The sequence below is a fragment of the Puntigrus tetrazona genome, chromosome 12 (assembly GCF_018831695.1).
Source record: "Puntigrus tetrazona isolate hp1 chromosome 12, ASM1883169v1, whole genome shotgun sequence".
Lineage (NCBI taxonomy): Eukaryota > Metazoa > Chordata > Actinopteri > Cypriniformes > Cyprinidae > Puntigrus > Puntigrus tetrazona.
In genome coordinates, this window is record NC_056710.1 from 3,680,180 (window position 1) to 3,915,735 (window position 235,556).

A 235,556-nucleotide genomic window follows, 5' to 3' on the forward strand; every position below is an offset into this window, starting at 1 on the left:
CAAATTCAACTAATTGCATTTGAAATAAATAAGTCAATGCATAATATTGATTTTATTAAAAATAGCATGTCCTTGAAATCATTTTTAACGCTGCAAAGCATCTTGTTTTGAAGCGTAATTTTCCATAATTACCCTTTTTAAAAGAATTCTGAAGTTCGGCTTCTTTTCCTGAGGGTTTTCATTCATTTAAGGCCTGTTCACAACAAATACAAGTTAGTTTTTCCCAATTTTGATATAATGTTTTTTGCATTTCTTTTCAGACCAATGCAAAAGAAAAAAAAAAGGAAATTAAAACCATTAGTTTGAGAATGTAAAAATATTCTCCTTTATGCTTTTATATAACCCCTCCTTTCTATGCAGAATCCTTTTTCCGTCTGAGCCTTCCTCGAATGCTGATTCGCACCTCTCGCTTTTTCCTTTCAGAGATTAAAACATGACACTGAGACACTAACAACCCAAACACAAAGCCCTTCTTCTGCGCTTTAGCAACTATCCTGTCTCTGCTGTAGCTTTGACTGCCACCGCTCGCTGACGCTGACTGCCGCCCGCGGTGCTAAACTTCCTGCTGTTCCTCCTGCTTCACCTCAGTTTCCTCGTTCTTGAGCTTTCTCTCCACCTTCCCTTTCTCCAGCCGCTTTCCTGACGCTGCGATCTGTAACCGTTCCTCAATCTTCCACAGGAGCAAGCTGAACCCATCTCCCTCTTCTACTCTCAGCGAACAGGGTCTCGCAACTCCTGGCTCACCCCTCTCCCGCCTGAACTCCATCACCCAGAATGCCGTTCCTCCTCGAGCTCCTCAGTATAGCGTGGGAGGGCGGACCTGAACAGCCTGCGCCGAAAGGTTACGGGCGGCGCCTGTCGCTACAGGAGTAGCCCCAAATCTTCTTCAAGTAAACACTGACCATTCGTCACCATGGCGTGAATGAAGCGGCGTAACAAAGAAGCCTCCGGATATCCACAAAGAAGAAGACCTGCATAACTCAGGTTTAACAGTGTATTAGTATATAACACACACGCATTAACGTTAAAACAAACTGTTTAATGCTAAAAGCAGGACAGGGACTCATGAATGTGAATCGAGCCCAGTGCACCATGGGATATGGAGGTTTTCCCCCAACCAAAGCTCTTAAAAATAAAAAAACTATGAAAAATCCCAAAAGTTCAAACCAGAAAATGCTTGGAGACTTAAAAAATGGGCCAATGGGCATTTATTTTGCTGTTACAACCAAAAGCGATATTATAGTTATTGTTATAAATGTATATTTTTTTTTAATCCCCTAAATATCATGCACATAAGGAAAGTGAATTTGATTGGAATCCAGGAATCATTTATTTAACGATCCAAAACTGGAAATAATATTGTTAAAAAAAGAAAGTATTTTGTTTTATTTAAAAACACAGATAAAAAATGTAAAGAACTTAATATTGAAAACATTTGTAGTTTTGAAGTATTGACCTAATCAAACTGATACTGATAAGCCCAGAAATCATATCTTTATATATTGCTGATATTACCAATAAAGCCACTGGAATCTTGAATCCATAAATTCGGTTTGTTTCATTTAAATTAATCTGGTGTCTTTACATCATTTTTTGGGGGTCCTGCAGTGCTGTGGTGTATTCCTTCTTGTCTTCCTTGGTTGGCTGTTCAATTTTTTTGTTGCTGAAATGATTTACGTATAAAATTGAATTGGACTTTGTGTTTGGCCACCAACAAGCTGCGTGTTTTGTGTTATTATATTTCATTCACCATAGAGGCAGCTCTCTTTGGGAGCGAGACTCTGCACCAGTAGCTCTCCTGTTTGCCAGATGCATAATCAACGTAGGACTCTGTATTTCCTAAAAAACACTTTAAGTTAGACTTTACAAAAGGTTCAGTTTGTTAACATTAATGAATTCATTATGTCGGCTGCCAGCAGTGCTTTAAGATGATGTAGTGATGTTCCCACAATGAAATATTTTTATTAATCTTGCAAACGCTGTGGTTTTTTAATAATGTTAATTCTAATGAATGTTTGTACTTGAAATGTTTTTTGAGTTTTTCAGCAAATAACAAATATATTAGTATATGTAGAACATTAACACTATTATTTTATTGTTAGTTAATGATACCTAATGCATTCACGTAATGTTAATTAATTGAACCTTAAGTGTTACCAACGAAAGCACAGGCATCCCCACTGAACACTGTTGAATGGACCCTTTTCACAGACTCTTATTTATAAACGTTACGCAATTTTTATTATTATTATTAAATCTCTCTTTCTAAGTTTTATTGGCTCTCTATTCTCTTTGAATCTCTCTCTCTCTCTCTTTCTGCTCTCTGTCTCTCTCTCTCTCTCTCTCTCTCTCTATAGTCTCTCTCTCTCTCTATCTGTCTCTCTGTGTCTCTATCTTTGCCTCTCTCTCTCTCTCTCTCTCTCTCTCTCTTTCTCTCTCTCTCTCTCTCTCTCTCTCTCTCTCTTTCTCTCTCTCTCTCTCTGTCTCTCTCTCTCTCTTTCCTCTCTCTGTGTGTCTCTCTCTTTCCTCTCTCTCTCTCTCTCTCTCTCTCTCTCTCTTTCTCTCTCTCTCTCTCTCTCTCTCTCTTTCTCTCTCTCTCTGTGTCTCTCTCTCTCTCTCTCTCTCTCTCTCTGTGTGTCTCTCTCTGTCTCTCTGGGCTGTGTCTCTCGCTCTCTCTCTGTGTGTCTGCATCTCTCGCTCTAATCTCTATCTCTTGTGTATATATAAACTAATATCTACTCGCTCTCTCTCTCTCTCTCATATCTCTCTATCTCTCTCTCTATATCTCTCTCGCTCTCTCTACTTCTCTCTGTCTCTTTAAATTACAATGTGCTTTTGTACAAACTGTACCTAACACTGGCTTTGTTCTGTATCGCCTTATGATTACAATGTGGTTGCACATGAGGAAGAGATGGCAAATTACGACATACAGTTATTTCTGCAAGTCTGACTCGTGTATCCTCTCTATATTTTTATTCTTGTTTTGTAAAGTAAAAAATGCTACTCAAGCAAATGGTAACATAGACATGTGAAAAGGTCCATGTGTGTTAGTATTGGGTGTGAATGCAAGCAGAGTCAGCGATTTTGATGATAAATACTTGTATGTTGTTTAACTGTAAGATTCAGACACTTCAACATGTTTTTCATGAACTATGTAATGTATGTAGTTGTCTTGGCTGGAAAAAAATACATTTTTGAAATGAATCAAAATAATTGTTTTGCTTTTATTTTAGGGTCATGGATTTGAGTCAGGAATTAGTGTTGCATATGCAGTAGAAGTATCACAGTTACTGAGTAAAGTGTGTGTGTGTGCTGGTTTTTGTGGTTTATGGGGACACAAATGTGTTTAATAACATGGATGTGAGAGAGGTATTAAATTTTGAAGGTGGTTTATGAGGGCGCTGACAATCTCTCCATAATTCAAAAAGGCTCAAAACGTACTAAATGAGTGTTGGGTTTTTAAAATCTGAAGAAGTGCATAAAGTTTCCTGTAAGGGGTAGGTTTAGGTGTAGAGCAATACTTTTATACAGGTTGTACAATATAAAAACCCATGCGCCCAAGGAGAGTCCTCATAAACCACCGATACCAATGTGTGTGTGTGTGTGTGTGTGTTTACTTCTACTTAACCATTATACACCAGTAACAAATTTGTAACCAGAAGTGAGCAAATCTGACAAAACCACATTTTGTGGATGTCTTCATTTATTATGATGTTTTCTGACTCTTTATTGCCATACACATGAGAAGCCCGATATTTGGCATTTATATGATTGTGATAATTTCATTGAAAAAACAAAACAAAACATGATAATCATCGAAAAGCTACTAGTTGTTACTAAATTGCCAAACCAGTGTTTGCCAAATTGCCAAAACCCACTCGTTCAAATCAGCCAATGTAAAGAACTACAAAACCATTATAAAAAGAAAATCGCCCTTGGTCTGAGACTCAAATATACCAATGCATATACAAATACAAATTCAATTCATTTCTATGGAAATTCATGTGTTTTTGTGAAAAATTGAGCTGCACACCATATTGCTTAAGCTCAGCAAAGGTGGATTTGGGGTGCTGACTCATCAGAAAGCTGTTTGGTTTGAAAGTGGCTCCTGTGCGAGATGGCCTTCATGCAGATTTTGCCTTGAGTGCATTACTACAGACTTCAGCTTCAGTGAAAGGCATTATCTACGAATGGGAAAAAACTCAGGACGTAGTAACAAGCCTTCCCAGATCGACCCGCCTTCTCTAGGGAAGTCACAAAAAGACCCAAATACAACATCGCAGGAACTGCGCTTCTCTTGCATCAATAAAGGTCGCTGTTCATACATCCCCAATCCAATCCTGACCAAAAATGACATCCATGTAAGAGCGGTGAGGAAGAAAACATCGCTTTCCCAGAAGAACGCTTTCGAGCTCGTCTGAATTTATACCTTGATCATCCTCAAACCTTTCGAGAGGAAATCAGCGTAGAGGTATTTAAACCAACCTTCATCAACTCCCCACTTAATTTAACATTTTAAATATCCAAATAGCATATTAATAATTGGCAAAATTGCTATTTTGTTGCTAAAACTAATGGAAATGTGCTCTTATCGGTTTTGTGAACGAGTTTTAAGCAAAACTCTAGCTAGGAACTCTTTTGAGAGTTAATAGTGAATAAAAAAATTCATCTTTGTGTAAACGGCCCCTGGTCTTCAGGGCTGTGCAGCCTTTTTATGATGCTCATGTAGTGCCCTCTGCTGGATTTCTTTTTATAGTTTCTAGTTTACTGCAGAAATGTCTTGCATGTCGCATAGAAATAGGAAAACTGCATTAGGCAAGGCAAGGCAAAGCATTAGAAATTTATCACAGCTAATGCGTTATATATGATTTGTTTTGTTCATCTTCAAGCGAGTTTTGCCCAAGGTGAGTCCGTTATGAAAGTAAAAGAGTGGGTTTGACTATGTAACTGATGAATGGTGGAGGTTTATTAGATTCATGCTATTATATAAATGCTGGCAAAAGTGCCTGTATTCTAATAAATCCCCTCATAATAACCATGAATATTAGTCATACGAAGGCTTTGGCTATTGCATTTTTGGGTTGCTGTCCAGCCCTAACCCTGTGAAATACGCCAAAGCTTTATGTCCTGTGGATGGTGCTATTCTTTCCATTGTCAAATGAAGCATTCAGTGTTTGACAGTCACAATTTCATCCAAAATCTTAAATTGTGTCTCCCAAAGAACACATTTTGAGATGGAGTAAGCCTAAGAATGAACTGCGTGTTATTTGCGCTTATGAGAGTTAAGCATAGTATTTAATAATTAAATGTATAATTAAATCGGGTCTGCTTTGGGACTTTTCATTTCAATATTATTTTCAAGTGCATTTATTATTATTATTATTATTTTAACATATATGCTTACAGGACTTGACCATCACATATCTATTTAATACAATCAAGTGCACTTCTTTTTCACAGAGGTTATATTATTTTGTTCTAACCATGTCATTATTTACTCATCCTCGCCTCTTGTCTCAAAAAATGCATTTGCCGTTGAATGTCTATTGCTCAAGCCAAGCCAGGTTTTAATACATAAGAACAGATGCCTCTACAGTTTTGAAATTTGCCATTCACAGGAAAAGCTAATATTGTTTATCTCCTTCATGATGAATTGCTTGTGTTTTTCCTCATTTGTATTGTAAGCACGCCTGGGATGAAGGCGTCTGCTTAGTCAGTACTTCTAAGGTCTTGGTTTTGGAATCCAGCACTGCACATTTTGGATGTTTCTTTATTAACGCACCCGATTTATATAATCATATCCTCCTAGACCACTGCTTAAAATGATCAAATGCACAATATTTCAGAAAGGGAGATTTGGATTGAACAATTTCTTTAATATCTTTTACATGCATTTATAAAGCATATCATTTCACGGTGCATTTTGTCTTTATGACTGAAAAGAGGTAAGAGAAGCGATCATTTGCTTAACACTCCAGCAGTGCCAACGCTTGACAAAAGAGTGATAGTCATCTTAAGACAACTGCAACTGAGGGAGTTGCTACAGTTCAGTTCAGAAAGGATAAATGATGCATCAGGATCTCGCTGAACCTTGACTTCATCACTAATTCTCACAGCTCATTCAAAGGTCTGCACAGCTGGTTATGGATAATCAGGACCACCAGTGCATTGTGGTAGAAAGTGGACAGGCGATTCACGTATTGAATATAAAGAAGTCACAGAAGATTTGACTCACAATTGGTTTACTTCACTTTCAGCAGAAATAAGCATTAGCATGTCGCTAAGCTAATGACACCACCACAGACAGTTTTAAACAGTACATTAGAAATATTCTGTATCACTCTCTTTGTTACTCCGTTTGCCATCTTGGATGATTTTTGAGCTTGAGCTTTTTTTGGAAAATGTAAAATAACTGTAAAAAACTGCATATGTTTTAAAACTGGGAGGCTGTTTTGAGCTGTTCCTTAGCAGTCAAACCAGATTAAAACCCAGCAAAGGACCATCTTAAACCGGCATCCCAGCTTCAAACATCCCTAACCAGCATGTGCTGTTTTTAACCAGGGAGGGCTCTATCGGACATAGGCCTATAGGAAATAACGGTTTACATTTGATTGTCAGATTCAACAGGTGAACTTTTCATTGCCAGTAACCCAGAGAGTCGAATGAATGAATGGATGTATATATATATATATATATATATATATATATATATATATATATATATATATATATATATATTCATATTACCATGGTGGAAAGGCAGTAAAAATGTTTTTAGAGTATTGATTACCGTTTGCAAAACCACAGCTACAATTATCATGGTTAAAATATGGTTGGTGTAGTAAAACCTTACATGGTTAATTTGTGGTTATGGTTTAACTGGTTTTGTTGTTGTTGTTGTTGTTGTTGTTTTTTTACGGTAAAATCATGTTGGGGTTTTGGTTTGGGTATTTCCAGTTCCAGGATTGGTTTATTCAATTATTTGTTCTAAACAGTTTCACACGGTCCACACTAACACACGCTAATTTTTACTAGCATGTTTATTTAAGCAAGCTACCTTGTTTTAATGTGTTGCTATGTTTCTTCTATTTATTCCACAATGAATGTTTTAGCATGTTTAGCATTGCTACCACCTTTTTTAGTACATGACTAGAATGTTTTAGCATAGAAACTAGGCTAGCTACCGATAAACAGTTAAAATACATTGTTGTTATTAAGTATAATAGTTATTAAGCCCGATTACAATTTATATAGAGAGGAGAGGTATTAATATGGCATTATACAGTGTCTTAAAGGTGCTAAATGTAGAATTGGCACCGAGTGGTCGAACTAGTTATTGCAGTCGAAATTCAAAATACCGGAGACGTTTTTTTTTTTCACTCGCCGCCCTACTCAGACTTGACGCACACGCAGGTTGCCAGATTCCCGCCACATCCCTTTTATTTTCCAGCTTCTACGATTGAAATAAATACGCTGTGGTTTCTGCAAACTGGCAACCCGGGTTCAAACACGATTGGGTAAACGGACAGTGGGCGGGTTTCACAAACCAAAACAGCGGCAGACATTCCGGCCGGAAGTCACATTTCAAAGGAGAATAATTGACTGTTGCATTGTTTTTCACATAAGCATGTTAACTTAACATGTTTCTTAAGTATCTGCAAACGTTATAGTATTTTTATGCTTTAGTGGAAATCCTACATAAAGCACCTTTAAAGACATGATTCATTATTGTACATTCAAAATGTAAAGCTATACTCAATTGCCAATTTAGGTCAAGGTAGATCGAGGCGTGATGTATGAGTCTACTAATGGTCTTTACAGAGAGTTAAACAAATTTGAACTTTGGACTTTGAAATTAATTGCATTACTTGTTTCTCATATTTGTGCAGTTAGGCTTTGGTGGTCAGACCTTGAAAAGCTGTAGGCCACATTTGCAGTATTAAATTAATTCTTTAGTAAATGAGTATATACATTTTGTCAAGCCAACATAATTATGCAATTTTGGGATTTTTTTTTCTCCCCTTCTTCCTCTGTTTGACTTGAAATTGATTCATTGTAGTACCAAAACATAGCAAAAGCAAATGAAGTGCCATAATTAAAAGTTACTTGAGTGAAATATGCTCTCTGATGTGAAAGAGTGACTCATTTGTCCTGGGGATTGTTTCAGGAAATTCTGGGAGGAGGCAGGCTAGCTTTCCCGGAATGCTGCTGTCTATCTGACATGAGCCCAGCTTGATACTCTCACGTCATGAAGTGGGAAGGAATAGTGAACAGCCTGATGAACGGTTGCAGGGAATATGTGCTCAGTTACAGCGCTGAAACGCACCATGGCCACGCATAAAACAGCACGTCAAACAAATCTGGGTTAAGCTTATAGTTTTTGTGCACTGTATGATTCATGTTGCTGCTATTTTTATCTTCTGTGTGTTTGAGAGAGTCCACAGGTGTCCAGATGTTTGAGTCAGTGTGTTTATGTGTGTAACATTGCCAACTTTGTACTCTGCTCTTTATGATAAAAGTGTTGAAGAACTACCGCTCTGGGATGGATCAACACAATATGCAGCTGTGATACATCCTGGAGATTTAAAGGAAGTAGCGTGTAATTTATAAAACTGTCTTTTTATTTTTATATCTGTATCTGCATCTGTTTTTCTCTACATATTAACCTCAGACTTTTGTTTGTTTTGTGCTCATCTTGCAGGCTACAAATCAGTGTCTTTCAATGATGAAACAATATTACCTATATTTATAATACTTTTTAATAAAAAAAGAAATGACTTTTTATTCAAGGAGGATGCATTAAATTTACCAAAAGTGACAGTAAAAATATTTATAATGTTACAACCTTAATTTATTTCACCAAACAAATGCTGCTCTTTCAAACATTTTGTTCTTATTTATCAAATAATAATAAAAAAATAGTATTATGGTTTACACAAAACTGTGAAGCAATACAACCATGTTCATGATTATATATATATATATATATATATATATATATATATATATATATATATATATATTCCCAGTGCCTTGTAAAAGTATTGATACCTATTTAGTTTTGTTTTTTCATTTACGTTGCTGCATTATGTTTAACTTAATGTTAAATGTTAAAATACATATTTTTTACACCAATCTACACTCCATACACTACGGCAAATTTATTAAAAACAAAAAAATAAAATGATTCCAAAGCATAAGTATTCATATCCCTATCTGAAGGAGTTGGAAATATAGCTCAGGAGCATTCATACTGTTTGTAGATGTTACTACATTTAGGTCAAGTGAACCTGTGCAAATTCAATTGAATGGGTATGATTTGGAAAGGCACACATGACTTAATAAAACGTTTCTAACAGCTGATAATGCGTATCAGAGCAAAAACCATACATTGAGGTGAATAGAAACTGCCTAAAGAACTGAGAAACAGGTTTGCACCAAGCCATACATCTGTGAAAGAGTTTAAAAAAGTTGATGCTTCACTGAAGGGTCACAGAAGCATGTAGTCTTGTAAACCTTAATGGAAGAAGTTTGAAACAACCAGGACTCTTCCTTGATCTAGCCTCCTGTCCAAACTGAGCAATTGATGGAGAAAGGGTTTTGCTTAGAGGGGTGACCAAGAACTTGATGGTCACTCTAGTAAAGCTTCACGATCGTATGTGGAGATAGAAGAAATCTACAGAAAGACAAACATCACTTTGGGTTTTATGGCAGTGTGGTAAGACTTGATCCTCTCCTCAGTTAAGACACATGAAAACACATTTGGAATTTGCAAAAAAAAAAAAAAGTGCCCTCGGGTTCTGAGACACAAGATATTCTGTTGGATTAATCTCGATTCCAAGCATCATGTTTGATGAAACCAGCTTTTGCTCATGACCTGCAGAGTACCATCCCAAAAGTAAAGTGAGGCTGGTAGCAGACTCATGCTGTAGGGCTGTGTTTCAGCAGCAGGGAAATGAGGAGTCATCAGAGTAGAAGGAACGCTCTGTGCAGCAAAATATAGAGATGGCTTTAAATAAAACCCAGTCCAGAGCATTCAGAAACTCAGACTGGAGCAGAAGGTTCACCTTCCGACAGGACAACGACTCCCAAACACACAGCTTATAGACAACACTGTGAATGTCCCCAGGTAAAAGACAAGTATAATAATTAAAGTGCTCTATTTTTCGAGCGCAAATTTTGTACTTTAATATACTAAAAATGAGTTTTTTTTTTAGTACTTAAGATAAACTTAAGATCGTCAAAGTGTACTCAACTGTGTTATTTTAAGACAACATGAATATGAACTAAAATGTATTCATATCCATATCATATCCTCAACCATATCCAGTGTAGGATGGTGTTACACAGAGCACTGAAATGAGCTGATTTCATTACAATCCAAGTCAACGTTATCAAACAGGTCATACATCGCAAAATGGTCAACTAGTAAGCATATTTCATGCTGTTTTTAAATATTTTGTCACTCCCTGTCAAAGTATTATTGCTATTGAGATGTAATTAAATAGATGTAGCTATAATGTTTCGTGAAAAGCCTGTTTCTGGAATTGATGCAATCAGATGATGTCATCAAATCATTCCCATACACCCTTAGTGAGGTGATGCTGGTAACAGTAACTTCAACAAATACAGGCTTTCCGTAAGGTGGCACAATAAGAACGATGCACAAGAAATATGCTTAACGTAAAGAGCCAAGTATGCTTCGTGTGCACTTTCAAACCAAATTCTCCACCTTATTTTTTAGTGCGGAAGTAAGTTAGGCTATTTCCTGCGAATGCGTTCACATGAATGTTCTTCGAAATGCGTAGTTATACGATCAGAAAAAGGGACTTACCCAACATTACTAAACATTACTAAAATTGCGCAAATTAATGAGCATAGGTTCTAAAGAACAACCCTTTATAGATCCCAAGTAGCCACGCCCCTTTTAACCTTGTGCTGTTGTACTTCTTGTATTTCAACAGTGAAGGTCATACAAATTTATGAATGAACCGCTCGTTTAAAACCGTATTCAAATGCTCTAACAGCTGTGACCTTGCAGTAAATGCAAATTCAATTTCTTTTTATTTTAAAGACAGCTGCACATTTGTTTCTCTGACACGCAAACGCCTATACGTTTCTATTTATAGCCTATGATGGTGTTATTTCAAGCATTATCACATGAGCTGTTTTTCCCGAATGTCAGAACAATTCCAAACGTGACACTGATTTTGTTCAGCAGTTCAGGGATGTTCATTTTAAGTGACATTTTAGATGCATAACTGATAATATTTCACCAGCAAAAATAGCTAAATTGAAACCATTGAGTTCTCTCAGCAACACACTGTAGTGTTTTGTTAAATTAATGAATGAATGTTATATACATACTGCTTACTTTATATAAAGGGATTTTTATTTCCTGCTACAGAGATTTTAAAATCCTTTTTTAGAATTATAAATTAATTTATATATATATATATATATATATATATATATATATATATATATATATATATATATATATATATATATATATATATATATAAAGAGATAGCCAGAGACCTGAGCTTGATCGAGAGAGACATGTAATGCAAAAACGCTTAAACAAAACCAGATCATTAAGTCTTAGCGAATGTAATAGCCTTAGCAAATTCCTCTAATCAGTTGACTCTACCTCTTTGATTCATTTCACATTTTGGCCTTGTGAAAAGTCATGGCTTCAAATTCCAGAATATTGAGATATTTGTGAGGCACAAATATTGAGAAAATCAACACGTTGCCTAGGATCAGTGAGCATGAGGAGATCCACTCCCATAATGCTGGAGCGCCCCTTCAGAGAGCTGCATGGGAGGACAACTTGGACCCGCAACTCTGTGACTCAAGCACGTCTAAAAATTCTTCAAGTACTACATCTGACCACAGTGCTGAACTTAAGTTTATGAGCTTGGATCGAGCTCTGATATGCTTTTCAATGTATTTTTAGTAGGTCAATTATTAAGCTCTACAAAGTATAGGCTTGAATGTAACTCCAGTTATCTCCACAATGACTGGAGATGTATTAGTTAAGCAGACTGGTCATTTAAAAGCTTTATAATAGATGTCTTACATAACAAGTCAAATGTTCATGAATCCATTGATTTATACCGCCATGCTCAAGAGCATAAAAGAACACTGAAATGAACAAACTGTATAAATCACGTGGCAACTTTGCACCAATGAAGGTCATCGCTGATCGCTTGGAACCCAGAATTATGCTAATCGCTTTGCAGAACTAGATCATATTAAAAGTATGTTTGCAAATTAGTTATTATCAATAAATACTAAGATAGGCTATCATCTGACTTGAATATTAATAAGTATAATAATACAAATATACTGTAAAGCATATCCAAGAGATTAGTGCATTTAATTAAATTTAATATGGCAATAACCCAAATTAATATAAAAATAAGAAATTAGGCTGGCTTAATCCATAATTATTAGTTTTTTGATAGTATAAATTCATGTATTTAGATTGATTTAGATTTGGACTTTTAATAATAATAATTTTGAATTTAAAAGTTGTGATTGTCAGGATACAGTTTTACTTTTATTTATTTATTTACTTTTTTTCATTGCAGTCTAGTATGCTTTATAAAATCAATCTGAAATCGTTCTGTGACAGATCTCTTATTGTTTTTTGTTTGTTTTTTTCTGTTTTATGAATTGTACCTTAAAATATACTTGCAAATACAACTTATGCAGATGTTTTTGTTTATTTATTTATTATTTATGCATGACATTTTATGTATATATGGGATGTATGGGATTTGTTAGCACAATATTTAAACACATGCTTGAGGCGTGGCCTCAATGTTTACCCTTTCTCCCCGTCCCGCCCACATATTTGACGTCATTCCTATCCATCCAATCGGCGTTGCTGTTTATACTCCCTAAGCTTTATAAAGTCTGTCACAGAAACGCAAGGCAACGGGCATTTGACAGCACAACAAACTCTGTCAAGTTTACGTTCGTTATATTTTTATTTGTCCGGCGACGTATTCTTCAACTTAGTTACTTGAAGAGATTCTACTTGAAAAAGTTTATCACAGAACAATATTAAAATGCATCTGTGGGTTCTCTGCGCGTCTGTTATTCTGGTGCCTGTGCTGTGCGATGCGCGGATCTCTAAGCGTTATGTGATCGGATGTCCGGAGCGCTGCGATAAGAGTGTGTGTCCGCCCATACCGGCCGAGTGTCTGGCCGGAGACATCCTGGACCAGTGCGACTGCTGCCCGGTGTGCGCGGCCGGCGAGGATGAGCCCTGCGGCGGTACAGGGAAACTGGGAGACCCGGAGTGTGGAGAGGGTCTGGAGTGCGCCGTCTCTGAGGGGTCGGATCAACAACTACCGTGAGGAGGAGAGGAAAGACCGGCGTGTGCGTTTGTAAGATCCCCGAGCCCGTCTGCGGCAGTGATGGGGTGTCCTACAGGAACATCTGCGAGCTCAAGAGAGTCAGTAACCGGGCACAGAAACTCCAGCAGCCACCCATCATCTTCATCCAGAGAGGAGCCTGCGGGAAAGGTAAGACCTTGTGTGCTTGCATCCTACACTCTTAAATATCACAGTTTCTTCATTGGCACCTATGATTCCATGAAGAACTTTCACAGTGCAATTTTGTTTTATGTTCCTCAGACCTGAATGGTTCTTTGCGGAACCAAAAATCCCAAACCTAGTGAGCTGCCTATAACATCTTAGAGCACCGTGTCAAAACACAGTGAGCTTAAGACTCTAATTCGGACCCAAGCTTAATTCTGGGGTTTATTTATGGCTTTTAAAGAAAATTAAAAAAAGTTCTTCAGATCAGCATCCCAATATTTAGACAATTCTAAAAGACTAAGAGTTTTTCTTTTATAAAATCACCATGGGTTATATAGCGATAGTCTGCTGAAAAACTATAAAGTCAAAATGCCCAAGAGGGAATTCAGACAAAATATCAAATACACTCCAATAATACAGCAATGACTCACATATCCTGCTTCTTTTATCCAACTATACCCACTCTTATAATTCTTCAATATTTACCTTATCAGCTATCTGATCTCTTATAATTTAGATAACATTGATAGTTCAAGTCTCCTCTAATGGATGAGAAAAGATTGAATTTTATACTCCCCTAATCAAAAAATTCTAAGTTGGCAGAATGCTTAGCGTCTTGATATTGCGTGATTTAAACTGGCTCCTTTTCAAGACAGTAAACACAGAAGCTTATTAGATGTTGCCAGTTCGTCTGCAACCCCATTACCGGGATTTATGCTTGGCACTGGAAACAAACTGGAAAAAGGTGCAAAAACAAATCACAGCAGATAACCACATGCCTACACCCTTCCCTGCAAGAGGAGTCAGCTGTAGTTCATCCAGATTCTCTTGGAATTGCAACAGGAAATGTAGATTCCAAAAAAGTTTGAGTTTCAGAGAGAGACAGCGTGGTCTCCATAAATTTAGTGCATTAAAGGGTTTGGTCCCATCAGGAGGTATTCATTAAATGTTAGGTGTTTCAAAAAAGTCGTTCTCACCACCCATATTGTTTTCCACAAAGCAAAAATGCTACCAAACGTAATTAGATTTTAAAAATCCAAATGATAGCCAACAATGATTTAAACTAATTTTTTGTCAGTTTCGAAAATTATCTGATGCATAAAATCTATTATGAGCTTGTGAAATAAGACAGTCGGTTCGAAAACAGCGCAAAATGGAAAATAAGATCTCTGACTGCACAATTAGACCAGCCTCTCTGAAATTTTAATTTGTCAATTTTGTTTCAACAATATAGGTTTTGAAACAGATAGACTGAACACACTGAACAAACCTCATCTGATGTGATTAATTAGGTGCTACCAGGCCTTCATGTCATTGGACATGATTTCCAAATCAAGCCTGGCATTGTCTGCACAAATCCACGTAACCCGGCTTTCTGCGTATTCCCTTTGGCTCATTAAGCTATCACCTCACTTCTGTTCCGGTCAACGTTGGACTGGCCAAAAATAGCGCTTTACAGTGTTTGTGCACCCAAGTTGTGCTGAAAAGTTCGTCTTAGATCTACAGCCAAGGCTCTGTTTCTACTCAGTCAAAACTATTACAGCAAGACATCTCTAATCACATGATGTAATCTACATCTGGAGTTCTCGAGGCTGGACATTATCTAAGAAGCCTATTCTCTGAGGATCCAGATCTAGGTCAAATTTTACAGTCTTGGAGCCGTTTTTTTCCTTAACCACAAATTCAGGAGATCTTTAGGAGAAGCATTTGGCCTTGTGGACTTTTTTACACCGTCGATGTCCATTAATAATATCCAGCCATTTAGTTTCCAAACTTAAAATATATTTAGTATTAAAGCAAATGAGGATGACATAATAAAAAATAATTGTCTTTATATAACAAAAGAAAAATGTCCCAGAATTTATCGTTTTTTTAAGTGTTTAAGAAACACCCTTATATGTTGTCCACGCCCCTTTGATGAGAGGTCTAGGGGTCTTGCCCAAACACTTACATTCTTGTACGCCCAAACGATCCATGAAGGGCATATGTGTGATATCATGTTTTAAAATTCCCCAAACTGAGGGCATTTGGCTTTAATTGCTCACAGACGTCAGTTTATTGGTGATTTATTGGGCAAGAGAATCAGTGGTGTAGATTTTTAACGACTACAGATTTTACTGCATAAATGACAGTATAAAGAGCGTCTGTCTCAAACATAAGCTGAAGAAGCAAGGGTGTTACTGTACGCTGCAGTAAAGCCAACACACACACACTCTTTGGTTTGCCCCAAGTGCTGAGTTTGCATTAGAGGAGGAAATGCATACCGCAAGACAATCTCAGCCGGTGGCATGCAGAGTATAAGAACCGTAAGGGAAGTTTAAGAATCCTATGTCTACACACCGCAGTTCTGAGTTCAGGCAAAAATGTGGAAAAATCGTCAGGGAGGGCAGGTATGCTTCAGACTTGCGTTACCCCTTTGACTGGGACTACTGATCCAAGACTTCCGGTTGCCAGATATTGCATGACAAATGGATATAATTTGAATGTTTAAACTCTTAAGGATTTTTTTTTTTTGCCTTTTGTGCTAGGACAGTGTGAGAAGACAGGAAGGGATTGAGAAAGGTCCTTGAACTGGAATTCAGATTTGAGATGTGTAACATAAGCGTTAATGAGTAATTCATAAAATGAATAATTTCAAAGTGGTTATTTAGTACCATCCCGGTAGGCTCGTATTTGTAACATATAGGCTACACTTTCAATTACATTCGTTATATTTCACATAGTGCTCTTTAAAGATGATAAAAATCATGTGGCTACACCTAATGCTACTGTTGGTAAGAAATCGTCTCTGTGTTTAAGTCAATAGGATGTGACCCACTAATAGCACACAAACGACATTACATCACAACTGTCTCTAAGTCTATTTTGCAAGCCTTCCTACTATAGTTGGCAATGTACTATAGTTCACATGAGGCTAATGACGTCTGTTTGCATTACGACAGTTTTCCCATTCATAAAAAGAACTGGCCCAGATTTCACCTGGAATATCTGAATATCCACATGATTCATAACCTGTAATCCAAAACAATTTCAAACACACTTTTTAGTCTGGTGACCATAATACTAATCCTAATATGACAAACAATACATAGCAACATAACTGAATTTAACCAAAGAGCCGAATTTGAAATTTTGAATAAATATTTGTGACCAGATCGGTGTTCCACGACAAGACAACAAGACACATTTGCGAGGATAATGATGACATATCAGCCTCTTGTATAATTTACAAACATGTAAACTGCGCTTTGTACACCAACGCTATTATCTAACATTAGCAAAAAAATTATAACATGCGGGACACGTGACAAAGAAACATGTGATGCCTGACGAACAAACAAGGGGCAACTTTATTGCAGTGCTGTCTTTATAACACATTGCTTTTCATTAGCACTTACACACACTGAACCAGGTAAATTACCATAAAATGGCCAGACTTTTCTGGTAAATGTACCACATCTGTATCACATCAACGGCTTCCATCGTTTGACTGTTAAAATTCACATATTAGTATCAAAATGTCAAACTGTGAAACTATGATTATTAAAGAAGCAAGATGTATTTGTAGTATCCAAAGTAGTATCCAAAGATGTCCTCCTAATGTCGAAATGATGCACTATACAACTGAACCGTGTCGTGTATGCGGAGTGTCCAACATTCCACACTTTCTTTCTTTTTTTCTTTTTTTGTTATTTAAGCACATCATAAAGAGCACTTTTTCCTATTGGAATTTTCAGTATGAACACACTACTCTTACTATTTATACTATATATTACTACATACTATAGTACAATACTGCTATATACTATATTTCTACTGTCATAGAATAGTGCCTAAGTACACACTTTAATGAAAAATGAATGCAAGTTACAGTAAAATACCAACAAATATTATACATTTCAAAAACTGTTATTACAGGGTAGAATTAATTTTTCTTGGTTCCTTGCACAATACTATGTTATGACCACAAAACATATTTAACCTAGGTGCATTATTTGTAAACTAATAAGGTTTAAATTTGCATTACTGAAACCAGCAATTTTTTGACACAGTAAACTTGCTCAGTAGTGCACCTGGTACAGAGTTGAATTCACAATGCTGAGTGCTCAGGATTATGAGTTGTTGTAAAGAACTCAAAGAAATAGCTAAAATGGCTTAGCTGCATCAGCAAATGCGTTGTTGTCTCTGATTTACTTATCCCGCTGTCAGTTATGTTACTTTTGTAAGGGAGCATTAACGTTTTGGTGCCACTGCTGCAATATGTACAGCAACCGAGATTTATGTATCTGCTTCCGTAAACTGTAAAAATTTTTATCACCACAAACTGGACATTTTAAAGTGTCGCAAAACTTGTAAGATGCAATGTAATATCATTTTGGCATGTTTTACATTAAGAGTGGGCGTTTACTATTAAACAGCCATTTTAGAGTGAGCTGTATTTGGAGTTTACAATGAAATAAAATAAGCCATTAGTCAAGCTTTCAGGATTCAGCTTATGGCAGTACTCTTTTTATTGTCATGAAATTGGCAAACAATGGTTGACTGTCATAAAACTGATAATCTTGAAAGTAATTCAACGATGTAATTTAAGTTTTTCTCCCAATGGGTAACCAAGGAAAACATCACAGGAAATTTGAAAGATCAGGAGGTATTTATTTCTGATAGTTGGGGAGGTTTTAATGAATTTTTAAACCTGATTCAAATAAGACAGTATATTTTCACTGTAGACCAGAAGATGTTAATAATCTTTAAAAATGATTATTAGTCTTATATGCAATAATAATAAAGTTCCACTAAAACTGGAATCAGTAGAAAGAGTGATATTCATAGATAGTTAATATTAACACATAATGTACCTGGAACACTTGTATCTGAACAATAGCTTGAATGTTAGTTATTGCAGCTTCACTATCACTTATTTACCCTTGGTATCATATTTTCATTATATAAAGCAAGCTGTGAAAGTTGAGTGATTAATTGTGCATGATTCATACAGACCTGCTCATTAATTGGTCAAAGTAATATTTAAAACTTTTTAAATACGTTTTATACACTTACCAAAAATAATGTAATTTTCTATTTCTTATTGTAATGTAGTTGCTAAAGCTGTTTTATATATTACCAAAAGTATGATTTTGAAAAAATTGTCTGGAAGGGCACATAATGTATAAGACATCCTATAACTACATAAAATACAAAACATTGACACAGTCTAAGGCTATACGTCCATTTACCCAACTTGGGGCTCCCTTGCTTTTTGTTCTGAGGAAATCTGTCAAAAACACTGAAGTAAGTAAATGAAATGTTATGAAAGCAGTGCCATTTTCTTTTCAGTTTGTTAAAATTGCACTTGCATGAAGCAGATGTCCATGTGGCCATTTTCTGACCTTTTCACGCGTCCCTGGAGCCTATAGAATCATTATTTGTACTTTTCGCATAAAACATGACTCGTATGTGGGTTGCACAAATGTGTTAGATTTTGTGCCAGCTATGACATAACAAATGAAATGTTCTCTCGCTTTAAACGTGCTAAACCCTCTACAGATGTGCAGCCATATTATGAGGAGGAAAAACAATTCCATTATCAAGATTCCAGAGTCATGATGGGATATGCTAGAGGAATGGCAATCAGTTATATAAGCCTACAAATATGTTTTTACCAGCCTGTTTCTACAATAGTAAAATGTAATTCCTATTCACAACTAATTTTCAGCTTAGAAACTTTAGATTTTTTCCCCTCTGCCAGAGGTTGTCAAGAGGCATTTAAAAAAGACATTTCCCATGAATTTCGCATCTGATATTATTTATAGCAAAAAAACAGCGGGGTGTAGATGATTTGTTAGTTCCACGCTCATATTGTAGGTGGTATTTGGTTTGCCAATTGTGCAGTTATTCTTTACCCATCTGTGTTGTATTATGGTAATTGCTCTTTTTTACAACCCTAATAGATGAGCATTCACTATTGCAGCAAATTTCCCAGAAAAAAAAAAAAAACAAAAAAGTTTTAAAAGTTTTGGGTCAAGGTGCTGTTTATCACTGGGGATTTCAAACAGTGGATGCATAGAGCTGTACACAGACCCTTAGGGAAGAAACAACTAGCACGCTACCTAACATGGACAAGGGAGCAGTGCAGATGTGCTTGCATGCAGATGTTGTGAAACAAGGGTTATGCAAGGTAAAAAATGGTGTTACATGGACAAAGTTAATAATATGTTTTGACTCGTATCCAAGTTTTATAAGCACTTTCAGACTAAGGATGTATCGTTTTCTAGATAAGCTGACCCCTGTTTCTCAAAAACATTCGCCTCCTTCAGTTTGCTGTTTTATAAGCAAGATTATGTTGGCTGGTATGGAATAATTAGAACGAGAGACTTTCTCAAGAATAGATGCTTTGTTCTGTTTGAGCAATCATGGAATTCTGGGGTCGAATATTTTTGTAAAAAGACACTAAACACTTGTCTTGTCTCCTTGCAAGACATTCCTAGTTGTGCTGGTTTCATGTTTTCCATAGCACACTGATCTCTAATTTCGATTAAATAATAAAGTAATTTCTATTCAAATCAATACTTCATGTTTGTTTAAGCAAGTGCTCTAAAAATTGTACTGTCAAAAATAAATAAATAAATAATACACAGCTCTGGTTGCCAGAAAATCACAATAAAAAATACTTTTTTAATTTAATTAAATTTTAGGTAGCGTATCATGCTAGTTAATTTAATTATAAATAAATAAACTAAAGAAACTTGCTAACATTAGCACTAAGGACCCTGTTGCGCAACTTTACTGACAAATCTGTAATCCAGTTCTGGAATTAAATAGTGATATACAATTAGAATTATCTGCACTCTATATTTTGGTTTAATTTTATACTAATTTTATACTTTATAATTTACACAACATAATTTTACTCTTTGTTTGCCATATGTTCTCCAGGCCATGAGGATAATCCAGACAGCCTCCGGCACAGATATAACTTCATCGCTGATGTGGTGGAGAAGATTGCTCCAGCTGTGGTTCACATTGAGCTGTTCCGCAAGTATGTATCCTGAATCACACACTCCATTAATCAGCGATCTCATGTCTCAGAGAGCACGTCTTCATCAAGACTGTCTTTGACTATAGTTACATGAAAACCATTTAGCATCTGTGGAAGCTTCACATTACACAAAAAGTTCTTTTAAAAAGTATTTTCACAAAAATAAATTAAAGGTTTCTTTAGGAACGGGTTCTTTGATGAGCAGCAAATGGATCTTGATACCCTTTTGGAACATTTATTTTTAAAAGTGAACTGAATTTCAATTTTGTTCTCATGGTATTTCACTGCCGATTTTAAGAGTCACCACCGGGCAAAAACAGATATTCCCACTTGTTTGCTCTTTTATTAGTCGACTATCATCAATATGGGTGGAATTACTTCTTCCATGTATGCGACATTGCATCCATATTGGCCCTAAAACAACATTTTTATTAGCTAATAATTTCTTTCAGATTTTTGGAGAAGGTGATCTATGATTAATTGACAAGATTGTTCTTCCAGGACCATGGTCCTCTTGGATAAATCATGTTGCGTGCGTTTCATAAGTCATTTTTAAGGCATAATCCATTAAGCTTTATCTTCATTATAGAATAACATAAAGTATCTGACTTGAGTATGGATGGAATATCCCTCTTAAATAATAGCAATAATCGCAATATCATTATCACTGCATAAGACACAATTTGTGGAATGTAGAAAACAGCCAACCTCAATTTTAGCTTGTTGAAATTGAGCACTGTGGTAAAAAAAAAAAAAATATGGAGAATAACTGTCATGTTTTCCACAAATCACTTGTCAATGGAAGTTCCTCCTAGGTCTCAAATCCTGCAGGAAAATATGGTCAAATCAAGAATGTTGAGCAACCATCATTCTTTGCTGTTCCTCTGTGGAAAGTTGTTGAAAAGCTTCAAGAAATTCTTAATTTTTCCTTCTTAGAATGATGTTCACCAAGCGGGAAGTGGCCGTGGCCAGCGGCTCTGGTTTCGTGGTGTCTGAAGATGGCCTGATTGTAACCAATGCCCACGTGGTAGCCAACAAACACCGGGTGAAGGTGGAGCTGAAGACGGGCGCCACCTATGAAGCCAAAATCAAAGACGTAGATGAGAAAGCAGACATCGCTCTCATCAAGATAGATGCTCCGGTAAGTTCCTGTCCATACCTGTCCGTATAGTATTTCACACTCTGGTCTTTTGGATACCACATATAAATTAAGACTCAAGTTATTCCAAAATCAAGCGAGAAGCCTGCAGAAGTACGATTTTAGGGTATCGTACTGTATCTTTTTTTAAAATCCAAATTCTACACTGAAATTACCTACTGTGCATTTCGTGAGGAGACTAGTTCTAACAGAATTGTACAATACTATCACATTTTGTATGTGACTGAAGTAGTTGTGTTGCAAGTAAAAATAATAATAAATAATTCACAAATTTACAGATGCTGCATCTGTTGAGCCCGCCATATTTTCTCACCGAGATGCCCTCAACTCGGAAACTCTGGCCTCCGTGAGAGTTCAGAGTTTCCCATTTGCTAACATGATTTTGTGTTCCTGTTCATGTGCATTCAACTCATAAATATTTTTTTTTTTACATAGCTTGGATGCATCATAAAACATACTCAGAAGAGCATTCAAGATCAGTCACTTAGGAGATTTTCTTTTTCAAGAGATTGATAACAGGTCTAGTCTTGTTGAATTAGCATCTGAGTTTCCATGATGTCTTTAGCAATGAATTGCAAATACATTTTATGCCCGACCCCAAACGCTGCCCCATCATGAGTGTAATCTCATGCCATTTCCCTCAGAATAAGCATAGAAGCGGGCAGAAAAATGTTTTTCTTGGCTCTCCGGATAATGACCCTGGTTTAAAAGAAGGCACTTCTGTATCAGGAAGAAAGACAGATCCAGATAAGCCATGTTAAATTGCTCTCCTAAACAAGCCTGGCTCCACACCCATGCAAGACCGTTTTGACAGGGATTTGATTAGAGTTGCTCATATAACCTTAAATTACACTGACAGCACATTACACTCAGAGTGGAAAATGCAATTCTGAAGAAAAAAAGTATATAGCTTCAAAACAAGCCAAATGCTGTTAAAGCGTAGATGTTTCCAGTGCGTTTACAATTCATTTTAATTACACATATAATAAGTTACAACATTTATAGAGATAAACTAATGTATTGTAATGCTTATTTATTAAAAAAATAATGCATTACATATGAATAACACCAAATATTGTGTTGTGTATCATGTTATAATGCATTATAATGCAATATAATGATATAATGCTTTATATTGCTTTATAGGTTTAAACTCGCATAGGTAAGTATGATGTCCTGAACAGTATTTTTATAAAAAATGTATAAATAAGGTACAAAAAGTCTATATTCTGTACACCAGAGTGACTATATTTACATTATAGTCTCAAGTGTCTTTATGTTTTATAAAGTGGTTTCTACATAAAAAATATTACGCATGCAAATTTTCTTTGAACGTACAAAAAGTGTCATCCTTCCACTAGAGAATATAGAGTGCTGCATAGAGAGATACACAGTAGATGGTTTCATGTTGTACAGTAGGTGTATCTTGTATTTTAGTACAGCTGGATTGTTGTACTGACCAATCATTTACCAAACTTCTAATTTCATAATCTACTGTACATACATTACATTTAGTTATATAAATCCGATTTATTTACTTATTATATATAGGCAGCACTGACCCAGAAAGCGCAAATGTTGCTGGATTTAGTTGACAATATGGTTTGGTACTTTTGTCCTGGCAGACAGCAGTGCCACGTCTCTGTAATTCCTCTCTGGCTTCTCATGCATAACTCCCCCTTCCTCTCTGGCTCAGGTTCTGCTTAGTCACTGCCGTACTGTGAATAATTTATATTGGATAACTGTCTCATATTCGTTTCAGCTTGAGTTTCATGCCAGTCTTTGTTCGATTGGTTCGTGTCTCGGTCACCACTGAGAATTCCATGTCAGAACTCCTCTTCATGTTTAAAAGCATATGACAGAACAGACATGGGAAATGTTCTAGCTGTTTTTAAATATGCTGCAGGGTTGTTACAGCAACCCTCTTGTTTGTCTGGTTATTTTTGGACGGAAGTCATTTTCAAACCCATTAGGTATCATTTACAATGTCAAAAGGCTCTCAGTGTATCCCCTTTCTAGAAAACCAAAGGGGCTGGGTTCACCAGTGGTACTTACACAGAGATGTTCTTACTATTGGGAGATAAGAGGGTCTGTGACGGTTAACTTTGATCACATGAGACGCTTCAGCTAATCATGCAGTGTCCTCTGGTCCCCTTCCATTAGCAGCTTTAGTTTTAGCCATTTAGCTTTTTTGCTTAAAGGCTGCAGACTTGCCTTCCAATGGTTTTGGCTTACACCTGTTTATTCTCAGGGTCGCTTACTGTGCTTTTCGATCTAATCTCATTCTTGTTTTCTTATTCCCACTAAATTTGCCAATTCCTCAAACCAGAGAGAACATTGCAGCCTAAATCAACATCATTTCACATCCCAAAAACATCTCGAGGAACTTGTTGACCCTGTTTTAGACAGCTTGTTGGATGTAGTGCACCTATGTTCATTTCAGCTTCTCATTTATTATTTATTTGCTTTTAATGTTACAATATTCATTAAGTCTAGCAGTGACACATATGCACGTGTGGTTTATGTGCTCCTATTTTTGCTGTGCGTAACACATTGGATTCAGCAGAAAATGCACCATAGATGTAATTATGTACTCAGTCTTTGTTATATAGTCTGTTTTTATGAAGCCACATAAAAATGGAGGGAATTACTCAGTTTAAGTGCAGATTCCACATGCAGTGACTGGCACACAAGCACCTTCTATTTAGCAGATCTGAATGATCAGCTTGATTTTAGCAGTGCATAGCTTCGGTTTAAAGTTTGGGTTTAGTTGGACACTGCAAAAAATAAAAATATATAAATAAAAAATGCATTCACTTATAAATTAAAAGATTTAAGTTTAAGATTTTGCTTTTATAACTTATTTATTTTATCAGACTAGTAGACAGAAAACATGTTTATATCTTTTACACAGGTCATTCTATCAAAATCTGAGCTTTTCTAAGCTTGATTGTGTTTATGAGGTTTAGTCTAACATAAAAACGCATTATTTTTCATATAATGTAACTTTATAAAAAAAAAAAAAAATAGCATTTTTAATTTATGAAGGGATAAAAGATAAAAGGAACCTCTAAAATGTTGATAAATTGGAACACAAAAGAATTTCACATTTTTGCTCAGGAAATGTATGCTAATGAATGCATATTTAATTAGGTAATGCATATTTACCTCTGTTATATATTTAAATATATTATTATTATTATTAGTCAAACATTACAAAGCATTATACCAACCGTACGAGTGGTGTAAGACACTTTCATAGCTACACTTTAATTATCAGCCACAGCATGAAAGCAATTATCAGCATCAGCCACGCATATTTTATAATAACATTACAGTTATGTTATGACACAGGGCCGCACAATTGGTGGGACAACTGGACAAACAGCCTTTTTTTCAAAGGGAATGTGATGAAAGCTTTGCACCGGCTTTAGAATTGTAGCACTGCTGCTGCTGCTATAACTTGCAAATGCAGGATGTTTGAAACGGGCCTAACCTTTGGATGAGAAAAGCATACCCTGCAGAGATACAGAGGAAAACAGATGCCAGTAGAGCATGTTAGAGCATGTTACTCTTTGAGTTCCAGTTCGTATCACAGACGGGTCTCGACAGGCCACATCAGGGTGAGGGGAAATATCTGGTAAGGATGACTAATACAGAGTCATCTGCATTTAGATCTGGGTCATGATACTTATGAAAGATCAGTGTACATGTGTAAATGTTTAAAAACGTGTAGATCTGGGTCACAATGCAAGCTTTGGCAGGAGGACTTTGTGTCAGGATGTATTTCCACTCCAGGTCTGACTTTACACGGCTGCCTTTATTTAACAGCTGGTCTTTTTTTACTGCCAAACACGTTGCTCGTAGATGAAGCGGACAGATCTGTTAGATGGTTGTTAGTGAATTCGTGTACATTCAGGAAGTTCGGTTTACAGATTCTATAATATTAATGGCGCATGGTGGCACGAATGTGTGCAAAACATGCAGCGCTGTCATCGAACAGTTGATTGGACTTTTAAACAAAACGTTTGCACATGTGTTTTTGTTGAGTATCATATTCGATACATCCAGCTTTAATGGAGCGTAATGAGCTCATACTTGAGAAGGAAAAAAAAAACACTTTTAAGTTTTATTTACAGGCCCGAACGGAACGATACTGAGCATTATGGTGTGGTTGCTATGGTATGTTACAAAAACATTTAACTTCCATGTAAATCAATTGTGACAGACAACATGCATGTAAATATCTGTTGTCACTCTATATCTCCCAGACCCAGTCTCTCCTATTCTATATCTCTTGTCTTATTAAGATGATATTTAAATGATTAATATTATTATCAGATCTTTATTCATCCCTTGTGTTCAGCCTTTGCTTTATATTGCACATTGGCTGGACCAACCTGAAAATATACGTCATCTGGGGTTTACCATTTATATCAAATTTGGAAAATGATTTAGAGATATTTCCCTACTCAGTCAGAGGAGAGCTGAACTTGCATGAAAATAGCTTGAGTACATTCCCAAGATGAGTCAATCCAAAAATGGATTATGCATACCTCAAAATCTCAGACTGCCATGTAAAATGGTATAAGCAAATATAAAGTGCGGTTATATTATAAAATGCCTGAGTCACTAATTTTCTCTTTGTACTGTGTATGTACTTGGTATATCGGTGACCACAGAAGAAGGCTGAGGTTCAGTCTTGTCTCTTTTATCTGGGCCTTTGTTTATTCAGATTTTTCGGTTTGGGATATGCTCATTGATGTGGGTTATGTTCCTATTAGTAGCTTCATGTTATGAAGACTGGGCCTGACAATGCTTGCTTTTTAATTTACTAGTCTCAGAGAATTGTCATTAAAGGTCTTCCAGGGATATGCTCTGATTGATGTGGGTCTGAGCATGCAAATTTCTATTAGTAATTTTGACCAAGCATCTTTTTTTGTATGGTCAAACCTAGGTTTGGCTTTGCATGCCTTTTCATTAAAACTTTTGCAAACCATTGATTATGAGTCAGTCTTCGATGGCTATTGCTTAAAAGTGTTATTGGTCAAGCTAGGCTTAGCAAAATGACAAAAATGAGAGTATATCAATTAGAAAACACAAAAATAGGTTTGTAATGTGACGAAATAAAAAAGAAAGAATAAAATAACTTCATTGTCATTTTGAATTACACATAATAAAAAGCAGCAAAATTAAAAGCGTCGCATCTCTTTTATCCTAGGCTCTAAAAATATCTGTGTAACTCAGCATTACAAACCACGATGTAGTACCTGATGCAAAAAGGGAGTCAAGGTTCCAGTATCTAGTTTGCAGAGCGTCATTTGTCATACAAGGCAAAAGCGTAAATATACTTTTTATCCTCGTCTCTAAAAATATCTCTGTGTAACTGACGCAAAAAGCGAGTGTAAGTAGACATGCCAGACCATCATTGGGGCTATTCATGCTTTCATGTTACATGGCGTAGTGTTGTCTTGACGAGGGTGAGATGTGGGCTGATGGCGTCAAAGCTTCAGAAAATGTTCACAGAAACACGTATGCAGCGTTTTCTGATTTATCCACTCTGGGACCCGGTTTCAAAAAATATTGGTTTCACTCTCCCAAAACTCTCTGGATCCATCTGGAATGAAACACCTATACATAAAAAAATATATATGCATATACAGCTAAACGCGTCTTCTTGTGGATGGGGCCTTAGTTATCTGGATTCAACTTAATTTGGGACTGACTGTTTCTGTCTGAAATTCCCCCTTTAAAGTAATTTGGGGAAGCCCTGCTGTCAACATTCCTCTCCAAATAACAAGGAATTCATGTCAATGCGCTGAAAAGTTAATTTGAAGATGATCTTTGCTCATTTGCAACGCCAGCTTGCTACCCTGGTATTGTTGTAACTTGTCTCATGTTCTCTTAATAGTATCCATTAGTGCAAATTTGACTTTAAGGACACACATCCCTAAAATCTGGGTCAGTTTTTGAGTCTGGTATTAGTTAAGGCCCATGTAGAAGTCTTGCTCAGACTCATCTTCCTGACTCATTAGAGCAAAGAAAGAGCGGCCTTCAATGTTTACAGCTGTTGGCATTCAATTGCTTATACAAATGAGGGTAAACATTTCTTGGGTAAACAGCAGCTGGATTTGTCATTGAATTCTTTTTATGTGCGTACTTTTCAGTGGTTAACGCATACCACAAAGATAGTCTGCAAACATTCATGCTGGCAGTTTTGCATTCTAAGCTGATCGATGCCAGTTCAAAGACATACAAGGAGTCTTGGCATCCTTCGGGGTGTTTAGGAGACGGTGTCTGGCAGACATGTGGTCGTCATTCACCCTGAGTTGTTTCAGCACATATTTGAAAGGGTTTGGTCTTGTCTTCCAAGAAAGCAGCCTTACTTGAGTTTTTCCATGATGGGACAAGACACCAAAATTGGGTCAGACTCCTTATTGCAAAGTGTGTCATTCAAACATTGTGTGAAAAAAAGTGATAAATGGATGATTTAGAGTCATGTTTTTGAAATGTCACAATGAATTTATGAATATGTCGAGTAAATACATAGCAATATTTTATTTGGAATCTTCAAGGCACTATATTCTGGCTTTCACATCTACTGTATTAGAGTGATCCTGCCTTGCCATTTAAGTTGTGGAAGTGATGCTAAAAGCTCAGATCTGTCAATATACATGGAGCCCAAGTCAGAAGTTTCTAGACAGTGAGTTTGACCTGCTCCAGGAGACTGTGACTTTGGAACCGCAACCCAATGGGACCTGATTTACGGTTGCTGAGAAACAGGAAACTCTGTCAAAGATTTCTGCTCTTTCTGGCAGAACACAGAAGTTTAAAAGGGGTTCAGCTGGGATTGATTTTCTCAATATGGAAGTTTTGCTCACAATAAACATGCATCCATATCACGTGTCCTTTGAGTCAACAGCGTTTTCAAAACAACTGAATTCTTTACAGAAGAGTTGTCTCATCCAATATGTGTTTATGGATGTTGTTTGGATCAGGTTCGTTGCATAGTTGTTTTTCCTATTTTAACCAATTTATCCAATGAGGCTAAAATTATAATGAGATGGTCAGAGAATGCCATTAGTTATATGGATGGTTTTCCTGTCATCTTTATGGGTGTTCTGAGAGGACATCTTCAACACAACACAAAACAGTTACATCCTCAAGATGCCTTCAGACATCATACATTGAAGATTAAAAAAATAGTTTACCCAAACATGAGAATTGTGTCATTTTTACTCATTATACCAATGTGTCATTCCAAACCCTGTAAGACCTTTGTTTGGTAGACAAATTAAGATGTTTCTGAAGAAATTTAAGAACTTTTGAACCCTCTATACACAGCAGCGCAACTACTACATTTAGATTTGTTAGGACATCATTAAAATAGTCCATGTGACATTAGTGATTCGACCTTCATTTTAGTTAAATTGATAAAAATGAATTTGAATATTGCTAGTTTTTACCTGATTTTTAACACTTTATATTTTTGGTGAATTATATTAATTTCAATTAGGTTTGCCTAAAAGTGTTAAAAACATGAATTAAATAGCACAGCAATTCCCAATAACCTCTTTTTTTGATAAATGGGATGTCTTGAGGCTGTTGAACACACTGAGTCATGGGCTAAAGTTCCAGCAAGAGACAAACAGATAAAAAACATCAGTTCCAACTGGACCTACATCGAGACTGAGCTGTCTGAAATCAGTCCAGTCGTTTTGCCCTGTGGAAAACGGTCCTGTAAAATCTGACTCATCATTTGGGATAATTCATCTTTGTGAGTCTGGCATTGGTTGTTCGTTTTCTTTTCTCAGAGAGCTTTCTAAATTCACTTCAATGATCCACTTGTAAAGAGATTAGAGGATTTAATGAAATAATCGTCAAATCCGTTTCCACTCTCACAGACGACACACAAGCTGATTAATTCGCCCTGTAGGACGATCAATGAACATTATGTTTTGGTTAGCTCACTGATGGGCAATGAAGCTAAATGAAAATAGGAAACATCTAGAATGAGAGGGTATGAGAAATCAGTATTTGCTTGCCAAACACCTGAAATTGAATGTTTGTATTTCAAACAATATATTAGTGTCATCAATTAACAGTGGCAGGCCTATATATATATATAAAATAAATAAAATAAAATAAATACATGGTAAATAAATAAATAATAAAAAACTGGATGCCTCAAACAGAAGCTATTAGTATGGTGGTTAAAAAAAAATCACATTTTTCCCCCAAAATGCAATAAATCCATGACTTCTTTTAAATTTATTAAATCAATATAAAAGTTATTATTATTTTTTTTTTTGACATTCATCTGCCAATATGAACGTGATATTGCCTAGCATGTCAGTGATATTGAAATGGCGCTCCATCTGAAAGCACGCCAAGGATATTTATACTAATCATAAATCCGGCTATACTGACAAACCCTAATTATTTTTTTTGTTTGCAGATCACAAAGTACAAGTTATTTGAGAAAACTAGATGCCGGTATATTCAAAGCACCATCATAATCTGTTTACAATGCTGGGAGTGGTGTGCTGTGATTGGTTGAGCAGATATATGTCATTTGTCATACAAGGCAGAGAAGAGAGACTGGCGTTTGAAAAAAAAAAAAAAAAAAAAAAAAAAATTATCAGACACTATATTGATGCACTTGGCGGAAACTCTTCAAATACACTCTGTATACATAAATACACACAAAAATACAAAAATCATAAACAGCTTTTAGAATAGAACTTTGTTTATTCAAACAATGTGTTAGTGTTACAAAAACAAGAAAAGAAAAAAGCCACTTGACTTGACTTGAAAAAAAGGAATACAATAAATAAATAAAAATCATTAAATCATTAAAACAGATTTCCAATTTTACAAGGAGTCCTTGATCATTATTTGTTGTCCTCATCCCTGGTGTTTGTACTTGATCACCTGATCATCTTTCACCAGCTCAACCCTTCTGCTGGTACAATCAGAACAAAATGCCAATGTCCTGTACTTAACAAGCGACACTCAGCAAGTGGTAAAGTGTCAGATTTCAAGCTGATGCAGAAATTCAACATCTCTGCCTAGAGAGGTTTAAAACCAATGATCCTCATCATTAACACTACCAAGACCCCATCAAATGATTTTATGAATTTAGTTTTCTCTCCTCCTTCACTGACCTATTTCTCAAACAGGAAGTCAGAAGCATGGGCATCGTTACAAGACTATTTCCTGTCGGTGATAAGTGGCATTTAAAATTTAGGAGGAGAGCGCAATTTCACTGTTGTCTCTTTGTGTTTGGCGCAATAATAAGAGCAAAAGGATGACTCATGTCTTTCTAAGAACATTCGAACAGGTGCAGTTACAGAGAAGGGATGGTCGGTATATATAACATATATTGTTTTACACATAAAAGCACATATAATTTAAAGACTAATTTTAGCGAGACCAAATGTGGTGCGGGACGCAGCCTGCTGGCTTAAGCGCGTGATTGTAGGCTGTCAGATGCAGTCAGATGTTGTGGGGAGTGAGTAAAGGAGTAGAACAGTAGTGTGTTATCTTTAGCCAAGCATTGATTGTACATCTGCAAAATAAGACCGAATGGAATGCTCAGCAGGATTCTCCCATACTCCCTCCACTTGCTTTCAAAAATATGGTCTTGTTTTCTCATTTCTGTCCTCCTGTATCCTCTGGTAGGGTTTCAGTTAAACCTTAAGGTCTTCCTTTGTCTTGTGTATTTCATTGGGAACATTCAAATTTAATATTATGAGATGTCTTTTTTAAATGGATAGTTCCACATAAGAAACAAAGTAATATAATATAATATAATATAAAAATAGTTTTTTTAATTACTAAAATAATTTTTGAAATAAAGACATAATGGTGTTCCTTAAGCTATATTGAAATACAATTTCAGTTTTATTTTAAATAATTAAGCAACATCTTTATTAATATTCATTTATGTAGCACAATGCAGGATGAGTTGCATGAAAAAGGTTTAGCACTTTATCTTAGGTCTTTGTTTGAAGCACTAAGCCCAGGTATAAGCAATAGTAACAGTAATACTTGACTTAGCACACAGATTTGCCAGACGTCATTCCAGCTTTTCTGCAAAATCGTCTTTCCCTTAATAAGAATACCATCATTTCTATTCCAGCATCTGGAATTATCCTTAGGCTACGAGGTGACAGCTGTACATACCAGTGCGCACGCAGATAGATAACTGTATATGATGAGGCATTAGAAGGACACTAGTTTAACCACAATATTTATAATACACTAAATCATTTATTTTTACAAAAGGTTTTGGGAGTTTCAGCAGACTTGTTTTCCATCCAGGCCCAGCCTGATGATACGAGCAGCCCCTTCTGTTTCACCCCCCTCCCTTTCCTGTTGACAGAAGGGAATGCTGTTGAAATCTCACGACTGAAAAGGGAGGATCAAATCTGACTCAGAATGGTGTCAAGCACACAGCTGGGGCCACCACAGGCATTAATTGCCCTTATGCCCTTTTTTTTTCAAACAACAAAAAATTCACAGTCTGGTGCATATACCAGGATATACGGTTCCATGTGATTCCACACATAAAGTCAATGAGCTGTGGTTCACTTGCTTGGTCAGTTGCACTGATTTGCTTTGTCAAAAAGAACCTCATCTTGCACTGCTTTTGCAGAGAACCAGAAGGTCAGCGTATGCTGGTTTGTTTCAGAAGCGGTCACGTATTATAATATAACAGCTGATATAATATAACAACATAACCGCTGAATAAACAGAGCTATGAAAGTTTATCATGGCTGTATCCTAAATAAAGGTATGTGGAGGTAGAAAACCATCTGAAGTTTTTTGTTAGTTAGTTAGTTTATATAGTAAAGGCATGTTCACACTCTCCAGGTTTGGTCCAATTAAAACAATTCATTTGTTTGTGAAAAGAGGCAGTAAAAGGCAGCACATTTTATTCCTTTTCACGCAAATTCTGATTAAAGGGACAGATAGATTAATTAACAATCATTTTTCGCCTATTTGTTTTCAGATAAAACTCTAGCACTTTTAGGGCCAATCACTGGATGTTGAGTGTGTTGTGAAACATGCAAGAAGCGAAGTAATATTATACTGGCGCAACATATACTTTTCTAATGAGCCTGGGTTGGTAGAGAGGCTTCAAGGCACCTGTCTTTAGTCGAACCAGCCATAGGCACTATTTTAACAATCTACGTGCATGGTCTTAAGAGCATGGTGCAGGTGCATTTAGGACATCTATGTATTCAGTTTTGCTAGTTTAATGATGGGAAATGTGCACCAGGCACATTGTCCAAAAAGGTTTTGTACCTATTCTCTTAATGAGTCATAGGTGTGTTTTGGGCATAACATGCAATAAACCAATATGAGTCTCATTTCCCATTCCTTTTAAAAAGCTTGCATCATAGCATTTTTACTATGTATGTGGAGAAACCCTCAACCTGAGGAGACTATATGGTCAAAAAAGCAACATGCCAACAACACCCTTAAAAATAAAGGTGCCTTACGATGCCATGAAAGAACCTTTAACATCTGAAGAACATTCCGTTTCACAAAAGGTCCTTCAGATTATAAAAAGATAAGAAAGCCATGGTTCTTTAAAGAACTTTGACTGAATGGTTGGGGTCAAGTGAGTTTGCTATTTAAACAACGTGGTGCTGGATGTGAAAAAGATAACTGCGTTGGGCTGAAATGGGCAAAAAAAAACTTGAGCTGATCCTGGCGTCGCATTGCGCCGTGTGCATGATAGTGCCCAATGCTTTCAAAAAGCTAAAACTGGAATCAGGTGCATCAAAAGACATGTGAATGATTAGAGGATAATTAGGGAGTACCACAGAAAACATCAGAAAGCTGCGGTCTGCTTTAGTCTGAGCAGCTGAGGTGTGTGGCTTTCTCATGTGGTTCTTTGAGGCCTTTCATTATCTGCAAGATCATCTATAAATGTTGAGTATTTCAAACCACTATACAGGGCAAGACATCCCATCAAACTCAGCACATAGAGATAAGGGTAAAGCTGTTTAGCCACAATGTCGGACTTTGTGTTTGGAAAACCAACTACTCAGCAGACGAACCTCATACCACCTGAGTATAATGGTTCTGAAAGCTTTTTACGGGTGTGTTTTCTGTCTTATGAACAGTTCAGCTCGCCATGCCAGAGAACACTTGGAAGAAAACACTCTTAATACACTCTTAAGACATTACTCCTCTCAACCGAGAACATTCTTAACATTCTCAGCGGTGAGATTAACACAGCAATGAGATTAAATGGATATCACGTACTTTTGCACAGATCTAATGAATTCCGTATTTATTTATTTGTGTCAAAGTCTTACGCTTTATTGTATTTCATATTGCAGATGAAACTCCCAGTGTTGCTGTTGGGCCGGTCAGCTGACCTAAGACCGGGCGAGTTTGTGGTGGCTATCGGCAGCCCGTTCTCTCTTCAGAACACAGTGACCACAGGCATCGTCAGCACCACCCAGAGAGGGGGCAAAGAGCTGGGCCTGCGAAACTCTGACATGGACTACATCCAGACAGATGCCATCATCAATGTGAGTTAATCATACACTGCGTACCAGCAGTTTGTTGGCTAAATGGGTCACTACTGTGATGCTTAGTTTCGTCACTGTATTTTTAGTGTATAATTTGCAACTATTTAGAACACATATGTATTTTAGCAAGAATATATATTAAGAAGTGGATGATAGATCAGATGCAAAAGCCTTTAAGTGCTGTCTGAAATGTTCTTGAGCATTTTCTATGCTTGTGTTATATGTTTATGTTATATATATATATATATATATATATATATATATATATATATATATATATGTATATATGTATATATATATATATATATATATATATATATATATATATATATATATATATATATATATATATATATATATATATATATGTATATATATATATATATATATATATATATATATATATATATATATATATAAATATGCACATATAAATTTAATAAAATGGTAACCTATATCCAGTAAAATATAGGTAACCTATATCCAGTAAAAAGATTACACCATGATAGAAATAGCTCTTTTACGGTGAACAAATATAATTTGACAGTGATATTTAACATGTACATTTTACGATTGCAATCATTACGTTTTTTTAAGTACGGTCTTATGCTCACTATGGCTGCATTTATAAAAAAATCAAAAATACATACAGTAAAACCACTTAATAATGTAAAATCTTAATACTTGTAAAATACATGTTTTCTATTCTATTCTATATGAGAGCTTGGCTATTTTCATATACCCAAACTCTTTCTGTGTTTCAATACGGCAATTCAGGAGGGCCCTGGTGAACCTGGTAAGATTTTTGGCTTCTTGTTATTACGTCCTTTTGTTAATACTGTTTTAGTGAATTACCAGGAGTAACAGAATGCAGCCAGGGTTGAATGTTTATAGCATATTTTTAAGAGCCTAGGAACATACAGACGTGGACAAAATTGTTGGTACCCTTTGGTCAATGAAAAAGAAAAGTCACAATGGTCACAGAAATAACTATTATCTGACAAAAGTAATAATAAATAAAAATTCTATAAATGTTAACCAATGAAAGTCAGACATTGTTTTTCAACCATGCTTCAACAGAATTATTAAAAAAATAAACTCACTGAAACAGGCATGGACAAAAATGATGGTACCCCTAGAAAACACTGAAAATAATGTGACCAAAGGGACATGTTAATTCAAAGGTGTGTCCACTAATTAGCATCACAGGTGTCTACAACCTTGTAATCAGCCATTGGGCCTATATATATGGCTCCAGGTAATCACTGTGTTGTTTGGTGATATGGTGTGTACCACACTCGACATGGACCAGAGGAAGCAAAGGAAAGAGTTGTCTCAAGAGATCAGAAAGAAAATTATAGACAAGCATGTTAAAGGTAAAGGCTATAAGACCATCTCCAAGCAACTAGATGTTCCTGTGACTACAGTTGCACATATTATTCAGAAGTTTAAGATCCATGGACTGTAGCCAACCTCCTGGACGTGGGCGCAGGAGGAAAATTGATGACAAATCTAAGAGACGGATAATCCGAATGGTAACAAAAGAGCCTAGAAAGACTTCTAAAGAGATTCAAGGTGAACTTCATGCTCAAGGAACATCAGTGTCAGATCGCACCATCCGTCGTTGTTTGAGCCAAAGTGGACTACATGGGAGACGACCAAGGAGGACACCATTGTTGAAAACGAATCATAAAAAGCAAGACTGGAATATGCCAAACTACATGTTGACAAGCCACAAAGCTTCTGGGAGAATGTCCTGTGGACAGATGAGACAAAAATCAGAAGTTTTGCCAAGGCACATCAGCTGTATGTTCACAGACGAAAAAAATGAAGCATATCAAGAAAAGAACACTGTCCCTACTGTGAAACATGGAGGAGGCTCTGTTATGTTCTGGGGCTGCTTTTGCTGCGTCTGGCACAGGGTGTCTTGAATCTGTGCAGGGTACAATGAAATCTCAAGACTATCAAGGAATTCTAGAGAGAAATGTACTAGCCAGTGTCAGAAAGCAGGTCATGGGTCTTGCAACAGGACAATGACCCAAAACACACCGCTAAAAACACCCAAGAATGGCTAAGAGGAAAAAATTGGACTATTGTAAAGTGGCCTTCTATGAGCCCTGACCTCAATCCTATTGAGCATCTTTGGAAGGAGCTGAAACATGCAGTCTGGAAAAGGCACCCTTCAAACCGGACACAACTGGAGCAGTTTGCTCATGAGGAGTGGGCCAAAATACCTGCTGAGAGGTGCAGAAGTCTCATTGACAGTTACAGGAAGCGTTTGATTGCAGTGATTGCCTCAAAGGTTGCGCAACAAAATATTAAGTTAGGGGTACCATCATTTTTGTCAGGTCTGTTTCATGAGTTTATTTTTTTAATAATTTTGTTGAAGCATGGTTGAAAAACAATGTCTGACTTTCATTGGTTAACATTTATAGAATTTTATTTATTATTACTTTTGTCAGATTAAAGTTATTTCTGTGACCATTGTGAGTTTTCTTTCATTGACCAAAGGGTACCAACAATTTTGTCCACGTCTGTATGTTGGCAGAAGGGCTGTGTGTTGAGTCAGCCGTGAACATGTGTGCATGCGTTATGATCAACGGCGGAAAAATCCCATTGTGACAGGAAGACATCTGTGCATGCAGATGTGCGGCGTTCGCGTTTACATTTGCGTCTGTTGCTGTAGGATGGTGAAGTGATAGGAATCAACACGCTGAAGGTGGCGGCAGGAATATCTTCGCAATTCCATCCGACAAGATCCGACAGTTCCTGGCCGAGTCTCATGACAGGCAGGCTAAAGGTCAGGAGGAACAAATTATGGATTAAGTGGGCTAAATCTGAAACAATTATCCGCCGTGAGATAAGTTTTAATCAGTGATATCTCATATCTGTTTTCAGGAAAAACCGCCACAAAAAAGAAGTATATCGGTGTGAGAATGATGACATTGACCCCAATGTAAGTCACAAATGCAGTGCATTATACATGTACATAATAACAACTGGATAGCAGAAAACGTGATATTTATGTCTGTACTGTATCTGTTTCTCGCAGACTTGCTAAAGAGCTAAAGGAAAAACAGAGTGATTTCCCAGATGTCACCTCTGGAGCGTACGTCATTGAAGTTATCCCCAAAACACCAGCTGAAGTGTAAGTAGCCACTAGTTTTCCACAATACACCATGTATATTCAACAAGGAAAAGTGGAGTTACATGCAAGAATGAAGTCAAGTGGATTGATTTTTTTCTTTAATTTTGTGCACTCGTGCCAGATCACAAGAAGAAGTGCATTGCCATTTTTTTGCTGTCCAGCAGTTTCATATGCGATGCTGTATTTACCATAAAGATGCTCTATTTAAATCCATAATAGTTTAAATGAACAGCTTCCAAAATGGTCAGCTTCCTGCTGAGGCAACAGTGTTTTTTTCTTTAAGTTAAAAGGTTTTGTAACTAAAAGTAACTTTTGGGATTTCTTTGTGTGTGGGGTGAACTTTGAATCACAAGTAGTGAACACAATTTTAACTTATATGAGATGATGTGAACAGTACATGAGTGGCCACTTCCTGTCGTTGTGGGTAGCCAATTTAGTATACGAGTACAACACACAGGGACAGTTTGTGGCTAGAATCTACAGAAAATGACCATGAATTACAGAATAATCAGTTACATGTAACTATTTCAAATTTAACTAGAGCCGAATCTCATAGGACATGGTTCCTTAAATATATTAACATTTCTGAAACTATATATTTGGGCATTATCCATTCAGGGTTTCCAAAAAAAGAAAAAGAAAAGAAAAACTCTTATAAATAACAGTTCCAAAAGGGGAACTGATGTCAAAAATAGACATTTTTAGATTTAAAAAATGAAATTGCAGGCTTGAACAGAAATTAGAGGGGTTAAAAAAATCAGAATGCCAAAAAACATTTTTTTAGGGTTTAATGTTACATGAATGTAATTGCTTAAAAAAAGACTTAAACTTGTGTTTAAAATATTTATTTTATTGAGTATTATGTCCAAAAAAAAAAAAAACATTTTAAATTGGAAATGTGAAAATATAATAGAAACAGAACAGAAAGTGCAGTGATGATTAGAATGAATATTTACATAAAACCATTTTTTAAGCCTAAACACCTAAACACTTAATGAGAATGAGCCAAATATATTCTGAAACAGAGAAATTAGTTTCTCACTAAGCAATCCAGCTTAAAGCGGTTTGAACTGCCCGTGTTTTATTTTGTACTGTTGTCTGGGGTCCACTTATACTGTTATTAAGATTGGTACATTTATACATAATTTAGAAATAACCGTCTGTTTTCTGTCCTGTTATTGACCCCCTTCCTCTGAATGCTTAGTTTAAATAGCTTTGGTGAATTGTAGACTCAGAAGCAAACACTCACTGTTATCAGTAGATCAGAAGTAAGGCAATGCAAAGACTTGTTTTTCCACAACTTGGTCCTGCAAAGCATCTTGTCCCCATCTTTATCGATTGGTTTCTGCATGGACCCACGGGTTCACCTCTTTTCGTAAACACACGCATGAATCAGTGGGAGGGCTAGGCTTCTTCTGCAAAGGCTGTGTTTAGCCACGCTATTACATCATAGAGTTGTCCATTCCACAATCTGGCGCTTTGGCAGACTGGCTTCAATATAAGCTGCTTTTAGACTGTTTTTAGCTGTTCCTCAGTCCATGGCTCCTTTAAAAAAACGCATAAATACTCAGTACGTGTCAAACAATCTGTAATAACAGAGAAAACCATGGTGACCATGTAGTAAAAACAGTCACTTTCACTTGCGTGGTGCGACATCAGATCCAATATAGTTGGATTGTCTATTAGTTTCAATCTATTTGAAAAGTTTGCCTTATTTGTAACTAAATCCGCAGTGAAATGAAATGAACAAGTTCTTACAAATGCAACGTAGCTCATTTTAGACTAACAAGAGACTTACATGATGTTTTGTTAATAGTACAATGGCTTCCTACTTCAAAATCAAGACAATTTTGATTTCTCAGCTCACGATCTTTTTAAAGTTAGCTTAGACGTAATGACATCACCTCCTAATAAAACCCAATACTGTTTTGTAACGAGAATCCAATAACGTGAAGCACGGTTAAAACTATTAGGGCAGTTCTGACTTAAAATTAGGTAGGTTTTAACCGCTTCCTGTTTCGTTTGGCAGCGGCGGCCTGAAGGAGAGTGACGTCATAATCAGCATTAACGGTCAGAGGATCACGTCAGCCAGTGATGTCAGCACGGCCATCAAGAAAGACGACAGTCTGAGAACAGTGGTGCGTCGCGGCAATGAAGGCGTCATCCTCACAATCATTCCTGAGGAGATTGACCCTTGACCTCCCCAACGCTCACCCATGAGCTGGTTCTCAGACTTTTACCGAGTGTGTGTCCGGAGCCACACTCCTCCTAGAAACCATAGTGAACACTTTCCAGCCTGACCATCAACAACCTGAATATTGTTTTCATCTTAGAACAGGAAATGTCCTTTCTCACTTTGTTTCCCCCGTATCTTCCAACTCATTTTCTGTTTATTCATTAGTATACCATGTTAGAATGAGCCCTTTTGTAAATACGTATGAGAATTTAGTGCTGGCTAGTTCACTAACATGCCGAAATGTATATAATTACGCTGTTCCAAAACCTAGTACGCTGCCTAAGCTTGACTTCCATTCAAGATTCAATGAAGCAGGTAAATGTTGATTATAATCTTATATTTCATTACTGAAAAGTATCAACTAAAACAATTCAGTGTAATTAAAAATAATTGTTTTACCCAATTTTTATGCGTGCAATTTATTTTTATGCTTCCTTTCAAAAATTAACCACGGTTTAACTATCAAAAGTGTAGTAACCATGTTTTTAGCGAATGATTAGCATTTGCATAACCACAATGGTTAAATTATGGTTAGCTTAGCAAATTAGCTTAGCTTAGCAAATTGTCATTTGCAGTAAAACCATGGTTCATTTTCGTAAGCATTAATCTCATAGCACATTTATATTGTGCAAATGTCTTTTAGCGTGAACCTTTCACCTGATTTCATCTGCAATATGTGTCAAAAAATGTTAAAAATGACAGAAATGTTTTAAAGAGATGTTTATGGTTTAGAATGTATGAAAACAGGTGTGTGCTATCTGGGTAGAGTATTATGCTGTTAGATTAGCAAAATGCTAACGGCTAACTACACTGTTGTGAGTTCCTGTGAGGGAAACTGCATGCAGAGTTGCTGCCTATGTGTTTTCAAAATCGGTCGCTTATGGCGGGTAGTTCACTAGGTTTTGGAACAGACCTTATATTTCGTTCTTATGTACACATCATAACTCATCAGCAAAGCATCATGAGATTTTGTTGTCTGTATTCAGCTTTCTACGTAATTGTTTTTATACTTACACTCAGATCTCAAACTTGACATTATTTGAAACTCAATTGTGGGCCATTAGAATATGACTATTATCTTGGAATACGTTTTATTCCTTAAATGTGTGTCTGTGTTTCTCAGACGGCAATTTCCAAAACGAAATTAAAGAAGGTTAATGTTTTTAAACCGTTTCGGTGTCGTACTGTTTGACTTCACGATCGCCGAGAGCTAATGCATTTTTAAGGTCGATTAGATTGATTGAACAATCTAGCAGCGAATATTGAGGAAGTGAGTGGCCTGATAGTTATTAGAGGTTTTAATAGAGGTCCTGCTGTGTGGATCCGGTCCTTTGAGGTCCGATCCTTTCTTTGGCAATTTGTCAAGGCTGTACGATAATGAATTTCAATACTCTGCCTTGAATGGATGTCATGCTTGATTTCACATTATGATAGCTAACATCTTTTCCTCGTAGCGTTAATGATTCATAGTATTTCATCAGTTACGTATCAGATCCGTTCTTCTTCGACATCTGCTTCACCTCGCAAGCCTAAAACAGTTTGGACGGCGAGGGACGCATAAAACTCTGAATATTATTGCTCTCGTAGAGTTATTCTCCAAAATCCCGCCAAATTGCTGAGCTCACAGCTGCGGTTCTACTAGTAGACTAAATATTGGTCCCATCTGTCGCAAATGACTTCAGAACTCACTTAACATGGTTTTCACAGCAATACCTGTCCCAATCAACCAATCAACAAGCTGTCACTGGGGCGTTACCTACTAAAACGTACAATTTAGGTATCAATATGTACACTTTAGTTAAAAATATGGTAACATGTTAGAATAGGGAACGCTTATTGACTATTAACTACGACTTTTCCCTCAGTAAATTGAAGAATATGTGCTTAATTTTTCTAATAAATGGCTAATTTTCTCACAATAGGCATGCTAACTAGTAAAGAGAACTTAAAATACAGTGTTACCCATCACATTAGTAAAATGCATACTTTAGTGGTAAATAATTAGGTACAAAGATATGTTTTGAAAGGGTACCATGCCATTGACAGCTTTTGTACCTTTTCTTCTGAGAGTGTATAGGGGTAATACTAGAAACAGGTTGAATGATATACATTAATTTAAATGATTATTAGTGGGTTATGTTTATGGTAACCACGCTATGGCTCAAACACTAAATTATGATGTTACATTCTTTATCATATATCTGTGAAACACCAAGCCTGGAAAACGGTTCTTCCGTTATGCTATACAGAAAACTGGACAACTTTTTCAAGATCTGTTGTGATGTGCTGCCCTCATTTGTTGGTTTGTTGGAGGCACAATGCGATGTGTCTACGAGCAAGAACATTGTACACTCAAGGCATTATGTAAAAAAGTCTTACTCAATATGTCCATCAAACAAATTGTACTCAAAGTGTCTTTTGGCACACAACTTGCGCAAGCAGAGTCTAATCCACTGCATTGAGTTCATTAGGTAAATTAGGCAATGTTTTTCTTTTCCACTTTGCAAGATGACTTCAGATTCTGGACTTGAATAACAGGGCGGGTTTGCATTCATTTCCCCTTTAACATACTAGCTTCGGATGATCTTGGGCGCTGACTGAATCTTGGGTCGATCTCAGGTCAGGGATGAAATAAAACCTCAAATGTGAGACGGAGACTCTGTAAGTCACATTTCACTGGCACTCTGAAATTGAATTATTGCTAAGTACCTTCGTCTGTGGGGACTAATACTGTCAAAATGTGACTGTTAAATAATTCTCAGAATTATTACGTCAAATATCTTCAAAACTTCCATTTGAACATTGCAGCCTCTCTTTTAGAGAAATGATTTAATTTTTGTTTTGGGGGTAATTAATTTTGTCCTTTTTATCAGCTCAGCTCAAGGCCAATTCTGTAATGCAAAACAAATTAAGGAAGAAATAAAAACCCAATACACACTTGTACACACACACACACACACACACACACACACACACACACACAAAAGAATAATATATGTTATTTTTACCATTCGTATTCACATGTAACAAATTTTTTTCAAAATTCACTCCAAAGTGCCCAAGTCTGATACCCACTGCCCTAATGAATATAACAATCCCCAACAATATTTACAAAACCTGATCATATTTCATAAGTGCTTAAAAACTTCTTATCTCAATGAACCAGAGATTTGTTAATAAAATAAAAGCTAGAATAACAGAATAAAAGATAGATACTACACAAACAGTGCATGATTCCTCAGGTCATGAGAAGCTTCAGTTTAGATACTGAAGTATTTAAACACAGACAGGAACACAAACGAAAAACATGGTGAACTTTTTAGAGTCTTGTGGGTGCACTCAAACAAGGCATGTAATATTTTTGTAGACCACGACACGGAAATGAGCTAGGATTTTAGCACTTCTGGTTTCATCATTCTTTTCTGATTAAGTGATGTCTGTGGTAAACACAAACGCAAGATATTTTTGTTTTATTATACCACATAAAATGCATTAGTCATACCCACGGTTTTTCTTTTTTTTTAAGCTTTTGTCTTGAAAAAGGCAGTTAAATGGGACTAGAGGTTGTCAGGGATGATAAACTTCATCACACCACTATCATAGTCCGCTTTCACAGCCTCATCAAATAATCGTTTACGGTAAATTCTATAATGGGGTTAGAAAATGAATAGGGTCCAAGTTTTAAAGTTTTTTAAAGGCTCGATGTTTTAGGCTGACTTCAAGGCTGTTTACTCGTGGTCATTCCATGAGCGCTTGCATGAAGTGTGGCAGCAACACGACTTTGTTGATACAGTTGGTCCGGTTTGACACTGGTCCATGGGGATACTGGCGTGGGTGTCGGCACAAAAACAGCCGCTGTTCATCATCGGTACCACCTCCACTGCTGACCCACTTCTCTGTGGTCACAAAAACCCTTCTGAAGTGGACGTCTCTGCTGGTCATAAGACAACAACAGCTCACTGTTTGAACAAATCTGCTCATTGAACATCACCGTGGCGTAGACGGGAGACACCCATGTCAATCTGGGTTGGCTGAATCTCGCATGACAAGGCCAAGGTCAAAATGCCAACATGGTCACGGTGGAAAGTTACTCAAATGGGTCGAAACTGCTAGTTTGCAGTCCTTACGGTTCGTTTTTTCATCGATGCACACAGTTTCCTGTAATGCGGAGTTTGTTCATTCAGCTGTGTTTTCTTTGCTGTTTCTGAGTGGGGCAGCTCTTCTTTATGGGTGATGTACGACTGCCAAGAATAGCGTTCAAGTTCACGTTCATGGGATGCTTGAGAGGGTATCTTTTAGCAAACATCGATTGTGGTTTTCTGCAACGCAGGCTTTGAGACAACTAAAAGTTTATGAACTACTCAGAAAAGATGAGGTTAATGAGAGACGCCAGAAACACCAGCTTGGGGAAAGTAGAGGGTTTACAGACCCGTCGCTTTGGAGTTTTCTGGGGTTGTACGATTTTGCATTTAAGCTCAAAGGTTCATTTGCAAATGACCAAAAAACAAACGTTAGTCCCTCAATATGCAAATAAAATGTTTGAGGTAACAGGGTTTAGAAGCAAAAATATTAACCTCGTAGTTTTGTCAATGAACAAATTTTAATTATTAAAATCCCATATTTTATTGGCGGGAACTGCTCAAAATAAGGTCTATAGGCATGTACTCTTAAGGTAGATATGAGTCTCTAAGAGAAAAATAAGCACGTTTTTGGATGCTGTCACCATACCCCAGCCCTAAAATTTCATTACTTTAATGATTCTTCCTACTGTACTGGAGAGTAAACAAAAAGCACATTAATCTGCCATTTATGGGCCTTTTCATGCTAAAAACTCTTTATTACTCAAACTTTATTTTCTGCAATCTTTTTTTATCTTATATAATTTCAGCAATTTTCTAATCTTATATACTATTTACCATGGACGGTATGCACATTAGGACACGTATAATGATAAAAGGCAGTCTTTATATAAATGTTACATATATTACGCCCTTGTTTAAAATCTTGATTGAAAATAGTGATATTGCAAATTGATTGGATCCAACCGTTTTCCAGCATTATGACAGGGCACAGGGGATAACATCCTGAGTAAACTGTATCATCGCAAAGACAAAGATAGCGATTTTATAACAGTATCATAAAAGTATTCAAATAAATCACACAATGTGACGCAAGTCTTGATTCGGGGGAAAAAAACAGAATTGTCGCATGCATATCATTCTTTAGTATAAACATTTTTAATATCTTTTTTTTTTGTCCTTAGTTCTCCAGTATGAACAGTATAAACATATGAACATCATTTACACAAAGCGATTTACAGTGACAAATCAGCGCGACCTTTGCAGTATCTTTTAGATCGAATAATTTATTACATAGTTTCAACAGTGTTAAGTTCTTCAAGCAGCTGTGATTTCTGAAAATCACCCGATACCGTTTGTGGACTTGCATTAGGGAACAGACTTGTCAAGCTGTTAACCACATAAACCGAGTTGAGTGCAGTCTCTTTGGGACGGGAGCGTGATTGCTGTTAAACCGTAAGCCATTTCCACGCAAAGCAGTAGAGACTGCTAGCACAACAAAAATGTTACAATCGTTTTTTTATTATGAAGGGACAGCTGACGAGAATTAAATGTCCCTTCACATGATTATACAGTTGTCATTAAAGTAAAAGCTGAGGAGGGAGATCTTGCTTTAAGTGTTCAGGTTAGTGCTGTGTGTTGTTTACTGGTGTTGTTTATGAGAGAGTGCCTGTTGAAGCGTGATCTCCAGTCTCTGCTGTAGAGCATCCAGACGCAGGTCCAGATGTTCCTTTAATCTTCTCTCCATCTCATCCATTCGCTTCTCTACAACAGTCTCCAGAAATTTCTCGAACCCTCCGCAACATATATGACCCTCCCTATAATACAAAAATTAGTGAACACTATCAAGGGATATTTCACCCAAAAACGAAATTAATAATTCGTCCTCCTTTTGTTCCAGACCTGTAAGACTGTTTTTAAACTTCAGAACACAAAGATATTTTTCATGAAATCTGAGAGCTTTCTGACTCAAGGGAACTATGGAATTATATTTCTGTCCGTCTCGCAAAGAATAAAGTATTTTGAGCGCACGAAAGTCAATTTTGCATTTAAAATTAGTCTTTTGACGTGTGCAGACACTCTTTCATTCTTTGTTGCTACACAACAATTAACAAAAACATCCATCCTTGTTATTTAAAAGAATAATTACTGATATTTTTGAAAAACACATGAACTGGTATAGGTTGTGCAGTTTCAAAAAATGTCTGAAAGATTCCTTTGTGAATCAGACTGATCTGAGTGAAGCTGTTTTTGAGATCTCCAGATAAGAAATCATCGAATTCTTCCTGTCTTTATATCTGAACTATTCACTAATAAAGAAACTCACACGTTTGGTGTAGTTCCAAAACGTTATCACCTTCTCCCGTCATACAGTATTTTTTTTTTAAACAAAATCAAATCATTGTAGGACATGTTCACTGATCATTTTCTTGTAAACCAAAGCTCTCAAATCTCACTGGCCTGCGTATTCTATTGACATACATCAAAACATGATGGGCTATGTTTGTATACATCTCATCATACTACATTTGAACTGAATGAGACTGCAGAGCTTCATTGGGGTAAAACATTTTCAGTTAAAAAGAAACTGTTTGCTCTCCAAATCTTACAGCTTCATAAATTTGCGATATAGTGCGCAAGTCATGGATTTTCACTGTATACAACAGAGTATTCTGCATTCTTTATCTTCAGAAGCAAAAAACATGCGTTTATCAGTATTATTATTCATATTCATAGTATCTGTCATCATGATCAACCACCATGGTAAATGAAAAACTGTTTATTTAAAACCACACGTGACTCACACTTACCGTTCTCCATTCTTCTTCCTCTCTGGAGAAGTGGCTTCTTCCAGACGGAGCTGCGTGACCTGACCGCATACGGTCTGCAGCATTGGAAGCAGGTCTGGGTTGATCATGCCGGTTTCAGAGCTCAGCAGGGCAGACATTGCTCCGGGAGTCTGATTCTGGTTGCTGGTAGACAGAAGCTGCCCGAGGCCAGATGGTAGATTTGGGCCTGACTCTGCTCCTGCAGAACTAGAAGCTCCGCCTCCTCTAGACAGACAGCTCAAGGCTCCTCCTCCCATAAGCAGAGGAATGAATCCACTGAGCATGTCGGATTTATTCTGGACACAACACACACACAAAGAATGATTGTTCATTTGTAAGGAAGCATTGTTCTTTTCTTCCAAATAAATTACTGTCTAAAAAAAAAAAAAAAAGAGTGAAAATTTTATGTGAGGAAATATTTATCAAAATACCTTAAATTTGCATATTAAAATATTCCTTTAATATACAAAAATGTGAAATAAAAATATTTTTAATAGTAATAATAATACAGTAAAAAAATAAATATATATATATATATATATGCACAATTTGCAACAGTTTTAAAAAGTTTTTTTTTTTCCCTTTTACAAGAATTGTGTGGTTTTCCTTTTTCAAATGGTCTCTACAAAATAACAAAAAAATCTCTATGATTATCTGAATATATGATTTCTGAAATAAAAAAAAGTTATCAGCGTTTTCAACTACATTCTTATTTCTACAAATACATATATACACAAAATAAAAAAATAAAAACAGACATATGAGAACCGTCAGGTCCCTTTAGGCTATAACTATAGGAAAAACAATATTTACCATTCATTCTTTAATTCTTTAAAATGATAAACTTTAAAATATTATATTTAATAAAACATAATTTCTCATTTGATTTAATCAATCCATAATCTGACATTCATCTTTTAAATAAAATTTTAAAGACTTGGTGTGGCGGCCCTAGTATGTAATCGCCTTAATGCTCGATTAGGGGTTATCAAAGATGACTTTTAGAAGATGGCATCGTATGACTAAAAGCCAGGCTGGTAGTTTGCCTTTTCCCCTGAAAAAAAAAGAGAATGGGGAGGCAGCCTAGGTTCAAAAGTCACGGTTCGCTACTGCGAGACGCACAAGAAAGCCCTCAAACATCCCATAGTTAGAACTGTTCTAGAAGTAGACCTAGGCACAAATGTTTACAAAATTTTGTGAGACACTGACCACCTGTTACAAGAAATAATCGCTGCCAACGGGGCAAAATCTGCTGCTGAATCTACTAAATTTATACAAAAATGGGAGTGGGCTTGCAAAACTCACCACCACACTATTTAAGGTTCTCTGCTCAAATGTTGCAGTGAGGTTGCTACTGGCTGCTTACAGACACGAGAGATTCTACACTGGAAACTTTGTGCAGTGTATATAATACCACATCAAAAAAGCCCAAAGCAGTAACGACTCTGCTATAACAAGATGCCGGATCCAGACCTTTTGTTGGCACTGCACCAGTTCCATGAGGTTTTGCGCTCCTGGCGAAAGAGTGGTACCCATCTCCTCCATCATAGTCTGCACACGCTGAAGGTCGATGCCTGGGTCTATACTCGGCCCGGCTCGTCTGTCCTTGACAACCTCCAGTCCCACACCCACATGGGCGATAGCCACAGATGAGCGGCCACCGAGAGAGAGCAGCTGTATGAAAGCATCACACCGATCATCAGACAGAGATCAATTTGCCTGTTAAGAGATGACAGCCTGGATATTACCATCAGCTTTCCATACCTTCACCTCACAGGATGCAACAGGGTTTTCCAGCACCAGATGATTCCTGTAGAAATGCCTCTTTTCTTCACCACTGACCAAACACAAAAAGCAAAAATATATAATAAATAAATAAAAGAATCATCTTTTATAAATAGTTTATAATATTGTAAAATAATAAATATATTTAGCTAATTCAATATAATACTGAGTTGGATTTATAAACAGACCAACTTATTTATTAAAAAATATATTTGTATTTATTCAAAGATGTATTTGGTGTTTATTCAATAATAGTAATACATTTTTATTTTGCCTTTTCAAAGCTTCACATTAATATACATTATATCAAAAGTAATACAGACCTTAAAATGTTTTTCAAATTTTTATTTTATCAGCATAAACAATAATAAATAAAAATAAATAAACATCTATTTGTATTTAGTGTCATTTAAATTTTTGGTTTTAGAGATGATTTAATCATATAAATTTAAATTAACTGTTCATATAAATAACCAAAAATGACGAAAAAACAATGGGATTTTTTTGTTCAAAACCTATTGTTATACCTATAAATATTAGTAACAAAAAAAGTGAGAGAAAAAAAATCATGAAACCTTAGATATTTATTACTTTAAATAATTATATATTAACTATATTAACAAAAACCTTTGAATATCAGTATTTAAGAGATGCGCCAAAAATATTATTAATTTTATATTTATAAAATATGAAGCATTATATTGTTAAAACCTAAAATGGTTAATTATTCAATTTAAGTAGAAATAAATAGAAAATTTAAATAGAAAATTAAATCAAAAATACCCATCAGTTTGTGATCTGTGAACGTCCTCTCCACGGCAGGTGCCACAGTACTCTCCTGACAGCGAGTACACTTCAATAGTGCGGGCTTCGCTGATGACCTGAAGGCTGCTGATCACAGATGCAGAGTTAGGTGTGCACAAAAGTGTGACAACGCACGGCAAGCCCTCCTCAGCTCTATCCAGACACACAGGGTCGCATCTGTGGAAACAACGCATGGGCAAATATATGAATAACAAATCACTTCTGATTTTAAGATGGATTATTAAAATGACAAATTAAAACGTGTCTTAATTGAGAGATTACGTTCGATTATTTCATTGTAAAATAAAAAAAAAGTTTGATGAAAATGTACGTGTCATCAACGACATCCGTTTCTTTAGTATTTAATCACTTGCTCGCCAATGGATCATAAAGTTGCGTTGATTTTTGTGATATTTTATCAACTGTCTGAACTCTCATTCTGACGGCACCCATTCACTGCGAATACTTTATTGGTGAGCAAATGATGCAATGCTAAATTTCTCCAAATCCGTTCCGATAAAGTCATTGGATTGTGTGCTTTTCTAGCAGTTTTCGGGCGTTAGTTTTATTGTTATAAGCATCAATCAAAACGGACTCACCTGTCATGTTCAAACCTGTCATCGCTTGGACTGTTGTTTTGTGTTGTGGTGAGAACATCATACAGCTGTTTCTGTGAAGAGCACAGCCATGAGCTGCGTGCAGAGATCACAGCATCTTCACTCGAGGACATCCTGATAAATGATCTTTCACTTCCAGCCGAAAAAAAAAAAAAAACATTCACACGCCAGCCGCAATGTGCGCTGGGTTAAACCATTTGCTCTAACACAGTTAGGGTCAGTTACATTATATATATATATCGTACGTTAAAATCTAACCATTTCAGTTTTGTCGCTGCTTACATTTGCTGTGTGCGGAGTTAAAATACATATTAGCTGTAAAGTTCGAAACAAAAACACTTATTGAGTTGCCAGCACCCTTATTCGTTTAATAAAAGCAATACAGTCTTTATGTGAGCATAACTCAATATAACAGCCTCCATTCACAACAACGATATCTCATGCCGAATAAACAGCGACGGCAGTTGCTCCAGGACCCACAGAGACACCCTTGTATACGCCTGAGTAAAATACTACGAATAATACGTGATTCCGTCACTCATCTCAGTCACACTAATGAAAGCAAGATATTAAATAAATAAATATAGTATAGAATAAAACTGCAGTATAGTATAGTATAGTATAGTATAGTATAGTCCTCCAGTAGCTTTAGGCAATACTCTTTGCTTCAGGTAACATTCTACTTTGAGACAAGCATCAGTGCCTTAGCACTTATACAAACAGAATAAACATAACTAACGTTATGTTTATGACTCTGTTTTACCCAGTTCAGTAAAAATAAAAATAAAAAAGAGTAAATAAGCAAATAAGTAAATTACAGTTTACTTCCCCCCAATACATATATGTCATCAAGAAAATCAACATTAAAAAATAGGAAAAGAGGGGGTACAACAAACAAAAGAGATGCCGGGGGAGGAGAGTATAAAACTTCACAATTGTTTTAAGTTCTGGCAGCTTTCTTTCTAGTTTCTGATACTGTCATTATTTGAGCGCACCCTGGTGGAATAAACAGGATGTGTCATTGTTGTGTCAATAAATAGCCAATACTTATTTTTTTTTCCATTAAATAAGCACAAGAACACGTAGGCAAACACACACTAAGATAATTAAATTAATAAAAACATAAATATGTTTCCATCAGCCGTTTTAGAAAAATAAAATCTAAATAAAATAAATATAGAGGTGTCTTTTAAGAAATAAGAAAAGTATAGGTAAAGTAAAGTTAAGGGTATCCCCTTTAGTGCCTTATTAATTATTTAGCTTTGTGTATAAGGCCTATAACAGTTTTCACAGTTTGATTTGAACTTTTTGAGCAGTAGCTTAGCACTACCTAATTTTCATAGTAACGTAAAACGACGCATCATGTAGCTACTATTTATTTACTTACTTTTGCAAGCACATTTGCATAGTCTATTAATAAATCAGCCAATACGCTTATCTATACCCTCTCTTTATCTATAAATCTAAAATCTATAAATAGCTCAGAATAAAGAGTAGAAAGGCCAGAAAGAAAATAAGAGAATGTCGTTCCACCTGCTTGACTGCTCGTGCACGCCTTCGCTCGCGCTCACCTGAGATCCGGCGTCAGTCCTGAGAAACATCATGACGCGACACTTTTACTTCTTTATTCTCGTTATCACAAACTTCGCAGTTTCTTCAGGTAAGACAAATTCACCCATCTATGCTTGAAGCTTTCATACTCATGACTTTATTCATAAACAGCGGGGGAAGACGTACAAGAATCGTCGTTTCGCCGTCAACAAACTACACTGAACGTCTATTTCTGTTGTATCAGTCATACTGGGAAAATAACTTATTTCCAAATAGACAGCTTTAAACTTATTCTATTTAGGTTAAAGTAGATTAAAATGTAATTATCGCAGTGGTGTTACCAATATATAATAGCCCGATTGTAGTGTTACCAATATATATATCGTAGCCCAATAACTTCATGAAATCACAAGACTGTATAAACATAGATACAGCTAGATAAACGTAGATATCTATATACGTATCTGTTAATTTACATGTAGAAGATAAAATCAATATACATAATTTGAACAAAACTAGCTCCTGCAAATGATCAAACTCTTAGATAAGTCATTCAGAAATCTTTCAGTATTTATTTGCTGAAATAATTGTGGTATGTGCTTTCAGTCCAGAGCACAGACCAGGCTTCATATGCGAAGAAGTATGATGTGGTCAAACCTCAGCTTCTTCATGAGCGCTGGAAGAGGCACGCAGACCCTCCACACACACCTGCACAGGTATAAAGCACTATTAACAGTGTCTGGAAGTATGATAAAGATGGTGTTTTCCGCATGCTTGAAAATAATTTGTCTGATTTTTAGGATAGACACGCTGATAGCATTTCATACTCGGTCAGGATTGACGGTCGTGAACGTATACTGCGCCTGACAAAGAACACGTAAGAACTTCAGTCAAACTCTTTCTGTTCTTTGTTGTTTAAGGATTGAAAATTGTAATTTGATCTCTTCACCCAGGCGCTTTTTATCGAAAGACTTTGTGGTCTTGTCTCACGATGTACGGGAGGAAAAGAAAGTTTGTGCAGAAAAACTGGTGAGAATTGAGAATTTTTGTGTCAGAGCTTAGACGTTAAAAATACAATAGTCAGTGGACATCTAGCCTTGAGAGCAATTAGTCATGTGGAAAATCATTAAACAAAAGGTTAACCTTGACATAGTATTGGAAAACGAGCTGTACCCGTGCTGGTGTTTTTGTTCCAGGAACTATGTTATTATCAAGGACACGTGGAGGGTTATGAAGACTCCCTCGTAGCTCTTAGCACATGTGAAGGTCTCAGGTAAGCACTTACACTTTCACTGTCTAAAATGCAGGCTTACTTGTTATCTGGGTGCCATCATTTTGTTTTGAAACTATTTAAACTATTGAAAGTTATTGCTGTGCTAGCATGGCAGCTCTGTATCATAATTCACACACAATTTTTGCTTTTCTTCTCCACAGTATTTGCACGTATAACTCACAAAAAACACTCTCTTTGTCTGACAGCGGTCAGACTTTTTAATAGTTCAAGCTAAAAATTAACGCGACAGTCAAACAGACAAACATTATGAAACGCATATACCTGCATATTAAATATTTTTGCATACTGAAAGCAGGGGTCTTTTCAGTTCTTTTTTATAATGCATCTAACAATCTGTCTGCCTCTACAAAGAAGCAGATTTTGTGATGCTTTGTGTTGATTCTTGTGCATAACCTAAAATCTTTTCTAAAAGCTTTTCTCAAACATTAACACTAGACTATATTGCTATATTGCTTTATTTGTTTTGCGCTTCTAAGTTAAAAATGACCTCTATTAAATATTGATGCTTTTATTCTTATTAAATTATTTCAATTATTTTCCATTTCAATTATTTCAATACGATCATCTGACCTATTAAAACAAAGATGTTTTGTGTGTAGGTGGTTAATGAAATTAAAATGAATTGAATTTTAACAATCTAAACAAATAACAGAGTAAGCGTACTTCGACAGTGTGTAAACTAGTAAGAAAATTTTAGCTTGTGATCATTGCAATTTAAAAAAAATCATTGCAGTTTATTTAATCCTGCATAATTACTGTATGTGCTTATTATAATCCAGAGGAATTGTAAAGTATTAAATATAGACAGAAAGGCTGTTTTGTATAAATAAATAATGTGTAAAACAAAGTGTGAATAAAGATATTTACTGTTTAAAGTAAGTAAAAATAGAAGAAGGTTTTTTATTGACCGGTTTCTAAGTTTGTTTTGCTTAATAAGATAGTGATAGTGTAAACAGCCTTTGACAAAAATATTAAAATGATTTGCACTCGGTATAAATAATAGCACTTCATATAAGCAAGTAAAAGTACTATCAACCTGTTACAGTATTGTTAGTTTGTAATGTTTATTGAGGGCCTTTTGGTCAAATACAAGGTTTTAAACACTGTTAAATTTGTTTCAGGGGAATCATTTTTATTGGCAACGATAGCTATGGGCTGGAACCCATCATGCACTCCAAAGCCAACGAACACATCCTCTTCCTGTTGAAGGACAGTCAGTCAGAGCCATTTGTATGTGGACTGGCCAATGAAACGTCTTCCAGGGAGGACCACTCTCATTACGATGACATGTCCAAGTTTATACGGGTTGGGAAATATGTCTCGTTCTTATACGAATGCTTTTATGTTGCACGAAACAAATTTGACTTTTCATTTAATCTACTTAATCTGCAGAAAAAACGAAACTTGCCTCAGACCAAATATGTGGAGTTGGTGTTAGTAGTGGACAACCAAAGGGTGAGTTTTAGACAGAAGAAATGTAGTTTTTGGAATTCTCTGACCTGACAGATGTGTTTCTGTTTTCAGTTTGTCTTCAAGAACAGTAATAAAACTGCAGTGCTTAACGAGGTGGTCCAGTTGGCTAACTTGCTGGATACGGTAAGAATTGTTGCTACAGAAGCCCAACCCTAACCTCCGTTAACGTTTTAAGACCGTTGTAACGTATTCCAGAGCAGTTTTTAATCATGATTGAATTTATAGACTGATGTAATTAAATATTCATGGCAATTTTTGTGTTCACCTCAGTATTACAAACAGCTGAATATCCGGATAGCACTGATCGGACTGAGGATTTTTGAAAAGGAGAATCCCTTCAGTGTAGATGGCAATCCTGGGGATGTGTTGGGCAGGTTTGTGCAGTGGAGAAAGACAGATCTGCTACCTCAGCTTAGGCATGACGTGGGACAACTTATTGTGTAAGTACTTCACCATATCCTGTAGCTTTGGTCGTCCAAGAAATAGTTCACTAAAGTATTTTTTTTGCTCTTGAGCAATGACTGTTTCCTGTCAAATGAAAGGAAATCGCGCTCCAAAATCACACTGTTGGTCGGCCCAGGTCATGTCTGGCCAAGATGGCTCATCACACTATTGCTCCATCCGCCATCAGTGTTTCAACCGTAATGTGAAGCTACAAGAATACTTTTTGTACAGAAAGAAATCAAAAATAACAAATTTATTCAAAGATTCGTCACCATAGTGCCATCCAGTGTACGCACGTTACATACTCAGTTCTGTGTTAGACGCAATTGAAAAATAAGCTGTTTTTATAAATCAAAGAGTAAATGCATGTACAAGACTTTAAATAATAAAAAGAAGAAGTTTATCTGTAATGAATCAAAATTAAAAATAAAATAAATAAAAATCTAGAAAAGCTTTATTTGCAAATGTGCCCCATTGTGTAAGACAGACTTGCAGACAGTGCATCCACTAGGAACCAAATACAGGAAATACGTGCAAGTAGACAAGTGATCCGTGACAAAGGTTGCAAATGAACAGTAAATGAAAACGGCACTATGTCAGAATTCTTAGAATTCATGAAAGTAGGTGAAAAGTACCCACATGACTTATTGCTTACAGTGAGGTTCTGCATTGCTCATCCCAAGAATCTTACTCTCCAATGAAGCCACAGGAGAGGTTTTGGGAATGGCAGTGTAGCAACCCAGCTGATGCAGGTACATGCAGGTACATGACAGATCATGGCAACGTGACGCATGTTGAAAGTCTAGGTTACATCCATACTTTATTCAGACTATAATATACTTTGTAAGTTAAGTATATCAGTAATGCAAAAGATGCACTTATTCAGAGAGTATATGATTTTGAATGAAGCTAGGGTGAGAATGATTAGGAAAGAGGTAACAGAAAATAGACAACACTGGTGCCGTTCTTTTCAGACTAGAATTGTTTTATTTATTTTAAGATGGTTAGATCTCTATCCTCATACCCTATTTGCTTGATGTGACTGGCCTTTAGCAATTGGCCTTTCTGAATTCTCCAAATTGCGCATTGAATTTGTCTTGGTTCTCACAGATGATACCAGATGTCATTGATTTGGGACCTGTGTATATTGTAAGTAACGTGATCTGTGTTTTTGTTTCTTAAAGTGGCCGTTCAGGAGCGTACACCGGAGGTGTGCTCGGCATGGCCTTCGTAGGGACAGTGTGCTCTGCTAACAGCGGCGGAGGAATCAATGTGGTCAGAACATTTTTACTGTAATATTAATACAACTTGACCTATATTTGAACGCTCTTAAGTATTCTGAGGCCTTTAGGGCTGATAGTTTTCAGAAAGCAGTAATCTAAAACCTGCATGATTTATTGATGAAAAGGTGTGTTTGTGAACTGGTTGCCCGAAGGAAGACAAGCAACAGTTAATTGTTAAAATGTAACCAAATGAAGGCTGTATTTGTTTCTTTCTGTGCTGAGCTGCTGCATATCTTTTGCTAATACATTAAGATGCGTATAACAGATGCAAGAAATGAACTCTAATGTTATGCTCTTTTTTTAATTTTCTCTGTTATATTATCACAGTTTAGCAACAACAATCTGCAGGCGTTCTCTACGGTGATTGCCCACGAGCTGGGCCATAACCTGGGCATGAGTCATGACATCACTGGCTGTAACTGTGGGAACTGCATCATGGCACCCACTGCCGGGTTAGTGGCTGCTATTTAATAATTAATGCAACTACTGTAAACATTTAAAACATAATTCTGAAGTTCTGTCATTATTTGCCAAACCTCACGTTATCTTATGTTCGTATGTTTTTTTAAATATTTATTATTATTATTATTATTATTATTATTATTATGTGAAACACAAGTGTTTAGTGTTTAGTATTTTTTATAGTTTACAGTCACATGATGGCCTAAAGATTTTATTTTAATAGAATATCTAATTATATTGTTCATTTAACTTGTTAAACAGTAACAATTGTTAAAAGGTAAAATACTAATGACCATCCTTAATATGTGATTTGTGATATACATTTACTTTTAATTAATGTAATGTTGTTTTCCCAAATTATAATCAATAGTAGTGAAAAATAAAACCAAATAGCGCATATATATATATATATATATATATATATATATATATATATATATATATATATATATATATATACCTTTAATGTGAAAGTAGTAATTCAATTAATTAATTACAGTACTAATTACACATTTCTGCACAATGCATACACAATTTATCCAAGATATTGAAAATATTTTTACCTTCCTAATCTCTCATGAAAATTTGGTTACACATGTAGAGACCAATTCTCACTATTAGCTAGCTGCTGTGTTTTAGATCCCCTGTTCTAATCCCATGCCTAAACTTAACAACTACCTTGCTTTTAATAAGCAGCAAATTAGGAGTTTATCGATGCAAACGTCATAGTAATAGTAAGAATAGGTTACAAAACTGAAGTGTGACCAAAATGTGTTTTTCTACAACAATCCTTTCCAGCTAGCCTCTTGACTTTATTTTTTGCTTAAAAAAGAAAGACGTGTGATTGTGAAAGTAAAATGGGTGTAGAGCATTTAATTTTAACCTAAATTAGAGAAAACTTCTTGCTGTCCTTGATGTGCTGTGATGTTGTGTTTGGGTGTAAACACAGAGGGGCGACTACATTCAGTGACTGCAGTGAGAAAGACTTTGAGAGCTTGATTCAGAGAGGTGGAGGGGCATGTTTGAGGAACTCACCATCTCAAAACAACATCATCACGGTGCCCAGGTGTGGGAATGGCATTCTAGAGAATGGAGAGGAGTGTGACTGTGGCACACCACAGGTATCTTTCAAAATTCAAGAAATTTTAATTTCCTGTTTAACAGTACACAGTCAAAGCACAGAAGCATTCCAATTGTACAAACTTCAATTTAAATAGTTTACTTCCATAGAAATATTGTGAGTTGCAAGCAATTTTATTTCCAATTCTTTTCTTTTTTTTCTCCAGTATGAGTTTATGAAGTTGTAGCCACACAAGTCTTTTTATGTGTGTGTTTTAATGCTACAACTATTGCATGTTAAAGGCCCAGTCATCAACCGTAACCATAACCTTGCCTTGTTGCTGTTGTGCTGCAGGAGTGCAATAATAAGTGTTGTGATGCCGCTACATGCACCCTCACCAAAGGCTCGGCCTGTGCCACAGGAAGCTGCTGTGAAAACTGTCAGGTGAGCCTCCGTCACACACATTGATCTAGCTATTTAAAGGAGAATATACAAACTATTCTATTGTTTTATATGATGTTAAACACGTTTAACCGTTTTTGAATCCATTCAGCCGATCTCTGGGTCTGGCGGAGCACTTTTAGCTTATCGTAGATCACTGAATCGAAATAGACCAGTAGCATCAAGCTCACAAATTAAGAGTTAAGATATTTTTTTCTATTTAAAATATGACTCTACTATAGTAATATCATGTTCTAAGACCGATGGAAAACGAAAAGTTGTGATTTACTATGCTGCTATGGCTAGGAAGTATATTCTTTTTGGTCATTACATCAGTTACATTACATCACTTGCTCACCAGTGGAATGGAGTCATGTAGATTACTTGTTGATTATTGTGATGGTTTTTATCAGCTGTTTGGGCTCTCATTCTAAAGGCATCCATTCACTGCAGAGGACCATTTGTTGATCAAGATTTTTTAAGCTAATGAACAAAACTTTGAGATGTATTCTCTGTGAAAAAAATTAAACATCTGGTTTATCATGCAGATCAATGTGGCCGGCACACCCTGCAGACAGTCTGTTGACCAGTGTGATCTGCCGGAGTACTGCATTGGAACATCCCCATTCTGTCCGGCAGATTTCTACATGATGGACGGCCTCCCGTGCGCAAATAATGCAGCCTACTGCTTTGAGGGCCGTTGCCAGACGTTTGACTACCAGTGCAAACAGCTTTTTGGCTCAGGTACTTCTCATTGTTCAAATATTTTATCTCTTTATACTGGGTGATAATATCTCATACGTTTTCCTTCTGTTGGAAAGCGGTCAACCTTCAAATGACATGCTGTGGTTTCAAGTTTTGTATAAAGCTTGTTTTGTATGTTTGAATTCATGTGGCGATTTATTTCTTTTCTCTGTATCTCTGGCTGTTCAGAGGCGATGAAAGCAGACGATAAGTGCTTTAATTATGTTAATACTCTTGGCAATACGTTTGGGAACTGTGGATACTCTGGGTCTTTTCCGAAACCTTGTGAAGTACAGTGAGTACCTCGTTTCATTTTTTTATCTGTCAAAGCATGCATGTTTATTATTATTATTTAAATCTATCAGTTGGTGTAAGTGCAGATAGCCTCGTGGGCAGCAAGCCCGACATACAGCGCCTTTGAGCTACGGGCATCCTGTGTACAAATCCCGCCCCCCCCAATCTCTCCCGCTTTACTTCCTGTGAGAACTGATCTGTCCTATGCTAATAAAGCAATTAAAAAATACTGCCAGTTGGGTGGTTGATTCAATGATAACTATTACAATCCAACAATGCAAAAATACAGAAAAAAGGTTTTGAGATTTCAGTTAAATTAAACTACAACTATCTGCATTTTATCAGTATTGTACCATAAATATATATATATATATATATATATATATATGCATATAAGTTTTCAATTATTTTCCACCATATTTAAAATGTAAAAATTTACTTTAAATACATTACACACTGATTATCAACACTTTACATTTTAGCTACTGTGATGAAACAATATTTTACTATTATTTTTAATAAAAAACTATTATTATTATTATGTAGTGGCTATTTACACTGTGTAAGTATTAAAGTACACTAAGTGAATATACCAATTAGATGCTATTTACACTAACTGCAAATAGCAATGGATTTTTAATTTTGGGAACTGTGAGAACAGTTATAGTGAAAAGAACAGTACTAAGTGCATATATTTTCTGCTATTTATGCTTATTGCAAATAGTGGCAATTATCTGCACCTCAGGATTGTAATACATTATAAAACGGTATGCAATAATAAATAACTTTTTATTAAAATTATTAAATGGATGCCACCTCATTGAGACAGTAAAGCACTCCCTACACCTACCCTATCCCTACCTGATACTTTTTAAAAAATTTTTGTTTGCAAAAAAAACAGGTTTGAAGGTGGATTAGTCACATCAAAAAGAGTATAACACATACCATCTGCGCCACTGGACTGGATTGTCTTTTTTAATTTTGGCTAGCCCAATCCTGTGTTAATGGGTATAGATAGTGTAAATAGCCTCTGCCAAAAAGGTGGACTATTTACACTTGTGTAAATAGACACTGTGTTATGTATATTTTGACATATTATTGTATTCCAAATATGTATTATTTGCTTCAAATTGATTGTTTATTGTAAGAATAGGACAGTGTGTAGACAGGAAGTCAGGAAGTTTTTCTGTTTTTTACAGAAATGCTATGTGTGGAAAAGTCCAGTGTGTATTCAACAGCAACCGCCCACCGGCAGGAGCGACGGTGAGCGTAGTAAACATAGAGGGGAACACAATCACCTGCATGAACGCTGACTTCAGCATGGGCCCGGACGTGCCAGATCCAGCCTATGTCAAGACTGGCTCGGCATGCGCTCCTGGAAAGGTTAGAATCGACAAAACAAGACACCGGTGTCGATCAGTAATCGTGGTAGCCGCCTGGGCCTGTGTGATGTCACACCACCAAGAATCTGAGATAAACTCGATTTAAGAAAAAGTAATCATTTATCATAATAAAAAAATAGGATGGTTGTGCACACATACTGCCAACACGCATTTAAGTTCAATCAGTGACTTTTTTTTTTTTTTTTTTTTTGGACTCTTGAACCAACAATGATCATACCAGTTGGAGTTTTATCCTCTAATTTTTTTTTTTTTTTATAATTTATGACCTTTAAACAAACAGCTTAGTCCTGTATTTCTCTCTCAGGCGTGTTTGGACTTTACCTGTTTGAATTCATCGGTTCTGGATCAGAGTCAGAAATGTGACTCCCGGAGAAACTGCAGCAGTAATGGAGTAAGTTGTTACTAACTACTTTTAAATCCGTGTTTATATGTGAATAACCTGTACTGATGAATCAATCTTTCAATACTTTTTAGTCTTATTTACTTTTCACTAAATAACCAGTTCATCCGCCCTAAATGGTTTTCAATGGTGTGGTTTTTCTTATAGGTATGTAATGATCAGTTTCAGTGTCATTGTAATAATGGCTGGGCTCCACCTAACTGTGACAGAGCCGGCAGAGGAGGAAGTGTCAACAGCGGCCCTGCACAGATCGGTACAAGCACATATTTAGAGTCTCAGTCTCTAAATAAACAAAACGCACACCAACATGTTTTTATGGTTATATCATCCCTTTGAAACTGTTTTCTCATAGATTACTCCCTGAGAAATGGACTCTTGATCTTCTTTCTTCTGGTGGTGCCAGTTTTGGTGGTCTTAATAATCATTTTTCTCTACGTCTTCAAAAGAGACAGTCTCAGCCGTTGTAGAAAGAGCCGTCCTTCCAAAAGCCAAAGGTCAATCAGTTATGCTGTTTGTTTTCATGACATGGAACTTATGTGTTACTTTCAATCTTTGATGTTTTAATATCGCTTCTTTCATTAGTAAACAGTGACTGCTTTACATGCATATCAGTGTTTCGATATTAAGCAGAATATACCAGTACGTTCTGTGGACACTAATCATGACATGACATGCGTGTTTATGACAGCTGTCATTACGTGTCGTTCACTCAGTTACGTAATTTTTAATGCAAAGATGTTTTATTATTTGAGATGTCTTTTATTATGGGCTAGGGTAAGGGTAGGGTTATGTTAGGGTTAAGTCAAATGTCAGTCTTGTGCACACCCCTTCAAGTAAAGTGTTACCCAAAAATTATCGAAAACTGTTGCCAAATCTTCTGACATGAATCATATTTTGTTTAATATTTTACGACAGGTCAACTGCAACAAATGGTCCATCAAATGGTCCATCAACTGGGCAAACAAACAGCAATACAAGATCGTCCACCCCACAGTCAAGGACAGAGGTTCAAACCATTGCTATTTTACTCTCTTTGATATTCTATAGTATTTTTTGTTAATATTTTGAAATAGACGTTTTCATAATATCCTTTTTTTTGTCTATATAGCATTTATAATCGTTTTTATGTATTAGTCTTAGTTTGATATTTTAAGCGTTTCTATTCTTTGTGTGTGCAGATAATATAGACATGTACCAGAGACTATTGACAAATTCATAATATCTTGCTTTGACTTTCACGATTCTACTACTGTATGTCTTCTGCTGATCATCTTTATAGTAACTTTGATCATTTAATTTGTTTCTTACAGCCACCTAAACCAGCAAATATAGTGGATACCTCAGTAACACAACCAAGGTAATACCACTAAAAATATCAAACCAAGCATACGTTTTCTGTGCTTCCTATTGATATATTTATCATAACTCTGCTTCTCAATCTCACAGACAAGGGCCAGGAGTCCCCAGACCAATCCCACCAAGACAGACCCAAGTACCAGTATGAAGAAGGCTCGATGTTGCAGAGTTGTTGCTTTTTGTATTGTATTCTTACTTGACCCACTTTTCCAAAGAATTCTTCAGCAAACCTGCTCTGAATTGTCATCACCTTTTCTAGAATTTAAAACAAGATGAAGGACTTGTGCTGTTCTGAATTGGTCTGTAAAAAGTGTATGTTGATTATAATTATTTAAAACAATGTTTACGGAAATGTATCTCTGACAGTATGACCTCTGAAAACACATGATTGTTGTTCATATTTATTACCTTTTGGGGGAAGAATGTATTTACCTGGATTAAGATGCACTGTAATCCTGAGTTGAGTTCAGTGCTTCATCCAGTACAGCAAACTAGAAATTTGTTAAAGATTTTGCCTATTTGGTCATTTTCTGAATCCACGTTTACTGCCTTTTTTAAAAGAATGATGTTCTGTTAGTTAGCTCTTTTAATACAGTTGTAAAATTTGTAATTTTACCCACAAAATCTCTATTTTATATGCACCATGAATGTCAAAATGAAAATAATAAAGTATGTTCTATATTAAACTGTTAAACTATCGCGCTTGGTCTTGCTTACTTCAATACCTCAGGTATGAGAAATTTTCTGGATTCTTTGAAAGTTCATTTACCTATTTTTCTGATTATATTTCTGCTGCATTGTCTGCCTGGAGGTACTTGTTTATTTTTGAGTCTCTGATTTATTGATTGATTAACTGCCTCATAGATCACTAAAAATAATACTGTATGTCTCAGCCATAATTTACTTATAATTAAATTTTTATTTTTGTGTTTCTCTCCATCGTGTCAAAAGTTGTATTTTACATGTGTGTGATGATTAAAACGAAATAAATATATATATATATATATATATATATATATATAAATAGTATCTATTTGTCCGTCTGTGGATGGCATATAGGTCATTGTACGGCGAGCCTGAAGGCTCAGAAATCGCGTTTGGTTGGTCGGAGCAGTCATGTCGGAGCAGGAGTCTCTGAAGAGCTCCAGCGCGAGGAACCGCGGAGGAGTACAGCGAGTGGAGGGCAAACTGAGAGCCAGTGTGGAGAGAGGGGATTATTATGAGGCTCATCAGATGTACCGGACATTATTCTTCAGGTGAGCTTTAGCGTTTATTACAAGTGTAGTAATGACTGGCAGGGGCCCTGTCGCTTCCAGATCTTTCTTGTTGTCAACCGAGCACGTTCCTCGGGTGTGCTGATTGGCCAACCGCTCATTCTCACCCGCCCCTTGAGTCACATCTCATCTCTGATTGGCTAACCTCGACGTCGTTTATGTCATAATATCAGCGTGAGCTATGTAGCTACATGCTAATCTGAAGAACAAGGTTGATTATCTATTGGACCGGTTAATTAAACTGTCAATTGTGTTGTAATCTAATAATACTTTTCAAAAAAACAATGTTAAATAATACGACAATGAGATAAATCCGTCCATTTCTCAGAATGTAATCATTTTAAAAACAGTGTTTGTAAACCAACAGAATTGGGAAATTTTTTACCTTTTTAAGTTTAAAATATCTCTTAAATCTTCCGATGAATTCATACAAATGTATTTAAAGGCAAAACTAAAATTATTTCAGAAAACCACACCTGCCATTCATTCTTCCTTTGGTTGACCTGCTGTTTAGTGAGCAGCATTTTGAGCATCATAGGCTTTCTAGTGGGCCATCATGATTTCAACCTACAAAGGCAGCTTTTAAGATGGCATATACAGGCAGCATTAGTTTGTATTTGATGGCCAAACGTCTTTTACTTATTGTGCTGAGACGAGCAACATCACCAGTATCAGCTCAGATTGCAAGTTAATGTCAGAGTGATGCAACTGTACATGTACTAACATCATAATGAAAAAGACTCATTAAACGAAGAAAAAAATAGTATTGAGATATAATGTTTTATTGCCTTTTCAGTGGGTAAAAATAGGCTAACTGCTTATTAATATTTGATAAGTAATAAGGTGAGATCTACATGAAGGAACATGCAGAAAAAAGGAACCCTTATGAATGTCAAACTCAAGTCTGAATGTAGCCTTTAATGGCAAGGTTAGTTCAGGTTGTAAAATGTGTTAAAAATAAATGTTGTTATAAAAATGTTACTTTTTAATTTGAAAATCGAAATATTTTAAATACATGAAAAGTTACAATGTGCACAGTCACATGTTTTTCAAAGAAAATGTTTTTGGATTTTAACAGATCGTTCACAATATTTATAGGACAAATATAGAGCTTGATACATGGGTATTGAAATAATAATAAAAAAAAAAATGTGTATTTTTATTATATTTGTATGTTTTCATGGACACTTTTTTTTTGGCTTAGACCAACCCACGAGGATGGTTTAAGCTCTATCTCAGCCACAAATAACGCTGTGTTAACACCGTGTTGCTTTGGTTGCAGGTACATGTCACAAGCGAAGCATGCAGAGGCCAGAGAGTTGATGTACAACGGAGCGTTGCTTTTCTTTAGTTATAATCAGGTATGTGTCCCTCCTGTTAACAGTTTCAGGTGAGAGACTTTTTTACCATGTTGTGAAATCTCTCAAAAGGTCAGTTGTGAATGGTTAACAATTAGTCCACTTTTTTCACTCTGTATGATTTCTGTTTGTTTTCTAAACAGCAAAACAGTGCTGCGGATCTGTCCATGCTGGTACTAGAGTCCCTGGAGAAATCTGGGGCCAAAGTAGATGATGAGACACTAGGTGAGTTTATCGAACATTAAATTATTAAGGTTGTTGTGCTGGTGATTGGTATTCATTTTGCGAACAGCTAGAGGGATGATTATATTTAACGTCATCTGTAGTTAGAGCAAAATATTCAGAAGGTTTATTCATTTTTTAAAGCTAAAACAAGTGTGTAAATATTATTAGCCAATATGTATCGCATGTACTGTCGTCAAATGCATTAGCTTTGCAATATAACTAAGACTAATTAATATATATATATATATATATATATATATATATATATATATATATATATATATATATATATATATATATATATATAGTGTTTTAAAATAATCATATACTAAACAGAAACTTTGCTACTGACATTTAGTCCAGTCTTAATAGTCTTTTTAATACTCCTTTTAATATTACATGTTAATACTCATCAATTATTGAAAGTCAACTGGAAATTTTATTGGCGAAAATGTGACCCTGGACCACAAAACCAAGTCACTGGGGTATATTTATAGCAATAGACAAAAATGCGTTAATTATTAATTATAATACAAAATGATTGATTTTTCTTTTATTCCAAAAATCATTAGGACATTAAGTAAAGACCATGTTCCATGAAGCTATTTGTACATTTCCCACTGTAAATGTATACAAACTTAATTTTTGATTAGGAATATGCGTTGCTAAGAATTTTATTTGTATTTAGATTTGCACCCTCAAATTCCAGATATTCAATTTAGTCATCAAATATTGTCCAATTCTAACAAACAAAACATCAATAGAAAGCTGATTAATTCAATTTACGATTATGTAAGAATCTCAATTTTGAAAGATTGACCCTGATGTGGTTCAGGGTCACAAACGAGAAGAACATTTCATATTACATTGACAATATCGGTTAACTCCATAACACAATAAAGCGTATAACAAATATTCAACTTTGCACAACCCGACACAATCTACAAAACCTAGAGTCTACAGCAATTGCACGATCGCCTTTTAAGTTGTGTAATTAACATTCTTAATGTTCTTTCTAGAGCATTTGGCTAAACTCTTCAGCCTGATGGACCCAAATTCACCAGAGCGGGTGGCGTTCGTCTCCAGAGCGATTAAGTGGTCATCGGGAGGGTCGGGGAAGTTGGGCCACCCCAAACTACACCAGCTGCTGGCGCTCACATTGTGGAAAGGTACAACAGACATGACGATAATAATCATTCAAGGAAGAGTCGGCTATTTTGGGAATGATTAACCCACGCCATTTGTTTGCATTTTAGAGCAAAACTACAGTGAATCACGCTATCATTTCCTCCACTCATCTGATGGAGAGGGCTGTGCACAGATGTTGGTGGAGTATTCATCAGCGCGAGGATTTCACGGGGAAGTGGACATGTTTGTAGCGCAGGCTGTCTTACAGTGAGTTCGAAAATACCTTTAATATTTGTACACCACAAAGCAGTTTCAAACCGGTTTGACTGTTTCTGTTGCAAAATGCAAAGGCAGAAATGTAAGAAAAGAATGTATAGGCCAGTGTACAGAAGTGGATCGGGACTGGTGCCGTCTAGCTTCAAACTAGAAAAGAAAATGCACTTACGCGATATATTTTATGTCTTCCAAATCTAATTTGATTTGTACCTCGGTTTTGACATCACTGTTCGGTATGGTTTTGGAACAGCAGGGTGGAAAAACGAAGCATAAAATGAATTCTTTCTTCTTCTTTTTTTAATTAAACAGTGGTTTGAGCAAATGTCTTTCTTTAAATAAATTAAATTGAAATTAAAGTTTTAATTATAAAAACCTATGCTCTAAACTAGACCTAGATCACTAACAGGTGAAGTAAAATATGATTAGTATGTAGCCTCATATTTAGCAAAATGCTTTATCTAGACACCGATGACTTGCTAAGGTAAATGAAATATTGCGTGACGTTTTGTTTACAAGGTGTTGTTTATTGACGTCTTTCCGCAGCTGAAACGCCGATTGAGTGATTGCGTGGCATGAGACGTTCATTCATGTTTATTTCTCTCCTAAAGAGCCATTTGAACTAAGGCACGTATACGGAGATCCCTCCACAAACAGCGTTTATTAAAACCTTTTGCTACAGATATACATAGCGATAAACACCTACCAAGGTACTACGTCAAAACACCTTTCTCCAAAAATACCAAAGCCCTCTTAATTAACTTTGGTTAGAGCTGCACAATTAATCGAAATCAAAACGAAATCATGATTAAATTTGATTTAGGTGATTTTTTTTTTTAAATCACAATAGCGGTTATGTACATGTTTTCTGTTTCTGATCAGTAGTTAATGCTTTATTACTAAATGTAATAAACTCGCTACAAACATCTTTCCAAACATGAGAAGCGTCTTTGAACCTCTTGTCTAAAAGATAACGCTTAATAACTTGTTTTTACTCCAGACTCGCTTCATAACGTTCGTTGAGCGTTTGAAGTAAAATCCTTGTTTGTTTATTGGTTTGCTTGTTGAATGCCATGTGAGCTTCGATGGATTTTTTTCACGCACTGAATGAAGTTCAATCTTCTGTTTATTCAGCTACTGCTATATGGGATTTCCCGGATCTATGCGCATTGCTTTTCTTCTGCGGGGCATGTTTGGAGTTTCAGGCCTTCTGACATATAGATGGTGATTTTACTACTGATAGCAGAACCGTGTTTTACTGACAAGCTGCACACAAAATGTAGCTTTTTCCCCAATCACAATTAAATAATCATGCATCTCTAACTTCAGAGTAAAACACTGGCCAGTGGAGTTAAAGTACACATAATTGATGGCGGGCTTTCTGCATATATAAAGCGGTGATGTTCACCAGTTTCTCTGAATCTTTTTTTACTGAAGGCAAGTAAATCTTAGAAGTTTGTACGCAATGTCTCATTCCCTTTCAATCACTTAAAACTGCACCAATAACTGACTCTCTGGGGAAAAGTGTATAATCATACCACCTTATAGTACAGAACTGGCCTGGCTATCTTATCATCATGCAAATGCCCTAGATGGACGCAACATTTGCTCACTCTGAGGATGAAGCCATTTCTCTGGTAGAATTTGCAGTGAAAGTCTTGAGGATAATAAGCCAACGAAATAGCATCCAAAACCAAGAATACAAACCTTTGTTTCGATACAGGAAACCCAAAGTGTGACCCCCAAAACTCTGCTTGGAAAGCATATTCTGGCGATAGTGATGAACATAGAAATACAGTAGGCACAATATGTGTAAAGACTCTTCAGCTGGCCTTTTGAGAGCACTTTCAGCACACTTTAGGTCCATCAATTGTCTTGGTTTTAAAATGATTCCGAAGTCACCTGGCTTAAACCCCAAACGGGCAGAGGTAACCTAAAGCACCTGCATATTAAAGCTGCAGTCTGTACGTTTTGCCTCTTAGTTGCCGTCTATGCTTGAAAACTTAGTATTGCAGTTCATTGCGGAATTATATCCCATGCGTGGGTTGTGCGCCAGTACTTAGTTTATTCTAAACTACGTCTTGGAATATATGACTCAAATAAGAATTTTCACTGGATACTGTCATCTGAACAAGTAATGCCATGCTTTGGTCTGACCAACTGAGGAAAATAGCATTACAATTAATTGCCCTACCAATGGTGATTAAATCGAACGATCAGTCAGCTCATATCTCATCAAACTCTGCAAATTAGTATTATTGTTTTATCTTAATTCTTTTAACCCAAAAAGCAAACTATGCTCCGTTCAAATTGTTTTGTCCTCAGCGGGGTGAGGCCATAGCCTGTACTTGCCGGGACAGCTTCTTTATGTTTACAGACGTGATGCAGTGCCATCCTCGAATTTCCCAGTTTAGAAACTGTACAGGAGTTTCATTCTGCACTTAAATGGCATTGCTATTAATGGTTTAAATGTAAAATGGCCCTGGGGAACATTTATTAGTTCCTATAACTAAGTTCCTATAACTACCTGGTGCAAAAGCTCCTATTGTCTTTGAGTTCTTCAATATAATATGTTTCACTTTTTGAAAGTGTTTGAGGGCTAGATGCAGCTTAAATACAAGGTGAATTTTGCAACGAAAGAGCTTGTTGCTGAAAGGCTCTTCTGCTGCTGCTGCTTTCATGGCAAAGAAACGGGGGAGCACAAGAAATTGAGAAACATCCCTCAAATTGAAGGCAACCCTAAAGTGCAGCATCCTGAGGCTCATGTCTTTGCAGTGAAGACAGTCAGAGAGGCTTTGTAGCCCAGGGAGAACACTCTGCTTTAATGCCCATTGGACAGCTTGAGGGGACCCTTACATAAAATGTCTGTTTGAGGCAATGTGCTTTTGGAGGCCATTTGCTTTTGTCAGTAAGTCTTCTCGGCAGATTTGCTATGTTCTTAGACTTTGGGCTTCTTCTTCAGATGGAATGAAATCGTTAGGCACTCTTGAACACCACTGGCTACAGCTCAAACAGAAGGCTGCATCCTACCGAGGCCATGTCCTTTCTAGTTCAGTCCTCCTTGGCTTTAATGAGACAGTGTTTACTTTTTTCGTCACATACTTTTCCTGAACTCAGCGTCTTGGCACAAAATACTAAAAAAACATAATTTTTTTAAATATTATTTTATAATTATTTATATAAGTCTTTATATTATTTGGCTATCTGTTGGCTTTCAATGAATCACATCCTTCTACATTTCAGATGCTTACATCATCAGCAAATAAGCCGAAACCAAAACCAATAATAGAATTTATTCTTTCAAGTCCAAAAAGAACAGTTTTTGTCTTACTCGTTTTTTCATCAGTTTATTTTCATGAATTGGAATGTGGGTGGATTGTGGGTGATTGAAAGGTAGAAAAGTGTACATCCCATGCATTCTTCAAATTCAGCCGAATGAAAGATGCAAAACAAAGACTGCCTTCTAAGGATTCCTCCGACTGGGGATGGCCTCAAGCAACATTTGATGACTAGGCTAACACATGCGGCCTTCCATTGGAGAAGCAGCCGCAGTGGTTTAAAAGCTACTGACACAATGTGAAGTAAACCAAAAGTGAAAACCAATTCGAGTTTGGATCTGTTTCACACGTCAAGCTTGTTTTCCAAATAGCATTCAGAAGAATTATAAAATAGTGCACATAAGTCATATGGACCGCTTTTATTATGTCTACTTTTGCTTTTTTTTAATGGGTTAAAATGCAATGGTTTAAACTGATCTCCTCATATTCAGTAAATTTGTGATTGGATGCATCTCAGTATCTTTTCTTGACTGCAGGTTCCTTTGTCTAAAAAATAAGACGAGCGCGTTGGTGGTGTTCACCACATACACACAGAAGCACCCGTCTATAGAGAAGGGTCCTCCGTATGTGCAGCCTCTGCTGAACTTCCTGTGGTTCCTCCTGCTGGCTGTGGATGGGTGAGATACTGTTTTTTATTCATTCTCTGCACGTCAGCATCAGGCCGTTTCTGTCTAATACAGAGCATTCAGTTTTTTTTTGATCGCCCCATATTCTCAGCTCAGCTCTCAAGGTCCTCTTTCTTGTTCCAACCTCGATCAAAACCCGTCTGCCTGTAACGTTCTAGTCATCTTGAAGATTAGCTGGTTTAGGCGTTTCATTATGACTGACGCTAAACGGACCTAGAGTTGAGAACCCCTGCTCTATATTCTAAAGTTCCGTGACAGAATTCTACAAATAACCACGTTGACAGATCGAGTGGACATTTTCTGGTCGGTTGCTCTATTTTTATGCAGGAGTAAGAATAGCGTTGTTTGATATCTGTTATTTTAGTCTTACTAAGAGCTTTTGTAACGTGAGGGGGAAAAAAACAATGCAATCTTGTGATCTTTTGACAGCATTCCATGACTTTTCTCCACAACAGCGTTTATAATTTGATGTTTCTCTCCTTCTCTTCATCTTCATCTTTTACTGTATAAACGCAGTAGACCAGAGTTCTTCAAATCCAGTCCTGGAGGGCCGTTGTCCTGCTAAATATCTCGAACTCTAACCAAGCATAAGTAAACAAGCTGTTAAATATGTTTGGAATAATTTGTAAATTACAGACACTTGTGTTTTTAAAGTCTTCCGGACACTAGGACTGGAGTTAAAGAGACGTGCTCTAGACTGAATAGCTCTGATATTTTTAATATATCTTATCCATCAGTGTTTAAGAAGCAAAGCGGTTAACATCTGGATCGTTGTGTTTTTTTTTTCCAGTGGGAAGTTGACGGTCTTCACAGTGTTATGTGAGCAGTATCAGCCATCACTGAAGAGAGACCCTATGTACAATGAGGTGAGTTAGTAATAGTAATGCTCTTAAACATACCACAAACATGTTTTTTTTGCCTTTCTAGAGACAGAAGGACAATAATAGGACAGTTACATCAGCGTCTGCACAATAAATGACTAAATGCTAAGCTGATGTAATAAGAATACATACATACTTGTCTGTATTCTTATTACAATGTAATTATATATTAAAGTACTGAGTAATGTTAATTAACTACATGTACTTGCTATAAGGTTTGATCATTACATTTAACGTGTAACAAGGAGACCTTAAAATAAAGTGTTGCCAGTTCCATAAATACGGATACACGCAGTAAAACATGTTAAATGTTACAGGCATCATTTAGAGATTATTATGTATGTGGTGTGAGATTAGACTTTTGGACTTTATGTATAACATGCAGTGTGTTCTTCTCTTGACCTCAGTATCTGGATAGAATAGGACAACTGTTTTTTGGAGTGCCACCTAAACAGACATCATCATATGGTGGTTTGCTAGGTAAGAAACTTCCCAAAGAAATTTTTGTGACTACTGGTTATGATTCATATTACATGCTAAAGCTATTAATGACAGTCAGTGATGCACATCACCAAGGCTTGGTGCCACACCAAACCCCCACAGTTTTCACATCACTCCATATTTTGACTTAATAACTGAATTAACAATTTATTAATTAATAACGAATAATTAAACTTCTATACAGTATTTATATCCAAACTTGTACTGTATAGCATATTGTATAGCAATCTGCTTGACTGTTAGATTACTGAAAAATGTAAGCTATATGTTCATCCAGCGATTAGATTAAAACCTGCTTTATCTGCATACATGCAGTAAAGTATATAATTATTTGAATCCTCGCAAAATATAAACCGTATTATTATGCAGCATTAATGTGCTGACTGTAACGTGTCAAGATATGATGAACTTTAACATGATTTTCTGTAAAGCTGCTTTAAAAAAACAGTTTATTGTAAAATAAAAGTGGTATAGATTTGGGGGAAAAATAAAATTTTGAAATCGAAAACTAGACACTTATTTGGAATACAGATAGAATAAAAGGGGACATTTTACTGTACCGATGCGGAAGAACCGACGAGGACACGTTTTAATCTTTAGTTTATTTCATGCCCACGTGTAGACATCGAATATTCAAGCTCTTTATTCAACACAAAACGTGTTTTAGAATGATTTTTTTTTTTGTACTTTCAATATTACCCCAAAAACTTAATAAACGAATGATACACGAATTGACTTCTTTTACATTTCACTTTTTGTTTTTTGTTTTGGAGTTGTATGGCAGTTAAAATCAGTTTTCGTTCGTATTTCTTTTTGATGATCTATATTAGGATACGTACGATTCTGATTTGCTTTCTTTTGTAATAGGAAACCTATTGAATAGTCTAATGGGCTCAGGTGAGGACGAAGAGGGCGAGGAAGCTCAGGAGGACAGCAGCCCAATCGAGCTGGACTGAAACATCCGACACCGTAAACCAGCCCCATACCAAACCATTCACTGACGTGAACAGTGACCAATCACGCATCCGTTCAGGCGCTCTTTTTCAATAACTAACTCTTTCCTGTTATTGTTGGACTTTGTTCTGTGTATAGTTTTTAAAGAATGAAGGTGCAACAATATCAAACCTCCCGGACTGTTGAACAAAATTCGCAAAAGAGCAGAAAACAGACGCACTTCAGACGTAATTGTGACGCCCTCCATTTGTAGTTCCACTGAGCTGTCGGTGTCAGGGACCCTCGTTTGTGAGAGGGACTTTCCTGTCCTGCCATCAAGGGTGGCAGTCGCTCGTTGTATTAATAAAAGTAATTAAATTGCTCTTAACTTATAATCCATTCTAATATACTTTGATAAATTCTACAGTATGATAGCTCAATCAAAACAAGGCTTGGTTTTGTGTGTCCACACGGCTATTTCGGTGTCCCTGACAGGACATTTCACCACTTCTGTTACATGTATGTGTGAGAATGAGAAAAGCGTAGATCTTACAAATGTGCGCGAGCGGGTAGATGAATGCATGTTCGTGTTGATCGGAGTGTGAATGTGCCGTTATAAATGTCTCGGCCACCAGGGGGCCACTTCATTCTCTGCTGAGGTGTGATTGAACGTAATAAAACAATAGAAAATGGATGTAACAAAAAGACGCGTCCTGTTTTTATTGCTGTAGGTCTTAAACTCAGTTACATGAAGGTGCTCCTAGTGGCGGTATTGGTTTCTGTCAACCAAATAGCTTTTTGGGTAACGCAATTAGTTACTTTTTAGAAATCCACAAAGAAATTCCGAACCTGTCTTTTTCTCCTTCAACAAAACGTCACGTTTTATTACATAATACTCGGTTAGGCACACAAACTGTACAAAAAGCAAGTGCAAACTGACATTACAGACGATCAAATACTATTCTGAAATATTAATAGGTCGTATTGTACGCTGTAGAAGTTTGAGCCAATGGAAAACTACAGGTTAGTTTCTGGTAATCATTTCAATATCACTTCGAAACGCGCGAATGTCAAACATAACATCAGGCTCTGGACTGCAATGACAGACGCGTCGTCATATCCGTGAGATGGCTCATGTCTGCCTGCTGCGCCTGATGCTTGATGTACTCCAGAGTCCGAACCTGGAGAAGAGAAGAGGAGAGAGAGAGAGGTCAGGGCGTTGTATTTGCCACTGAGTGCCAATGCAATTGTGTGTACAACTAACCGACGTGCGCGTGTCACAAAAGCCGTGTTTGTGACTCAGGTTCCACAGGTTGACGGCCAGCTGATTGAGTTTGTTGTTGCGTAGATCACCATGAGCCAACAGACAGCCAAACATAGAGAAAGCCAGACCGCCCTGTCTGCGCACTCCCTAAAACGCACGTAAACCGAAACATCACATAGCACACCTACGGCCATGCTAAATCATAAATAATAATCATATAATGATATTACACACATTTGATTTTCCCGACCTACAGTGCCAACAAATTTAGTTTTACTATTACTGTATTCAATTTATAAACCAAAGTGCGCAATTTAGACTGTTTAAAATATTATTATTATTTTAACAGATGACCAATTCATTTATTAAAATACAGGAACAAAACCACAATGAAATTTAATGCATCAAACAATTAGCACTGAAATATGTAAAAAAAAAAAAAAGATTAAACTGAAAATATTGCCAAAAGAATATAAAGTAACAGTATGAAATAATATATTGTATCATGAAATATATAATAATATATTCAAGAAAGGAAGTGAGAGAAACTGCTAGAAATATAATCAATAATTTTTAAATGGTCTGTACAGTATATATTATGTCCATGTGCCCTCATATGAACAATGAGAGATTTTTATCAATGTTTGCTTCACTGTGTGTGGACACTTTTATACTGTGAACCAAAAGTTCCAATGTAAAACCCAAGAAACTGTTCACAATGAACATGGATGAATCAGTGCTGATTAATCAGCAAACACTATACACTGTTTGACCTCTAATGTCCATTGTCAACAACCACAAAGTGTCGCTATACATTCATTTTGAACACCACATTTACCGTTTCATTTTATAAAACCTTCAAAAAAAGCTTTATGCCTTGATATTTTGTTGCCTAATGCATCTAGACACTGAAAATCATATCTGAACAGTACAGATACTTTTAGAGACGCACTCTCTCACCTCATCTCGTCCAAGCCCCTTTAAATGATCCAGAACCTGACCGATCAGAGTCTCGCACAACTTGTTGATCTCTGCGATGAACTTGGGATCTCCTCCATACAGGGTTTCATTGGAATCCACTGCACCAGGAACAAACATGCTTCCATTTAGAGTTCAACGTCAGAAAGACATTAAACTGATGTGTTTATTAGAGAACGTCCAACCTTTAGGAATGGTGTAAAGATAGCTCTCTTGGCTCATTGCTGCTAGTAACGGCAAAGCGCTGATGTAGACGCGGATCTTAGCATCACTGTTGTCCTCCCAGGTGTAGTCCTGCACCATATTCAACAGCCCTCGCACTAGATACAGCACACCCTGCTCCGGATGATCCTACGTGACCAAGTCAACATATCACGCTCAGATACGTACTAGCTAGATGGGGTTAAAACAATCCTGCAAATAGTTAGGCATTTATTACCGGTACTACAAGCAATGTGGAGAGGAAGTTGTTAATGAAGTCGAGGAGAAAGGGTTCGGATGATCGCTGTTTTCCCTCAATGCTGATGGTTCGCGGGACTTCTGGCAAAAGACTGACAGCTGCTTTCAGAAACGCGTCCGCTGAGGAATGGACACAGAAATCAAAATTTGTTTCTTTTCCTGTCCATATTAAATTCATAAAATCGCACCCAGTTTTGGCCAATCATGACAGAGGCTGCACTGATCTGAGGTCAGTTTTGCGCACATGACTTATGAAAGTTTGCAATCTTTTAATTAATAATCTTTGACCTAGTGATGTCATGTACACAGAGAAGAGAAGTGGTCCGAGAACTAAGCCCTGAGGCACCCCAGTAACTGTAGCGTATTTTAAGTATCCTTCACCATGAGAGGCCGGAACAAGGATGTGCAAGAGCATCTTCAGTCTAAGAGCACTCACCTTGAGACAGACACTGGTTGGCCAGTGCTACCTGTCCAGAGAGCAGATAGAGGTTGAGACGGCTGAAGATACTGGTGAGGGAAGGAACGGTGATGAAACTGTAGGCAGCACATGCCTGCAAATAAACACACAGCGAGCGGCAAACACTCGATCACTTGTGGGCTAAAACTGGACAATACAGAAATCCAATAGTATTCACACATTGCAACTTCAACCATTAACATTACGTACAAGTTCTAAAGAAAAAAAAAAAAACTAACCCTGACAAAGGCAGCCGTTTTCCGCGAGTGATTGCCTTTCATTACACGTCTGGTCTCCATGGCTAACTGATTCACCGTCTGCAAGAGAGACATTTATATCATCATGACAGGCAGTCCCTCACCACTCTATTAGACTCATTTTAGACTTTCAATCTGCTCACAATAAAACCCACAGAGAGAGTTGAGGACTGAGCATAAATAATATGTTAAATAAATCCTCTATCGTGACCCTGATCAGATACCGTAGCTCTGTCAACACTGATATCATGACATGCAGGCCGTCTGGTGACTTTGGTGGATGAGATACATTTACTACAAAAGCAATGCTTTGATGCACAAGTGAGAATATATACACTGACAAAATGTGCACTCACGAGCTATTATACAGGTTTTCCCAAACTGGAATTTGTGCGTGTTGATGAAAAGCTAATAATTACATAAAAACATAAAATTGTATACATGCTATATTGTATGTTAACCAACAGTAGGTAACTGGGAATGTGGAAATGTGTTTAAAGCATACAGACAGGTTTGGTACAACACGACATCCATTAGATCACAGGCTGCTCACATGAATCAGGTGAATGATGACAGGCTCCAGATTACAGAAAGTTGCTCTGGCTTCCACGCAAAAGCTCAATTGCTGCTCAAAGTCCCTCCCAAATGACACCTGAGAAAAAATAGGACCAAAAATAAATACATAAAAATCTGTGAAACTGTATAGGTTTCCGTTGTAGTCGCTGACTCTGACCATAAAGGTTGAAAACATAAATCACTATATATTTATTTGCATTACAGAAGCTTATTTAGAAAAACATATTTTTATCCTTTTTTAATATTATTATTATTCAGAGGTTAAATAGTACAAAGCACTTGATATATGGCAGTTTTCATGAGATTAAACTAGGTGATTGAAGCTGTATGTGACTAAAATTATGGTAAATTATGGTACTGAAATAAACTCCAGTTCATATTTGTGTCAGTGACCATGTGTTTTGATGATTGATATGCTCACCATGCGAATAAATCCATTGATCAGCAGAGACAGAGCTCTTTTCTCATCATCTAGGGTTAGAGCACTAAACACAAAAACCATAGGCAAAAACGTCAACGAAACACTCTAATTCTGCATTAATAGTGAGACATATATAAGAAAATATAAGCAGCTCGCTCACTTGACAGAGTCATGCATGGTCTTACAGATGTGCAGCAGCGCATTAAGAATGACTGGATCTCTTGTTGGTTCCTGCTGGTGTCTAAACACAAAATACATTAAGAGAAAACCCTTGTAACTAGAGCTAGAATTAACCGAGCACTTGTTTGTTTACTCATACTGAATAGTGACAAACATACTTGATGAAGACCTCCATGATGGATTTACACACCTCCACCCTCACGCTGTCTTTCTGGAACATGTCCAGAAAGGGCAAGAACTTCTCCTGCAATCATCAAAACATTATACATACTTTATTCGAGACTCCTAATATCCACAGATTACTCCTAATTTTACAGATTAAACACAATTTAAAGGAATTTGTGGTACTGGCCCAAAACGAACAGCAAATTTTTTACATTTCACTCAGCATTCAAATCCAAAACCTGGCAATCTCAATTCAAATCCGAATGAAGCACAGCCCTGCTAAAGGTCTGTTTTTGCTGTAGTCATACCATTGAGAAGAGCACAGAGAAGTCATGGAAGTAGGTGAGGATCTTCCTTATCACGGACTGCAGCTAAAACACACAAAGCAATTGGATGAATTGCCATGACTTCATCAAGACTTCATCCACATACATATACGTTTTTTTCGTACCTACCTGTGAATACGCATCCTCGAAAGCTCTGTCTGGAGTCATGTGTTTGATGATGTCAGCAAGGACTGTGTTCACCTCCCGTTTCTGGGGGAACAAATTGAAACGGCATGTTAAAAAAAAGATGTGATCTGAAAAAAATTCTCAAAAACGTAGCTAAACAGAACAGATAACTCACGGTGAAGTGACGGCATGTAAACTCCACCCAGATCTCAGCACAGTTGATGTAATCCTGGGTTGAGGAACGGAGTACATGTGGATTCTGCTCAATTCATATTACATACAGCACGCTTTAAAACATACAGAGGCGCTCACCCTTGGGCCGCGCACTTTAGTGATGACCTTCCAAGCTTCGTTGAGTATGGAGAGTCTCTCATTCTCTGGAGGGTCGGCACAGGACAGACTGCGACCCAGAGATGCGAATAACAGGTGCTGAAAAAGAACACAAACATAAACTACGATACAGAAACTGAGCTTTAGGCTTGTCTGTAGATGTGTGTTTTGCCACCTTGGGAAATCCAGCTTCATCACAGTCTTTGATCATGCCAATAAAGTCCGTTGCTCTCGTTGCGACAAATTCTGCCCGGAATGCCCACATGACAGAGTTCAGCAGGAGAGCGCTATGGGAAAATAAATGAATGTCGCAAATTCAAACATCATAAATGCTGCAGTTGTGAAATAAAAAGCTACATATTTACATTTTTTTTTACAAAATTACGCTAGCCTGTTCTGGGTGGAAGTGCATCTATGATACTATACTCTCAGTTTGGATCTTTTCAGATTTTTTTCGTCTTTTTGTTTTGCAAAAATTGCAACTCGCTCTCCTGAGGAACACAGCTTTGAGGCATCACCCCAGAGCACAAGCAAATTTTGCGCTGAAGTTCAATATTCGGTCTCAGAAATTTGTGAGTATTAACAATACTAATATTGATTCTTCCCTAAGGAAACATCATTTATTATCAAAAACTGATTATACAATGCAATTAAACAACAAGAATACACCAACACTATTTTCAATCAGTCTCGAGCTTAATTTTCATCATAATTTTAACTTTCAGAATTTGGGAAGCTAAACATTAAAAAAATTGTTCTAGCATTAAAAAGAAAAGCCTGAACCATGAATGAAAGGGTTCATATAGAAGCACTGTTTTTTTTTTGTGTGTATGCATGCTTGTCATGGTGTCACTTTGGTTAGCAGGTCTTACTTGTTGCCCAACTTCTTGCATCTGTCCATCATTTCTGTTAGCAGGACCTTTAAAAGATAACATTTTGACTCGGTTCAAAATTTGGTGATTTTGTGAATGTTCCAAACAGGTTACATTTAGACATTTAATCATTTTACACACTTTTATCCAAAGCGACATGAAGCGGTTCGAAATACCAAGCGCTCGTAATACCAAGTCTTTTATAAAATTTTATATAAATTATCTTGTCCATTAAGGGGCAGTATCTGTTAAATGAAATTAAAATACATTAAAAATTACATTACATTACATTTTAATTCACTTAAAAAAATTGCGTGAAAAACAATAGTTATTCAAATTAAGATAAAATTACATGCAACAAACTAAGTTATTCATCACTGAAGCAATCAGTCAGCGACTTCAGTTTATTAAAATTGAACCAACTCCTGTGATCTCATAATCATTCTTATTGTTTCTGGTGGCATTTTTGCCCTAAACCCCCATTAATTTCTGAACCAACTGCATACCATTTAACTCAGAAAATTGAATTTCAATGACTTCTGATTGGAAATGCACAACTCTCAAAGATGCGGCAAATATGTGCATCATAATTATATATCTGTTGAACACATGTGAACATTGCACGTTGCTTTTGGTTTCGAGTGTGAGATGTTTTTGAATGACATTAAAGCTATATTTATAGACTACCCATCCTTGAAAGCCATTATAGGCTGAAGTCTGAGTTGTCTTGTAGGAATACATGTCTGATTAATTGAACACAGGATTAATTAAATTATTAAATCAAGCATTTCCTCTGAGCTGATTGCGTGTATGTACCTCTGGCGCTCTGTATGCTACGCACTGCAAGATCCAGTGTATTGCAGGAGAATAGAGGGTCAGATAGATGGGAATCTCCACCCGCTGCAGCACCAGCTGATTCTGCACACTTTCACCATGAATCTGACGGAATGAGGCCAGAAGGTCGAAGAAATTCTTATTGAGACTGTCCTTCAGATGCGGAGCCACCTCCATCCCCACCTGAGAGAAAGATGGAGAGCCACATTATCTATGATACGATTCAGGTCACTCTTCAGATTGATAATAGTATTAATAATATAATGATATCAGATGATATTGTTCTTCTCACCCTGCATAAATACGCCCGTGCGTATACAGCCACCAGCGGGTCTCCTATTCCTCTGATCATCGCTGTCAGTCTCTGCAGCGTCTCCTGAATCCCACTGAACGACAGAAAGAAGACATCAGCGACTTATGAAAATAAAATCCTGCATGGAAGTGTTGCGTTGCTCAGATACTTACGACTTTGTCAAGAAGCGATTGCATTTTAGAAGAGCAGCTTCAACATATCTGAGCTAGCGTCAAGGGTTCACAATTACATTATTGGGGTTATATTTAGATCATTTTTTTTCCCATAACCATGATCCTATAAAGCTGACCGCATCAAATTTTATATGCAAATTTCTTATACCTTCAAATCAGTACGATCAAAACACATTTTCACAATCTTCTACATGGCTTCTGTCATTTGACTGATAATTTATACTTTTTTTAGCAATGAAAAGGCATTTTATTGTAATTTTATTGCCTTTTGCTCTTTTTACTCAGCAAGATTTACATTTCAAGCTAACAATTTCACCTACCTTTTGGCCATATAAATATCAATAAGTGCATATTGAATATTTCTGCTGTTTGTGCTGTGAATTTTTTCCTAATCTAGTATGAGTTCCAAATTCTTCTATATATCATTCTATAACAGCCATAAAAGGCCTAATGTATTCAATATAATGACAATCAATAATAATAATTTGTAAATCATTAAATCACATTAATCATTAAAACACTGTAAACGGTACAAAAATGCTGGTGCTTTTAAAACACTGCCGTTTGTTTTTACAAGTTTTTGCATCAACATTTTTACGTATGAACTATTGAAAAAGTTTAAATACTGCCAAAATCCTACTGAAAAGATACAATCGAGGGACAAGCTCTCTGATGGAGGCGATTTTAAAGAACCAGTTGAGGCACGTCTCTTTGGCTGTGTCGTTCACATCATCAGCGGAGAACGATTCTGAGAATGACATCAATGAGAAAATACATCAACAAAGTCACAGAGACGGTAAAAGAATATGCTGAGATGTGATGCGTTTTGTTTTACCCGACAGAGGATGTGGGTCAGCACACATGGACCAGATCCTGTCATACACCAGACCACCTGTACACAGATGACATCGCCAAGAGCAACAGACAATTATGCAATTTTCATGTTAAATAATAAGATTATTAGTGATGAAGAAAATAAATGGTGTCATTTTTATAAAGTTAAGAAGCTAATACTGCAGAACGGGAGGGGTTTGTTGTCAGTAAAATATGAATAAACAAAGATTACTGACACATGCAACACTTACCGAAGGTGTCCAGTATATCTGTGATAAGAACAAATTTGCTGGGGTAGAACTGAATCACTGATGTATCAGAGAGCAGCTTGGAGCACTGAGGCGCAAATACAATGTGGAAAGAAACTGATAAATCGTTCACATCAAGACTAGAACTGTGCGTTATTAAATTACTAGTCCTGATTTTGGCTTGAAATGTCACTTGAGTGCATACTGTTATGCTGTTTATGTAGTAATAGGTCCTCACACCTGGATGACGATTTTCAGGGCTTTGACCTTCTGGTCTGAACCCCAGGCTTCCTTCAGAGACTGGTTGAGCTCTTCAATGCGGTTGACATAGTCCTGCTGGGACAGGTTTAACAGCTCCCTCTGAGAGCCCTGAGCGCGCACACAACACACCACACATTCATTAACATATTCATAGCTACCAACAAACAGCAAAGCACAAGACATCTCCAGATGGGTCCCACCTCCTCCAGGTCATCCAGTTCCTCCAGACGCGTGCGCACCTTCTCTGACACCGCTGAGCTGGGACTGGATGCTTTACCTTACAAACCGAACAATTAAATGTGTCTATTACATCTGCTAAGGTTCGTCAGTATCATTATTCAGATCATTAGTCGAACGTTTCATTGCACAGGGATATCTCAGGGACAACTAATCAGCACTTATCAAGTTGGGCCAACTATTTATCACAACGGAAGTATATATAGTGATGGCAAAGCTTTTCCTTTTCATAATAACAATACATGTAGAGGATCACACTTCCTGAGCAGCTGAATAACAAGAACTGAACCAATAAAAAAGGCTATAGAAACTCACTCTTGTCTGAGCCCATGAAGAGATTCTGTAAGAGAAATTAAAGTTTCATTATCATCGGTCAAAAGTAAAGACTGACAGGATGAGTGAGAGCTCTAAAAAGCTGCACCTACTATAGACAGTTTCTCTGTGGTGGTAAACCTAGACAGGATCTCTCCACGTTTAGATGACCACGGCTCAAAGTCTGAGCCCACTTCCTCCTCTTTCTCCTTACGTTTGCGTCCCAGCTCCTATAACAAAAGAGTAAAAGTGAAAAAGATCACATTTAACGAATGTTTACTAAATGGTTCACAAATGTGCGTTCTATGACTTTTTAAGTTAAGCAACTTTCATATGGTAGGCTAATAATTGAGTAGTTAATAACCGAGTAGTTTTTGTGAATTTTACCCCTGCAGAGACGCTGTGTGGAAGAGTTGGTGTCTCAGACGCCGCAGCGAAGAGAGACAGTGGATCGGTTCCATCCAGCATTGAGCTGAGTGGATCCAGAGCCACAGAACTAGAGGAGGAAGAGGAGGAGGAAGTGCTGCCTTTCCGAGCACCACGCCGAGATTTAGAATCTGTTACCTGCGAGAAAAATAAAATGTGATGAAACATGTTCATTTGTTAAACTGTTAATGTAAAGCATTTTCCAGTTGACTTATTTCACATTCAATCGTCCTGCCCTGACAAATCCAGAGCTTTGGTGTCTTGAGCAAGGATGCACTTGGCACACTTAGAGGTTTCATGTGGATCAGAATAATCCAGATTTAGAAATGTTAAACTTTCCCATATGGCATTAACCATATTAGATACTAAACAAATCTGGATTACCAGTGTTCTAAATGGGGCAGCATATCGCAATGTGAGCTGCCAGCTAAGTCTGGATTCTTTCGTTCTTACTTTCTTTCTATAAATCAACAAAAAAAACTGCATACAGTACAGTAATACACTTTCATTCTCTTTCATTTAAAAAGTCAGATGCCTCTTCTGACTGACAACAAATAAACGTGCAATAAAGCAGGCATGAATAAATTGTTAGAAATTACTTTTGACTTGATTTATCTCCGATAAATGTTTCATTGTAATTAGTAATTAATTATTGTACAGTGATAAATGACAGATAAAATAATGTATGTTTTGTTTAGGAGATAGTGTGGCTTAAATAAAAAACCTTAAAAATAAAAAATACTGAAGGTCTGATCAAAACAATCCAATCAGGTTCCAGAATATTTTTTGTAATATTAATTAACAAACAGATTAGATAGATAGATAGATAGATAGATAGATAGATAGATAGATAGATAGATGGGTAGATAGATAGATAGATAGATGGGTAGATAGATAGATATATAGATAGATAGATAGATAGATAGATGGGTAGATAGATGGGTAGATAGATAGATTTCTAAATTTCAAGCTTGTTTAACAGTCAGGCTATGCCATCTATAGCCTGTTAACTAGCAGCATTATAAGACGACCGTTAATGGCTTGTGTATGACTTTGACAAGATTTTATTTGTTATTTGTTTATTAATTTATTTTGTTAATTGACATTTAGGAGAAGTGTAGATGTACCGTAATTGCTTTAAGTGGATGATAGTCACTGAACTCCACTGCTGAAAGCTCCAAACGATATATCTGCAACTCACTCTCATATTTACGGGCCCGAGAGTGCCTGTGGAGAACATAAACGTATATAAAACTTTCATATGAACAACTAATTCAATACATGAGAAAGAAAAACACGGTTTTCTGGACATGCCATCATGATAGCAGCATTACACATGACCAAAAAAAATACCAAAAAGTAGCTTTAGCTAAAATAAGTAAATATCGTTGTATTCTTATATATCGTGGTATGCAACATAATGTTGTCTATCAAACATAGCATTCAATTTAATATCCTCTTTATTGTCATAACAGTACACCATGATACAGTCTACAGCAATGATTAATCGCTAGTACAAATTACAAAGTGCACGTTTATCATAATTATTCATCAAAACCGTCGCGATAGAGTTTGATAGCTTTATAAATGTCTTTAAAATGTAAACATTTCTTACCACTGAACTGAAGCCATGTTCAATCAGTGTCATATGATCCAGAAGTGTTCGACATAAGAGTCGTGGTGTCAAAATAAAAGTCTCCAATATTTTATATGTTTGAATCATGTATATCAATTGACTTAATAACAAAAGGTATTGCATGTTTTATATTGAGTATATATATATATATATATATATATATATATATATATATATATATATATATATATATATATATATATATATATATATATATATATATATATATATATATAAAGTTTTTATTATAAAGATAATAAAAACAAAACAAAAAAATAATGAGGTAGGTTCACTCACTGTCATCAGTTGGGTGCTCTTGGCTTTAATACAATTACATTTTATGTAAATCGACTATTAGCAGTACGTTAATGGAATTTCTATTTAAAACAAAAGGATGGCTTGGTTTCATTTTATTTTAAAGTATCTTTGTTACAGTGTGATTTTTTTAAAAAAAAGGGTTATGAGAACAGGGTTAGTTGTTTGTTGTTCATGCTTTACTGCTATTACTACAGCCTAAGTACATTTAATGTATAACAACAAGGACAGTTTAAAACTAAGGATTACTATAGTTAGATTGCAAACAGACCAAATTACCCTGCTCTGGTACTGGTAATTGGTCACCTTGTTAAAATTAATAAATCCTAATGAAATATGTCCCAAAACACACTAAAGAACACCATTTATAATGGTTAAATTGTATTAAAGCTGATGGTATTTCTAGTGGAAACCATTAGAATTTATGGTTCTATTGTTTTTTTTGTTAGTTTTTTTCTCTCTTGCTCTGTCGAACTTGCCTTGCTGTCTGGGATCACTCTCGATCAAACTTGATTTGACGAAAGGAGATGTTTTAAAGATGGTGAATGTTCCAGTTTCGACCTCTTGTCAACATTTGCATTTTCGTACTGAACCTTCCAGTGTGAAATTGAGAAGAAACATTTTATTTGAACATCTGTGATGCCAAAGGTGAATTTAAACGAATTAAAGACTATTGTCTGTTGACTGTGTTTCTATACAGTAAATGCATAACAGAGGAGTTGGTTTATTAAGACATAAAAAAAACAGGTACCATTCTATCAAAAATGAATTAAAAAAAGGGGGAAGATACAACCTATAGTTGACCTGCAGCATATACAGTATGTGTGTAATTATATATATCTCTCCATTATTCATATCCTTTTGTCCCTTGTTAATACGTCCATACAAAGTAAGCTGGTAGATATGTGTAGTGCAGTAGCACAAATTTTGAACTTCAACTTTCATAACCTAAAGCTGCTTCATCAGCACAAAAATAAAAATATTACGACTAAGCTGCAAAAACATAGTTTTTAACTTTTGCAAATGTGCGATGTCAGACAGATGAATGCACAACTTTGATCCATCCAGTCGTGTTCATTGTAATGATAAAGTATGATGGATATGATTGCGCCTAAAGGAGATACATGTGTTAAATGAATGTAATATGTGGTAACCTTGTGCTTAGCACCTACAGCTCTGCAGATCTTTTCTCAGAATCCCAACATATTTATATTCAACAAGAATAGGGGACTGTTGATGTTTTACCAGTTTGAGGGGCATTTTTACTAACTGGTAGAAAAAATATACATTTATTGTGTTAACATTTATGGTTACAGATCAAAAGTAGTTGAGCAACGCTACTTAGTCCAATAAATGCTCTCTAGAATGAAGGATATATACTAAATAAATCAAAGAACAAAGTCTGAGCAAAAGTGTTTGGAGTTTATATCTGTGGGTCAATTTGTCAGCACAAACTTCTCAACAACAAAAAATACTTTGTGCGGCTGTTAAACAGCTTTTTCTATACTTTATTTCCCAAATATTATGCAAAACACACTGTATTAAAATAGTATATGAATCTTTGAGGTATCTGCCAGTGGCTTAAAAGACACAAAGAGCAAGAAGAACACATCACGCATTTAGTGTTTGTTGCGACATTTTTATATCTTCTGTGCACAATTTTGTGAGTGGAAATTAATAGTCCTTTCAATGTTTTTTTTCTTCTCCATGAAAAACATCATCATCAGTCTGAAATAAAACAATTCACTCTCTGCCTATTCACAGGCGTAAAGAGAAAGAAAATGAGGAAATTCATTTGCATCTTTACATCAAGTCCGCATTGCATTCTGTTCTCAATCACAGACATTCCACGTTTTTTTTCCTCTCTATATATTTATATATATATATATTTAGTTTGTAGGAAATCAGTCTCTGGTCATTTGAAACAGAAGCCCAAGCCATGAGAATCGAAACAGAAGAAAAGTCTTTGATTCCTTCTACACGTTTGTCCATAAATTTTGCGCGTTTTGTCTTCGCCCTCCAGCGGTCTTCCTCCCTTCGGAGTGGCGAAATCGAGGAGGAATACAATCACAGTCTGATCTGAGGAAAGAAAACAACAAAATTCCGGCGACACACCTTTGACCCCCCCCCTTAGTCTCTGAGGAACACGGCAGATGAGCGCGTGCTTTTGAACATGTCCGCTGTCATGTCGGGGAGGGCACACAGTAGTCGGTAAGTGGCTACTGAGGGCAGCACCGATGAGCGTCATGGCGACTGTGTGGGTGGGCTGCTCTGGGCGGAGCTTGGCGAAAGGGAGGGGCTACAGCTGCCTGGAGGAGCGCCGGAGGCCCGTGAACTGATCCCGCCTGAAGAGCTCTCCAAACCCTCAGAGTTCTCCAACATCTCCTGGATGAGAGGAGGCATGGAGCCGGGAATCTCCATCTTCAGGGTAATCACACGCTCTGCCCCTGTGAGAGATGAAATTCAATTAATTTTCATTTCATTGTAGCCGCACTCAAATTTTCCTTGCAGTGAAATGGACAAGTAAGGATTAGAACGAGTCATGAATGGGACTCACCCTTGGCGCTGATGCTCCTCAGGTCGGTAATTTTCATCAGCATCTTCGGGAACATGTGAGGTTTGTGTGGCCTCCTGTTCCTCACGTAGATCTTCAGTGCTTCCAGCAGCGGTTCCTGCAGTATGTCCACTTTATCAGCTTCCTCCAGGTCCTGCCGATCTGCACAAACCAACGAACAACACCTCACATTTAGCTCACACACTCAAACTTTTGTGCTAAATGTGCTAAATCCCAGCCTTAACCAATTGAGAAGTATCAGACAATTCCTCTGTGTATAAGGCAAGGTTAAAAAAAGAAATGATTGATTGAGTTAGTGTGGAAGAACTTGACTGGTCTGCATAAAGCCAACTCCTAATCCCAGACTTTAAATGCAGTCCTTGAGCTAAAAACTTATCACCAAACACCAATGTCCTATACGGACAAAAGTATTGGGACACCCCCTTTTGTAGAACAGAAAAAAGGCACTTCCAAAACTGTGGCAACGAAGGCGGAAAAATAATTCATGTATTTAAAAATGTATTTCCGTCTCTGTTGCAACAGTTTTGGAAGTGTCTAAAATGACTGCACCCATATGTACAACTCATTGGTGTTTGGTGATGAGTTTTTGGCTTATATATCCCGGGATTACATTCAATATTTTTACTTTCTAGTTTTAAAATATTGCTATGTAAAATATTTAAACAGAAACAGGTTTTCTTAACGCAAAATGTAATTTCTTTTGATGTTGTGACCTGGTAATGTCTTCATTAAATTATATAAAATGATGCGACACCACCAAAAACCACTGCATGGCGCTAGAGGTCCACATTTCAAAAACATAGGAAGATCACGTGACACGAAAGAATAATGGCTGCTGAAAATTCAGCTTTGCTATTACAGGAATGCAATGCCTTTTTAAAATGTATTACAGTTAATAGTACGGTAATATTTCACGATTTGATGTTTTTTTACTGTATGGTTCATCAAATAAATACGCTGTTGGTGTGAGAGACTTCCTACATTAAAATCATAATAATGAATACTGTCTATTCTTTTCAAAAGCACAATTACACATAAAAATGACGGTATCTTTAATAAGCACATAGATCATATTGCACAGTGTGTGTACTGTACCTCCACAGAGCAGACAAATAGCACTGAGCAGCCCTGTCTCTGCGTCATCCATCTCTAGCGGTAGTAGCTGATTGGCGAAGGCAAACACCAGGTCTGTTAACGGGCCGAAGCCGGCGTTGTGCATCTGCGTTCGGTTCAGCGTTAACCCATCAGAGAACGTCATGGTGTCTTGCTCAGGTGTGTAGCGGGTACAGATCCTCAGAATCTAAAAACAAAAACAGAGGGGAAATGCGTTGGTGTTAACCCTGTATATAACAAAAGAAACTCGTACAGGTTTGAAGCAACATATTTGGAGTGACGTGTGGGTAATTAATGGGGGATTTTCATTTTTGGGTGAACTAACGGTTTAGGTTTAGTCCATTACTAGCGTATAGGCAGTAAAATTAAACACATTTTTTTACTAGGAAATGCTCTTGGGAATTGAAACCCAAATGTATGTATTCAGTTTCAGTGTAGCCTGCAGCCAGTTCAGGCTTTGAAAAAGCTAGGTTAAAGGAATAGTTGACTTCCATAGCAGGAACAAAAAAAAAAATACTACGGAAGTCAATGGTGACCCAAAACGGCCTGGTTACAAACTTTCTTCGAAAAAGGCTTCCTTTGTATTTGGCCGGAAAAAGAAATTCATACAGGTCGAGGATGAGTAAATGATGACAAAACTATTCCTTTTGAGAGCGCGTTCTCACCAGTATGTCGAGGCAAGCGGCCTTCAGCAGTGTGATCTGGTCTGCGATGGTGAGGGTGGTGAATCCTGGCAGCTGCTTGGCGAACTCCACCGTCTTTATGATGCACTTGGTCGAGAGCTCGCTGAACTTGTCCCACAGATCCACGTCCAGTGAGACGCGCCGCTCCGAGCTGTTACTCTATACACAGAGAGAGAGACGGATTTCAGCATTTTGGTAAATGTTTAATAACAGCATCCATAAACGCTTAAAGAGTGCCACGTGAGTTATAGCTGTAAATAGTCTGCTTGTAAATAGAAGCAGAATCGGTGCAGAGTTCTGGGAGTTATTGACAAACTGACACACATATCTGTAATTACAGTATCGATTCATCATTCAGTGTCAGCTCATTAATTAAAAAAACCAATGCAGAGCCAAAACAGCGAGGTCATGTGCTCACAGATGAAGGAAGCCAATGATTTCAATGGGGCTGGTGAAATGTCAATATTTATCAGCATATTTCTTATTTATCTTAATATTTTTAACCATTATTTAAAGTAATTATGACAATTTTTTCTGATCGTTCTTCCTTGAATTCATTTAGTATTTCTTACTATATGTATATGTATATATATATACACAGTATATATGTGTGTGTGTGTATATATATATATATATATATATATATATATATATATATATATATATATATATATATATATATATATATATATATATATATATATATATATATATATATTTTTTTAAACTAGTTAGAAATACTAAATGAATTCAAGGAGAACAATCAGAAAAAAATTCTTTCCACAAATGTTTCTGTGCTGTAGAATATATAATAATAATAATAATAATAATAATAATAGTTTTCAGACCAAACAAAACAGTAATAAAAATACTATTTTTATTTTGACTTTTATCTTGGCATTTTTTGCATTTTCTCATTTCCAGCATTTGCAGAAATTCATGCAAAGCAGTATTTACTGCAAAATGAGGCATGCATGTTTATTAAATGAACTGAAAAACTGAGCAGCAGTTTGTTCCATAATTGTTTAAGACCATTTAACATGGGTCATACTTCTAAGATAGGAAATTATAGTATACATAAAGAAATAAACAACATCACTGAATGATAAGTGCATGTAATAATGTTCATTTCTATGGACCAATTTAACACATTTTAACAGAAACAGCAATTTCCTAAATATATACGTACATACTACATACATAATGAAAGAAAAATGTTTCTTATTTTTTATGTTGAAAAATGCAATGAAGAAATGGGTTATAAACAGCAAAAGGAAAAAGCATCACAAATAGGGAAGATTTAGTATACAGTTCACACGCTCTTACCGTGGTGTATTTGCCGAGTTGACACAGCGAGGGGAAGGTCTCTTGGTGGGCTTTCCTGACTCTGTCAATCATCTGCTCTGTGTCTGGGCTCAGCGTGTAGTTTTCTGTGCATTCGGGCTTTTTCTCTTCTTTCTTTTTCTTATTCCTGTCATTCCTCACCGCTGCACAGACAAAAAGACAGACAGCAACGGTCAAACTTCTTTGTACGCTTCTTAATTATGATGATTCTTCTTTGTAATAACAATTCATGGTCAATTTAAAGATGTTATAATGAAATGTACAAAAAAATGATTAAACCATGTTTCTGTAAGAACTATAGCATTTAGTAAAGAATGTAAATTTTCCTCTCTTTAAAAATATTAAGCGGCATGTTCCTTGCATACAGAAATATAAATAATAATAATAAAAATATAATAATTTAGAAAATGTTATTAAATATAATATTTTTCAACCAAGCACTGATAGCTCAATAATAATAATAATGAAAATACAAGTATTATAATTCATTTAGGATTTTTTTAAATTAAATATAATACATTTTTCAACAACAATAATATATTAAGAAGTTATTTTTAATTCTACATTGGTTTACAATATTACATAATATTATCATAAACTCAATGAAAACTGTAGGTATCAGTGACATGTAATTTCACGAGAAATGGTCAAAAGAGAGCAATCATTTATTATTGTTAAACTACTACTATTTATTACACATCTGTGTATTTTTACAATATTTAAAACATGTAACCATCATAACATAAGTTTGCTGTGACGCTGAAATGTATCGCCATGTCATTAGAAAGAAAAGAAGAGGGCAGAAAAGAAAAGAGATCACAAGACAGCATATAGGAAATGGGGATGAGATGAACAAGAAAAAGAGAGAAAAGTTGAAGTGAAAAGCCATTTGAGATGCAGCAAGCAGCAGTAATGGAGTGAGATGAGACAGACAGATAGAGGAAACGTGTTAGAGCCAACACATCACATCTGTGAAGACAAACCATGAGGGGAGGAAAGGCGAGAAAGAAAAAAAAAGGTGTTAAAGAAAGAAAAAGGACAGGAAGCAGAAATGCCATCACACCCCCACCATCAGTACCATCTCTCTCTCTCTGTGGGGTGTGTGTTAGTAGTTTGATGAATAGTGCGGGTGGATGAAGTCGTACATAATGCTGATAGATCACCACAGGTTTCATTAGACCCAGAGCTAATCTAATCTCATTATATGACACGCGCACGCGCACACACACACACACACACACACAAACTGTAATACCACGGCATTATTTTCTCTCCAATCTCTGCTAAGCCCTCGGACCCTCACTGCATCCCTCTCTCGGGCCTCTGGAGATGCGGAATTAATTCCTAAATAAAAGTGGGCTATCTTAACGTGCCTACATTAGCCCCTATGACAGATTGGCACAGCGATCATAAGCCGCAAAACACAATTTAATGAAGTCATTAAAGAACTATTAGCCTGGCTGCACCATCACTCATGCACAAGCGTTACTGAGAGACCTGCAGTGAAAAGAGAGAGAGAGAGAGACCAAGAAACATCTCTTTCTCCAGCAGCATGATGAGTATTTTGTGGGTTTCTGAAAAGGTAATTTTTACACACTGCAATCACGAGTGCGATCTACTCAAGTATGTAAATGCCAAGTACACAGTCCAGTCGAATATACTTAACATGCATTCAATGTGGTGGTATCAAACCCACCTACATTCAAACGTCTGCACTATTAAAACATATGAAGTGCGCTTTGACGCATTTTAGATTGAATATAGATTGCGTGTTAATATAAATTAATACACTGATAGGGATGCAAGTCCGATTCAGTTATGATTCTTTACTAAATTACGCAATTGATTCAATTTGGTAAGATTCATAATCATTTTAAAAATTCAGTGATGCTGGAAACACAGAAGCATAGTGCACTCATTAAAATGGAATTTACTGTGACAGGCGAAATATGTCGGAATATGGATAGTTGTATATGAACAAATCAAAAGTAGGGCCGTGGACTTAAACGGGCCATATGACGATGCTAAAAAGAACATTATTAAGTGTATTTGTATTTACACAATCAAAAAACTTTTTTTTGTACATATTAATGTTGTTTTCGACAACTAAATCAATTATGACTAAATGACGTCGTCAACGAACCTTTATAACGTGACGAAAACGAGACGAGATGCAATGTAAATGCTGGTCATGTGACGATAACTATAAGGTAACAATAATATAATAACTTTGTTGGAAATGGGTTTGTTTGAAAATTTTGGTTTAGTCTATACTACTAGGTACTTATACTGTATTGCCTAGGTTAAATAGAATTGCATTACTAAAAAGAGACTAAAATACAAATTTCATTGACTAAAACTAGACGAAATGTCATCAGTTTTCATTAAATAAAATTAGACGTCAGTCGTTAGTCACGAATAATTCTGACTAAAATAAGACTGAAATGTTCAGACTTTTAGTTGACAAACTTGACTAGACTAAAAAATCGTGACTCAAACGAATAAAACCTAAAATGACAGGTTCACACAAACTCTAGACTAAAACGAATTAAAAGAAAATGCGTGTAAAAAAATTATAGACTAAATTTAGATATGAAGATATGCAATTTCATCTACTACAATATAGTAAAAATCTATAGGTTAACGGATCAATAAACAATGGATAGTTGCGGCCTTTATTCCAATATCAAACGTAAAACAACAGTCGCTCAATATCCACTAAGTGCCACCAAGTCATAGTTTTAGGAAACAGCAGTGGCTGTTGGCGCATGACCAAAAGCATAAATCTTTTTGTTCGCTGGTTTTCCTCCCAGTGTGACGGAAAAGACTTTAGAGCTCCTCTGTTACATTGACAATCAGGCAAATGTTCATGTCAGTCTGAACAGATGCATTAAGAACCGCCGATTCAAATTAAAATGTTTATCGCGACGCGTTTTCACGACAAACATTCGTCTTGGTGTGAACAGGCCTTAATGCTCACATACGTCTGGTTCGGGATGCGTGTGTGCGCGTGCGGCTCTCGACAGGGATAATTTGGGAGGGGAAAATTAAAGCGCTGGCAGATCGTCCATCACGAAGATGAAATTCAATGAAAAGATAAAAATGTCAATGTTTCCTCCCTCCACGCCCGCTCTCTCCACTCCTCTTATTTCACAATCTCTCCTCCTCCTCGGCAGCGGCAGATGAGTTGTGAGTCTAATGCATTCGGAGCGGAGAGAACCCAGCGTGTTGTGCTGAAAATCGATGCACGCGTGTGTGTTTTATTACAGATGTTGTGCGCGTTCAAATGTATGCAGGAAGTGAAGTGTGAAAATACTGCCGTGCACCATTTTGTAGATGTACTAGGAGTCAGGAGGGGTGAATTCACACGAGGTCACATTAATGAAACGAGCGTGTGTTGTGTCATTTTGAATGATTTGATGGGTCATCTGCACAGCAACAGTCTCACCATGACGCCTGCTAGACATTAATGTGCAAGTATCTGTCAGACTTTTCTATATTGTCAAGCGTGACTTGTACATGATCACCGAAAGAACCTGTCAAAGAACAAATGTGGGTCATGAACCCAAAAGTACATGAAGTGTATTCTTTTCCATGATTGTGATATCCCATTTTTGCAATAATAATAATAATAATAATAATAATATTAACCTTTTGACTTTTTTTGTCTAGTTTCCAGGCAAAATTCTTAAATCAAGAAGGATTTTCAAGAAAAGTAAAAATTAGTGTAAAAATTGTAGCCAAAAAAAATTAAAAATAAAAAAGAGTATTTAACTTAAGCTAAATAATCTGCCAATAGGTAAGCAAAAAAAAATATTGTCTCATGTTTGAAATAAGATTATTTTTGCAGAATCTTAATGTTGACATTTTTTTATTAAAACTAAAAATTTGACTTGTCCAGAAAATCCAGAATTTTTAGATATTCTGGCTGGAAACAAGACATTTTTTTTTTTACGTGCTAATAATATTTAACAAGAATTCCTATTTACAACAAATATTTAATCTATGTTTGAATAAAGTGTATATTAAACAAGTAATTACACCCACCATTTAAATATTTGTTATATTACGTTTTTTTTATTAAATACAATTTCTTTAAAAAAAATGGTTTAAATATTTCAACAAATGTGAGCAGAAACATAAATAACAGCTTAACAGAAATATATTTAATTGAATTGAATTATTAACTAAAATGATCCATATTCGTAGCATAACTATCGATTATTATTTTATATTATTCGTCACAATAAATTAAAGTCCAAATTACCATCCATAACTCTTTCTTTCTTTTCCAATCCCTCTAAAAAATGCACTACGTGTGTCTCTTGCTGCAATGGAGACTCGCATCCACTTGATGGTGAGAGCGTGTCAAATGTGTCTGGAAGATTTCTAAGCAAACACACATTCACAACTTCTGCTGTAGACCTGTGAGTGTGTGTGTGTGTGCGTGTGTATTTTCTCACCTCTCCCAATTAACTTCTCAAGTATGACAGCACCTAGCAGTGTGGAGACGTGTTCTGGTGTAGCCAGAGGGAGGCACCGACTGTGAGTGAGTGTGTATGTGTGTGTGTGTACTTATATTGCTAGGTTCTATTTAATATTTTGGCAAGAGCTCTTCAGCTGTGGAGGGAGTATTACTGATGCATTGCTCACATTCTTTGGACATCCCCACTTCCAGGCACTTCTGCAGCCGGCAGTATTGACAGCGGTTGCGGGTGACTTTGTTGATGATGCAGTTCTTCTCTCTGTGGCACGTGTAGACCATGTTCTTCTGGATACTCCGCCTGAAGAAGCCCTAAACACAAACAACACCATTAGGACTGTGATACGCCTTCCAAGAGATGCGAGAAAATGTCAGTTTAACTTCTGGTGCTTTTCCCACACAAAACTTATAGGATAGAAAAGAGCTGCTGGTGTTTTTTTGTTTAGTTTTTTTTCAAAGCTAGGGGCATGCTATACTTACAAGGATAGTTGACTGATTTTCTAATTCCAAACCCACAAGACTTTTGCTCTTCTCTCAAAGACCAAACTAGATATTTTTATTGAAACTTGACGGATGCAACTCCATAGGAGACCAAAACTTTCAAACTTCAAAAAGGGATCGTAAACATCACCCATGTGAATCAAGCACTGTAATACAAATCTCCTCAAGAGACATAATAGGTTTATATGAACAACATAATGTTTAATTTAACTTATTTAAATCATGTAAAACGTTGTTCATTGCACATACATGGAGCACATCAAATATATAGTACATGTTTTAGTACTTTAGTACATTTAGTACTATTTATCTGAAAAAGAAATCTTTTCTTACATTATAAATACCTTTATCATTACCTTTATATGCACTTTGGATCAAATAAATGCAGCCTTGGTGAGCAGAAAAGTATTTAAAAAATTATAAAAATCTTACTGTTCAAAAACTTTTGATTGGTAGCGTAGGCTGATTAATCCTATGGATCGAAACAAATGTGCTACAGGCAGAAAGAAATGCTATAAAAGTGCTTCAAGTCGCTGCAGAAAACCCCAAAAAATTAACAACAAAATTTGAAAAATGTTGCTGGAGACGGGCTTATTGAGTGTTAAAAATAGAGGTTTCTCCAATGATGGCTGTAATCAAATCAGCTTCGCTCATAAACGTTACTTTATCGGATAAAAATTGAAATGTCTTAAAAACTTTTCTGAAGACAGTTGGTTCTCTTCAGATATATACATTCATAAAAAACCTGGGCCGCATTTTGATTTTGAAACGTGCAGTGCTCATGTTTATTCAACGAAGTCAAACGCAATACAGCATTGCATGGGAAACACTTGTAACGTATATATCGAAATAATGTTTAAAAAATCATACCACCGTTATTGAAAATAATTATATCGCAATACACATTGATTTTGAACTATTGAGCAAATATATACTTCAGTTGTGCCATGAATGCTTAGCATATGCATACAATTAAAATAGACTTGCAAAGTATAACACAGGAGCTCAACAGATGCCATAAAACCTGTGGTTACTTGCCACAGAACTTGAAAACCAGGGCTCCCGACACATATTCTCATGCCAGTGAGGTTTGTACAGTGTACAACACCACAAAATCTTCTCAGCAAGATGCAACACCATCAAATTAGCAGAACACAACAGAAACAAGATCCAATCTTGTTCGGTTAGTTGTGGCGATAATGTTGTACTGGGGCCACCGTAGGTTTGTCTATATGACTTTTACATTAAATTACAAAAACTTAAGTAATCTATGTATATCCGTTTGTGTGTGTGTGTGTGTTAGAGGTCGACTGTTCGACTTGTATCGGTTTTAGCGCCATTGTTTGATTCCCGGAACTATCGCTTATCGGCAAAAATCTACGCCGATAGTTTTTCCGGGTTGCATCTGCTGCTGGAATGTCCGTGGAGGGTCCGTTATTATACAGCGCAAAAGCCAACATATCTATGGATAGAAAGGGCGTCCTCTAGAGGCAGAAATCACTAAAAACACGCAAATGCGATACTGCGCGCTGCACCGAAAGCTCAAGCTGCCTGAAGAGTTTATAATACAGACAGCGAAAAGGTATACAGTACACTCCAGTATGTGTTTTCATGTCAATATAAAGCAATCAATTTGTTGACTAGATGCTGCACTGGAGAAAGAACAGCAGTACGTTTGAGGAGAAGGCTGAGAGGAAGCTAGCAGTACTTCAAGCGGTGAAATTAATGTGCCAAAAATACACGCAAGTCCGAGCTAAGTGTTTAATGGCATGATTGTTACCATTAATTTGATGCTTGAGCGCTATTTGTCAGAAAGTGTCATTGAAAAAAGTGATGGCAGAAAAATTGAACATGATTTAAAACACTTGCACATCTGACAAATTTGTTTTTATTGGCTTTTTGTAATAAAGTTTAGTACTATTTTACATGGAGCGTTATGTTTTTATTTTTATTTTTCTATTCAGCATCCATTTCAAAAACGATCGTTTAATTAAACGGTTATCGGCAAGTGAGGTCTATCCTAGCTATCGGTAAAATTCAATATCGGCCGACTTCTAGTGTGTATGCGTAAAAGTCACAGTGGCAACAGTGCATTTTGCCTTGGCAAGAATCACTAATGACAGAACTCAAGGGTGAGGACACATGCAGGCATGTTAATTCAGCGAGCTTGCTGAAGGTAATCTCTTAACGGTTTTAAGATTCATAAGTCTCATCCAGATCTATTGATTCCAGCGCACTCTGGACATGAGAATGGTTCAAAGGCTGTCTCACACTGAGAACAGAGAAAAAGAAATGTGCATAACGGGGTCTTGATGGTTAACTATACTAAATCTGTGCCAGTCCACCGCAACCCATTCAGATAGCTTTCAGCACGTCACTTGAAACTTGTCGTGTAGCTATGTGCAGTAGTACTAGAACTACTATTTTATCACATGAAAAGTTTATAATGGGTTGTTATCTATGGGTTGTTATAATATGGTTTAGACATGCTTTTTTGGGCGTTAATTAATGGTGCAATATCAGTCATTTGAAAAGCGCAAGTTGCGAGGTTCATTTTAATAACCTCATTGCATAATTTTTGTGTCTAAAAAGTACAAATGTATAATGGCAAAAATAATAAATATTCCATGTCCATGTCTTTAGTAAATCCTGACAGTAGGTTACAATGGGGCTAAAGGAAAGGGCAAAGGCTCATTTGATACTATTTTCCTCTAAACCACTAGATATACTCTAAAATATACTCTTTTCAAGATGCACATGTTTATTTGTCTGATCTTTGACGTGATCAAATTGATTCTGTGTTTATATGATTTATATGACGTGTTGTAGAGTTAAGTAGCAAACGGGAATCGCTAATATTAATGCATATATTCAAAGATCTTATTTAAGATAATTAAAGCAGCAGCTTTTAAATACGAAAGAATATGTAAAAGCATGGTATTTGGGGTAAGAAGCACCCCTGCCATTGGGGCTAAAAGAGCAGAGTAACATGATAATTAATAGACGTCTGACCATGTCAACATGAAATGGTTACATTCAGATGGCAGATATCATATATTATGTCGGGTGTCCACATTAGACATAATCATCATGTTTATTCGAAACCAAACAAATTATAATTTAGAAAATGCATTATTAAGGATTTTTTTAATGCTGCATTAAATGCATTGCCAAGTACATAGACAGTATTTTGTTATTCGTCTCTACTTTTTGTGAAAAAATGGCTCACTGAGCAACCTGAAACTATTTTGAAAACAGCTGACTACTAAGCTAAGTTAGTAATGCTGCTACTTTTGGGTGGAATGAGAACGGGTCACATCGCTCACCTTGCAGCCCTCACAGGCACTGACGCCATAGTGGTACCCTGAAGATTTGTCCTGACACACAAAGCAGGGCTTGTAGACGCGGGGAGGAGGAGGCGGAGACGGTGGGCTCGGGACAATCTCCTCTGAGCTCGTACTCTGGGTCTCGATTGCTGTGAGAGAGAGAAAGTTTACGGGTCAAATCACTTTTCTTTGTTAGTTTTTTTGCTTTGCGTGTCTATCATTACAATAATTAAAAACCGTATTATTAATAATTAAACAATTGTCTACGTTCACGTTAATTCAAATAAATGTCAGTATCATCTTTAAAATAAAAACAGAAGCATGAAACATTTAATAGCCCCAATTAAATCCAAACCATGTAGAATAAAGCAGGCTTTCTCATTTATCTAAGAGGCATCCTAACCCTGAACCCCGTCCCAGAGCGTCACATCACAGCGCTTCGTATGATTGAGAACATTACGAGAGAGATCAAAGACACAGACGTCCCGAAGCAGCTCCTCTAGAGGAACTGCGCTTCTGTCGGAGAACAACGGACGATCTTAGCACATTCATTAAACACGTGTAGCACATTTGTGCTGCTGATAATTAGCCAGCCGTTGCGCATCACAACAAGAGACGAACACTGTTAAACACCATTCAAACCACTGATGGGAAGGTGAACAGACAGCACTGGCTTGGATTCTAGATGGGTTTCCTGCTGTTTGTGCAGCAAACAATTTCATTCATTCATTCCATTTCATTCATTCTTGATGCCAACATCAAGGCTATTTTCATGGTGGTCTGAGAATAAAATACACAAGGTATACAATTAACAAAAAATTATTAATTCTATAGAAGACAGAAATTCTAAAATACATTCAGTTGATACATTTTTAAATAAATCAGTTCAACCATAAATATTAATTAATTTTAGAACAGCAGTTATTATTATTTAATATTGACTGATTAGATATATTTATATTATTACAATTAAATATAAATATAAACTATATTTAATTAAAAATATTATTTTACATGTATTTATATATTATTATACAGTTAATTATTATTATTATTATTTTATTTTATTATCATTTTTATTTATAAATTAACAACAATTGCTATGTATCATTAAATAGTAATTACATTTTAATTGTAGTATTAAATAATTAATTATATTTATCCAGCATGATTTATTATTATACTGTTATTGTTACTACTAGTACTACTACTACTACTACATGTAATAATAATAATAATAATATATAATAATAATAACACTTGCATTTTTCATTATTATTATTTTTATTTTTTTCAAATGTGGCACAAAGCAAGCTTTCCAGGACTGCGTCACATATCATCATTATACAGCGTTCAAAATATGTATTTCACTAGTGATGGTACTGCACTTTTAAGTGTATATAAAAACAGCATACTAGAATTGCAACATAATAGAATTGCAATGGTTTCCAAACCCCTTCCTGGAGGCCGCCCATACTGCACATTTTGCATCTCTTCTTTGTCTAACGAACTAATTAATGTAAAATACAGTTTTCGAACTCTTGTTTTCCTCTGTCCGATGGATTGTTGGCAATATCAGCCAAAATATGGATGGGTGGAGGTTTGAAAAATCTAAAACCATAAGCAACCCTCGACTCTTAGCATTCGCGCATGATTTAGGAATCGCTAATTGAAAACGTTGCATACTACAGACAGCATGTGACTTAGAGACTCCCGGAGCGTATATGCCTACAAATAACAGTGATATCAGGGTGTTGTCAACAGGACACAATGTGTGTATTTCTGTGTTTATAGAAAACGCGGAGAGGGTATCCGAGGTGAAAGTATGTACTTGCTTCTCTAGCTGGTTTGGCTGCAATTTCTTTTCTGTGTGTGTGTGTGTGTGTCCCAGCTGTAGCAGAGGGCAACTCAACTTGTGAGCTGAAGTTAAATATAGAACTCTTATTTACACACCACTGCTGTCGGCCCCGCCGGGCACATCACACACACACAGAATGACTGCAGACGCATATCTGAAACAGCATCCATACACACACAAACACCAACACACACACACACACACACTGTCAACGTGCATGTTCCCGCCTGTCTCTCTGTGGGCAGGAAATACTCAGAGAGACGTCCTGGAACAGACTGATGGAATGAAAGGCTGACTCAGCCACGGACAGGGAGAGAATGAGAACGAGAGCAGGAAGGAATTGGGAGAGAATGGAAGCGAAAATCAAACGACCGTAGTTCAAACATGTGGCTACGACAGCCAAGATAAGCACATACACACAGCCACATCGCTGAGCAAAACATCCGGGACGTACCAAGAGCTAAAGCTTCGTTTTGAGTGGACGGATGGAGGAGAGTATGAAACACCCACGTCTTGCCCCGAGTCCAACGTGAATTAAGCCAAAAGTCTGTGGATGCCTGAAGACCACGCTCGTAATGAGGAACATTAGATTTCAAAATTCGGGACTTTTGATTGCTCCTTCGGGGTAGGATAAGAGTGGGTGGAGAAAAATTATATTAATCAATTAGACACTGTCGGAAGAAATTGCACTTAACTGCCCATCAACAGTGCTATGGTGCTCTTTGGTGGTTGTAAGTGTATATCGCCACATTTCGAGGACAATTCGCAGCAATTCGCAGCAAAAAATGCAGTTTTTGCTAAAGACTCTATCCGTCTGTCTTTTTGTCTTTTATTAATTCGCCACATATTTTTACTTGCCTGTCAATGATTAAGTAAGTGAAAACTATAAGTGTAATGATATTTAGAATTTTTTTTAAGAATATTCTTTTTTTTTTGTGTCCTGGGCAGTGTTATTTTAGTGTGATTAGTGTACTATCATAGTAGTTTTTTGTTTAAATTAGTGCTGTCAAATGATTAATTGCCATTTTTTGTGTATATACACACACACACACAGAAATGCAGTACATATTTTGAAAATATTTACATCTATATTTATATGCATTTAGCATATAAATTCAGCAATTATGAATAAATATATTTTATATAAATTGTATTTTTCCTGAAATTTATACATGCATGTGTGTATTTATATATACATAATACATTTACACAGTACACATGCATATAAAGAAAAACGGGTGATTTATCAGTGATTAATCAGCACTGATTTAAATGTGTTTTCATTTTTGTTTTAATTTAAAAGCTTTAGCAATTTTGTAGTTCCATTTCATTAGCTATAAAAAAACCACAATAAAATATTTTTCTTCCTAAATTAGTCATTTCAGTTGATATTTATTTTATTTCATGCAATAAAAACAGGGTTTTGTTTTAGATTTGTTTACTGTAATAACAACAGCCTTCAAATAAATCATAAGATTCAAAAAAATACATATCACTAAAGGAAAAGGTTTTTGGCAATACAAAATATTTGTAACTTTTTTGTACACATATATATACATATATATATATATATATATATATATATATATATATATATATATATATATATACACACACACACACACACACACACGCGCACAGAGTGGGAGTCAGTGGTACTGTCACAGACATGTTAATTCTTGAGAACTGTCCTAATCATGTGCCAATATTTGAGTCACTTATCTATGATGTTTATGTAATTTACGTCTTTTTCAAATAAATTGTGAATAGTGACTAATGAAGTAGGACAGTAGAGAAATTTTCCCATCTCGCCTCCCTCTATTTTTACCAATTTACAGTTAGTCCCACCCAAACACATGCACCGGCTGAGTCAGAAGGCGACGCTACGGTCGCTCAAACCAACAGAACGATGTTTTGACAGCACTACAGAGCCAGAGTTTTCAGAAGGTCAACCTGTGAAAGACCAGAAACATACTTCCTTTGCCGTTCCTTTGTGGAGATGTTGAAAATGTCATGTGTACTTGAGTTGTGAAGTTCATTTGGGTAAAAATGTTGTTTAAATTGCTAGTGTCGAGTATGTTTCAGACCATAAAGCTGTATATGCACAATAAACTGGCATGTGATAAAGAAGTTTAACAGTGAAAACAATAGCAACAATCTAATCTGAATATTCAGCTTCAGCAAAATGTATAATATTTTATATATATATATATATATATATATATATATATATATATATATATATATATATTTATTTTATTTATATATATATATATATATATATTTTTATATATATATATATATATATATATATATATATATATTATATATATATATATATATTATATATATATGTGTATATGTATATATATATATATATATATATATATATATATATATATATATATATATATATATATATATATAAATATATAAATATATATATATATATATATATATATATATATATATATATATATATATATATATATATATATATATATATATATATATATATATATATATATATATATATATATATATATATATATATATATATATATTTTTTTTTATAAGTAGAAAAAAATTCAGGTCATGATTTTATTGCATATCCCAATTTGTTTGCATAATAGTGTGTGTGTGCAAACAAATAGATGCACTCAGGACACCCACTGCATCAAAAAGACAGAAAGAGAGAGAGAGAGATGAATGAGGTGAGACAGGGATAAACCGAGTGTGTATGAGTGTTTGTGTGCTGTAGTGTTTATGTCAGTCTGTTCTCTCATGTCAACCGAATTACACACAGAACACTTATATAACACACCACATTACTGCTCATTAACAACAACCCCTCTGCTGTCTCTCTCTCTCCGTTTTTCTCCGTGCGCAGGCTTCTGAATTTTTTTTTTTTTTTTTTTTAATCACCTTGTTTTTCACACTAACCTTTTCATGCCTTGTAATTTCGGTCACTAAGAAAATCTTTAAGGGGTAACAAACTACTCCAGAAATCGTTCTTTTGGCTGCTGCCATAAGTCTTACTGAAATACTGCACACTGAAGGAGATCCATCCAAATGTCACAAATGTTTAGAGATAACTAAAACGGAATATACAGAAAAGTACTGCATTTGCTGTACTTGCAAACTTTTTAAAGAAACAACGCACAAACTTCACTAAACACAGTAACATTTTTTAAACAGTTTGTTACATTAACAAATTTTAACTTTTTTTTTCAAACCATAAGTCTGTTTTAGTAGAACAGTACAATAATACATACTGTATCATAACACATATATTATAGAGTTTGCATGGAGTATTCATAGAGTGTTCCATGACGCAATAAGCTCAACTTTAACCCAAATAGTTTATTTTATAAGGATTATAAGGATATAAGGAAACTAAAATTTAAGTTTTTTTTTTTTTTTATTAGACCGACAGATATTACTTTTAATTAATATTACTTTAAATATTTATCACTCAAATGAAAACTAAGTTGTATATTCACACATAACTGCACAAAATGTTGTTCTTTTCAATTCTACAATTATGTTTGCGCTCCAGTTCATATATATAGCAAAACGCTCCTCTTTAGAGTTCATGTGTCCTTGCTTTAAAGAAACGGATAGAATGACCCGTGTTGAATTTGATCATAAAATTGACCAAATTTGAAGGTATAGTAAAAAGTAATAAAGCATTAAAAAAGCCTATTGCAATTGCGATGCTGCAAATATTCTTTAGCGTTGTTGATGCATCGAATACAAACGGCATGAATGAAACATCAATGGGTGATTAGAAATCGATATTGTTGGTCCACACAGCTGATATGTTTACCTGCACAAAACGGATTTCGTTCAGCGATTTTCGGGCCTGCAAAGCTGTTTCGGGCCTAAACTGGAAAATACATTTCAGCTGAATATTTCACAAATGAACACTAGAGTCTTTTGTAGCTAATGTACTTGGACAAAGCTATTGGTTCTTCTCGAATGCGGTAATTTGGCCCGAAGATGTATCATTTCAACTTTCAGGAGTGTCCTATTCCACCATTTAATTAAAAACATCCCATACGCATCCCAGGAGGTCTGGTCTAAGCCCCGAATATACGCTGACCCTATAACCGGCCGTCTCTCCCTCCGTCTATCTGTCTATCTCTAGGTTCAAGCTGAGGTTACATTCCTAATGTTCTGACAACCAACAAACACTGTAACTCAACCTCTATCCTGCTCTCCTCTTCGGTCTCTCTCTTCATCTTTAGGAGCCTTTAACTCCTCCTTCCTGACAGACAATATGTCTCCCTTTCTCTCTGTGCCTGCTGTAATCACCCGTTTATTCATCTGTGGGTTCAGGTCTGGGTCTGGGCTTGTTTAGCTCTCATTACGAGCGGCCCAAAGGGCGCTGGGAGAGGACGGGAGGGGGTATTAATCAGATTTGGGTTGGTTAAGCCCAGCTTAAGTGTGTTAGCGGGGTAGAGACAGGCCCTATGGGAGAGCAGTCACTCACACACACACACACACACTTATCTCACTATTAGATTATGCACTGCCTTGCAGTGACAGAGTGTTTTAAGCATCAGGACCCAAGGCATTTTTTTTGACATGATCTCAGTCTAACATCAGCGAAGACATACGGACCACAACTTTACTGGGTCAACAAGTGGTACGTCTGATCCATTCTATTTACGACTAACTAAAACCAATTAACTACCGCCCTGAAAATCAATAGTCAAACATCACATGCTGCGAGGCGCCATTTAAAATAGCAGCCATGTTACCGGGTAGAAAGCATAACCAACATGGAATCAGTCAATGAAACACACCCTCATTTCTTTTAAAGGCAGGTCGATGTTTTTGTTTGGAATATTCATTGACAAAAATTTGTTGTAATTTTGGCTGGGCGACACATCAAATATATTCACAATGAAATTGCTGGTTAAGCAAACGGTATGTAAACACTTGCATATAATTTAAATATTTTAAATATAAATCTAATATATTTTCCTTATGCATACTGTATGTGTTTGCATTTATATATACATAATATAAACAGTACACAAATACAGCATGTAAACTTTCATCGCTTTGCAGCCCTAAACTTAATAAGCATCAATAGATTTTTCACACACTTTGTATTAGCTATATTACATTTACATTGCATACTTCGTGATAAAATGTTTCAGTAAAAAAAAAAAAATAATATATATATATATATATATATATATATATATATATATATATATATATATATATATATATATATATATATATATACATATATATATATATATATATATATATATATATATATATATATATATATATATATATATATATATATATAAAATAATATTAATGTGTGTGTGTGTCTTTATTTTGTTGTGCAAGCTTTTTAACATATTAAAATGTTGACATTTATGTTTACGCCACATAAATATCATCATGGTATAAAATTTTCAGTTTATCATCTAACCTTGGTTGTAATGTCAGAGTTATTCTCTCTGTATGGTTAGGGCATGTGTTCATGCTGAGTGGAGGAGATTAGGAGACTCCCTGCCTACATACACCTCCTGTTTATATTACACACACACACACACACACACACACACCTGTATTCAGTATTTTTGCAGGCTGCATATCCATATTTTTCGATGCCAGACAATGGTCTGAAATAAAATTACTGAAATAAATTTAGTGCCCATTAAATATTGCATGAAAAATGATGAATAACAGGACAATGTCAAGTGCCTGAGTACACAATCCCACAAAACATAAAATCAAGACTGCTTTACAAGTAGCTTATAAAGTAATTGTGTTACTAAACTGTATTGTGTATGATATATATTGTATATGATAGTATTGTAATTGTTGTTTTGCTATGGAAGCTGACACCGAGTATGTATTACTTGCATATAATTCTCTTCTTTTTTTTAATAATTCTGACGGCACCCATTCTCTGCCAGTATGGAAATGATGTAAGTTTGAATTTCTCCAAATCTTTTAAAATGAGACTTATCTTAAAAGAAATCTAATCAATAATCAATAATGCGCATCCCTTCTAAAATGTAGACATGCTATTAAAAAATAGATCGCTTTAGATCACAGAAACATAAAGGCACACACAGAACTAGATTGTTCCAGTTTCATGATTTGCTACCATCTCTTGATTTTGACGTCATTGTGAAAGTAGGCCAATTATGTTCCCGAAGAAAAAAGCACTCAGATCAGTCCATTCAAACCCTTTACTTCCTTCAATTATTTCCCATGAGTTCTCCAAAACAGAGATGAGTCTATTTGCTTTACGAGCATGTGTTTTTGTCTAAGGGTATAGTGTATGGATATGATAGCATAAGGACCGTGGGCATCAATTATTGCTAGAGCGGGCAGCTTTAACATAAATAGTGCAGTAGAAACGGCCAGCATCATTATTTAAACATATCCTAGTGTTTTTGTAAGCAATATACAAGACGGGTTCCACTAGTGCACATGATGTCAAGCATATGCGGAAACATAATGCTGAGAAACAATTTCAATGAAGACCTAAACTTGGAAAATATTATTCAGTTATTTTTTTATATATATCTTCTTGTTGGTTTGTTTGTTTTGTAAAGCCAGTTAAGCAACGGACAGGAGCTGTGTGGATTTCTTGTGGATTATTGTGTTTTTATCAGCCGTTTCTGACGGCACCCATTCACTGAGGAGCATGGTGAAGAAGTCTCCAGACCTGTCCCAATATAGAACCAAACTCGCCTCCATCTTGTATATCCTAAGGCCGAGTAGATGTTCAACAATTTTTGGGGGTGAGCTATTTCTTTAAATCTAATAACTATGCCATATATATATATGCCATGTTTGTTTTGATTATCGTGTTCTCATTAAGACGTCTGTTCTCGTGGTTCACTGAGGACACGTGGCAAAAAAAGGAGGCTGAATGAAAATAGAAACAGTCCCGTCTCTCACTAGCTCTCATCTGTCCTTAATAATTAAAGTAAAATAAGACTGACCTCTTTCATTCTGAAGTTTATTTCCCATCATGCACCCGTCCCATGGGTAGAATGAATGAACATACGTAGACTATCTCAGAGGTCTAAGGTTTGTCAGCAGAGTTCACCGGGCTAATATTTTCATGAATATGTGTGTGTGTGTGTGTGAGTGTGTTCGGTGAGATTTCTGAGGATCAGACGATCTCGTTCCCTCTTCAGACATCAATTTCCTGTAAACGTCTGAGGTCTTTGAAAAACTCCCACACATTTAAACAGCGAGATCAGCTCTTCCTGTGCTGAGGGTCGCTGCATGTGGAAATCTCAACGCAAAAAAACGTTATCAGATGATTTCTGCTGTCATATCCGTAGTATGGAGTCCCAAACATGCCAATCATATCAAAAAATCAATGAAGCAATCACTTTTAAAATGTGTGAATATGGAACTGGCATGAGCTAATCTTCGACCACACATTTGTCAGCATCACACTAATGTGATTCATAAATGCTCTCTGTAGTCATGATACCATTATGATATTGAGTTGGGATCAGTGTTAATTGAATTACTAGGATATTATATTATATTATAAATTATATAATATAATTAATCTATCTTTCTATCTATATCTATACAGAGATATTAAATTTTTCTTTTCCTTTTTTAAGCACATAATAATAACAGTATGGCCATTTTATGGCTTATTATCTTATTTGATCATACTGGACACCTCTCACCAGAGCAACAGTACTGACAACCCACATCACTTGGGAAACAGATCCCATAACCAACTTAACTTTACCTATTACATTCCATAAAGTCATTGGGAGACAGATTCACAATGTATTCTTCTTTAAGGAGTCACAAGATGACGGCTTCTAATCTAGAGTTTGTACTTCAGGCCACCGGATAAGAAATGGTTTCACAAATAAATAACATACAATCCCTACATTTACATATAACCATCTATATATTTACCATTCTGCAAATTAAAACCGCTCTGATGAACAGGGTGAGTTGATAAGTGGAGAGTAGCCAATCATAGCAGAAATCAATAATAGATAGTCTTAAAGCTACAGGAAGGTTCAGATTGTTTACCGTGCTTTAACAATCTTTTATGTGGACATCAGTGAAAAAGATTAAAAGGAAAAATATTCAATTCATTGAAATCAAAATGCATTATAGTAGCATACTCCGTGCTACATGACAAAAACATTTTTAATAAACACACACACACACACACACACACACACACACACACACACACACACACACACAGAGAGAGACATAAACAAATGAATAAAATGAACAGCTAATTCCAACTGGGGAGCTAAAATGAAATAGTAATTACACATTGCATCAGCTCCACGGAACTATGAATATTTTTCCTCCCAAATTACCATAAAATCCACAGAATCTCTGATCGCTCTGGTCTTGATACCTTTCTATTTGACAACAACAATATAAACGCAACCCATGATAACACGTCACGTCAACAATGGCCATATATGAACACAGATCTCTGGAATGTAACATTCCTTAAAGTCCAGAAATTAAAACAAACACAAGCAACTTGGAAACATTCCTGAAATTATTCCTGAGACGCAAGTTCACTTACATACATTCACAACTTCATGTTGTCACGAGTATTCAGAGAAAAAAAACAAACAAACCATTGTATAGTTTAATTTCAAATAATAATTCTGTAACATTTTATAGTTACACCTATTAATTGCTTATTATTATATATATATATATATATATATATATATATATATATATATATATATATATATATATTATATTTTGACTAATATCAAAATATTAGTATTAATATTAGATTTTGATTAATATATTACACACACACAGACCTAAATTTAACAACTACCTTACTAACTATTAGCAAGCAGTAAATTAAGAATTTATTGAGGGAAAAGTCGTAGTTGATAGCTAAGAAGTGTTACCTATTCTAAAGTGTTACAAATAATTGAATACTAGAGGTGAAAAAAGAAACTATTGCGTGATGCATCGCGATTCTCTCTTCAACGATTTTAAATCGATTATAAAAATTATCTCGATTTTGAGCATGTTTTTTTTTTTTTTTACATATGGCACGTGTGCGCGCTCGAGACATCGCGGCATGATTCATTCATTTTGCACAGATTTTGCGCTTGTTTCTTGTTTTACTTTAGACTTTTCATTTATACCGTTTGTACCATTTATACGAAGTTGATACACAGAGTCGAAAAAACTATTGTCTGTAAACATTCAGATACAAAACGTGTGCCTTGTTTCTTGTTATGCTTAGTCGTCCTGATTTTCCTTACTTGGTCATCTTCCTGTTCTAGTTTAGTTTGATTAGTTAATTCGTCCCCACGTTTCAGTTCTCCCTAATTATGTCTGTGTGTATTTATATTGGTGTCTGCCCCATTGAGTTTGTCGGTCCTAGATGTAGTTAAGTGCAATACGTGTGTTGATGCTGTCATACTAGAATTAAAAGACTCTATTGTTTATTTCTTCGTTGATATAGAGTGATAGTAATGTATAATGACAAGATTAAACACTTAATTTTTATTAAATGCAGAGACGGCCTGTGTAATCAATAAGCAACTAGTTGGCCCTAAAATTAAGTGTAAATATACAACGTCTAGTAAGCAGATGCATTAACAGATGCATTTATTTTACATTTACACCTATTAGTTGCTTATTAGCATGCATATTACTAAAATATTAGCCATTTATTAAAGCTAATTAAGCACATATTAATGCCTTATTCTACATTCCTAATCCTACCCTATGCCTAAATTTAACAACTACCTTACTAACTATTAATAATAAAAAAATGTATTGAGGGAAAAGTCATAGTTAAAAGTTAACAAGTGTTACAGCAGAGGGCAGTCGCTGTGTTAACGGGTGAATCATCGAGTCATTCGCTCATTTGATTAGTTCAAATAGCTGATTCATTCAAAAACAAAGCAAGCGATTGTCTTTATGAATGAATCATTGAATCACTGTTAGTTCAAAGACTCCCGATTTATTCAGCACTGGTTCGAAACACCTCAGGCTTTGTTTGGAACTGTTTTGTTGTCAAAACAGAGCACAAACAGACGATGCTGACATTACTGTATCTGCACAATATTAACTTCTTACTGAACAGTTGTATAAAAATCAGTATAGCACGATATCTTGCTTATATTATAGATGGTTTCACAACTGTATATAAAACACAAAAAAACGTCAGGGTCGTTGAACTAGCTTAAATCATGCTGTGAAAGTGTGCAAGGTGTGTTTCTGTTTGTTTTTTGCAAAGTCAATGACCTGCTCAATGTCAGCTTCCACATTGTTAAAACAACAATTACAATATCATAGTAGACAATACATTACGCACACCCTATTCCGTACACTGCCTGTATATGATTTATGTAGGCATAAGCCACAAAAATAAGAAACCAAACCTAAATCTAATCCTCCAAACCATTTACAGTAGATTTATCAGCAGAGCAAAATATCCACGGAAAACAAGGAACATTTCTGAGAACTCTTTGACTACATACACAAGGACCTTTTGAAAGTAAGTACAGCCAACAGCAGATACACACCGGCTCCTTGTTTCTATGAACACTTGTGTAACTCTACAAACATGTGGCTCATTTGGCACCAAAATACTTCCTGCTCTCAGCCAATCATGTGTCAGCGTCTGTTACCAGATGTCATTCAAGTTCAGACGAAAGTATTCAGGTTCAAGTGTTGTCTTTCCACCAACTCACACACACAAACGCTCACACAATGAGTTTTATATAATCATGTTCTCCATAGTACAATAGAATTCTGAAACTCAGACCACCTAAAGCAAAATGTAATCATTTGAAGCAAACTTGAAGTGCTTGTGCGTGTGTGTGTGTGCGTGTGTGTGTGTGTGCGCGCACTTTCATCTGGTTCAGTCAGAGAAGGTTTACTTTAATATCGTGTATTTTATTGCACATTCTCGCATGAAAAATTTAAGCCTTATGCAAGTCTGCAAAGTTAGACAGGCTGCATTTCTTTTTGGCCGAAAACACACATTTGGGCACGTACACTGCACACGATATTTTATTTCTCATGAAGTATTCAGCACTGCAGAGTTTGATTCAATTTAGTTAATAGGCTTGTTTGGATGGTTCATATAATATAAAAATAAATAAATCACTGACTTATTGAATTGGAGGTCAGTGAACATCATCTTTTTGTAATAACAAGCTTCATTTCATTAATGTTTCTGAACCGTTTGTATATAATATATCGTGTTTCCAGTTTTATACTTTATTTTATGGTCCAATTATCACCATTAACAAACCATAAATTATGAATTTTGCCTGTATAAACTTATAATTTGCCGCTTATTAATAATTAGCAAGGCATCTGTTTAAGTTTGACAAGGGATGTAGAATACGGTCATGCAGAATATGTTTTTTTAAGCACAAATAAACAGACTATATCTTAATAATAGGTATACTGGTCCTTATATATAAAATTAGTTGCAATATTCCATTTGGGATCACTGTAATTTCAAAAACTGATATTTTGAGCTAATTTGCATTAAATTGATTTAAAATAAACAGTTATGGCATTTAAAATAAAATCAAACTTTCTGCCGAAAAGACTTCTTGAGAGCCAGATTAGCATATTAGAATGATTTCAGAAGGATCCAGTAACACTGGCTTTTCATTGTAATGATCGATGTAGCAAGCCATCATCTTAGACTTAGAAAAGCTGCTATGGGATGTTTTGTAGAAAGTCAGGGGACGCGCACGCACACATAACGAACTGTTAATGTGATCGGCTACACAGGCATGTCAGCATCGGTACTGTTCAACACCACACAATTAAACAGACAATGTAAAAACAAAGAGGCGGAACAGGCCTAGATCAAATATTCATGCGATATGAAGCCTGAAGCCGCCATTACCTGAGATATGACCTTAGATGAGAACGTCTGAGAAAGCAGCAGTAACCCTATCAAAACATTTATGTTCTGCTAAGACTGATGCATAATGATTGGATGCTTAAAATATGAATATCTAAATGTTAGCCATATTAACCAGGAAAATCATGGAGCCAAAAATCAGGGTCAGTAGAAAAACACCCTAGAAAGCAAACCACAAAACAAAACTTTAGTACAAAATCTATACTATATACAATTTTTCTTTAAATGCAATGCATATATTTTTAAAAGCAATCTTCTTAACTTTCGAGACCGATATCAATGTCAAATGAATATGCTCCTTTACACTGAACTGGTATTAAAGTGAGAATGCTACGGACCACAGAGAGTGAGGTCACTCAAACTTTCTGAAAACAAAATGTCAGATTCAATAACCGCACGTCAACTAAAAATAACAAAGGCCTGTTCGCATACAATAACGTTTTAACTCTAAAAGAAGACACACGTCGGGCAATTACAACTAATGCGAACAGTATTGTCAGGATCGCTTTCCGAGCATTTATTCCAGCTGATGAATGATCAAATCCATCTGACTTAACACAACGTGACTGTGGAGCAAGCAGCACAATGCGCAAAACATTATATTGTTATATTGGCAATTGCAAAAAAAATATAAACTGTCAGTGGGGTGAAAGCCCATAACATAAAATGTCAAACTATGAGAGGTTTGCCGTCCAAACCTGCATGTATTCTTACTTTGCAGAACAGCTATTCCGAGTAACGCTGAGAGCCAAACCACAATGGCGACCATTGTACAGGAAAAAATTAGAGATCTGTCAAAACAGTTTTTTTATGTTCCACAAAAGAAAGTCAAACACGTTTGGAACAAAATGAAGACACCCCGTCAAAAAAGCATAGCTATTGGAGGGTGGTAGTGGTATAAATTGCTAATTACTTTTTACAGTACTGTACAATTTAGTGATTTTTTTTGTGTACCGCTGATGACGCTCCATATAAAGCGGCACTTAAAAAAACGAGCTTGTGTAACAAAACATTCCACTTCATTCTCTGCGGATAAAGCAATAAAGTGTCAATGCGCATCCTGTGCTATTAATTTTGTTGCAACAGTGCTAAAAGCTTCCTGTGTATATCAGGAAGTTTATTACAAGACGGAATTATGAAACTTCCCAACTTCAACTTCACTCCGTTTTCTGTCATCTAAAATGACAGGAATGCACATCGCATCAATCCGTGTCGTCGTCTCACTGCCTTCCAAGCTCTTGCTGAAACTTCCCATGAGTACTAGAAAGCGGTGACAGCTTCTGCTGGTCGTAAGTGCGCAGAACGGGACGCTGTTGATGTACAGCCGGTTTCGCACACAACCTCCAATGAGAGCTGAACGCAGCACATGGCACAGCGGCGAACGGACATGTGAAAAGTGCTCGAAGGCATGCGATACATGAATAGAATTTAAGAACAGACGTTAGTGAGAATCGTGCATGTGCAAAGAGGAGTGTGTGCAAAGGTCTGTGGGTGCAGCGCGAAGGGGAGTGTGTGTGTGTGTGTGTGTGTGTGTGACTGTCATGTGAATAAGAGGCAGTGCATTCCTTCACGCTGAGGCGTGTAATCTCTCTAGAAACCCCACCTCAGCGCTGAGAGAAGCCGACTATCAAAGATCAAGTGCGTTTGATCCTGATCGACCCCCGTAAAGACCCCGAGCTGTCAGTCTGACGAGTGAGACCATACGGACACGTCATTTCTCGCTTTCATTTATCGCGCAGGAACGTAATACAAATACACCGCTGCTCAATTCGCGTTAAGGCTCTAAAAACAACCTGTAGTCATTGAGCACAAGGACGTGCCGCAGTTAGGATGCATGCGGTTTTATGAGCTCGGAACAAACCAAGGAATATTTCATCAAAACGACGCAGGAAGAGGAAACGTTTAAGAAATTAGTTTGCCTAATAATAAAAAACTGTTTGAAATGTACTTATTCTCAAGCCATCCAAGGTGGAGATTTGGATCAGTGGATGCTCTGCGGTGAATGGGTGCCAGAACAAGAGGCCAAATAGCTGATAAAAAAATATCTCAGTAATCCACACTACTCCAGTCAATCGCTTATCATCTAGAAAAGTAAAAAATATTTTTAACAAAAAACAAAAGGGCATAGGAAACAATATTTTAACATCCTGCAATTTATCTTAACTCAAAAACTATTGTAAATTATGCACATAAAACAATATAATATGTAATTAAGTGCTTGCAAAGAAGTATAGCCTATAGTGTACTTTAGCCAAGATTGAGGGTCTCCTGGCGGCTCAAAGATCTGTTGCATAAGGCGTATCTTATCCATACTCGCACTTTTGACTCTACTGGTACATGATATCTTTACCAAAGTGAATCTATAGAACTGTTTGACCAGCAATGTATGATTTTGTGCCCAACTGGGGATCCTTAAAAAATGGAACGGTTTATCTATATGCATCTATATAAAACATACCGACATTACTTAAACGACAAATATAAACAGAGCAAGTCATATTTCACGAAAGGCGGTTATAGATTCCGGCGAGTGTAAAAGCGTCAGTAAACAAATGCAAATCTCTTTGTTGGACAAAAACAATGGCTGAAAGAATCCAGGACGAGGCAAAGCATGTATAAGTTGTTAACTAAAAAAACTAGGTCAACACTACTATGCCTAATGTAATAACGTATGTTAACGTGATTACAGAATTTAGCGTTTTTTGTATGAAGATCCCCGAGCTGGCTGAGGGTCTGATGTGCGTGCTAAACATTTAGTACGCTGTTGTTTACGACACTCTCTTGGTAAGATTTCCAAGTGTATGTCCCTGTATCTATGTCAAAGGTCGTGGATTGCGTGACCCTGTGCGCCCCGGGTCACCATCCAACGGCGGCTGAAAGAGCTACAGCAGATCGACTCTTTTAAAATTGGTTAAAGCAAAAACCCTGCAATTATTTTCTCTCTTCATCACATTTATCTCCCACACATGACCCATTAAACGCTACTTCATCATTAAGCACAGCACAATTTCACATCCACAAGTTTCCCATTAACCTTGTTCTGGATTTCATTCATATTCTCTGTCCCATTAATGCTCAGCACGTTAACGAGCTGTCATAAAAGCACAGCTCTCAAGAGCCAAGATCTGCACGATTAAATGTTTTCGGAGCCACGTGCTTTGTATGACTTACTAGATGCTTTGCAAACGGATTGTTAGAACGGGCCAGACTGATGACGGAAAGAAATAAACAAGCATGTTGAATCCAAGGGAAGATCTGCATGCTGCTAATATGCAGACGAGCATCTCTCTGTCTGTGTGTGTGTGTGTGTGTGTGTGTGTGTGTGCGTAAGTGGGTCAACCTAGCTAGACTTAAATATCAGTATGAGAATGGCTGCAACAAACTGAATTAAATTAAATTAGAATACAGTTTACTTCAGGGGGTGTTTTGCTGAATGAAAACGCACGTACAGTGGTTGGATCCGCTCCAGTGCTGATGTCTGATGGATGAGCTGAAGGGATGGGGCATCTTGTCCGGGATCAGACATCCTCTGCTCTGATTATAGTAATCCATCATGAGGAAAGGGTTCACATCCACGCTCTCGTACATGATCAGGTCGGACTCGATTCCTCAAGGCAACAGCTGATCCACGACCGTACACTTCGCATAGAGCTTTAACACAGAGATGGATCCATCCCAGACATCCCAGCTATTCCCAGAAGAGATCAGGAACTACAGAAGCGAGTAAAACTAAAGCCGAAGCCCTTGTGCATGGTCAGAGATCAGTCCAATCGACGTCCGCTGAAACACTTCTTGCAAAAATATATTCACATACGGGACCAACAGTGTCTCAAAAGTGCAAGAGTATATGTTTTAGACCATATATACGGTATTTACTCCAAATCTCGATCGGCTAATGCAATAACACTATACAGAAAGAACGAGGCATCAGTAAATCCATCAAACGTCCAGTGTTGAGCGGTGAGTTTGGTCCAATATTATTTGCGAAGCTCCGATTTAGTGATGTGATTATTTTGTCTCGTTTGTGTCTCCGTGATACCATAAAACTCGTGCAGCTATATTAAACAGTATCCTTTTTGGGTGTTTAGCGTCCTCCCGATTATAAACAGCACACAAATGCGCGTTTAACGGGCTTGTGTGTGCGCGTGTTATTAATCCGCGCGGTTACCGTGTGTTCGAGCCCTCGGACCTGCTCAGAGTGTGAGAGGATCTTGACGAGAACGAGCAGCTGTCTGTAGGCCCCGCCCATTAATGATGACGAGCCGAGTGACTGCTTTCTGGTCACGCCCACGCCTAAATAGCTGCCCTTTAATCTCCGCCTGTCTCTGTCTCCAAAGCCCCGCCCACAATGCGTCTATCACTTTTTGTGAGTCAAACCAAATAACTAAAGGTGATGAGTTCTTTAGCTGGCAAAAATAAATAAATAAACTAAAAGAAAAACCCTAATAAAAATCTGTCTCTCTAAACAAACAATTAATAATATTATTAATAATAATAATAGTTATTATTATTTTGTGGCTATTATTTTCGATACTTTGAGCTCTTAATTCCCCAGCTATTCATTAATTAATTAATTAATTAAATTATTCATTCATTTCCAATATCTAATAGGAGCTTATTAGTTGTTCTTACCAAACCATTCAATAGTCAGTATTGTGCAAGATTTAAATTCAGAAACAAGTGCTTTAAAGTTTTAATTTCATCTTAAAAATCTTGAATACTAAATAAATCAGCTATATAATTAATAAGCAAATAATTAAACAAAAACAAACAAACAAGCATTACACCAAAACACATTTGGCTAAATAACGTCCATGATTCATTCTTTATTCCTGGACAGTTTAAATTTGGATTTTGTCAAAAAGGTTTGACATTTAGTCATGTCCAGGTTACTGTTGAAATGACTATTTTTATATTTACACATGAATCAGGACTCTGAGACTCCAATTAAAATGGAAGTCAGCCTGCAGATGACGATCACTGAAACACAGGCAAAGTTGTTTTTTACTTTATCGAAGGCAAAACTGCATGAACCAATAGCCTAGATCAAATTGCATATCAATGCAAAAAACAACAAGTTCTAGTTGAAGGAATAAATGAGAATACTGTCAATATTTCACATTTTTTTGAATTACACAATGCACATCCTCCAGATTTTGGTTGCTTAAACCAACTTCAGAGTTCCTTCTTCTCAACTAGTTTGGCCCATCTCTAGTTCTCTCATGGCCTCATTTGTCTCTCTCTCCATTGCCGTCTTACTAATTTGCCTAATGTTATGCGGCTGAACTTTTGCTGAACCCGTGGAAGCAGTCAGCCTCACCTCTCAATGACCCACTCCATGACACCGATTCGCTTCCATGCCTTTCTCATCTGACATCACACAAAGGCGTTCCACCTTGTTCGCCGGCCTTTGCATAACCACACTCAGCAAGAAGAGCGCTTTTCTTTGAATGATGCGCTGAAAGTTTCCAGAGAAACAGCCTCGAATGAGTCAGGAAACAACGGCAACATCTTGGAGGTGGCTTAGTAAACTTTTGTACGCGCATATATCACTCTTTCCACTGAATATCCAGTTATATCTCAAAAGCTGATTCAAGAAAGAGTCTCCCGAAAGCGCTTGGGTGGCAGTCAATGCATTGCATAACAAAATACAAAACCAAGTGGCCTTCGTTTTAAATAAAGTTTAAAGTTTTCGTGAGAAACGTTTCACAGAAAGCTTTTAAAGCCTGAAATGATAAACCAGTAGATATGAGAAGTCAAGGTGAGGTTGTGCTACTTTGTGGATCATGGTCCCATTATTCCAGAGCTGTCTAGCCCTGCTCCTGGACAGCCATTGTCCTGCAACTTTAACCAACCCCAACAGGTTTCTAGAGGATCTGAACTTCATCGTAAAATCACTTTTTACAATGTATTTACCTCGTCGTGTGTCTACCGTATGTTCAGAATTTTGTTCAATAAATAACAAGTGTAGCGTACTCCTGAGTCAAATTCTAAGCAGAGGTTGAATATAAAACTGTGTTTAAATGCAGTACCTGCAGATAAATCAGCAAACTCAGCATTCCTCTACAGCACTTTCCCTCCTCCAGATCTCCGCTCACTCTACAATCACAACATGAATAGCTGCGAGCATTTATTTCATTTATGCTTTGCTTTATTAGCAAATCCAACTGGTTTAATTGTTTGTCATTATGGATTTGAACAGCAACAGTACGGGAGGCGAGCGGGTGAGTGTGCATTTTATGACTTTCATTTAGCATGAACTTCATCAGAAAGAGGAAATTTGGTTTTTGTGACTCACTGGGAATGATTGTGTTGTGAGAAATATCTAAATACTGAGAAAAGTGCATTTATCCTCAAACGATTTCTTCATTTAAACCTCATTTGCACACTGCATTTGACATAAGAGACACGCACAAAGCCACCCTACCCCCATGCCAGGCCAGCCAGAGTTTGAGTGTGGTGATAAAATGGGAATAAGGGGGTAAAGGTGGGTTTATGGGCCAAACTAATGGCAGTAATTGTGGATACTACCTTTTGAGGGTGTTAAACTATTTTTATAACCCACACTAAAATATATTATTTCCTGAAACTTAAGAAAGGTGCCCTAAACCAGGACAATAGCGTTTGGCCTTTAACAGGACACATAGGTTGTCGCCAGCCACATGCAGCTTTTTCAAATGCATTGGGTTGGCCTTTTCAAGGTTGCTGTCACTAACCAAATTAATTATCCGAAGGACTCTCTCTGAACAAGAAAATAAAGAATAGAAATAAAAGCTAGCGTTGAGACTCCTGGCTGACCACAAAATGATTATTTATGCCCAGATAAAATCTTAAAATCTTAATTTGGGTAACACAAATTGGGGGCTAATTTAAACTAAAATGTATAATCTTGAAATTGATATAATACAAGATGTTTCGATCTTATGTTAATAAGTCAGCTCTGTAATACTATCATGATTTTCTATTCTAAAGTGAATGGAACGTGAACAAGTAAACTTCACTGATTTATTTCACAACGTTATAAAGGTTTCATCAGCAAAACAGTCTCCGATTAAATAATTTGTTTAAACGCGTTAACAAGAACGATTTCTGAGGCATTTTGTACTGTTTGAACGACAAATTGGAGCATTGCAACATCATTTGGGTCCGATTTCCTCCAACGCCCATGCTTTTAAGCGCCACACAGTTTGTGTTGCTCTAATACCAATAAATCCCTCCTCAAACCAAACACAGCTTTTCATCTTTTAGTGCAATGCCAAAAGGAGGAAAGACTGAGGAAACTCTAGCTGTGAGCTACGTCCGCAGAGACGAGCCCTGAGCTAGTCTGCTCTTGGATCATTGAGCTTGTGCATTAGTTTTTAAGACGTGGTTTAACTAGGCAGGATGACATCAGGAATCTGGGTTTGGTGATGTGGGAACCCTTTAACACACGAAGAACTGTGAGAAGAAAGTGAGATAACTGTTATTGTAACTAATAACTACTAATATTTGAACCAGCAGCAGTGTCTAAAATAAAATAAAAATAAAATAAACTAACATACAGTACATACCAACTGTGTGTGTGTGTCATTTATTTTTTGGTTTTTAATACAGCATTAGTTATTACTTATATAGATTTATTAATTATAACAATAACTTTTGGAAGGATTTTTATTACTGTTGTAAAGTCAAGTACAATGGTATTTTTATATTTTTGTGATGCATTATAGATTTATTAAATAAAAGACTTTTATTGCTATATTTATCTTAGTATCTTAGTTAGTTATCTTATATTTTAGTTTACTTAGTTTTAAATGTAATCTAATCCTGTTTTGTCATTTTTATTATTATTATTTTAAGTCCAGTCCAGTTAGGTCCAGTTCTCCCTATTAACAAACCATTAACAATGACATTTGCTCCAATAAACACTTAACGAAAAGTTAATAAGCTACTTGTTAAGATCAGGTTTTTGACAGAATTAGGGATGTAGGATCTGTTTATTTTATGTCAAATAACAAAAATGCGGGTTTAATGTGTTGGTGAAATAGGGTTTAGGTGTAAAAAGTGGAAATTGGCACAAACAAATGCCTCCCTCTCACAAGGGAAACTGAGAACATTAGTAGTATTGGAGCGAGTCTTCAGAAGATCACTAAGTGTATCAAAGCTGTAACAGGCAGTTTAACAGGGTGGTGCGTTTCATAAATCTACACAAACAACAGACCTCCACATGGCCTCACATTGTACTTTTATTCTCTCTGACCCATCATTCCTCAAACACAGAGAGCATTGGCCCCTTTAATGTGCCCTATAGAGCACGCTCAGGCATTTATGGCACACGCTGCAGCTCTGGCAAGAGGCCTTTATGGCAAACGGCTGATGTACGGCAGCCATTACATGCCGTAATGACCAATATACACCTTAAGCCAAACAGACTTTCCTTGAAAAAGCATATGTCACAAACGTAGGCCCCGTTTACACTTGGTATTAAAGGGATAGTCCCATGTAAACGCGAAAGGTCTATTATTTACTCACCACCACTGTCATTCCAAAACTGCCTTTTTTCTACACACACACACACACACTTGTTGGTTTTCCATGTTTTATAGGGACATTGTAACGTAATGTTTTTTATACTGTACAAACTGTCTTTTTTAATATCCCATTAACATAACTCTACCCCTACTCCTAAACCTACCCCTCGCACAAAACCTTCTGCTATTTTAGACGAATACATAAAAATATAATTATGTATCTATAATTATAAGCTGTTTTCCCCATGGAGACGAAAAAAATGTAACATTTTGTATATTAAGATATTCTGAAGGATGTAACTAAACAGTTTCAGTTGCCTTTTTTCCCTCCATACAATGAAAGTCATTGGGATTGGAAACCCGTTGGTTACCAATAAAATGTACACAGGCTTGTAAAGACTGACAAAAAAATGATTATTTCACCCTTTAAAGTATCTGTATGTCATTTTGTAATTATGTTAAACATAAATGTAAATGTAAACACACACTAGCTGAACAAGACAGGTTTTATGCTATGTTATGGTTGGATCTTTTTTTTAATATTCTTCGTATACTTTCCATTGCAAAAACTGTGCGCAACTGTCACTTCATAAAATAGTTACATTATCTTGTGAGACCAGGTTGAATGCTAGCAGATTGGATTTTGTAAAAAAAATTGCTACAAAAGCTCTAGATTAGAGGTCAAACCTTATCCTAGAAATCTATTGTCCTGCAGAGTTTTTTCAAACACACCTGAACCAGCTAATCAGAGTCTTCAGGATTGCTTGAAAATCACTGAAAGGCGCGTTGAAGAAAGTTGGAAATAAACTTTGAAGGACGTTGGGTCTCCGGGAGAAAGGTTAAAGACTATAATGAAGGTGCATTTGAAAGAAATGTAGCTTTAGTTACAAAAGAAATAGTTCAATGTAAATGGGGATGTGTGGAAAAAAAATGATGTACCGCAGTCACAGACATTCCTATCCAGAACGAGATTAGATTTCTTAGAGGATGCCCAATTTAGCTGAAAAACTAGTCTTTTTTTCTAAGATTGTGTGAGAGACAGACTTGTTCAATTCAGACGGGATTAAGATCACAAAGTACGTCTGTGAAACATGAATCTGACCTGACCTCTTGGAAAACCAGTTCTGTCCAAATAGGGTTACAGTCGGTGAGAGAGAGACAAAAAGAGCAAGATACTGGTTTACTTCGGTACTGTTTCACACTGATCTGGTTAATGTAGCGGATTCACAAGATGCTAAGTTTTCTGAAGCGCCAGTATGCTCGCTCTGTCCATTCATCCATCTATCCATTGCAAAGTGGCTGTAAAAGCCCATCCTCGTGATGCTGAGCTGGGGTAAGCCAACACGCTGTCAAGAGCAGTGAAAAAGAAACACTTTCGGCTTGAGTGCTGCTGGAGAGGATTAGACCATTGTGCGGATTGGATGGGGGGAGGGGGTCGCTTTAAATGGATTTCCTGTGTGTGCTTGTGCCCTCTGTGTTATGACACCCCCCCCCCAACATGACATGCACTTGAGACTCGCCCCGGGTCATGAAAACACATCTGATACACAGCGCACAAACAGTAAGTGTGACAGAAGCCACTTTTCCAGCAGGGAACCAGAGCTGGTGTCCAATCTGCATCCTTTCCACGAATTTCCACAGCAGAAAGAGCAGTTCTGGGTCAGAAAAATAGGCTCCGCACCGACCCACTAAAATCTGCTAGTCACGAACCAGGAGCCACTACAGTCTGTCACCAAATACGGTTTTTAAAACCAATGTGATACAAAGACTAGATATGATCCATATATATATATATATATATATATATATATATATACATTATGCAGTGACTCAGGACACTTACAATACAATCATTATTTAAAAAAAACTGTGTCTGATATATATTTGTTATACTTTAAATTGCCAACGTGATTAAAAACCTGTTCTATACCATATACTACATGACTCCTGCAAACGATTTTATAGTTTATATTTTTCACAAGTTAGCCATCATCCATTTCCATGGCGCTTTTCTGTCTATGACTTTTCAAAGACACTCACGTGTTTGTTTTCTTATGTTTTTATAAAGTAGACATTAAGGAACAGACTTTTGGAGAAATCTCACAGTTTTCATTGTGTTGCATTAAACTGCACACACACAGACACACTAATAAATAGTATTTAAATATGTAAGATTTAATAGCTAAGTATTTAAATATAATCATATTATTTGATGTGTTATTGAGAGATATAATGTTACAACTCATATCTATATGCATTTTATGCTATGTATTTTAAGCTACTAAAAATGGAATGACAACATCTGCTAAACATTGCTTTTCTTTATTATTATTATTATTATTTATTTTCTTTCTTAAATTGCCAAGTTAGAAGTCTCTATCACCTCTATAATATACTATATGAGACATAATCTTATGTGTCAAATGTATTACAAAACATAAAACATGAACATTTTCTTTTATATTTTGTCATTAAACCTGCTTTAAAATAAATATTTTAGTGAAGTATATAGTACATAGACATTGTTTTGTTAATTACAATTACGATTAATTGCCATTTTTCTCTAACACTACATTTTAAAAATGTTTATCCGCTACAAGTAAACTCAACTTTTAGGAGTACACCAGTATATACAGATGTCAGCCATAATTTTAACAGTCATGAACTAAAAGCCACTCTAGTTTAATTTCATCGGGAGATCTTCCCCCCACTTTGAAAACTACTAGAAAACAGCATTAAAACTTAACTGGAAACTGCAAGTGCAAATGAAGTGACACTTACATTACAATGAAAATGACCTGCACACTTAGCAGTGACAAAACACTTAAATGCGTATGACATTAAGCTGATATTCACAGTAGCACTGATGTCTCTATCTCGCGCGCGTGCGTGTGTGTGCGCGCGATCTGAATAAGCGTGAGATGTAGAAATGAGCCTGTCTTGTCAGAATCAGTTCAGATGCTAATAGCACATCAGAAATCCAGCAAACAAAGCCTCATCACTGCCCCATGACAAATACCCCAGAGCCCGGGGGGTGTTTGTGGGGGACGGGTTGGGGGTAATGAAATGGATAACTTCCAAACCTCTTCATTAAAGAGAAAAGGAGAAGATCAGCATATCAAAAAGAAGAAAGAAGAGGAGGAGGAGTGTGTGAGTGTGTGTGTGTGTGTGTGTGTGTGTTTGGGTTAGATAGTGAGAATGTGTGTCTTCTAGCCGCAGAGCGAACTCTTCCTGGACCATCGAAGTACTGTGTGTGGACTTACTGCGTCTTCTTCTGTTTTAGTGTCTAGTAAATTAATTTAGTAGACTAATTTTACATGACTCGCATTCATGACACGCACTTAACTGCAGGACACTTGAGATAACGGCCCCCCTGAAGCCCATCGGGCATCATGTCGGGGGTCACCACGGCCCTTGATTAGCATTTAAATGTCTTTGATAAGAGCTGAGAGGACACAGGCCGCTATATCAGCAGATTTGAGCCGCTCCAAACACACTCTAGTATTCATTAGCTCATCCCACTGATGGTGAAGCTGATCATTAGAGCAAATAAACCCATCACACACAGAGTGAACCCCCGGCCGATCACAGCCACCGATAGAACGGAGAGAATAAGAGATACAGATAAAGACGAGAGAGTGAGCATATTTAAATTGAACAGGAAAGGACGTCTCAACGGAAGCAGGTTGTTGTGTGGGGGAAGGATTTTTTGAAAAACGCTACAGATGCACAAAAAATGCCTTTTCCCATACAGCAAAAAAAAGAGAAATTTGGTTTTTATTTTGTTATATATATATATATATACAAAAATGAAAAACAAAAAGTATTTCAGGGTCAATAAAATTAATTTCCAGCTTCACACCAGCGTTAATGTGGATGCAATAGTAATAAATCTAGATTTATTTTAGATACTAGATTTATAATGATGCATAATGAGACTTATAGAAAGCAAATATAACATACAGTATGTGAATGTAATTTTTGGACTGGATATATTTTGCTGTGCGAGTATAAGGGCCCAAAAAAGTTCTGTAAATTCCCACGAAATTCAATTCTTGACCCTTGACTAATCGGATCTTGACCCTTGGTATTTTTTGTTTATTTGGTCTTCCTCTTTATAATTTCATCTTACAAGAGTAAATAAATGTTTAAACACAATGTATGGGATAATGCGGACAGCTGTCTCACAAAGGGAATCATAAGATGTTAAGTCTAAATTAAATAAATAAAATTCAATTAAATAAATGTAGTTTTTTTTTTTTTTATGTTGGTTTAAAATGTTTAATTCAAAATGCTCCTAAATTAGCACCATATTTGCATTTGTAATAGCTATTAGCTAGCAAATTAACACAAAAAAGGCATATTGGGATACATTAAGACTGGAGTGAAAATAGATTTTTATGCAAAAAAGGCTCATTGGGAAAACGTGCCTGTGGTGTGATTACTGCAAAACATTACGTGAAATTGTCTAGCAAGTGCAACTTTTGTTCTCACCATGCTCCCTTTCTTTTTCACTTTTATTCTAATCAATATTTAATGTCCATTTATTAACTTGGTCTATAAAAATGTACTAAGCAGGATAATATACAGTCACCAGTTACACTACACTAATCTATGCTTTCCGTTCATATAGTTAATCATGTTTAAAGCCAGACTGCAGAAGGGCAGGCCCCTTTAACCAACACACACACACACACACACCCTTTCAATGTACATTCCTCTGGGCGTGACTATTGTGTCTCTCTCAATGCAACACTGTGATGATATTTTAGAGTTTTAGGAGTTACATTAGTACAGCGCGACGTGCGAGAGTTGCCGCGTAAGCACATATTCAGTCAGGCCTCACAAAGGTTTAGACAAAAAACCTTTCACAATGAACACGCACACACACGCTGCTGACCTCTCACCATTAGATGTGTGACACAAAAGCAGATCATTTATCTACTCATCCTCATGAAACCTCCGCTCTGCGTTCTCACACACAAACACACACACACACGCGCACGCACATCCTCTGACAACATGATGAACACACCATCTTGTGCGATGTCTGGAGCGTGCGTGCGTGAATTAATATCTAAGATAGAAAGAAAGGTTATGAAACATATTATACATTGCAGTGAATAAAACCACTCATATGCTTTAGTTTTAAAGCAACAATCTGTGATAACTAACCGCAGAACATAATTTAAATTCCCTGAAATCCCTCTGTTTGTACAAACAAACAAAAACTGTGTTTACAGCAATGCACTTGGAATGCCTACTTTATGGGGTATGTTGATTGGTTGAATAGGAGAAATGTGATGTTTGTTTTAAGCATAAGCACTGTATCATTATTTCTTTGAAATGGGTGTAAATGTCTAGGTGGACAAATGTCTGGTCATGTCTGTAGTTTATTGGCTTTATGTTGTGATGATAGGAGATTAAATGTTGGCTAAAACTTTGCACAGACACAGCTATTATTCTATCACATTAGACTTACATTAATATTATTATCATTAATAATTACTTAAGTAAAGATTATACTCCATTAAGATATTTAGTACATTTTCAACCATAAATATATAGGACGTCATTGGGATAGCTTCAACAGTCATTTTCTCAACATTTTCTCAATATTTAGATTAGATTTTCTTACCCTTAGATTCCAGATTTTCAAGTAGTTGTATCTACGCCAAATATTGTTCTATCCTAACAAACCAATCCATCAATGAAAAGCTTATTTTCATTACTGGTTTAGTGGTCCAGGGTCACATTTTCTGATGCAACCATGCAATTTTAGCCTATATGACGAGTATATGATTTCTTATCATACCAAGGACTCTGCATCACAAAAACAATGCTTTACCAGGTGAGCTACCAAGCAAGTTTGCTATGTGAGAGAACAAGAAGCTGCATATGTTATACAAATGTAAAAATGGTTTAGTTTACTTGCGCTATGGTATAATAATATGTAAAACGAGTCTTTACTAATTGACAATCTTCCTTTATCAGCATTTGTGTGAAAAGGAATAAACATCCTTGGATTTTAGCACCTCTAGTGTTTACTTCAGCCAGAATCTGCTGCTTCTCAAAATATATGTAAAGTATTGTTTTCCCGATATGTTGCAATATTCTATGTGTATTATTGCTCAGACTGACTGTAGAAAGGTCATGTGGCATGGTCAAACAAATAGAGTGTATGCAACAAGTTTTCTAAAATCAAAAAAATAATGGTCCTACACACACACACGCACACACACACACTGAATTGACCACCAGAATCAGTAATGAGACAGAACAAAATAGCAGCAGACTGTGTGTATATTTGCAGACATTAAATCAGGACAAGAGTTGTCCGTGTGTGTGTGGAACTCCCAAGATCTTCTGGAAAAAAAACACCACACTAAATCAAACTAGCACAATAATTACATGTTAATCACTTTTTTTTAACCCGCCTCCTGTTTTCCATTCGCTTGTTCCCTTCGCTTCCTCTGTCATCCTTAATTTATCCCCTTTGGCTGGAAAGAGAAAGATGGCAAGAGTGAGAGAGAGATAGTCTGGACAGCTTCACTCGGATAAATTATTTCCCAGTGTATGATCTAAGGGTAGCTGGAAAATTCTAGCTAAATTTGTGTTTATTTATAACTGTACGCTATTTTGTTAATTTATTCGTTTTTGATTTTTTTGGTCATTACTGTAAGAAAGAACAATTGTTGAAAAACTGATAACGTACTGGCAGAAAATTACCAGTACTTTTTCTTTTTTTTAGTTCCTTCGATCCTAAAAAAACACAATGCCAATTCAAAAAGACAAAACATTTATATATGATTTACTATTTGATGGCGATTCTAATTGTAAACATAAGCAAATTGCTTATTACTGATCTATGGTTAATATGTACTGGATTTATACCACACAATTTAGATATTGTACACTTTGTGTACTGTCAAGAAAAAATGCTAAAGTTTGTATATCTATATGTGTGTTTTTGAAAATGTGTATATTAATGTAATAGTTGATGCAGGAGTGTTTAGTGCATGTATGTGTGTATCTTCATAAACCGTGGGAAACAAATTCACAAATTGGCCTTACAGAATATAACGCACACACGGCCAATAAGCTCAAATCATTAAAGATGTATTAAAAACACTATGTCATTGTGATTTTTGGATATTCTCCATATCTCAGTCATTTATTACTTTTAGTTTATATCAAGCTGGAAATTTTCCTTTGATTGCTCTTGTATTAAGCTAATTATGTATACCCTGCGTAACGTAGTCATATTTTTCCCCAAACACTATGTCATTGTGACTTTTGGATATTCTCCATATCTCAGTCATTTAATATTATTTACTTCTATCAAGCTGGCAATTTTCAATTTTCTGCTTTTAAATTAAGCTGATTATGTATACCCTGCGTATTTAATGTAGACATATTCCCACTGTTAGCGAAACGCATTGCACGCTATTTTAAGATATTATTTAGTATGTTTACTACACAGTTTTGAGAGGTCCCCGCAATTTAAGTCTAAATGGGTTACTTAAAAAAAGACCCACACAAGCACACAGTGAGGAAAAACCCTCCAGAAAGACATTCTCACTATCGCAGACACACACATACAGACAAACGGTCTCTGTGAGACCCATCACATGCTGCTTCCTTTGTTTAATTTATCTACTGAGAGAATCCCCTCTCTCCTCTTCTCCTGTCTTCCCCCATAGTCCCCAAACCCCTCTTTATCCACACACACTCCTCTTCTATCTCCTGTTCTCTGCAGTTGAAGTTTCCTTCAGCAACTGAAGTTTATTTTCTGTTTACGTAAAAGGGTCATTGTACGTTACACAGATACCTTTTTTCTTCCGCGGAGGTCAACTTATAACTTTAGTCAAGGTTTATTTCACCAGAAATGTAATTTAGCATTTTGATTCTCTGTTCCTTAGAAGTAAACAATCTATTTTGCTACCGTAGCTTTAAAATGTCAAGAACGAAAGTCTCGAATTTGGCCAAAATAAAGGTATCTTTTGTTGGGCGCCCCCATGACGCTTTGAAATTCTTCCTCATGATGTTTTAGAACGGAGACATTCGTCCTCAAAGACCTACACATCTAGACCTGTTAGTAATTTAACCTGTTCCTGCTGAAGCTGGAAGGAATAATATCTGTTTGATTTGTGGTTTCATTTTTCAATCTAATAAATCAGAGGCTTAAGGAAAATAAATTCTCTTTCCTTACAGTGCCCACAGCGTTTGAAGTCCCATAAGACACTGGAAAAGCTGAACTAGAGTTCTAGAGTGAGAGGGGGGGAAAAGATATATGAGTATACATGCTGTATGTAATGTACTGTATGATAAGTCATTTCACCGATTTTCCAGGCACCCACAGGCTTAGTAAAATTCTTATTAAATGTATGCAAATAATAAACAGCTATGCGCCATTGTTACTTTAGAATTTTTACTTTTATTAAGTGTATGTATATATATATATATATATACATACATACGCTTCTGCATGCACAAAAATGATACACAAAACCTTTTATAGTATAATTTCAACAAAACAGCTACAAGAGGATAAAAGGAGGAGGGAGAGAATGAGAGAACGGAGGAATGAAGAGGAGGAACCAGAGGACAGAGAAATGGCTGATGAGGAGCAGAGGGTCAATTAGATCCAGCAGTGAGCAGCCTCATGCGGACGGAGGAAAATTAGCCATGTCTACACCGTCTGTGCACTGTCTACACACACACATACACATCTATCAGCACTCACATACTAAAAGCTGCTTTCAATTAGCAAGACATATAGCATGTGCAGAACACAGCAAGAGAGCAGAAATATAGTTGCAGAACACCGCCTGACAGCAAACAGAGAAATCCATTGCTCCTGTTGCAGGACACGAAAACCAAAGTCCAGAGCTTTTCAAACATTAGCAGGATACCTTTCTGTTCGCGAACAATTCTTTATTGGAAAAAAACAAATCCTACTCAGTGAAAACATGATTAAGAGCTCAGAGAACTGCGGGCGCCTCCAACAAACCAAATCCAAACCATCATCAAACTAAATCCACCGTATCAAGTCCAAACAAACCTGACAAGCCCAACAACACAACATGCATCTGTGCTATCTGGCCACTCACACGCGCACAACAACAGCTGCATTCTCGTCTGCTAAAACACACATACAGAAATACACACACATTCACACTTACTTACTAATTAAAGCAATATTGGCGTAAATCAAACCAGATGGCTCGTTTCGCGCCCACACTGTGTAAATGCTTCAATTATCTAAACAGTTTGGAATAACACACTTTATGCACACTCACACAACCCTGTCTTTATCTAGTTCTACTTTAAGGGTGCATTTAAACTGTCTAGGCTGTTACTAAACATCCACAAACTGTTATTTATTCAATGCCATCAATAATATGTGATTCCATTTTACACAGCATTTCATAGAATACGTTTTTCGCCAATAAATAAACAAAGGTAAATGCAACTTTTTATCCCATAATTCTGACTTTCTTTCTCGTAATGTTGACTTGATATCTCACAATTCAGTTTTTGTCTCCGAATTGTGAGTTGAAATAGATCTAAACTGGCAATTCTGAATTTTTTCTCAGAAATGCATGATAAAAACTCCCAAATGTGAGTTAAGTCAGAGCTGTGAGTTACAAATTCACAATTCTGAGAACATATCTCAGTCTTTTTTTCTCCTCATAAGTGGGCTTTATAAATTGGAATTGTTTATATAAAAGTTTATATCTCTCAATTCTGACTTTATACCTTGCAATTGTGAGTTTATACCTCACAATTCTGAGAGAAACGTCAAAATTGCAAAATGTAAACTCGCAAGAACAACTTTTAGATTTTTTATTCAGTGGTGGAAACACTGTACCAGAATGAATAGGTCTGATGAATAGGTCAAGGGTGATACATTTTTATTTTGGGTTAACTATAGAATGCCTAATTAATTTACTGCCCAAGAGCTAGATCATACACCACATATACATGTATCACAAAATCAGATAAAATAAACATAAATTGCATTGCAAGCTTTGAAGATGCCCTTTATTTATGACCAAAAATTCCCTTAGCAAAAAGGTTCAATAGATGTCAACAAAAATAGCTAACCAAAACCACATGACAGTTTTGGCAAGTACTGTCAAACTCTCTTGTAGCTTTAAGCGTGCCGTACTAACTTTGTTATCTGCACTAAAACACTATCAAGATGCAATCATTTTTGCAATCTTATCAAATAAGCACAAGAACAGACTTTTGACTGCAAAAGTCAGTGCATTTGCAGATAGACAACAGATGTTTTACAAATGTCAAAAAGACAGTCAGTTTTAGGCCCGGCACATATTTTACACTAGTACACAAACACAAACAAGAATGCTAACGTACAGTCCCAATTTCGAGCGCAATTATAGGTAAGGTTAGCGTAGCAGAAAAGCTAGCTAACAAGTTGACAGTTTAATTATGACTAACTTGTTCAGCAAAGTTGTCCTCGTATTGTTGTTCCACTGCGACAATAATTGACCCGAAGAGTCTTTATGCTAATGTCTGCAAATAGCGCCCTTGTGGCGATGCTCACAACACATTACTGAAACACAGTGACACATGTAATCCAATCCGAATGAACCATACAACAAAAATGTCACAACCAAATCCTTTGTTTTGCTAGACTGTTGTTAGTAATTCAGACTGAAGAATTTGAGTCAGATCTGTGCAAACATCAGTGTTCCCAGCATTCCACGCTCGGACTATTTGCTTTGGCCCCATTCTGAAAGTTTCCAGCTCTTATTCTTTCTCTCATTTTTGCAGGACACCCTCAGTACCGAGGAAGGTGTGGACAAAAAAATGAATGGAAAGGGAGATCAGACTGACAGAGAAAATTCCCTCCTCTGGCGGTTGATTTTTCAGTGAAGGGAGCCGGAGATTTAGAGTGCCTCGGAGCTCTAGTCTCTCACTCGTCCCGCATCTAGCTGCCTGTCTCTGAAGGGAAGGGTCAAATGATGGATGAGGGAAGAGAGAGACAAAAAACAGTTTGTTTGGCAGCTCTACAGGTTTATGAGAGCCTCGGAGTGATCGTTCACCTTTAGGTCCGTAAAGTCGAGCTCACCTGATCTTCACCGGTGAGGAGTGGCCTACAATTGCACAGAAAAGGAAACTCGAACGCAGAGATGATGAGCTGACTCACTCTGAAGACAAATTTACAAGTAAACTTCAAGATCCAAACAAATCTACACATCAGTGTGGACCACTGGTATTATTAACAACAAAAAATACAGCTTCTAGTAAAGTAAATACCACCATTCAAACAAAAGAACAAATCTTCAACAAATCTGCACTCTGTGCTGCCTGGTTTTTACGTGAAACTTAAGGTCATTGCCAAAATTCTCGCATATTGAAAAGATAAATACAACATATTGTGTCAATCACGGTTACATACTACCTCCAACAAAAAGTTTGATTTCATGCGTTTTCGCATAGTAGCAAGTGTTTCGATAGGAAAGTACGACGAATGCGAAAATGCAAAATTTCGAACTCTGTGTGCGACGGCATTTAGTCTTCGCTTTGCATTGCACATGCATATTGGCTGGACCAAAAAATGATTTCTGATTGAAAATGTTATTAAAATGTGTGATCCGTGACGCATCCCTGTTCTTTGCATTCTCTTTAAAAACGTATTAACAGAATGGAACATACAGATGTGTTGAAGATAAAATAAGTTTACAGATAATGATTTCAGATTGATTTAAAAAAATGGCATATGGACATTGCACTACAAACCAAATCAGCACTTATATTTTCTGCAGTGGCTTTAGAATGGCTGTATTTAATGTCAGTACAGTGAAGTTTCTGACAGTGTATGCTATATTTACAGCTAAATGCCCATAAGGCCTGTATCTGTGTGAGAATGTGTGTGAGGGAGAGCGAGAGAGAGGATGAGGGATCCACCGCTGAATGGAGTCATCCAGGATTACAGAAAGACAGCTCATTCTTTCGCAGACAGGACAGGAGGGAAAGCATAGAGAAATTTGCATAATCAGTGGTGGAAAGGCCTGTAAAGACGGATCAGTGTGTGTGTGTGTGTGTGTGTGTGTATATGGCTACTGTCAGCTTGTAAGATAAACACATCAGGGAAAATAAGCCGCGCAGTTCTTATCTTGAAGAGATTTCTGATTAGCTTTTTATATTTACTTTAGCTTTTTGCATTGATATAATAGAACTATACTATTATCGACGATATCAGTCTCCATGGCTACATTTTGGTTTGGTTTACATCAGAAGTCTTATGTAATGTTTGAAAAAAATCTTAATTATTTTTGTAGGGGTGTATACAAAAAGTGTGCAAGTATGATCATTATGTCCGTATCTACACTGTATCTGAACAATTAAATTAAGCTTTTGACTGACTTTTCTGAAGTTTTATTCTGAGTATCATGGCAATATGGAACACATTAGATGTTAAAATAATAATAATAATAATAATAATAATAATAATAATAATAATAATAATAATAATAATAATAAAAAACCACATATTTACATAGTATTGAGTATTTTTGTGCATAGACACTGTCAACGTTGTGCATCTTCAGCTATGTTTATAATTGAGTAATATTGCTTTGGGTCAAAAGCTCTATGTTTTGGAGGTCTATTCACCAGGACAAATTACCATAGTTTAGACCAGTTATGTTTGACACTTAAATGGATTTCAATGATCATAAATTTGAAAAACCTCAAATGGACAAAAGGAAGATTTTAACGACCTCTGAAATGAATATTTTAAAAATGCTTAAATTAAATTAAATAAAATTAAAATTAAATACAAATACCAACACATGCTAATTTATGTGGCTAATTCAAAAACATGATAAACATTGGTATTTACTATTTAATTAAAATACTAACACTACAAAAAAGCCATACATGCACCATACAGGGGCTAAATATTATTTAAAAAACAGCTTTTTAAAATGGTTCGTATACATTTAAAGTTAGTGGTTTAATGGTTAATATATTAGGAGAGAGAAAGACCTGACCCTGGCCAGTTTTTTAAGCAGACCTCTTTATAACATCATAAAACTGTTAATATAGCTGAGTTAATTGTTTATTGCACTGTAAAGTAGTTGGGTAACAACCCGTATATTACCTTAATAATCTTTACACTGATCCAAATCAATTACAAACATAAACTAATCAGGACCTATTTTCCATTGTAAAGTAGAATGGAAACATCATATAGAAGTGGGACATGAATTTGAAGAAAAAAAAGTCTTGAGAGGGTACAGTACTTTGCCGTCTCATTTCAGAAGACCACCACATATCACACATGTAATGTTGATCATTCAGATTTCTGGAGAAAGACCAGGGTCTCGCAAACCTGACACTCTTTATGCAACGCTCACAGATGAGTGTGTACGTGGAGGAAATGAAATATGAGTGAAATATGAGTCAATATGCAGCAACGTGTCTCAAGTTATACCATATGCCATCCACAAAAACAGCGAATCCACCATCCGTTTCTCAATGCTTCTGCACTTCTGCACAACACACACCCAGCAGCTGTTAAACACAAGTTCCACAAACCATACGAAATCTGTCAAATTCAAAAATTCAGATCCACTTTTAAAAAACGTTCATAAAGAACATTACACGATGCAAAAACAGTCTGCTTCCATAAATACACAGAACAACAAAACAAACATGTTGGAGCTGCTTTGACAGCTATGAATTTTTCAATATTAATAAACTATCGTGCCTGAGTGTTCGAGTTCCCTTTCTCGTTTAGTCTGGTTTCAACCACCCACATGGACCCCCTCTCGACAGGGACCACCAAGACCGAGCAAAACCACCTGCCCCACTAACACAAACACACACATACCTTGAGGCGACCACTTTCACCACATCCACCTTGCCATTTACACACCAATATTGACACATAGAACATTCCAACCAAAAACAACATATAACACACACACACACTTTTTGCCACAGTTTTATATTACAACATTAAATATTAACATACATACAACATTATGAGTAGTTAAACTGCATTCATTGTTTGTGTTGTGCTGAAAATCATTTATCTAATTTTATCTAAATTGATAATATTGGTAATTTATCTAAATTGATAAAATTGGCAATATTGCACAAATTTATACGAATTAACCACCTTGTAAAATATGTATGACATTAGGCTGGGCTCTGTTATCTAAGCTGAAACTAAGCAAAAAAAGGTCTAAAAGTGAAATCAAAAACAAACAAACAAAAAATGTTATTTGTGAATAATTTTTGGCAGTCTTCCATCAAAAGTATGTAACAATGTGGCCTTTGAACACTTGGTCACAAAAACAAATATACAACCCATGCTAATAAAAAACAACCCATGCTAATAAAAAAATGAAACCAATAGCCGGTAAAAGATATTTCAAATATTTTTTTTGTGGCATGGTCATTTTTTACTAGGAACAATATATGTAGCAAGTGGGAAAAAAGTAAAATATATATATATAACTTACAAAACTATAATTACTATGTAATTATTTCAAATAATAACAATATTAATATAATAGTGAATATAATATAAGATAATATGATAACATTTGTGTAAAAATTGTGTAATGATGAATAATCTGTGATTATGACAGTGAAAGTGAATGTATGTGTGAAATAGAAAGTTGTGTGCACAGGAAGAGTGTGTGTCCTGCGCTTCAACTGCTGTTTACAGGCAGGAAATGTTTGTTCTGAGAAAGGGAAGGAAGCACCTCACTTGGTAAACACAGCACATAACATCATTTGCCATGACAGCCTCATATACACACTCTTTTGCCTCAAAAAGGAAGCGATTAGCATCGCACTTCTATTTCTTCCAAAGAGTAGTCAATACGAGATTCATAGTCCAGACTCAATCATTCCAGCTCGATTTCTGACCCTGCAGTTTCCAACGAACCATCAGAAACATTCAAAGCAGCTTGAGTCTGGATAACAGCAGCAATAGGAAGCTCTGTACATGTTTGTTGCTAGTGGCAAACAAACAATGCTATGTCTTTATTGCGTGCTCTCTGCAAACATTCACAGTGCAGGGTGAAAAAATGGGAATCCTTAGGATAATGATGTCTCAGAAAGCTAACTGGAGTCAGGCGCCAGATAAACCAGAGTCCAATCAATGACACGAGATTGGAGGTTTGGGCAGAGTTACAATGAGTATATTGACAAGAAACATTACCTGCAAATCATGGCTCAAGCTATTCGGGCAAACCTAACCTTTTTTCCTGCAGCAGTATTTCAAACAAACAACTAAAAGCAGCAGAATCCAGCATATACACTCCTGAAGATCTACGTTCTTGCTCATTTACTTCCATTATTAAATGGATAGTTCACCCAAAAATTAAAATTCTGTCATTAATTGCTCACCCTCGTGTCGTTCCAAACCCGTAAGTCTTTCGTTCATCTTTGGGAAGCTTTGGGATCAAATCACAGAAATGTTGCAAGGTGATCCATGTGACGTCAGTGGTTGAACCGTAACTTTACGAAGCTAATAGAATACTTTTTGTGTGCAAAGAAAACAAAAATAACAACTTTAGTCAAAAATTTGTCTCCTCCACATCACCCCGTAGCGGTATTTTGGAGAGTATCAAATATGTAAACAACATATGCTGTTCTTTGTCAACGTATGCGCATATGCTGTTACGCTGGTTATGCTTTAATCTGAATATCTGCATACATATGATGCATACGTTGTTTGCGTATGAGATACTCTCCAAAACGGTGCTCTGGGCTGATGCAGAAGAGATGAATTTGTGCACACAAAGTGTTCTTGTAGCTTCCTACAAGAACAGTTAACCTTGGATGTCACATGGATAATTTTAACAACCTCCTTGCTACATTTCAGGGCCTTGATCATGTAAGGATCCTTGTTGTGAGAGAGCTCTTGAAGTGCATCAAAAATCTCTTAATTTGTGTTGAATGAAGGTCTTAAGTGAAGGAACGACGTGAGGGAGACTAATTAATGACAGAATTTTCATTTCATGTAAGAACTATCCCTTTAAGTGCTCCTGAAGACCTGAATGATCTGGTTCAGTTGTGTTTTAACAGGATTACACACTTAACACTTTACACACTTAACACTGTTTTCTTCCAGTTTCCACCCAGGAAACCCTCCATTGTATAAAAGTAGATTTATAGTGAAAATAGGTTCTTTACTACCTGGTCTCCTGATGTAAAACATACATTGGTGTACTTTTTAGCGAGACACGAATTATGTACCAGTAAGTACATATCACTGCTGTTTCCAAAAGAAATGAACACTAGAGGCAGTAAAACTCTGACACCTTTTATTCCTTTTCCCACAAATGTACAGAGTTTCGATTCATAAACCATAATTTTCGCACAATTAATCAAAGAATATCATGTTATAACTTCAAAACTTAATATGGTGGGATATTTGAAAACTGAGGAAGTTGAATGTTAGCATCTTACATATCCAGATTCATGTCTATGGGTTTTCAGAGACAGTAGGTTTGTTTGGTAGCTTGCAGAAGAACTTAAGAGCTGAGGAGCTCCAGAATACCTATCTGAACAACCAAAATACCTAGCATCATAATAAAAAGGTGCCAGGGTCTATGTAATGAACCTGTGTTTTAGCGCCGTTCAGTGGACATTTCACTTTTAAACTGCTGTGAAATGTGCAGTAAAACGTAAAAAACTGAGTACGAGGTACATATTTTTATGAGACCAGGTATGACCATCTGTTCTCTAGGTTATTTTGACACAGAGTTTACAATGTTATTTTTAATACCAAACCTAATATGTGTAAAGGTGTAAAGGAGTATTAGGAATTCCTCTGTTGCGCACTTAGTTCTGCAGCAATGAGATGGGGTTTCCAACACCTATACCATACTGTAATGTAAAACACAATTTCAATGACAAGAAGAACCAGATGTGCTTCATATTCACATTCTGTTCTTGGTGCATTTTAGATGTCTTTGGCCTGTTTTTGAAAAGGTGTGCACTAAGGTTTGGAGGCAGCAAACGTACACATACTCAAATAATTTAGTCAAACCAAATCTGCAAAGTATGAATACACTATTAGATTATAAAATATTTATCACACAGTTGTTCTTTTAAAAATCGCAGACTGAAAGGGAAACCAAAAATGTTTTTTTTATGGCATTGCTGCGCCTTTTTAAGATGGAGCTTAATTTTGCACAAAGGTAGAACTCCATGATTAGGATTGGAAAGGTAGAACTCCATGATTAGGACTGGAAAGGTAGAACTCCATGATTAGGATTGGCCACCCAGCCAATGAATAACCATTTAGGTTGCCAAAGAACCTTAAAAGAACTCTTTTCCTCAAAGAGACTTTTGTACAATTAAATGTTAATTTAATTCCATTAATACATAAGGTTCTTCAATACAGATGACAATACAGAACCTTTATTTTTAATAGCATGAGATCTCTTCATAATTAAATCAAATAATCAATAATGAATGGAACTTTCCACTAGGGATTAATAAAGCCCAGATACACCCCAATGTCATGCAAACCTCTGCAGGGCATGCACACTGTGCTCCAGACATGCAAGGTCAAGTCCAAATGCCCCACAGTCCATAGTAAGACCAAGACCTTGAAAATATGGACTCAGACTCCAGACAGAGTACTACATTAAAACATTTGAAAGTTAAAAACTTCATGTAATGCACTCAACAAAAGCATTAATGTTTTTTAATCTCAACAAAAAATGGAATCTCAATACATCCAAATCAATCAATCAATCAATCAATCAGGGACTGATGTTATACTCACTGGCCGGTGATGGTGTGCTGTATCCACTGAGGGGTAGGGTGGGCAGAGAGGGTGGAGAAAGCCCCCCCAGCATGTGTGGAAAGAAATATGAAAAGTGGGCCATTGGGAAGCCATTGAGGTGTGGGCTGGGGTTGCCCTTACCAGACATGGCTACCACTAGAGTTCGCCCACGATCACACGGAAGAATCCAAAATGACGTTCAAATAAAATGCTTTCTGGGGGTTATTTACCCATAAGAGCATTCAGAGAAGGAGTCAACGTGCTTATTCCGTGTGACACTGGTAGAAAACGGTGTGTCTAGGCAGATGAATGGTGGAGTGACTCTTTTTTGCAGCCAGGGGGGTTTCTGTAGGGGTTGTTTCCCATATCACACAGGTCTACGGAGTTTATTTCCAAAAAGATTTGATTCCGCTTAATGAATCCAAGAGCCTGCATTTGTGATGTGCTCCACTTTCCTCTTCTGTTAGAATTCCTACAGGTCGAAAAAAAAAGAGAGAGTGAGATTAATTGGAATGCTTTCGCACAAAGAAAAGTAGTGATTCGCTTTTACATCCCTTAACGCTATCCCCAAAAATAAACATAAGACCCATTAAACGCTATGAGAATTTGAAATAAATTAAACACCCCTTCTGTATTTCAAATAAATTCTTTTGATTGAATGATGTAAATCGATGTGCGTGATGCGTCAAGTGTTGCAGACACTATAGAAATGACATTTTTCTCCAGAAGGCCGCATCATTTCATAAAAGTGCTCACGCCCATCTCACCCTCACACACACATGTTTAAAGGACACTAAGTCATCTGTTCCTCTTTTTATGTTGGCCAGGCGTGGTTATAGATATTTCATCACTCTGAGAACATGTTTATATACCTTGAAAAAATGGCTATATACCTGTGCTGTGATGTTAAGGATGTAGTTAAACTTGTAATTACATAAAAGATAAAGATTCATAATTTTATTTTAAACAAAGATTACCTAAACTTTTTGTCAGCCAAACACCTTTGACTTAAAATAAATTTAATCAGGTTATATGTATATAAAAAAACAAAAACTATACATATTTTTGTTATTAGAAATGTTTTTTTTACATAAGTGAGTGTTTTCGTCTTTATATTTATTAATTTTATTTCATTTACTTACAAATACTTATTAGGTGACTCAAGTTTTGGGAAAACAGGCACTAAATGAATATGCTACGAAAAAAGCTAATGCATGTTATTTATTTAACAGCCTGGTCCTGTATTTTTGAATGAGAAACAATTAAGCCATGTTTATTTGAATAATGCAGCATGTCGAGTTGATGTAAGTTGATATAAGTGATGTAACACAGCAAAGGCCAGAATTGTAATTAAAATACCACCGACAGACCTTGAGACTGCAAAAGCGTCCAAATTGTGTCTACAGGGAACTGCCCACTCACACGCCACATGTATACACAGTTACACGCAAACTTGTATTTCATTCATTTGGACAAGGCCGAAGCCTTTCAGATCAGCGCCAAGGACACAGTCTGTGCAGTGTGCACACGCAACACACTGCGAGCTATGTTTAGCGCTCAGTCAGAATACTGGACGCACAGCATATCATGAAGTTCGGATCAAATAAACAGATATGAGTCATGTGTATTTATATAGATTGCGCATGTTTCTGCACTCCAGCATTTGTGTGAGTTTGTAATTGTTATTACGATCGCTGAAAGTGCCTGTGAGACAGGAAGTGCGAAAATATGGCAGTGTGAAATCTCGATGCTCTGCCAACATCTTCACAACACACACACCGCCCTCTAGGCACTCCTGCTTGTCAGATGAGAAGGACCCCTTGACATTTGTGCCTCTATTAGAAAGGTCAACCTTTAATTACGTGAAATGCCAGCGCGCATGCACCTGCAGAAATACATTCAACATGATCTGTAAAGTGTGTGTGTGTGTGTGTGGTCGCTGTAGGTTCACTAGTGGTCTAGAGGCAACCTTGACATTGATACACAAAAAGAAAGCCTTATTTAACTTAAGTAAATGGTACTGATTTTAGCAACTCCAAATGTAGCAGCTCTGGACTGAATTTATCAGTATTGCATGGAATTTAGGGGCTTTGAACCAAATTCAGCAGCAATAGACAACATTCAGCATCTCAGCACCAGATACAGAAGGTCTGGACTGAATTTAGCAACACCAGACTGAATTTAGCAACTCTGGATAAAATTCAGCATTATATATTAATAAGAAGCTTTCATCAGCATCACCAACCCCTGTATCAGTAGCAGTGCTGAATAGAATTTTTAATTAATTAATACTTATGCCTTTAGTAATTATTACTTAAAATAATATACATTTATAGTATACTAGCATAAGAAAAATTCAGCTTTGCCACAGAAGGAATAATTATGATATATTTCAAAAAAGGAAAGTTATTTAAAAAACATACAAAAAATATTATATTTTAATTTTTTTTAATTTTCACTGTATTTTGTTTAACTAAATGCAGCCTTGATAAGCAAATGAAAGTTATTTCAAAAACATACGAAAAATACAGACTTCAAACCTTTGAATTGTACTGTTAAATATTATCATGCATTCGACACCAAAATCATATTATATATCAATATTATTTTTAATGCAAATAAATAATGGAACCAAGAAGTGATAACAGCAACAGTATATATAAAAGTAAATAGCAATAATTATTTAGATATAATCACACACACACACACACACACACACACACGTCTATATGCTAGATTGTGGGGACCAAATGTCCCCACAAGGACAGTAAAACCTGACTTTTTGAAACATTGTGGAAAAAATATAAAAAAATCGTAAACAATGTTCATCTGAAAGTGTAACAATGCAAACTGGTTTTCAGCAAGGGATAGGTTTAGGGTTAGGGGATAGAAAATATTGTGTGGTCAGTATAAAAGTAATATGGAGTCCCCACAATTCACAGAAACACACACACACACACACAAACAAATAAGTATGTCACTTTGACTAATTATGCCATTATTTTTCTCTGTATGTCCTTCATCAGTCTTTCAAGCGCTTTCTTTATTGAAACGGTGAAATGTCAATCAGGCTTTCAAAAACGGATTTCTGCTGCTTGTACACAGAATGACACAGAGAGCTTTTGACCCGAAGTCTTGTGTTGTCACACAGATCACATATTGTACTCATTTGAAAAGGTCAATGTTTGCGTTAGAGGCGGGAAATGTAATCACGCACGCACACTAACAGGACAAGGTACAGGGTGTCAAACGCTCTCCGATATTTACCCCTCCACCTCCTGTGTGTGTAGTGTATGTGTGTGTGTGTGTGTGTGTGTGTTAAAACATGCTGGGTTGGCGTGGCTATTGACACAGCTGGCTGAACGGAAAATATTGCTTAACATGAAATCTTAGGAAATCTGTGAGGTGAAAATGAGGAGAGAGCAAAAAGAAAGCAAACAGAGATAAAGAAAGAGCAAACCTTGTCTGTTTCTTTGAGACACCCACTCGCACAGACTCCATATGGTATAAATTCACTATAAATGCATATCATTTTTTTTATTATTAAATGTTACACTAAAATGTTAATGCTTTATCGCATTTAAAAAATAGTGTACTACCAGTAAACCTACCAATAACCCAGTAGTGTTAAAAACACAAATGAGAGGTAAAAACATATATGCTTACATAGCTTGCTTTTAAAAACTTAGATATTTTTCATTGATTGTTGACTTGTGTTTTACAGGACTTGTACACAGGCACTATGTATTGCAATGGTGTACCAGGTAGGGCACCGAGCAAGTTTACCATGTCAGAAAAATCACACATATGGCACTTATATGACGCACACGTCAAAATATATTAGTTTACAGATCATACACAATGTTAAAAGTGTTTTGAGGTCATGGCACTGTATTTTTGAAGCAACGTAAAAGAGCAAATGCCTTTGTGTTCTTAATTTATGGGCAATTGAGGGGGCTTTGCAAAAGTATAGATGTAGTGGCAAGTTTTTCCAATGAGCCTGTGTTGAGAGCGCACGCATACACCACATAGATGGTCTGGAAGCAGAAGATGTGTTGTGTCTTTGTCTGGAAGTGATAAAGACAATGTTTTTCAGCTGAGAAACAGGGCACTGACCTGCGGTACACATACGCACTCTTCCAGGAAAAGAAGTGGGAAGGCGTATCCACAGTCCGTCATAGTCTTAAGACGAGGCCCCTTTTGTTAATGAAAAACATGTTTCAGTAAGACCCCCATCCCTATCGCACATGCAAGTATTCATTTTAACAATACTACACAGTTAAGTACAATCAAACTCTAAATGTCCACTAATTCTGTCATATATGACTTTTGATGAATTTTAATAAACCACTACCAACATCAACGGATCAATTTAAATCTATGAGAACGAAGGGCAAACAGTTCTGACTGTTGCACATTAATTGATAGATGATAAATGTCGAAATGTAGTTCATAATATTATGAAATACACTATGTACCGTGTGTGTGTGTGTGTGTGTGTGTGTGTGTGTGTGTGTGTGTGTGTGTTTTTGGTATATGGGGACACAAATTAAGGAGATGGGTATGACAGAGGTATTACAGTTTTAAGGTGGTTTATGGGGACACGTCATTGTCCTTATAATTCAAAAGGCTTAAAAACATAATAAATGGTTTTTTGAAAATCTAAAAATGCATAAAGTGTCCTGTAAGGGGTAGGTTTAGGTGTAGGGTTGGTGTAGGGCAATTGCACATACAGTTTATACAGTATAAAAACCATAACGCCCATGGAAAGTCCACATAAAGCACAAATACCAACATGTGTGTGTGTGTGTGTGACTCCATTTTTTTCTATATCTCAAGAGCTCTAAGAGGGGACTATTGATTAGCTTATTGATTGATTCTTGTCTATAAGATGTTGAGTCAATAATATGAATGCTCTTCAAGCACACACACATACAAGCTAAGCACTATAGCCCTTTTTATACCTCCTAACAATATGCCTCAGAAATGCATGTCCTGTGAGCATTTATAAAAACTCATTGCGTAAGACATCCAGCATCGAGCTTGTTCTCGAAAATGTGTTGTGTTAGAAATGACACACTAACGTGCAGCTGTTCTGAGAAACAGGAAGTAATCTATGTGCAACCAATAATTATTCAACTTGTGTACTAAATGACCGTCACACTCTACAGTTTGCCAAATCCCTAGATGCAATATACCGTGGGAACCAGCACCACAACACTACCTGCAGGGCATACATTTTTTTGAAATGTAAAACAAAAATGCATAATGACAAAGTTCATTTTGCACATATGTGTATGCATTTTAAATGTTGCATCAGTCTAATGATATTATTCATTCAGGCAACAGATTTGGAGACCTGTGTGTGTATTTTGGTTTGTTTACACTAGTTTCTAAAGACACACAGTGGAGCACTGCCAGAAAGGAAGAGGTCCAGCACTGGGGAGTCCTGTTAACATTGTGTGTGTGTGTGTGTGTGTGTGTGTGTGTGTGAGTTATTTATATATATACCCATCTTATATATGTCTACAAGGTTTGAGTAGATAGGTCCCATAATTTTGAGATAAAGGTGTTCAAAATACAGAACAATCAGTGTGTTTTTTTTGCATTTAAGCACACGTTTATAGAAGCTACTCTATAACATTTAGTTTTTTATATGTATACCACTATTCCAAACTCTGCTAGCTAACCATGTGCAAATTGTCACTACTGAAACAGTCTCTACCGGCAATGTTTCGGTAATGACATCTTTCTTTTTTTTTTTGGCTATTACATAGAACGGTCACTAACAAAACAGTCACGGCCAAAACATGTCACCATCACATGTTCTGTGGAAAGGCCCACATATACACGAGTGCTACAATCCCAGAGATTTTACCAAAGGTTAGAATACTACACAGACGCACAGAAAATATTAAGCCTTATCTTGACCTCTGACTTCTCCTCTCGGTTAATCTGATTGGTCCACGATGACCTCGTTGATAAGGTCCCTCCCCCAGGATAAGCTGAACGGTTGCGTTTCTGATTAAATCAATCAATCACAGGATGTCTCTGCCCAGTTCCTCACCCGTCAGCCCTGCTCATCCGTACAGTGCGCTGATGATAGCAGCCATTACGGCAGATTGCAGGTCAAACTCCTCTGGCGACGGCTGCGTCTCATTAGTCGCTCACACTCTGGGAGGAACGTGATTAAATGCGATGGTCGCAGCTCACGGCCCGTGACTTACATGAAGGATCACGAGTGCGCATGTTTGCTTGACTTTCGTATTTTGACACCGATTCACACCAGAGGGGTGAGAGAACCTTGATCCTCACCTTTCACCTCCTGTTCAAAAATGTTAATTAGTTTATCAGGAAAAGCTATTTAACCACCTGGGGTAGAACAATTTTTAGCATGCTCATGTTTGTTAACTGGTAATGCTAATTTATGAAATGAAGAGCTTCAGCTCTTGAGCCAAGTCACTGAGAGGTAGTTGATCTAACATAAGCTAATTTCTACATTAACGTGTCTAGTCTATTAGCTATAAAATACAGTTATGCTAATTAACTACATTTCTTGGCAGAATTTGTCATACATGATGTTTTTTGTCTTACTGGACAATAAAATGGTATATATTTAAAAGAGGCATGTACACTAAAGATAAAAACTATATTACCAACCACTCAGTAATAACCTCTTATGACCCTACGTCCTCATATGAGGAGATTATATTTTAGCGACTATACATGCTATAGCTTTAAGTCTAGATGTTTTGTAGAGAGCACATTCAGGGCTTTTAAGAAATACCAGCTGATTGGATGTTTCTCTATGACCACTCCCTCTCTGTGGTCTTCAAAATGTCTGAAATTAATTTAGTTACACTCTTTTGAAAATGTAATATTTTGTAATTATCATTTAAATCTGTGCCAAGCACCCTGTAGCCATCACTTTATAATACATTTTTAAAGTATCTTTATTAACCCTATATAAAGTGTCATTTGAGTATTTGAGTATGAAGCTTATACTCAAAAAAAAAAAAGAAAATATATTTAACTTTTTATTCAGAAGCCTAACATGAGTAAAAATAAGCCAATGGTGACCCAAAACAGCCTGGTTATAAATTTTCTTCAAAATATCTTCCTTTGCGTAGATGGGAATATATTCAGATTTGGAACTACTCGAGGGTTTGTAAATCATGACAGAATTTTCATTTTTCTATTCTTGTGTTAAGCATGAGATATCTCTAACAATATTGTATTTCACTTAGAGGCCTTAGAAATCTGTATTAAATATGATATTGTATAGAGTTAAAGACAGCTTTATTTCCTTTTTAAATTTGACTCTTCAAAGATAAAATGAGAAAGTAAGAACTTTTGGTTTGTTTTGTGTGTGTGTGTGTGTGTGTGTGTGTGTGTGTTAGAGGGAGGGAGAGCCCATCTCAGGACAATTGACTGAAAACGAGTGAAACAGAGAAGATGAGAGAAAAGAATGACCTCATTTCAGCAGTATATAAAATATAGTGTATGTGCGTGTAAGACATGAGGGATCACACACAGTTGGGAGGGGGAGCGCTATGCTGTCTTAACAGGAGATTGCATGACCTGAATAACAGATGTATGTGTGCGATTCTGCCTCTATATGTACACGTTTGTGATGAGATCATACAGTTGAGACGTTTGCCCTCATGTCAGCTAATGAAATGAGAGTGTCTGATGACATCATGCAGGACGCTACCTAAGGCCTGTCAGGACAAACGTCCTGTCATCATGTAAAACGCTTTTTACCACGGTACTCTTGCTGCATGAGTGATTAGAACACTGCGTGCGGATGGAATTTCTCTCTCTCTCTTTTCTTCTCTTCAAATCTGTGCGCTCCTCACAATCTTCCATTTCCTAGTTCACCATGCTCCTATTTATTTTTTAATCTGAATTATTTTGGAGGGGTTGTGGACCATTCAGAATTGCTTAGTGAACCTGTTATATAGCAATTTTATTTGAGTTAGCTAAAATATAAGTGTCATTTCTGCATGCGGGAACGCTATCAAACAGTCAAAGACATATGTGATTCACAATCAAATTGCTTGAGCAGGACATAGAATATAGATATTTAATGTTTTTCATATCAAACGGAAATAACTTCAATAAATAAATAAGAGAATTTTAAGTAAAAATTAATACATGAATAAGATTTGGTACATTGAAAACACACACACACACACACACACACACACACACACACACACACACACACATATATATATATATATATATATATATATATATATATATATATATATATATATATATATATATATATATATATATATATATATATATATATATATATATATATATATATATATATATATATATATATATATGTATATATATATATATATATATATATATATATATATATGTATATATATATATATATATATATATATATATATATATATATATATATATATATATATATATTTATTATGTATATATCCGAGATAAAAGTTTCTGTTAACATTATGTATGTGTACAGCAGTGTATATTTATTATGTATATATTATTACATACATATATCACTATATTTATATATATATATATATATATATATATATATATATATATATATATATATTTTTTTTTTTTTATAGCAATAGTATTTGTGCTTTATTTCACATTTATTAAGTGTCTACGTAGTTTTATCCATATTTATTTAAATTTAAACTAAATGACAATGAGAAATGTTACCTTGAAAAATAAATGCTGTCTAGATAGGCAGCTCAGTAGGTTTGGAACAGATCCTCTTGAGACAGAGAGAACAAAAGAAAAAAAGAAAGCTGAAGAGTGCAAGCGAATGAGTGAGAAGTAAATTAAAAATAATGGAGGAAGTATGTGCGAGATAAAGCAGAGAGATGGGCCAGCGGTTTATTGCCTCTAACTGCATTTCTGCGTGTCTCTATCTGTATTGTATTGTGCAGAGAGGGTGACGGCTAAGATGCAAATCGCTTTTCGACGCAAACAATATTGCATTTCTGTGAGCTTCATCCATCCTAGAGAGAGCGGTGGAAAGGGAGATGGATGGAGCGCTGAACTTTAATCAGGAGGAAGCCTGGAGCGATGGAGACTTGCTTTGGTCTGTGTATTTTTTCTGTGTAGGATACAGATTAATCAATCACACGCACACATACACATACTCATCATGTGACCACGACTGACACTACGATGACAATCCATCTCTTTCCCATCAGCCTTGTTGACGCCCGACTCCCCCACACATCCCAAAATCACATCACACACACAGTGCAAAAGACAGATGAGGAAAAACAGAATGAGAAAATAATCCCGTCTATGAGGACTTAAAACCCAAAGGACCCTCAAATTGACTAAACACGGCTGTTCTTGTCCACCCTTTTCCATAACAAACACACACACACTCGCGCACCAGCCAATCAAATTCTCTTTAAGTTCCAGCAAACTTTTCTTTTAACACATCTCATCCAGCTGGAAACCGTCAGATCATCCAAACGGTTGATTCTTTAAGCCCCACCTTTTTTTTTGTCCACGTTCCCTCATCACAAGAGTCACTTTTGGCTACAAGCTCCAAACACATCATTTTGTCAGCTGAACGAAATATCAATATTTCTGTATGTTAAATATTTAGTATTTATAAAATAGTCATATAGTCATGGTTAAAGTACATTACACAGTTATAGTTCATTATATTCATTTTTAAGATTTACTCATATTTTCTTCCCTTCACGTTATATTGTATTCAACATGGAACATCACTGTTACATAAAACTTATGATATAATAAAGCAATAATAATGCATGCCAATTGCAAAAATATGCCATGTCTTACAGTTTTCGAAAAACTCCAAAAACGTACCTACATAGTGAAACACCAAAACTTTCATTGCTTTTCAATCAAATTATAATAGCAGGGCAGATTATCGATTATACTTGTTTTCACATTGTTCCTTGCACATTGCCATGTTATGACCTGAAAACACTTTTAAACATGGTAAATTAATACATATTGACATTTGCGTCACATAACCAGCTTTCGTGATATTGTAAAATTGCTCGTTGGTGCACCTGGTAGAATGCTTTCCTCGCAATGCGGAGGGCTCTGGGGTACCAGTCACAATAAAGGATCTCAAACACATTTAGTAGCTAGCTAAAATGCTAAAATGGCATGGTTTCTGCAGCGAATTTGTATTTATCTCACGTTCACTCTGTGGCATATTGTATGTTTATCGTAAGGTAAATGTAGACAGTGTGCTACTTTTAAACACAAGGCAACATTAACCTTTTAGGACCACTCACCGTATATTTCATTTATGAACTGCCTCAATATGTCCAACCATCATATTCACTTTCAACCATATTCACGTTCATCTGTTTCGTATAAACCGAACACGCTTTTAGCCCCGCTCACTGGACATTTCACTTGGAAAGCGTTGTGAAATATGAAGCAATGTAATATAATTTTGCCAGAGTTGCAAAGAGAGATGTTCTTTTTCGCTTTAAACCCTTTAACTGCAGCAAAATCACGTATTATTAAAAGTTTACGTAAAACAGAAAAACACACACTAAAAGGACACCGCACTAACGACAGAGTGAAATATTCGACCTGAAGTCACTTACATAAAGACTGAATTACACTAAAACAAAGAGGTGATGTTGTGCTGGTGAGAGCCTCAGCTCTGCGGCGCTCTCTTTCACATTTGCACAAAACTTTCATTAGCGTGGATGGCAGGGTGCGAGAGCAGCCATATCTGTTCCATTAGCGTCGCTCACCATAAATCAGACTAATCTCTCCTCGAGGGCGCACACTAATGACACCGCAACTGCCATCGCCACCGCTACCCTTAACTCACACGCACTGGCGTCTGTCATTACGCCACCCGCCCTGCCCGCCCCCGCACCAACCCAGATGAGCCAGATGATTGGTCAAGGAATAAACAGACTGCTGCACACAAGCCACACCCACCCAAGGAGAAAAAACAATAATACTTTTCTATGTATTTTGGGGCTGCAGAACAGCTCTGAGCCCGAAAAAAAAAACAACCAGGGATGATTCACAGAAACATGAACATTCTGTCATCGTTACAATTTTCAAATCATTGCAGACTCCTACGGTTTTCTTCAGTGAAACACAAAAGGGATTTTTTAGCAGAATGTTAGCGCTGCTCTTTTTCAAATAACGATCTTATTGAAACCGTTGAAAGTCGAGCTTAGTGAGCGCTGTTTAGTTTGAAGACATGTAAGTACGCATGTTTAGTTTCATTTCACATTTTTCATCTTTTTACATACCAGGTTTGATAATGGGAAAGATAATCAGTGGATGACTAAACAAATGGGGTTCCATCTCGTGCAAAGCTATCATACGGCTTTAGAAGACTTGGAATATGAAACACTTGGAACAAAGAACACCGGCAGTAGTGCAGTGGAATGAAAAACACAAACAAGTTTCGCAAAACCTTTATCTTGAGCGCCACATTGTTAGAACACTGTCATGCAGAAGAAGCAAGTGCAGCAGTCAAACACATCCATCTAGTGCTTGCTTACATGGAAAAACAATAGAAAAGCAGTACAGTGGAAGTAAGTAAGTTTTAACACAGTGCAATGATAATCGGAACAGATTTGTTACACCTTCAGGTGAATATTTCTTTAGTTCGCACACATCTGTTCAATTGCATCTAACATCTGTGGTTATTTATCTGTAAAAATAAAGTATTTTATATAGTGTTCAAGTGCTTTCACCACACAACACGGATATGTTTTCTATGTTTATTTGTGCATTATAACAGCATACTCTGTTTGCATTCAGTGGATACTATCCAAAATTGTTAAATTAAGTCATAATTTTATTTATTTATTATTATTGATACACAAAAAGTATTCTCATAGCTTCATAAAATTACGACTGAACCCTAGCTGTCACATGGATTATTTCACAGATCTCCTTGTTACGTTTTTGAAAAATTGATTGTCGATTGTGTTAATTCAGAGAACTCCTAAATTAATTCATCAAATATATCATCATTTGTGTTCCGAAGATGAACAGAGTCGTACAGGTTTGGAATGACATACGAGTGAATAAATTATGACAGCCTTTTATTTTGGGGTGGATCAACCATTTAACCTTAACCCTATTTTAAGTACACATGCTTAATATTATTCAGTATTATATTTAAAAAATATCAGCTGGACAAAAATGGAGGAGTTTGGAACACGAGTGTAAGCTAATTATTACATTTTTGCATTGAGCACATACACAACCTCACATTACAAACAAAACTAACCCCTCACAATCTGACACGCACCCATAAAAACTCAAAAGGAAACAACATCTTTCTCTCTTTCTCTCTCATGCACACAGGGCGCTGATATTACTCATGATGGATAGCTCAATAGCGCCCAGCGCTGGGTAATGTGGCTGTGTTTTGATTGGGTGCAGAGTGGGCGAGTGATTAGCTTTTAGGATTTATGATTATGGCTTATCAAACAATACACACAGCGTGACTCTACTACACACATGCGGTATCATGGGTAATCAAACAGCATGGCTTATCCATTGGGAAATACACACACCATTGCATACAAAGCTCCCAGCATGGGTCGACTGTATTTGAGTGAGACACACAACACTTGCAACACCGGATCATATCACAAATTTAAGCAATTCTAAAACCTCTCCAATAAGCGAATGATTCACAACTGCATCAGTATCACAGAACACAACATTAAGGGTATTAAAAAAACTTGCAGATTGGGACATTAACAGACATTTCTCTACTTTACTAATGTAAAAGTTTTATAGAACAACGTGTGTACACAATAGCTATGCTGTATCATGATTATTTTTAATGTGAGTACATAGTAGTAATACAAAGAGGGACCGTAATTGATAACAGAATATAACCCTTGTGGATTCCAGTTCATTCATCCCACTGGAAAAAGGAAATTGCAGCATATTGTGCGATACAGTATCTCATACAGGCTGCTGTGTTGTATAGGTCTACCACACATTTTGCTGTATATATTAGGAATTGTACGCATACTGGAAAACTAGCAAACCACAGAAATACTATGAGCAGCATTCATTACGGCTCATTTACAACTTTCAGTAATAAAAAAATGCTGCTATAAAATTATAGGTGTGACCATTTTAAGGCTTAGATTGGAATGTTTTGGCATAATATTTTTCAGGATATCAAAAGAGTTGTGCTAACATGACTATACACACTGTTCCTACTACTGGTAACAGAGCCCTTATCCTCCATTCAGAAACAAGGGCAAAATATTTGGAAGATGGAAGTCAATTACTTCTAGATTTTCCAAATGCCACATAACATTCAACCAGAAATTGTTGCATTCAGCAAAGAAAATTTGAACTGATTTTCAACCCGTTATTATTTTGTAATTGTGCATTTCAGAAAAAAATAGCACATCCAAAAAAAGGTGAATACTTATCTTTTGGAAATTAATTGGATTGTGAAAAATGGGTGTGAGAAAAAGGAAGTCATTTCAGAAACAGACCAGTTCATTTTTATATACATGTGGAAGGGTAAATAGGGTACATATTAATCTCCCATTGACTTTAAGACCATTAAGCGATTTATGACAACTCTAAAACAATCAATTTCATGAGGAAATTGCAGTAACAGTAAAATGCAGTTTAATAAATATCTTTGTCAAAGACTGGAGACTGTTTTACTTCATATTAAGTGGCCTTAACTATTAAGGACTTACATTTAAATGAATCGTTTGATACAATGCACTTATGTGTTTTTGCATTGCACTTAAATTTAAAATATCACCTAATTCCTAATATAAAGTCGGACAGATGAAATTAAAGCACTTATGCCAATCGCAACATGTTCATCTAAACAGTATTATACAGTAAAGGCAACTTAAAAAGTGGCTAAAACCCCCAAAACTTGTCCTGGAGTGGCCTAGATTTCGGTCTAGCTGAGTAATGCAATGTTAAGACACCACTGCTTTAATTGCTGGTGTTAACCCTGATGATTTAATGTTGATGTACAGTATTGTTTACAGTGGTGCTTCCTGAAGCTGGCAACATTACTATTGTTAGTAGGTTTGTATCGTAATGTACAATACAGAAAAAAGACTGCCAAGTGCTGTACTGCATTAGTTGTAATAATGAAATAATAGAGCAATACAGGGATAACGTAATATTAAAGTCAAAGCCAGAAGTTAACACCCTGGCTCCCTTGACAAATAATCCAATAGTACTTGCTCACTGGCTTTTAGATTTTTGCAATTAGCTCCGTGACTAAAAAAATCATTCTTAAATAGGCTATATATTTATATATTAGTTGTAGATTAGTTTCACATCAGAAAGAAATATAACAAATTAGATCTTTATAAAATCTCAGTTGTTCTTTCAATATTTAAATGGAGAACTGAGTACTCTGTTTCTCAAGTTTCTCTTGAGAAAACAAGAAAAGTTTCTAGTCTGGTTTCAAAACATATCTTAACAATGTTTTAATCTGTGCACAGATTTGCCAAGAAAGCATAGTCCAAATGTCAACATGAACTAAAATACCGCACATAAAATTCTTCTAGTTTTGAAGGATATTCCAAAATGTAGTTAATATAGTCATACAATCGTCGTCTAATAGTCATACATATAGTCGTCTAAAATGCCTTATTTTTGGCTAATTCAACAATAGCACGTCCCATGATACATAGTAAATAACTAGTTAACACAATGGTGGATTAAGAGTAGAAATGTTCCAATATCAAATTATAAAGTTTAGTCTAAATATGGGTTCTTATCTTTAACTGAGTATTGTGTTATTAGCGTAGCAACATGCTAAAGCTAAATTCTATTAAAGTCAATTGTGAGTCTACTTTGCTTTCTGTGTGACAAGCTATTTATGTTTCATGAGGGTATTGCCTCTATACATCAGTTCAGTGACTTGAGTTTTCATCTTAGTTAGCAAGCTTCTACAGAAAGTCTCTAGGACCTGTCTATCTAGACAGCAGACAACTCACTAGGTTTTGGCACAGCGCAGATATTTCAATGGTGAAAATGTGTTTTTTGCATGTATGAAAGAAATGTTTGGGGGAGAAGACAACAGCAAAGCAGTTAGGAAAGGAAGAGGTAGGGGAAAGAGAGAGGAAGGGGGCTGGGGGAAAAGAAAAACAGGACGAGGTCCATTTTTCATCCCTCCTCCCTTGTAGCATTCATTCATCCATCCCCTCTAGTCTGACACAAGCTGAGAGACTAATGTCCATTGTGTCTGAGTGTGTGTGTGTGTGCGTGAGCGTGTATGTGTGAGAGAAAGAATCTAGCATGTTGCTTTGTCTGAGCTGAGTTCTTCTCATACGCAAAGACAGACTAACCTAGCCTTTCTGCATATAGTCCTCCGTGGCAGCATGTGTCCTCCGTGACGTAGCTAAAATGGATTCTAATGTGTTCTGATATGTAAATCCTTTCCACACATCACACAGTTTAGCACAAAATTGATTTTCATTAGCATACTAAGCTATGTCACTGACCTATTTTAATCATATACTTTATATACATATGTATGTGGAAAGATCCAAAATAACCCAAAAAAACAAAAAACAAAAAAAACAATGATTTTTAACTTTTATTTATCCAGTGTTCGGATTTATCAAATTGCATAGTTAATTAGACATGTCCTAATTTGCATTTAAACAATATTTCAGAAAATATAATTTACAAGTTTGTGTGCCCATATAATCTTAGCATTAGGGTTAAACAGATTTGGTTTGATCTCTGCAATGGAGGGCTCAGAGGGATATTCGAGCCCTATACATAGACAGAAAGATAAATAAATAAACAAATAAAATGCATAAAAAGGAGGAGATGGAGAGGAGGGTGCCTGAAAGAACTAACAATGGAAGCGGTAAAATGTTGTTCTTTATACTTGGATATTAATTGGAAGATAAGATCGGCGTACTCTTAAAATTGCGTTAATAACTTCAATAATACGTAATACAAAAAATGTCTGCAATTCTTAACGTAATCAATAAGCTAGGGAAATATGATCTAATATAGCATACCTTTACTTAAGTGACATGATCAAGGTTCCATTCTCGTCCATAGCTCAAGCATGATGACCAGATTTTCATATGGTTAAAAAGAACTCCTCTTAACTGTGGTAAAGTCAAGACCAGGAAACACTTTGTTGCTTATATACTGTAGCATTTAGTACTTAGCTTACCTGATAAATTGTGTGCTTGGCATTTCAATAGGAAAACTAGAAACTTAAAAAAAAAAAAAAATGAATAAAAATTGCCCAATTAAATGATCTTCAGTCCTAGGTGTGTCAGAGAAACGGACAGAAGCGTGTTTGTGAGACAAACAATGAGAGAATTGACTGTGTGCTGAAGCATTACACAGCATTCAGCACAAGCCAAGTCCATCAAATCTATAACATACACACACACACACACACTTAGAGTAATGTAGGTCAGAATAATACATCAGCTCACAGTCAATTATACACTGTGAGCGTGTATGTGTGTGTTTACTTGCTGCTGGTTTTATGCGTGGGTGGACAGCAGGAGTTGAGCATGTGCTCGAACACATATGTGTTTGCTTGTGTGTGTGTGTGTCTTGATGCCAGTCAGTGAGACCATGTGGTTTAGATTCAGTGAGCTTTCTTCTCTCCAGAGGGAAAGACCTTCGCAAACACACACATTTCTTTAGTTCACTGCCTGTTCTTTCTCTTCTCTATCCTGACACTCCTCTGTCAGCGCCATCAATCCATCCTTCACTGCTGTGAACCCATAGGAAAGAAGAATAACAAATAAGATCTCTTTGATATCTCAATTGTTTGTCACATGGAGACTCTGTCTATTGGCAATATACATGTATTCTAAATATATACCTTCTTTTCTGCAAGCAACATACATAAGTAAACTAAGTGCAGATGAAGTAAAGATGCAGGTCACATAATTCTGGAGGTCACACACCAGCCGAGCAACTGTCAATGAGACAAATGGGAATGTAATGGATAGCTCTCTCTGGGTATTACAGATTTTCTTGGATTTAGGTCTTATGTGCTTAGTCATAAGTGTTTTAGTCATTTGCAAAAAAAGTTAAGGTAACACTTTAGAATAGGTACCACGTAACTATTAATTTTGACTTTTCCCTCAATAAATTCCTCCTTTGCTACTTATTAATAGTTAGTAAAGTAGTTGTTAAGTGTAAGTATTGAGTAGGATTAGAGATATAGAATAAGGTCATGTAGAATAAGGCATTAATATTTGCTTAATTAGCACTAATAAATAGCAAGTATTCTAGTAATATGCATGCTAATAAGCAACTAATTGGTGTAAAATAAAGTGTTACCCACACTGTCAACTTGACCTTCAAAAGACTGATAAACTGTAAGTGCCGTATTGCTTTTATAAAATAAATGACTATATCATACAGCTATAATGTAACTCCATAATTCCTTGGCTTTGTTTCTGTCAAGCATACATTTTGTTTAAAAAGATTATGAAAGCAAACTTTTTTTTGGATTAATGTTCACTGATGGCTACATTACGACTAAATCTATGCAATAACGTAAAAAAGGTCAATTTTGATTACAAGCTGATGTGAACAAATGATTGTACTGATTATTATTGTAGAGTCTCATCTGGTTCTGTTTTATGCTACAATTTCATCTCATTTGTGCTCTCAGAAATCCTCCTCCTTTACCTCCATCCTTTCTCCTCTCCCTTACATTTCCTGCCTTCTGTGTGTGTTTGTGTGTCGCAGAGCTTGGAAAGGCATTACTGATTCTGCCTTATATGAGCTCTGTAAAAAGCTTTCCATTAGCCTGATACACAGCCATCAATCCACTCGAAATCTAATCACACACACATACACACAAACAAAACACGGACACATAACTACTATACAAACACACATGGAGAGACACAAACTCCAGAATGAGATAAATGCTGTATAAGTAGCATACAATCTACTTACAAGCCTTTATAAACATATGCATGTATATGTATTCTTCACTATCAATGATATCCTACAATATGCATGCAGTTAAGCAGTTAGTACAAAAAAAATCTTAAACGTCAATGTTTCCTTTTTTTCAACTTATGATTTAAATTGACTGGAATTACATGCCAGCATTTGTCCAAAACATCAGTGTTTCACTGCAGTTTCCAACTAAAATGGACACTATAGCAGCAACTTTTATTCCTTTTCACAATTTTTGATTACGGGGGTTATGTAATTTGCAATTGCATTACATAACCAGCTCCATATGTATGGCTTGTTTTACACAGTTAATGTATTTAGAAGCTCACCTGGTACAACACTGCACTGCGATAAAAGAAATTGTAGAAGTAAGCTAAATTTTACTGTAGAGTGCATCACATTTGCTTTAGTTAACGCTATCGGTTAGATTTCAGATAACGTTTTTGGTAGTCAGCACTATATATAACCTTTTTGCACCTAACCAGACATTTAATTTCCGAAATGCTACAGTATGTACAAAAAACAATGTAATAAAGCAGTTTTGAGTTCATCTGTATAAACCTGAACACACTTTTTGTGCCATTTTACATTGAAAGTATCTCAAAATGAAGCAACATAATATCATTTTGTAGAAATGTTGCCACAGGCACATATTTCCAACGAGCCTGCCTTGGCATTGTTTCATTTTAAGATTGGCTTGTTTATATCTAAAGCCCACTTGGATTTGTTCTAGATCATTAGAGGTGACATTATGGTGCCTTCAAACCGGTTTGAAAGCTGTTTCCTCAGGAGGTGCCTTAAAACAAAAACTCTGTCTGTGAAGTCATTGACTAACTGGGCAGGAAGGCAGCTGCCTCAGGTGTCGGACACAACTGCCTCTCAACCCCTCCAGCCTAGAGATGAACAATTACCGCTCCATCACACACACACACACACACACACACACACACACACTGACAGACCTTATCAGACAAATGATGCTGGGGTCATGATGTGAGTGCGTGTTTGTGTGTGTGCGTTCTGCAAAACAATGACAATATCCGATTTCTTGATTATGGTCATGAAAAAAACGTTTGCATATCATGTTCATGAATGTGTGTGTACATCTGATAATGACAGATCTGTCTGAATGCTGATAACTGCTGTATGTAGATTTGTCATTTGAGTCTAAATCACCAGCCCACACTAATAGTGTCAGGGTTTGAGGTGAGGTCCTGACTTTGATGACCAGAGACTGCCCTGCACACTGCCTGAACATTAGTCCTGTATAACCCCCCCTCCCCTCTTATAAAACACAAACATACACACACAAACACTCTTCATTAAAAGAAGAAAAAAGCAAAAGAAACATTTAATGGATATTTAATGATGCTTACAAACAAAACAAAGATATTAAAGAACTATTATAGAACTCCTAAAGACTGTGAGTAGTTTTATCTCATGCAAAAAACAACAACAACGACAAAACAGTGTTTTATGAAACCAGTTTCATTCCATACTTTTGTAAAAATAAATAAACATTAATACAGCTAAAATCAGAGTTAATCCAAGTTGCCTAGTTCTCATGTAAACCATTAAAGTTTATTGCTTATTACTTAACTTATTTTTTCTTAAACAATTAATAAGTTTGAAAACATTTTTTAAGGGGTTTCTCTTTTATGATGGAAGATCCTGGAATAAAATCATCATAAAACTTGACAACAAAGAGATCTAATGAAAGGTTCACTACTTACTAATACTAACACCTAATAATGAAAAGCAGTCACTTATCGTCATGTTTCTCCAAACCTGCATGACGTTCTGTCCTCTGCATAAACACAAAAGAAGATATTTTGAAGAACGATGGTAATCTAACAGTTTTGGTCACCACTGTATATATTAAATTACACTGAACCTTTTTTAATATACATGTTTTTACTGTATTTCAAATTTTTATCAGTTTGAAAAATAAAGCTTTTCTTAGTGGCCTTTTGACTGAAGAAAGCAATAAATCTAAAAAGGTCATTGCCGTGTGACCTCCTAATTGAAGTGTTCACTTATGAATATAAGACTTTTAAGCCAGACTTAAATAAACTGTTTATCAGCTTGGTCAGAATCATTCTGTCATTGATGTCTAAACATTGTAAAGGTCTGTGTACTGTAAGAACCCTTTCACATGACTCAGATCAGCTTTGTGAACTAACTGCACCGAACTCATCAGCTACAGCGTCACTCAAAAGTAAAACAACACTTAGAGTACAAGCAACTTAACTTTAGCCTTGTCTTATTTATTTCAGAGTACGAAAGAGTACAAAGACATTAACAACCCATTTTCCTTATCTGTAAAATCCATACCTAGAATAAGTTGTCTCGTCTGAATAACAAAAGAAATATGTACAGATCAAGTACATTTTATAGCTGTAAAACACCAGATTGACATTTTTACTGGAGGAAGCATCATTACAGACTCATATTTGGGCAGTCACTGTGATTGTGAATTTGTTTCTTATAAATATTCAGCTTTTCCGTTCACACGGTAATGCTAAACCAACCAAAAAAACCCAAAAAACAACAATCAATATATTTTTTCGAATTTTGCATACACTTTCATTTGCTGTTCCAGTACTTTTTCATGGGGAGGCATAGAACTTGCATGAAATGAGTAATATGGAAGGACCTCCAGGTATATGGACCCTACTTTTATATCAAGCCTCTGGATTATACACAGTCGTTGAACTCTTTTTTTCTGCATCTGAACAGTTACGTAGAACTGCAGGAAATCAAATGAAAGAGATCGAGACGTGCCAGAATCCCACAAAATTACTATAAGAAATGGAAGTCCAAATATCAGATCTCAAACATTTTTATTATATAACTTATCCGTGGATTTATTTTTCAATGACTTTTATAGTAGAGCAAACATGTCAGAGCAGTATTCGGTGCTGAAACCATCTAGAATGCAACAGAATGCAAAACATTCCAACAATCAAATCAATCTGTTGGTAGTATTGTGTGAGTATTGACAGAATGCATTAGGCAGATGAATGGACAGTGAATGCACTGTAGTCACGCTTCAGGGAAAGAGAGTTTGTTGGATTGATGGGTCAATAATCACTACACTCCAAGGCATCGTTAGTCGCAATTCTCCGCAATTCCATGTGTAATTCCATCCTCTTAGGCCATTCGTTAAGATAAACCAATCAGTTTCCAACTCCGCAGATGACTTTAATCCATTACCTTTCAAAATACAAACCAAAGCTGAATATGTTACCTGATGTTTGAAATTAAATGCATCTGTTCTTGGATATCACAAAACATATCACTTCACAGAAGATTTCCATGCGTATATATTATTGTGGCTTGTCAGTTTTTGTAAAACCTCACACTAACGACTTCTTGACTATTTCTCAGTCTGTGACTGTACTACCAACACCAATCCACAGGACTTTTCTCTTTAAACATGTGTCTGCTGGAGTTCAAAGCCGCTGGAAGGCATTCAGTGGCGCGAATGCATTTATCTGTGTGTGTGTGTATGTGAGGTAGACCTGGTAAAAGCAGGTGGGCTGTGACCGATGACCCACCAGAAGACAAATGCTTTTAGCAGGAGGGCTGCTGACATTTATGTTTCATGTGGTAATGGACGATGACCCTCAGGGGTCAAAGGCCAACTGCGCTGAGAGTCATTCCAGCACAGTGGACAGCAGCTGAAACTTGAGCCAATCAAAACAGAGCGTGCCGACAATGTGCACTGAACACTAGTTTCTGACATGTTGTAGCTGGTGTTATTTTAGTGTCACTGATTTAATATTATTGTTTGTTTATATTTGAAATGACTAAAGTTTTATTTTTAGGTTTTTATTCCATTATTATTATTATCATGATTATTATTATTATAATTAATTAAATTATTATTTTAACATTTTTACATGTTTTTATTGAATTTAAGTATGTTTAGACTAAACTGAATGAATTAAACAGAAATTAGAAATGTTGCTTTGGCTAATTACAATAAAATATGTTTATTATATATATATTAAATAATAATAAAATCAAATAATAATTTATAATAAGTTAAATAATCATTTATAAATTCATTTTTTTATTTTATATTATGTTTTTGAAAATTATTTTTGAAAGTTTTTTTAATCATAGTTAATCATAACATTGGTATAGCACTAATAATAACATAAAATGTTAAAAATGACAAATAAATGAACAAATGAACAAATAAATGTGATTTACAAAATACAGCATAGGGTAATATTTTTAGTGGACAACGTAAACATCCTTTTTTGGCATCTCAATAATATCAGTATTCATTAATACTTTCAGTATTTCAGAATACAGAATTAAAGGGAGAATTAAAACTTTCACTATTATTTTTAAAAAATGCAACTAGGGTAATTTGTTTTAAATCAAAAAGCCTTAAAAGCACTGAAGTCACTGTTCATTTTGGATTGTTTGGATTGTTCATTCAAATCATTATGTTCATTCTGTCATCATTAACGCACCCTAAAGTTGTTCCAAACCTGTATGGAAAATAAAAACCTATGGACATCAATGGCTGCCATCAACTGATTGGTTACCAATTATCCTCAAAACAGCTTATTTTATGTTAAACAGAACAAAAAAAAAACTCATATTGGTTTACAAAGTGGAGGATGAGTAAATGTGAGTAAAGTAAGTAAACTATGAGTAAAAGTGAACTATCCCTTTAAACACAAGACTGGAGAAAGGCAAAGAAAGACAATGAGAGAGAAAGATGGGCGGAATAAAAGAGGAATTTGGCACTAACAGAATGAAGAGGATAAAGAGAGACACCAGCAGTAGAAAAGATGGCCTGAAAAACTGCAAACACACAGAGACAGAGATAGAGAGAGAGAGAGAGAGAGAGAGAGAGAGAGAGAAAGAGAGAGAAGTAGCCAGTAGAGATGATTATGTAATATCCACAAAACACTGAAGTAGTGTGATCAAAGGCTTGTAGTGCAGAATGAGGCCTGAAGCTTTCACACACACACACACACACACACACATAGAATGTCTTTTGACACGTAGTATATTACTTTAGAAACATATATACACTGGATAACCCATTGGAAAGGGGTTTCAACGTTTCTCATAGACAGCACAACAGAGCAATGGTTATCAACTGGGGTGTTGTGACCCAAAAATGAGCCCAAAATCTTTTCTGACTGGGTCAAGAGGGAAATTTTAAATACAGATAACCATATATCATACACGTTTAATATAAAAAAGCTGCAACAAAAAACAGGCTCATTAAAGTATAAGAGGAGAAATTGCTTCCCTTATCTCTAATTGTTGGTATAAAAGGAATCCAGTCAAACTCTAAAATATCTATCTGCCATTTGTTAGAAAGTGAGGCAAAATCAACACATGACAACATGGAAAGAATATGTGCCATGCCATCGATCAAAAAAAATCTTAGTTTACAATGTAAATACATATATTTGTCACAAGTTTCAATGAAGTAGCTCTAAATGTGCTTTTAGGATTGAAATTCCCACACACACAAATGGATCTTACATATTCCTCTTCATTAAATGCACCATCAGAGATTTCTCTAGAAATTCAGGCACTCTAATAGAAAACTGAGCCTTATAAAGATATCTGCTGCTTATCTGAATTCTCAGAAAGAAGTTTTTAAAGAGATCCCACCAACGTCTCAAACTGCAGAACTTTCCCAAGTCCCCAAACGAAAGTCAGAGTTCTTAATAGAAACTCCTAATGAGAACATGAAGTCTTGTGAAATATGCAAGAGCAACCACTAAGCAATAAAATCATACACTGGAAAGCCACATTACAGAGGAGTGGATACACATAGGCTGCCGCTTTCATGTGTGTGGGATTTATGACCATCAGATGCCTTTTCAGACTGTTGAAGAAAGCGACTTTAATAAAATGACAAGTTTCCAGACCATTAAAGTTCTTCAGCCTTCCAGAGATGACTCACGGATCTTGGAAATAAAACGGTTCTATCTAAACCAAGAAAGGTTTGCTGTTTCAAAGTCTTGCGCTAAACACTTTTTTGATGTTCAGAGTACAACAACAATGCAACAATGTAAACTTCCGGATGAAGCTATTGCGTGAGTTTGGGGCAGGACTATCTGGTTTCCTGACCTTTTGTCAAGTTCATCAAAAAAATCGTTATTTAGGCACATCTGTTTGGCAGCGCAAAAATTCCTCGCACTTTTATTTGGAGGAAATCTTGCTGTTCTCTTTCGTTTTTGCTCCACAAGTTTACACCAGTAGGAATGACATACAGAACTGACAGCTTTGATATCTTTGACGTCAGACCTCGTGCAATGCGTCCTGTTGTGCCAGGTTTGAATATGTGCAAATATGAATGAAATTAACAGAAGGCAATGTTTTTAGCAAAATACTTTATTCTGTTCATTAAATGCTTTCATATATATATATATATATATATATATATATATATATATATATATATATATATATATATATATATATATATATATATATATATATTGTGCATGAGTCATTTAAAACCATTTTCTGATATTTTTATGATGCTTTTTTATTGTTTTTGGAACTTAACAATACCTGGGCACATATGTTTTCTGGAAAAGAAATTAACTGCAGTGACATTTCTGAAAAATGATATTACATTTCTTTTTGCGTTTCTTTCCCCGCAACTTCAAAAAAGAGTGAGTGGTACGGCTCAGATTTCCACGAAACAGGTAAATGTGGCAATGTTTGATTACAATGTTTGTTGTGTGTATTGCATTGGTTTGCAAATCGAATGTCTTGTGAATGGCGTCAGGGGCGTCGCTACGGTTTCTGGGCCCCCTCTCGGTAGAAATCGCGATTACGGTCCGCAGCCGTATAAATCGAGTTCTGGTGGTTTCCCATGATAGAAAACGCATTTCCCCCTCGGGGGTCCCCCTTCGCCCCCCCCTTACAGCGCCCCTACACATGAATTCTACCCTAAACCTAAACAATAGTAATAACAAAAGCAAACGTGAGATAAAAATGAATTTGCTGAAGCAACCACAATATATTTTTAGCTTGCTTCGGCAACACTTTTATTGAGTGTCGTGAGTCATGTTTTACAGGAATCGAACATGCAAGTCCATTCATACGGAGCTGTTTAGCTTATGTGACGTAAACGTGAACTAGTACACGATATAAACACTATGCTAACATGTTTTGAGGTTATAACATAGTATTGCAATTTTTGTAACTGTAATCAACAATCTGTCCCGTAATCAGAATTTGTGTGAAAAGAATACAAGTTGTGTTTTATTGCCATTAGTGTTAATTTCAAATGGAAACTGTAACAATGACTGTATAATGTAGGTAGAGGCGCATTTTTCCAGTCAGCCAATGTTGGGAAAAGAAAGCTTTAACAGTTTTTTTAAAAAAATGCTCTTTTTGTTTTACTGAAAAAAAAAGGTTTGGAAGAGCATAAGGGTGTGTAGGTGATTACATAATTTTTGTTCAACGGTTCCATCAGCATGAAGCGTTAGCGTTTTTTCACACACAGGCTTCAAATCAGAACAGTGAATTGTGTGTTACCACTGCTTCCCGCCAATGAAGACCAGAGGTAAGTCACAGCATTAAAGACTGAACCAACAAAACCAGATCACATGTGACGGAAAAATGAAGATAGAGCTCTCTGTCCCTCTGTGAGACCTGTCTCAGGCACATGTGTTTTTATTTACTGACGATCTTCAGACAGACCTCTGGGTCTCGGGGTCATCAATCAAATGTCTTTCAATCCAAACAGAAAAGCAGATGAGAGACAAAGGGAGGAGACAGAGGGGGTGGCGGAAGGAGGGATTGGGAGTTGACCTGGGTCCAAAACCCTCGATAAATCAGGACCAAACAATAACAAGCGCAGCTTAATGTGGCCGGGATAATTCATCAACTCAGCACGAGCTGAGACCGGCCCGCTCAAGCCACTGTGGGAAGATGGGATGTTGCTTATCTGAAAGATGAACTGAATTCAGCGTGCGTGCGTGTGTGTTACTCATAAAACATAAACTCTCTTCAAAAGGCACCTTAGGTATGCTTTTACTCAAGTCCTCTTTATAGAACCAAACAAGTAGACGAAGTAACACTAGCCATAAAGTGTACTTTGGACTACTTTAGGTTTTGTCAGTCAACTTAAATATACTTACACAATTCATTCTCATTATTATTGTTCTTGTTTTTTTCTCTGGATAAAAACAATATTATATTTATTCAAATATGAATTACTGTACACTTGTTAGCTAATCTTATCTGTCAGCAGTACCTGTATTACCCATATTTACCCATATGCGTAAATTTATTTAGATTCCTCACATAAATGCTAACAAATAATAAAAACAGCTCATTATTATTATTATTATTATTATTATTATTATTATTATTATTATTATTAGTGAAGAATTGACAGAAATATTTCACGGTTTTATAAAAAAATACAGCAGTAAAACATGTCTTTTTTCCACAAAATTTTAATAAATGTAATAAAATGTCCTATTGGTCTATTATTATTCAAAGATCATAGAATTCTCACCAAAAGTAACATTAAAACATATTTTATACTTAATATAAAGAAAAGAGCATTGTGCACAAGTATGCCACAGTATGTAAATATTAATTACAATTTTTGTATCAGTAAGTCTTGAGTTATTTATCAGTAAATATGTTCATAGAATGTAACTTTATCTGTGGAAAAAATGTATTTTAAATATATCACTTTTTCGACTAGGATATGTTTAACAAGAAAATACTATAGTATTTTCTCTTCTTCAATTTCAGCGTTTTCAGGAAAGTTTTGATCACTGTAATAATTTAAATTCGCCTATCAAATAGGACACAGAAGGCTTTATAGGGTTAAAGTAAAAGCGTCCCAGATTTCTGATATTCATGCCACACATACACTCACCATATTTCACACTGCAGGTAAAGTGGTCTCCAGAGAGTCATGACAGGGTGGGATTGAAGGTCTATGAGTGTGTAGACAGGGAGTGAGCAATCAATAGAGACCCATTACGCAGAGATGTGTGTGTGTGACTGGACTCAGTGCAGAGAAAGTGCTTATTTGAGTCCACATCAATATTTTTCATCCTTTCTCAATATCCTGTTCTTTTTTTTTCTCTCTCTCTCTTTCTTCCTCTGTTTAGTTTTCCTCACATGACAGTCCCATTTCCCTTCCTCTTTAATTCACTTCTCTTTTTCTGCCATATTCCTACATGTTCTTCCTTTGTTATGCCACTCTTTGCTTATACACCTGTGGATTCTTCTTTAGATGGAACTTCACACTCGTAACTTTAGTGGGCCTAAGAAATTATCACCATTTAAAAAAAATTAAATTAAAAAGAAATTCTGATCTTTAGGTTTAAAGTAAAAAAAAGAGTAATAAATTAAATAAAGAATGAAATAAACAATAAGTATTTAAAATAATAATACTATTGCTACTACTACTACTGATAATAATAATTAACCATAAAAACATTTTCTTACTCGAACCCTCAAGCAACACTTCTCATTTATGTTTAATTTAACTTTACACACTAATCTAAATAAACTAAACATATACTGTATATAAGAACAAACAGATAGATAGAACATATAAGAATAAACAGATAATAGAAAAAACTCTCTCTCTCTCTCTATATATATATATATTTTTTTTTAATTTGGTTTTTTGTTATCATGGAATTATTGTATAGTTTGTTATTTTTAAACTAAGTCCAATATTCCAAATATTCAAATTAATTAGAATAAACAATAAAAAAATGAATTTTTTAACATTGTAAAAAAAATGTTTTTGCAAATAAGCTCTTCATATGTAAACTTAAAAAATGCTATGAAATACCATCAATACAAGTCAACAATACAAAGTTTGCAGGTTGTGCTTTCTACTACCACTCACAATTTATTTTTCTTCAGAATAAAGAATTTGCCAAGCATACAGTGACATATCACCTGAGCAGATAAAATGCACAAAAATGTTATTATGAATAGAAATTCACCCTTGCTAATGCTAATAACATTTCAGAATTTAAACTGTTAAAGTTAAGTTTTAACCATTGAAAGGTAACAGTTTCACATCAAAACGCTGTCATGTTCTCCATGAGCTCGGTCTGTGTTACTATGAAGCGGAGATAACCTTTGACCTTTGATCTGTGGCTGGCTCGTATCTGAGTCTGATCGTATCAGAAGCTTTTGGGGTCATTTTGAATAAGTTATTGCTTTTTTCCTTCTCACCCCTGAGGCTTATCCAATCACGTTTATAACCTCTTAACAAAGTAGACATTACATTTAATTTACAATCCCACCCCTAAGTATTATATTTGTGTCTTTAAATATAACTACACTGTAAAAATAATTTTAATTCTAACAGTAAAATATGCTACGAAAAAAAATGTTATTAGATTAAAAGTATATTCCAATACTATATACAAGCTGTAAAACATCTAACCAAAATTAAATGTAAAATTAATGCTAATAATGTTGTTAATTTGTATGTAAAAATTACAGATAAAAACTGTACACTGACATTCCACTCTTGCTTATATAATCATGTTTTTTATAGTTTTTCTTATCATTTAAGCACATTTGGTTATATTACTATATTATGGTGGTCAGTAAAGGTGGTAAAGGTGCAAAACAGATTTTAATAGCAGTGTTTACAGTTTTTCTGTATTTTATTTGGCTAATTATTATGACAACCACATTTGCCAAATTGTTTTTGGTAAAAACTTTTCTTTTTTTTTACAGTGTAATTATTCATGTTTTATTGTCAACCAGGTGAAAACCACGAGTATGATCCCCTACACACATAACAGGCAATCCTAAACAAGCTGTCAGCACACACAGAGACAAGAAGTGGAAAGAAGACAGCAGCCAGTAAGAGGGAGACTGGCTGGATATTTACCAGTGAGGGATGTGTATCACGCTCATGCTGACATTTGCAGCACAATGTGAGATTGTGCATCATCCATGGAGGGACTTTTCAAGATATTCACCAAATACTGCCGCATTCTCTCTTTACAAGACACTCTCGGAAATTTCCTCTATTACAATTTTTACAACCCCTAAAATGTGGCAACGCAACAATCAGTCTCAGTCTTCAGCAGAACAAGAGCAACAAACAAGAAACTTAAATAAAACAGAACCTTTTTCCCTTAAAGCAAACAAAGTGGTTTTGGAAAGTCTGAAATGTGTTTGATCTGTTTCAAACCTCAGTGGTTTATGATGCCTTTACTCGGTTGCGAAACACTTTATGACTAGACTGAATTTGAAATCGCGCTTTGCTGTCTAAAGACGGTAAATAAAATGAACAAAGGTCTTTCTATGGAGATTTAAAGCTAGACTGAATCCCCAGATCTGATCTGTTGACCATATCCAATTTTTTGTCCCATCTGTTTGCAATCACTAAGACCATCCAACTGTGTTTACAGTATAGCTCTACACAGCTCTGCTTTTAATACGCAATGCAGAGTCAGGAACCAAGGACTGATTCTTGTTTGTAAGTGGTCCCTTTTAGTTTCCAACAATAAATAAATTAAAAAACCTGAACATTATTTGGTTGTACCAGCTGTGAACACACACCACTAAGAGACGCAAGGCTTATAAAACATTTTGTTTTTACAAATTTTACGAAGTCTTGCATTTTCTGAGTATATATTTTGTCTAACTTGTTAAAGTTTTCCCTTATAGTGTCACAGTGTAATACACAAGTAACCCATTAGCTTCCATAAAAGTAATGTAATTAGTTGCCTTTTTGGGGAGTAACATGATAATGCATTGTTTTTAAAACTAACTTCCCCCAAAACTTGTATGAATTTGTATGAATTAACCTCAAAACCATGCAAAATCGTAAAAGTGAGGTTGTACGAAATTCGAATTAGCCACGTAATTGGTCGTGAGACCGTGTTGAAAATTTCTCAAAATAAAAGTCCACAGATTTCATAGATCGGAGAACTATTGATCAGGTACGTATTTTATATATTTGGAACATATCTGATCTCATCTGCCTTTTGCTGTTCATATAGTACACTTACAATAAAGATCCAACATGTGCCAGAATGAAAGTTGGGCAACAAATGAATCACATTTATACAGATATAACTAAATAATACTTGTTGTAACAGATGTAAGCTGTCCTTTCGCCATTGTAAGAGAGATGAAAACTGGATGATGCTGTGGAGACAGAGGACTGTTATAGTGTCCAGGAAATGCCTTTAGCAGTTGTTACGAAACAGCATGGAAGTGCCAAGATTGCTCTATACCACTGTCTAAAATAAAAATCAAATCTGGAAAAAAGCAATGAAAACCAAAAAGCGTCTCTGGCCAATCAAACAAGGCTTTGCGGCACACAGTCTCCACAGCGCTCGGATAATCACTTAACTGCCTCTCTACCCACAGTCCTTCAGTAGTGGGCTCTCTGCTAGAGCGATTAGGTTTCTATGGGTTTGGCACGATACCAGGGGAATATTCACAATACGAGCAGTGTGCTACAGACAGAGCGCTCTTCCCAGTGTTCTAAGCTTACAGAGAGACCGAGGAACAACATGAACACATACAAAGAGGCAAAAGATGAGAGAAAAGAGGGTGAAGAATAGAGAAGGACAAAGACACATTGAGGACAGATAACAGAGATACAAACAGCGGTCGAGCAGCAGAGAACTCAGGCACGGCATCACAGATTGAGAAACAGCAAACTCGTTATTTAAAGGGATAGTTCATCCACTTTCTACAGTGGAGCGCAAAAGGATAAATCACATTTAATTATTTATTATTATTATTATTATTAATAATTATTATTAATCATATTAAATTCAATGTTTTGGTAAACTTAGCTTTTGAAACCAAGCTACAGAAATGAGTCATTCTGGACTATTACCCTAAATACACAACTGTATAGTGCCTCAATACAAGTCGGTGTAGTTTACAGTTAAAATTAATAATAGTAGCCTTAAAAAAACCAAGATATTTTTTCACACATATTAACATTACCGTGGGAAGTTTACTATTATTGCTCATTGATTAAGACTTATATTTGTGCAATATTATCTTGTGATTTCAAAACACTTTTACTATAGTGCATGATTTTTAAACTAATACATTTTGAAGTTTGTGTCACAATACCAGATCCATATGTATGGCTTTTAGTTTTCTGTAAACTTTACAGTATTGTTTACAATATTGTAAACTTGCTCAATCGTTTACCTGGTAGAGCACTGCACTGTGGACTGCTGGGGTCACAACAGATTTGGAAAAGTACGTTAAAACAGCATGGTTGCTACAGCAAATGTGTTTTTATATCTACTTTTGGCAACAATATAGGTTAGTTTTTAGGTACTACGTGTAGATGTTACATTATTTTTAAATGTAATAATGTCTTTACCTTTAAGTGCAACTAACTGGACATTTCCAAATTGGCGTCATATAGTATGTACAAAAATGAACATAAAAATGATTCATGCTCATCTATCTGAGATAAAACTGATTGCACTTTTAGCACAGCTCGCTTTTGTGAAATGTCGAATTTGCAACAGAAATCACACCGCATGAACATCTACTAGCAACCAACAGAATAATTATTTGCTTTTTTAACTTAACAACAGCCCTTAAGAAAGACTGGAAATAAGTCAAAAACGTAACTTTTGGCACAAAAGCTTTAACATTACTGTATATAAGTGGACCTCGGGGAAAAATGAAATAATAAAAATGATAATGACACCTTTTAAGCAAGCATAAAAGACAGCTTAAGAGAATTTAATGGAGTTTTAGAGAGATTTGTCACGTTGCTCAGTAACAGATGAACCTCTGACCTTTGCGTCCTCAGCTGGACTGAAAAACAGCAGCCTTCCTCGATTTTCCATTTCTACAAATGTGTGTGTACTGCATGAGTATTCAATTAAAGTTTCAAGAGGTCCGTTCTCTATATTTCCTTTCTGAGCAGATGTCCAGCAAATACTAACATTTATATTTACAGTATCTATGTATGGAACTTCCTCTTGAAATCCTGACCATTTTTATTAACCATTTGACCATTTGGCTTAAAATAGTTTGCATAATTACTAAAAACAATGTACTTAATAAACAAAAAGCTCTCATCATAAGCAAAAAGCAAAGTTAACTACTATTTCAGTGTTCTAGTTGTCTTTTCTTGACTTCTTGACTTCTACAGAAGAAGTGAGAGAAAAGTGTTTATCATGTTTGAAATATAGATATCTATCTTTAAAAAACGCATGGATTCGCTACAGGAAACCTTTATTCATTCACCAGACCCATGTGAGGGACGTTTTACTATGTCTGTGTGCACTTTATTTAACGTGTTTTGTACTGTTAAAGGATAAGACCCAATCCCTGCAATGAAAAAGTTTAGAAGTGCTAGGACAATTTATGATAATACACCGATTGGATTCACCTGAAAGAAGAAAGTCACATACACCTAGAATACTTCAAAGGTGAGTAAAGCCTAATTAAAATTTTTGAACTAACACTTTAACAGTTTATTTGAATGATCAGAGTCATATAAGTGACGCACACGTCTTATGATAGACAAAATAAATAATCATATTTGCAGTGTTTGCTGCTCACCAAGTTTCTGCTACTGCTGTTAAATATCTATTTCATCCGTAGCTTTGCAATGCTTTAACAAGGGAGCGAAAGGGCTTGAATGAAGTGCGTTTGGCTCTAAAAAAAAATATTATAGGATATAGAGCTAAAAGATTAGTACCTTTGATTTAAAGTGCAGTCCATTTTAAAATGCATAAACAGCAAAATTGTGCTACTGCTGTCATTATGATCTTCAACAAGATCATGGTGTACTGTATATATGCATATGAAATCTCTATAATCTCTTCTACTACTACTCTCTGCTAATGAAGTCCTCATAAATCTATGAGATGACAGTTTTCATTCACAACTGAATGAACTAGGCAGCGTGATGACTTAGTTAGGACTAATGGCTTCACTCTTTGACTTATGCATAGAACTCTTTAAAACACACAGCGGCCTACCTAGGAAGTGAACACTTGAAGGCAGTACAAAATGTCCATTTAATCAAAGAGTAAGAAGCAATAAAGATTGTGGCTTTATGAGCATGCAGTGGATCTGTGCTGCACAAGAGTGTGTGTGTGTGTGTGTGTGTTGCTACAGGGAGAGTCTTGCTGCTCAGGAATGGCAAAGAAATGTGTTTACGTTTACTGCTGCCAAGATCCTGTCAGGAGCCGATCCAGAACTCCAGAGAGCAGAAGCAAACTATACTACACACTATATTACACTACACTGCAGTGCAATACACTTTACACAACACGCTGCACTACATAACTTTATATTATTCTAGACTCCTTCCTGGACAATATATTATACTACAATGTGCTACACAACGGCTCCTTCCTGCACATTACAGTACACAATAGCACATAACACTGCACTATAAACTAGAGTGCATTGCACCTCCCCCCGTACACACATTAATCTACACTACTATATAACACACTATACTGTTTTGCAGCAGCTCCCTCTGCTACAACAAACTGTTCTACAGGTATTCCAGGTTCACTTGAAAAAAACATTCCTGTGGCGACATTTTCTTCAAAATGAAATGATGTTGCTTCTTGCATGTTTCACATTTAAATTTCAAAACATCCAAAGTATATTTGGCCACATTTTATGTTAGATGTTGTACGTATTGTGTAAGTTCAGAAGCAAATAAAACACATATTTGCTGATACAACCAATACATTTTAGCTTGTCTACAATGTGGCAAGGTAATTACAGTTTTTTTGCAAGTGCAGTGCTATACCAGGTGAGCTACCAGTCAATTTTACTACATCATAAAAGCCATAAAGTGCCGGTATTGTGGTGCCGGTGTGACAATGTATTAGTTTACAATTCATGTAATATGTTTTGGGGTCGAAACATAGCATTGTGTAATTGTTTCAGCGGACAATGCAGTAAATTTTAATATACATAAGAATATTACTAACACACTCTTTAAATAACAAAAAAACATTGTCAGAGAGCTCACAGATTCCATTAAAAATACCTTAATTTGTGTTGTAAAGATGAATGAAGGTCTTACTGGTTTAGACATGAGGGTGAGTAATTAATGACAGAATTTTCATTTTTGGGTGAGCTATCTCTTTAAACTACACAATGGTTATGCACATTATCCTATACTACTTTACACCTATCTTCAGTATTACTATGTTTCACTGAAAGTCCGTATGTTAACAAGAATAGGACTTCATCTTTATCTTACTGTTAAAAACTTTTTTTGGCTGTGTTTATTATCACAATTATTAATATTCAGAGTCTGAAAATGGATACCAGTCAAACATATGAGTCATGTAACACTGTGACACTGCACAGAGCATTAAACAGACAATGCTCCAGCATTCATAATGTGCAGTCTTGGATGTAGGCCTAGGCCTAGCAAAACACCACAACAACATTTGCTGCCATTAAACAACAATCAGAAGACGGGACGAAAAAATCCTTAAGTAATGTTATAACACCTCTAAAAGCACACACAAAATGAATACAAATGTATCTGGCAGACTGCACAAAGTTCGTCTGTGGAGATCCCACCAGCGCCGAGCTGGGTGTTAGACTGATACTGTGGACTGAACCAAAGCCAAACCCACACATCTGATTTTAACAGACCACAGATCGCATCCGACAGCTCACATGATCAGAGAAGAAGACCACTCTCAAAGGGTGAAGACATGGGAAATCAGTGTTAAATGGATGTTTGTGATTCCCGTTCACTTATCCTATAAACCACAACGTTAGATTTTTGCTGACATTTAGCTGAGTTTAAGAGGCTTGTTGTGAGGCCTGTTTGAAATTATTCAATTTTGACTAAATTGAAGAGCTCTGCAGACAAATCAAAACACTGAAATGCATGTATTGTATTGTAATGGGTCCAGCGAGGGCTAGTTCCATTATAGTAAACAAGTAAATCTCTACCTTAAGTATATATATAGGGCATTTAGACCAAGAAAGAAAAAAAGCACAAAACATACTGCTAACTGCATATTTCTTGTGCCATGTTTCAGTTGTTAACATTTTGACTTTTATTTCCTTATACTAAAGTCTATTTAAAAAAACTGAAAGTCATTTTTTACATTCTTGAATGTACAATTAGTGGCTTGAGAATACATAGTTTAGACTGATGTTCACAGGAAAAATATTCTAAGAAATATTTCTTAGTTTAATTAAATTTGTTAGTATTCGTGCAGTTCCAAATGACCTTTTTTCTTATTTGTGTTCTTTCTTGACATTACAAAGAGGAAACGGTAGTCAAACAGTTTAGGAATGACTTGAGGTGGACGATATGAGAGAATTACATTTTTTTGAGGATCTCACATTAACAGAATAATGCAACCTGGTCTCATAAAAATATGTACCTCTGTGCCCTTTTTATGCAACACCATTATTAAGTGCCTTACTGTCCGTTTCTCAGCAGTTTTAAAGAAAAGTGTCCACTAAGTGGAGCTAAAACACAGGTTCAGTACTTGAACCCTGGCACGTTTTAATTACGTTGATAAATGCATGTTTGATTTTGATTTGACATCATTAGCCAAAGTAATCTTGAAATATTCAAAAGATGCCACAATCCTGCACAGAATGGCTGTACGGCTCTATGCGAACTTACAGTATGGGTAATGTTCACCATTCCAAGATGGCGGCCGCACCCCAATGGGGCGCCTATACATGTCTATGACGCCAAAGAGAGTAACTCTACGTTAACACTGATGTAACTGTATGTAGCGTTGTTGAGACAGAGAGACCAGAACTGAAATTGATAGAATGTGAGTTTAGCATGATACTAGAGCATTCTATAAAAAAAGATTGTAGAGACATTTATATATTCCACAATCAAAAATCGTCATATCGCACTCCCCTAGTAGAGTTACTTGAAAAATGCATTTAAGTACAGTGAAAAAGTAAAAAAAAATGTTTAAGGAAGTCAGTAATAATAATGAGAACCGTTACACAATTTACACTCATCTCAGTGGCACACTGACAAACACTTGACATGCCTCAAAAAAGTTTAAGGCTCATCCACAGTTTTAAATTGAGAGTTTCTGCCACACAACATAAATCAGCACCACATTTGACAGCAAATACGGCTGAAGGTTTCTGTGAGTAAGTCTTTATCAGTGGTCCATATCCTGACAATGGAATTTTCATCCATTCTGCTCAGCCAGATCAAGCTGGATAAAACTGGACGAGGACCAGTGACTGTAAAGGAACAAGTCATTTCTCACATGGACTGGCCGAAGGTCTGGCCGTTGTGTTTTACTCTCACAGAAAAGCGTCTTTTAATTACTGTATGTTTTTGTCTCCTGCATGCTGCACTTAGAAATGATGTTTTCAGGATGATGTGATCCAGTGCCATAAAGCCATTCATTGCTCCCCAAAACATTCAACCCTTTCTTTCCACATTATTCCATTACTGAATAAAGAGAATTTATTCATCAATTTGCACTTTCGAAATAAGCATGGCAATGGAATTTCTTTCAGCCTTACATCTCTTATATATTGTTTAATTAGCATTTTGTAGTGTTAATAATTTCAATATTTTTGTAGTAAAATAGTGGCTTGGCTAAGGCTAATTTTATTCTTGCCAAATTTAATTATCCTATATCCACAGAATTAATTAACAGATTTATATTTTATGATACTTTTAGAGGAATGCATTTTACTTGAATTTGACTGGAAATGACACAAACAGTATGTAGTAGTAAGCAGTAAATATTAAAACAGTTTATAATTATGTTCTCATAATAAATAATAATAATTTAGTTACAATTCTTAATCATTTTATATTAACTACTTAATATATTATAATCATTTAATAACTACTAAATAGCTACTAGTTTTATTATTTATGATAAAAATTGCAATCAGTATTATGCCACTATACAAAAAAGGGGGGGTTTTAAATATTTTTAAATACATTTTGGTATTGTGTGATTGTACACAAGCAATTAGTTGTAGACAGTCATTATTCAGTCTTTTGACAATTTAGGTATTGCACCTAATAAATGTAGTTGTCTATTCCAAATATTGGCTGTGTAAATGAACCAGAGAACCCTACTTGGATGTATTCATCAAAGCTGCAACAAGCATTATGATATTTTACTCAGTATCTGTAAATTCTATTGTGAACAAAAATGTGCATTGAGCTGCCATAGATAGTTTGAAATCAATAACATGGCAAGAAGGATTTCTGGGGAGTTTCCAGGCTGCATTCCTCCCACTGATCAAACAGATTGGGATATTACTGGTTGTGTCTCTTGTTCATGTTTGCCGGAAAACAAGTGACTTTGGTTTGTTCCAGCTGTCGCAGCTGGTTAGGCATTGGGCTGATGCCACGATACTGAAAATTAGCCATCAACAGGGATCATATTAATCGTCCTGCAGAAGAGCAGATGAACATGGAGCAGTTTCCAAGCTTCATTACATCCGTAAGCCCGACTTTATGACTGCAAACCCCAGAAGTGTCATTGAACACATTTCTCTGTCTTGTTTCTGTAATGTACATTTCTTTTCTTTTCTGTTTCTCTTTCCATCTTCAGTGACAGGATTACACACACTGTTCATGGGCTCATGTGACCTTTAACCTTACTTCCCTACTCACTGGCGATTTTGTTTCCTGTTTATCGTGCAAGACCGACTCCGAGTTGGTACCTTTTCTCTGTCCCTCTCCCTCTCCTTTTCTGTGCAATCTTCAAAAGGGCCTCCATCGAGACAAAATGGATTAACAAAGCAGAAGAATTGTGCGAAACAGCTCCAGCTTTGAGCATTAAGCATTACTTATTAATAGCTCCGCTTCTTCCAGCTGCTCTCACCAAATACACGCACATCTTTGATCATACCAACCCTTTACCCTGAAATGAACCCCTGTTTTTTTACAGCTCAATCCCTGTCTCATTCTGCACTGGAGGGTGGGAAATTGCATAAGACTTGTCTGTGGTTACTACCAATGACTATACTGCAAAGGTTTAATTGCTAAACACATATGTACATACACATGCATGAATATATTTAAGAGACCTTTCAAAATGATCAAACTGATTAATGAAGTCACGTACCAGCTCGAGCGTCCTGATAATTATCGTATCTCTCCGTCCTTTCATGTCTCCCTTCTGAAACCGGTCCACCCGGGAGCTGACCCTGGCCATGAAGCCCCAGAACTGCTGGCACCTCTCGATATTGACGGGAACCCCGCATATCAGGTGCATGAGTTGCTGGATTCTCATGGAAGAGGGGGTCAGCTCCAATACTTGGTGGACTGGGAGGGCTACGGATCAGAGGAGAGATACTGGATCCCTCTCTCATCGAGTTTCATCGAGCCAGACCCGTCCGTCCAGCACCGCTGCTGTACCTGAGTACTGACTCATGTTATATCTGACTATTCTCTTTTGGATTGTCCCAATAATGGTTAATTTTACAGTTTTAGTTCATATATTTTACATATTGTACATCTATAACTTGTTTCAATTACTGCCTGACTTAGAGGCTTCACAAGACTTCTCCTAAATTATGAATGAAATTATGATTTAACATGAACAAAACAAAACTTTACTTGGGCCATTTTTGCCTGCAGTCTAAATGTAGCCAGTGAATGACTGCTTCATTAAAAATGATTTTTATATTGTTTCAAAATATGCCTCAAGAGAACTGCGTTAGAATCAATTCCATCAATAGTGCTCCATCTAGCTTTTTTTTTTTACCTCAATAACAAGCAACATTGGTGTCTGGAGCTGTAACCTTGAAGATATACTTCACCACCATTTGAACGGTTAATTTGATACCTTACCATCTTATCAGACATAAATCCACTGATTTATATATTTCATTTGCATGGATGTTGCATATGTGATATTGTAAACATTTTGCACTGACTAGTGCAACTAGTGCACTGAGCACTAGTTTTTTTTATCACCTCTCGAAGGACAATTTCTGCATTTTCCTGCTTTAAAAAAATTATATGTGACATATATTATACCCATGAATATAATTTCTGATATGCATAAGAAATCCGTGAAATGTCAATAAAACCATTCAGTTTCAGATGAAGAGAATTGTGTGTTTTCCCATGGGAGTGATTTAGTTTTGACCAGTGGCTTGACAAGCAACACAACAGACAGACTCAATATTCTGTATAGATGCACAATGCAGCACCTGAGACCGCAAGCCTTGTCCTATTGGCTATTTCTGCATCTTTCCCCACCCACTGCTTCCCAAAGAGAGCATAAGGGACGGAAGGGAGGCACTGTCTTTGGAAACATTCCCAATCACACTGAGAAGACCGTGAGCATTCATCAGAGTGATAACGCTGATGAACAGCAGGAGACAGACGTGTCTAGAGACCCCTGAGGAAGTGTTACTATTTACTCCAGGGTGTAAGATATAGAATTTCACACCCGAAAGGAAACTATAAATATTTCAAGATGTGATGTGCTATGATGTAAAACAGAGCGTGTGCTGCCTCTGAGGAACTTTTCAGATTTTGCTTCATATGCTGCAGATTTGACTTTCAGACTAAAGTTTTCAGACTAAATTATAGCAAGATGCAATCTTGTGCTTTGATAACAACTAATTGATAACATAAGTGCTGTACTAGGCTTACTTTTATATTTAATTTTCAAATTAACATACCAGTGATGGCATATTAAACAATAATAACAATGTAATAACAACAAATATGCAGCATTATGGATTTTTTTTATACAATCACAACTAGAGTGTTGTTGCTTTTATGTGCAAATATGTGCAAATAAAAAAAAAAATTACCAAGACAAATTAATAGAACCTGTGCATAAACGCGTAAACATGCACATTGTCAAAGCACTGAACAATGAACAAAGTGTGATGGAATCAGTAACATGCAATTTGCACTGAAATCAAATGACACTTAATATGTTGTTTTCTGTAGTCCTCACAAATCTGCACCATGGTAACCTTAATTTACGTCAAAAAATAAAGTTTCCATCGTTACTACAATAACCTTGTGCCAGGAAAAGACAGGAAGATTTAAAGCTTTTTATAGTATTAAGAAGACACCATTCATGTAATGTAGGTTTAGCAACTGAAATTGTGCTAACTATGGTACATTGGCCAAAAATAAAGTTTGGTATAAACCATGTTAAATGAGAAATGGGAACAGAAGTTATAATAAATATAGACTTCTGTGCTCTGTTATAGTGGGAAGTGAGAATAACAGTCTGAATGATAGCTGGCTGTATCACCTCTGCACCTGACAGCTCCACAGAGAGATATTATTGTTTCTTCACCTCACAAATGATATTGTAGAGTGATATCAACATAAAAAAGAGCCAAAAGACCTTTCCAAGTCCACTCAGTCTCAGTTAGTTCTGTGAGGCACAGCACAAATTACAAAAAAGGGAAGAAAACAGAGAGGCTCATAGCAGTTTCTAGTAATCTAGGAAAATAATTTTGCAAGCCGACATTAACGGGTAGGCAATAATGTTTTGGTCATGGACAAAAATCCTCTGTTTGCTATTGTGATTTCAGTAGTTGTAGAATATAGCCTGGGCCAATTGTATTACTTTGCATTTCATGTAAATGTATGTGTTCAATCTAATGCTGTCAATGTGTGCTCACGTTAACTGATTGTCTGCATGTGAACTACAGTAATTTCAATAAGAATTTCACCTGAGGGAGAAATATATCAAAATGGATTCATGCTGGTCAGATTGTTTAAATACATTTAACATTTAATAGTTGCAACATATTAAGCTTGCATTGTCATCATGTAATGCTAAAATTACTGTGGTCATATTTTGGGGAGGCATTAATTGTATATGATGGTACAAAGTAATTTTATATGCAAATTTTAAGCTCAATATCCACAATTTTCTTGATGTAAAAAGACAGTTTTTGGTTTCGATCTTGATATTGAAAATTGGTGTGCCTTAGCATATAATTTTAATTTATTGACTTACTTATGAACACGCTGGTTTGTAGTGCAAACAGTTTTACCATTTACTGAAGGTTATTTTCATTATTTACCTATAGCGGCTGATGAACCGGAAACCTAAGATCACTTCTGAATTGAGGAAAAGTCAACAAATTGCTGTTCTGGTTTATGTAGTTGCTGTAGTTTTCTGCTTACACAATGGATCGGTGACTGGGGGTCACACATTACATTATTTCACTCTCATTTAATAAACACAAGAAGCGATACAGAGAATGACATAAGACTATGACTCCTCCCCCTTGGAATTTCCATTGCCCTGTATCTTGCTCTTTCATTCATAATTCATAAAAGCCTAAAATACGGTATTAATTAGTGCTACTGAATCAGAGATAAAGGGGAAAAAATTAGATTAAAGAACTAAGATTATATTTCTAATGTGCAGCAAGATAACTGAACTTCACAAATTAGTGAAGTGGCTTTAAGAAAGGGCAGTCAAAATTAAAATTTTTACTATCATTATCATAAGGGCAATAATTAAGAACTTCCAATCAACATAAAATGTTAGGAAACTGTCTGGAAGAGGACATGTCTAATTTTTCCTAATGCATGGTGAGTCTTGGGGTCAGAAAACCTTACAGCAAACAGCACTTACATCACCACATGTTATTTGGGAGGATTTCAAGAAAAAATCTCTATGCTCATCCAAAAACAAACTCCAACATATTCAGTTATCAGACACGACTGGAACTTCAAATGAGACTGGTTTCTATGGTCAGATGAAACTAAAAATGAGCTTTTTAGCAGCAAACCCTGAAGATGAGTTGGTGAACACAGGAATAAAAAGTGCCCCATGCGTACAATGAAATATACTGTTGCATTTGTGATGTAGTGGACCTATATTTCTCCTGGAGCTCTTGGACATCTTGTTTAGAGACATGGCATCATGGATTCTATCAAATACCAAAAGATAAAAAAATGTATAAGTGACTGGCTCTGTTACAAATCTTATAATAGGCTTTGTTTGAATCTTCCAACCATTCAATAATCCAAACACAAATCTCAAAAACAACACAATAATGGGTCACTGAGCACAAAACCAAGCTCCTGCTGGCCATTCCAGTTCTCTGACCTGAACCCTGTAGAAAATGATTGAGGTGAACTGAAGAGAAGAAGCTGGAATCTAAAGGGACTGGAGTGATTCTGGATAAAAGGATGGTCTCTGATCTCTTTTCAGATGTTCTCTAACCACATCAGACATTATAGGAGAAAATGTCATAATGATATTTCCCTCCATTTTAAACTCTTTTTATCTAATGAAAGATTAAATGTTTGTGATTTTTAAAAAAATAAAATATCAAAAGGATTAGCGATGCAGATTAATCTTCTTATTCATATTTACCAAGGGTGCCAATATCAGTGAGCGGCACTGTACATAGAGAATTGTGTGCTGTGTTTTACAAAACGTTTTTTATGAAATTGAAAAGACAGAATCAGTGTATGGTTTTTCAGATTTGGTGTGTGCTACTGGTGTTTGAATGTCAAGTTTCAAATTGTGTGACAAGTAAATATTTTGTGTGTAAGCAGACACACACACACACACACACACACACACACACACACACACACACACATAACCATGCTTCAGCTGTCCTTCTATTGATAGCTATGGAAATGTATTATGGTATAAATGGTGTAGTGAAATCTCTGGAGGTTAGCACCTTTCTAACAGCAATGTTATATTCCATCATCAACCCCCCCAGCCCTAGCAGCAATAAGTCAGAAACTTATAAGAATGGAAATGCAGGTTGTTCCAGTGGAAAAGAGATGAATTGATACCCAGGGAGTTAGATAGACTCTCAGATGAACGATTTCTCGCAACCATTAAAGCCAGATATCAGGTGGGCCCATTGTCTTCTGTTTGAGACAGTCCTGATGAGCTGTTGACAAGGAGAGAGACTCAGCTGGAGAAAATCATTCCCGCCGGAGCAACGGGAGCGAGAATCCTGCTATGCATCTGTAATTGTCTTCATGACTCAAGGCCTCCACAGGAGAGAGCTGCCTGTGTTGTATTTCGCTAACTTTGCTGCTGACTTGCAAGTCTGAAAAGTAGAGTGAAATACAACAGATTGTGCCATACGTTCCAGCGGCACGGCAGATCAGAGGGAATTCTGCTTTCTGTTTCAGAGCGGCACTAAAGAGACCGAAGAAACAGACTCTGGCGCAGACAGCAAAAGTCGGTTTTAAATATTCCATGTTCTGGTGCATTCAGGAGAGAGAAAAACCCATGCGGCTTGCTCTGTAATCTCAGACAGAATGGGGCGCTCGGGAGGGACTCTATTACACAACCGAATGCTAAAGTCCATTTCAGGACATTTAGATGATGTTTCTTTCCTAGTGAGACCCTCCCTTCGTTTTTCATTGCATCATGATTTCACACTTGAAGTTATTAAGAACAGACTCTTATTTTCCTTTTTAAAAAGAGCATAACACTACAATAAGGGGCAAATCTCCAACCCCCCCAAACAAATGGAGATTTGTCAAGCTCTGATTCTTTCATTGTGGGTTGGGTTGGTCGAGGGAGCTAAGCTGTGTGAGATGGCTCAATTGGTTTCATGTGACACTTGCTGTTGAGGTGCTGGGGGATTTGATAGTCAATGGCCACGTACACGCTGCAGCTACTTTGCACACATAATCTTTACACAAACTGAGTGATAACTCGAAATTGATTTAAAATTGATTGAAATACGGTTCTGTATACTTTTTAGTAATAACTGAATGAAACAATAACTCAGTTTTTTTCAGTTTCGTTAAATCTTCTTGTGAATGAAGCTGAAATACATATCTGATTGTTAATATTACTTTAAATATTAAATATCAGATTTTTGCCATTATATTAACATGCCACCAAAACATTATGTTAAATACACACAGAAAACCACAGAAAGTTTCCCTAGACATTACTACAATAATTTAGGGGATTTACTTTCATTTTTAAACACAACTGTCACTCTTTGTCTGAATATATACACTGAGTATTTATACAGTTATTTGGGGGATTTCCAACGCATTCTTGAAATAATGAATCTGCGTAGGGTTTACACAATCGAACCAAACAACTACATTAGTTAATGCAATTATGTAATTATCGCAATGTTATGTAAACTGTTGTTCAAGCAATTGTTGTTGTCCCTACTAAAACTTGCAGTGTGATGGCGTGTGAGGCCAGTATGAAGCTGTGACTCTTTTATCTGTTTCCACACATGCACTTAATGATATTAAATATGCACTTCTATTGTACTTCAAATATTGTATTATATTTAAAAAATGTAGTTGCAGATAATTTAAATAGAAAATAGATGTCCACTTTAGAGGACTCCATCATGACTAAACATTTTTTAAAATTTGAATTTAAAGTATTTTAAGTCATAATGTTTTAATAATTTTCGTTCAGATTTAAAATACACTTATTTTAATATATATTAAACTATATTTAAATATATGTTTAGTTTACCATAAATACTTATCAGGGAATTACATTTAATTTAAAATTTAAATTAAGTTATGTTTTCTTATTACAAGAACCTGCTACTTACTATTCAAACACAAGTTATGAGCAGTGAAGGGTTAGTGCTTGCTGTTTGTCATTTCTCCGGACCCGAATGCAGACATGGGGTCCGTTCTTCGTACGTCGCTAACTCAGTTAGCTTAGTTAGCTCTTCCCGGATTTGCTGTCATAGCAACAGGTCCGTTAGCTTTAACCTGCTCAGGAGCAGGCTTATTTAATGTAAACCGGATCAGATAGCAGCTTTATAAGCAGAATTGATACTTCAAAACTGTTCTAGCCAATGCTAGTTATTACAAGATTATCCTACTGATCCAGGAACAGTGATTGAAAATGAATATAATAAAAATGTATATAAAAATTTTAATAATAACACCAAGGATTACTCATTTAAATATTTTTTGGTGTCATAGCACCGGGATGTGGCATCACGATAGCTGGCCAATCAGATCACACCTTTTTAGTATGATGACATTTGTACAAATCAACCCGTTTCAGAAAGCAGGGCTTAGAGGAGAGTTAATAATGTACAGTATATGAACAATAATGTGTATTTTGCAACTTTAACCACATAAACACACTGCATTACAATAAATACACAAATAATGTCCTTTTTAGCAACCCCTTTAGCCATATTTCAAAGAAATAATATATTGATAAAATCCATATGCAGTAAAAATTCATTAGTAGATACTAAGTTCAAATAAATGCATTTCATATACATTTAAAGTAATACATTTTTGTTTAAGTGAAATAACATGCAAGCAAGTGTTTGAAAATATTACATTAAGATCACGTTCAGTATACTATTTTAAAGGATATTATTTCCATAATATTATAAAATATGCATCCTTACATGTCACAAGGACCTGTCACCCAAAAATGGTCCCCATTCAGTTGCTGACACAACTGTGGTCAGGCACCTAAATTCTGTGTTACCATCTACAGTCGGGCCTCTTCTGCAATGCCATGCAACACTCTTGTAATTTCTGGGGTCTAATTTTAGGGACCATTGGCACTGTAAGATGCTGCAAAGGAGAATAATTGGCCTCTTGGACATTTCAGAGAAATTCCTCATCCTGATTGGCCAAGTCTCAAACGCCAAGGGAGGACATTTCATTTTCTTTTCAACATGTGGGTCTGATAAATGCGATTCCATCCAGACTCAGTGAACATGTACAATGTTTCTTTTGATAAAATGATCAAAGCTTCTCCTTATTAGTTCATAAGACTTCATTTTGCACGAAAGTACTCAATATGGTGAAATATCTCAAGGCAAAGCTTGTTGAGGCAAACTACAGTACCCTACAAATCCATAACCAGTTCTCTGTGAGAAACCAAGCCACCAGAACAGCAAGGGCAGAAGTCAAACCAAAGATATTATCTGAGAAATTTTATCAAAAAAGTATGCCTCAGAAAAATATGACTCATATATACAAGGCATGACACTAAACTAAACAAACTAAAGAAAGTGTGAGTGCTTCTCGCTTATGTGAAACTCGTAATTTCGATTCTACAAACGAAAGACAAAAAATACTTTGAATGGGCAGTGACAGCTCGCTGTTGTCTATCTTAACACATCCACAGAAAATCAGGGGTCACAGGACAGGTCAAAGGTCATAAAATTACCCTTCACAAGACATTTATCAGTCCTCCACAAACAAAAAAGCACAAAAACTCGATGACAACAATTATAATGTGAAGACTGGGAACTAATGCAGATCTACTGTGGCCAGTTCCCTACAGTTATGACTCTGTATACGGCACAGGGTAAAAAAAAAGAATTAATAAGAAACTGCTGTTAGCGTCTCCAGTGGAAGAAAATGCCCAGCTTATATTAAACACAGTTAAGAGCTGCGTCATTGTGTGTTCTTTTCGATGATTGTGGTCTGGATTGAATCAAAAGTTCAAAACGCTGCCAATTACACCACTAAAGCTGGCAATTTACACGTACGGAGTGGTTAAAATTATACACAGCTCAACATGCATTTTTCCAAAAAGAAAGCTGAAGGTTAAAACTATATATAGTTGGCGTGCAACACTTTTGGAAAGTCGACATGTCCTGCGGTGTGACATGTTATACTCAACAAAACATTTAAAATGATGCTGGGAGCTTTTATGGCATTTCATGCCATGAAGACAACATGAAATATTTGTACTTTTGGAAATGAATTTGTCACACAAAAGGACCATTCAAAATTAATTATATGTATCAATATATACACTTTCCCCTAATTTCCATAGACATGTTATGCATCAAATCCCCATTCCCATAACACCAACAAGGGTTCTACCCTTTCAACTAAAGCAAACAAATTTGTAAACAGACAGAGCTGTTTTGTATTTGTATGCAAGATAACTGCAGAGGAATAACGTTGGCGAAAGAAAATTGTGACAAAAAGAGGCAGGCCTCACCCCCTCCACCAAGCATTTTTGCTGAAAGATCTGTTTGTCTCAACGGAGCAATCACGATATTCTCCTGGAGCATCAGCATTCATGAAATCTTTACAGTATCAATTATAAACAACTTAAAATATTTGCGGCTGCCAAAAGCTCATGGGAGATTGTATTAGAACAATGAGCGTGAGAGGAGAGAACTGTTTGCGGTTTTATCTACTGTCAAATGAATAATGATATATGGTTTGGGTTTGGATGTGCAGGACGTCGGCCAAAAGCTACTACATAAGACGGCGTTGTGCCCATGCTTCAAAAAAGTGGGTTGAGGCGAGAAAGATGCAAACCACAGTTAACAATGTGGAGGAAGATGTTCACAGGGCAGTTTGAAAGAGGCGGACAACCCTCGCAAAACGCCACGGATACAACAAACACAGAGTGTGATCACAAAGGCAGACTGAAAAAGTAACACTTCTTCTATTGTGTGAAACTTTAACAGCAATTTGTCAGCATTGATTTGCAAAACTTCATGTGGGTTGCTATGGCTGCTTTTGGAAATGCGTGTCAGGCGCTAGAGTTAATGGGAGTTTAAAAATGAATTATGGCAGGGAATTTGATGAAGGCGCTATTGAAAACTGTGTTGTGGGAGTACCAAACATCAGGGAGTGATAAATTTCGTGACACATTTTCACATGAGCGGGCTCGCTTTACCGTGCACTGATTACGTTCCATTTAAAAGGAAATCGTTTTTAAAAAGCTCCCAGTGAAGGACGAAAAGACTTGCTCTGTAATTGAAAAACCCACGTCTCTTTCGCCAGGAATTTTCTAAGGTTGATCCAGTTGGATTGTAACAAATGTCACCAGTAAGTATCATTATGTCCTCTACAGCTGGAGAAGATGGCCACAGTCTTTCTTTGGACTTCCCTTTTGGACATATTTTATTCCCGCTTCTTATGCTCCAATTAATTGGGTTAAAAATGGAAGGGCGTAATATCCATTGACACACACATGCATCGCTAAAATCAGTTTGTGCATCTGAGACTGTGTAACCATGGAGATGAGGTTATATTTTCCTCCTGAAATTAGCACTTTGACACTTCATCAGATAATATTTATAATACAAGGTGAATGGATTACTTTCTAAATTAAAATAAAAAACTCCAGCCAACTTTCCACACCTTAAGGCTAGAAATACACTACAAGACCTTTTTTTAAAAAAGTCGACACTAACTACCAAAAGTCAAACCCAGTCTGCAGATTTTAGGCATTCGGAGTGGTGTTTGATGGGCACAAATTTTAATACTTAGAGGTATTGCTTTAGTTTCTCACTATTAACTCGTTGCTTATTAGCATGCATATTACTAGCATATTGGTTGTTTATTAGCACCTATAAAACGCAATGTCTTATTCTGCATGAAAATATTTTAGATCTCCAAATCATATCCCATGTAACTCAACTTAACTATTAATAGGCAGTAAATAAAGAGTTAATTGAGGCAAAAGGCAGAGTTTATTGATAGTTGATTGGTCTCTAAACTAAACTGTTGTTCTATATTGTGTGATGTGGTGTCTATTTTTACCATTTACAAAGTTATATACATACAAAGTGTATGATCATAAAAGTATCAGGGGTATATTTCTAACATGTCCTGTTCAGGTACTAATCTGTAAACTTTAGGTAAAGATATTCACCTATTAGGTATTAATATGGACCATATATGGATAAATAAGGTACAAAAGAGTAAATTTAAAAAAAAAAAAAAATGTAATAGTACTGTATCTTAACTGTCTACTACATAATATAACCAATACTACATGACAGATGACAGGCAAGTAAACATCTCATCCTGTTGCTTAACATCCCTGTCCCATGTATCCTGATGTAGTTTTGATTTTTTTTTCCTTTTTATTTCCATTATTGTACTTTTTGTTTTGTTTTGTTAAACTACAATAATTTTTTTTTGCATTGTGTTCATTGTTTGTCTTGACACTTGAAAGTGTAAAGCTCTGCTGCTTACTATGCATAAGTTAAGTTACACAAGTAAGTTCTGTCATTTAGTCCTACGATTAGTCTCTAATTTTAGCTCTTATACCAAGAGTGCAAATATTTAGTATAACAGCACTGGGATGTGTGACTGTTTGCGTCACTCTGCCTGTCTGTTTTTGCAGCGTTCCATGCCTAAGACAAAAGAATGATTTGGGATTGGAGTGGAAGCTAAATGGAATTTTTTTTGCCTTGTTTTGCTTTTAGTTTTTTTGTTTTTTTTTCTTTGAAAGCAAGGGCATCTGTGTTTTCTTCCGCTTTTGAAACACTCAGAGTGAGGTCTCTCACATTAGCAAGCGGGAAGATGAAACTGACGCCATTTAATTTCACTTACTGTATGTACTCCATTCCAAAAAGTCTGTCAGTTCGTCCTTGGCTGCAAAGTTTGTTAGTTTGGTTTCTTTTTGTTGATGAATAAACACATGAAAAATCAAAACAATCACACATCCCAATATCATACATTTCCGAATATTACTACAGATCTGCCTTTTATGCATGTCTACCAAAATACTGGCGCATCCCTAGGAGCAACCGCTCTCAAAAAAATAGCCTGAAATCACAAAGCACCGTATTTAACTCTCTTTGTCACTCTTTGTTTTGAGCTCGGTCCCTTCCACAATGTTCTGGATGTTGATGGGCCCTGCGGGGGCTCTATTCAGCTGCAGGCAGCTCCAATCCACACTCAATGAAGAGGAGGGGCAGCACGCGGACGTGTTCTAATCACTGCTGCGATGACACCAAGCAGAGAGTGGTGCTTCAGTCATTTACAGCGCCACATCTGTCTTGTTCTGCCCAATTTGCACACACAATTTCAATGAGACACTGGTGCTGGCATTCATCAATATGTTTTGAGGTGTCTACGGACCGAGTTTGTTTTCATTGGCTCCCTCGCCTTCCCGGTGCAATGAATCAATCATTGCGCAAAGTCCTGATGTAGTTACGCAGTTGCACGCAACATAAAAGACACCGCAGGTTTGACAAGAACAACCAGTGACTTGAAAAATGACAACAGAGGTATATATAACTCATGTGTATTGGTAATTATAGGGAAATATTATTGGCCCATGCCCAGACAGCTTTATGTGATACTTGTTTACCAAAATTTGCATATTACATGCATCTTTACTGAACACGCCTGATTAATGTCGACTGATAATTGGCATCATATTATGGTTTCATTTGCATAAACAATAAAAAAGAGGCCATATGCTGAAACGCAAATGAAAATTAGTACATCAAAACCGACATACAAAAATGAAATTTATATAGAACGCACAGGCAGCCGATCAACGCCACAAAATAAACACTGATGCATGCAAATTTAATGTAATAATTTTAATATTTTGTTTTTTGATGTTTTGATGATTCCAGTGTTGACAAACTTTTATTTATTACTTTTAAATTAAATTTATTAATTAAATTAAATTACATTTTTATTAATTTAAATTTATTACTATTTCATTTCAAAATGAACAATACTAATTATGACTGGTGAACAGTGCAGTCAAGTATATGTGTCCCAAAATAGCATAGTTGAGTTCACTTAGTTGATCTTACATTCATCTTAAGAAGTGCTAAAGAATCACTTAGATTGTATTAAGTATAACATTAGTATGCAAAAAATGTGTATTTCAGCAATGATTCTTGCCTCTATCTAAAAAAAAACAAAAGCAACAAAAAGCCTACAATACTCTGAAACATGCCCATACATAAAATTACTACCTGGAAACAGAATAAAATGCTGCGGGAGTGCAATATCCAAGCTGCCCAAAACATGAGTATTCGTTATTTTAAGCTTTAAGCTAGCGCATGGCTTGCCTTGTCAGGCGCTTTGACAGATGTGTGTGCATCCCCAAAAACGGTCATATCCTTATCTGTAAATGTCAGATTCACGCAAGTATATCCATTTAATACTCAGCGCAAAAACATTAATTGTGCTGAAATATCTGCTGTTGGAGGTGAAATTAAGATTTAGTAGTGCACATATTTTATGAGAGTAGGAACTGTAAATAGACACTTTATAAAAGCCTTTTACATAAATTAAAGTAAGAATATGTAGAGATTTAAACTATGTTCACTGTATACAGTGCATATATATTAAAACAGATCTATGTAATGTTTTTAGCTTAGTGAATTGGTTAGTTTTTTTTTAGCTCTTTAGTAACATTAGTTGGTTATGCTATAATATAATTGCTGTTATCTATGAAAAAAGGCAGATAAAATAGGAAAGAACTTTTTAGTGTTCATTCAAAAAGTTTAACCATACTAGCAAGAATGCAAGCTGTTATGAAAGGCATAGGAGGCCTCTTTTGTTGTGTAAATAAATACTACTTAGTTTGTTATTTTTTAAATATTTTTTTCCCTTTACTATGACATTTAAAAAGTAATTTAAAAAATATAAATAATTTAAGTAATTTAATGTCATTTATGACAATTAAAAAGAAATTTAATCAGTAAATTTGCTTAAAACATCTATTTAAAGTAGGACTAATTTTCTAAATAAACAAACTTCTGCTTCGGCATTACATCGATGCAAACAGCCCCTTTCTTTGTTGTTGTTTTTTTTTTACATAAACATGACTTTTTTTAAACTATGGATGATTATGTAGAAAACAACATTTTACAGATGATGTCAAAACAAAATGCTTTAAGAGGATAGTTCATCCAAAATGAAGATTTGGGCATAATTTACACACCCTTGAATCTGAATGAGTTTCAGTAGCTTGATGAGTGAGAATAAAGCTTTTGGCATGTATGAATGATTAAATATGCATAAAAATATATATATATATATATATATATATATATATATATAATATATATATATATATATATGAATGATTATCAAAAAAGAAGAAAAAAAGAGAGAAAGAAAAACATTTTTAAAAATGGGTTTATAGACTTAACAATAATTGTACAGCATCCATAATTGTTCTTTTAACGGTAGGACTTACAAAAGGTCCAACCTAACCACCAGCCTTACTGCAACAACACATCCACATGACCTCTTAAGTGGGCAGCAGTTTGTTCAGGCTTCACTGCTCGACAAACCTAAGCGCACCCATGTGTTTTTGACCGAGTGTGACTCCATACGGCTGCCCATCCCATCGCAGAGCACCACACGACTGACCGCAAGAATGAAGCCATGCTCCCTCCTCGACCAAAACCCAGCATGTAGAGCGTGCTGGAATTCAGCGGTGCAAGCAACAGAAAAGAAACCAATATAAAGAAGGAGAACAGTCAAAAGCTTCACCATCCCGGAGGCTGTTTTATAGAGGCCGTGTGGCAAATTAGCACCAAATTGACAGGAAAGAAAACCTCTAATTGGTGTGGAATAGTAAAAGCTGTGAGAGTCGTGGTGGTTTTGTGTTAGTCAGACGGAGGCCAAAGAAGGCAGGAAAGAGTTAATGTTACAGTGGCGCTGTACTGCGCGGCTCCACTCCAAATGAAATATCAACAGTATGTCCCAGAGTGCTGAGCGGAGAGACAGGAAAAGAGCTGAAGAAGAGAGAAAGACATAAGAAAACAAAAAATGGAGCAGAGCAATGGAAAAAAAAAGAGAAAGAAAACAGAGGGAAACAGAGAGAGACGGCAAAAAAGATGATTTGGAGTGTGGGGTGATCTTAAGACTTAACACTAATACTTCAGACATGGAACAAAACGTGTGGGACATCAAATGTTACTTTATCTGCTACTGAAAATAGCAATTTTCCACGAGATGATCAGAATGTTCCATTGGCTCTAGTCACTCTATATTTTATTTAAAAAATAAAAATAAGTATAATACATTATCACTCCTCCTAAATCAACCTGCAAACCAAAACGAAATAAGAGATTAAACTATATTAAACTATATTAAAGTGAAAAAATACATAGAATATAAACATGGCCTTAGTTGAAATAGTAGTAATAGAAACACTTCGTCCATGCTAAAAGGATGGTCATCTTAAAAATATTCCCTTTTTTCAGTTTCACAGCTATTCTTTTCAACTTTAGGGTTCGGGTTATCATATATTTATGAAAACATTTTAAAAGTTATAGACTCATTGGAATAAACTCAACCAACATTTTAGCAAAACTCCAAACACACCCCAATAACTGCAATTTCAATCTGAAATGAACACTAGTGGCAGTAAATAATAACTTTTATTCGTTTTCAAACAAATTATGATTCCATTGACAGATTATTTATTATTTGTGTGTGTGTGTGTGTGTGTGTGTGTGTGTGTGTGTGTGTGTGTGGTTTATTGAATAACACTATGTTATGATCTCAAAATACTTTTTACCAGTGCATAATTTGTAAACAGATACATTTTTTAGTTAGCTTTTTGCATCACAATGTTAGATTTTAGTATATTTTTAAACGCTGAATGCATTTAGGGCCACTCATTTGACATTTCACTATGAAAATGGTCCAAAAATGTGCAAGAAAAACTTAATATCCTTCTTACAAAAATATCACTACAGGCACTTTCTGAATTAGCCTGGAAAACTAAACACCTTTAATCTGATCAGCTGGCACTGAAGGGTTAGTGCCAAAAATAAAAAAAATTCTGGCATTAATTGCTTGTTCTCAAGTCGTTCTAAACCCTAAGACCTTTGTTAATCTTCAGAACACAGATTTTTTTTTATTAAATCCGAGAGCTCTCTGATCCTATGTAGATGGCAACGCAACTGCACTGTTCTCAGGTCCAGAAAAGTAGCAAAGATATCTGTAAAATAGTCAATGGGACATCAGTGTTCAACTGTAATGTTGCGAAAGCTACTTTTTTGTGCACAAAGAAAACAAAAATAACAACTTCATTTAACAATTTTCCTACGGGTGACCATCTACTGTCTTATGGAGATTACCACAACGCATGCATATCGCATTCCTCTGCTCATAAACAAGGCACAGCACACACGTGTTCTACATCAGCAGCAGCATGCAGATCAATCAATCAATCATTTTTATTTATATAGCGCTTTTAACAACACAGGTTGCATCAAAGCACCGTACAGTATAATGTAGAAGAGTACAATAACAGATGTGTCAAGAGAAGAAATTAAAAGGAAATCGTACAATAAGGTCATAATTTTTTTGTGTGGCATTAAATCTTTAATTCCTATTATTAAGTAAACTAGAATTTTTCATTTGCCCATACCTAAACAATAAGCAAAACACAACCCAACTCTCATTGGCCAATTTGCATGGCTCTCAGACTGTTCAAAACGGCAATTTTAGGTTAGAATAAGCTATGAAGTGGACCACACTTTACGCTGATAGTCAAATGTCTGGGTATGTGAGACTATTTGCTCCTACCCACCATCAACCACTAACAACTGCCTGGGGAACATAAATACACCACCAATCATTACTTATAGCCAGATTATAGAGCTGACAGGCCTGCTGAGATTATGTCAGGGCAAGCTCTCACAGGCTGATGGGATAATATTAGACTGAAAGAGAGAGAGGGAGAGAGAGGGAGAGAGTCTAAGGCACAGCAGGGTAGATGGGTTTTAGGGCCTGGGTTTTCCTTGGCATACTCAGCTCCATGTGTATCTGGTGAGGGTCTAAGCTCTGGAGATAGCACTGGAGAAACTGATACTGGCAGCAAAAGGAGGGAGTGGGGAATTCTGCTGATCACAATAAGGCCTCTTTTCTCTGAAAATGTTATCAGGTTCAATTAGGGAAAGGACAGGCTTGGCTTTCTTTTTATAGTAGAGTGCCTAGGGCTGTGTGACATGTAATTACATCGTAATGTAACCTGAGAGCTTGTCTGCAGTTTACGGTCTGCTAGTTAATTACAGTGCGTATGATGTTACTATAATGCTTGAGTGTTTTACTGCAATAATATTGGTGATAATTTCAGTGTATTTAGGTCCTAAAATGTAAAAAAAAAAAAACCTAAACATGAATACAGTGACTGATTCTTGATTACGAATCACTCGCCCTTAAGGTCCACACTTTGGTCCACGAGCATGCATTTGGGACAGTCTTGAAAGCATTGTGGTGTTGATGTTCAAACTGACAAGAATCAAAGTAGGTCCTGTAACCTTAAGCAGTAACTTCAAAAAACCTACACAATGGGGATACACTTTGGTGTTTTTTTAAGGAATTAAATAATTATACAAAGGTTTTATAAAGTTAGATATTTGAAAATAATATTTATATTTTCAGTGCGCACTCACGTTTACTTTTACTATATACCTTATGTTAAAGATGATTCAGTGATGGATTATATGAATCACATAACAAATTGTTAAAGGGGCAATGGCATGAGGAACAACATGTCCCTTGATCTTCAGATACAGAAGAGGTCTATTTATGCTTATGTTTTATAACTTAAAATGTCCTCATCATCAATGTATGTAATAACCCTCAAACGATGGCACATTTTGGATGCGAGAGACAACGTGACACCATATCACAGATTTTTGCATTAAAATCAAAGTGTAATTAAACGTAAAAAAAAACATCTGTGTGATATGCTACATAAACTTCAGATTGAACTACTGATGGCAGATGGACATTTTGACAATGTCTTTCATAGTTTCCTGGGCCTTGACATAGTCATTTACTTGGCAGTCAATGAGATTTTATCCAAAATATCTTTTATATTTACATTTCTTATCTAGAAAAAAAAACTTGGAGTACCTTGGTGGAGTAACTCTTTAACCTCATACTATATGGAGTCAGATTTCAGAATGAGCACTTAGTCATTCATTATGTTCATCTGATGTTCACTATTATAATGAATGTGACTTTTTAATAAGCCAGAAATTTCTGACATAAACAATTAACCAATTATAGGTTTAGAATGCTGGTGTTGTAATAATGTACAGGGAGACTTCAGATATAAAAACTACAGCTGGGCAAGTTAACGCATTGTTGTCATGTTAACAATTAACTAAATTATTTTAGCGCATGTTAACATAGTTTTTCATTGTTATGAATGTCCGTTGCTCACCATGGGTCACAGGAGGGATGGGATTTTGATCAGTAATGGTTTGGGATGGGTGTCATCCAATAAGAGCATTTGGGGTGGGCCTAATTGGCCTTTTACACAGGACACGGAATGTGCTGCACTGGCCACTGGGTTCAACTATTTTGAACTTTAAGTGTGGCAATACGCGTCCTGTATAAAAGGGCCAAATTTGGGAAGTGGGAAATAGGAAGTTTCCAATACCACATGAAGAAAGCAGAGAAGAGCTCTTGCTCAGCACAGTGGAGTGCACTGCTTTGTTAACTATGGGGTTTGTAATATTAAAGTTTCCAACCGTTTATATCTATGTATTGTGACATACTCCTGAGAGAATCAGAATAGAAAGCAGGGGGCGAGTGGTTAAGGATGTTACACTCATGCCTTCAAACTGATGTTACTGAAGAAGGCAAATAATTTTAGAGGAGAGGAGTATTTTCAGATTTGGATTAAATATTACAGGTATAAAAGGGTAACAGGTGCAACCACTTATCAGATTTTTGCCTCGGAGCCGAGTGTCTTTAGGACTGCTTCACTTGGCATGCTCACATACAGAAAGAGGCTGTTTCTGTGGTGTTACAACACAATCAGTGGTGTCTTTGTTTGATCAGTAATTCCACTGGGTGTTTGGGTGTGGAAGATGTGGCAGTGTCCCCTTGCGTGTGGTCATTACCTGATCATGAGCCACAAGCAATGTCTTTAGTGCCTAGGCCTGAAAATGCATTTGGGGAGGTTGCATGTGCTCATTGCGGGTCCATACCCTCTCTTTCCTCAGCAGTAAGGCAGGCGAACCTTCTGCTGCTACCCACCCCGGTTTCTGTGCTACAAGCTATGCTTCTTCCCTGGGTACATCCCCGTGGACCTCTCACCCCTCCTGCAGTGATTCCCTGGTGATTTGTCTGGGCCGCTTTACAGTGGTCCCAGCATTTCATTAGGTCTGCCGCAGGAGGGTCAGATGTCTATCACAGCAACAAGGAACGACTTTTCATCAGCCGAGGATGAAGATTTAGTGGGAATTTACTGTGCCAACAAAACAGCAGAATCGTTTGTGTCTCGCTACAAACCCAGTAGGACCATGGCAGCTCTCAAGCCAAGGTACTCAAACAGATACACGAGGGTGACACAGACCCAGGATTGATGCAGGAGACCGATGGCTCTCCATGCAATGAAGGTCATGGTGCGGTCCCCCAGAAAGGCGATATCCGCTTTGGTGGCCCAAGGTCGCCATCTATGGCTTAACCTGACAGAGATGAAGGACACAGACAAAGGTTTGCTTTCTTGACTCCCCCATCTCGCAGGCTGTGCTATTCGTTGACACTGTCGAGGACTTTGCCCAGGTGTTCCAGGCAGTACAACCTCTGCGTGATCCTCCAGCTGTCTTCACTCTGCCACGTGCCACACCTCAACCTGTCTGTCCCCGAGGGCATCCTCCTGTGGCTCCTAGACCTGCTCCACCCTATGCTGAGACCCAGTCAAGGCCAGCGCGTCAAGCTCCCCACAGGAAGGAGATGGGTGCCTCAGAGAGGTGAGAGCCTGCTCTTCAGATGATGGTAAGGACAGCATCATTCTTTCCCCCAGAGGAGGACCAGCCACAGGCAGTTTCGTTGTCCTCCGTACCATGGTGCTCGTTGGTTGACAGTGAAAGGTACACGGCCTCACCCAGAGGGCCCACTATTGCCAGTGGCAAAGAAACCACAGGGATATGCTTACCCACTTGGTTTTGGCCAGTCCCTCCAGGGACTTGGGCAGTGTTACTGAGATGAGTCAGGACGTGATGCTTTCTATTCCATCCAGGCTCACTGTCCCCCACTGCACACCTTTAGGCAGGTCAGTGATAAGGATGTTTCCCAGATGGAGGGAACAGTGACATCATGTCCCCTTGCCACAACCTCAAACCATTGCTGAGTGCTAGGAAGGAGTTCTCGACTCCTCAGCAAAATCGAATGAGTGGTTGCACCTGTCGCATTTTATACTCATATGTTCGAGAGGCGCTCAGGTATGCAAATTCCGCTAGCCAAATTTAATGGGTATTTTCTCTTAAGAGCGAATCCGGGCTCAGAACAAGAGCGTGGCCCGGAGTAATCACACTAGTCAAACAAACCAGGCTTTCTGGATCAAATGCACTCAGGGCACAGTTATTGCCAATGGTTTGAGTATGTTATTTGTTAAAACCAAATGTAATTGCACTTTTAATCATATAGCAGTTCTTTTTAAATAATTTCATTTCATTATTGAATTTTGCATAACAATGCAATTAATCATGATTAATCACAGAAAACGTTTAGGGTTTCCAGTACTAATAAAAACATTTTATTTCATAAAAAAATTCTATTAACATAAACTGCGTTAATGCCATATTGTAATTACCAAAATTATAAGATAAAAAGGTTATAAAGATAAATGTCCAGTGAGTGGAGCTAAAACACAGGTTTAATATGTGAACCCTTGCATATTTTTATTTATACGTGAATCCTCACATATTGTTATGAAGTATTGCTGTATTTTATTACATTGCTTCACTTAAATATTGTGACAGTTCAGAATTCAAATATCCAGGGACTTTTACTGTTAACTCTCTATCATCTCAAACTTTATTAATCAAAACTGTAAATTTGTGCGCAAAAGAATAAAAGGTGTCAGAGTTTTACTGCCACTAGTGTTAATTTTTTTTGGAAACTGCACTGATTTACTTATTGGTACGTTTTTTGTGTTTCGCTAAAAAGTGCGCCCAGGTACTTTCATGCCATGAGACCAGGAAGTTTTTATGACATCATGAGCTATTCTAGACTTTACATATGGATACTTCTCAAAATCAATGAGATGACACTGCATGGGGTTACATAAGACAGGACACAAATCAAAATGAAGTACATGGTTTTGGACAGGGTCAGAGTCTATAGAGTATGCTCCACACATCATATTACTTAGTGTATCATTAAGCAAGCAACCCAGTGATATAGTCCACATCTCCAGAGCTATATCTGTAAGTCGAAAAGTATTACTAAAACTATTACTTTCCTTTTGCTTCTTCCCGTTTCCATGCATTTTCTACTCCACCCTATTATATAAGTTTTGAATATTTTCCAGAGTTTCTTTTTCCTGTAGGTCTAATAAAATATCTGTGGGAAACACCTATGATTAAAAATCCATATGACTAGTAGTCATATGCACATACACCAGCTCTGTTCCAAAACCTAGTCAGCTGCCTACTAACCATTTTAAGACATCATTTCTGTGCTCTCCATAGGTGGACAGTTTCAAAATGTGGGCAGCAACTTTTTGCATGCCCCCTCAATAGTGAGGCAATCCCAGAATGCACTTCAATAAGTTCAGTGAAAATAAATATTCATGTTGAAGTAGAAGAGATCAATGGCAAATTAAAGTACACTTACAAATAGTTAAATCTACTTAAAAATGCACTTGAAGAAATTATATTTGTGATAGCTTTTTACATGATTAAAAATCCACATTCACTGTAAGCATTCAGTGTTTAATACCTTTTTTGTCACTTACTGCTTGTAGAGGAGAAATATATATATATATATATATATATATATATATATATATATATATATATATATATATATATATATATATATATATATATATATATATATATACACACACATACACATATACTAGCATTTTTAGCATTCTCCTACCAGACTGACCTAATTGTTCTATCTCTCTTTCTCAACATCTATCTATTCTTCTTCTCTCTGTAACTCTGTCTTTCTTTCTTGCTTTCACAAGCACAGGGATTCGTCTCGTCTGACACGTAGAGATTATCTAATACCATCAAAGGAAGCAGGAAGATAAAACGATTGCATTAAAATAAGTGGAGTCAAGACTTAACCATTTCACTGTGTGTGTATGTTGAACATAAAGAACCTCGGTATTTCCAGAGTAACCCGCACAGAGCCGTCTGTGCTTTCATCCACTCCAGGCATCATAAGGGTTTAACTTCCCAGTCCCTACTCCTATTCCTGTTTTCTCTCCATCTCTCCGTCTTTTCCCACACTCACATGCTCTCTAGAGACACTGGATGCTGCATCATGGCTTCAGGCAGTAAAATCACCATAGCATTACCAGCTTTAACCACACAATTCGAACACCCATCTTGTAAAAATATCTGTGAATCCCACATTGTTTGCATGCATGTCAAAGCCGACCACACTTTATTGTGGGATACAGTATTATTGTAATACGCTCTAATGTTTTGGCAAATAGCAGGTCCTGCATTCCATGCATACAGAACTTTTTTATACTTATATATTATTATATTTTTTATATAAAAGTTTTTTTGCATATTGCATCATCTTAATTGCTAATTTAATAAACAAATTTGCTAAACGTGATTATAAAACATTAAGATGTAGCGTTTTTTTCACACATACACACATAGATAAAGAGGCCATCCAGCCATCGACTGAGGTAGAATCTAGAAACATGTTGGGCCGCATATAGAAAGTTGGGCAAGCATTTGAAATGTTAGCAGCGTCTCCAGAAACTGAAACAGAAAAAAAAACTGCATGTGTGCCGTCCAGTTGAATAACCTACCATGTGCTCTTGCATCACTGCAGGAACAAACTTTAGTATACCGTTCATATATCAGTGTCATTATAGAGATTTAAGAGTGTTATTATTAAGATGTCTACATGTAAACATTGACAGTTCTGTTACAGTTAAAGACAGTTCTCCACATAATGTAATATATGTAATATAAACTATCAAAATGGTCAAAAGAGAAAAGAAAAGCTTCTTTGAACAATATAGTTATGTGATCTAATAACTTTCTAAGAGCTATAATGAGGTAAAAATCAGGAACGAAATAAAGCAATTACACTCTATGCTCTACAATAACAGAAGCTCTATCATATTACAGTCAGGCATACCGGATACACGTCTGATTTAATTAGCAAAAAAAAACTGGTCCATTTACCACACAAAAACAACTGAAATAAAATTTCAAGAACGGAGCAATTGAAATAATTAAATAACATTTGCCAGGAGATGTTGAGTCACTATCATGTTTTAATGCCAGAATGCTTTTTCCATCCCATGCTGACACTGGCCTTACTCATCGTTTAAAGAAGTGGACTAAGAACAACTGGGCTCCGCTCATCAGGAGAAGAAGAAAGAGCTGATTGTGCGTCATTTTGGAATGTCAAATAACAAAACACAAACGGTGAAATATTAGAGCCACTATTACAACGCAGGGGCGTTTCCTGTTACCTCTGTGTTGTGGTGAACATTGTTTGCATTGGTGTTATGTATCGACACACACAATACGTGACAGTTGTTTAAGATCGAAATCATGGCAAAAACAACCAACACATACAAGAGTTATTTGAAACGAGGCAAATTTTAACAGGTAAATACGATAGGTCTGAACTTACACACACACTTGGCAGTTGTGAACAGCATACTGTGTGTGAGAAGAGTGTATTGTAGTATGACCTTGATTTAATTACCTACGAGCTAACAGTTTTCATTGGTTAACTGTCATAAAATTCTACAGAATAACATTCGGTTCATTTAAGAATACAATAAATAAAACCTTGACTGTACAAAGTTGTATTTGGCTATATAATCATATCCAAAGCCCTTGCAACAATAAGCAATTTTCAGTCTATCATGTCTGCGAAATCTTGTATCTTAATACTGAATATGTGTTCCCTAAAGTGTTACTGCTGTCACTGTCTCAATAGCCTTGGCTCTGGATCTATTTTTGCTAACGTCTTCTTAGCTACAAAGCAAATCATCTAACTCAAAGATGAATCAGTTTTTTTTTTTTTACTTTTCCATGATTCTGGCTTTCATAGTACCAGCAACATCTCGAATCCTCTGAATTAGGGAATTATAGTTCTTCACTAAAAATTCGCCAATTACACTTGCTCTTGTCAAGGATGCAACCAAATATTTAGGAGGGCCAGGTGTAAATGTTTAAGAATCCCTCAAAAATAAAATAAACTCAACACATTGTAATGGTAATGTGAATTAGTGGTTAATTCGCAATTTTGCAATCTCATATGAAAATATGATCTGCTCACGCTCCACTGATGGTTAGATTGTAGGGGTGCTGTTAGGCATGGACCTCCATGCTTAAATCCCATGTACATTGTACAAATTCATACAGAATGACCACTACATTGGTCAACACTAATTGGAAAATTTAAACGTGTGTAATAATAATAATACTATTAAAAATGTATATATATATATATATATATATATATATATATATATATATATATATATATATATATATATATATATATATATATATATATATATACATTACTATACCGCACACCATAGAATTTTAAAATAAATAAAAAGTGTTTTAATAGCAAAGACAAACGATAAATATAGCATATTTTGGCAGAATTATCATTAACATGTTTCTAAACATTACTATTATCATCAAAAGCGACCATGTTTCTCATGTATTTCAGCGTGCAGTGAAATGATGAGCAACTGACTGTTGATTTCAAAACTATAAGGCAGTAAAAAAAAAAAAACAACAACAACTACTAAGCAATCAGCTTATTAAAGTAAGCTAATGAAATGATCTCAAAATGATGATAAACAACAGTCAAAACCTACAGAGCCGCCTTCCTAGACTGCATTTATGAGCGGTACGTCCCAGAATGCTGTCTAGGTACAGAACGTAGTTCAAAAGGCTTTGAGACGCTGCCAATACTATTCAGCACTATCGGGACTGTTCGTACAAAACAACTTACAAAGTTAATCTCGCATAATGCTGCATATGCGGTCGCTAAATTAAACATATCTGGCATGCGTTATCTTCTTCGGTTGTTTAGCGAAGGTGGGAGAGTAAATGACGATCTTGAATAAATACCTGAACCTGTTGACTCCGCCCCCGCTGCCGCTCACCGCCTCAACTCCTGCCGCGCAGTTTCATCAGCACGATGCTGCAGTAAACTTCCCTGTCCGTTTAAGAAAATAACAACATGCGCGTCACGAGAGCCTTCAGATGTGTTTTAATAAAAGTTGAGCAAGAACCCCGTATTAGGCAGCGGCCATTGGAGAGTCATGTGTGCTGTGTGTCTATGTGTGTGTGTGTGTGTTTGAAACCCAACACGAGTAAATGAACCCGCCCCGTTTCCTCAAAGTCCCGTTAACTCTCTCATCTCCATCTTTTACAGTCTCTGTCGCTGCCTTTTCTTCCGATATAACAACATAACTTCCAATAATTCGTAAATTTGTTAGGTACTGGATTATACGTAGATGTTCCTGGATTTATCGTGCAGGATTCGTCTACGTATATTACATAAAACGTATTTATAACATATCTGTAAACATATATACAGACATATTTATAAAAAGATGTCTGCAGCTCACAGAATAAAGCATGACTCTATCAAGGTCATAGGTATAATTCACACTGAATGCAACTGATAAAATTGTATATCTTAAATGCAATGTAATTCAGTTTAGATAAACTGTGTGCATAAACATCTTCCTGCGCCTCGTAAATTATTTTCTTTTCAGCTGATGTCAATATTTTCCCCACCAGTTTGACAAACAAATAATTATTAAATAGAAAAATCCAGTTTCAACCGGTTTTGCACAGCGTACCATATTTTTCCATGTGAAAGATAAGACATCATCAGTGGCGTGGAATAGACAAAAATTCATATTGTCTTGGCCGTATTTTGGGCTTAAAACATAATATTACATTAAATAAATTAATCTAACTGACAAAAAAAAATGCTGGTTTAAATGTGCTACCATTCCTTTGATGTTACTGTCACCTTACATTGACTTTAATGTAGTTAAGTCTAATCACTCTGACTTGTGCACTGACTGTAATGGAAACCACAGACGTAAAGGAAGTCTGAGATGTTATGTTCCAGATTTAACACATTGTAAATGAGCCCCTTTTCACACATTGTAAAGTGTCTTCCGCATGCACACAATTCTCAAAATAAGTTCTTAAAGAGCCCCATGCCTACCTTAAGAAACGTTCATGCTGGAACAGTGGAGACAGACAACCTAAAGTGTTGTTGCTATAATGGATACAGTCAGGCCCTCACAAAAACCAGGATGAAAACAATCTCCATCCATGCATTGACATAATTCAGAAAAAAGTAAAATACATAAAAAACATAATTTTTCACAAATATGTAATTGTTTCATGTCATCCCAAGTTGTGATACTTAATTAATGAGATGCAGGAGGTGAATCCTGGTTTCTCCACTTTTGGTTACCTGTTATGATCACAGCAGGTGTTGCTAAACACCCTTGTTAATATCATGTTGGATGGTTTCTACCCCAGGCTTCTGCCCAGGCCTATTTTGGGAGTAACATTAGCCCACCCAATCAACATCCACACAGCACCATTTCAGCTTCTCACAACCAGAGATGTGACCCTCCCAAGAAAAACATTTTCGGTATCTTAGCTAACATGTTGGTGCCAAGTAGACAAATAAAGTATCAGTATCGTGACCATTGAAATCAGAATGGTGCCCAAAAGAAACCCTGCCCACCTCACTGTCCTTTTCCTAGAATGGACAAACTCTCCAGGCCCTCGAAGAGAAGACCTCATAGCAGTCTTAGTACATTCTGACAGATACAGTCAGAAATGCATTGTTGTCAATCAGAGGGGCAGTCCAAACTAGAGAAACCAACAGAGCACACAGCTTGATGTACTGTAGACTAAAATGACAGATACTATAAGGTCTAGATTAACTGTCCTGGTAATGTTACTTTTCTGTGTACATTTTGAGTGCGTTTGGAAACAAAATCAAGTCACTGAAGTGCAACAACAAGAGAGAACTAAATCACTGAAGTTGCCAGTTTGTCAGTTATCAGGTTAGTTTCATACCTTTTAAAGATACATTTAAAAGTAATTTTTTTTTTTATTATTTGGATAATACGCTTTCTGGGACATTCCAGTACATTTGGGACCAGTCATAAAAGACAAAAATCCAGCATACACTTCTGAAGTTTTGGATGACTAACTTTTGGTAACTTTTTATTTTAAATGGTTGTTAGCTCAGTATTATGCGTGCAATTTTTTTTATAGCAATAACGGATTAGCTTATATAATCGGTCAACATTAATGAGCACTAATAATGACCCACACAGAAAAAAAACATTTTATTTTATGTCCTTAACATTACAGTTTAAAGTATTTTAAATAAGCGACTGATGTTAGCAATTAAAACATGCCAACACTTCTCCATATGGTTTTCTGCATGGACGTTTCTTTACAGCCTTTTGTCACTCTCTGCAGACATATGCTATAGTGCTCTAAATGCCCAACGTGTAGCAGAGTTCCTGTGTGCCACCCTAATCGGTTTAAACCCAATAAGCAGATTTAATACATACACATAGCCTATCTGCATTTTTTGGCAAAGGAAATGTTTCTTCATTTCTTTTGGTCTGCCACAATAAAGACAATGGGCCTTTTTTGTTTGCAAAACTAATGTGACCACACCGTCACTTTCGTACCGTACAGTGTATAATTACAATTAAATGAACTTTTTTTCATAAAGCCATACTATGGGATTTTTGCTGTATGGTTTTATTTGTTCCAACATTTTTTCATAAAATGTAGAATAAATTTCATTACAAGTGTTATTGACAAATCAAATTTGTGTGCGTTCACCGGAAGGTCTAGTTATTATATTTTGATTAAACATTATGAGATAACAAATCACTATAATATGTTGTAATAGAATGAAAAACCCTTTTCAGCTGAGGATACTTTGCTGTGGAAGTGGTGACAACATGTCCCCTTTGTCCACACTGTAATTGACGCCTATGAGAGTAACATCTTGGTACATTAAATATTTACAAGACAGTCCATGTGTTAGGCTCTCTGCTTTTAGTTTTATTAGATAAGGCCGCGAAATGTGTGTAAAAGTGTCTAATATGTGCATGTACTTAGTGTCATTAGTCTCAAGACAAGCTAGTGTGTTAGCAACAAGCAGGACGATAAGTACATTGTACATGGAAGGCAGGGGGATGCAAACAATATGGTGGATGTTAATTTGAAAGTGAAGTGCGATTTGATCTTTAAGGGCACTTGGAGCTTTTGATGTTGACTTAAGTGAGTTTGAGGGCAGAGTTTAGTTTGTTTAGTTAGATATTTTGGTTTCACTATATTTTTTTGGTCCCTTATGAATATTCCGATGACAATAAGTAGCTAACTTTCATTAGTGCTAGTAGAGTATTAGTAGACTGGTAGGGTTAGGGTTAAAATAAGTTTACATGTTCTTGAAAAGCTACCTATAGTCAATAGAATGTCTGTTGGCATATCATCACAATAAAGTTAGAGGATAATAATAATAATAACTTATAATGATGAAAGTTAGTTGACACATAGGTGCAAAGTTACTTATTGTCAACACAATGTTTATAAGCAACTGTCAAAATAAATTATTAACAATAATTCACCCAATATATATATATATATTTTTTTAATTTGCTTGTTTAACCACATGTCAGTCCAACCCTGTATGACTTGCTTTCTTTTTTCTGTGCTAGAAACTAGATAGTAGAATTATATCACCCTGCACTTTCATTGTATGGGGGAAAAATGCAATGGATATTAATGCTGAGCCTGTATAATCAAATAATTTAGTCAATGTGATAGTTCTTTTACTTTTTTTGACAATAGTGTACAGAACAAGAAACAACGAAATTGTTTCTTAGTTTCATGTAGCCAGACCTTCGACTACTGGCATAAAGTTAGGTTGACTTTGTCACATATTCTGGATAAGAACCACCCACAACTGCCTAAACAACTTGATATGGCCAAAATATTTAATTTCAAAGCAAGATATGTAGCAAAAAAATACTCAGCCAGCATTCTAAATGGTTATATGCTTTCTGAATTTCTGCTTTAAGTATGTAAAATTAGTACAAAAACTTATCTGTAAACCAAATGTACTAAACCAAAGTTTCTTAATTAATGATAGAAGTTCTAACGTTTACATAACTTAAATAATTACCAAAATACAGATGCTATGTACAAACAAATTCCAAGTCCTCTCATGAAACTCTAGATGGTGCAGCCTGTTCTATCATTAATAGTTATTGTTCATATATAATTATATCGTTCATAGTTATTAATTAGCTAATAGTGAACTACTAGTTACAACTGAGCACTATTAATTACTAAATAATTAAACAGAGCTTCTTGTTAGTTGATAGTGGTTGCTAGAATGTTAATAGTGCCTTAGTAATTTGTTACTATGTAGTTATTTATTAATAATGGGACACCATTCTAAAGTGTTACCCAATAATAATTATATATACCCAATAATACAAAAAAAACTAATTTGTCCTATTTTTGTTAGATTGTGTAATTGGTAAATGAGTCCTGTACGCTCATGCACTCATCCTATCCTTTCCAGGCATTCAAGTAAAATTGCAAAACAAACCTCAAACATGCAAACACTAAAATCCAATATTGTGTGTTAATTTGACTTAATATGCACAAGATTTTTTTTTCATGTTGACACATCTAGCACGGATCTTAACTAGTTCTGGAGCCACAGCTTCTCCTAAACACTTTTAACGCAAGGCGATACTCATTGTGTATTTGTATAACGTACATTCAATGAGCTATATGTGGGACGAATAATGCATAAATCAGACTGGAGTGGTCCTCCACCCTTGTTTATCGCATTTGATTCAGAGTGGTTGAATGTTACAGCACAGATCTTTATCAGAGCAAAATCTGGAGGTGGTTACAGAGGCCAGCCATAGAATACCAGACAGACTTCATAATATCTTTGAGATAACATACTGATCACATACAATCCACTCACGCATACGCACACCACAGATTTCTTTATCAATCTCCTATATCTCCCACCACCCACCTGTACGGAGGAGAAACCATTACGCGGTTTCAGTTTTAGCTTTCCATTCTCCTCCTCCGCCCATCAACCCCTGTGACAGCCGAGTCTTTCGCGGGATCTTGTCCATCTGAAAACATGTGGTAAGCCTTGTGGAATGTTTTAAATGGCTCCCAGATGTGAATGTTAGACAGCTTTAACCCTTTCCCAACACCCTCCCTGGAGAACGACAAATTCGGCAGAAAGAATCACCACAACCGCTCTAGATGCTAATTAGCCTTTAGGCTGCTATAAAAGCATCACATCACGTGTCTGGCTATGATGCTTCTACACATCAGCGTCTGGTTTGTTTTATGCGGCCCGCGATAAAAGTATTTTGTTTTTATGTGTGTTTTTGCTGCTAAGTAGTTTGCAAATTGAGGCAGTAAAGAGCTACTCTACATCTCCAGGCGCTGATGCTGGGCTGCTAAAAGCTGACTGATGACAGAGGCTTATTCACAATACTTTTCCACATCAGCAACCTCCATCGTGCTTCCCTTTTTGTTTCCGTTTATGAGCCATCTTTCTCATACTTTGCATGTCTTAACACTTATAGATAGACCCACAGAGAATCTGCATGCACAGATGTCATCATTAAACATCTGTCACAAATCATTTTAGTATCTTCACCAGTGTCAGGGTAGCAACTTTGAAACTACTGGAGCTACAAACCCTTCTGGGGGAAAAAAAAAAGACAAACCAGTCTATGTTGATTGGCTGGTCTTAGCTGGTTTAGGCTGGTCTCAAAAAAAAACTGATGAGGAGAATTTAATTGTCATGCTGGGTTTAAGTTAAATGTGATTGTTGGTATGGTTGAAATGTTAAGGTGCTTTGCTATGCAGCTTGATCTCTTGCGCAAAGCTTCATAATAGGCTCTCAGATCTTCTACCATAGCTGTGGTGCCTTTATTTTGTATCTGACATTTTCCCATTAATGGATGAAACTGTATCCTGGTCTAAACCACAGGTCTGGAAACAATCATCAAAAGATCTGAGGTGTTATCATTTGACTTAATACATTTTTCCTACAACTGAAAAGGATGAAAATGGTTTTGGATATAACAATATAGCAATTCCAACACTCATATAGGAGACAATGCTCGCTATTTATCCCAGAGGTTGGTGTTAGCTTGTTGCTAAGCTAACAAAGCACACTGTTGCAATCCAAAGTATTGGTTAAAAAAAAGTGCCTGGATTGTTTAGCTACCAAACAAGTTTACTACAACAGAAGAGCCATACATATTTAGCTGGTTATTTGTAGCAGATGTCAGAAAGCAATCATTTGCAAATCATGAACTATGATCATAGTGTTTTGAGGTCATAGTATTGCGCAAGGAACTCTGGGGCAACTAATTGATAGCTTTACTTTTTTATTATATCAAAAATAAAAGTTATTTTTTACTGTCTCTAGTGTTCTTTTCAATTTAAAAATGCAGCAAATTGTATTTATAGATAGCCTTGAAAAGTGTGGGTAGGTTTTTATTTAAATGATATGTTTTCATGATCCACATTAAACAACATCTTGGATGATTTCTTTTCACCTCTCAGTCCTCATCGGATTCTGGGATGGGCTTATCAGTTCAAATATGTTATCAGCAAATACGCTAGGTTAGTGTTGGCCTCGATACAACTGCTTTCATATTGGGAGCAAGCTGACAATGCCTTAAAATGATGTATAGACACACTGGATTTGGAACAGAAATATTGCTTCTGGTGCACATTATAAACATATAAAAAGGCTTGCAGTATTTCTTGTTTGAAGTATGAAAGAGGCCTACTGTACTGCTAGAACACTAAACATGCAGAACTCTTATTGCATACAGATGCAGTGACAATCAGGTTACCTTTTATTTTGACAGTACACTAGGTATTCTACTAACTTTGTAATTACATGTTGTCAACTAATTTGCATTAATGTGCAACTACATGTCTATTAATCCTCACAGTAGATTGTTAGGGTAGGTTTAGTGTTTGTAGAATAAGTGGACATATACAAGTCTAAGTATACATATGTAAGTTTCTCATAATCGCTATGTTGTATATTGTGGACAGTCTACTAATACTAATACTAATAATGACTTCTAAATAGATTATTAAAGTGGACCAATGGTAAAAGATGGCTAAAGCGGACTAATTAAAATAAAGTTTTACTGACTGATAGATTCTTGCCCCTAATATATTCATTTAACAACTTCTAAATTGATTATCAAATTTCACATTTAGAAATCTGAATGCTGGACTTTAAATTAAGGTCACAGGATGATGAACTGAATTAATGGCTTTAGATTGAGGTCTTTTTTCAAAATTCAGTTCAAATTCTAAAAATTCAGTTTTTTATTATTATTTTGTTTGCACACGGCTAGCGGCAAAATATCAGTGCTTCAGTCTTCCTTAGAACTGAGAATTAAATTCTTGGGTTTATGCTGTCTGTTTTGAAAAGAATCAGGTCAGATGAGCGCTGAGGTTTTGTAATGCTTTTCGGCCATGTGGTAAAAGATTTGAGCGCTGAGAAAGAGGGGGCCTGGAGAGGTTGAGGGAGGTAAACTAATAGCGTCACTTCTCTGGGGGTGGAGACATGAAGCTGATAGATATCCTGCAAGCAACAAACTCGAGTGACCCCGGTCTCTGCTCACTCTCGCTCTGTCTCGTCTTGGCTCAGTGTATTATGAAGCAGTTGTCCAACACACTAGTAGTCGTGCCAGCCAGGCTGCTTTCTGGACTCAGGCTTTTTATTAAGAGACGTAATCATTTAGTGTTACCAACTCCAGGAAAATCTAACATGCTGTTAGATAGTAACAGTTCAATGGGTCCCTGTGCAGTGTGCACTTCTCACTGCTCCCTAAATTTAGCTGGCATTTCTCATAATAATAAAAAGAAATATATTACAAACTTATTACATACTAATATGTATTACATGCATAATTTATTAAAAAAAAGATTGAAACAGATAAATGGTTCAAACTGAATATATACTTAATAATAATATAATTATTAATAATAATAATATAATATAATAGGGGAAATTATTTATATCACATTATATATTTATATATATATATATATATATATATATATATATATATATATATATATATATATATATATATATATATATATATATATATATGTATGTACTTTATTTCTTTATTGGTGTAAAAAAAACTTCAGCAACTTATTTAGTCAGTAACTGATTTGGAATCAGAAGCCCATTTTCCACAAGTTGATCATCAGATGCCCATTTTCCACAAGTAGATATGATTCTTTAGTGTCTTAATGAAAAGTCTATAACATACTTTTATTCAAAGGTCGCAGTGGTAGTGTAAAAGAGAATTAGTATGTTATGTGTGTGTGTGTGTGTGTGAACATGTGTAGAACAATACAGAATACCAAGACAGAAAAGAGCTTGGGCCTTTTTTTTGCTTTGAACACACACACCTTCCTCAGATCCATCCCAGCCCATAAAGAAGTGCAGAGCTCATTTCTAAGCAGCGTTAAACAGCTGGTGGTCTCATATCGCAGAGAGGAGAGCGGTGAAACATAGCCTCTCGCTGGGAGAGGCTGTCTATTCACATGTTGCAGAGACTGTAGACAGAAAACAGCACAATAGTGAGTGTGGACAGAAACACTGGGGCGCTCAGCCAAGAGGAAGAAACACAGACCTGTGCAACCTGTTTCTACTCTAACAGGTCCAATCCTTCTGTATTAGGATGTAAACAGCAAATGACAGATATACTTGTGCTCTTAAGCTTCTGTAACTGAGAAGCTTGCATGGGCTGTATCCAAGAGATGGTAAATACAGCCTGAAAATCTATGGACAAATTGGTTTATTTTAACCAAATTTAAGAGGTGTTCTGGGTAGTTAAACAAACCCACCTGCAATCTACATAAATCATATTCTGCTCTCTAGATATCAGTGTAAATACTGATCGATATCCAAGTGCAGACTGCAGATATTGTCTTTCATTTTAAATTTGCTCTGTAAAATTGATTCTAAATGGCTGCCAGTGTTTTTAACGTTGGGGAAAAAATCAAAGTGATTCAAAAAATATTGTTCCTTATTGCTGTCATTGATATATACACACTATAATTAGATGCTGGAAAAAACACAGTTTTATTTTCACATAAAATGTCACTCAGAAAGTTTTAAGTAAATGCAAATGTAAAATGTAAGAATTACTTAATTTAAAGTTAATTCAACACATATAGGTTCATTTACATATAAAACTAATTTAATCAACTGTGTTCTTGTCAGTAAATGAATCAAATGTTGTGAGTATATCTATAGAATTTCACTAAATATAATGTAAAATTAATTTAAGTAAAATGTAGTTCACTCATTTTAGAGCCAAACTCATTTTTATATGTTTTAACTAGTGTTTACAGTGAGGATAACAAAATAAAGTAAACTGTGCCATATTTCTCCCATAAATTTTTCTTAAACAGTTTTTCTGTATTTTATTACTATTTTATAAAGTATAGCAAATAAAGTGAGATGTACATCAAAACCATCAGGAATTTGTATATATGAAATTACATGTTCAAATTACACAGCTTTGGTCTCATTGGTCAAAAATCATATACGACACTGAAAAACAGCCAAAATTATGTAACTGTATATAACTGGTATATGGATACTGTACAGGTGTGAAAGCAGTATACAATGGCAATACTGGCCTAAAAATATTAAGTTTCACTTTCACCTAGATATTGCAGCGAAATCAGCCACTTCTATAGTTACTTGTATATCATATGATAAAAGTAAAAGCACCATAATTCATATAAAACAGCTCACACTAAACTTTAATTCAAATTTAAAGGGACTCCACCCCAATAACTTTCTGCACCTTGACAGTGGTAATTGTTTGGTGGTCAATGGGGCAGTTACAAGCCCCCCGGTTTTCATCAAAAATATCTTAAATTGTGTTCCGAAGATAAACAAAGCTTTTATGTGTTCGGATCGATATGGGGATAAGTGATTAATAACTACATTTTCATTTTGGGGTAGAGTAACCCTTTTAAATGTGTGCAGACGTCACTGTGAGCTACAAAGGTCGTGGTACCCAAAGTGTGAGGGCAACACGGGTGACTTCTCATACTGTCAAACTGTGGAAGATTTTATTGAAGCCTGCAAATCGTGTTGTAAAAAAAAAAAAACCTTGAAACAGCGGGTAAATTATTCGCTGACTCTCAGTGCTGACATTGTATCTGTCCTTCCTAAATGTGTTAAAACGAGTGAAAGAGTCTGCTTAGTGCCACCCTACAGAGAAAATCTGCATGCTGTCTAACGTCTATATGCTCAGATAACAAAAATAGGTTCTAAGAACATCTGTGTTTCAGTGTTATTTCTGAATGTTTTTGGAAAGCTGAAAACATAATTTTTATTGTATTTTTTATGGTTATGCAAGAATACAGTCAATTTTTCACGTAAAAAAGAGTGACGAGAGTGACTGTCTATGCTCAGTCTCTTGGTCTCTTTTGTTCTTGTTTTTTCCCTTTTCATAAAATCTGTCTTTATTTCTCCATCCCTCCCTCCCTCTGGGATATTTTGGAGAGCCTGTTCTTCAGTGTGGTTGCCCTCCAAGGGCAATGGTGTGTGTGTGTGTGTGTGTGTGTGTGTGTGTCTGTGTGTAATCAGACAGCCTAGGGAGTTAAGACACATTAATGATGTCTCTGCAGGAGGCAATGATGTGCAGCAACAGCGGCAAGACAAAATCACTAATCAATCTCAACAAATCTAATTAACTATTAATTAACCTCCAGGGTCCCAGAGGCCTCTAGGAGGGCAAGAAGAGAGTTGAGCAGGACGCAGAGGGAAAGATGAGTCGCTACACAGAGATTGATAGGAGAGAACTTTTGTAAGACAAGTGCTTTGGAAATGCCAAAAATATTTGCTTAACCCTGTAAAAGCCTACTGTATTGTGTTTGATATGCAAATTTCTAAAGCGTCTGAATTATCAACATGATTGCTAAAAATAACAAATAAACAGAGGATGTTTTTACAAAAATTTTTCTTTATTAGTTATAAATAACTATTCCTGACCCGTGCCGCAATATCTCTCAAGTTTATACAGTATATACAGAAATATATGCGGAAGCGTCTTCTCCCGTCCTGACTGGAAAAGGTATGGCTTTGTTGTTGAAATACTAGCACTTGGATTATAGTCACACAGTGGAAGTCTGTTTTGGGGTTTGAAGTGCTAATTCACTATAAAAACAGCGGTTGTATGGTGAGAGGCAGCAACACATATGGTGAAAAAATAAAGCATACTGTGGAAAAAAAAACTTTAAATGAAAAAAAAAATCAACCACAGGAAGGCTGGATGAGGCCCAAAATTGTTAAACACGAACACAGACAAACAGGCACATGCAAACTCTCCTCGTACACCAATAAATGGTCTTCGTAAACTACAATTAAAACCCTGGGCACTAATTTAGTGGAAATGGCAGCCTGTAAAAGAAAAAAAAAAAAAAGAAGAAATATGAGAGCAGCGAAATAGAGTTTCAGAATGAACAAGCTTGTTCACAGCTCCACAAACTGATTTTAACAACCTGCCTTAACTTTTTAATACAAATCTATCAGAAGTTTTTAAGCGATGACGTTCATCACATGACTTTTTTTTCGCTCATTGTCCATATTTATGACTATCAGCAGAGAGCAGAGATAACATAAAACTGTATTTTTTCCATATTAGGTCTCAAAGAACTTTTTACACATCACGCATTAGCGCACATATTAAAATGATTCATTTATCCGACATTTCCAATATGAATAAATAGATAATTCAGTTGAATTTAAAATGAATACAACACGAACAAGTGCAACATTATGGAATTAAATACCTTTTGGTTGCAACCTTTGAGCAACCACTTACGTAGCAATGCCAGACAAATGCAGATCCTTCCCAGCCAGAAGATCAAAATGAAATCAATGTCAGTAAATGCAATAGGCTATTGATTACGTCTGCATGTCAAATTGGGCATGAATGCTTTCAGAACAGGCTCTGGAGGCTCCGAATCTCCTAAGTCAAGTTCACTAGCAGTAATAACTAACTACACAGCTGATGAAACTCACAGCAAGTGCAAGAAGGAATCCTGCTCTCTCGAAACCAGAGAACGCTTTTGAATTCTGAGCAACGATTCTCTCTTTGCTTAAATACAGTCTTAAATGCACTAAAAATAAAAAGGTTTTACCTATGCACTTATATCCCAGGTTCTTTTAGATAATAAAAGACTAAAGAATGAAGACTGATCGATCGTCAGTTGAAATGATTTTAGGTCTTATTATAATTTTTTTTGTGTGTGTGTGTGTGTGTGTTTTTACAATAGGCCTACACGTTGGTTCGTGTTAATAATATAAGGCAAGACATTGCAGGTGAATAGGGTAAAAAAAAAAGTAATTAGTAATAAAAGTAATTAGTAAAAAAAAGTAATTGATTACATTGATAAATGTAAACATTTTTGGTATTACAAGTTTTTTTAAATGTTAGGTTTGTATATGCAAAGAAGGTGTTATTTAATGAAATTTGCACTTATTTGCATACATTTCTAGAACAAAAGTCAGTTTCAAAATTCTTGCTTAATTGATTTGACTCCTTTTGTCACTCCACAATTCAAAAAATACTTGGAATAGATGGAAAACAGTATATTTTTACACTTTGAGGATATAGACAGGAATACAAATGTACAGTTTGCTGTTTGTAAGTGCTACTGAAGTGGAGATTTATGGCTCAGTGTAGGAGAAAAAACTCATTTTGAGAAAATGGCCTTTAGAAAATGGTCCTGTAATTGAAATCTATTGACACAAATAGTTAAAGTGCTATAAAAGAAACACTTAGCAGTGTCTTTATGATGTTTTCTTTCCACTAGTCTGAAAAGCCCAAAAACTCAAATTTGCCTGGTGCATAAAAAAATGCGTTTTTGCCTGCAGTGTCTCCGCTAAATATATTCATGCTTTATAGCCACATTTTAAGATAATTTAACATTTCTGTAATAATTTATCTGTAATGAGATGTGGTATAAAGTTTTGATATATAGCACATATCTCATTATGTGAGTGTATTGTATGCAATAAGGTAAATTTTGGAAGTACTACATATACAACATAATAAATATATTACTGGGCAATAAAGCATGCATCACTTCAAGAAGCCTAACAACATTTAATGGTTTTAATAAAACATTTTGTTGTCTGCATAGTGATATTCACCTCAGATAAACCTTAAGAAATAAAAGTCAGAGTGGATGAGGTAAAAGAGAAAGAGATGTAGCGTGCTTTAACAAGAAGAGATTAAACATTCATGTTTGCTCTGAAGGTGTTAGAATAACACCAGTGCTGTATGACTTTGTGGTTTCGGTGTTTTGAAACATGGGCTATTTTTTTTTTTCGTATCTGTGCTTCCGGAGTGACTGCCACTCCTTACATATACAGCAAAGACCTTCACAATCAAACTCAACATGAGATTATTTCCCTACAAAATCTATGATTGCTGCCCAGTGTTGTTTAGAATCATACTACATAGTTCTGTCATATTATTTTGTAGTATTTTGTTGATTTTTTGTTTCATAATTTAGATTTTTTTAAAATAATAATTATTATTTTATTTCATTTTAATTAAAGCCATTTTGTTGTGTTTTTCTGTATATATACTATTATCTCTATTTATACTATTTTGAATACATCTATAGAATTTTTAGTTATTTAATTTAGTACGGTACATCAACACAACACTGTGTGATAGGTTGCAAACAGATGAACAGAATCTCATTTTGGTGGTCTAGAGTTTGGTTAGAGTTATGCGGTCATGGTTTGAAATCAATAAACCCACAGCAACATTTGATGGGACACCACATGCTCTTACTGAGGCGGTGACTTTTTTAAAAACTTGTCACTCAGAAAATCAGTTTGCCTCTGCCAGTTTGCCTATTGAGCACTAAACAAACTATATGACTGTAATGGCTGCTGAAAATCAAAAAATTAGAATATCATGAAAAAGGTCAATATTTTCGGTCACTCGTTTTAGAAAGTGAAACGCATATATTATATAGATTCATCACGCATATTAAAATATTTCAAGCCTTTATGTCTTTAAATTTTGATTATTGTGGCTTAATAATAATGAAAACTCAAACAGGATATTTTAAACAGAAGTGTCAGGGTTCCGAAAAATATGTTCATTTCTTTGCACTCAATACTTGGTTGGGGCTCCTTTTGCATGAATTACTGCATCAATGTGGCGTGGCGTGGAGGCAATCAGCTCAAGTGTAATGGAAGCCAGAGTTGCTTTGATACAATATTCAACTTTTTCACAATATTTAAATTTTCTGAGATACTGAATTTTGCAATTTCATTATCTGTAAGCCATAAGCATCAAAATTTCAAGAAATAAAGGCTTAAAATATTTCCCTCTGTGTGTAATGAATCTATATACTTTCTGAAATATTGACCTTGTACCTGGATGACTTTTGCCATGCCGGGATAAATTACTTTTTTAGGTTTAGCTTTGTGTCATTTCATGCTATCCTGCTGGAAAAAAGTCATCACAAGATGGCTACATTGTGGTCATAAAGGAATAGACATGGTCAGCAGCAATACTCAGGTAGGCTGTGACATGAAAAAAACACTCAGTACTACGAAACCCAAAGTGTGCCACAAAAATATCCTCTACACGAACAGCAGCCTGAACTGTCTATAAAAGGCCGGCATGCATTCTTATTGTTCATGTCCAATTCTAATCTGAATGTAGCAGCAGAAATCAAAAACTCATCAGACCAAGTGACCTTCAATCTTCTGTTGTCCCATTTTGATGAGTCTGTGTTAACTGTATCCTCAGTTGTGTTTTCTTGGCTGACAATAGTGGCACCCAGTGTGGTCTTCTCCTTCTGTAGCCCATCTGCTTCAAGGTTTGACATCCTGTGGACTCATAGATGCTCTGCTGAATTCCTCGGTTGTAACGAGTGGTTATTTGAGCTACTGTTGCTTTTCGATCAACTCGAAAAGTCTAGCCATTCTCCTCTGACCTCTCCTCTGACCTCTGCCATCAGAACCATGTCGAAAAAGCTGAAAATAACCGCATTCAGTGTGGATAGGACCTCAGAAACAATCTCCTTCCACACTACACAACCGAAAAAGCTTGTCATATGACCATTCATGCAGGTACAACCACAGACATGCATAGGTGGATTCCCATTTATTTAGATGGAGGACACTACTGCGTGTTTAGAGCTGTCAAATGGGGAATCTACCAATACATATCTATGGGTACAACAATGAGCATGATGTTTACACGGTCATCAAAGATCCGCAAAGCCAATGTTGGCAGCCATGATAAGATAACTGTAGCAAAAGTTAAGCATTTTAAAATGAAAACGGGACCTAAGAATTTTGCTGTCAAGAGAACTAAGTAGACTTACCTTCCTGAAATTTCATGATGTTTTACACTAGAGGTCTTAATCTTAAAATCCTACAATGTCGATGTTGACAATCTGCTAAAAAATAAACATACTTTCTATTTTTCAGTAACATCTGATGTGGACATGCGGCAGTGAACTGAATGCCCTTCACACATGAGATCACAGATTAGTATCTAGTAGAGCCGGCATCTGAACATGCCCTCCGGATTAAAGCGAAAGCAGGTATGACCCTGGCACTACAGTCGAGCGGGCACATGGACTGGCTTGGATGTTGGCACAGAGCAGACACAAGCAGATATAGTGAGGATGGGGGAGGCTCCTGGAATCAGGAGTGACACCTGTACGAGCATGACTGAGGGTGAGATTGAGACATGGGAAGGGTGCTGGGTACATGAGCTGGCACTGTGAGAGCGGGCAGCGCTGGTCTGCCTGAAGAGATAATCCCTCCATAAAGTCACGTTTCAGGAACTCGGGAGGTTGACAGATGGTACAGGCCAAGCCAAGTGAATATGAATGTGTATGCATGTTTACTTATTTATTTTTTAATTGTGGCTTCAAGCCAGAACCACGGCAAAGGTCTTACTCCAATGCATAAGGGTTTACAGGTATACATTACTACAGGGCTACAAATGGGAGTTAGCAAGGGAGAGTTAGCAAGGGAGTTTATGAGATAATGAAAAGCCGGAATTTAAAAAAAGAAATCTTCAAGAAGTTTTTAACAGCATAAAGATTGTAAATGATAACATTTTTTGAGTGAACTAACTCTTTAACATGCACTTTAGGTGGAAATTTGGGACATTGTGATTTTTGATGTTATGAATAATATTCAACTTTCGAAAATGTATTCTGAGATACCTGCTTTTTTCATTCTGTGCTGCATTTTTCTCTTTCCTAATAGAAACACTTAATGCAAACATAAACTGCATCTACCAATGTTTAATGTAAAAATTGTGTGACTTGAACAAAAACCAGCTGAGAACCACTGATCTAATACATGCCTTCATGGTTCTAATATGTCAATATTTACAGATGACCTCAGCTGATGGTCATACAATTCTGACATCAGTATGATATCATGTATCCAGCCCTTCCTGAGGTCTCAGGAGCAGATGAGGAATGCTTGGTTTGATGTTGAGAGACATGGATCAGAGGGGATGAGTGCCGATAAGTGGAGTCACTCAGTATGTAGAGATGTGAGGGTGAAGAGAATGAAACAGATGTGATGAGATGTTAGGAGGAGAGCAGCAACCAACCAGGACAGAAAGGAAGTAGAAGACCCACATTTCAGCAATAGTCCAGTTATGTAGGTTTGCTACATTCAGATTTTAAAAAGTGCCAGAGCATGAGGTTATGATCAAATGTGATCCAGTATCTCTCTAGAGTTGTCTTTAGTAAACTATAGCAGGAGATTTTAGTTTTTACATATCACACTCCCACAAATATAATCATGTTACATTGGAACATGGAACATTAATAAATTTATATTAAAAACAGCTCTATATTTTTACGTAAAAAACCCCAGTTCATATTGTAGGAAAATGAATCTTATAAATATTTGTTAAAATTATTTAGAAAATAAAATTATTTTTGAAACTGAGCTGATCTAGACAATGGCGTCTGTGCATTCAGTAATAAAATACTGACACTATATTCTCCAAATATAATACTGTTCAGTGCTTTGACATGATTTGTATTGTCAAAAGCGCTGAATAAATGAAGGTGATTAATTGATCTTTTAGCACTCCCTTGCAGCCTCCTGGGGATCCCTGGACCCCAAATTGAAAAACCCTGATCTGTACTGAACTAATTATAGAAGTAAAATGGTGCATTAATGTTTTGTGCTTGCCGGGATTTCAGTGAGTTTATATATTTTAAATAGTAAATTCAGGATTAGATAATGGATTAATGTAATCCATGTGGATGTTACACACAAAATTCTGAATAATTTTCTGGTAGTCGAAAAAAACTAAAATATACTGTTCATGATGATGGCTACAAAAAATAACCATATAGTGCGAATTGGCTGATTGGTGAGTTGGTGTGTGTGTTCGCGCGCGTATTTGTGTATGCGTGCAGATCAAGTTGTCTCTCGGTTTTGTTTCATGACACACTGTTACATCACAGCAGGAGACATTTTAAATTTTAACATCCTGCTCAGAGCAGAGTGAGTGTCACCACTGAGAGAGACAAGACACTGAGCCGCCCACCCTAATACAGCCTCCCAGCATCCCCCAATCTCTCTTTATCTAACAAATCGTCACCCTATCCACACTATCATGAACTCCCATTATCTCACTGTTTCTCTCTCTCTCTGTTTGCTCTCTGAACAGGTTTTGTGGATTCTGGCTTTCATCAGATGTAGAAGCTGACAGGCAGAGAGACATTTGAAGACTGACATTTGGGGGGCAGAAGAGAAAAACCTGAATAGATCAGACAAGAGTTCCTCACAGACCAAACTCTCACAGGAGTGAGTGTGGGCCTGTGCAGTCCCATTGGGTTTAATGTGCTGTTTCTTGATGATCACTCTATGCTAGTCAGGTAGACCAAAAAACAAAGATTTCACATTCTTCTAGCTGAATGAAACTGGGGCTAGAGATGAGGGTTGACAGATAGACAAAGACAGATAATCAATTCTCTCCCTCCTGCTTTTGAATAACCCCCAACCCCATATTATATTACTGAAAATCACCAACGAGGAAAAAAAAAACAAACACTGAGAGGCTATTCTGGAGAAGTAGTTAGCCACTGCAAGAAAGTGGCTTACAGTATAATTAATCTACTGAAGAACAATGTCTTAACATATGTTATACATTATCTAATCAGTCATATATTCCTGGCCCTGGCTCTGGCTTAATATTCAGTTGCAAATATGTCAAACACCAAGGAAATGCAACTTATCAAGTCGCTTCACAGTGACTTTAAACACACAATAATGATATAACAAACATGATGCAACTGAGATAAAACCTGCCACAATGCTGTATTGTGAACACTTCCGAATTTATGATTGTATTGAGGAGTCAGAAGCGGTCAGATCCATTTGCGTGCTCTTTAATAAAAATTGTTAAATAGGCAGAGAGTCGGCAACGATAACAGGAATGTCACAGGCAAGGCAGAATCGTAAACGGAGACAGGCAAGGGTCGAGGCAGGCAGATAATAATCAGAGTCGGGGTACACAAGCAGAAGGTCGATAGGCAGGCAGCAAACAATCAGAATAAACAGTAAACAGAACAAGGTCAAACAAAGGAAGACGACCTGGAATAATGCTCAGAATTACCAGCCGGGGCAAGGAAAAGACTTCACAATGTGAGAGCATTTGGCTGCATCTTAAATAGTTGTCTTAACGAGGTACACCTGGGCAAGTAATCAGGACAGGGCGAGTGCATTATGCAAATTGCAGTTCTGAGAACTAGTACTCTGGAGAGCATTGTGTACATTCGGCTAAACTTCTGTTTTTGTGTTCCACCGAAGAAAGCACTTTACGATTTTGGAACCACATGAGGGTGAGAGACAGCTATTTATTTTAAACTATTAGTTTTAACATTTCGAGCTTAAACTATTAAGTTGCAAAAAACCCTTTTGACATGATAAAAGGTATGCGATCCAATATATGTAAACAGTGAAGATCAGAAAGGTGCAGAGAAAGATCCTCGGGCTGAATTGGACAACTATTTTCCTCCAAGAATGAAGAAGGAATGTCAGACACAGATACCACAATAAAGGACAATGATAAACGGTGTAATGAAGATGAAATGCAGCGGCTATGAATAAACGAGGAAGGGAATGACGGATGAGAATACTCTATCAGAATGATAACACAATTCTTCATCTGTGAATGGGATATCACACTGTAAGAAAAGGTCCAAATCTGATAAAGAGAGAGAGCATGAGACAGAGAGAGGAGAAAGAACAATCAATTCTGGAACAATTGAAACTAAAACCTCAAGTCTTGATGGTTCAAGAACAATGTCTGGCATTTTTCTTAATGACCACAGAAACAGCATGGTGTCTCATTTGTCTTGAGATTACTTTTTGGACCATATAGTAAGATTAAAACTGTATATTTCTTTTTTTTTCTAATTAATGTTTCATGCTACTGTTTGACATGGTTTTCCCACACACTGAAAATAAATCTCATGTTGTTCCAAACTCTTAAATGGTTAGTCACTTAAAACTGAAAACTGAAAAGCCCATGTTTTACTAACCCTCAAAGGCATGATAGGTGTTTATGATATTCTTCTTTAAGACAAATCCAATCAGAGTTACATTTAAAAGTGTCTTTGCTCTTCCATGCTTAATAATGACATTGGGCAGATGTTTTTTTAAACAGTCCAAATTAAGTTGTCAAATAAAGAGCATCCATTAATTCGTAATAAAACACATGGCCATGTGGGGTAAGTGAAGGGTTAAAAAAGTAAAATGGTTCCTTTAGTAAATCAATGCGTTTCTGTAAGAAAAATATCTATAGTTATGAACAATTTGCTCTCACTTCTGCTGTCATACACAAAAGCAGTTTCGGGCAGATGAAAAAGTGCATACATTGGTGATTAGTGACAAAAGAGAGGCAGAGGAGAGAGAAAAACAAACCCATGGTCACGAATTAGAAGCACAAAACAGGGAATTGTAAAGAAAAATGTTGATATAAGCCAAGAGGAGGCTGGTTTTCCTTTGCTAAAGTAGGGAAACTTTGCTTCCTTTGCGTCTGTAAACCAACACTATAATTCCATATAAATCCAGTAAAGTTCTCTGAAGTGACAATTGGCCAACACACACAGAACACATTACATATATTAAACAGAATTTTAAAATGCTTTCTAGATGAAGGAGAACCAGTAAGATTTTTTGAAGTTTTAAGGAAGTGGACATCTGTCTAGCACATCTAGCAAGTACTGTGGAGTTTCTGATTAATATATTTGATCTGCTCTGTGCACATGTGATGCGATGATGTTCGTGTGTGAATAAAACCCTGTTTACGCTGTTCCTCGAGAGTGTTGGCAGGGACCCAGGTAATCAGCCATGCTCTAGGGGGGTGAAAAACTCTGGGATTTTCAGGGATTGCTCTTCACTCATCTTTCTGGTCTGAGGCCTGGCCTGGAAAAGGCCTGCTGGCAAAAAGCAGCACATTGTCTCAGGTCAACATAATGACAGCTCAATCTGTGTGAAAGATTGCTCTGAAAGAATGTTTTAACTCTGATAAACAAACCATAGCTCTGTTCTAAAATATGAGCTGGTGTGCTATCTATTCAGGAAACAACCTTCTAAGTCAGCGTTTGAAATGGAATCTCATATGAGTAGCATTAGTGTTCCTGAGGGTTCAAAATAAACCTAGTACATGAATATTCAGTTTGTAACAATTGGGGTGCCTCAGGGTTCAGTGTTTGGTCCTGTCCTTTTCAAAGTTATACAACATCACTAACCGCAATCAATGCAGTTTCTATCACAAAGTTTCTATCGCAAAGCTTTAGACAGTTCTATCTATCATACTTGACCACACAATCTTATCCCTGCCTTTCATACATTTTGAACTGGATGAAGGAACACCACCTTTAGCTTAACTTTTTGAAGACAGAATTCCTCATAATCAAAGCAAACCCATTAGTCAATTAACACTGGATTTAGCATTACTAATGCCAGCAGAGTCAGCTAAGAAACTGAAGTGTAGTGTCAAATTGCTGAATATATTAATTGTATTATATTGTGGGAAAAAATGCAATATGGGATATGCAGTACAGTAATTATATAAATGTGTTCATTTAAATTATAAAAATAGAATCATCAACAACTGGAATGATTTGATCAGTATTACTCTGACTCTGATTTCAGAATCATACTTCAAGGTTAGTCAGTCAAAAATATTTAAAACAAGCCTAATGTACTCCTGAACAAAATCTTGAGACCAGGGAAAAGATTCATGTTTTCATATTTCATATTGCTGGTGGATTATAAGCATGTTGTAAGTATCACTTCATAATGGCAAAAGAAGAAACAGGACAGAAAATAGGCAATTTATTAAAAAACTGCATTTAAACTCAAACAGGCTGTTCATCAGCTGATCAAAGGACCATAGCCTTAAAAAGTTCAAATCTGCACAAAAATATGGCTTTCATGTCATTGTTCTTCAGGCCATAACACTGTCATGATTTCCTGATGGCAAATACAAAAGGTCTTTCTGTCTTTGAGTGTGGCAGGGTTGTTGAGGCGCACAAGCAAATTTATTACATTTATTTCACAATTCCTAAAAGATCTCGAGAGTGATAGGACAAAAAATTCAATGGCTGTGATGATGTACAAGCACCAAACACTGTAAACCTAAACTTCACAAAAACTGGTTCTTCAAATTCGATTGGTTTATCACAATGTTGCTTCCAGGGTGAACAAAGATGTTTATCCAGAAGCATGTTGCACTCAGCAAAATCACATTCTGCCCCCTGCACATCCTGAAGATCCATTGAAACGTACACCAGATCATGATGGAGCCTTTTCCACTGTGCCCTGTAGAAAACATCTTCAGTGTGATCTCTTTGTCATGTCAGTAACATTGGAAGCCACCAGGACTGTCTAGGCTAAATTTTTCTCACCAGAGAATAAAACTTTCTTCCATTTTTCGATGTCCCATGTTTGGTGCTCTCTTGCAAATTACAAATGTCAGCATCAGTAAGGGCCTCTATTTGTACAGCAGGTCTACCACTACAGACTTTTTTGTCTTTACAGACTCTTTAAGGATCTTTTAAAAAATGTAAAATAACTGTCTTGTTGAGTTTAAACTTGCCAATGATGGCATGTTGCAAACAGGGCTCAGCAATCCTGCCACACTCAAAGACAGAAAGACCTTTTGTCATTGCCATCAGGAAGTGTTACTGCCTGAACAATGACATGAAAGCCATATTTTTGTGCATATTTTACCTTTTTAAGACTATGGTCTTATGCCTATGAACCCTCATCCTGGCAAGTCACGGCTATGGATGCTGTTTATGAATTCTTGCTCTGCCTCGTATATTCCTGTTTGCTGTGTCTCGACATCTGCCTGCTTTGACCATTACTTTGCTAAATAAAAGTCTGCAATTGGATCTGCATGCCTCAGACCCGTCAATTGTAACAGTTTTTGTTCAATTGTTAGATTTTGTTCAGGAGTGTATATTCATACGTGATGTCAGTCCAGACATTTAGTCTATGATCAGGTCTGGTTGTGAGCCATAAAGTTCACACATGTCATAGTAACACCAGCACTGACATTCGCCTCTCAAACTGAGAAAAGCAGAGCAGTGTGAAACCACACTCACGCAAGTTAAAAATGTGTGACTGACAAAGAGAACAGAGACACAAAGAAATGGAGAGAGGGTTCTCCAGAGCACACTTGTTTTGTGATGTTCAATAGACCATATTTGACATGACACAGTTAACATAGTTACATGTGTTGCTTTATAAACGGTGATATCCAGCAATTAATTTAAATGTAAGTGCATAGTAGTTAAGGCCTCCTAATATATCATACCGTTGTTTATGATTCATTTATGTCACTTGCAATCCCACTTATTGGGATGGGCATATATACTACTTCATATACTTCAATTCAGTAAGCCAACATAGAAGAAAAAAAAATATTACAGGGGTCATGGTCATGTTTCCAAATTTTATAGCTTAAAATGTGCGAACAGATCATGTTATTTAGCCAAACCAAGGTGGGCCCTAGAGAGACATAATTTAAGTGATGTTCAAATTAAATTTTGTAATGTTTTGATTAATCTTGGAGCTGGTCGTTTTGGTTTAAAGCTTACAGCTTACAAAATGCCATGCAAAAAATTAATGAGGAATATACTCAGGGCCACTGCAGTTTGTGGTCACTGTTGAGCTATTTAGCAGTTGCTCTGAATTACGGAGCATGTTTGGGATGGCAATAAACTCCAGCATACGCATAGATAGAGATAATATATTACGCCTGCAGAGGTGTTAGCAACACAGTTCACTCCACATTTTCAGTCTGCACTATAGTACAGAAACAGCAGACATTAATTAAAAGAATGGTTCGATTTGGCTGACCTTTGACTGACTTACAGATACGAGTTCAACAATTTTCAGTAAAACCACACCCAACACCAAACCAGATACCGGATTTTGTTTAGCACAAGTTCTGTAGGACTATAGTTAGAATGATATTTACCAGAAGTGTTTTGTTTGGGGAAGTTGTATTGACAGATAAGGTTGCGGTTACCACGAGGGGGGAAGTGAAAGTTTGAAAACAAAGCACAACGTCTTCATGCTGATAAAGCCATTCAAGTCATCCAGAGTAACGGATGTTATACGTTTTCATTTAGAACAGCCACAAACCAATATTCAGAATGAAAGATTTTTAGTAACATTTAATAATAACAGGTATATGGACCAGGGTTAGAACTCTGAAAGAAAATAGCTCTCCAGGAACAGGATTGGGCTCCCCTCTACAGCCACAAAATCCATTTAGAAGACTCTTGGAGCTGCTACTTCTGAGAAAAGGGATTCCACTGTTGCCAGAGGAAGGATATCTTTGGCTGGGGTTGAAGCTAATGGACCTCTGAACCAAACATCAGGGCAAGAAGCCAAAATATTGCCCTAGAGATTTCAAGCCATTCTCCTGGAGAGCTACCATCCTGCAGACTCTGGTTCCAACACACTCTTAAAACACCTGCCTGTAATAATCATAGTAACCCAGAACACCTTGGTTGGCTAGTTCAGGTTTGATTGGGGAAAAGTTATCTATTACCCCAAAATAGTTATCTATTCATTAGATTAAAAAAGATAGATACTATTAAATGCTGATAGTTAAACGTCAGATTAAATTAAAATCATTAATCAGACTAAAATAAAAAAGCTTTTATTAGGTAACAGCTCTCTCTTTCTTAAGGTGACGAAAGCCGGACAGAAAATGACTGTAAGTAGAGGGGTGAGTAAAAACATTGTTGAGAAATTATTTAAAAAAATTCCTGACTAAAGTATTTTAGAGGCTTGAATTTCTGCAGAATGCCCAGAGTATAAAACTATGTGGGAGAGACAAGACACTGGGAGAAATTTCCAGAAATAATGCTAAAACCTAAGGAGAAATTAATAAATGGAGAGAAGAGGGCAGTTGGCAAACTGGGAACAGCTGATGTTGAAACTTCTAAGAACCCCACAGATCCTTCTCTTTCAGCAGTTATTCAATAAATCTTCAAACCAGAGAGATATTAAATGTGGTGGAACATATAAAATGGAGGTTAAAAAAAATAAAATTAAAATAAAACATTTGTGGAAAAACATTCTCTGATAAATGGAAAGTTCAAAAGAATAAAAAATCGAAAAGTCTTTAGTACCACTTTTGATCAATTGAATATGTCCTTGCTGAATATAATACTAACTTTTCAACAGTAGTGTACATGCAGCATTTTTCAATGTAAGAAAATGCACACATGAGGTCTATACTATACTCTCTCCGGCTCCACTGTTCTACTTTCCTCTATACCTGCATATGAGTCTACTCTCCCTGTCTCTGTCTCTAGAGGGCTGTCTGGCTTTCTAGGAGGTTCTGTCAGACACTAATAGACCCTTTTTTTTCCCTTTGTCTGATCTAAACCAGAGCTATAACATTGTTGCTGCTTTCCAGTGGTAACAAAAGCAAATCTGAGTTGATGTTTGATGCCTGTTATAAAGGTCAGTTATACACAGTCAACCTATCAGTCAAATATATTGCCATTACTTCAGTCATACTTGTGTTTTCTCCCGACGAATAAGAATAAGCCCAGGCCATACCTAGAGGCCAGGATATCATAAAGAGCTGAAGATGGGCTCTTTTGGCTCGGGGCAGTATGCAAGTATCTTATAACCACTCAGAACACCTAGGCTCTAGAAAATGTAAATATCTTGTTTTAACAAATGCATACATAAGCTTGAGTTTATATATAATCAATCTGCTTCCTAAGGGCACCATCAAATAAAGTAATTCCCTCATTCACCTGATTTTCTCTCTCTCTCTCTCTCTCTCTCTCTCTTACTCTTTTTCTTTTTTTGTCCTCCCTCTCTCTTTCCTCCATGTCACATCACATTTGGCGGTGCTCTCAGGGAAAAGGGCATCGTGGCTGTGGATGAGTCAAAGCTCCAGGCTGACAGGCAAACCTGTGGTAAAGGTTACCCAGGGAGGGGGGCCGTTGGCTAGGCCATCACACAGCGCTCAGCATTCGTCCCCCCAAGATTCTGTCGTCAGTCTAGCATTCATCACACATTCACCTGCTTATGCACCTAGAAACTCATCCTGGAATAGCTAGGGGCACAAAAACATACTTTCATACATAGGAAAATCTTACATATGCTGTACCAAACCTTCCTGCTGTTTATATTTTCAACACTCGTTGAGATTCAAAGAATTTTTATATAGTGCAGCATACAGTTTATGTGAGAAACAAAAATGTAATGAAAATTAGTGATGGGTCGTTGAATGATTCCTTCATTTTGAACAAATTTTTGTGACTCGTGAAGAACAAGATGCCTCGGCGAGTGATTCGTTTAATCTCACATGCACAATACTGGAATTTGCTCGAAAAACTTGGGAGATGAAGTAATAAATTTTTTCTCCATATCATACCACACTGGTTAAGTCTTATGTAGCTGTCACATGATGAACAAACAACTCAGACACGAAGACTTGAAGTCTCTTTAAAAAAAGTCATGTCACTCGGCAGCCATCTTTGAAATGCCTCTCTTTGCATTGGAAAACATAAAATTCTACCAAACTCTTTACGATTAATTATTTTTCAGTCGAGATCAGCCAGTGTGCATGCACAGTCCTAGGCGCACGTCCCAGAATGCTGACTGTTTCTATAGCAACCAAAACTTCTAATGGCAGATGCATGAGCTGACTTCACAGACCAGCGATTGGCTGTTTTATTTAGAAGGCGGGGCTTTAATGTGATTGATTGGCCATTTTAAGCTTTGCATTTTTCCCTGTCCAAAACTATACAAGTGGCACATCTTGGGTATTCCATAGCCTTTGTAATCATAAACTAAAGACTAAATTAATGTTCTGTTTCTCATAGCATTATAGTTTTGTATTGTTTGTTGTTTTAATTCATATTTGCACAAGTAGTAGATATATTAGGGAAGTGACACATAACATTTTAATCATGTTTTGCTTAGATTTAGTCTTTTTGATGAACGAGACTAAAAAGTCGGAAAAAAGAGTTTCCCATCACTAATGCAAATGAAAATGTAAATTTAGGTCATTATTTACTGAAATTCTTCTATTTGCTGCAGCAGATCTCAAATGTTATTCTTTAATTCGAATAGTATTTAATTCATGATATAAACAAGAACCAATGGGAATCACTCACCTCTCTTGTTTTAACTAGGCCTACTGTTTATTTACATTATTGTTCTCGTTTTTTAATAACAACGATAAATAAAATAAATAATAATAATTACAGCAATTGCTTGATGATTTTGCTTTGTAATCTTCAGAAAAATGTCATTTGATATTTCTCAGAATCAACTTTGCTGACGCGTTTAAACTTAGAATTTGCTCAATCATTTTTGTGTCGGAATCCAACAAACCATGTCATTTTGAAAGTATTTTAATTGAGAATATGAAAATAAAAATAAATCATATTTGAAAAATGATTCATTCGAACTCATTTTGCCAGCGCGGGTCACACACTGCTCCCTTTCAAATAACTAAAAGACTGTCAGTCATCTATAAATAAACACTAGGCCTAGTTTAATCAAGAGTGATCTCACAAACTTTTTATAATTAATGAAGTTCGCTACAGTGCAGTAAATCTCTTCTTTGCATCGTTTCTCTTAAAAGATTATTATGAAAAGAAGAATCAAATAAATAACATACAAATAATACATTCTGCAACTTTGTAAATGTTTACAGAGAAAAGCTGGTTATAATACAAATAAGGATCACAGACTACATTGCTAAGAGAAAGATGACAAAAGCCTCTCACCATCATTCACGAAGCAATTTTATGTGAAATCGGTCAACTCTGACTGCTTAGAATCTGCTGATTAGCTTTGAATTTTGGTAGCGTTGATTCGTCCAGACTGATAATTATGGCAAAATCTGGGCAAAAGTGTATTCCAGCCTTAAATAGTGAGCTAATTGTTGCTTTGATGCTCACAGAATCAATTAAGAATTCCCAAATCTCTTTCTTTTCCATCCACTTGTGCATTTAATGGGTCAGTAGGCCTACTTTTCTTTGACCCGCCAACAGCCAACAACTCCATCTAGAGGCCAGGATGGCTCTAATGGCAACCACACATCAAAAACATGTAAACACGCGTCTTTCACAAAGATGGTAGCTTAAAATTTCTCATAGGCACGAAAAAAACCTTTATTGCTTAGAAGACGCTCTTTCACGTCTCAGGAGACAATGTATTTTTATTTAATTTAAGATACAAATGGTGAAATCGGAAGATCATATTTAGATTTTGGTATCTTGGCAGGTCTAAACACAGTTTGAAATCTCTTCTGAAATTCTAGAGGAGACATGAGATTGCTGTGATCTTTTTCTCAGAAGAAGGTGATGTAAGATAAATAAAATGAAAAAATAATAGGAGACCTCTTTTTTCTAATAAAAAACACACAAGCAGAAATAAAACTTAAATATTCTTTGCTTTGTTTTCCGTTGTCTTTTGAATTATTGCAGGGGTTTTCTAACTTTTTTTGTCAGCTGAACCCCTTTGACATGTGGGCAATTCCCTCACAGACCACCAGGGTTTACGAATCCTACTTTGGGAAAGCCTGGAATATTGCATAAAATTTGCTTGGTGACTTACAAAAGTTAGATTACTATGGAAAACCACTCCTGCTACTGAAAAATTATTATATATACTATTATTTTCATTATTTAAGTAGCAACTTATGTCTCACAATTCCTCTTCTCAGAACAGCATGATAACAAATCGTTTATTTATTATTTTTATTTTATTATATATATGTAGTATATGGTTGTGGTCATACTCACAATATCTTGAGAATGTGTTAAATTTTTTCAGGCATTTAGCCAAAAGCTAATGGAACTCGATGGAACTGGAGGTGCTAAACTGCTAACTCGTTTCTCTTACCAAAATATGTCTTCTTCCAGCACTCTATTTGTCTTGCTCTTAACTCATTCAGCAATTTTTTAGCTATAATTCAAACAGGATTTGCCATCTGATAAATGTGTAAAGTATCACGTAAAGACAACTGATAAAACATTGCTAAAAGTTGCAAAAAGATAGAGATAGATAGATAGATAGATAGATAGATAGATAGATAGATAGACAGAGATGCTGTTGGTACAGCAGTTTTTGGCTTGTCACATCAAGTTAGAGTAACATACTAACAACACAATGCAGGACAGGACCCAACACGCACACATTTTCTTTCTCCCACACAACAGATAGATGGATGGCAATGAAGCTCGACTAAACGGATAAACACACTGACCCCAAAAGAGGAAGGAAATGAACCAGAAAGAGGATGCTTGAGCTCCATGTCAGAGAATTTCTCCAGTCGTAGGGCAGAATATTTCTGCTCTCACCAAACCTTCCCCCACCGTAACTACGTCAATTTACCCTGTTTACATCACACAAAGCCATTCCCAGGCCTGTGAGTGACACGAGAGGGCCGTGGAGTTCATGTGCCTGCTGGAGATACTGTACTGTATAGTCTAAAAGCTTCCGTAGATGAAATATGATGTCATCTTTGAGATCGAGACACATGTCCTTGGGGAGTAAGAGGAAGTTTGGTGGGAAAACTAGACAAAGACGATTCTTTTCTCCAGTGCTTGAAGTGGTCTGATGCATATTCTTACATATCAGCGACTGCCAACACACACTACTGTTTTCTGTACTACTTGGCCAAACATGGTCTTCTATTAAACCATATGTGTTTTTATTCAGGCATGTAGCATTTTGCGGTAAACATGAAGATAATGCTACACCTGGTCTCGTGGCATAAACATACTTTTTAGCGAGACAACAAAAAGTGCACAGAGGTACATAGACCAGGTTTATATAGAGGACAATAAACATTTAATGAAAAGCTGTGCCCATTCACAGTTTTCAATGCAATTTTTCAATGCTCGCACTATAATAATATGACATTTCGACTTGTAAAACGCACTCATATCCTTGTAAAACTTGTATTTACAACTTTTAAGAAATTATAAGAGCTTTTCCTTGTACCACATGACCTCTGCAGAATCATTTTTCTGTCGAAGATGTAGCGTTATTCTGAATCAGAGGATGTGAACAGAGGAGACGAACATCATGGGTTTTTATCTTGTAGCCTAATTACTGTAACTTCAGCATGCTGCAGTATAATATCTTTTCCATCACACTGTAAAGACAACTGGCCTGCCAGATTTACGCTTTTGGTCACATACTCACAGCTGCTGCTGTTACATAAAAAATTACAGCTGCGTTGCAATTGATAGGATTCCTACTATTCACTTCTCCCTGAGCATAGGGTGCAGTATGTGAAGTTCATTTCACTTGACAATGCATTTACATTAGAACATCCCGCAGTGTTGGCCAACGCAGAATCAAATTTTTGGCCTAATTCTACATTTTTGTTGACCCTGGAACAACATTGTGCTTAGCCAGTCAGATTTGAAGAAAATTTTATCGTTTTTTGTGAAGTCTAGGCTTACAAAAGGCATTACTCATGGCTAAGGTTAGGTTTAGTTGCAGAGATATGGTCAAGACTACTTTTTATTTAAATGTTTTTCCAGGGTAAAAAAAATATGTTGACCTAGCAACACGTCACATTTACGACGTGAGTCAGCCAACATAGTCAACACTTGAGTCCTGCATATTATAGGAATAGGAAGACATAATATACTTGTAAATACACATGATATAAATTATCAGTGATGCACAATGACTAGTGGGCAAAATCTTTCTCCGCTTAATGTGAAGTATTGATGTTCTCTCGCTTGGAGTGTTCTTCCAGCTAAGCATGTTAGTTCCTTTTGGATTGGAATCTCACTTAAGATGGTGGAATAGCCTGCGAAGTCCATTTAGCAGGGCACTTATACGGTCAAATGGAAAACACTGTACATCAGACTATTTTGCTAAGCAACAGTGAAAAGCAGAGAAAGCATCTGAAACCCACTCTCTTGTATCTGTATAGTACAGCTGTTTGAAAACATGTAAATGTTTCGACTTAACAAGCAGGTGAAAACCTGCAAGACATTTTGGATAACTGGGTTAATTTACGCTTTTCTGTAAGTACCCCAATACTATTATAGTGTTTAAATCAATCCATCAATCCAATTTTTGTCCCATAACTCTAAGACTTATTGAAAACCTGTTTGCATTGTAACACTTTTTAGATGAACATTTACTATTTTTAATATCTTTTCCCTCGTAGGCCAGTTCCCACAATGTCAAAAAAAAAAATCAGGTTTTACAATCCTTGTGGGGACATTTGGTTTCCACATTGTAGCATAAACACACACACACACACACACACACACACACAATTACATACTGTTGTAACCCTGGTCTTGGTAAACATACCATTACAGAGCAAATATAGGCTGTATATAAATTCTGTCACAATTAATATACAGATTTTTTTATTTTTTTATGTATTTTTAATGGTTAATCCACACCGCTATGTGTAAGCTCTTTAGTCACAGTAGTCTTTCTAATGCTAAAACATAATTGTTGTTGGGATTTATTAGATTCAAACACAGATCACACAATTTTAATCAAAAGCAAGTCTTTCACAACAGCTAGAAACCATTGGGAAGTCAATAACAACAGAGACACTGGAAAATAAAATAAAAACAACACGAGAACGCAAGCTGTTATCAAGGCCGAAGGAGGCCATACAAAATAATAAAACTAAAATAATAAATGATTTTCAAAATAATTTTTGGGTTATATGTATGAATAAAGACTATTTTGTTTTCCTGTTCATTTGCTTAATAAATTATTTTATTATTTTTTTAACAACATTTTGACAGATTCCTAATATATCTGCGTTTTCTCTGTATTATGACAGGTGGTGTAATAAATTTGTTAATCACTGTACAAACAACAAATATTTCCACTTATTCTTGTTTTTGAGGATTTTAGGAGGTAACGCACATTTCAATCTGCCTCTGTCTCTACCCACACATATATATATGCAAAGGAGGGGAGTACCGGCACCTATATTTCCCACAGCTCCTCTCTGTTCCTTTTCTTCATGCAGAGAATCACTCGTTGAGTGAGATGACCTAAATACAGACACAGCTCCACACCGCACACAAGCCTGCCAGGCTTCAGACAGGGAGGGAGGAAAACACTGAGAGTAAAGCAGAATAAAGTTTGAGACGTTAATCTTTTTTTCCTCTTTGGGCAGGAGAACAGTTACGTAAAAGCCATCTATAATTCCCTTCATGCGGATCAAAGGAATACAAGAACCCAATCTGCATACATGCGGCTACACACCCGCAGGCACAGACACACGTGTGTGTGTGTGTGTGTGTGTGTGTGAGAGAGAGAGAGAGAGAGAGAGAGAGAGAGAGAGAGGGAAGGCAGTTTCGTCCTTTCTTTAAGCAATCTATAAACCGTCATTAAACTGTTATTGCTGCTAATCCTACTAAACTGGCCGATATGCTGAATGATAAACAACTTAGAAACAAAATAACCCTGCTTTTTAACATTTCACACTTGTAATTTGGAAGAGTGGTTATCATCGCTTTTTGAAGGCGAGTTATGAAATCAAACTCCACTGCTTTTCAAGGATAACCCTGCATTGCTGTGAAAGAGGTGCACATGGAAAAACAGTTGCGTTAGGGACCATTCACACAGAAACTATTTTTCTGCATTAAAAAATTATTCAAAATGAAGACGAATGACACGTATCTAATGGAAAAAATACAAATCTAAGACATTTTTGTGGGCGCAGTAATCTAAGGGGCCCTTAATACAGAATGTGTTTTTGTGTTGAAAAATGTCAGACAGAAGGCACTGGAATGAAAAAAATGCAAGGTTTAGAGATGTATTTTTTATAAGTACTATAGTGCTGTTTTTTTTAGAACAACGCGAGACTCTTCGAATGATGCAAGACAAGAGCGCGATGGTCTAAGAGGACGTTTGCACAGAATGCAGCATGAATAAAAAAAAATTGTAAATTTAAAAAAATGGTGGTCCGTCTTGCAAATGTTTACACGGAAAAACACTGGCGGTGCGGTGGAAGGTAACAAACGTGTTTTGTGTGAACAGCCCCAAACACAAGTGCATAGAAAAACAATGGAAAAGCAGGAGACTGGGGCACATATATTTGCTGTACGAACAAGCCCTTAAAATGTTACAGGTAGAAGCTTCGACGAAGCACCTGATAAGAAACTGAACATTTGCCTCAAATCGAAGACTTCAGATATACCAAGACAATGCTCTTAAATTGCTGTAGTGCAATGTGAATCATGACAGAATAATCCCACCTTCTAAATAAAAGAGCCAATCGTCAGGTGCTAAATCATTGCGTCACTGCAGGAACTCTATTTGCCGGGGCCATCCTTTGGGTGGTGCAACTGGTGTAGTCGCACCGGCCCCCGGGCTTTGAAGAAGCAAGCGATCTGGGGGATTTTTTGTAACTTATATAAATGACTGAATGCCTTTCATATGCTTATGGATTTCGATAGTCTATAAATATGACCGTCGCTGATGCAGCTACTTTCATAGCAGCTAAGACTGAATATCCATTAATTAACCCACGAAAAATAAGAGCAATGTGAAATAACACCAGATCACCCAGTATTCCGTTAACCTTAGAACAGTGGTTTTAAATGGAGATGTGAAACAGAAATTGTGATCATGGTTATTTGATAGTAAAAGTAAGAAAGCCAATGCATTTTATCGGAATCATGCTATAAATATTTTTGATATAAATCCATTTCTAACCTTTTTTAAAATAATGTAACAACTATTTTTGAACACGATAGAAGGCACTAAAACTAAGAATTAAAAATAGTTGGCTTTTACGGTTAAATTTACAACCCTGAACAGTGAACACAACTGATGAACAATGCTAATATGATTCTTGCTTCCGTAGCAGTAAAGAGCAAAGACAGTTAGCAGAAGACATGTTGAAACAGCATTGTGAGTAAATGAGACAATTCTACCATCTCCTGGCTGCAATGTGGTGTTGCAAAAAACATGCAGAGATCCACTAAGCATATTTGTTTTTTAAAATGAGCATTATATAATTTTTTGCTTTGCAAATGTATTGATACTTTACATTAGCAAACAGAACTACCCATAGTCTCATATTAGGATTATTTTATCTCAAGTTATTTTCTTCTAAATATTATTAACTCCTCCCTATCATTAGGTCACGTTCCTAATCCATTCAAATTAGCAATTATTAAGCCTCTGATCAAAAAAACACAATCTAACTACAGACCGATATCAAATCTCCCATTTATATCAAAAATATTAGAAAAAGTTGTGTCAGCGCAGTTATGCTCCTTCTTAAAGATGAATGACGTCTATGAGGAGTTTCAGTCAGGTTTTAGACCGCACCATAGCACAGAAACCGCATTAGTTAAAATCACTAATGACCTGCTCTTAGCCTCCGACCGAGGCTGCGTCTCGCTACTAGTTTTATTGGATCTCACTGCTGCATTTGACACTATAGATCATAATATTCTCCTGGAGCGTTTAAACACCGCTGGTGTACAGGGACAGGCTTTAAAGTGGTTTAAATCATACCTATCAGACCGTTATCAATTTGTAGATATAAACGGAGACC

At 36.2% G+C, this 235,556-nt stretch overlaps 6 protein-coding genes across 7 annotated transcripts; 3 read left to right on the plus strand and 3 right to left on the minus strand.

The window, feature by feature from the left end:
- The first annotated feature begins 12,931 nt into the window (after positions 1-12,931).
- On the plus strand, positions 12,932-40,092 carry LOC122355747 (serine protease HTRA1B-like). Its single transcript, XM_043254312.1, is given in 12 exon segments — positions 12,932-13,344; positions 13,347-13,541; positions 20,490-20,592; positions 21,529-21,733; positions 34,111-34,305; positions 35,070-35,088; positions 35,091-35,101; positions 36,992-37,037; positions 37,040-37,105; positions 37,204-37,261; positions 37,358-37,453; positions 39,483-40,092. Coding segments are annotated over 12 exon segments (1,425 nt in total). The 5' UTR covers positions 12,932-13,082; the 3' UTR covers positions 39,652-40,092.
- Positions 40,093-44,904: 4,812 nt separating this feature from the next.
- On the minus strand, positions 44,905-50,270 carry c12h10orf88 (chromosome 12 C10orf88 homolog). The gene is made up of 6 exons (XM_043254485.1): positions 49,785-50,270; positions 49,165-49,362; positions 48,361-48,433; positions 48,070-48,270; positions 46,579-46,892; positions 44,905-45,585 (listed from the first exon to the last, which is right to left on the minus strand). The coding sequence occupies exons 1-6, from the start codon at positions 49,913-49,915 to the stop codon at positions 45,411-45,413; spliced, it is 1,092 nt and encodes a 363-aa protein (XP_043110420.1). The 5' UTR covers positions 49,916-50,270; the 3' UTR covers positions 44,905-45,410.
- A 1,054-nt stretch (positions 50,271-51,324) lies between these two features.
- Positions 51,325-62,706, plus strand: zgc:174164 (uncharacterized protein LOC570656 homolog). Its single transcript, XM_043253068.1, has 22 exons — positions 51,325-51,462; positions 51,960-52,069; positions 52,154-52,230; positions 52,307-52,382; positions 52,550-52,626; positions 53,769-53,952; positions 54,040-54,102; positions 54,172-54,243; positions 54,391-54,560; positions 55,749-55,839; positions 56,175-56,299; positions 57,259-57,430; positions 57,724-57,813; positions 58,359-58,554; positions 58,744-58,849; positions 60,048-60,231; positions 60,556-60,642; positions 60,799-60,904; positions 61,004-61,145; positions 61,567-61,657; positions 61,962-62,008; positions 62,098-62,706. Exons 1-22 carry the CDS (start codon positions 51,405-51,407, stop codon positions 62,153-62,155), a joined length of 2,382 nt encoding a protein of 793 aa, XP_043109003.1. The 5' UTR covers positions 51,325-51,404; the 3' UTR covers positions 62,156-62,706.
- Positions 62,707-63,096: 390 nt separating this feature from the next.
- Positions 63,097-73,249, plus strand: get4 (guided entry of tail-anchored proteins factor 4). Its single transcript, XM_043253916.1, has 9 exons — positions 63,097-63,263; positions 64,564-64,642; positions 64,783-64,864; positions 65,884-66,033; positions 66,121-66,259; positions 70,080-70,220; positions 71,020-71,095; positions 71,518-71,590; positions 72,479-73,249. Exons 1-9 carry the CDS (start codon positions 63,124-63,126, stop codon positions 72,565-72,567), a joined length of 969 nt encoding a protein of 322 aa, XP_043109851.1. The 5' UTR covers positions 63,097-63,123; the 3' UTR covers positions 72,568-73,249.
- A 149-nt stretch (positions 73,250-73,398) lies between these two features.
- vps35l (VPS35 endosomal protein sorting factor like) lies at positions 73,399-84,272 on the minus strand. Its single transcript, XM_043253915.1, has 30 exons — positions 84,209-84,272; positions 83,721-83,820; positions 82,555-82,731; positions 82,281-82,397; positions 82,171-82,195; positions 81,819-81,895; positions 81,598-81,726; positions 81,361-81,445; positions 81,111-81,167; positions 80,927-81,023; positions 80,255-80,302; positions 80,082-80,175; positions 79,772-79,972; positions 78,956-79,002; positions 78,259-78,370; positions 78,066-78,182; positions 77,929-77,982; positions 77,757-77,837; positions 77,610-77,672; positions 77,295-77,380; positions 77,117-77,197; positions 76,957-77,020; positions 76,513-76,611; positions 75,942-76,019; positions 75,682-75,796; positions 75,226-75,365; positions 74,972-75,137; positions 74,769-74,887; positions 73,809-73,955; positions 73,399-73,725 (listed from the first exon to the last, which is right to left on the minus strand). The coding sequence occupies exons 1-30, from the start codon at positions 84,223-84,225 to the stop codon at positions 73,627-73,629; spliced, it is 2,892 nt and encodes a 963-aa protein (XP_043109850.1). The 5' UTR covers positions 84,226-84,272; the 3' UTR covers positions 73,399-73,626.
- A 1,895-nt stretch (positions 84,273-86,167) lies between these two features.
- On the minus strand, positions 86,168-201,604 carry raraa (retinoic acid receptor, alpha a). 2 transcript variants are annotated; one of them, XM_043254294.1, is made up of 9 exons: positions 201,394-201,604; positions 138,661-139,132; positions 98,570-98,718; positions 94,913-95,054; positions 90,242-90,402; positions 88,898-89,074; positions 88,215-88,419; positions 87,102-87,260; positions 86,168-86,991 (listed from the first exon to the last, which is right to left on the minus strand). In XM_043254294.1, the coding sequence occupies exons 2-9, from the start codon at positions 138,806-138,808 to the stop codon at positions 86,789-86,791; spliced, it is 1,344 nt and encodes a 447-aa protein (XP_043110229.1). In that variant the 5' UTR covers positions 138,809-139,132; positions 201,394-201,604; the 3' UTR covers positions 86,168-86,788. The 2 variants fall into 2 exon arrangements, with proteins under 2 accessions (XP_043110229.1, XP_043110230.1); XM_043254295.1 differs by lacking the exons at positions 138,661-139,132; positions 201,394-201,604 and adding an exon at positions 115,806-116,564.
- Between the last annotated feature and the right edge of the window lie 33,952 nt (positions 201,605-235,556).

What these genes read in the sequence shown, in the direction of transcription:
- c12h10orf88 (XM_043254485.1), bottom strand. Translation starts at nt 49,915, where the DNA reads ATGTCCTCGAGTGAAGATGCTGTGATCTCTGCACGCAGCTCATGGCTG. An exon ending in GACAGGTTTGAACATGACAG is followed by an intron (nt 49,363 to 49,784) that starts GTGAGTCCGTTT and finishes TTGTTTCCACAG; the next exon opens with ATGCGACCCTGTGTGTCTGG. An exon ending in CACAGATCACAAACTGATGG is followed by an intron (nt 48,434 to 49,164) that starts GTATTTTTGATT and finishes GTGTTTGGTCAG; the next exon opens with TGGTGAAGAAAAGAGGCATT.
- zgc:174164 (XM_043253068.1), top strand. Translation starts at nt 51,405, where the DNA reads ATGACGCGACACTTTTACTTCTTTATTCTCGTTATCACAAACTTCGCA. An exon ending in GTGACTGTGGCACACCACAG is followed by an intron (nt 57,431 to 57,723) that starts GTATCTTTCAAA and finishes GTTGTGCTGCAG; the next exon opens with GAGTGCAATAATAAGTGTTG. An exon ending in CGGCATGCGCTCCTGGAAAG is followed by an intron (nt 60,232 to 60,555) that starts GTTAGAATCGAC and finishes TTTCTCTCTCAG; the next exon opens with GCGTGTTTGGACTTTACCTG.
- get4 (XM_043253916.1), top strand. Translation starts at nt 63,124, where the DNA reads ATGTCGGAGCAGGAGTCTCTGAAGAGCTCCAGCGCGAGGAACCGCGGA. An exon ending in TACCGGACATTATTCTTCAG is followed by an intron (nt 63,264 to 64,563) that starts GTGAGCTTTAGC and finishes CTTTGGTTGCAG; the next exon opens with GTACATGTCACAAGCGAAGC. An exon ending in GAGACCCTATGTACAATGAG is followed by an intron (nt 71,096 to 71,517) that starts GTGAGTTAGTAA and finishes TCTTGACCTCAG; the next exon opens with TATCTGGATAGAATAGGACA.
- vps35l (XM_043253915.1), bottom strand. An exon ending in CCACAGAGAAACTGTCTATA is followed by an intron (nt 82,196 to 82,280) that starts GTAGGTGCAGCT and finishes TTTCTCTTACAG; the next exon opens with AATCTCTTCATGGGCTCAGA. An exon ending in CCACATTGCTTGTAGTACCG is followed by an intron (nt 75,138 to 75,225) that starts GTAATAAATGCC and finishes TTGGTCACGTAG; the next exon opens with GATCATCCGGAGCAGGGTGT.
- raraa (XM_043254294.1), bottom strand. Translation starts at nt 138,808, where the DNA reads ATGTCTGGTAAGGGCAACCCCAGCCCACACCTCAATGGCTTCCCAATG. An exon ending in CAGCACACCATCACCGGCCA is followed by an intron (nt 98,719 to 138,660) that starts GTGAGTATAACA and finishes TCTCTCTCACAG; the next exon opens with CAATCGAGACCCAGAGTACG. An exon ending in GAGGAGCATCAGCGCCAAGG is followed by an intron (nt 86,992 to 87,101) that starts GTGAGTCCCATT and finishes CATCTCTCACAG; the next exon opens with GGGCAGAGCGTGTGATTACC.